Below are 238,505 nucleotides of genomic sequence, written 5' to 3'. Positions count from 1 at the left end.
GAGTCGTCATCCCACAGCCCATCTTCAACCCAGCAGGAAATGCTGTCTACTCTCCCTTCGAACTAATCCAAAATGCACTTCTCATGACTGACACTGCTTTATCCCTGACCCATGCTCTCATGGCTCTCTCAGATTAGTGTTGTCTGTGTCTCTTGGCTCCCATCCCTGCTTACCGTAACTCCTCCCTAGTAGAGTAGCCAAGGTGGTGTCTCAGAATCTGCCAGAGTCCCCCTATATCCTAGATTGGATCTCCTTTTCACTAGAAGCTTAAGTTCTTAAAACAGCTGATAGGCCATAGACCACAGGCCCTGTCATAGCCCATTTCCTCCTCAACCTCTTTTCCTACAAAGTTTTCAGTAAGTGACTACCTTGTGCTCCTAGGTGTCAGTATTCCAAGCATTCTTAAATTTGTCCATTATCCCAAATCTTGCTTCTGGAAGGTACAGGAAATGGTTGGGAAGCGGTAAGTTATGAGGTAAGTGAAAACTTGGGCCAGTTCTGTAGTCAGCATGTGTGTAGCATTTTAATAACAGTTGTCCAGCTGAACCAGTCGGAAAACATGCAATAAATTTTTGAGCTCATTTGAATAGACCCACTCTGCCAGTGTGGTGTTACATGACATGCTCTGTGGTGACAAACTGATGTACAGGCATACCTCCTTTTATTGCACGTTAAAGGTACTTCATTTTTACTAATTGAAGGTTATTCCAACCTCATTTGAGCAAATGCCATCACCATTTTTCTCTTAATGGCTTTTAATTTTTTATTGAAAAGAGATTTTTTTCATACAATATATTCTAATTGCCTCCCCCAACCCCTCCCAATTCCTCCCTACCTCCCCACCCACCCAAATCCACAGCCTTTCTTTCTCATTAGAAAACAAACAAGCACCTAAAAAATAGTAAAGACAAACAGAAAAAAGGAGCCAAAGAAAAAGCACAGGCAACAGACTCAGACACACACACAGAAATCCCATAAAAACAGAACCAGAAACCGTAACATAGAAGCAAAAGACCTGTCAAGTTTTAGAGAATAAATGCCACACAAAGATTCTAGAACAAATCCAAACCAGCATGGGCCCCGCCCTGAAGCCATCACAATTTTCAGCAGTACTTCAGTGTGTGCATGTTGCCTTTGTGAGTTAACAGGCTACTATCTAACAGGAACACCACTTTCCCATGTGAAGGAGAGACCCAGAACTTCCTACTGTACTGCAGTGATACGGACACAAACCCACTCTATCCCCAAAGCTGGGTTTGTTTTTTCTCTGAGAAGATTTTCTCTAATTTTCAGTAAATGAGGGATGTTTTGAAATTTCAGATTTGTGTTTTCTTGACTTCTGGGGACAGGAAAGATAATTGCTAGTTAGTATTAAAGGTTTTGTGAGTTCCACATCTATAAAACTTAGTTTGATGCCTGGTACTTTGTGAAAATATAGGAAAACCCCCTTCACTCCTAGGATTTAGGACTTCAACTTTGGTAAATCTACATGTAAACACACAATACTTAGAGAACATAGTTGCCTAAAACAGTACTTTGAAGATATTTTGAAAAAATAACTTTTAGATCTGACATTTCTAGATTACTGACACAGAGTTAGACCATTTTGTGGCTGACGGTTGTGAAAGCTCATTTCTTTAAATGCAAATGAACTTTCTCCATAAGTACTCCATATGCTTGTCTGTGTGCTTTTGAAGTGCAGCAGGACTTCCAGTTACCAGAGCTATAAACTGAGGTGTGGGTGTTGGGAGAGTTAACATCCTTTTTCTGTGTGAGGAGAGAGATGGAGACTAGAATCCTTTGTAAAGAAATGTTTCAACTCTTAAGTAAATTCAGTATGCAAGTGACATCTACTGACACAAAATGTGGCCAGTGGAAATGTTAGTAGTGCTCAGGGGATGGGCCAGGTGCTTCCAGGTTCTTGGTCTCTTAGCCAAAGAATAAAAAGTAAGGACCCATACCAATTTGCAAAAGAAGTAAGATAATTTTATTTGGAGTAAAGTAGTTCGGATTAAAGGGGTACATTGTCAAGATTGATAGTGGACACAGGAGTTAATGATTCTATGGGGCCTTAGGTGAGGAGGTGCTGGTTTCTAAGAGTTGTGGTTTCGATGGTTTTTTATTTTGATTGATGGGTGATATTATATAATAATTTCCTACACATGGCTCTTCCAATAATGCATCTGCTTTTATTCATATACATACCCAGTTATGCATAGGCATAAGATGATAAATAGGAGAGTCTCTCTAAAAGATTTTTTGCTTTACTGTGTGTATTAGGGTTCTCCAGAGTCACAATGTTACAACTTATGGAATGAATTATATATATATAAATATACAAATATACAAATATATATATATATGTATGTATGTATTGAAAGGACCAAGCAGATGCCATAACAGGCTGTTAAGGCTTCTCTCAGAGGTCAAGCCTCAATTTCAGTTTCCTGAGACTTAAGCAAGCAGTTTCTGGGATGGCCGTGAACAAAAGACATAGTCCTTGCAGTAGCTCCCTTTCTGCATGTACTCTGGTTGCTCAAGGTTCAGTCGATTGTTTATTGTCTGGGACCCCTCACCAACTTAGAGCTATGTGCATGGGTCAGTGTGAACATGCTAGGCCAGCCTGCCTTCATGGCAGCTCAAGGACAGAGCCTGGGCCACTGAGTCAGCCCCCACAGTCAGCACGTGCTTGGCCAGCCAGCCCCCATGGCAGCTCAAGGACAAAGCCTGGGACTTGTCCCGGACAGCCCCCAAAATGATAATTGTAACCCCCAACCAGTAAATTCAAACATACCTTCACCCAATTAAAAGAGAGCAGAGACCTTCAAAAATAAAAATAAACCAATCCGAGTTGCAACCGTGCCAAACCCCCAACCCCCTTAACCACCCTGAAGGGCTTGCTGTTTTTGCCTTTAAATAGCCAGCCTCGCAAAGAAAGCAACTCCTCCCTGCCTCACTGTATTGGGTGTAGGAACGAGTTCCCTGTCTAGACTTGTATCTACAGAATAAACCTTGCTGTTGCATTCTGGACATTTTTGGTCTTCAGTGGTCTCTTTGGGGTCATGATCTGGGTATAACGTGTGTGTGTGTGTGTGTGTGTGTGTGTGTGTGTGTGTGTGTGTGTGTGTGTGTGTGTGTATACATATAGACATACACATACATGGGATATGTTAGAATGACTTATAGGCTGCAGTCCATCTAATCCAACAATGCCTGGCTGTGAGCAGAAAATCCAAGAATCCAGTAGTTGCTTAGTCCACAAGGCTGGGTATCTCAGCTGGTCTTCAGTATATGCTGGAATCCTGAAGAAATAGACTCCAATACTAGTGAAGGAATGGATGTGCTAGCAAGGTGAGGGCAAGCAGGCAAAGAGCAAAACCTTCCTTCTATGTCCTTATATAGACTTCCAGCGGGAGGCATGACGGTGTCTTCCCGCCTCAAGATTTGGATTAAAGGTTCGTGTCTTTCCACCTCAAGATCCAGACTAGAAGTGGATTCACCCACTTCAAAGCAAGCAGAAAAAGCTCTCACAAGTGTGCCCTCCATTTCTGGATTGTAGATCATTCCAGATAAAGTCAAGTTGACAACCAAGAATAGCCATCACACTGCATGCACACAGAACCAGTTCAAGACAGATGAGCCCTTCTCTTCTTCACAGTCAGATACATTGGGAATACACTTAAAATGTTCAATTTGTTACCAGAAGTAGGAAATGTACATCATTGTTCAAAGACAGGAGTATGTGTAGCCCAATGCGGGTGTGCAGTGAAGGGTATGGTGGTTTGAATGAGGTGCCCCACCCCATACTCTCTGGTATGGCCTTGTTTGGGGAGGCTTATGAGGTGTAGCCTTGCTGAAGGAAATATGTCACTGGGGACAAGTTTTTTTGTTGTTGGTTTTTTGTTGTTGTTGTTTTTGGTTTTTTTTTTTTTTTTTTTTTTTGAACTGAGGACTGAACCCAGGGCCTTGCGCTTGCTAGGAAAGCACTCTACCACTGAGCTAAATCCCCAACTCCTTTTGTTGTGTTTTGCTTGGTAGGTTTTTTTGTTTTGTTTTTGGGGACAGGATTTCAATATGTAGCTCTGGCTGTCCTGGAACTCAGTATGTGCACCAGGCTGGCCTCAAATCCACAGAGATCTGCCTGCCTCTGCCTCCCAAGTGCTGGAATTAAAGGCATGTACCACAATGCCAGCTTTGGGACAGGTTTTAAAACCTTAAAAGACTTGTGCCATTTGGAGTTCACTCTCTTTGCTTGCTGTTTGTGGTTTGAAATGGGAGCTCTCAGCTGTGCCCACTGCCCTATGCCATACTTCCTGGTTGTGATGGCATTGAACTCGCCCTCTGGCACTCTAAGCCCTTCTACAAGTTGATCTGCTCATGGTGTTTTATCTCAGCAGTAGAAAAGTTCTAATGCAGAGGGATTCCAAAGTGCTAGGTGCACTGTTCAGAGAGACGTGTGTGTGTGTGTGTGTGTGTGTGTGTGTGTGTGTGTGTGTGTGTGTGTGTACGCGCGCACGCATAGAACACATAAGGAAAGGAACTAGGCTGAAAAGTACATTATTATCAGAGAGGTGGTGTGCATAACCCCAAAACAATTCTGGATCCCAAGCTAAACTCCCTCCTATGCTTGCCTAATGTTTCTAAAATTAGCTACTTGTAGGGGACTGGACCTGCCTCAACTGAATCTACCAGGCTGGGCTGACTCCCCAGGGGAGACTTTGCCTTGGAGGAGGTGGGAATGGGGGGTGTATTGGCGGGGGAGTCTGGGGGGGTTGGGAGGAGGGAGGACAGGGGAATCCAAGGCTGATATGTAAAATTAAATTAAGTATAAAATTAAAAAAATTAGCTATTTGTATATAACAAACACCATGTGTCACTCAAACCTACAATAAAAGAAAAAATACACATTGCTTTATTCTGTTATCACAGTCGAGAGCACCAACTCAAAGGTTAAATTTTTTTTAATGACAAATTCCAGCCAACAAGCCGCAAGGGTTCTGTAATGTAATAGGCCAAACACTTGCATGGTTTTGCCTCCAGCTGATGAAAGTGGCTTTCTGGGTATGTTCTCATTTCCATCATGGCATCATTGCTAGAAACTCACGAAGATGCCTTACCTATCTTCTGCATTCGATTTTACATTTACATTGAGACAGAACTTTTAAATTTATCTTTGTGGTTTCACTATGCACAACCTCAACTATTTGGGAAAGTATTTCTGACTCTAAATGTCATAATAACATTGGCTTATTTTATTCACTTAGCACTTAGTTTTTCTGGGGTTTGCTTTCTGTGAAAGTGCACAAATGAGAATGTTCCCCCAAATGAGCTCCTGTTAAAGCTACTTTTGCTTACTTTAATGTTAATTACAAAGAGACGCTCTTTTCCAAAGGCAATCCCTTTGTCTTAGGTCTTATATTGCTGTGATGAAACATTGTGACCAAAAGCAATGGGGGGGGGCTTATTTCATCTCACAACTTGTAGTCCATTATACAGAGATGTCAGGGCAGGAACAGATACAGAGACCAAGAAGGAGTGATGCTCACTGGCTTGTTCCCCCATTACTTGCTCGGCCTGCTTACTTATAGCACCCAGGACCACCAGCCCAGGGGTGGTACCACCCACAGTGAACTGGGCCCTTCCATATCATTATCAATCAAGAAAATGCACCAAAGCCTTGCCCACAGGCCTATCTGGCAAGGGTATTTTCTCAGTTGATGTTCCCTCTTCCTAAGTGACTCTAGCTTGCTTCAATGACATAAAACTAGCCAATGTATCCTTATTTGGTATAGATTACTTGGCAGAGTTTAGGAGGATAGCACTGTCCATTACAAGTTTTCATAATGGACAACAAATGCAGTCTGTGATGCTTATGAGGAAATATGTTATTGTCTTCAGAAATAAATTCTGATTATTATCCATTAATACTGTGTTATCTTTGGTTTGGTTTCATTTCTTTACCAACAATTTTTTGGTAATCTATGTAATCTAAATATATAGGTAGGTAGTCCATTTTGGGGGGTCATGCTTGTTAAAATTCATTACCACAGGGTCTAATTAACACCAATTCCAATTAAATGAGTTATGTATGACACCATGGTTAATTTGAACACTCAAAAGATTATTCAACACATACTTACCAACTTACCCCAATGTCTAAACTCTGTTACACATCAAGTTACCCGACCAGTGCTTTCGAAGCTGTCTTCGGGCATCCTGAGGCGGTCTGCTGACCCAAACAACCATGGCAAATAGAGCAGCCTACAAGCAAAGACCCTCAGGTCATTCTCATGGCCTGAAGTCTAATGCAAATAAAACTGGCTGCAGTTCTTTATGGACTAAAATGTATCTGTGACAAGACAGTATTCTGAAAATCAGATGTGTTCCCATTGTCATTTTTATTGTTAAATATCTTCTTTACTGTAGAAGCTTTCTATGTGCCTCAGAAGTAGTGAGTGGTTTTTGAAAATGGTATTGATCAATAATTCAACAACTTGAATAAAATAAATTTGTATTTTGTCATGGCTGTCTAGAAGTACATTGGCATGTAAAATTCAAATCATAATTTAAACTTTTTGCATCTTGCTTGAAATCTACACACACACACACACACACACACACACACACACACACACACACACACACACTAGGTCTCTTAACACATAGAAAACTGATTTATTTCACAGGTGAAGGTACTTATGAGTTCCCTGAGGCCGTGGAAAAGATGGCTTTGGCTAGTAAAGACCCATTAAGCATCTGCTTTGTGCTTAAGTGTTAGATGCTGGCAGGACTACAGTGTAAATAAAGACCTTACCTGCAAGTAGGGTCCATTTGGAAAGACAACGTGTTTGTTATATGTCTATCCAGAAAATAAATCCTAACAACTAACAGAAACAATTTGGTTTTTCGGATGATCTCTTGTCACCCAGGATGGTCTTAAACCCACTGGATAGCTGAGGATGACCTTGCATGCCTGATCCTCCTGCCTCCACTTCCCAAGTGCTAGGTACAGATAGGCATGTACCACTAGACTAGGGATCAAATGCAGCCTCGTACATGCTAAACAAGTACTCTATCAACACAAGCTACAGCCCCAGCCATAAAATGGGTTTTATGAGATTAAAAAAATAAAGGCTAAGTCACATTCAGTCTGGGATTCACTTGGAATTATGGATGGGATTAGGAAAAAAGGAAATAAACATGGGCATCAGTTTTCAACAAACAAATGTGCTTTGTTCGTGCTCCATGGGGCAACAGGAAGAAGCGTGTTGCGAGTGAGAACCTGTTGTAACTCCTCCAGAGAACACAAGGACTCTTAAAGCCAGTGGGAGGTCTTCACTGGTTGGCCAGAGGGCTACACAGAAACTTGCCCAATCATGTAGCCTTACTGATTTTGGCTTTTTATGCACAAAAACCATATCCTGACTGACACACTTCAATTAGCAAGAACAGTTAATAGTAAGAGGTAACAGAAGCCAAAAAGCAAGCTTAGTGCATTTTGGGACTTGCCCAGAACTGTGGACTGTCATGGATGAGGTCTTTGTTCTCATTGGGCAGCTGTTGGGGTCCACGTGTGGGGCGCTTCAGTCAGAATGGTGCCTGATGCCTCTAACATGCCATCAGTTGGGCTAAGGTCTGGGGACCTGTTACCAAAAAAAGTTCCATAGATAAATTAGTACAAGAAATTTTATAGTCTGAAATATTTAAAAAATCTCTTCCACGAGCAGTGGTGGCACACGCCTTTAATCCTAGCACAGGGAGGCAAAGACAAGCAGATCTCTGTGAGTTCGAGGCCAGCCTGGTCTACAAAGCAAATTTGAGGACTGTTACATAAAGAAACCCTGTCTCAAACAAAAACAACTAACAAACAAAAAACAACAAAGTTTCTTCCTTTATTAGCCTTTCTTGGTAACAATATAATTCAAGGAACTGTGAAGAAAACAACCATGAAAAGTCAAAAGTAAAATAGAAGGGAAGATAAAGGAAAATAACAATGGGAATTTATTTTTAAAGTAAAGAAGAAACCAAGTACTTTGACTCACATATACATGTAAAGTGCATTGGGTGCTTTTGTGACATTGCTAATTCTGTTGGTTTCCCCCCCAAACATCGCAAAATGAAACAGTTTAATCTCACAGAATTCCAGAAGAGACAGGGACACAGGCCAGATTGTGACAGGTGCTCCACTCAGAGACAGTGGAAACTGGGGAGCTAGTGAATTGGATAGCATGAGATGACAGACTGGGGACCTTATTTGGTAGGTGAGTAAACCAGGAGGCAAGGCCGAGGGGTGATGGCGAATGTCTTTAATCCCAGCACTAGGGAGGCAGAGCCAGGTGGATCTCTGTGAGTTCGAGGCCAAAACAAACAAACAAACAAACAAACAAAAAACAGGAGGCAATAAAGATGGCTGTAGTACAGTTGTGATGCTACAGGGACCTAACTCCGCCACCCAACTCTTCATCCATGCCTCAGCACCATAGAATGTTGAGTGTGCTCAGAAGTCATGGGGCAAAGGAGAAGGTATGGGGCTTCCTTCTGGGGTCAAAGTTGTTATCAAGAAGACCCAGACTCTTCAATTTCCAGCACCCATATAGCAGCTTACACCCATCTGTAACTTCAGTCACAGGAAATCCAATGTCCTCTTCTGACCCCTGAGAGCCCTGCATGGATGTGGTGCACAGACATTCATGCAGGCAAAACATTCATACACACAAAAATGTTTAAATCAATGAATAAACAAAAGTCACATTTATTATGTAAGAATGTATTTATTGTGTGGACGACGTTTGGATGTCAGTTCTCTCCTTCCACCAGGAGGGTCCCAGGGATGCAACTCAGGTCTGTAGCCTTGGTAACAACACCTTTACCTCTTGAGCCATCTCACTAGCTTGGGGAAGCTTTGGCCTCTTTCAGATGCGAAAATTTGTGTTTAGGACAAATTTCACCAAGATATTGGAGTACAGAGTCCTCTGAGTAATGAGCCGCCTAAGGTTATTTCTTGTGGCGGCTGGAAAATCGGCTGATTGCCTGGATTCCTGGGCGTTGGCCGGGAAAGGATCCATTTAAGTGAGCCAGCCCTCCGTTTGTGATTCCCCTCTCTCCCACAGTCCCACTGGCTTTTCACTGCCCACCAAGAGTGAAAGCAACAGAGAAGCCTCACCCGAGGCAGCCCCACCAGTTTTGGACTTCTCGGCCTCCAAAATCATGAACACAAAAATCTATGCCCTTTATCAATTACTCAGTCTTGTGTATCCTGCTATCCAATAGAAGATGAGCTGGGACCTACGCAGAGTCAAGGCTCAAACCCAGGTAGAACACAGGCAGAAAGGAAGCTCTGTGGTAATCACATGAGGTCCTATTTTGCACCCATAGAGAAATAAAACATTCATTTCCCCTAAATAGTTGCCTGATTAACTGAAAACACTTTAAGTGATTCTTAATTAGGCGGCTTGGCTTTTAATGAAGGGTTTTAGTAATGAACTTGACGAACACGTGGGAATGATAGAAACAAAGAGTCTTAAAAGACCAGTAAGCATCTTCAGCTTGTAAAGAATGCAGGAGCAATGATATCCCAGAGCCTGTGCATCGGGGCTGGCCTCCGAATACATGTCCTTGTTGTGGCACATGTGTGCAAACACCAATGATGATGGTGGTGGTGATGGTAATTATAGTGGTGGTGATGGTGATGATGATGGTGGTGGTGGTAATTGTGGTGGTGATGGTGATGGTGGTGGTGGTGGTAATTGTGGTGGTGATGATGGTAGTGATGGTGATGATGATGGTAGTGATGGTAATTATAGTGATAGTGATAATGGTAGTGATGATAATGGTGATGATGGTGGTGTTGGTGGTGGTGGTGGTGATGGTGGTGGTGGTTGTGATGGTGGTGATGGCTATGGTGATGATGGTGGGGCGTGTTGATGCTGGTGGTGGTAATACTTTTAAGGAACTTTAAGCATAAAAATTTTGTTTCAAAAGAACTATAAATTCAAAAAGATTTCTCAGGTAGGCAAAGAGTCACATTTCTGTCACGTGTCTGGTCTCTCTCATCATTTATTCCCCTACTCTTAAAAGAAAAAAGAACCCCATCCTCATCCCATTTCCTTTAGAGACAAATTGAACAGGAGGTAACACTTAAGCAAAGCAAAGTTTTCATTTATCCTGTAGCTGGTCTGGAAAATTGATATTAGCCAGAAAATAAACATTAGAAGCAGTACGCAGCTGGTAGAGCATTTACCTTTCAAGCATAGCTCATTCTGAAATTGGAGTCAAAAGAAAAATTAATTGAGCAAAACATCACCTGGCGGTAGCTGAAAATTCTTTAAAAGTGAAGGGAACATTGGCTCTTGGGAGAAACTTGGGAGTCAATGCAGTATCAATCTATTTTATATTAGGTAGATATATTTAGTATTAAAATACTAAAGGGCCCGGTTTACTGGTTTGCAGTTTAGGAGGTGGCTATGACTGGCTGGACAGATGTAATCCTGAGGCACAAATGTTCACCCTACACTCCTTTGTGCCTGTTCCAGCTCAGTGAGTGGAACTGTGTTAGGTTCACGTCTGCTGCGGTGTCAAAATACCCCCAAAAAAAGCCACTCAGGGGAGAAAGCATCTAAAAGGTTTAGTTCTTAATTCCAGGTTACCGTCCATCATAGCAGGGAAGCCAGGCATCAGGAACTTAAAAAGTCAAGTTACATCCACAGTAAGGAACAGAGAGAAACAAAGCTTGGGTGCTACTCAGGATCCTTTCTCCACTCTCACGAAACCCAAGGGGAAGGCGCCACGCCCAGTGGACGGCGGTCTTCCTTCAGCAGTTAAGGTAATCAAAACTGTCTCTCACAGATGCAGCTACAGGCCAATCTGCTCTAGACAATCCCTCCCTGAGACTCTGCCCAGGTGATCCTAGAATCTGTCAGGCTGATAATTAAAACTAGCCACCAAAGTGGTCAATGAGATTTGTGCAGGCTCTCTATTTTGAAACCCAGAATAACAGGGTTCCAAAGTTTTAGAATTTTAGAATTAAACTACAGTGATCATTTGCTCCATTAGGAATAGCAGTATCCCACAGAACCTCTCCCTGAACAGCCTCGGGTACCACTCTACTCTTCTCAGACCCAAACCAATGCCCCCATCTTCCAGAAGGTGCTGGCTCTGCCTATTCACGGGAACAGAGAAGCCACCTGGTAGATCTGACTCAACTCCCCACCACCTCCCCTCCCCTTCCTGTACATGACCATCTCTCTGGACCCATCTTCTCCCTGCTGCCAGGGCAGAGGAGATTTCTTTTTCTGTCGAAGCTGGAGTCCTATGTTTCTACCTGCTTCAGGTATCTTCCCCAAAGCGCCAGGTTCCTCTACCTTTCTCCTTCTCTCCTACTGACCCATTTGAAAGTTGGTAAGTACCGGGATGTAGGCCCCATCTTAGAAACATAAAACTCGCCGGGCGGTGGTGGCGCACGCCTTTAATCCCAGCACTTGGGAGGCAGAGCCAGGTGGATCTCTGTGAGTTTGAGGCCAGCCTGGACTACCAAGTGAGTCCCAGGAAAGGCGCAAAGCTACACAGAGAAACCCTGTCTCGAAAAACCAAAAAGAAAAAAAAAAAAAGAAAAAGAAAAGAAAAAAAAAGAAACATAAAACTCCCATGACTCGCTCTGGGGATGCCCTGGTGCCTTGACCGCCAGGCTTCTTTGAAAAGGTTGTCTACTTTTGCTGTCCCCAAAGCTTTATCTTTACTCCTTAACCCAGTGGTACCTGCACGTTGCAAGGCTCTTGGCAGGATTTACCTTGGGTCATTTATTCTTCCTGTAATCCTTGTGCCTCATGCCATCGCATTCCCCTGGTTTCCCTACCACGTACCTTCTGAAGTTCCCACTTCCTCCGGAGGCCTTTAAACATTGGTGTGCTTTACTCTGGTACTGTCTCCGGGTATAAGTACCTGGGTGGTCTGAGAGTCTACCAGCTGTTAGTGCTTTCCACGTAAACAATTACCTCACTGTTGCTTAAAACATTTAGTACATTCTTTTGACAGCCATTCAAGTCTACTTTGTTGCAAAATGGAATTGGGATAAGTCTTCCAAACCAAGAACTCAGCCCAATATATTACATTGACTCTCTGGGAATTGCCTGGTAATCTGTAGAACAAATGTGAGAATAAGCTTTCATTTCTCTTTCCTATTTTGCATCTGAGGAAACAAAAACCCTCCCAAGGTCACGGTGTTAGAAAGCAACAGAGCTGGGATTCTTTTTTTTTTTTTTTTTTTTTTTTTCCTTATTTTTTTAAACATAATTTCTTTGGGAATTTCACATCATGCACCCCAATTCCACTCACTTCCCAGTCCCTCCACATCCTCTCCTCCCCCTTGCAGCAGCTCCCCCAAACAAAAATTTTAAAAAAATCAATCAAACCAAACCAACCAAACAAAAACAGAAAACAAAGGAAGAAAAACAACAACAAAAAACCTCTTTCCTCCTCCATCCTTCCCTCCTCTCCAGCACCTCTGCATCCGTCCTGGAGGTGCTGGGAGCCGCGGTGTGTCACACAGTATACATAATACCCTTTTGTCCTATCAGCTTTCCTAGCAAATGTTCATTGCAATGAGTCACTGGTTCGGTTCAAAGCCTCTGGTTTCTGGTTCACCATCCTCACCAAACTCTGCTCGGATACCCCGCTGCCACCCCCATCAGACACTAACAGTTTTCTAGGGCATGACTTACAGAAGCCGTATTGAAAACAGTCTGGAACAAATGAGTTATCCCGTAAGATATCAATAAAAACAGAGAGTTCAAAGCCCATGTTAAGAAAAGTAGCAATGAGAGGCTGGAGAGATGGCTCAGGTTAAGAGCACTGGCTGCTCTTCCAGAGGACAGGGTCTGATGGACGGCTCTCAACCTTCTGGAACTCCAGTGCCAGCAGATCACGTGCGCTCTTCTGGTCCCTGCAGCACCAGGCATACATGGGGTTCACATATTTGTAACAAAATACCCACATACGTGTAAAAATTAATGCTAACAATTAAATAAATTTAAAGTAGCAACGAGCAGCTGGCCTTCTGTCTCCAAACACTGAGAAATGAGCTTGGAGGTTTACTCAAGGGTTCACCATAAATCACTGAAAAGAGACGCTGCAGAATGGGACATTGCAAGCCCAACTGCCAGGCTGGGAGAGGATCTTGCAGAAACCTGGGGGCCTAAGTGTCACATGTGTAGCCCTATTCCTCAGTTCCATTGGGGCCAACATGACGGATGGCAGGCAGCAGGTAGAGATGTAGAAACGGCCACATGGCTAGTTTCCTGTTTCCTGGTGCAAGATTCAGTGATTGTTGCAAAGCTCCTACCAATTCCCGGGTTTGGAACACTGTCCTAACACAGGATCGCACAAAGTAAAACAGAAGTGGATAAGAGAACCCCTGAGACAGAACCATACCAGATTCCCTTGAGCTGTGCCCCTCTCCAGGGGGACAGGGAGTACAGACAAAATGTCCTGCACTCCCTCCACAGGCATGGGCATGCTGAAAGACAGGAGCCTGCAGGAACCTTAGAGTCAGGAGAGTGCGGACTCAGCCTTGAGCTCACAATCAGGTGCTCAGGTAGGAGTCACCAAGAGCACCAAGGCTTGTACATACATATCAGAGGCCGGAGGGCTCCAGGCCATATGCGGGAAAGACCTCAGGCGATTCCGGCAAGGGCACACAGGATAGGATCACAACAGAGAGACTAGGGCATCCTTCCCCATGGCCATTATATTATTTGAGCCAAAAATGTTTGTTTCTTGTGAAGAAAAGCAGGATGAATGGGAAGCAAACGCCCTGGAAGATGGAGCGCTCCTGCCGCAGAAACGTGGTGAGCTTAGTTCAGGAGACATGGTAAGACTGGAGTTCAAGAGAACCTGGGAGAGAGGGAGGGAAGACAGACTCTAGGCATGGAACTAAGAGGTCTTGGGAAAGATGCCATTGGCACATCTCTAGAGCTCTGTTTTTCTGCCTTGAAGTGACCAGACTCAGAAAGCCCAGCGGCCAACTACCCTAGACCCCTTTAGGAAAACAAAGCTGCTTTTTTCTTTCCCTGAAAAAATAAAAATGCTGAAAAGAAGCATCTGAGGGGAAGAGGACATGCTGGCTTACAGTCTGAGGTGGCCCAGGCCATGAGGGCTCAGAAGGCAGGTGACTGCGGCTTGAGGCAGGTGACCACCGGTGTCTGCAGTCGGGAAGCAGACAGATAGAGAGATAGATGGGGTGCTCAGCTCGCTTCTTCTCACACCTGCTAGGACTTCATCCCGATGGTGCCACCCACATTCAGGATGAGTCTACCCTTGTCAGTTAAACCCCTCTGGAAATGCCTCAAAGACACTGTTTCCAGAGCTGTTTCCATGGTGATTCTAGACCCAGTCAAGCAGACAATGAGGATAAACTATCACATGGTTTTTATTTCTTTGTTTATTTGTAATTTTATTTAATTTATTCTTTTATTCATTCATTTATTTACTAACTAATTTATTTATTTTTAAGTAAGTTTCTCTCTGCATAGTCTGACTGTCCTGGAATTTACTGCGTAGACTACACTGGCCTCAAACTCACAACTTGCCTCCTTCGTGCTGGGACCAAAGGCGTGGGTCACTGCGCCTGGCTTGGCTTAGTTTTTATTTCTAAGTAAAGAAATCGTTTATTTCTAAGGAAGATGGTAGTATGAATGTAAATACTTTGGGGGGGCATTAGTAAGAGATCATGGTGGTTTTACTAAAGATTAAGTCAGTCCGTCTGAAGCAGCGCTGATCGGACAGTTTGTCGTTGCTGAGTCTTCTAAGTGTAACCGAACATCTCAGGGTGGGAGCAGGGAGTTCATTCTTCTCCAGAGTCCACTGCATCCGGCCTCAGGCATGCGTGGGCTCCAGCAACCTCTTCTTGTCATCCCAAGCCCTTCTAAGGAGACACACAGCCACAGACTAAATTCTGCCCCCTCCCCCCCACCCCGAATAAATGAGGCAGTAGCTGCTGGGCAGGTCCTAGGAGAGTTTTCAAATGACATCTGTATTTGTTTTCTGAGACTGTCATAAGAAAAGTACCACAACTGGGTGACTTAAATAACAGGTACTTATTGTTCCAAATTTCCGAAGGCGGAAAGTGTGAAACTGGGAGCTGGAGAGTTATCTCAGGAGTTAAGAACACTTGCTGCTTTCCCAGAGGACCTGGGTTCAACTCCCAGCACTCACATGACAACTCCCAGCTGTCTATTACTCTACTTCCAGAAGATCCAACACCCTCTTCTGGCTTCTGAGGGCACTACATGCATGGTATGTAGACATACAAGCAGACAAAACACCCATACTCATAAAATAAAAAAAACCTTAAAAAAAAAATGTGCAATCACAGTGTTGGCTGAGGAGGCTCCTCCTTAAGGGCTGACCTGTGCCCAGTCATCCTCATGTTCACACTGTGTTATTTCCATGTCCAGATTCCCCCTTGTAGAATACAGTTCAAGGGACCCAGAGCCCACCTTAATGATCTGTTTAATCTGCCTTTGTAAGACTATTTCCAAGTAGGGGTCACATGCTGAAGTTCTGGGGATTAGCGCTCCAAGGTGGGATTTTAGGGCACACAACTCATACAGGTATCTCTTACAAGCTTCGGTTCAATCAGAAGGCACCAGACCCTGCCCCTGTATGTCTAAGAGGTCCTTGAGTAAGACTTGGGGGTCTCTCCTGTCTCTCTGTGACTCAAATGTGCAGCTCTTCCGTTCTTAGGACAGCCTCTTTTCCTGACTCCCAGGTCACTACCCCCTTGTTGTCCTTTTCTGTTTCTCTCCATCTCCCCGACAGACCTGTATTAACCTGTCTTGTTCCTACTATAGATGATTCCCACAGCCAGTGGCTCCCCTCCATCTACCCACAGATGATTCCAGCATCTGGATTTCTGCCCTGGATCTCCTTCCTATAAATCCAGATGTGTAACTGCCTGATGGATATCTCCACCTGAGGTCACTTAGAGTTATTATCCCATGTGCCTCTCACTCATCTCAGCAGATACCGTCCTCATCAGGTGGAGGCAGAGTAGAGGTAGACTGTGGAAAACAAAGACTCCCAGTAGGTACTGAGAAGTTGGCGAGACTCTGAGTACCAACAGTGAAGCGGTTCATTCAACAGCTTCGCAAAGGCAGGTGTCACTGAGGACAGTGGGTGCTCTGATGGAGCACAGAAAACAGCTCTGATAACGAACGAAGACTCCGCCCAAGCCCACCATCATCTGGGTCTTCCCTTTGCCTCTGCCTCCTTCCTTCACCCTTTGACTCTGTTTCTTTTTCTACACCAAGACTGTGCATGGATTCATCTCTACATTTTACATCCTGTTTGTTTTAACGCTTCCCGGGAACATGACCTTGTTTGCACATAGCTGTCAGCTTTATCCGTCAGGTTGTTAAGGGCAACGACCCAATGTTTCAGCCTTTTCTCCAGGTCATTCTGTTCCAGGTAGCAAGTGAAGTTACGCTTGGCAAAAGGCAGTACAAACAGTGATTTAAGTGAGCCACCAGATTAATCAATAAAGCAGTATCTAATGATTAATCTTTTTACCGTATTCTACTTTAATGAGGCAAGCCTGGCTGTTAGTAATTTCCTACTCTAAACTTTTGAGTGGGTGGGGTAACTAGACCAGCAGAGTTTGGGGGGGGGGAAACTAGATGAGAGCAGGGGGTCCAGGGTTTTCTGTTTATCTGCAATTAGACATAAACTGACTCACGACACTTTTATTTTAAGATGGGAGAGTCTACAGTAAAAACTAAGAGTAGTTATAGCACACATTACTGCTGTGGGATGTCTTTCTGTATGTTGTAAATATGTGTTGCTCTGATTGTTGATAATAAAATGCTGATTGGCCAGTAGCCAGACAGGAAGTATAGGAAGTATAGGCAGGGTAAGCAGATGAGGAGAATTCTAGGAAGAGGAAGGCTGAGTCAGGAGTCACCAGCCAGACACAGAGGAAGCAAGATTCAAAGCAGAACTGAGAAAAGATACCAAGCCATGTGGCTAAACACAGAAAAGAATTATGGGTTAATTTAAGTGTAAGAGCTAGTCAGTATTATGCCTGAGTTAATGGCCAAGCAGTTATAATTAATATAAGCTTCTGAGTGAATATTTTATAAGCAGGCCACTGGACTGTGGGGGGCCTGGCAGGACAAAGGAAACTTTCCGACAACACATTATAATCTCACTAAATTAGCTATTGATAGATATAATTGGGACCAACCTTTATTTCCATATTTAACAAATCATAAACATAAATCATGTTTCCATACTGTCTCCCTACTGTCTCTTGAATCTTTTCATGAACAGTAGAAGGGAGTGGTTATCAGTCATGAGAGTGAACATATGGCTGCTGTTACCACCTTCATTCAGGCCACAGCTAGTCTCAGCAGCATGAATATAATCACTTCCTAAATGGATTCTCACTTCCAACTGCACTCCACAGGCACATTTCTGTTCAACATAAATATCACAATACTTTTCATTCTTTTAAGACAAAGCCTCATGTATCCCAGGCTGGCCTTGGATGGCTATTTAAGCGAGGATGGCTTTGAATTCCTAATTCTCTTACATTCACTTCCCAAGTGCTGGGATTATAAATGTGTGCCAACTCCCCTGACTATTACAGGAAGTCTTCACACCAGTCAGTACTATCCCTCTGCCTTCAAAGCAAACCTCTGCTCCTCACTGGGGACTCGTGAGGCTTCTTCCTTCCCTCTCAGACCCGTGCCTCACTGTCTTCAACCGTGCACTCTCAGCTCTAGCTAGAGCTATTTGCAGATCATGAAGACAACCAATTACCATGTATGTTGCTGCCTGCCACTGAGGCTCTCTGCTTAGGAGAGAAGGGTTTCCCCAACTAAGTTCTATGTGTGTTTGCACAGATTTTTGTACTGTACATCTCCAGAGAGTGTTTTGTTTGTTTGTTTTTGCAAAAACTGATGAAGCAATGTGAACCATTTGCAAAAGATGAATGGTCTTTTGGAATCTGGAATCCTTTCTATATATTCCCATACACCCTGCAACACATGCATTCCTCACATTATTTTAATGTTCTATCCATTAGACTGTAAACTTTATGAAGGCCTGAATCATGGTGACTTCTCTGTGTATGATTAATGTTTACATTCTGGAGATCTGATACACAGTGTGTGTTCAGTGAATACTTGTTGAATGGGATAAATGAATTTATCAGGATGTGAATTTGCACACTGCTTTTGAAATGATGCCTTTTAGTTCAGTGATGGGTGGTTCAATTTCATTCTACATGGTGATGATAAAAGCCCTTCTTTAGGTTTCCAAAGCTGATAGAGGTATATAAAGCTCCCCTGGGTGGCTTTTTCTGTTGGGAATGTCTGGGGCCTGCCAGGCTGGCCCTCTGAAATTCAGAATCAGAGTGGTGGGCTCATAGTTGACCTCTGCTATCACCTCCCGGGCAGAGTCCAAGAATCAGGAGGCACACAGCTTTCTCCTCATGCCTTTTTAGCATGCCCTGCCATGTTCTCTCTGCCCAAGTAACTAATAGGGGGAAGACTTCCCTGCTAGCAGCCAAGGCTCAAAGATACATACCCCTTTCTCACAGCGCTGCTCTCTTACGGTGAAGCCTCCTTTTCCTCTGACCTCCACTACTCAAAGTGAAAAAAAAAACAAAACAAAAACAAGAGCAGTGGCGCACGCCTTTAATCCCAGCACTCGTGGAGGCAGAGGCAAGAGGACCTCTGAGTTCAAGGCCAGCCTGGTCTACAGAGTTTCAGGACAGCCAGAGTTATGCAGAGAAACCAAAACTAAAACAACAATGGAATCCTTTTTTTTTTTTTCTGGTACTGAAGGTTGAACCCAAGGCCTCCTTCATACACACACACACACACACACACACACACACACACAGCAGGTGCCCTGCTGTGGGATGGTCTGTATGCCAAATTGCTCTGATTGGTCAATAAATAAAACACTGATTGGCTAGTGGCCAGGCAGGAAGTATAGGCAGGATTAACAGAGAGGAGAATTGAGAGAACAGGAAGGTGGAAGGAGACACAGCCAGCAGCAGCTATGACAAGCAGCATGTGAAGATGCCGGTAAGCCATGAGCTACGTGGCAAGGTATAGATTTATGGAAATGGATTAATTTAAGCTATAAGAACAGTTAGCAGCCGGGCAGTGGTGACGCACGCCTTTAATCCCATCACTCAGGAGGTAGAGCCAGGCAGATCTCTGTGATTTCGAGGCCAGCCTGGGCTACCAAAGTGAGTTCCAGGACAGGTGCAAAGCTACACAGAGAAACCCTGTCTCGAAAAACCAAAAAAAAAAAAGAACAGTTAGCAAGAAGCCTGCCACGGCCATACGGTTTGTAAGCAATATAATTCTCTGTGTTTACTTGGTTGGGTCTGAGCAGCTGTGGGACTGGCGGGTAATAGAGATTTGTCCTGACTGTGGGCAAGACAGGAAAACTCCAGCTACAGTGCCCTACCACTGAGCTATATTTCCACCCCTTTTGTACTTTTCATTCTGAGACAGAGTCTTACTGGGCTGGCCAGGCTGTTGGCCAGGACTCATTCTATAGCACAGGCAGCTCTTGAACCTCCCGCTTCAGCCTCCTGCATAGCTGGTGTCATAGACCTCTGTTCTCAGACCCAGCTTCATCCTCCTGCACAGCTGGTGTCAGAGACCTCTGTTCTCAGACCCAGCCTCACCTCCTTCTTCCCTTATGCTCTAAAACGATGCTAACAGCTGCACAGCACTTAACTTTGGTCGACAGAGGGAAGTGACTGGGGCTACACTTGTCAAACCTCACATCAGCCTTGAACCCCCTGCCACACTGTTGCCAGAGAGACAACATGACATTACTTTTCTGCCGAAATGTCTTTGTTGCTCAGTTACAGAGTGAGAGCGGAGGTTCATCATTGTAATTATTATCTATAGGCAGTAAAATAGTTACCTCTGTCGAACTTGGATATGCAGAAACCTCAACTATCCAGAATATAACAAGGAACTAAGAAGAATGGGGACTAATGCATTTCAGGAAAGCGAGTCTAAGGTAAGATTCAGGCGGACACACGCTGTTATTAGGACAATGTTTTATAATCAAAAAACCAGAGCACAGCAGACACATTCATGTGGTGGACTGTTTACTGCGCATGTGCAAGGCACCAGGCGCAATCACCAGTGAGAGCGAGAACAAGCGTGCATGTCTACCGGCCTAATGGAAGAAGGGACATGGAAACACAAAGGACGTCTAAGACTATAAGCAACATAGAACTCTAGGGCCATTTTGCACCAGGACAAGCTGCTTTACGCCCGTCTGTAGACAGCAAGGACATTCACTGCATCGTGGTGCAGAATAACCCTTGATACTTCCCAAGACAATTCTTTGCTATACAGAAACAGTTCAATGGTGGTTAGTTCATGATGTTAGGAAAAGGAGCATGGAACATTTTTGAAGGAGCAGCAGGATGGCTCCATGTGTAAATGCTTGCCTAGCAAGCCTGGCAATCTGACTTCATTTCTTTTCTTTCTTTCTTTCTTTCTTTCTTTCTTTCTTTCTTTCTTTCTTTCTTTCTTTCTTTCTTTCTTTCTTTCTTTCGATTTATTTATTTATTATGTATACGTGTATCCCTACAAGCTAGAAGAGGGCACCCAGATCTCATTACAGATGGCTGTGAGCCACCATGTGGTTGCTGGAAATTGAACTCAGGACCTCTGGAAGAGCAGCCAGTGCTCTTAACCTCTGAGCCATCTCTCTAGCCCAGTCTTCATTTCTTGGAACCCAAGGGAAAGAGCTGAGTGATGTGGCATGCACCTGTGATCCCATCATCTGCGGTGAGATGGGAGGGAGAGGTGGAGCCATCAGCAAGCTCCTGGGCCTGCAAGCCTGTAGTGAAGGCACAGCAAACAAGCTGGACTGACTCAAAAAGGTGGAAGCCGAGAGTCCACTCCCAAATGTCCTTGGACCTTCATACAGGCACACACACACACACACACACACACACACACACACACACACACACCAGTTATAAAATGTTGAAATGTATTTGCATGGCTTCCATTATAGACAGATGCCTTCACTTAGGTCACTGATCATAAAGCAGTTGTTCCCAACCAGGAACGATTCTCCCTCTTTGAGGATATCTGGCAACACCTGGAGACATGTTGGGCTATCACAACTGATTGTTATTTACTGGCATATAGTGGATGAAGGTCCAGGATGTCACTACACATGATCACAGTGTGATGCTCCAGAGAGCTTCCCTCTCCTGAGTATGCAGCCCAACAGCGCTGGGCTTGGAGAGTAGATGGTTTCCCTGGGTCTTTTCTCCCTCTTTGGAACTTTATTCAGCATGAATGGAGATTGCTAAAGATTTAGGAGCAGCAAGTAGCAAGGCGTTGGAGTCAGAGCCATAGGAGCTAAGTGGAGACCTGTTAGGTTTTCTATAAAGCCACATTGCAGAACCATTAATGTTCACACCCACCTTAAAGTCAGCTTGCATAGGGGGCGCCTTAATTTATTCTTTGGAGATTTTTCATTAGTGCAAGAACTGCACTAATTTCTTAAGCAACAGAAAAGTTACTGTGGTAAGAATACCTTTTCTAAACCAACCTCTTGCTTTGTTTCCCGCCGCCCCCCTCTTGCTCGCTCTCACTTGCTCAGTATTGAATCCAGGGTTTTGCAGGTGTAAACAAGTGCTTCATTCCCAAGCTGCATCTCCAGCCCTCCCTTACCTTTTCTGATCAAGCAGAATGCAGTGTCAAGGCTCTTCCAGGAGGCTTGGCTCACTAATTGGCCCATTCTCTAGGCCTTCGCTTGCCTCATTCGTGGAGACAGGTTGCATGGAATAAGCTGGATGCACTTCCATCAGATGTTGGTTACGCCTTCGGCACGCTGACATCAGTGAAGACCAGGAGTGAGGAAGGGCTGCCAGTAGACCCTTGCCCTTCCTTGAAGCGGTGTTGAGCGAAGAGGACCCATCCCGGGAAAAATACTTCCTTGCACAGTTGAATAAATATCCAGCAGGGGAAGAAGGACAGGGCAAAGCAACAGGTATGAGTTTACTTTGTTCTTTTGGTCCAGATCTTAATGGATAATAACACATCAAAAGAATTGTGTTGAAATGAGAAGTACTAATTTTATTATCTCTTAGGTCCTAAGTTCCATGGTGATCTTCACTGACGACTTGGCGAGATTTAGAATGAACTAGAAGATGGTGTGTCTGTAAGGGTGCTTTCAGAGATGGTTAAATGAGAGCCCAGACGCACCTTGAGTGTGAACGGCACCATCCCACGTGTAAATGGAATGAAAGGGAATGAAGAACGCCAGCAGCTTTGCCCTTTGTCTGCCTCCTAGGCCACTGTGATGTGAGCAGCCCCCAGCACACGCCATGACCTGAACTGCTCCACGCGCCTTCCCGACCACAGTAGACGGAAACCCTCTAAGCTACGAGTCCCAGTGATGCTTTCCTCCTCTGTCGGATTTGCTGTGTGTTCTGTCAGAGATGTAAAAGCTGTTGATGCAGTCACGTTCACAGAAATGGGCTTCCTGACACAGTCAACATTCTCCAGGATCGACTCTTCAGGTGTATGCATGTGTCCTCATGAGTTTATACGCGCCAAGGGCACGTGGTTGCCCATGGAGAGCAGAGGGAGTCAAGAGTGGAGTTCTAGGCAGTTGTAAGCTGACTGACAGGAATGCTGGGAGCCGGAGCCAGCCAGGACTTCTTTCTGCAAGAGCAGTATGTCCTCTGAACAGCTGGGCCATCTCTCCGTTCCTGAGTCAACATTATTTTATTTCTGTTCTGATAACTAAAGAACTAATTGTAGAATATCTGCTTGCTACATGGGCCAAAAAGGTAGCATGAGAAAGACTGTTGCTAGACTATATTGGTCGGCAGGTTACCAGAGCACAGTTATGAGTGGGCAATACAAGATTTGGATCATCTAGAAACTTCATATGTCTGCACTGGGGATTTGCCTCTGGTAATTAAAATTCCTAGGACACAGCAGGAGATAACAATGACACCAATTGAACAATTATCACTGTGTGGTAAGAACTTACCAAAGGGTTACTATGAAGAGACTAAATGAGGTGTTAGCTGTTTTCCGAATGAATCAACTTTTTAAGATTCTACAAGTTTTGCTGACTTCTCTATTTTCAGATCTTTTGTGTATTTCATTAACAGAGAAGCTCTTTCTAACTCAGAGTATTGAAAAAAGGATTCTTTTAAATCCTCCTACTCTGAGTTCTAATTTCAGGAGTCATGTTTCTTTACTTGGGTAAATCAGCAGCTTTAGACTAAATGGCTGCTGAACAATGGTGGCACACGCCTTTGATCCCAGCACCCAGGATAGAGAGGCAGGTGGAGCTCTCTGAGTTCGAGACCAGCCTGGTCTACAAAGTGAGTTCCAGGACAGCCAGGACTGTTACATAGAGAAACCCTGTCTCGAAAAACCAACCAAACAAACAAAAACAAAAGCAAACAAACAACAACAATCAAAACCCAGAAAACTATTTTACACAATCCTAGCAATTAACACGGGGAGCATTCCTGAACAGAAAGGCAAACTTCCTGCCCTGCTGCCTTTTGATGTGGTTCTTACAAAATGCTACAGGCTTGGCTTGGGTCTTACAGGCCAAAGATGGACGCTCACGATTCAGAATTAGATCTAGTTTACAGTTGAAGGGCACATCCAGAGTTTGGGACAAAGAGCTCCGGAGAAATACTCTCCGGCTGAGGTGTTCTAGGAAGTTCCATAATCCAATGAGCCTATAGACAGGAAGCTGCTGGGCCTCTTCTGATGCCGCCTTCCCACAACCAGGCTACACTGTTGTCCCCGAGAGTCGTTTCTGAATAGTGCCTCATCTTTGCACTCCTGTTCAGTTATCACGCTGATCACAGCAGCAGCTGGGGCACTGGGAGAAGGGAATCCCAGGCCTCCCCAGGGACAGAGAAGGTGTTCTCTGTGTCTTTGAGATTCTAGAGAGGAGAGGAGGCCTTTCCCAGCAAGAGCTCACCAAACTCAGAAATAAGGCTTGGATGCGGAGTAGCCAAGGGAAGCAGGCGTCCATCCTAGTGAGGCAAGTAACATAAACAGAGGTGAAACTGAGTACGAGCTGGCTCCCACACCCCTGGGGCTGCTTCCAAGGTTGCAGTGGCCTGAAAATGGAGGGAAACTATGATTTCGATGGGAAAGTTCTTACGATGCTTGTCTACATTGCTGGGCGGGGTGGAGCTGGAAGACACCTTGCGGGGAGTTCTTAAAAGTCACCCCTAACTCAGAAGGTGAAGGGAAACAGAAAACAGTGGTAAGGACTCCAAAGCTGGGTTTGAGGCGCCTCCATGTGGCTGTGAACATGAGCAGCGGGTGTGATAGTTTGGCCTCTGGGTCCACCTGCTGGCTCGCTTTTCTTTCACTTTGATCCCTAGACATGGCTGCTGTTTTCCTGTGGTGTGGCCCTTAGCAACACAGCTCAGGATGTAAAAAAGCCTGAGTGAGTTCCCTGGAAACCGAAGAGGGAGTGTGCTTGATGGAGAAGGCGAGTCTCTGTCAGGCAGGATGGGAGTGAGAGAGCTCAGTGGATGCGTTTTCATTTCTGAGGACACAGGAGATCACCCCCCCCCACACACACACATCCCATAAAGAATTTCTGCAGTTCTGTGGCTGGTTGCCGTACAGTTGACACCAAGGATATCAGGAGCTTCCCTTTACCACCACTGAAGGCCAAGGCAGCCAGCAGGTGCCTGCAGGAGCTGCAGCCCAGCGGGACCTGTGTGAGACCCATGTATAAGTCCCCTCTCTCCACCCCCCTCCCGACCCCCAACAGTCCACTGCTGACCTATATCCCTCTCGGGGGCCACATCACGGAGGACATGCTGCCTGAGCAGGTCTGCTGTCGATGCTAGTGTCTAGCATGGTGTCTGGCCACAACCTCTGTGCCTAAGCCTTACATGCGCTGTCCAGTCAGCTCGATTTAATCTCTGCTTCCTAAATTTCCCATGCTTTCCAGCTTCGTCCTACCTGCTGATTTAGATGGCACATTTGGGTGTCTCCAGGTGATACCTCACAACCCGACATACACTCAGGATGATGTAGCACTTAGAAGTCACTCACTGGTAAACTGCATTAGCTACTTACCCCCTGAGGGCTGCTGCAGACAGATCCTTGGTTGGCAGTATGTGAAATGGCCCATGATGGCAGGTTAGATATCCCGGGGAGACAGAGAACAGGACTGCTGTGTCTAAGGTGGCTGGACTTAATTAATCACCTCCATTCAGAGGGACAAAGTGAACCCCAAACAACTTCAGAAACTTAACTGGCTTGTTACTGTGTTTTAAATGTAGGCTTAATTAAATCCAGCAAAATGCATACATTGGAAATGGAGAGCTGTGAGTAGTCTAACAGGTGTGGAGACCTGCTCCCGATCCGCTACATGTACATGCAGTTTGTGAAGCAGTTAGAGTCAATTCCAGCCTGGGTGTGTGGAGGGTGGGATGGTGGTACCCAAGGTAGTGAGCATCGCAGTCACCTGGAGGGCATGTCACCAGGTGCTGTGAGCATGCTGGCTCAGGGACCATGCTCACAATCAGGGTCAGGCTAACCAGGAGTTAAGCCACTCTTATGTATACAGAACAAACAGTCAGGCAAGTGTGGTGCTCCTGTCTCCTACTTGAGACAGAGGCAGGAAGACTGTGTGAGTCCAGGAGTTTGAAACCAGTCTTGGCGATATAGTGAGACTCTGACTTAAGAAAGGAAAAAGGGGCAGAGGCAGGCAGAACTCTGTAAGTTCGAGGCCAGCCTGGTCTACAGAGCAAGATCCAGGACAGGCACCAAAGCTACACAGAAAAACTCTGTCTTGAAAAACAACAAAACAAAACAAAACAAAAAACAAAAAAAGGAAGAAAGAAAGAACAAAAAGAAAAGAAAACTAACCATACAAAGGAAGGAGGAAAGCCTTTTATACAATTTCAATTAAAATGCATTTAACATTAAATTAATGTTAAATTTTAAAAATTTAATGAATTTTTAAAAAATTATTTGTTTAAATCCCGACTACAGTTTCTCCTCCCTCCTCTCCTCCCAGTCCCTCCTACTCACCTCCCCTACCCCATTCCACTTCTCCTCCATTTCTCTCCAGAAAAGGGCAGGCCTCCCATGAATACCAACCAAACATGGCATATCAAGTTGCAGTAAGACTAGGCACCTCCCCTCATGTTAAGGCTGGGTGAGGGAACCTAGCATGAGGACTAGGGTCCCAAAAGCCGGCAAAAGTCAGAGACAGCCCCTGCTTCCACTGTTAGGAGTCCCACAAGAGGACCAAGCTACACAACTGTAACATACAGGCAGAGGGCCTAGGTGAGTCCCATGCAGACTCTCTGGTTGTCAGTTCAGTCTCTGTGGGCCTCTATGAGCCCAGGTTAGTTGATTCTGTGGATTTTCTTGCGATGTCCTTGACCCCTCTGGTTCCTACAATCCTTCCTCCCCCTCTTCATCAGGATTCCCTAAGCTCAGCCTAATGTTTGGCTGTAGGTCTCTGCATCTGTTTCCATCAGTTGCTGGATGAAGGCTCTCTGACAGTTGGGCTAGGCACCGATCTATGAGTATAGCAGAATATCATTAGCAGTCATTTCATTGACTTTTTCCCCCCCAGTCATGTTTGGCTCTATAGTAGGTCTCTGGGCCATCCAGCTTCCAGGTCCTGGCCCTCCAGGCAGTGTCAGGGGTAAGCTCCCTCTTGTGGCATGGGTCTCAAGCTGGACCAATCATTGGCTAACCACTCCCACAGTTTCAGTGCCACCTTTACCCTAGCACATCTTGTAGGCAGAATAAATTGTAGGTCGAAGGTTATGTGGCTGGGTTGGTGTTTTAGTCAGGGTTTCTACTGCTGTGAAGGGACACCATGACCAGGGCAACTCTTATAAAGGAAAACATTTAATTGAGGTGACTTAGGTTTAGTCCATTATCATGGCAGGAAGCAAGGCAGCATGCAGGCAGACATGGTGCTGGAGATGGAGCTGATAGTTCTCATATCTTGACCTGCAGGCAACAGGAAGTGGTCTGAAACACTGAGCATGGCTTAAGCATATATGAGACCTCAAAGCCCGCCTTCAGAGTGACACACTTCCTCCAAGAAGACCTACTCCATAAAGGTCACGCCTTCTAATAATGCCACTTCCTTTGGGGGCCATTTTCTTTCAAACTACCACAATTGGCACCCCAATCCCTCACTGAAAGTCTTGCCTGGCTATAGGAGACGACCAGTTCAGGCTCTGTAACCCCCATTGCTAGGAGTCTTAGCTAAGGTCACCCTCATAGATTCCTGGAAGTTTCCATAGCACTGGTTTCTAGCTCATCCCTGAGACGCCCACTCCCCAATTCCAGTTGTCTTTCCCAGTTCCCTCTCCTTCCATCTTCCCCCACCTGATCCCTCCAATTCCCATGCTCCCGCCATCTGTCCACCTGAGATGTCTATTCTATTTCCCCTTCCCAGGGAGATTCATGAGTTCCCCCTTGAGCCCTACTTGTTACTTAGCTTCTCTGGGTCTGTGGATTGTAGCCTGGTTATCCTTTACTTTACAGCTAATATCCACTTATGAGTACATTCCATGTCTGTGTTTCTGGGTCTGAGTGACCTCACTCAGGATCACCTTATCTAGTTCCATCCATTTGACTGCAATTTTCATGATTTTTTTCCAGCAGGGTAATACTCCATTGTGTGTATGTACCACATTTTCTTTATCCATTCTTCAGTTGAGGGACATCTACGTTGTTTCAAGTTCCCGGCTACTACAAATAAAGCTGCTATGAACATAGCTGAGCAGGTGTCCTTATGGTATGATGGAGTATCCTTTGGGTATATGCCCAGGAGTGGTATAGCTGGGTTTTGAGGTAGATCAATTCTCAATTTTCTGAGATACCACCATATTGATTTACAAAGTGGCTGTACAAGTTTGCATTCCCACCAGAGGATAGAGGAGTGTTCCCCTTGCTCCACAGCCTTGCCAACAAGAGCTGTCATTTGTGTTTTTTAGCTTAGCCATTCTGACAGGTGTAAGATTTCTGAATCTCTGTTTAGATCTGTATCCCATTTTTAATTGGATTATTTGGTTTGTTGATGTCTAGTTTCTTGAGTTCTTTCTACGTTTTGGAAATTAGCCCTCTGTCAGATGTGGGGTTGGTGAGGTTTTTTGGTTTTGTTTTGCCATTCTGTGGGCTGCCATGTTGTTCTATTGATGGTGTCCTTTGCCTTACAGAAACTTTTCCGTTTCATGAGGTTCCATTTGTTAAGTGTCGATCTCAGTGCCTGTGCCGTTGGTGTTTTGTTCAGGAAGTTGTCTCCTGTGCCAATGCGTTCAAAGCCTCTCTCCACGTTCTCTTCTGGCAGATTCAGTCTCTCTGGTTTTATGTTGAGGTCTTTGATCCACTTGGACTTGAGTTTTGTTTTTTTTGTTTTTTTTTTTTTTTTTGGTTTTTCGAGACAGGGTTTCTCTGTGTAGCTTTGCGCCTTTCCTGGAACTCACTTGGTAGCCCAGGCTGGCCTCGAACTCACAGAGATCCGCCTGGCTCTGCCTCCCGAGTGCTGGGATTAAAGGCGTGCGCCACCACCGCCCGGCTGGACTTGAGTTTTGTGCACAGTAATAAATATGGATCTATTTGCATTCTTCTGCGTACTGATATCCAGTTAGACCGGCACCATTTGGTGAAGATGCTTTCTTTATTCCACTGTATAATTTTGGCTTCTTTGTCAAAAATTAGGTGTACATAGGTGTGTAGATTTTTGTCTGGGTCTTCCTTTCAATTCTGTTGATCAACCTGTCTGTTTTTATGCCAGTATGATGTGCTTTGTATTATTAGAGCTCTGTAGTAGTAGAGCTTGACATCATCAGGGACAGTGATACCTCCAGAAGTTCTTGTATTGTACAGGATTGTTTTAGCTATCTTGGTTTTTGTTGTTGTTGTTGTTCCATATGAAGTTGTGTATTGTCCTTTCAAGGTCTGTAAATAATTGTGCTGGGATTTTGATGGGGATTTCATTGAATCTGTAGATTGCTTTTGGTAGGATGGCCACTTTAACCATGTTAATCCTACCAATCCATGAGCATGGGAGATATTTCCATCTTCTGATATATTCACCAATTTCTTTCTTCAAAGACTTGAAGTTATTGTGATACAGGCCTTTCATTTGCTTGATTAGAGTTACACCAAGATATTTTATATTATTTGTGCTTATTGTGAAGGGTGTTGTTTTCATGATTTCTTTCTCAGCCCACTTACCATTTGTATATACTGATTGTATTACTGATTTTTTTTAGTTAATCTTGTATCCAGCTACTTAGCTGAAGGTGTTCTCTGGTAGAATTTTTGGGGTCATGTATGTATACTATCATATCTTCTGCAAATAGAGATACTTTGAATTCTTCCTTTCCAATTTGTATCCCCTTCATCTCTTTTAACTGTCTTGTTTTTCTAGCTAGAACTTCGAGTACTGTATTGAATAGGTATGGAGAGAGTGGACAACCTTGTCTTGTTCCTCATTTTAGAAGAATTGCTTTGAGTTTCATTCGATTTAATTTGATGTTAGCTATCAGCTTGCTATATATTGTCTTTATTATGTTTAGGTATGTTCCTTGTATCCCTGATCATTCCAAGACCTTTATCATGAAGGGGTGTTAGATTTTGTCAAAGGCTTTTTCAGCATCTAATGAGAGGATCACGTGGCTTTTTTTCTTTCAGTTTGTTTATCTGGTGGGTTACATTGACAGATTTTCATATGTTGAACCATCCCTGTATCTCTGGGGTGAAGCCTACTTGGTCATGGTGGATGGTCTTTTTGATGTGTTCTTGGATTGGGTTTGAGAGTATTTTGTTGAGTATTTTTGCATCTACATTCATGAGGGAAATTGGTCTGTAACTCTCTTTGTTGAGTCTTTGTGTGGTTTGTGTATCAGGGTGACTGTGGCCTCATAAAATGAATTTGGCAATGTTCTTTCTTGTTCTTTCTGTTTCTATTTTGTGGAATAATTTGAGGAGTATTGGTATTAGGTCCTCTTTGAAAGTCTGGTAGAATTCTGCGCTAAATTGTCTGCCTGGGCATTTTTTGATTAGGAGACTTAGGGATTATAGGTCTATTTAAATTGTTTATCTGATCTTGATTTAACTTTGGTAAGTGTTATCTATCAAGAAATTTGTCCATTTCTTTTAGATTTTCCAATTTTGTGGAGTACAGGTTTTTGAAACATGACCTAATGATTCTTTGGATTTTCTTGGTGTCTGTTATGCCCTCCCCCCTTTTGTTTCTGGTTTTGATGTGGCTTTAAGGAATGTTAGCTGGTGCTTACCTGGGGTTCCTAGTAACTTGGTCTCTGGTGGAGCAGGGGTATTCTGTCAGTGTTGTGGGCCAGAATATGGAGCTGGGGAGTGGGGGGCGGGGGGGGGGCAGAGAGGGAGAGTATTGGTTACTTTTAAAATTGGTCTTCTAATGTCTGGTCTAGAATCCTTTAACCCTTCCCTTATTGCTAGCAAAACAATAGGTTAACAGAGTTGTAAGTATGGATTGGATCATTATATTGCCTGTTCAGTGCTTATTTCTAGTGAATTAATCAGTATTGAGGCCCCAGTGAGTTGAAAAGGATCAGCAAGTGTTTGAAGACTGTGTCCTTCACCAGCTGGAGAAAGGACACTGCTGAGCTGCTTTGTAATCTCTGGGGGTGGGGGCCTTGGGCAGCAGGGCAGGGAGGAAGCTTAGAGTCAGCACTCATCACTAGGACAATTTAACATTTAAAAGTAATAGAGGTAATGAGAAACACTGAACTGGTGTGGTGGCACACCACTGCAATCCCAGAACCTGAGAGTCTGACGCAGGAGGATTTCAAATTCCAGGCCAAATACAGAGTGAGTCTCTCTCTCACATACACAAACATACACAAGCCCAGTGTAAAAGTTACTACAAAATATGTGATATTTTTGAGTTATACTTATTTCTATTACTCTAAAATGTTCAATACTTTTTATATAACTGCTAATTACATAAAAGATTTCCTAATTATATAAAAACGTTTCTAGGATAAAAACTGGTTCTTGATGCCTCTATTTGATCTAACTGAAAAAGTGCATTTAAAGAAGCTAATACGGGGTGGGGCAGGGGCTGGAGAGATGGCTCAGCAGTTAAGAGCACTGGCTGTTCTTCCAGAAGACCGGGGTTCAATTCCCAGCACCCATATGGCAGCTCACAACTGTCTGTAACTCCAGTTCCAGGGGATCTGACACTTTCACACCAATGCACATAAATAATTAATTAAAGAAGAAGAAGAAGAAGAAGAAGAAGAAGAAGAAGAAGAAGAAGAAGAAGAAGAAGAAGAAGAAGAAGAAGAAGCTAATACCATACTTGCAGTTACAGAGCTGATACACTGAAGAGCTGGGATTCAAACCCAGGTAGCCTGCCTCCTAAAGAAGTGTGCTTGGCCACTGCTTCTGGATGCAACCTTTCCAGTTTTCTGTCATACAGAGATCTGATGAAGATGTCTTTTTTGAAGAGGTTGGCTTTCAGCCTGGGCTATAGCTCAGTAGTACAGTGCTTGCCTAGAATACATGAAGCCCTGGATTCAATCCCCAGTGCAGAAAACAGAGACTGGCCTTTGTCCAGCATTTTCTGGCTCCCAGACCTTACACTTGGCAGTGGGTATATAATATCCAACACTGATGAGGGAAAAAGGTTAGGCACAGGGTGAGCTGAGTTCCCAGTGCCAGATATATGATCAAGCCACAAGGGTTTAGTTTGGTTTGTATGCCCAAAGGGAAATAAATTGTGCTTCAGAGACAATAGGGTCTATAGGACAGAATGTGTGACAAGGAGGTGTGACATGTGGTTTACCAGTGAAAGATGAGGGAAAACTTGCCTTTCGGGAAACTAAGGGGCAGGGATGTAGCCAGGGCTAGACCACCGACAACCTGTACAATGTGTGTGAAGCCAGCACTAAAAACAACAACAAAACTCAACACAACATACACACACATAAAAACAACAACAAAACAACCCCCATTCTACAAAGGACCAACTCAAGACCCCCATTCTACAAAGGACCAACTCAAGACCTGGCAAAGAAGCTGGGCATGGCAGTCCCTGCCTGCAGTCCCAGCTGTTGTAAATGACAGTACAGGGGCCCTTCTCTGCCCACTTGTCTTGCATACGCCTCCTTCACCATGTAGTCTGGCCCACTGCAGTCCCAGCTACTGTAAACGACACTACAGTAGGGGCCCACTTCCCTTGTATATGCTTTCTTCATCATTAGTTTGCCCACTGTTGAGGAATTAGAGTGAGCCCAGGGCCCCACACAAGCTAATCACATGACCTGCCACTGAGCTGTGCCCCACCATTTTCTTAGTGTTTGTTTTGTAATTTAGCCTTGGGAGGTGTTTACTTCTGTCGGTTTGATCTCGCACGAATGCTCATGCACAGGTACACACAGGGAGGCCAGGTTGACATCACAGCTCCTCCTCAGTTGCTTTCTACCTTCTCTTTCAAATTGTGTTTCTTTCCGGGTGGGTGCTTGCCCGCCTGTATGTGTGTGCACCACTTCCATGCCTGGGGCCCTTGGAACACAGAAGAAGGCATGGGGTCTCCTAGAACTGGAGTTAAGATGACTGTGAGTCACCATTGGGTACCGGAATTAAATACTCTGGAGGAGCAGAGTGTGCTTTTAACTGCCATCTCTCCAGCCAGCTACTTTAGTTTTTGAAACATCTCTTATTGAACCTAGAGCTCACCAATTGGCCAGCACTGATGGTCTGCCCATCTCTCCACTCCACTGCTCCAGCACTGTGGCTGCAGATGCCACCGAGGGTTAGGATCTGACCACAGAGGGGGCTGGGACCTGACCACAGAGGGGGCTGGGATCTGACCACAGAGGGTTTGGGATCTGACCACAGAGGGGGCTGGGATCTGACCTCAGAGGGAGTTGGGATCTGACCACATTGGGATTGGGATCTGACCTCAGAGGGGGCTGGGATCTGACCACAGAGGGGGCTGGGATCTGACCACAGGGGGGTTGGGATCTGACCACAGAGGGAGTTGGGATCTGACCACAGGGGGGTTGGGATCTGACCTCAAAGGGGGCTGGGATCTGACCACAGAGGGAGTTGGGATCTGACCACAGAGGGGGTTGGGATCTGACCACAGCGGGGGCTGGGATCTGACCACAGAGGGGGCTGGGATCTGACCACAGAGGGGGCTGGGATCTGACCACAGAGGGGGCTGGGATCTGACCACAGAGGGGCTGGGATCTGACCACAGAGGGGGTGGGATATGACCACAGAGGGGGTTGGGATCTGACCACAGAGGGGTTAGGATCTGACCACAGAGCCTTGTGCTTGTGTACAGGCATTTTCCTGACTCAGCCCTACCTTGAAGGATTTTAAATGCCCTGAGAAGTTTAATATTTGATGTTTCATACAACACAATATATTCCTACATGGGAAAGTAGTAGTTTAGAATTTTATGTTACAGAAGCACTAGAAATTATCTGGCTCAACTGGCATTTAGTATAATTTGGTTACTTGACCCAATTTAACATTTTTAAAAATTGTTTCATTTATTTATTTATTTATTTATTTAGGTTCTGGAGATGAACCTAGGTCCTTGTGGATGTTTGCCTAAGTACTTAGATCATCTTTTTAAAATTACCATATATCAGCCAGCTGGTGGTGGCACACACCTTTAATCCCAGCATGCAGGAGGCAGAGGCAGGTGGATCTCTGTGAGTTCAAACCAGCCTGGTCGACAGAGTGAGTTCCAGGACAGCCAGGGCAGTTATGCAGAGAAACCCTGTCTGGAAAAACCAAAACCAAAATAAACAAATTACCATATAACTAATTACTTACAAATTACTTTAGTTGGCAAAGACAAACCCCTTTAAATAAGTACTAGTTGGCTACCAAGATGGCTTAGTCGGTAAGTTGCTTAACCCACAAACCAAACTCTCTGAATTTGACACCAGAACCACCCCCACAAAAAAAAAATAAGAAAAGGTAAATAATATTGTAATAGGAAAATCCGCAAAGACCTTAAATAGGCTACTTCACGCACGCACGCACGCACGTACACATCTATATATGTATTATATATCGTATATAGAAAATATCCAGGTGAAAAATGATCATAATGATCATTGACACACTCTCTGGTCAAGCAGATAGGTCGACTCCATTACTCGTCTCTCTCTTCTAATTTAATACACCAGACAGGGTGTACCCTTGAATCATATATGGGACTACATCGCTCTCCACAATCCTGCCAGTGGCTCTCCACGTCACCTGGAGCAGACCAGAGTCCTTGGGACCTGGTGACAACTGGCATCACCTCACTAGCCTCCACCTCTCCTATTTGCTCTCTCCTCCTCCTTCCTGTCTCCTTACACACAGTACAGCTTTCAGAACGCTGGCTCCCCCTGCCCAAAATAGTTTTCCTGGGGCTGGAGAGATGGCTCAGTGGCTAAGAACACTGACTGCTCTTCCAGAAGACCTGGGTTCAATACCCACACCCACATGGCAGCTCACAACTGTCCGTAACTTCAGTTCTAGGGGACTGACACTTTCCCACAGACATACATGCAGGCAAAACACCAATGCATATAAAATAAATAATTTTAAAAATCTGACTTGACTTTACAAAGCTCGGCCCATTGAAACACAAACTAGACAGGGAAAGCCAAGCCCTCAGCAGTTACAACCTTCCGTATCCTGGTGCACCCTAGACTGCTATCACGCAACCACGCAGCAAGCTGAACTTTAAAGAAAACTCGCTGTTTTGCTTTTATCAAAACTGTTGGCTGGAGCAAGGCAATGCAAACCATTGAGCAGAATGCTAGCCATATCCTAGCATCCTCCTGCTACGAAATCCAGTCCATTTGCAGCCAGCTTCAAATCAGTGTGAATGCTCATGTTTATGTTAGGTAATGTACTTACCAGTTCATTCAGCGGCTGCTTGCTGAATATTTATAAGCTGGGAATATAAAGAAAGGCTCACCAGTAAGAAAAGCTTAGTCTTAAGGGTCCAGGATGGAGCAGGTGAAAGGAGGAAGAGAATGAGAATAAAAAATATATTTGCATAAATAATTATAAGACACATACAATGTAAACTGCAGTAAGATGCATATTTAAAGAGTTCTCTGGGAGTCCAGATAAGGATGAACTACTTCAGGATAGCGTCCTGGAGAATCTCAGATAACAGGGATGTGTTGAGGTCTCAGCTAAACAATGTCTGTTTGTCACTGTACTGGCTGGTTTTGTGTGTCAACCTGACACAAGCTTGAGCCATTCGAAAGGAAGGAGCCTCAGTTGAGGAAAGGCCTCCATGAGATCTGGCTGTAAGACATTTTCTCAATCAGTGATCAATGGGAGAGGGCCCAGCCCATGGTGGGTGGGGCCACCCCTGTGCTGGTGGTCCTGGGTTCTATTAGAAAGCAGGGTGAGCAAGCCAGGAGAAGCAAGCCAGTAAGCAGCACCCCTCCATGGCCTCTGCATCAGCTCCTGCCTCCAGGATCCTACCCTGTCTGAGTTCCGGTCCTGACTTCCTTCAGTGATGAACAGCAATGCTGACGTGTCAGCCTCCCAACCTGCTTTTTGGTCATGGTGTTTAGTTGCAGCAATAGAAACCCTAAGACAGTCATCGATCTGCTCACCTTGTTGTAAACAACCATCTGAATGGCTGCACTCTGTAAACTGCCACAGGATGCCCAGGCCTGAAAGCAATAGGGAGCTCAAAGAACCGATAGGAAATATTGTTAAAAGATTTTATTTATTTTATGTAGATGAGTGCTCTATCTGCATGAATGCCTGCATGACAGAAGGGGGCATCAGACTCCACTATAGATGGTGGTGAGCCACCATACGGTTGCTGGGTGCTGGGAATTGAACTCAAGAACTCTGGAAGAGCAGCTAGTGCTCTTAACCGCTGAGTCATCTCTCCAGCTCTGATAGGAAGTATTTTAATTACAGAAACTCTAACTCTCAGTTAACAGAGGCAGAGGGTGGGGGTAAAGCCCCGGAGTGCTGAATGAGAAAGACTCCTAAAAGCCTAAGACTCCCACTAAGGGATATCTGGTCACTAGGACAAGAGACTGTACTGTACCAAAAGATAAGCCGAAGGACTGAGTTAAACAACTCCATTAGGTAATGGAATCAGTGGAATAAAAATATTTCTCACTATAGTTGCATTAAAAAAAAGCTTTTTAGACAAAAGGAAACCTGGCTTGAATGTGCAGGGAAACGTGACAAAATGCAGAGGACAGAAAAGGGTGGTGGACAGAACCACTGCCAAGCGAGTGACAGACATGGAAAGCTTCTGGTCGGGAAGAGCACATTATGTCATCCTGTCGCTGGAGGTCATCTTTCTCCAACTTCCATTGTTCCTCAGGAGAAACACAGGAAGCCATTCCCTGGGACAGGCACCTTCCCTCACAGCTCATGCGGCAGCAAGCCCTTAAATATTCTTACAGCCTAGCAATCAGGCTGGGAGCCAAGATGAGAAAGGAAGAGGCCTCAGTGAAGTCCCTCATGACTAGACAGTAATGGGTAGGAAACTGTTCCACCTAAGGAAGTTTAAAGTCATGCTTCTCGGCAGAATGAACTTTGTCCTGTCATTCATCTGCTGAAGGACTTACCAGCTTAATTTCCGATGGTCTTGGTGGCACTGGTGATCTAATGACAGGCAGACTCAAACGACCCCTTTCCATGCTTCTCTCCCTCTCCGTACAGCTGGGCCAGCTGTTTCCCACCAGTCACCATTTCACAGAGAGGTCTGAAGGCAAGAGATGCAGGTTGACCATCCCTAGAAACTGTTCTGTGGGACTGGAGCTCAAACGCAGGATCCAAGAACCCACTAGACAAACACTCGCCCTCATATTCTTCTCTTTTCAAACTTTTGAATTCTTTCCATCTGCCATCTTTCTTACCAGTTCAGTCTCTAATTTAAAAATGTATTTCTCAGCTGTCGGGGTGGTATACAACAGCTTTGTGAGCATAGAGACCGGAACCAAGGGCAGAGAACACGGAAGATTCTTGCTTGCTGGGCCAGTTCCTACATCCCATAGGCAGGGAAGAACTCAGCAATAGTTGAAGGATAAGGAAAGCAAACAGAAAACAGAGACCAAGCTGCATAATAATGGGGGTATGGGATGTGGTAGGAAAGCTAAGGGGACTGAGATGTGAGGGGATGGTGGGGTTAAGAGTGTTTTGCTCTAGGTCCACTGTAGGTTGGGGGTGGGGGAGAGAGAAAGGAGTTTTTAAGGTGTATATATGATGTGTGGTATAAATTGGATACTTAGAATATAAAATATCAATAAAACCTATGATTTTTTTTTTTTGAGGCAGGGTCTTGCTGTATAGACCAGGCTGGCCTTGCACTCACAGAGATCCATCTGCCTCTGCCTCACTAATGCTGGAATTAAAGGCGTGTGCCATCATACCTGGCAAAATCTGATCTTCACAAAATACTTTTGCTAGGTGTAACTTTCTGCAGAGATAGGCTGTGATACACCAGAATCTGTTCACTGGCGAAAGCTGGAGTTGCAAGCTGATCACTGGCATACTTAGCACTTGCCTGTCTTAGGAAGACCTCCAGTCCGTCATATCCAACCGGAGATCCTAAAGCACAGAGGAAGCAATCTCCCTGATGCTGAATCAATTACATCTTCAGAAGAGACTGAAATTACTTTGAAACTGAAAAACAGGATGGAACAAATGGCCAGTTTAATGAAAAGGATCCACCAGTCTGGTTGGCATCGCACAGTAGACAGACACACTTATCAAACAACGCAGCTCGATTGATATTTCCAGTAGGCTTGTTATAATGATGTCACCTTAACTGTTGAGCAGGGGCGCAAATGCCTGCGGGGGAAGATGGAACACATTTGTTTAATGTCCATTCTGGCTTCGTTAATCCTAAGACTAACCCAGAAGGTGTGGTCACGGTCCATCCCTGCTCTCTCCTCAGCAGTTTCCTGGCTCACCTCTGCCATGCTGAGCACATGAACCTGTGGCTGGCATGTATTCACTCTCTGCCTCTACCACAGTGGGGATTTATGGATCAGACACAAACCAATCCAAGTCAATGGCAGGGAGATTCCAGACCAGGGCAAGACTCCAGCAACACATACACACAAACGGGGCAGTAAGAAAAATTTCAAAGTAGAATTTAATGATGAACTCAAATTCCTAGCTGTCTTAAGTGTTTGTAGAAGACTGGCAGAGTTCATGAAACTATGCTAAGACTCACCAGCTCAGTGGTCTCATCTACATCTTTTCCACTGTTCCCTCCCTAGGCACAGTCATGTCCTGCCTGCTTTGCCCATGATTTCCTCACAGTCCTCCATTTCCTCCAATTTAAACTCTAAGTCTCCCTTTCGACGGTTTGCTTAATTCCTCATCCCTCAAGGCACAGCTTGCTCCTTCATGAAGCCTTCTAGGATCTGAATACGCTTTTAGGTTCTTTTGCCCAAATCTTGCATGAGGCCTCGTATGTTAATGGTACATTTGTTGAATGGATGAAAGGTGGATGTATGAATCTAAATTTGTTCATTGTCACGAATGTCTGGGAAAGTCCTAGACAACTGGATACAAGGGAGCGTTATCAAAACTCCATCATAGGAACAGAACCAGACTGTGATTTCAATTACGGGAATTCACTACATCCCTTTCAGCTGCTACTTACTAGATATTTAATTTTCACACAGAGATCACAGGCATTTTGCTGACTTATAATTCCCTTGAATAAGTCACCCTTACTGTGGACACTCACATTAGCCAGAAAAACCATGGCCATGTTGGAGAGATTTGATTTGTAGCCAAATCCGCTTATACACTCTTGAGCAAGCCTGGCAGAAATCCAAATGCCCGAGTTAAATAGACATTTAGCCACACTGTGCATTAGATATGCCTGGTAACCTCAGGAAAATACACTTGAATAGCAATGCTGGCTTAACAGACTATAATATGATTGTAGTATAGAACAAAAACTTACTGGCAACCGAATCATCGTGGTTTTATCTAACATGTATTTGAAAATACAGTGAATTGTGAGTCTATATAAAAGTCCCAGGAGATCTGCTACACTACTTACCAGAAAGTAAGTATTCTTTTAAAAGCATTTATTCAAAACCATATTAAAAATAGACTTTCCTCCTTCTTCCTTCCCGCCCCCTCCAACCAGTGGTCACTCTGATACATCAGAACAAACTGTTGCCAGGCAGTGGTGGTACAGCACTCAGGAGGCAAAGTCAGGAGGATCTCTGTGAGATCGAGGCCAGCCTGGTTACAGCGTGAGTTCCAGGACAGCCAGGGCTACGCAGAGAAACTCTGTCTCAAACAAGAAAACAAAACAAAACCAATCACAATTATTTCTTTAAAAGGACCTGTGGCTTTTAGAACGTTCTAACCTAGGTTGTATAGTAATCCCCAAGACTCGAGCACCAACTGACCTGAGATCTCTTCTTACTGAGTAACTAACAAGAAACTTATTATCCTGGGCCATTCTGATTTTTGAATTGAATTCCCCCTCATGTTGCTCCTCTCATCCTAAACACAGGGCTACACAAATGCTAGTTGGTTTGCTTAATTTGGAAGGCCTTAGTCTCTCCTCAGTAAGATGCCATCAGAAGCCTTTAGCATACTTTTGATGTGAGTAAGGCATTGAATAGAAAGCCTCGTCTTTGATTCTTATGGTTTCTTATGTATTTTTCTCAGATTGAGTTTCATGCCATTTCTAAGGCACAATATTACTCCAGTGGATATAATTTAGGCACCCTCTGGTGGTCAACAGAACACAATCAATTCTTCTGAACATTAATTTAAATTATTTAAGTGTAATGGCCAGTTTTATAGTTTGTGATGCATTTCCCCTCTAGTTTTCTGATTGAAATCCTTATGTTTGAGGTAAGTGCATCTTAGTTACTTTTGTATGTTTAAAGCTGTGTCCTTTTCGGCCAGGCGGTGGTGGTGCACGCCTTTAATCCCAGCACTCGGGAGGCAGAGCCAGGCGGATCTCTGTGAGTTCGAGGCCAGCCTGGGCTATCAAGTGAGTTCCAGGAAAGGCACAAAGCTACACAAGAGAAACCCTGTCTCGAAAAACAAAAACAAAAACAAAACAAAACAAAAAAAACAACAACAACAAAAAGCTGTGTCCTTTCAAAATGCTACTTCCAAGTCATGAAATGCCACAAATATCAGGCAGAGTATTTATTCAAAATACCTTCGATAAAAGGGAGGAGCAACGTCATCCTCATTAAGGGTTTAAGGAAAATGTTATTAACTGCAAACCCAAACCACTTTAAACTAACTCACACAATGGAAACAAAGCTGTCATCTGGAGACCTAAGCACAGGACAGAGCTGTCACACATGGGCAGACACTGTTAAAACTCAGAGAAAGAACTTCCAGACCTTTGTAACCGCTGTGTGAACAGAAAGATTTCTATCGAGTTAGCGAAAGCAAACGGTGTCATTTTTTACTTCAAGCAAACTGTGGCACTACTTTGGGAACTGTGCTAATACCGCTGGTATTCCAGTGTTTAAAGCTGTGCTGACATGATAAAGTGCTATAATTTTAACCTGTTATTGTGAGACAGAAGCTGCCTCATTAATTTCCGCTTCATTCAAAACGGAGGAACAAATCAATGTTTACCAGTGGGAATGACGGTAAACGAGCAGCAGAAAACCTAAACACGGTGATACGCCATTAGCTCACCGTGCTAAAAAAAATAGTTCAGAGGCTTGCCTAAGTTCTGTTCAGTCAACAAATTAGACAAAAATGAGAAACTGTTTTAGTCATTTTAAAACAGGTTTTCCACATACATTTAATTTTAAATGCTGTTGAACCTGAAAAAGATTCTTTTATGCAATAATGGAATTATTATTAGTATAACCCATAATGAATGAAAGAAGAGTGTCAGTGCTCTCAGAAATGTGGCCTCTTAGTTATAGTGAACACTTACGAACTTCCAGTACCTTAAAGAGACTAAAGATCCAAGCATCTTCCAGTTTACCCATAATCCACTTGAAGACTTTAAGATCTCTGAGCAGCAGATACACCTAAGGAAGGTGTTAGAATTAATCTGCTCCCACCATTTGATCTTTTCATTTTATGAATGAGAGAGATAAGGACTAGAAAGAGTAAAATGTTTGTTTAAAATCTAACAACTAATTAGTAACAGAACAAACAGATCTGGCTCTTCTAATTACTTTCCTGTTAAGCATAAAATTAAATTTGTGAATGAAACCATGTGTGTTTTGAAAAGTCAATTCTTTCTTTGTCTGGTTTATAAATGACCAAAGCCACCACCCATAATAATCACTTTTGGGTAGTTAACGCCCTTCCTCACATTGAATCTGAAGTAGAAGGCTGTTGCTTTATTTCCAGTTAAGTGAGCAAAGGCGCACACTCATTTCTCAATGGCTAGGGCAATATTAAAAGCACCAGTGTTACTCACAAGAGAGGACACTTGGATTGAGTGTGGAGAGCATTTTTGTTGACATCAAACTATCCGGAAGTCAGTGGGAAAACATCACAAGAGCTAGATGTTGAGAAGAAAGAGGGCAACCCTGTGTTCATCCTGTGTTGTTTCAGTTTCCTACAGACAGCCGTCTTGTGTGGCGTGTGGTTTACTAAGGTCTTGAACAGACAGGAGGAAGGCAATGGGAAACTCTCCACTGAAGTCTCAGCTGGGTCTGGTACTACTGCTAGGACTCAGCCCTGTTTAGCTGCTGTTAGTAAGAGTGAAATGTTGGTCCAGGGACCAAAGCCTGGCTGTACAATGGGTCAATCGGAACCTGAGCCAAGGGTACTGAGTTCCCTCTAACTGACCCTCAGGGTAACTCCTCAAGGGGCAGAGAAAACTCCCAGCAAACTGGACAGTAACACCCAAAGTCTTAATGCTCTTTAATTTCATTAAACTGACCCAAAAGAAAAGGCACTTTTCTGTTCTTAGCCTCCATAGACATACAGTTCTGAATAGAGGTGTGTATGAATAAAAGACCCTGGGCAAGATGGAGCCTCCTGAACTTGAAGAGGACCCGAATGTGTGAAGCTGCTGGGGACAAAGTAGACACCTTGCTTCTTTGCTTCTAATAGTAAACAGATAAGTCTTTTCTAATTCAAACTAAACATGCTCCAAACTGGAGGAGAACTGGGGCGGGTGAAGGAGGTTGTCTGGGAGAACAGCATAAACCCAAGATTTTCTTGTTAGTTGTCATTAAGTAGGTAAGATCTGGGGGAAAACCTTAAACCATTAGGTCTTCAATTTTTCTGTCTTCTTTAAATCTGTTCAAAATAAGGTGAAAGATTCTTTAGATTATAAAAGGCAAAACCCTTCTGAGATTAAAAACCTTTCTGAAATTGTGCAAAAACAAACAAACAAACAAACAAACAAACAAAAAACTGGTGTGCTTATGTGTAAAAACACTTTTCTAGGAAGAAGGATATATATTTCCACTAGAACCTCAAAGAAATCAGGCGACTGAAAAAGTGGAAGACGGCTGGTTGAGACAATGGGGTCTCTAGATACTGATTTATCTGGTTGCAGAGAAGTCAGCAGAGATCTTAATACGGTTATAAAATCTGTCTCACAAAGCCTTCTTGAGTTTCCATTTATCTTGATGAGCTGTATGTGATTTATTTTTTTTTTCTCGAAAAAAAAGGGAGGGGGATGAATAAAATCAAATCGAGTTTATCCTCAATAAAGATTTAAAACGCCAGAGATTTCAAGAAGTATTTTATACCAGTGGCAAATGAAATTTTATTTTATATAAGATCAGACTCTTAGACATTTGTCCACTCGTGAATTATTTTAATATTTCTTTCTTTTTGAGTTAACTGACTTGAAACAAAAGGCTTGGCTCCTCCTTCCAACCGTTTTTTTTTTCCTTCCCCTATCTGATGCTTGAGGATGATGTGAAATAATGATGGATTAGCTGTAGTTCTATTTGAGGTAGTAATTACCATTCTAATAAGATTTGATCCCTGAGATATATTAAATAGAAGCTATTTATATAATCTCACAATAACTGGTTGAAAATTAGAGAAAAAGAGGAAACCGACACGAGGGAACTCGAGGAGCTTGTAAAACGTGAGGTGCATGCAGGAGAAAATGAGGAGCTAAGAGAAAGCGAACACGATTATACATCGAAACAGTATCAAACCCTAAACAGAAACTAGGGGGAGGAAAGACTGCCTTAAAAGGAACAAAGGTAGCAACGAGAGAAATAAAGTGAAAACGACGAAAACATCACAGTTGAGCCTTTCAAAAAAATCTCAAGGCCTCTCGCTAATTAAGGCGAAGACAAGGCAAGGAGAAAACATCGGAGCGAGAGACGTTGCCTGTGATTATCAGATAAAATACCAAAAGCTCGGGGGAATCATCTTTTGTGGCAGAGACGTGCCAGGCAGTGAGGAACGCTGATTTTCCCAGACAGCATCCACAAGGTATAATGTAAAAAGGAGAAAGCGGGTTTAAGCACCTGCCTTTTAACAATTATTTTAGGTAACTCCTGATGCTTTTCAATGACCCGTTTCCGGGTATACTGATCGGAAGCACGAGGGGCTCCTCGATCCCAAGGGAAGGCTGGCACCATCCACAGGCAGGGACCGCTCGCCGGTTAACCCTGAGGGCGCCGGCAGGAGCCCCTATCCTCAGACGAACCCGGTCCTCAGGCGACCCCGCTTGCCGGCGAGCCCCAGCATCTTCCTCCCGGCTCTCATCCCACTCAAGAAAAAGCCTGGGATTTCAGGAACCGCCACCACCACCACCACCTCCGGGCCGCCGCCGCCTCCCTGGTGGTGGGGGGCGTAGCCTCACTCGGCGCGGCTGGGGCGCGCCCCCGTGGGCCGCGCGCTCCCGCTCCCGCTCTCGCGCGCGCCGCCCCGTTGCCACGGTAACGCCCGCCCGAGGGGCCTGCGGGAGAGCGGCGCGCTCTGGCAAGATGGCGTCCGCGAGGTCGCGGGGTGCGCAGTGAGCGCCGGCCGCCGTCGTCGCTCCGCCCGGCCCGCCGCGCCTCGGGTCCGCCCGCCCGGCAGCCCGCCCGCGCGCGCGCGCGCCCCCCGCGGGCCCATGGCGGCGACAGGTGCGGGCGCGCGGCGGGCTGCCGGGCGGCCGCGGGCCGGGCGCGCCCCTCGCTGCTAGCGCGCGCGTAACTTTTCCTCGCCGCGGCCCCCCGCGGCCTCCGCGCCACGCCCCCCGGGCCGCCGCCCCGCCGAGGTGCCGTCTGCCGGCCGCCGCGGGAGCGAGGAGCGCCGGGAGGCGCGGCCCCACCATGGCCCTGACCCTGTTCGGTGAGTGCGGTCCCCGGCTCCCCGCCGCGGGTGGGCCGCGCCCCGGAGCCGCGTGCGGGGCCGGGGCCGGGGGGCGCGGGGCGGGCCGGCCGCCGAGTCGGGGCTCCCGGAGCGCGGCCCCGCGCGCCGCTCCCATTGTCTCCTCTCAGGCAGGGCCGATGGGCGTGAGCTCCCGGGCCAGTGCTGGGGTCGTGGTCAAGGCATGGTGCCTCGCAGACATGCCAACTTGAGAGGGAAGTTGGCTAGTTATTTGCAAACCTATTTTTCCCCCGAGTCGGTAAATAAAGATCCTGGAAAGTTTATTTATTTTGGACAAGACGTGAGAGCATCCCCAGCCTCTCGAGAATTGCCCCGTCCATGTGTTGATTCCTGCTGGATTGTTGGGCATTTTGAGGGGCGGGAGGGACTTGGGACATTGCATTGGAATAATATGTGAACTTAATTTGGTGTTGGTTACGATTGAAAGTGTGTGTTCTGACGAAAGAGGACGGAAGAAAGTTGGTTACTGGAGGGTAACTGATCAGAATCGTAATTTTGAGTATGGGAGGGGAAATGTTATTTTGTGGATGTAGTTACTGTAACACTATTGTTTCAGTGGCGGTTTGCAATGACAGAGGCTTGGGAAAAAGCACTGAAAAGATACATTGTTTCCTTTTACAAAAACAGGCTTTGGTCCATCAGTTCAATGAAATTCATTTTGTCAAAACTTAGATTTGCAAACAATTCAGTTTTTCAAAGTAGTAAGGTACAATGATGTATTACCAATGGCCACGAGAACATTTCTAAGTTATTCAGCATATGCAGTTTCCAGTTAAGTTTTAATTATGTCATCTGATCAGGCACGTTATGTTGCCACATACCATAAATGCTTTTTTGTTGTAAATACCTCCAAGTGAATCCAGCTGCTGGAATCAGTTACTTCTGTCTCTTCTTCACTGAAAAATATAATCTCACTGTTGCTTTGCCCTACCTTGTATTTAATCGGCATTACTTAGCAGAAATGGGGACATTTTTGTACAAAGGTTACAGATGATGTAAGGCTTACTCTTAGTTGATAATTTTTTAGAAGCAATGGTGGTAGCTACTTAGCAACTGTTGCAGCTGAGACAGAGTAGGATTTCCAGAGGAAGATCTTTTTAAAACTGTATCTGATTCCTCTGTCCTGGTTCCTAGTGAGGTAGTTTGCGGTTTTTAAGGATTTCCAAAGTAAGTTGTACTCATCTAGTATTTTTTAGACTATTGACAGTCCTGATAAATAAAGCAGTTAAACTGGGAAAACAATACTTTTTTTAAAGGATTCCTAACTTGGAAGACTTGACCTAGGTGGAAATATGGAAAAGAAGGGTGTGTGGTTCTACCTGTATGAAAAATTGCTCCTGCCCCTCAGCACGGATGACTTGGTTTCTGTATTCTAATATGTGCTTGTGGAAAATAGAATTCAGTTTACAAAAAATCACTTTGCTACAATGTGAATGTTGGTGTATTGTAAAGCATACTTCTGAACAGAAAGAAGTAGGGGTGGGAGAGAGGGGGAGGAAGAGTGAGAAGGGGAAGAGGGGGGAGGGGGAGAGCAGGATGGAGAGAGGGAGGGAGGGAGAGACGGAGAGACTGACTGAGACTGACTGACTCTAGCCTAGGTGCCAGGATTATAGGAATAATCCACCACACCCACTTGTTCTTTCTTCCTTTGGTAGTGGTGGAACAGCAGCTGTTTTTAAGTGTGTCAGTTGCAGACCACACTCCCGACTCCTGTGTCTTCTGTAGGTCTGTTAAATGTAGATGCTTTTGTCAAAGTCTGGGGGGAAAGGGATTTTTTTTTTTTTTTTGGTATGTCGAGACAGGGTTTCTCTGTGTAGCTTTGCGCCTTTCCTGGAGCTCACTTGGTAGCCCAGGCTGGCCTCGAACTCACAGAGATTCACCTGGCTCTGCCTCCCGAGTGCTGGGATTAAAGGCGTGTGCCACCACCGCCCCGGCTTGGGGCAAGGGATTTTTAAAGGGACTCTCATGATTCTCTTAGGCACGAGCACAAGTTTGAGAGCTATTGGATTACAGGAAAATTCCAGGAGATTGGATCAATTTAACCCAGTTCACAAAACCTTTTTGCGTATGAGAAGAGAAGTACCTGAAAGTTAGAAGAAGAGGATTTTATTTTAGATTTCACTGCCGTTTACTTGGGTTTAGAAGCCCTTCTTGTCTTTATATTCAGTCTTTTCGGAGTTGGAAGAGGACATGCTCACGGCCTCCATCATGCTACACCCTAGCCGATTTTTCTTTTCTCTATTCTGCTTTTGTTTTGTTTTTGAGACAGGGCCTTGAACTCCAGAAGGCTAAGACTGCAGGTCCATTTACTCTCGACTACACACTGACAGGATCGGTAGGGAAGTTCTGTGAGATGGTGATAAGGACGTGGGGATAAGAAGGGAGGTTAGATGGATGGACGTGCTGTCTGTCAGTCATCGGGGAGAGTACGACAGTCTGCACTTGGCCTTCCCAGAGCAACCCCTGCTGACTGTCTGCCTTGAGTAGCTTGGTTTTGTTGGTTTACCCCAACAATAGAATATGGTCCAGTTCCTCAAGTTGTGTTTTAAATTTTCATTCACACTTTTCTTAGATGTAATATTTTTATTGGTAATTACTAGAAGTTAATTTAGATAATTTTAAAAGCTCTCATTTAGTGTTTCAGTGTGTATATGTGCACCTGTTTGCAAGTGTGCAGTATCTGTGCGTGCGTGCATGCATGTGTATGTGTTCATGTGGAGGTCAAAGGTCAACCTCAGGTTTCATTCCTTGGGCACCATCCTCTATGATTATGTGTTTGTCCCACTGTGCATTTAAACTTCAGTGTAGTCCCTCAGGTTCCTTTTACCGTATGTTCAAGCAGGGTCTCTCACTGGCTAGAGCTTTGCCAACCTTGCCAGTAGCTCTAGGGATCCACGGGTTTCCATCTGTCACCATGGGTTTTCAGGATCTGAACTCAGGATAAGCATTGTGTGAGGCAGGATCTTTACCTGCTAAGTTATCTCTCAGCCCGACTCTGTGTGTGTGTGTGTGTGTGTGGTATGTGTTTGTGTGCAATCTCATGTTCATGCATGGGGCAGTCAGAGGGTATCTTCCTTTATTGCTTCCAGGTTATATTTTGAGGCAGAGTGTTGTTTTTAACCTAAATCTCAATTTTGGGATTTTACCAATGAAGACTCAGAAGGCAGATGCTGAGGTGAAAGCCTGCTAGCTCAGAGAGGCAAAGGAGCAACCATCTGACCTTCCTCCTTAGCTGGCGTCTCATAAAGAACTTCCCTTCCGCCATCCCAAACCAAAAAGGACCTCCAAACTCAAAGTCCCTCCTCACTACTTCCTCTGTGTTTCTCTATCCATTTTGTGGACTCCCTCTAACTCTCTATAGCTACTTCCTGTCAACTAGTTGCTGGCTCTGCCTTTTGACCCAAGGTTGATTTTATTTAATTAACACAATCTCGGGGTTCACAGTGTGATCAAATGCCCTGAAACAGCAGAGTCTCTCCTGAACCATTGTTTCAGTTAGAGTGGTTGGCTGGCAAACTCCCAAGATCCTCCTGTCCCCCTAGTGTTGGAGGGTGGGTGGGAGGGGGGACAAAGGGGGTGTGGTTACAGATGTGTCTGCTACACCCACTTTTACTTGGGTGCCAGGGATCCAAACTCAGATACTTACGCTTACCCAGTGAGCATGTGGCCACTTTCCCCAGCTCCCTCTTAGTTTTGGAGACAGTCTCCCGGCCACCTAGGGTTTGCTGTGTAGGCTAGACTGGCTAGCCAGAAAGCATAGTGATCCTCCTACCTGTGTCTCTAGTGCTGAGGATATAGGAAGTGGCCTCCAATCTTGACCTTTTTACTTGGGTCCCGGGGATTGAACTCAGGTCCCTGTACTTTGGGGGCAGCCACTTGACCTATTGTTTCCAGCCCTAAGGGTTTTACTTTCACTTTTTAATACTCGAATATGCATTGAAAATGTTCATCTTTGAAAATTCAGAGATTTGAAACTGTTTTCCTCTGCCTTTCAAATAAATCCATGTCTCACTATCAACTCTGCTACAGTTTATTTTTGTTTTAAAATTACATTTACTTATGGGGGAGGAAGGGGAAAGGGGCATGCTCGGGTGCCTGTGTAGAGGTCAGAGAACATCTTTTGGTAGTCAGTTCTCTTCTTTCAACCCGGGAGTCCTGGGGATTGAATTGTCAAAAGGCTTGGCAGCAAGTGCATTTATCTGCTGAACAGCTGTCTTCTGGTGCAAAGTTAGGTTGTTGTTGTTGTTGTTTGAGACAGCGTCCCTCTGTGTAGCCCTGGCTGTCCTGGATCCCACAGAGATCCGCCTGCCTCTGCCTCCCAAGTGCTAGGACTAAAGGCGTGCGCCACCACCAAAGTTAGTTTTTGTTTTGTTTTGTATTTGGTATTGAACCTCATTCATGCATGGTAGGCAAATGTTCTTCTAACCGAGTCACATCTCCATCTTGATACAGTTTTAAAATCTTTGCCCTCAAAAATAGCCAAACATATTTCCCATAGACTCATCTCACCGACTTTGGTCTGCAGACCTCTGTTGCAGTGTTCAGGATGTGTGATGCCTTCTGTGGTACTGCTTGTCTCTTCCAGGGCTCTAGTGCATCCTTGCAGTTCCGCACCATGGTTCTATAGTCAGTCATACACCTTGGCCATTTTGCTGGAATCAACAGATAGGGGAGTGCTTGTTCCCTAGTAATTACTAGGGTAGTAGGAAAGTCTGAGATCATCTAATTTAGGCCTTTTGCTGCTGTGCCTGACAGGATGTTGGGATAGGCCACACCTGTAGAGCTCTAGTTGGCAGAAGTGGGTGAATTTCCACCCTACCAGGTCATCCTTTGGCAGGATTTTCATCATTTATTGCTTAAGGGGCTGTGGTTTGTACCAGGCCAGTGATGTGGCAGGGAGTTCAGGACAGTCCCTGCCTGCCTGAACCTTGGACAGTGCTTGTCTCTGTCCTGGTAGCTGGTGCCAGTGCCACCTCACCCCCACTGCCATGTGGTTGCCATCATTATAATCATAGGTCTCTTAGAGCACTTTACCATTTGTGGTGGTTTGAAGGAGAATGCCCCAGTGGCTCATATATTTGCATACCTGATCCCTAGTTGGTGGAACTGTTTGAGAAGGATTAGACAGTGTGGCCTTGTTAGAGGTATGACTGCGGGTGGGATTTGAGATTTCAGAAGACTTGAGGCATTCCCAGTGTGCTCTCTCTGTCTTGTGGTTATGAGTCAAGAGGTAAGCTCTCAGCTGTTCCTGCCACCATGCCTTTGCTCTGTCATCAGGAACTGTGGTAGTTTGAAAGTGATTGGTCCCCATAATCTTTTTTTTTTTTTGGTTTTTTCGAGACAGGGTTTCTCTGTGTAGCTTTGCGCCTTTCCTGGAGCTCACTTGGTAGCCCAGGCTGGCCTCGAACTCACAAAGATCCGCCTGCCTCTGCCTCCCGAGTGCTAGGATTAAAGGCGTGCGCCACCACGCCCGGCCAAGTCCCCATAATCTTATAGGGAGTGGCACTGTTAGGAAATAGGACTTTGTTGGAGTGGGTGTGGCCTTTCTGGAGGAAGTGTGTCACTGTGGGGGAGGGCTTTGAGGTTTCCTATGCCCAGGATACCACCCAGTTTGTCAGGTGGCTTCTGTTGCCTGAAAGATGTAGTGCTTTTAGCTCTATCACCACATCTGCCTGCACACCACCATGCTGTCCGTTGTGATGATAATGGACTGGACCTCTGAAACTGTAAGCTGCCACCCTAATTACATGTTTTCTTTGTAAGAGTTACTGTGGTCATGGTGTCTCTTCACAGCAATAAAAACCCTAAGACATGGACCTTAACCCTCTGAAACTTCTAAATTAAATGTTTTCTTTCTTTCTTTCTTTTTTTTGTTTTTTGTTTTTTGAGACAGGGTTTCTCTGTGTAGCCCTGGTTGTCTTGGAACTCACTATGTAGACCAGGTTGGCCTCAAACTCAGAGATCTGCCTGCCTCTGCCTCCCTAGTGTTAGGGTTAAAGGTGTCACTACTGCCTGGCAAATGGCTTTCTTTTATAAATTGCCTTGGCCATGATGGGGGTCTTATCATAGCAATAGAAAAGTCACTAAGACAGAATTTGGTAGCAGGGAATGGGCTATTGCTGTGACATGCCTGACCGTGCTCATTTTGGAGGAATGTGGAAGGCTTAGGACTTTGGGGGAAGTGACTGAACACTGTAAATGGGTCTTAATGAACTGGGAAGACAGTGGTGCTAACAGCAGTGGGGACTGCACAAGCCCAGCTCAGGATGGTTCAGAGGAGAGCGGTCTTAGCACTGGGCTCGAGAATATTCTTGTGATGGTCTGCCCTGTCCTAAGAGACTGCCCGAGGCTAAACTGAAAAGTACTGGATTAGTTTCCTTGGTGGAGGAGATTTCAAGACAGCCTACTATGGACTCTGTCGCATGGTTATTAGTAATCACTATTAGGCAGGTTTACAATGGAAAAGAGCAAGTTGGGCAAAAAGAAATGCAAAATGTAGTTTGAGGAGAAAATGGCACCATGAAATTTACAGAGTCCAAAGCTGTGCTAGAAGAGATGAGAAGAGGAAAGAAAAGCCTAATCTGAAGTGGAATAAAGGGAGGGCTGACTTCAGGGCAAGACCCCTCGTAGCTAAGCTTCTAACGTGTAAAAAGGAAAGGCTTGCTCCTAGAAATTGCCAACAGAGAAGCTTCTGCAACTGTGAGTCAGGAGAGCTGCTGAGGCCAGGTGTGTGGCAGGGGAGTCCCTGCTTGGAGGCCCAGAGAGGTCATTTCTTGAAGCTATGAAAGAAGCTTGGATTGTGTTGGAGATCCCAAGATGTTGAAGATGCTAGAGCCCTGGGATGTCTGCTGAGGAGCGCTTCAAACGGTGTGAAACCAGCCCAGGAGAAGGAAGTGTGGCTTAGTCGGCAAAGCTGGAGGAGCAGGGCCATCTAAGACTCAAGCCGTCAGACATCAGTTACAGGATTCGGAGTTCCCTGGCTAGTTTTTGGTCTTACTTTGGCTCAGTATTTTCTCCCTATGCCCTGATTCCTCCCTTTTGGGATGGTAATCTATATTCTGTGCCATTGTATGTTGGAACTATGTAATTTGATTTTTGATTTTACAGGGGGCTACAGTTAAGAGATTGGCTTGAGTCTCCAAAGAGACTGGACTTTTAAGAAGTGTTGAGGCTGTAAATGACTATGAGGACTTTTGAAGTTGTGTTGACTATATTTTGCATTATGATATTTGTACAGGCCTTTGGGGGCCAGGCTATGGAATGTGGTGGTTTTCGTGAGAATAGCTCACATAGGCTCAGATATTTGAATGTTTGGCTCATTGGTGGAACTGTTTTGGAAAGATTTAGGAGGTGTGGCCTTGTTGGAGGAGGTGTGTCACTGGGTCCCCAAAATGAACACTTTCTCTTATAAGTTGCCTTGGTCATGGGGCTTTGTCGTAGTAACTAAGAACTAAGACACCATCTTTCCTTAGCCCTTTGGCCACTCAAACCTTTCGGGATCGTCTTAGTTTATGTAGGATTTGTCACTGTCCTGACTCACCTGCTTATAGGCATCTCTATAGAAGAAGTCCTTCAGAGCGGTTAAATGGGAATGGTGTGTGTGTGTGTGTGTGTGTGTGTGTGTGTGTGTGTGTGTGTGTGTGTGTGTGTGATGTGTGTGATGTGTTTAGCAAATTTTGGTTGTCCTGAAGTCAAAATTTATTTTCAAAAAGACAAGTCCACTGAGTGCTTTCAGCATCTGTGTGACCAGAAGCTAATTGCAAAGGAAACTCCCACTTCACTCTCTGCTGACATTTTTCACATGTACATGTTTGTGTGTGTGTGTGTGTGTGTGTGTGTGTGTGTATGTGTGTGTGTGTGAGTGTTCTGTCTGCATATATGTGTGTGCATGCCTGGTGCCTGAGGATGTCAGAAGAGGACATCTGATCCTTTGAACTGAAGTTACAGATGGCTGTGCGCTGCCATGTGGGTGCTGGGAACTCAGTCTCCACGAGAACATCAAGTGCGCTTAACTGCTGAGCCCTCTCCATCCCTCCACTGACATTTTCGTCTTGCCTTATCTAAAGGCTAGGAGAGGGAGGCCTGATGGTCTGAACCCATTGCCTTTCTCAGGCTTGCAGATTTTCATCTGTCATCAAAACCACTGCCCTAATCATAAGTATTTCTCCTCACTCTTTTTTAACTGATGTCAAATACTTAATGTTTCAGTTTTAAAATTTGTCTTTAACCTGGTATTGTGTTAAAGAGTGAAAAGAATCCGTTGTTATAACTGATGTTGACATCTGTGTGCAACATGTAAAGGACTATGATGACACACACCTGCCCCTGGAGGGTACCAGTCTGTAAATCACTAATCCTTGGAGGTAGAAGTTGGGAACATGTATGGTTACAAAAAGTTAATGTTTGTTGTTAAGAAAAGACTTAACTTTTCACATCATGTTTGTCAACATTTTCTGTTTTAACATCATTCTGCCCACATAGACTCTGTTTTTCTTCTGCAGTTCTCTGCATGGAAATGTAGTGGCCCCAGAGGCACACCTCAGACTGGGCATCTCTTTATAGACTGTGGCTATTTTACTCATGCAGAAAAGGAGGCTAGGAGTGGAGGTGCACTCTTTTAGTCCCAGAACATGAGAGTCGGAGGCAGGAGGATTACCAGGAACTTGAGGCTAGCCTGAATTACTTGGTGAAACCCTATCTCAAAGTGGGGTGGGGCGCAAATTATTTGTCTTTTGACAAATACAGCTACCTCTGTATTTTAGACTGATTTAAAGCAGGTGTAAACAATTTTGGTAGAAAAATACTCTTTGAGCATGCTTCCTAGGTTGTAGTAATAGTTCCAAAGAGATGGCTTAAGAAAAATAAGTTGTTCTTTTTTAACCAGGTTGCTATAATGTGGGGATTGCACTTTGCTAGTATTTTGAGACATCTGAACCAAACAGGACCTTGCTGGGGCTGAGCTGGTGTAACTTTTCTCAGTTTCTCTAAGTGGTTTTCCTTGATGTGGCTAAAGGATGCTTCCTTACTCTCACACGAAGTGTTAACACTCTTCAGAACTTTATTTCCAAAATATGTAAATGAGACCAAATCAGTAAACTTTCTATGTAAAACCTTAACTTATTCCTACTTAGAAAATGGCTCCTGTAAACTGTGATTCCTTCCTTTCTTCATTCTAAGTACTGAGATTACAGTCTCGAGTCACCACATCCAGATCTTCGATTTTTATTGGTTGATGTAAATCTTGTTCTTTTTTCTGTCTTTTGTTTTGTTTTGTTTTGTTTGTTTGTTTCAAGACATGGTTTCTCTGTGTAGCCCTGACTGTCCTGGATGCTTCTGTAGATCATCAGGTTGGCCTCAAACTCACAGAGATTTACTTGCTTCTGCCTCCTGAGTGCTGAGATTATAGGTGTGGGCCACCACCACCTGACTGGTGTAAATCTTACATTCTTTATTTATGTGTGCTTTCCACTTTCCTGTGCACACCGTGGCACACATGTGGAGGTCAGAGAACAACTTGTGAGAATCAGGTCTCCCCTTCTACCATGTGGTTTTGGGGATCAGACTCTGGTCCTCAGTCTTGGTAGCAAATGACCTTACCTGCTGAGCTATCTCACTGGCCTAATTGTTATTCTCAAATGAAAAATAGGAAGAAAGTAATAGGACAAAGTGGCCATATTTAACATGAAAACATCATGTTAAGTAAATTATGTCAGACAGCGTTATAATTTATATTCCTTCGTGGACTTTTTGTTATAAAAACAAGTACTTCCCAATAACACTGAAAACCCACTGTGGTGACACTTTGAAAGGATGAGTGTTATAGGATGTGAAGTAGATTTCAGCTAAGTTCTCATTAGTGAAAGACCCTCTGAGTTTAAAACATAAGCTGAATTGAAAGGGAAAATTACACCCCTCCCCCATCAGACGGAGTCTTGTGTAGCTCAGGTCCACCTCAAACTGTGTGGTCAACTCCAGGCGGCTGGCCTCCATTTCTCAAGTGGTGGGATTACAGGAATGAATGTCTCTTCCACTGTAAAACACACTGCAGTAGCATTAGGAGAATAGCTTTGTATCCAAGAACCTCTAAGAAAATTTCGTATTTGTAGATAGCTTTTTCCTTTCCCCAGAGAACAAAAATGCCCCTGTGTGTTTTGAGTAGTTGTTTTAAATGGAGAGAAGTGTGCACTTCTTGAGAGATAGGCTGTGATTTGTGGAGAAGGGACAGTGAGTCAGGGCAAGTGCATGGTGTGGTCCACAGCTGCCTCATTGTTTTTCATCCAGATGATCTGCAGGTTGTTCCTTCCTCTTTCCTGACTTCACCTTTCACGTTTAGTTTAGATTGTATTCTTGATGTAAAGCAAGACAACAAAGATGTCGTCCAAGAACGATTGTTACTCGAGTAGATTTTCTGACCACAAACTAAAGGGGTCTGCTAGGCTCACTCGGCAGCTACCCTCCTCCTTGGTGTCCCAGTTTACATTAGCACTTTCCTTCAGCCTGTGCTGCATGCGCCTTCTGTTTGCTCCTGTGATGGGGATCTTGTCCCAGGCTCCATACGGCTGTGAAATGACTTTGGTAGAGGTGACTTCGGATTGCAGTGACTTAGATGGGATAGACAGCAGGTGAGTGCTGTCAGTGTCTAGCCAAGGGTTGTGCTTGGCTTAGTATTTCCCCTGCAGTCTGTATGACAAAGCAAAAAACAAAAACATAACTTTAGGGCATGATAGTAGAGCTGAGGCTGATGTTTGCATGCTACCTGTGAAGAATACCATGTTAATTCTGCAGAGAGCCTGAAATTTAATTTACAGTCTGAGGACCTTGAAGGGGCAAGACAGGATACAGGGCAAGTATTTGATAAAGGAATCGCACTGTAAGAGAAAAGAAAGCAGTTTTATTTAGAGGGTGAGGTATTACTAAAACGGGTTTATGGAGGCTGGTGTAAGAAAGAAAACTATACTGGAAAACACACAGAGCCCAAAGGAGGAGGGGCAGATGGTACCGCCGAGAGGAGGAAGTCAGCACATAATTTTGCTTTTGAGTGGCTCTGGGGCTGCAGGTGTGTTTTTCTGCTTTTTGATTTGTTTACTATCTATTTGATGAATATTGATTGGGTGTTCAATATGAGCCAGGCAGGTATTAGTTTCTGCCTTTAAAGACTCCATAGTTACAGAAGGGAAAGCAGAGACAAAATGCATACAGTGTGCCAAGTGTCGGGGCTGTGGGGGAGAGGAAAGCAGCGTGAGAGGATCAGGTGCTCTGTGTCAGTGTCGGAGAAGGTGCAGCAGCTGTGACAGACAGGCAGCCAGGGGTGTTTCTGAATGACCTGACGTCATTAGAGAATAATGTCGACTTCGTTAAACTAGTGCTCATTTTTATTTCAGCAGCACAAAGGCATCGCATGTAAACTAGCTTGTTGTTTGTGCTTTACCTGTGCAGTAGGGGACATAAATAATCAAATTGAATTGGAGTTCCTTATCAAAATGGCTGACTCAACTCAGTTTTTCAGGGCTCAGAAAGTAAAAGCAGTCCAATGTTTTGTCATAGTAAATATTTGGGCTATATGCCTGTTAATTTTCAAATGACTTTTGTTATACACGTTTAAACATTTCTATTTCCTGTGGATTAAAGGATTTTATTTCTGTTATTTATTAGTATCTCTTGTTTGTCCAGGAAGATTTGAGGTGACTCAGAAGATACGGTGCAGGAAGATAGAAAACAGGTTGTGGGAGAATTCATCTTTCTACACTTTGAATCATTAGTTTCTTTCTCTCCCCTGAATTGTTTCCCTCTTATTATGATTATGCTCTGTTTTTGATGTAATAAAGGCTTCCCTCAGCTTTGGTGCCCTTGAAATGATCATAAATAATCAGTATTTACCAATTACTGTTTCGGGGGTACAAAGAAACTAAATGTAGTTAAAGAGTGAGGCAGGTAGACAGTGGGAATTATGAGAACATGAAGAGGGTGGGGGCCCCTCAGCCTGGGTTTGGTTGAAGTCTCTTGCTTTCTGAGGATCAAGAATTTAACACAGTTAACAGCATTTGCTAAGGCTGCTGGCATAGAGACACTTCCTAGCTGGGCACCTTAATCCCAGGACTCGGGGGGCAGAGGCAGGCGCATAGCTGAGTTGGAGGCCAGCCTGGGCTACAGAGTGAGTTCCAGGACAGCCAGGGCTACACAGAGAAACCCTGTCTTGAAAAACCAAAACTGAAAAAAAAAGGACACTATTCCTTTTATATAGAAATATTTTTGAGCGAGAATATTAACATTCTTAAAGACCTCCTTTCCCAGCTGTTGACCTGCAGTTTTCCTGGACTTACACCAGAAACCCTATTAACACTTAAAGACACATGGAAATCTTCTTGTGCAACCTCTGTGGCCCATGGTTTATCAGCTTGTAATCCCATCCAAGGTAACACTGGAGTCACCCTATATCTCATTTATCATAAGAGAGCAAGCGAGCAAAAGGAAAAAAAGTCCTGATGACCCTTTGGGATGTAACTTGAGAGCCACCAAAATTGACTCTTCTGAGATCTCCACACTCATGCTCTTGGGTGTGCTTTTTTGTTTTTTGTTTTTCCCCTGAGTGACTCTTATTCTGCTAACCTTCATGCTTAAATCTGTGTTAAAAAAACAAATCTCATTTTAATAAACTCCAACTCTGCTTGTGCTGTTTAGTTCTGCAATTCTTTTCTGTGGTGCACTCCAGGATCTGGCTTTACCTAAGCAGAGGTTCCTGAGGGATAAGGGGCTCCTCAGGCTGTGGGTACAGTTTTGCACTGCTCCTGAGAAGAGCAGCCTGCTCACCCCACTGTGGCTTCCTGCATGCCTGCTTATCCTTTCCTCATCTCCCATCTTTCCTGCACAGTGCACTGGGCAGTGTTTCCTTCCCAACTAAGATGGGGTGTTTGTGAGTGTGCTTCACCCCTGGTGGAAAGGGAGGTTAAAGAAAGAATTCTGAGACTTACTAAAACATAAGAAAGTTACACAGATGGCTGTGCTAAGTGTCAGTACTATTACAGTGGTGGAGAAAGAGGTTTTATATCCTACATTATAACAGCATATAACCAAGAAACAGGTGTGTGGTGGGAACAGGAGGGTGATAGCGCAAAGAGGAGACATCGAGGATGGGGGAGAAGTCCTTGCTAACCTCACCTACCAGGATATAAGCACCCACACTTACTTACTGGGCCAAGGTCACCTGATATGGCTGCAAGGAATGAAATCAGGCCGGTTGGAGGGCCGCAGCACAACTGAGGCTGTGACAATTTTATTGAGAGCAATCAGACTTTTATACCTTTATCAGAGACAGAATACAGTGGCGATGGCCAGGATCAATACGGTTGTAGTTGACAGGATACGGTGATTTTTGTAAACTCTACAGGGTACACAAGGTTAATGTCTGAGACCAGTTGTCCTGTCGGGTCTCCACGTTTTCCTTGACTTCCAGGGAAACATGCAGAGAAACACAAAGGGGCCTGAACAGTTCGCTGCTTGAGGGAGGGCAGCCATCTCTCAGGAACTGGAAGGCACATTGTGCTCCAGGAGCCATGCACTCTATCCTGAAGACTAGGATGCGTGTCTCTCAAGGCAGCTAGGCCAAGACAGCTCCGTGGTTCCCTGTGGTTGAGGGTTCTTGTTGAGAGTTGCCAGGTGACTAGATCTCAAGTGGGAATTTAAGTAGATAACAAGAGTGATTAGATACCACAGGTGGAGGGAGTTAACCAGCAGCGATGGTAGGCTTGCTTCTTGCCAAGTCTGGGCTATGCTGGTCTGACAAGAATGATGGCTAAGGAGAAGGTCTGTCTAAGGACCTAGAACAGTGGTTCTCAACCTTCCTAATGCTTCAACCCTTTAATACAGTTCCTCCTGCTGTGGTAACTGTAGTATTCCTGTGTCCCAGCCTGCCGGCCGTCAGGACAAATCTCTCCCATTTGTGTTCCCCAAGTAAACACACAGAGACTTATATTACTTATAAACTGTATGGCTGTGGCACACTTCTTGCTCTCTGTTCTTATATCTTAAATTAACCCATTTCTATAAATCTATACCTTGCCAAGTGGCTTGTGGCTTACTGATATCTTACATCATGCTTCTCCTCGTGGCGGCTGGCAGCGTCTCCCTGCCTCAACCTTCCACCTCCCAGAATTCTCCTCTCTCCTTGTCCTGCCTACACTATCCTTCCTGCCTGGCTACTGGCCAGTCAGCGTTTTATTTATCAATCAATCATAGCAACATATATTCACAGCATACAGGACATCCCATAGCACTTCCCCTTTTCTTTTTTTTCAAAAAGGAAGATTTTATCTTTAACATAGTAAAATTACATATAACAAAACAATTATCAAGCAAGAATTACAGTTACAATATCTAGTCTATTTATATTTGGCAGAATTAAAGAAGATATCCTATCTATCCTATATTTGTGAGTCTAAGGTTTCATATCTAACTTATCTTTTATCATAACTAAGGAAATTATAACTATATAGTCTTCAACTACATCAAAGACCTCAGAAGGATATAATATTACCTGAGAAATGGGAAAAGGACGCAAGCAACTTTTGGGAGTCTTACAAGAGTAGACAGAGACAGCTGGCAGCCTGGATAGTCATCCAAAGTTCTTTTGTAAAATTGGGGCATCTGTCTTCAGCCCACATGTCTAGAGTCTGTCAGTCCCTTTTCTCTGTGTCCTGTAGAATGTCTGGCAGTTTCCTCTGTGAAGTAGGAACCTGAAGGGCCATTTTGCCAAGCAAAGTTCAGTGGTCACCTTCCTATGGGTCCTGCATGTCCAGTCAATCAAGCAATCCAGGCAAGAACAGTTTCTTGGCCAAATGGCTATTTTTGCCAAGAAGATAAACTTCATATAGAGTGTCTTCAATGCCCATCCTCCTCTCTGAAGTAATTTGGTACTGCCAGGAGCAGACATGTCTCACTGTCCAGAAGTCTAAATTTTTAAAACATTTTAAATGCCATATTCTATAGGTCTTTGAAGCGTTTGAAGATTACCTACCTAATTGAATTATATCTGTGTATACCTGGAAAACTTAACATGACTATAAGTTTGACTATCATAGAAGGCTAATTATTAATCTGTATTTCTTAATTATCCATTACAATTTCAAATGAGCAGGCTGGAGAGATGGCTCAGTGGTTAAGAGCACTGACTGCTCTTCCAAAGGTCCTGAGTTCAATTCCCAGTAACCGCATGGTATCTCACAACCACCTGTAATGAGATCTGGTGCCCTCTTCTGGCCTGCAGGGAATACTGTATACATAATAAATCTCAAAAAAAAAAAAAAAAAAAAAAAAAAAAGCGCCAGGTGGTGGTGGTGCACACCTTTAATCCCAGCACTCGGGAGGCAGAGGCATGTGGATCTCCTTGAGTTCAAGGCCAGCCTGGTCTACAGAGTGAGTTCCAGGACAGACTCCAAAGCTACAGAGAAGCCCTGTCTTGAAAAACAAAACAAAATAAAAAACAACAACAACATCAAATGAGCTGTACAAACATAATACCTTAAACAAGAGTAGAAATATACATACAGTATAACAAAATTAAGTTTAAACTTGTATCAATAAACTAAAATCTATAGCAATGTAAAAACATTTTAAACAAGTTGTTCTTTAAAAGTAGGTTTAATAATCTACCCTTTCATCCTATCATATCTAAACTATCCCCTTTTTTTCTTTAGAAAGAGATTGCATTTATAATCAATCTGCTTTAAATAAAAATACTGGTTTTTGTCTGTCCCGCATCAAAAGATGCTGGTGGGGGGTGCTGAGCGGGACTGGAGAAAACTCCAGCTACAGGTGACCCCCAACCATAAAACTATTTTCATTGCTACTTCATAACTGTAGTTTTTCTGTTATGAATCATAATGTAAACTTCTGTGTTTCCCACTGGTCTCAGGTGAACCCTGTGAGGGCTGATGGACCCTTAAGGTTGAGAACCAGTGGCCTAGAGGAAGCTGGCTAAAGTTTGGTCAAGGAGAGCATCTTCCACAAGCTCTCCTTACATACTGCTGCTGTTCAGCTGGAAGTGCTTTGTCAGTGGCCAGTTCCTGGTGGTCTCTTCTCAGTTCTCCTGTGGCTCTCTCTGCGTTATTTGATCTTTCAGCGCTCTTTTGCTGTGACCTGCTGCTTCTCTTTCTTCCCCTGGCTCTTCTCCCTGCTGCAGTGTCTGTACATGGTGTTCTTTAAGAGCTGCCTCTCCCATCTGTCTTGGAAGTCCTCGGCCTTCAGCAGGAGCAGTGTAGATGAGTCCCAGCTCTCTAGCATTGTCTTCCTGGACACTCCAAGTCTGTCTGGACTTCCTATAAACACTCAGGTAGTGTGTTCCACCCCAGAGCTTAGTGTCGCTCTTCTGTCCTCCCCTACCTCGGATGCCCAGCCATTTGCTAACTCCTGCAGCGGGTCTTTGCAAGGCTTTCACATCTGTGTGCGCTTGCTTTTGTGCTCTCTCTTCTCTCCCCTCTCCTCCCCTCACTCCCTCTCTCTGTGTGCTCATGTGGGTGTGTGTACGTGTGTTTGTGTGTACATGAGGAAGCCAGAGGTCAGCCTTAGATGTCATTCCTCAATAACTTTTCACCGTATATTTTGAGACAGCATCTCACTGAATTTGAAGATTGTTGATTCAGCTAGACTGACTTGCCAGTGAGCTCTAGCGATTAGCCTCTTCCTCATCCCACAGCACCACTTGGGTTACGGATGAATACCACAGTGCCACCTTCTTTGTGACTTACGGGCGTCCAAACTCAGGTCCTTCTGCATGGATGGTAGCATTTAAACTGAGCCATCTCCCTAGCCTCACCTGTTACTTCTCTGTTCTCATCTATGGCACCCACCCCCCCATTCCTTTCAGGTCAGACAACCCTCTCTCTCCACTTTCTGCCCCCATCAAAAGTAGTCCCTTTATCTTCTGAGTATTTTTTTTTAAATCATTTTACTTGTGAGCCTATGTCCTTTAGTAGTACACTGGGGTTTTTTGTTTGTTTGTTTTGGATTTGTCAAGACAGGATTTCTCTGTGTAGCCCTGGCTGTCCTGGAACTTGGTCTGTAGACTGTGCTGGACTCTAACTCACAGAGATCTCCCTGCCTCTGCCTCCCGGGTGCTGGGATTAGAGGCGTGTGTCACCACCGTCCCGCAGGTAGTACTGTGTTCACAGTAGTTCTGTATCTTGCCATGGCCTACCTTTTCTCTCACAGATCCCTGGGTAAGCTTCCTTCTTTCGTCCATACTGTGTTCAAACTGGGCACAGTGCTTCACACAGTGTAGTGCTCAAGAAGTGCGTGTCCAGTGAGCCAAGTAACCTGTAAAACAAGGGAATGGGAATGCTTTTCCCTTGTTTTAAGCTTAGTACACTTTATTTCCCTTTTAATGTATATATGTATGTGTGTACACATGTCATGGTGCCCATGTGGAGGTCAGAGACTAGGAATTGTCAAATAGGAATTTTTTATGTTCTTCCACCATGTAGGTTCTGGGGATTAAAACTACAGGTCTTAAGTCTTGGTGGCCTAAACCAATGCACTTCTGTAGTTTGTGTTCAGGGTTGAAAATTCATGTTTTTGTCACTTTGTAGTTTTAACTGAGTTAGCTACAGACCGTAGCTCAGAATGCTTCTTTCATATTTTCGTTGTTGACCCGTTATCTTATTTTCAGTAAAGGGAAGATACATGTATATTCTTGCAATTGTATGGCCTGTGAAAGGCAAATGTATCTCTTACTATGAAATTGGTTTCTTTTGTCAACACAGTTCTTCAAGTTGATGATGAAACAAGGATTGGATTTACACTGTTTTATAGATAGCATCTAACAACCTCTTCAGTTGAAAGCAGAGAACAGCATCTGCATACAGTGTTCTGTGTGTCTAATGTTGTGTTGGAAACGAAGCCTCCTCTGGAGCGGCTTTGCTCTCCAGAGAGAAGAAACGCAGGGGAGAGAAATGCAGGAAGCTTCAGGTGTCATAGTTCTCAGTTCTTTCAGAGCTTTGCAGGCTGTTCTCAAGGAGCAGTAACGGGAAATCCTTTCTCTAAGCCTCCCTTCCAGACCTGGTGGGTAACCTGTAGATGGAATTCTGAACGGTTTTATTAAATAAGAAACACAGAGCTAAATGCAGAGTTAAAAGCCCAAGAGGCCAGTAGCCAAAAGATGAGACTAAAACCACCTTCTTACCACCCGCTGCCGATGCTGTCCTTCCCCTCAGAAAGAGACCTACTTCCTGTGTATCTGTCTTTTTATTGACTTTCTGTTCTGCCTTCTCATGGGTTATAAACCCAACCACATGACCTCCTCATCACTGCTTGTCTATACAGACTTCCAGATCTTCTATGGTTGGTATTGAGATTAAAGGCGTGTGTCTCCATGCTGGCTGTATCCTTGAACACACAGACTCTGCCTGTCATGTGATCGGGATGAAGGGCGTGTGCTACCACTGCCAGACTTCTGCTATGGCTAGCTATTAGCTCTGACCCCCAGGCACTTTTATTTATTAACATACAAATAAAATCACATTTCAGCACAAATAAAACATCACCATAGTAACCAGATTCAGAGAGCATTCACAGACATCCTCTACCTAGACACCGGCTGGAGTGGTTTTGTTTTTCTTTCTTTCTATTTTTACTTTGGTAGAGTAACCCATGTTAAGCCTTAAATTCTATGTAGTCCAGGCTTGACCAGAATTTATAACCCTCCTGCTTCTGCTTCCTGAGTGCTGCGTTTACAACTGCACCACTGTGCCCAGCTCCCTGAGTGTTTTCAATATTGCTCAGGAGAAAAGAATAAACAGTAGGACACAAAGCTCACACAATTGTTTTTCAAAATGGGCTAGAATATATTAAGCTGTGGTCACTAAAGAAAGCAAATCCAGTAACCAGGCATGGTGGTGCACATCTGTAATCGCAGCACTTGGGACATAGAAGCAGTGAAGTGTGGAGGTCAAGGTCTTGCTCAGCTGCGTAGTGAGATGGAGGCCAGCACACACCACAGAAGACAGTGTTAAAAAGCAAGGGAGGTCCTCAGTGGCTTACAGGACATTCCATGTATTCTTATAACATTCATTTAATAGTGAAACTTGGTGGAGTTGCCTTTGCTACTTCTCTGTGTTGTTGTGGTGATGTTTTGGCTTTGGTTGTTTGATGGCATTTGTTAACTCCTTAAGGTTCCAGAGATGTTCATGGTGTGTGTGCAGCCTATACAGCTAAAGAAGAGAACCTTTAATCCCAGCACTCAAGAGGCAGAGGCAGGTGGATCTCTGAGTTCGAGGCCAGCCTGGGCTACAAAGTGAGTTCCAGGACAGCCAGGACTACACAGGGAAACCCTGTCACCAAAAACAAACAAAAAGCCCCAAACAACAGCAACAAAGGAGAACTTTTAAAAGACAAAATTTATACTTTTTCTTCATTGTGGTGTTTAAAAGTTAATCCTAGACTTTAAACTCCTTGACAAAAACCAGATCCTCTGGTCTTGTCATCTTATTCTTTCAGTTGAATTTCATTTGAAATCATAACGATAAATTATCTCCGAGTTTTCTAGGCTGACGGAAGCCATGCTCTAGAGCGCCTGCCCAGCCTCTCCTGTTGCTTTCCTAGGTCCGTCCAGACAGGGGAGCTCTGAGCTCTTGCTCTCTGTCTCCCTGTCTCCACCCTTCCCTTCCTTCCCTCTCCACACAGGCACACACAAGTGTTCCAGCTTCTGGAGGGCTTGGTGGGGAAGAAGGCAGTCACTGCTCAAGTACTCAATCCCCAGCCCTTGTTTCTCTGAGCTGTGACTACACACACCCTCTTAATGCCGGGTGATTTCACTCTTCAGTCAAGACAAAAGCATTTGCAATTTTCCTACAGTTTTTGAAATAATTAAAAATGATAAGATTTCAGTAGATAACAGCTGCATTTTCTAATCTTATAATAAGCTGTTTTCTGCTATCAGATGAGGAAGGAAAATTAATGCATTTTAAGTATGTTAATATTAGATGATTTAAGAAAGAGATGCCCTAAAATGGTTTTCTCATAGGCAAGTTTGGCTAGACAGGTTGACCATTGAGCTCCAGGATCCTGCCTCTACAACTTTGGGGTTGCAGACACGTGCCACTGTGCCTTGCTTTTTATGTGGGTGCTAGCTATCTGAACTTAGGTACTTTACCAATAGCCATTTCCCCACCCCTGCTATGTGTTCCCATCTGACATCTTTTACATGACAGGAATCAGTTACTATATCGGGTAGTGCCAGGAATCAAACCTAGGGCCTGGACTTGTTAGGCAAGATCCATGTTTTTTAAAATCCAGACAGGTTGTGGTAAGATTGCTGAACCACAAGGTCTCGAAATTAAGAGGCCACACTGTTTAGCGGGTGGGCATCATTCACTGTTGCGAGAAAGTGGAGCTGTTCGTGTTTTTTTTTGTTTGTTTGTTTGTTTTTGGTGTGTGTGTGTGTGTGTGTGTGTGTGTGTGTGTGTGTGTGTGTCATGATAGCTCTTTTATGGAGCTAGGATCAAACTCAGGCCTCACCTTACATTACCACTGAGCTGGAACCCCAACCTACATCTTCTGCTTATCAGACAGATGAGCAAAGGTTATGGACTTATGGGTGTATCATTCATCCCACTGTATTTTAGATTCATGATAACTTCTTTTGGTTTGGTTTTTGTGAAAAGCTCCCCTCCCCCATTTTTATGAGACACAGTGTTTTATAACTTTGTTTGCTATATCATAAAATTGGAAGAATTATTCTAACTTCTCCACCAACTAGTTGCTTTTTAAAGTCTATTTGATAGACAGGGGTCTCAAACTTCATCCAGCCTAATTCCTGAAGGTTAAGGATTAGATATTGTGGTGTGACTATAACTATTCCAAGTTCTTTAGAAAGATCTTACTCCAATCCATCAATGTGCTGGGTATGGTAGTGCATGGCTGTAATCTCAGCAACTGAGAGGCTGAGGCAGGCAGAATACAGGAGTTTAAGGCCAGCCTGCACTGTGTTCCAGGACAGCCTGGACTGAACTGTCTCAACTCCCTCCTCCCACAAATGTGGCTTATTATAGTTATTGACATAAGGTCCTGGCAAAGTTAGCCTTGATTTAAGTTACAGTAACATTTTGGTTATTTAGAACCTTGTAAACATTTGTAATAATTAGCTCTGGAACTCTGAAACAAAAGAGAACAATTTCTAGGCAGTCCACAAGATGGCACTTGCTACTCTGCTTCCTTTTCCCCTTCAGCTTAAGGAGATTCAGTAAAATGTAAGAAGTTTGAATCTTAAATTTAGTACTTGGAAAAATGTTCATTTCTAGAGAGGAGCCAGTTCCTCTGTGGAAGATGTTAAGGTTATGTGGAAAGCACAGTGGGATCACTAGACTAGAAAGGGGCTGCCTCTGCATTGTATTTGCCCTGTAAACACCTTAAAAAGAAAAGAGGTTTATTTTTTGTACCTATTTAACGTATAGAGTCTATTATGAAATGGAAGCCATTTATAAACATAACACACATTGCATGCATATTATCAGTGGAATATGTAATATTCTGGAGCCAATCAAAATTTAATATATCAATAATAGCCTTTACGATAATGGTGTCTCCACAGGCACCACACTCCCAGCTTCATTTCCTTATGAAAAGGCACTGTCCTCCTATTTCATGGTAGTATTTCCAGTTACCCAAATCCAATGAGGATCCAGAGCACAAATCTGTAGATACCAACCTTTTGGAGCACAGAGTAAACAGAACTAGCCAGAGTGGATCTGGATGGACTGATATAAATGGCCATTGGTAATCTATATGTTTCATATAAGTCATTTATTCTCTCCCATACTGTTTTCATTTTAACTTTTCTTTGTGAAATGGGGAACACAGCACTCTAGCTACTTTATGTTATAAAGAAATTGTAATTTAATAATACTTCTAATGGAATCCTGTATTATGGTTGGTACCACTAATAAATATGCTTCATTGTAAGAAAACCTGGGAAATGAAGATAGACAATGTAGGTTTATATGACAATTTATAGTTCATAAAACAATTGCCACTAGCAATTGTCTCCAGGTAATTGTGTTATTTTTATATTTAAAGACAAGCATTAAGATATTAAAGAAAGCATATTTGAAATATGCTATGGAATATTTCTAGTTCTAATAATTAGGAATTCCTAATTCTAATTATGATTGAGGTTTGCTGAGTGGAACAACAATGCAGTCGAGGAATCATAATATGATCATAACATGAATTACTTGAGGCTCCTTTTTACGCCGTGTATGTAACGTTTAACCGATACGGTTTTTCCTGTTTGCTATTTCCATTATCGTTATGCTGTGTGAAGGGAAGGATGCTGAGCTGCTGGTGAGATTGGTAGAGAAATGTACACTGTGCTCATCTGTAAAATCCTGTCAGCAGTTTCACTGGAAGGAACGCTGTGTTCCTAGTGGCCGAGGGAGGAAAGTACATTCAGTATACTTCAGTGCTGGAGCATGGCTTCTTGGGGACATTCTGAGTTTCTCAGCCTCTTCATAGGGGTCAAGCAGCAAAAACAAAGCCATAGAATGAGAGCAGTAGAAGGAACTTTCTTTGTCGCCAACTGAATCAGATTTACAAATGTCTAAATTTAAGCCCCTAAGCTAATACTTTGGCAGATTTTGAAAGTGCTCCTTGTCCACCATTCTTAGGAAGGTTTGTGAAGAAGAAAGAATCGTAAAGCTCGCTTTCTCAGAACAGTTGTTGCAGGTCCTTGCTAAGCTGCCCACTGACTGTGCTCTGTGGGCAGGCTGCACACAGAAAGCATTCCTTTGTTAGCCTGCCCTTTCCAGTGCCAAGGGCTCAGTGTTCTGTTTCAGGTTGGTTACTGACACCATATCATTTAGCACAAGATCTCCTTTTAAAAGCTTGTGAAACATCCTTTTTTAAAGTTCAGTTTTCTTCGACTTCGTGTATACATTGCATTTCATCATTTGATTTCTGAACTAGTAACTAGAGGAATTCTGGTCAGAGGAGTGCAGTATGGGAACAGATAAGGGGCAGTTGGCCAGCGTCTGGGGCTTCTTTACCCACTGGCAGAGTTGAGTTCTAAGATGGTATTGCTTTATTTATAAAGTGACTTAGTTACTTTTTTCATTGATAAAATAAAAACCATGCTTTCAATTGTATCCATTTCCAGTTTGTTTCTTGGGAAGGGGGGCGGGGAGGGGTGGATTACCAATGATAACAAACCTTTTACACTGTAAACATTCTAGTCTTTATTTTATTTTCTGTGTTTAGGTTTGTAGTCTGCAGTTGACATCAGGTGGATATTACATAGCTTAAATGGAGTTCTCTTCTTTGTGCATTGTTTTGCCATGTCTTGTGAAATGCAAATGTGTACAGTTTGTCCAGGAAAGACTTACCTTTTTACGTGGATAGCTGCTTCCCTAACTGGGCTTTGAAGCATGTGCTACAGTGTTCTGGTTTATACTCAGATGCATTTTGTTCATTTCTTCTAATTCCTCATTATTGTCATCTGAAAACTCTTGTATGGGAGGGGTCTCCTTGATTTGCTGTGGCCTCTGGCAAACCCTGTCTGTGGTCTTGACACCCTCTTTACGCTTGGTCCAGTGTAACTAACTGTAAGGAGTCATGTTTGCTAATTTCTCAATGTTAAACCAACGAAGTGCAAACATACATACAGAAAAACAAAAACAGAATAGATAATGTTCTTAAATAAAATACACATAAAATGAGAGAGTAGGTAAAGGACACAAAATGTAAGCTCTGGATTATTTCTAAGCGAGCACACCTTAGTTCATCTCCCTGGAAAGCTCCTCGGTCCTGATACGATTTGATGGTTAGTTGTGAACTATCAGAGAATCATTTATTTTGTCATATTACAGGAATTTAAAATCTCATTAATGATACATATTCATCTCTTACAGAATATAAAAGCAATGGAAATATTTTTTCCATTGCTATTATTTCTCTGTGCATAGTGTTGGTTTGAATCACATAATACTTTTCACTTTCCAGTGACAATGACCCTTTGTTGTCCAGGCTCTAGGACCCCACATTTTGGAGGGCACCCTAACAGTGCTAGTGCAGTAAAGCATGCATATAGTATTTTAGACTAAATGCTTGTGCACAGCTGTTTGACATCAAACACTCAGTCTTCTTTTAGAATAGCCACATTGTTTACTAGGAAGTTTTAACTTGAATTTCAAATTAAACAAAAGAATCTATTTAGATTTTTAAGACTAGGATAATGTTTGCCTGTCCATTTTGGAAACCCTACTGGACCACATTTCAAACATGAAGTATATTTGGCATTGGTCCAGTATCTGGGTCCTGTGGTAGAAATGTGAAAACAATGGTAGCTTAAATAAAGATATCTTGGAAAGTTCTTCCAAGTGTAATGTCTTCTAATTATTCTGTTGACATGTGTCTTCTTATTAGTTGGTAGGAATTCACTTAACTTCTAATTGTGTTCATATGAGAGGTCTCTTACACTGCTTATAAATCACCCCTTGCTTTATATGGCTTTAACTAGTATCTGGATCTGCACTGTGTTTCGTGCTTGATTTGAATGTGTATATTTGTGTGCGTATGTGATGTGTGCATATATTATGTCACATGCACTTTTGTCAGGCTCTCTGCTGTTTGTTGTATAGGAAATGCTGTAGGAGCTGTTTGCTGCCGAGTGCCAGCAAGGAGCTTTCCTCTGTTCTTCTGTAGACTCTGGCATCGCTAGTGTCCTAAAGACTTTATTTGGAAATCTTTCTAATGACATCTATGTGTATTTTCCTGAAAATTTCTTTAATATTGGATATCTCAGGGGGAATAGTAATAATAATGACAAATATTCATTTGCCCTTGACTTGCCCAAAGTAAAATTCTGCTTAGTAAGTTCTAGCTAGCATAGGCAGGTTTTCATAACCCTAGATCCCACATTGTTGATCTTTCCTGCATTGCCAAAGCTAGCAGCTCAAAGTGAGGCAGGTTCTTATAGTCTGCCTTTCAGAAAGTCGCATCAGCCTGCCAGAAAATGTAGAACCCCTGTTCCACCTAAGCCCCACATGGGAAGCTGTCAGGCACCCTTTACCTTAAAAAAAAAAAAATCCTTAAACATTTTATAAAGACAGTGTCTAGCCTAGGCTGGCTTTGAACTTGCTATGTAGCTGAGAATGACCTTGAACTTGTAGCTGAGAATGACCTTGAACTTCTGTTCCTCCTGCTTCCATCTCCCTGAGTACCGGGACTGAAGGCATAAGCCACTGTGATTCAGGTGACGGAGCCCAGGACGTGGTGTGTGCTGCCTAAGCCCACTACCAGCTAAGCTACATTCCCAGTCCTACCCTCCATCTTTGCCATTTTGTGTGTGTGTGTGTGTGTGTGTGTGTGTGTGTGTGTGTGTGTGTGTGTGTTTCACTTGTATCATGCAAGAGAACCATGGTGGTCTGTGGAATCTACAGCACTTGATAACTGCCTCGTATCCGTGTTTGCTGTTTATGATCTAGCAAAATGTTGAGTCACTGATGTTCTGCACACCATATGGTGAAGCATGGGCTGTGGTTAGAAGAGGCAGGAGGTTGGATGGCAGCCCACTTGACTGTGGAAAATACCAGGGAGCAGGTTATTGTATTGAGCATTCTGTTTCTCAGATTCACAGTTAGTTCAGGAACTGCAGATAGAAGAGTTGGGTCTGATGAACAGAGAGATTCAAAGAAAAAATAGTGTTAGGGTGATCTGGACATTAATGAAGCTGTGAAACTCCTGTTTCTTTGTGTAGTCACTGACATAAAGTGAGAGAATACTCAGAGAGAAAGTATTATTGTCGTTTGTCACCCATTGTATGTTAGAAGCTTTCCTAATCTCATCTAAAGTTCTTCAGAGAAGCTTGTACGTTCTGTTTTTCTGTTGTAGATTTTAGGCATGCTGTGTTTTCCATTCTAGTCTCTCAAATGCATAACTGAGTCAGTTTTCCACCTCTGTTTCTCTCAGGATGACATAGTCTGCCTCTCACTTAGTAACACATTGTTCAGGGATGTGGATGAACTCTGGTAACCTGGCTTTCTGGCTTTGGCTTTCTCCCTCCTTCCCCAGTACTGGTTCGAGGTCTCACTTTACTTCTCTTCCAGCTTCCGTAGTTGCTGAATGCTGCATTGCAGAAACCATAGTGCTGTTCTGCCACCCACTTCTTTTTCTTCCATAGATTAGATCCCTCATTAAAAAAATCATCCCCAACAAAAATGATTCATAGTTTAAATATTACAGGAAGGAGAAAAATGCAAGATTATGCAGAGTTTAATCTGTATATCCCAGCAGAATTTTTAGCTTAGGAGAATTTGAAATTGGAAGAGAATGCTGTTTTTGACTTTAATAGCACAGTATGTGCCCTTCCTGTCACTAATCCCAGTCAGGATGGTGTCAAGATACGAACATGCTGTGGGCCTGAGAGTTAGCCCTCTTCATCCTTAATGCTAAATTTAAGATATGCTCACTCCCCCTGGACATGACAGCTAGGAAGAGTCCGAAGACTTGAAGGTTGTACTACCAGGAAGCTGGCAGTATCGGGAGTGCATCAGGAGCTTGGTGAACTCGGCTCGAAGGCTATCAGCATCCCTCCGCTAGCCTTCCAAACCTGCGATTGGAATCCGCTCTGTAGTCTAGTGTTGAATCCTTAGACCCACATTTGAAGCAGCCACTCAAATACCTGTCTGTGCGCAGTTCACCTGGCCTTTTTCTGTTCATGTGACCTTCCTTAGATTGCCTCCTTTCCATTCTTAAGTAATTGGCTTTGGGTTTGGTTGTTTCTGACGGCATGGGTAGTGTTAGATGAGCTACCTGCTCTCACTTTTGCCTCGTTTGTGAGCCTCTCTGTTATCAGTCACGGTTATGAACCTGTGCTGTGAAATCATATGCTCTGGGTTAAGGATTGGCTGTGTGCTGGGGATGTTTAACTGTGTTTATGCCTTGGTCTCTCACTTACTGATTTTCTCATCTTTGAACGACACTATGTATTATACCTACTTCTTAAGGTTGTTTTGAGTTATCAACAACCTTAAGAAGTAGGTATAATACATAGTGTTTTAAAAGCATTTAACAAAAGCCTGGTGAACTGTAGGTGTTCAGGTCTGCAGAATCTGCTACTGTGAACTAGCTATTGGTTTAAGTTGTTTTTGGCACCCAAACTAATCTCAGGACCCATTCATACTATTCAGCGTTATTGAGAGCCCTGTGGCCTGTTTTGTTTTGGGGGATGGTATATGTTTTACTGTTACAATGAGAACGCCTGGTAAAAGCTCTGGACACAAGAGATTGTGTTGCCCTCTCAGAGGCTAATTAGTTTACCTTGGGCTGTTTTTAGGGTTTTAGGGGTTCCTTACCCCACTGGGTGCCAACCTAACGTCCTAACAGATCAAAACAAAACAGCCCAAACCCAACACCTAGTTTTCCACCAGTCCAAGGGCTCCTCCGTGTTGAGCATTGAAGGCCCAGCGCTGTTCTCCACGTTGCTGGTAACCAGACGGCTTTGTCAGTGTTCCCCGCATGTTATTTAAAAGTGTCTTCATTTATGGCTTTCTTTGTCCTCTTACTGTACAAACTTTATGAAACTGCTTCCATGTTAGAACATAAATCAAATTTGATCATTCAAATTTGGCTACAGAATAAAAAAATCTCTTATTTCCTTTGAGACGAGAGCTGTGCTTTTGTGTTGACTATATTCACTGTATTTAAAACTAAAATTGAGTAATTTAAAAATTATCAATTAATTTAAAAATAATATTAAGGCTATAATGTGCTAGAATAATTAACTTATGAAAAATAATTTTATAAAGTAGAGAGAAGAGAGTTGTGGTGTTTTATGTTTGTTTGTTATAACATTTTTACAAGCTAGTGTGTTAGAGAATTGGAATTCGTATCTGCATCTGTCTTTAGGACTGTGATTTTGAGTGATGAAGAAACTCTGGGCTTCAGACAAGTACATAGTTGGAAAAAAGGGAAGTATTTGAACAGTCTTTCCAGATAGTTGCGGATTTTCTTTGACACTGCACTAAAACTTGTCAAGTAGTAGTTTCATGTGTGTGTGTGTACATATGTGTACATGTTTGTGTTGTGTGTGGCTGTGTGTATGTGTGCGTGTTGGTGACTTCTGTAATCTTTGTCACTTCATTGTTTTTGAGACAGGGTTTCTCACCAACACTGGAGTCCAGCGATCTAACCACGTTTGCAGGCCGGCAAAAGCCCCACTGACCTGTCTGTTTCTGCCTCTGCAGCACTGGGATCACAGGCATGCACATCTGTACCAGACCTTTCTCTTTTCTTCTTTCCTTTTTTCAAGACGAGATTTCTCTGTGTAGCCTTGGCTGTCTTAGAATTCACCCTGTAGACCAGGCTGGCCACGAACTCACAGAAATTCACCTGCCTGTCTCCCAAGTGCTGGGATTAAAGGGGTATGCTATCACCCCCAGCCTTACCTGACTTTTATGGGGGTGCTGGGGTTAAACTCAAGTCCTCATGCTTGTGTAGGATGGCGGTTTGAAAGAAACCGGCTCCCAAGGGGAGAGGCACTATTAGGAGGTGTGGCCTTATTGCAGTAGGTGTGGTCTTGTTGGAGGAAGTGTGTCACTGTGGAGGCGGGCTTTGAGGTCTCATATATGCTCAAGCCATACTCAGTGAGATAGACCACTTTCGGTTGCCTTCTGGTCAAGATGTTGCCAACACCATGTCTGCCTGCACACCGTCATGTCCCACCATGATGATAATGGACTAAACTTCTGAAAATGTAAGCCACCCCAATTAAATTTGCTGTGGTCATGGTGTCTCTTCACAGCAATAGAAACGCTAATTAAGACATGTGGCAAGCACTTTACCAACAGAATTATCTCCCCAGCCCCTCAACATGTAGTAGTTCCATAAAAAGTGATTTGATTCTGAAACAGGATCAGGAAACATTTTGTACTGTTAACATTAAAATTCATTAGTGTACCTTGTATTTAACTGGATCTTTTACCCATATATGATATTATATTGTTGTGTATTTGATATTTCAAAAAGATTAGTTCATGAAATTATATGCATCTTCTCATGTTAACGCAGCCCATTCTACAGTGTATTTAAAAATCACCTTCTTTAATTATAACCATATATCTCATTGGAAGCCTTTAAATATTAACAATCTGTTAAACTCATGATGGTTGACATAGTTTCCTCAGATTCTAATTTTCACTTAAAGCTTGAGTTTTATGACTAGTAATAAATACTGTCAGTTTTGTTGAAATGACAAGCTTACTTTGAAAATAACTATCAAATCCCCACGTTTGAGTCGTCATAGTTTGTCAGCCATTCTTTCAAGTGAAATGATGTTTTTGAAGTTGAAGCCACCAGCTCTCAACTGTGATGATCTCATACATGCTTTTATTCAAGATTGTTATATTTATTTTTTTATTTATCATACTTTCACTATCCATGTAGTTGGCTATACCTTACCTAGTTCCCATTTTGTTACACAGAATATAAAAAGGTGTATCTTCAGGGTTGAGATTTAATACTTCATTAGGAAATTCTTAAGTGAAATGTATTTTTTGTTGTTGTTATGAGTGTAGTGTTGAAGTATATAATGGCAACTGTAGCACATTACTGCTTTGTTTGGGGTTGAGATGCTGACGGTTCTACCTACCATTGCTTCTGCATCACCAGTGCAGTTTGAAGAACCTGAGGTCAGAACATTTTTTACTTTTCAGATAAAGGAAAGGGAGGACCTCTTTGAGTGAAGAACTGGGCGAGCCACAGAGATAGCATAGGGAAACACACGGCAGCCTGAAGAGGCCGCTGAGTGAACGTGCATCTTCCATGTCTGATGAACAGTAAGAAAGCCAGAGAGGCTGGAGAAAAGTGGATAAGAGAGAGAGAAGTAGATGGCCTGTTGGGGTAGGAGTAGCAGACCTTTTGAGGTCTTGCAGGTTATGCTTCTGATTTATAAACGGGGCCAGATCTGGCATACTACGTGTCTGACAGGTTACCAAGTAATGTCTTATATATCAGCCCTTTTAAAAATAGCAGTCTTGCCGGGCGGTGGTGGCTCACGCCTTTAATCCCAGCACTCGGGAGGCAGAGCCAGGCGGATCTCTGTGAGTTCGAGGCCAGCCTGGGCTACCAAGTGAGCTCCAGGAAAGGCGCAAAGCTACACAGAGAAACCCTGTCTCGAAAAACCAAAAAAAAAAAAAAAAAAAAAAAAAATAGCAGTCTTTGTAGGCAGTTACAGAGAGTCTAGTTTTTATTCTGAATGATCCAGAAAGCCATTGGAGGTAATCCAGCAGAACAAGTTTTGATTATGTTTAACATGATCAGCTATAAATATTAATAACTGTAACATGTCTATAATTCATATCCCAAACCCTAGAGACTGGTATACTAGAATTCAGGGTGTTTGAGAGTTGTGTGTGTGTGTGTGTGTGTGTGTGTGTGTGTGTGTGTGTTTGTGTTTGTATGCTATAGTACCCCCAGCAACATCTGAGGCATTAGTCTTTAATCACACGTTAATAATCACATACAAGTGAAACTGATGAACAGTTACATTTAATAGGGGAAATAAAGACTATTCTCAAATCCATTGAGGTGAAGCTTTTACCACCAGCCAGTGTAGAAGCATTATAAAAATACTTTGGGTTCAAGTCAATACATTTGGCTGCCAAATGAGTTGTAAAAATACTTTCACTTTTCAGAACATTGGGATTTTAAAATTGAGAAAATGTGGACTTTGTTGTTATTACACTTCCAGTTAGTTGTTCCTCATGTTTTCATACTTTAGGAATTTCTTTAAGACAACCCAGTTCATTACATGTTCGTTATAGGTCCTGATGGATGCATGTGTCAGCCTGAGTCACCATACTCCAGCTCTAGTTCTCTTCAAAGCAAGAACAACAAGCACCCATCAATTTGGAACACAAATCCTCCTTTCTAGAGACTTTTTACTTCTTGGTACCCTGTACTATCATGTGAGCAAAGTATAGTTAATTAAAATATGCCGAGTATTTTATTGTACTTTGGTATGTTTAGCATTTACTTAGAATTATCCAACTCTGGTCATTTGTGGTTGGCAAATCTGACTTTGGTTTCTTCTTTCTTTATTCCATATTTGACTCTGCAACTTGTAATTTAAAGCAAAGTCCTGTAGTTTCAGTGTCTACTTTACCTCCCTAGTGACTGTGTGGCTTTCCTTAACTAGTCTAAATGAAATAGAATGCATGTAGAAATTATTATAATTATTATAAGGCAAGAAATGCTGTAATCTTTTCTCATCTCAGTGAGCCAGGGTGCCGCTTAGTAACAGCCTTCTTTACTCTCCTGTCTCCATAGACTCTCATGTAAGGGTTAGTACACCTGCTCTCTGAGCACCCATCCTCTTACGATCCTTGAAACAGTGGTAGAGGGGAGACTTTGAAAGAGTTTACTTTAAGGCTTGATTGACTTCTCACTGGGGAGTTCTATGACCATGTGAAGAAGAGTGCACATTGTAGTGCTTTACCCTTAGATCACTAGTGTGATGGGAGATTCTTTTCTTCCAGGGTTAGGGGCTAGGTAGGCCATTGCTACAGAACTATGTTGAAGTGTAGGAGAAATGTGGGATAGGAATTATTTGTCCAAAAGGATGAGTTGGAAGATTTTTTTTTTTTTACTGTCTGCTGAAAGACATGAAGGTTGAGACAACTGAATTAGAATTCTTAGGTAGCTGATTAGGAAGAGCACCAATAAATGTAGAGTTGATTTTTGTTGGTTATTTTCTAGGAAAAAAACCCCAAACTTGTATTTATAAACAGTCACGTTTTGTCTACTTGACACAAACCTAGACAGAAAGAAGGAATCTTGGTTGAAGAATTGACTCCATCAGATTGGCCTGTGGGTATGTCTGTGGGGCATTTTCTTGATTGATAATTGATGTAAGAGACGCATTGTGTGTAGCACCATTCCTGGGAAGGTGGGCCTTGACTGTATAAGAAAGGTAGCTGAGCAAGCCAAGAGAAGTAAGTGACAGTTCTTCATGGTCTGCTTCAGTTCTGCCTCAGACTCCTGCCCTGATTCCCTTAGTGACGGATTGTGACCTGTAAGCCAGCTAAACCCTTCTTCTCTAGTTGCTTTTGGTCAGTGTTTTATCACAGCAGCAGAGAAGGAAAGTAGAGTGGTAGAAATGCTGAAAATAGTGTTCACCAGGTTACATTTTAATACATGGAATTTCTAGTGCTAGAGATAAGCCGTGTTCAGAAAGTGTGCTCGTCAGACATATTTTTATTGTGGTGATATATAAAACATGCTGTGTTTTAAAAGTTTAATTAAAAGAAATTAATTAAAATTAATTTACTACATTTTCATTTTAGACCTGTGAGAGCAGAGTAGAGTTATATACACTGTTGCCATGAATGACTAAGTTTTGCGTGTTGTGTTTTCTGGGCTAAAGAAGTTCAGGAAGTGTGTCATATTATTAAAGGTAGAGTGTTTTATGTACCCACTAGAGTCCATATGGCGGACTTGGGAATGCTGAGATCCTAGAGAGCCTTGGCGGGAGTTGAATCTTTGCCTGAAGAGTCCTTTAGAAACCATGGGCAAGCAAATCCAAGGACTTTCTGTAAAAATGCCAGCGTGCTGGGGCAAACATAGAACTCAGCAAATATTTTAGGGGAACATTCTCAGGGATCTAAGTTGTATCTAGAAAAACTAGCTTAGAAACACCCCCTTCCTTTTCATTGAGTTGAGCTATATGTTACAGCTTCTCGCTTTCAAGAACGTAATGGAGAGGTCTGTGTGAGCAGAAGGATTGTGTTTGTGTTGTCTGGTGGCCAGCTCTGCCAAGCTGGTGAGAGGAAGCTTTGCTCAGGTCTTGGTGAAAGGCAAAGCTGCACTTGTGAAGAGCAAAGTTTCCAAGTTGGCTTTGGTCGCGTTTAGGAGGAGGCTTTGTTGGGCCGGGCTGTGGCTGCTGCTGAGAGGATGAGCAAAGCATTTAACAGTACTGGTTCTGGGTCTTTGACACGGGTTATCATGAGCATGGTAGTTGTCCCGTCTCAGACTCCCTTCCCCAGCTTACCAACACTTCTAGGTTACTGTTCTCTGAAGAATTAAAAATAACCGTCCTTGGGATTAAAAGTAGTTTATTTCTGTTGCAGTTGGATCATGACACAGTTTTCAAGTTAGAACAGTTTTAAATGATTTGGTTACTTTTTTTTTTAATTTTTAATTTTGATATTATTTCTTCCTTCCCTTTCCTTTCACCAAACCCTCCCATATACCCTCCACCTCCCTTTCAAATGTATAGCCTCTTTTTCCATTAATTGTTGTTACATGCATATATGTGTATATATATATATATGTGTGTGTGTGTGTGTGTATATATGTATGTATGTATGTATGTATGTATGTATGTATAACCTCCTCAGTTTGTATAATGTTACCCATATGAATGCTCTCAGCATTCCTTAGTTGCCTGTCCTAATTTATGTAAAGTTGAGACCTTGTGAGAGCTCCCCTCCCCATCCATATTAGCATGTGTGTTGATGTCGCCCTTGTTCAGGTCATATTTAGGCAGTCATGTCAGTGAGACTTCCTTCAGAGGTGTGGTTTCTGACATTACCGAAAGACTCAGGCTCACAGCAAACTCCCTGGTCCTCTGGCTCTTACAGTCTTTCTGCCGCATCTTATGCTCCCTGAGCCGTAGGTGCAGGAGTGTTTTGTAGATGGACCCAGTGGGACTGGGCTCCACAACTCTACATTTAGATTGGTTTTCTGCAGTGGTCTCCATCTGTTTTGAAGAGAAGTTTCCTTGATAAGAGGTGAAGACTGCACTTATCTGTGAGTTTAAGGACAAATAGTTAGAGTGTACTTAGGATTGTGTTGATTTAGTAAAGTGGTGATTGTACATTCTCCAAGACCAGTGACTGGATGAGCCCTAGGTAGTTGGCAAGTGTCCGAGACAATTTCTCTCTTGTTAAGTGAGTCTCAAGTCCAATTAGAAATTGGGCTTGTGGGCTAGAGAGATGGCTCAGAGGTTAAGAGCACTGGCTGCTCTTCCAGAGGTCCCAAGTTCAATTCCCAGCAACCACATGGTGGCTCACAACCATCTATAATGAGGTCTGGTGCCCTCTTCTGGTGTGCGGACAGAACACTGTATATGTAATAAATAAATAAATCTTAAAAAAAAAAGAAAGAAAGAAAGAAATTGAAATTGGGCTTGTGCTGAGTGGTGGTGGTGTACACCTTTAATCCCAGCACTTGGGAAACAGAGGCAGGCAGATCGTTATGAGTTCAAGACCAGTCTGATCTATATATTGAGTTGCAGGACAGCCAGGGCTATACAGTGAAACACTGTCTTGAAAAACCAAAAAGAAAAAGAAATTGGATTTGTATGCCCAACCTACTGCACCTGTAGGGTTATCGTGCTATGCTGGTCGTTATTGTGGTTCATAGGTGCCATAGCTGGGTAGGACTGTTGGTTACTTCCCTCCTTTGGAAGTTTGTGTGGTGCTTTCTGGTAGGAGACTTTCAAGTCAGCTCCAACTCAGGGGCCTTTGCACCCTGTATCTGAAGTGATATGGACTTACCTTCCACCTCTAGGGGGCAACCAAGGGCAATAGCAATAGCCTTTGTATTCTGGGAATCTCCTGGACTTCTCCTGCCTGGTGGTGGGGTTTTTGTTAGGTGGCCTTGGAGGGAGCATTGTCAGCCCAGATGAGAAAAGTTCATTAAAACTATGTATGTATATTTATTTATACACAGATATATTATAGGTGTTTTTTCTTTTTTCTTTTTTGTAAATAGTTAATAGTATGAGTCCTTATGAGTTTCTCAGGCATCCTTATTGTTATTTTACCCTCTTTCCTCCCTCTTCTATATTCAGCCCTGTAGACCAGGCTGGCCTTGAACTCACAGAGATCCATCTGCCTCTGCCTCCTGAATGCTGGGATTAAAGACGTATGCTACCATGTCTGGCTGCTGTATTCACTTTTTTGTTGTTGTTGTTTGTTTGTTTGTTTCTTGTTTTTTGTTTTTCAAGGCAGGGTTTCTCTGATGTAGCCCTGGCTGTCTTGGAACTTGCTCTGTAGACCAGGCTGTCCTCAAACTTGGAGATCCATCTGCCTGCCTCTGCCTCCTGAGTGCTGGGACACCACACCACTGTTAAGCAGCAGTGCTCTTAATCGCTGAGCCAGCTCTCCAGCCCTGTGTACCACCCTTTTTATTGTTCAGTTGTCAACTGAAGGACATCCAAGTTGCTGTAAATAGAGCAGCAATGGCCATGGCTGAGCAAGTGGAGTAGGATGCTGAGTCCTCTGGGCATATGTCAGGGAGTGGTGTAGCCGAGTCACGTGGCAGGGTTATTTTTAGCTTTTGAGAATTCTCGACTCTGAGTTCTGTAGGAGCTGCACCGATTGGCAGTGCTTCCACGGTGAATGACGGTGCCCTTTCCCCTGCAGCCCCCAGCATTGGCTGTCCCTTTTCTGTTCGTCTTTGCCATTCTGCTGGGCTAAGATGAGACCTTAAAGTTCCTTTGATTTGCATTTCCCTAATGGCTAGAGACAATGAACATTTTCTTCTCCATTTTTTTGAGCTATTCCTTAAATTTTTCTTTCTTTCTTTCTTTCTTTCTTTCTTTCTTTCTTTCTTTCTTTCTTTCTTTCTTTCTTTCTTTCTTTCTTTCTTTCTCTCTCTCTCTCTCTCTCTCTCTCTCTCTCTCTCTCTCTCTCTCTCTCTCTCTCTTTCTTTCTTTCTTCTTCTTCTTCTTTTTTTTTCTAGAACTCTGTTCAAGTCCCAGACTGAATGGGTCATCTGTTTGGTTTGTTTATTTGTTTTGGATATTCATTCTCTGTCAGATGAATAGCTGGCAGAGATTCTCTCCCATTCTCTGGGCTGCTTCTTCACCCAGTTGATCGTTTCTTTTGTTGTTGAGAAGATTTTTAGTGGGTTTATGAAGTCCACTTGTCAACTGTACGCTTAATTGGTTTGGCTACTTCTGAGGATGAATTTAACTGACCCAATTTGGCCATGACTTTGCAGGCTGCATTTTAATTATTTCAGTTGAAATGTCTTCTTTCCACAGTTTGAATCATTTTCTAGGAAAAAGGTACAGTCAGGATGTAAAGTAGCTAGAAATTTAGCCAACCTCAGTTTTAAATGCTTTCTCATTAGTTTAAAATTGTAAGAGCCTTTTCTTTACTGTGAATTGTTTTCCAAGAAACTTCTTGTAGAGGTTCATTTTCTTGTGACTCTTTCAAGCACTAACAGTAACACTTATTTGGTATTTATTCTTTGAATGCTCTTATTCTAAATGACCATGTTGTTACCACAGGGTTTTGTGGTCATGTTATTATTTTGCCATGTCCAGATACTGTATAGAACAGAATGAAAGGGGCAGGAACTCAGCTTCAGCACCTGGCCATTTTAGACAAGACAGCACAGGGAGAACTGCCTTGGTTGTCAGTAGATGCTCTTCTTTGTAGACTTGTTTAAAAATGAGACAGGGTCTTCTGTATCCCAGCCAGTCTTGAATTCTCTGTGTGGCTGAAACAGGCCTGAACTTCTGACCCTCCTGCATCCACCTCTGAGTGCTGGATTTATAGTTGTACACCAGCTTATGGTTTATGTGGTGCTGGAGGGTAGAACCCAGGCCTGTGCATACCAGTCTACCATCTGAGCTGCATCTCCAGCTGTAAAATATTATTACAGAAGTCAAAGTTACTCATTTTTAAATCAGAGGCAAACTTAATGAATATACTTAAAATGTTTAAAGTGTTCATCATGAACCATTAGTGTAAACTTCATTTAAAATTGAATGTTGTCTTTTTTTTTTTTTTTTTTTTTTTTTTTGAGACAGGGTTTTTCTGTGTAACAGTTGTAGCTGTTCTGGAACTCACTTTGTACACCAGGCTGGCCTGGAACTCACAGAGATCCCCCTGCCTCAGCCTCCCGAGTACTGGGATTAAAGGTGATAAAGAATATCTATTCTGTGATTTAAAAATTGTTTGGTTTGAACCTTTGTAAAGGAGCATTGGAAGTTCACCATTCTAATCTGTTCTTCAGTGGACCATCTACTTTTTCAAATGGAAGGTTTAGCAAGTTTAACCTCACCAGAGGAGTATTCTTAAAAGAATGAGACATGATATATGCTGGTACATAAAGCCATATTTAATATAAGAATGAGATCATTGAAGCAAATTTCCTTCAAAATTTAGCCATTTTTTAACATCTGTTTATATACTAGATACAGATACGGTCTAATTGGATAAAGTGTAAAGATTCAATCATATGTTTTAATCTCAAAGAATCAGAACATTAGGGTATTTATAAATAGTTGGAGTCCTGCCAATCACTACATGAACACTTTTGAAAATGTCTCCTAAGTGACCCTAATGTTAATATTATAACATTATAATTTATAATATTATAAAACAATATAATTTGTATATATCCACATATATAATTTATAATATTATAAAAGAATTATCCTAGATGTTTTACTATAGATTTTTTTTTAATTTCTACCTTTAGGCACAGATAATATCTTGAAATATTGTACTATTTTGGGAAAATGGGTATCCTAAAAATACTTCTATGTACAGAAAAAGACAACATTTACAAAGAGACTCCATGTAGCAAAAAATCTAACACTAAATCCTGTAAAAATGTTTACCTTTAGGTTTAAAAATCCATGTGAAATTTTTTTTTAATTCACAGCTCTAGGAGCTAATCAAAATCAAGGGAAATTTAATTAAGAAACTGTTGTTTTCTCTATAACAAATTCTTGACATTCCACAATCTTATAACAGGGAGTAGAAGACTCCAGAAGGAAGGTGGTGCTTTACTGTGTGTAAGTTTATTAGCAAACGGACTGGTTTACTGAACCTCACAGTAGGAGAGAGCACGTGCTCATGTTAAGGGCCTTGCAAAGCTCCTAGGCTTTGTAAGGAGAATTTGCCTCAGTGTCCATGTTTTCTTTTCCTTTCAAATAGTTAAACTTGTACTTTTACATTTCATTATTCTCTCCGCTGTGTGTGAATGTGTGCACGCGTTGACACATTCGTATGGTGTAGAGGTCAGGGGACAATGGCAGGAGTTACTTCTCTCCTTGCAGCCTGTGTGAGTCCCGGGGACCCTGCTCAGGTCATCAGACTTGCCAGCAGACGCCTTTGCCAGCCCTGGTCTTCTGTGGTCAGTGGTGGTGGGTTTGCCGCTGTTCTTTCTCTGAGTTAGTACAAAGGTCATAGTCACTGCATAATTTTCTAAAGAACATACAACTATTTTTTAAATTGTCCTTAGAGATACCTCTTTGGCACTTCTGGAACCTGAGAAAATGGCACAGTGTCTGGGCTCTGGTTTAGATGAGGACCCTGGTAGAGAAGGCTGATTTAGAGTTGTCTCCTGTTACTGTTTCTGTAGATGTCTCCGGGTTCCCTATGGCTTCTCCACTGCCCTGTTCATTTATACACATAGAGATACACATACTTACATCTTTTTACTTTTTTAAAGTGAGATGATTCATTTATGAGATAATTAACCTAGTCTGTATTTTTCAGTTTATCTTCTTCTTTCATTTGTGCATTGTGTCATAAAGGAGAATGTCTCAGAAGAACTCATCTTCATATGATCCAAGATGAAGCTTTTCTTCCACCTTCCTGGGCCTTGCTTAATGCTATGGGTGGGATATGTTGTTGTTTTTAATTATGATACTGGGGATTGCTTAGCTTCTGTATTTTGGATGTTAATTCTTTGCCAGGCATATAGCTTATAAATATTTCCTCCATTCTATAGACTGTCTCTTCTTTCCTGATACTTATCACCTGTACCATGCCAGACTGTCTCTAGCAGCTGTTCATGAGTCACCTATTGTCTGGTTCCCATTCCCAGTTGTTCTCTAATGATGGGAGTCTGACACATTTGTGTTCTTGGTCTGGCTAGATTCTCTGATGCAGAGAGATGCCAAGAGCCCTTAAGACATTCGTGGAAATCAGCATCTGCTGCTTTCTTTCAATGAGCTGCTGCTCTGTGCTAAGAGAACACAGGGTTTCTAATCCTCTCTGCTCCCATTAGTTTCTTTGTATCCCACTCTGCCCTGTACCTGCAGTACACTGAAGAAATGGGGGTTTAGAGGAATCATTTTCAGAGTGCAGACCAGGGACCCCTAAGGTCCCACAGAGTTCCCCCCACAGAGTTCTTACAGAGTCAAAACTAGTGTTCATGGTAATTCCAAGACATTTAGCCCCTTCCATCATCTAGTTGAACTTCCAAAAGTTAGTTGGCCTACAGTGTAACAATGGGAATACATAGGGAAGTCTAGCTGTCGGATAACTAGGCTCAGCATTAATGATTTGTCAAGTGGGAAACTGATGACATGACTCTCCCTTCCAGAATCCATCAGCAGCTAATTGTCCTACAAAGACAGTCAGTTTTTGTTCTGAAAAGTCATGAAAATATTAATATGTAATGATATTATTATTTATTATTGAGTGAAATGGTGTTTGTGAGTGTGGGCACATGCTTAACACAGCACATGGTTGAAATGAGAGAACAATTTCTTGGAATTTTGTTCTCTCCTTCCACTGCGAGCTTGGGGATCAACCTCAGGTTGTCAGGCTTGCTTGGCAAGTGCCTTTAGTTGTGAACCTATGATATTTGTGTTTAGATGACTTGTCTCATCCCTAAGACATCTTACTGTGTGTCAGTATTCCATGTCTGAGACTCTCTGAAGTCTGAAGCACTTCTGAAGATCCCAAGCATTTGGGATAAGAGATACTCAACTTAAATCAACAATATTAATAGCCTTTTAGAATCCGGATTTCTGAAGCCAGAAAGGTTGACAGGCACTGGTTTATAAGATTTAAACTATTTTCAGAAACAGACTAACAGAAAGATGGAGTCTTATTATGTAGTAAAGGTATTTGCCAGTTGTGATTGTTTAGCTTAATTTCCCACTGTTGGCATTTTGGTCATGTGTAGTCAGTCAGCCTTTGTCTGTCTGTCTGTGACCCCCATCACCACTACCTTAAGTAATAACTGTGGAATGCAGGGCTTCATGCACGTGCTTCCGCACAGAACTATACCCTTTGCTTTTGGTTATTATAACTAATACTGCAGTGAAAATGTAACCAGTATTGTTTAAATGTTGACTTTTACAGTGAGCTTAGAAATACAGAAACTGCCTTCCAAGGTAAGCAGAGAGAACTAGCAGACCTGTCACTTAACCTCGGTACTGAACAGACTCCTTTGCCATGTAGTCAGTGTTCCAGATAGTTCCAGTGTTCCAGATACAGCCTCTCCCTGCAGGCTTTGAACCCCAAGAGGCCTCTTTAGTCTCAGGGTTCCCCTTCCAAAGGCCAGAGAGATTGATAGAGTTTACTAGAACAGCACTTGTCCTCCTTGTCTCTGTTTCTGTTGGTGTGTGTATGCACGGCGGTCAGAGGACAACCTCAGGAGTCAGTTCCCTCTTTTTATCACATGGTGTCCGTGGGTTAAATGCAGGCTAGCAGGCTTGTGTCACTGGGTCCCTGCAGCATCTCGCCATTGTCTATTTATTTATTTATTCATTTATTTATTTATTTGGCCAGAACTGAAGACCAGCCCTGCTCTGTTGGTTGATAGAATGCTGTCAGACCATGGCCAAGACCACAGCAGTGACTCCAGTGAGGGTCAAGATTGCAAGTATTTGGTTTCCTCTTTTTCTTAACAGTGTAGTGTGCCAGGAGGCTGAGGTCCGAGATACAGCATCTGCTTTATAGGCTGTGTCAGGTCTGTCCTTCCTAATAAGCGCAGAAGTCTTTTGTGGGGTCCTCAATTACTGTTTTCATTAATATCTCTTTTTTACTTAAAATCTTTTATTATTAATTAAATTTGTGGTTTAATAATTACATACACATATATTTTTATTTTTTAAATTAAATATGTAATTATACCAATTAATCCTTAAAGACCAGTTTTCTTTAAGAGTGTATGCCTCTTCTTACTAGTGGGACTTTATGGGTGGCTTTGGTGTGACACAGCTCTTTAATTTTAAATTTCAGAAATCAATCATTGTTTTGTTTTTGTTTTCTTGACAGGGTTTCTCTGTATAGCCTTGGCTGTCCTGGAACTCGATCTATAGCCCAGGCTGGCCTTGACCTCAGATATGAGTCTGCCTCTGCCTCCTGAGTGCTGGGATTAGTCAGGTGCTGCCACCTCGTAGCCAGAAATAAATGATTGGGGTTTTTTTTTGTTTTGTTTTATTTTGTTTTTTTCCTTCCCGTAAGAGTTTAGGGTCCCTGACTTTGGCAATGATTCTGTAAAAATGAAGCGGTTGTATAATAGGTTAGGGGAGTCAGCTCTCCCTAGGACACTGGTTAGCAGCATTGTGAACTAGTCTCAGTCAGGATGGGAAGTGGGGGACACCTCCTCAGGTAACTTAGCAAGAAGCCAGTGACTGGTGTAGTATAGGACTTTGGCTTGCTTCTTATGAAAGGCTTAAGACTGGTAGACCTGGAGGCTGTTGTGATTGGCATAAATAGAACCCTTCATTTGCATGCCGCATGCCTTCCTGTCTTTGTAGCTGTCTGTTGAGCTCACTTTTTGAGTCAGCTGGGAGGCAGCCTTCTGAGCTGCTCACTGGTATTCAAAGGAGGCCAGTAGAAGCTTTCTCCTCCTGGTCCGTTCTCGCTTGTGATCTTTGTAGTTGGTAAGGCAGGCTTAGGTGCTAACAGCAGAAAGGACAGGGAAGGGAACAGTTGTTAACAGTGCTGACAGCTGTAACCGCAGCTGTTGCAGCAGGAGCTTGATGAAAAATTCCAGAGAGCAAAAGCTGTAGAGAGCTAAGGTAGATGAGAAAAGGAAGGACACTGAGGAAGATGGGGGCTGTGAGGAGATGAGGATGAGAAGCTGTGGGCCCTGGTGGCTCAGAATTCCAGGGAGCTACCAAGACATAAGGGCCAAGAGTTCTGATACTCAAGGCCCGCAAGCTGTAACATAAGCCATGTAGGAGCTGAGGGTCACACTCAGGGCTTAAGAACCACACCACAGGCCATTGCTGACTCTCTGAGTGGTAGCTGTTCGCCACAGTGCTGGTTGCTAAATATAGAGTCACTAAGGGACAAAGTCTAGAACAGTAAGCTTCAGAGTTTCGTCACTTCTGATACCAAGTGCATGGTAGGGGTAGTGCCCTGGATGACTTCCACAGTCTCAGTTCACTAAAGACCACCAGAACCTACTGACCTAACTTGTACACTTGCCATCATGATTTACTCCATGGAAAGGATGCAAATGAAGTTCAGCCCAGGCAGGAGATAGGCTTGAAGCAGGGGCAGGACAGATAGAAAAGTGGAAATTCTGTCCTTTCTCCTGAGTGAGGACACACGGTTTTATTTCATGTTGTGATGTTTACAGGGAGTTCTTCCACCTGGAAGAGGAGCCTTTCCAGTCTAGTTCCTCAGAACTTTTATGAGATTTTCCCACATATACTTTGGGCCATTGGTACCCTTGTGGTTGGTTAACTGGTACCAGACAAAAGCTGCATTCTCAATTTCATTGCTACTCTCTGGGCAGCCCAAGGCAAGCCCAGATTATTTCCTGGGAGCTGAAGGCAAAGCCATATTTCTCCATGTCTTTGGCAATGACTGTAAGTTGAAGAGGCTATAAAACAGGGTAGAGGGATCCAACTCTCCATAGGTCACTGGGACAGAGGTTAAGTATTCATAAGCTTTGGGAACTTTAGAGGACTCTGCTTATTTGCAGCCAGGATAGGGAGTGGGGGACAGTTCCTCAGTAATTTAGCAAGAGGTCATTATTTGTACAGTATAAAACTTCTGGTTGGTTGTTATGTAAATTCTATGTTTGGTAGAACTGGAAGCTGTGTTGCGATTGGCATAAATACAATCCTTCATTTGCATGCCACATGCTTTCCTATCTCTATAACTAGGCTATTGAGTTCACTTTTTGAGTCAGCCACATATGGAAGTCAATCTGGTTCAGTGTTCACTCTCTTCTATGCCCCATGTGACATCTTCTACATAGTAGATCACTTGTATGGTTCAGAGTTCAGAGTAAAAGGAGGCCGAGACATGGACTGTGATGGTTAGTTTTATGTCAACTTGACACAAGCTAATGTCATCTGAGAGGAGGGATTTTCAATTGAGAAAACGCCTCCATAAGATCAGGCTGTAGGCAAGCCTGTAGATTATGTTTTAAATTAATGATTGATGGGGGAGAACCCAGGCTATTGTGGGTGGTACCACCTGGGCTGGTGGTCCTGGCTTCTATAAGAAAGCAGGCTGAGCAAGCAACTAGGATCAAGACAGTAAGCAGCACCCCTCCATGACCTCTGCAAGAGCTCCTGCCTCCAGATTCCTTGAGTTTGAATTCCTGCCCTGGTTTCCCTCAGTGGACTGTGATTCAGACTATGTAAGCCAAATAAACCCTTTCCTCCTCAAGTTGCTTTTGGTCATGGTGTTTCCTCACAGCAGTAGTGACCCTCAGTAAGACATGGACTGCGAGGATGTGCCAAGATCGTGAATTTATACTCTGCTGTTAGAAACCCTGAGGTGACTGGCTACACATTATACTCCTAAAGACTCAATGACAAAATGGCAGTGTTTGTATATTGTTAGTGAAGAGTTAGAAGCAGGGTTCCTAGTATTGAAAAATGTATATGAATTATGAATTTTTCTCATTAAAGCAAAGTTAATATAATTAATCCCTACAGCATGTGTTCATATTGTCAGGTCCAAGGGAAACTCTAATTCCCCAAACCCCCAAAGGCAGTCCAAGTATCCAGATATGAGCTTAACCTGGACTAGAAGGATTTCTGGTGGTTAGATAAAAGCCAGCCTTCCTCAGGAACTTGTGAAACTGGTTCCCATCTATCAAAAGGAATAGTTTCCTTTACCTCTGGCAGAAGGAACATATGATTACATGTGTCTCCTATCCACATATCAAAACTCATGCTGGCCTCCCGGCTCCCTCAGTATCACAAGTACCTGTTACTTCAAAGTTCATGCTAACAGCCTAGCCCTTCACTCTTCCTCCCCTCCCCTATACCCCCTTCATCTTAAGGCTTCCCTTCCCACAGCTAACCCTGCTGTTCTTGATATGTTCGTCCTCCCCCTACTTCCTTTCTCTCCTCTCCTCTCCTCCCCTCCCCTCCCCTCCCCTCCTCTCCTCCTGCTTTCCCCACTGTTTTCGCTATTCTCTATCCCCTACTATTCTCTCTCGAAGAAAGCCTCGGCCATATTCAGTCTTCTTCTTTCTTACTCTACTGTGGACTTTTCCTGATGCCTCTGACTGTTCTCTCTCTCATATCTATAGTAAAACCTTCCCCCTTAACCACACCATAGAGCAGTCATGTCATAAGTTTATACCCATATGTATATGTTTCCACATAACACATTAAGCATTGGTTTCAGTCTACATTTTTATTATTTTTAAATTTAATTTTTATTTTTTTGAGATGGTAGCACTATCTAGCCTTGAGTGGCCTGGAACTTGCTATGCTGATGAGGCTGGACTTAAACTCCTAAAGAGATTTGCCTGCCTCTGCCTCATGAGTGCTAGGATTCAAGGTGTGTGCCCCCATACCTAGCCTTAATTACCATTTTTAAGTTCACCTAAACTGGATGGTTTCCTAAGTAATTGCTTAGTATTTATAGTCAGTTTTGACAATTCACAGGATGTGTATTTGTAAATTTGCCTGCTTACTAACATTTGTTGGTAACCCGGAAACAATTACTCAACATTTTCTAGGTCATTTGTGAGTATTCTTAGAGCTGTAAACATTGGAGCCTTTGGCCTGCCTGTGACCAGCTATGGTCAATCCTTTTCTCCTCCTTTCAGCTTTCCTTTTGCAAAGCATTCTTCTGTGGTCGGTTTTGTGGCGTTTCTGTTAATGATTTTTTCTCTATAAATGCCTGTGGTGTTCCTCAATGTGAGAAGGCTGTGATCTGGCTCAGAGAGGATGCATGTTAGATAAGCTACTCATAGCATGAGTTCTGAGGGCTGGGAGTTCAGTGTTAACCAGTCAACAGTGTACATTAAGGAGTTTCTAAAGAAAAACACACAAAACAAGGCTATATACTGATTGCTTCATGAAAATGCTGTGGCAGAAACCCAGAATCTGATCTCTGTGCTTCTCCTAAGAGGTGTGGTTCATTATTTCTCCTAAATTCAATGTTGTGAGACTTTATTCACTGGAACTACAGCAAATAAGGACAATGAGCTAGTATTTGCTGTGTGACTCATTATTTACTTATTCACTCGGCTTTTCTTGTTCTTTAAGCAGATGTATTTTAATACTTCTCCAGGTTGCGAGGCAGTTTTTACACAACTCAAGAATTTCATATTTTATGTCCTAAGTCCATGTTGGTAGTTTTGCTCTGTCCCTCTGACACAGAGTGTTTGTGTGATTTATGATAACACATCATAAACCAAGTGTGATGTTGCATTTTAAAGGTTGAGAATTGAGAGCTGAATGTTTTGATTCTGTGATCCTTTTACTTAAGCATCAGGTTTGCCCTCAATAAACTTTCCAGGATTTTTCTTGCTTCCTTGGGGACAAGATTTCCTAATGGGTTCATTTTAGATGCCAGTAGAGCCAGGTGATGTGACTGGCTGTATCTTTCCACATCAGAAATACTCTGTGTCTGTTCATTTGGCACCATAGCCTTGCAGAGGCTAATGACTGGCAAACGACTCCTTAGCTGTCCATGGTCAATGAGAATCTAGAGCACATTGGCTCTTTGCCTTTCTCTGTTACTTTATCTCCTTCCCTTCATATGCCTGCCTTTCCATCTCCTTCCGCTGCATCCTTAAACTCAAATAGGGTGAGAGAAATGGACTTGAAGAGCAGATGTTCACATCCTGTTCTTTGTTGGTCCCTGGGGACATTCTCTTCCATGGGAGCATTTCTCATTTCCTGGTTTTGATTGTCCAGGACATTTGACGACTAGCATTTGTCCCCTGCACTCTCCTCTCTTCATGTTAGTAATTAACTAGTTATACAAGAATCCTCCAAAAGTAATGGGGAAACAGAGAAACATCTGTGAAGGTTAACATTATGCAGTCAATTGGATTGGAAAGGGAAAATTCCAATGACTTGAGGAACTTTTTGATGAAATAAGCATTAAGCCTAAACAGTGGCTTTGTTGACTATTACTTGATGGATATAAGGAATGATTATGAAAAATCAAAATCAACTGATTTTTCTTATGTTGTGCAACTGAGAAGACACAATAACTTTCTTTAAATTTTTTTAGAACAGTATTTTAAGAAAGTAAGGATCAAGGCTAAAAATAAAGTTTGCATTTTAGTGCCTTGCACTAGGACAGATAAGACACACCCAGTATACATACCATGTGAATTAATGATTGAAGCATCGTATTCAAGTATAACTTCAGTAATATTAATTTGGTAATTTATTCTTTCAGATACGGATGAATATAGACCTCCTGTTTGGAAATCTTACTGTAAGTATACAAGTAAATTTAATTGTGTGGGTTATAGTGTTTTTATAAGTAATGTAGTTATTCATAGCAAAGTTTGGGATTAATATAAAAGGGATTTTTATGGTAAAATGTGTTTCTACAAAGCTCTATGTGGTTTAATGTTTGGAATGCAGCTCATCTGTTTTAGTGTACAGAATTCTATGTAGTGGAGCTTGAGATGACTTCTTTGAGCAGCCAATAACACTAATGCATGGAGAAACTAATAATTTGAGCAGTTTAATTATTCTGATCTCAATTCTTTATGTAACAAAAGGAATATATATGATAAATGGGGGAGTCTATCTTCAAAGAAAAATCAGTAAAAGGAAGTAAAAGAAAAATGATTTTAAAATTGCTTTCTCAAAATATAAAGGGATAGAGAAAGACAGTGTGTGTGTGTGTGTGTGTGTGTGTGTGTGTGTGTAGCTGACAATTCTGTTGACAGTTTTGGATTAACAGTGAATTCAGACTAGTCCTTTGATGTGACTTAAATCTAGTTATTTTAAAAAAAAACTTCTCAAATTTAATCAAAATTTGTACTTCACTTTTTGTATTATGCATATTAAAGTTAAGTAGGTGATTTATGTAAAATGTTGCTGTGTATGTTGGATTTTGGTGGGGCACGGTGAGCTGTGAACATCTTTTCACAGTGAGTCTCTAAGAAATAACCATTTCCTGATTCTTTAGAAATCCTTGTTACATTTTATCACTTACTTTGATTGTCCATGCATGCAGCACAGTGTGTCTGTGTGTGCACACATGTTATGGGAATTGACTCTCCCCTTCTGTGTGGGTGTCCAGGACTCCGTTTAGGTAGCCAGGCTCGGCTACACTCTGAGCCATCATGCTGTCTCTTCTGTGAGTCTTTGAAACAATGACTTTACCTCTGTTCTGGGTGTTTTCCTCTTGGGGTTCAACTGAACACAGAAACATAAAGACACAGAAACATAAAATCTTAAAAATATAAACCAGTACGGAAACAGAATTGTGTTTAGTACCCTTCTTAAATGTAAGAACTGAAAGTCTTAACATAGTAATTAGGCAGGGAGTGCAGTGTCGGGACTGTGAGGAAGTGCTGGGGTGGGAGGTAGACGTGCCCTGCCGTGGAGAGAGTGGCTCAGAACCGGCTCTCTGGTTGCTGTCACAGCCCACTCTGCATCTGCGGGTGTCACAGCTGAGGTTTGTTTTTTAAGAGAAATGGGAATTTCCTGCTGCTTTTATTGTTGAAACAAACTCAAATTTGAAAGCAAACAAGCCATATGTGAGCTGATTTTGACTTTAAGATACTAATTTATGATCTCTGAATTTGATTGTTGTTATTGCTAGGGACTGAAAATTTCATTAATAATTACATAAGCATTGGCACTTCTAACATGACTGAAAATACATTAGGTTCTATAATTGTGTATCCTGTCATCTTGAATTTAGCCAATAACTTCCCATAAATAAGTTAATGATTGCCAATTTTAATTCAGCTATGTTTAAATTCAAATTATCAGAAGTTCTAAACTAAGGAAGAAATTCCTGAATTAATTATAACTAGACCTTTCTATCTTATTTTAAAATATTTATTTATTTTGGAAGAGAGCAGGCATACAGTCTTACTATATAGACTTGGCTGATTTGGTACTCACTGTATAACCCAGACTGGACTTGAACTCATGGTAATCCTCCTGCCTCAGTCTTATAAGTTTTGGGTTTATAGATTTGTGCCACCACACCTGGCTCTTGTGTGTGTGTGTGTGTGTGTGTGTGTGTGTGTGTGTGTAATTATTATTATTGTTGAATCATTGTTGTTCTTTGTTTTTAGAGACAGGGTTTCTCTTTGTAGCACTGGCTGTCCTGGATCTTGCTCCTTAGATTAGGCTGGCCTTGAACTCAGAGATCCACCTGCCTCTGCTTCCCAAGTGCTGGGATTAAAGATGTGTGCCACCACCACCTGACCTATTGTATATAATTTTTAAATGAAAATTTTCACAAGTGTACTGTGAATCTAAACTTGCTGTATTTTGCTATAAGATGCCTAAATACATATATATTTTACATATTACTTCCAGAGGTGTTTTATCTAGAAACTTTTCTCCAAATACTAGAACCGTGCCTTTTTGGACAATTAGAAGTACTGAACGAAATGAAAATAACTATACACAATTTAATGCTAGGAAAAACACAGGGGCGCATCCTTCACCAGTTCTTTTGTGTGATGTTGTCACCTTTTTATTCTTGTTGGCTTATCTTACTATTTACTTACTAGATAGGCAAATGTTTACTAATTATAACCAGAAACTGCAGTCTGTGTGCTTGGAATCACATTTACTTTGGTTCTAATGGTAATTTTTTTTAATCTTCTTGACCATGACTCAGTTGCCATAATTGGAGTTTTATAGGTGACAGTACTTTCTAGAACATTTTATTGAGACAATAGATCTTTGGGAATTACAGACAAAAGCAACGTGTGAACTGGCTTTTCACCTTGTCATTGTACTTGCCACTAAGGAGCCCTGGGCATGGACGGTCTGGCATACCTAGTGTTTGGCACACAGCTCTCGGAGTGCGGGCGCATCCTCACTGTCAGGCCCAGTCACTGCTGCAGCTCTTTCTCCTCCTCTGCAGCTCCATTATCCCTCACATAATTACTCTCTGGAGTTACAGATCACATAAGATATTGAAAACATTTTAATGTACCACCCAGGGATATTTGTAGCCATGAAAAAAAAAAAAAGCCAAGGAAGACATTTGTGTCAGAATTGCAGACACTTCTGAGGAAGTAGGTTTTTTTTGTTTGTTTTAGTTTGAGATTTTTTTTTCTAAATATTAAAAAGTAAAGCTGCAGGAGCCAGGCATGGTGGGTGACATATGCCTTTAATCCCAGCGCTTGGGAGGCAGAGATAGGTGGATCATTGAGTTCAAGGCCAGCCTGATCTACGGAGAGAGTTCCAGGACAGCCAGGGCTACACAGAGAAACCCTGTCTCAAACAAAGCAAACAAACAAAAGTAATGAATCTTGTTTATTCTCATTTTTAAATATAAAACCTAATATGAGGCTGGAAAAGGTCATGTTACCAGTTCAAATTTTATTGATCATTTATAGATACCCTAAAAATTATCCATTCTTTGGCAAAGTGTTTCAGTGTCAAATTCTTTCTTTTGCTGAATTTGCCCAAATTGAGTAAGTCCTAGTAACTTGTCTCTGAAATTTTGTTTTTAAGGAGATTGTATTTGAAAATAGATGTTCACAATATAAATGAGGGCGAAAAATAGGATGTATGTTAACTTCTGACCTATAACTCTGTATTTTAGTCTCATGTTTGACAGTAATGTGCTTTAAGAAATGTAAATATTATTGGTTTATATTAGGAAAACCAGAGGGGATTACAGAGAAGAATGTAAAAATTATAGCCTCAATTTGTTCTAGAATAGTGGTTATCAGCTGCAATCTTTTAATACAGTTCTTCATGTTGTGAACACTAACCATAAAATTATTTTCATTGCTACTTCATAACTGTAATTTTGCTGTTATGAATTGTAATGTAAACATCTATGTTTTCTGATGGTATTAGGCGACCCCTGTGAAAAGATCATTTGATCCACAAAGGGGTTATGACCCACCGGTTGAGAACCATTATTTTAGAAGATACTTGTGTGGATTATGATTTTTCTGCTTGTGTTCTCCTAAAATTTGGTAACTTTAATTTGGTTGACAGTCTTTGTTTTGTTCATAACAAATTTTTATTTAGCAACAAATAGGACTATAACTTTTCTTATAAGTATAAAAAGCAGCCAGTTTTTTCTAGTATGTTCCTAAATTCTCTATAAGGGAAATTGACACTTTGCTGTCTGCCTCCTTGTAGTATACCAGCTGCAGCAGGAAGCCCCTCATCCTCGAAGGATCACCTGTACTTGTGAGGTGGGTGTGACACAGTCTGCACAGCAGATGTCCTTTCTTCTTCTGTTTCCCAAAGCTGGCCGTCCTTGGAGGCCTGTCTGTGGGTGTGACCATTCGCTCCGATTCAGTTTTATTGATAGTCTCATTAGACATATGTATGCTGCTTACAATATTATATATAACATCTTTGTATAGTTTTAAATACTATAACTTTCTTTAGCTAATTACACCTTCTTACATTTTAAAATGTTTTGTTCCTCATTTCTGATAATGCATTTGAGAGTATCATTGTAGGGTAATTTAACAAAATGAACCAAGATTGAGCCAAGCATGTGGCCTTTAATCCCAGCACATGGGAGGCAGACCCGTGAGTTCTAGGCCTGCCTGTCTGTATAGCAAGTTACACACACACACACACGCACACGCACACGCACAAAACACAGAAGGGGCGAGGGGTGGTTATGGGTGGATGTGATGTTAAAAGCATTGTATACATGTATGAAATTACAAAAGAGTAAAAAGAAAAAGGCACTTCAACAAAATAAACAAACAACATGGATAATTTTCCAAGGAAAGATATTTTGTATTACATGAAAAGATGCAAACACCCCCCCCCCACACACACACACCCAAAATACCCAAACAAAAAGCTCACAAAAAATCATGGAGTCGATTTGGTGTTGGCCAATGTCTCTGGGGCATAGGGCCTGCCCAGTGAAGAAAACTGATTTCCCTTTGCCAGTGGGTGTCAACTGCACATAGCTTCTTGGTTGGGGTGGGACTCTGTGTCCACTTCCCCTTCGCAGTGCTGGGACCTTATCTTGTTTGAACCTGTGCTGGTCTTGTGCATGCTGTAACAGTCTCTGTGAGTTCCTATGTGTATCAACCTTGTTGTGTCTGGGAGACACTGCTTTCTTGGAGTCCTCCATACCCCTGGCTCTTAAAACATCTTCTGAATGGATCCCTGAACCTTGAGGGGAGGTGTTTGATTATGGCACTTCATTTAGGACTGAGTGTTCTGAAGTCCCTCTTTGCACATGGTCCAGTTGTGGGTCTCTGTGTTAATTACTGTCTGCTACAAGAAGGAGCTTCTCTGTTGAGGGTTGAGCAAGACACTGATCTATGGTTATAGAATGTACCACTAGCTGTTATTTCATTGCTACTTTCCTTTTGCAATATAATATGTGAATGTTAGCTTTTAATCTGTAGATTTGTGTGTTTATCTAAATAACCCCAGTTTAAACCACTGTTTAAATAGCTAGTAAGGGACCTGGGGGGCCGGATGGGGGAGGAATCTTCCAGAGAAGGGGAAGTAGAATATAGTGTTACAAAGAGATACAGGGAAAACTAGACTAGATTAAATCAAGATGGGAATGGGAGAGTAGGGTAAAGGAGAGAATGTGGAAAGGGACAGCTAACACTAAAGACTTTTGAAAAGCCATGTGGAAATATACTACTGTAGAAGCTTCCTAGAAGATATGCAGATATGAAAGGAATTCAGATTTAAATGGAGCCACCATATAAGGGGGAAAACAATGCTCCAACCAGACAGACATCTTCTGCCACCAAGTAAAACCTCCAGAGCCAAGAATGGGCTGTATCTAGTTGGGTCATTGGCCAAAGGGATCCTGTAAACTCTCCCAAACATCCAAGGTTGTTGTCACAGCTATTGGTCACAACTGAATGATAAGGCTCTATTGCTGAAGATTCCACTTATTTGGATCACTTGAGCTGGTACCCAACTAGAAGCTTCACCTCAACTGACGAGTGTTCATGGTGCTAGAAGGTACTTTGTGTGCTATTGGAGGAGAAAAGTAGTCATCAGTATTACCTTTGACCTACAGCAGTGGCTGCATGCAAGATATGCTGGTGTGGTCATGACTCATATGTTATGGGAGTGCTGACTACTTTTTTAAAATATTGAATTTAACTTTCCTCCATGATATAGAGCCCATACCTCATAGTGCTAAAGTCCAAGAACTGAGACAAGACATTTATATTTTTATTCCTTCAGTCGATTAACCAATATCCTCTGAGGTGCTGCTTTCTGCTCAATCCTCAGAACTCAGTCAAAGCAATATCTCTCTCCCGGAAGAACCTGGAGTCTCCGTGGGGGGCGGGGAGTAGAGTAGCCAACGGGGCAAACTGGCAGCAGGTCCTGTATCTGGTGTGTGTGTGTGTGTGTGTGTGTGTGTGTGTGTGTTTGCTTGCTTCCTTTTGGCCCCTTGCAGGGGATTGTGGTAGAGTGTTAAAAGATGGTACCAGATATCTACATAAACAAAAAATAATAAAAATATTTTATATCCTAAGTATAGAGTTCAGACTTTGTCCTTGTAGCCGTAGAGGTAAAGATACTTTCAGCACAAAAACATGATATTAGGTTTAGAGCACTTAGCAGAATATGCAGAAGGTGGATTAGGAAGGAAGATGGACATTTGGAGGCAAAAAGACTGTTTCAGGAGATTGTTGTAGTATTCCTAAGGATGAATGAAAGGACCTGTATGCACTGGTTCTGGGAACAGCCAAAAAGGGACAGAAAGGAATCTATGAAGTACGGGAATATGTTTGATTTGGTGGACTGAATGAGAGGAAAAAATGACTTTGGGGAACTAGTCATCTCTTGATTTTACAAACTCCTGTCATGGGAATCTGAGGAAGCAGAGATTTTCCTTTTCCTGCAAAAACATTTAGATGTTTTATAAAGCTTAAAAACAAGCATATAAATGCTTAAATAAGCATAAATTAATCTATTACATGACATTTAAATTTCCAATTTGAGACATTTATAAGTCAACTAATTTGAGATTGTTAATCATTTTTATATTTCTGACTAATTTTTTAATTTGATTATCTGAGTAATGTCTGTAAGTTTGGAGACAATACTTAATATCTTAGATAACCTAAAACATCTAGATCTTGCTTTAGGAAAAGAAAACCTTCCCTGTTTCCTTTGACTCAAAAGATGTGCAGTGAGTTTTATAAGCTGAGAAATTGTGGAACAAATGCAAACTCAGATGGGATTTAGGGATTTAAGATAAGAAATAACCTGGCTGTAACTGCAACAAAAATAAAGGTTCATGAGGGAATATTTCTTGGCGTGCGCGGGGGGGGGGGGGGGGGGGGGGGGGGGGGGGGGCTGGAGAGATGCTCAGAGTTAAGAGCAATGACTGCTCTTCCAGAGGTCCTGAGTTCAATTCCCAGCACCCACATGGTGGCTCACAACCATCTATAATGAGATCTGGTGTTTTCTTCTGTATGCATAATAAATAAATCTTTTTTTTTTTAAAGAATTCTTAGAAAAAGTAGAATCATGACTCCTATGAAAAGATGAAAACATGTTAAAAGCAACTTAACTAGTAAGATAGGAAACAACCAGCAGAAAAGTCTGTTACCATGGGAGAAAAAAATATGTATCAGAAAGATAAAACTGTCACTTTCCTGTGGTATGGAATTTGGGAAAGAAACGTAGTATGTTATTACCATAATTCTACAATTGAGAGAATTTGAAGATGCCTCAGAGATGGTGTACCAGGTTAGATTCTGAGAAATCGTTATGGTGTACCCTTGAGGATGCATGGCCTGTCACCAAAACAGATTTCTTGCTATGATGGCAATAAATGTCTCAAGTTTGTTAGAAACATTTCTAGGTCTGGATGACCAGTGAATAGGAAATCCAGACTTGGCAGCTAGGTTTGGTGCAGAACTACAGGAAATCACTCAATAGGCTTTTGAAGTTGCTTTGGGAACTGTCATTTAACCCCAGTCAGCTGAGGCAGCATCAAACAGGCAAAAGGAGGGTCTTTTTGACTCTGCATAAGAATCACAGTATTAACTGTGTCTCTACCATTTGAACAGCTAGTATCTTCAATAAAGGTGTAACTTCCCTGATACTCAGTTTCTTCTTGTACTATACAGTCCAGCACCCCCACTACTTGGTACCTCTCAAAGGAAATGAATTCATTATGTTGAGGACGTATCTGCACTCTGATGTTTTGCTGTATTAGTCACAATGGCTAGTCAGTGAATGAGTGGGTAAAGAAAATGCACATATACATGATGAAATACTGTATTTCACACCAAACACAGCCTTTCAAAGAGGCAAGTCCTTTTATATGCAGCGTTGTGGGTGAACCTGGAGGACATTATACTAGTGAAATAAGCCCAATGCAGAAAGTCAAGCACTCATCTCACTCTAGAATCTAGAGCGTTCAGCTCAGAACTACAATATAAGTTATCCTCTGACCTCCACTCCCCATGATGCGGCATTCACCCCCCCACACACACACACAAACACAAATAATTTTCTTAGAAAAAGAGAAATGCCTGTCCCATTTTCTCTTCAGTATTTCTTGAATGAGTTGGGCAAATCCCCTCTACCTACCTATCTGCCCAACAGGAACTCCTCAGAATCCACGCTTCTGGGTGTGTGACACGCTAGGAATGCTGTGGGAAGACAGTGGTGAAAAGAGAGCGGGGGGGGGGGGGGGGGGGGGGGGGGGGAGCCGGAAGGCCGATGCTGTGTTCAGATATTTGTAACAAAATGGAGAATACAGAGTGATAGGGAGGGAGGGGACGGGGACGGGGAGGGAGAAAAAAACCAGTTTGTAGTGACACTGTTAGGACATTAAGTTTTGTGGATACTTTACTCTTTGAATACAGTGATTATCTTTTCTAATTCATCACCATCTAGAAAATTCCACTGTTTACTCACACAGCATGGGTGCATCAGAAACAGGTCTAGAGAGATGAAATAACTTATCCAGTTAATTAATAAACTTACAGTCCATCTTCTGCCTGTTAATATTACCCAGATTCTTTGTCTTGATATATGCTTTAGTTTATCATATGAAAATGTGTTGACTTACATTTTGTGCATTTGGATTTTCATAAGTATTCATTGTTTTTCTTCTTTTCTATAGGTAGAAAACAGACCAAAGTATTACGGAAGAGAGTAAGTATGGATTGTAGGTTTATATATGTAAAAGATATATGTAAATGTATGCTTTTCGTAAAAATATAGGATGCAAGAAATATTCTAGTTTGGTGAAATTAAATTCTCTTTATCTGATTACAGGTATAATTCTCACTGGTCTAAAATAGGAAAATAAAGACAACTATAAAAAGAAAATACTATGATAAAATAAATGTGCAAAAATGTTAAAGGAGCAAGAAGAAAGCCATATAAATACATACTCCTAGATCGATGTCAAGAAAGTGTATATATTTATGTACTAAACACAATAAAACATGCAGCTAGATTCAGTGGGATTTAGACAGTTTATTTTATATTGTCCCCCTTTCTTCTACTTTTCAATATTATGTAGTGTCATACCAGAAAAAAGTGATTCATGTTACCCAGAGACATATTAAAATTTTTACATACTGCCCTCTGAGGATGTTTTCATAATGTTAGTTAATCATTGTACTTCCTTTATGTTTTCATGTTATTTACTTTAAGACAGCATCACTGTGAAACCCAGCTCCCCTTTGTGGTGGAGCTACAGGCACATGCCAATGCATCTGTCCCCTCACAGGTTTACAAAGTTTACATCTTGTCCATACAGATTTGTAGCTTGAGTTTTCTGCTTAATATTGGTGATGAGCATTATAATATTTTTATTTTTATTTTATTTTATTTTTGATTTTCAAGACAGGGTTTCTCTGTGTAGTTTTGCACCTTTCCTGGAACTCGCTCTGTAGCCCAGGCTGGCCTCGAACTCACAGAGATCCGCCTGGCTCTGCCTCCCGAGTGCTGGGATTAAAGGCACGCGCCACCACCGCCCGGTGTATTATTTTTAAAATTGACTTTTAGTTTTAGTTCTATGGTTGGGCATCTGGCTATCGGGAAAACTATTTAAAGTCCTGTTTTAATGTCCAAGGCTCTAGTTTTCCTGATTATTGAGAAATAGAAATAGAGCACTTTGAAGAAAAGAGTAAAAATCACCTATAATCCTTACCATTCACAGTTATTTCATTGCTACTTCATAACTGTAATTTTGCTGCTGTTATGAATCGTAATGTAAGTATCTGTGTTTTCAGTTGGTCTTAGGCAAGCCCTATGAAAGGATCATTCGACCCCCAAGGGGTCCCTACCCACAGTTGAGAACCACTGCCCCAGATAAAAACCTTTGTTTTTCATTGAGATAATATCAAATAGCAATGTATACAGCAATTATTTCTACATTACGTAGAATTCCAGGTGTGTTTTTTTGAGTCTTGGAATGGTCCATGGGCAGCTGCCTGGAGCTGAGGGGAGGGTGACTCCATAGCTGAGAGGCAGACCTGGCAGTCTTCAGAGTTGCTCAGCTGCCCTTCTGATTGAAGTTCTCATCAGGAGTGCTAGAGACAGAAATGTATCAGATTTTAGATGGGGATTCATGGGGAAGGGAGGCTTAATCTCTAATATTAATAGTAACTCTCAGAAACCTCTCATGGTTTTAAAGGGATACAAATAGTAGATCAATTGGTATGAATTCTTTTAAGGTTCTTTAAATTCTTTCATTGTTAAGGTGTGTTTCAAAATTTGAATTTGATTGCCTTTTAAGGCAATTGATCTTCGTTTTAAACAGCTAGTACATTTTGCCAACTTTATTCCCTGAGGGCATGGCACATGCAAAGTATAGACTTTTGGAGGGTGTCACATCAGGAATGGGTTACCCTCTTACCTGCAGCAGATAAAGTATATTGCCCATGGACCTAGGTGTAAGATTGAGAAATTGAGGAAGATGAAAAATCCAGGAGACCAATTAGAGCATTTCTGGGTGATGTGATTTAAAACATAATTGCCATGAACAATTTTAAGACTTGAGCCAAACCTACAAGGAAAAACTTCAGAGAGTTGCCAGTTACCCCAAAGCAAAATTCCTGGGCTATTAAGGTGTCAGAACCTTTAAAATTTAATCGAAAGTCAAGTGACTATTGTTCTTTTGTGCTGTGGAAGCTGTGATGTTTCTTTTTTTTTCCTTTTTTTTTTTTTGGTTTTTGAGACAGGGTTTCTCTGTGTAGCTTTGGAGCCTGTCCTGGATCTCTCTGTAAACCAGGCTGGCCTCGAACTCATAGAGATACGCCTGCCTCTGCCTCCCAAGTGCTGGGATAAATGGCTTGTGCCGTCACCACCACCTGGCCTGTGATGTTTTTGTTGTTGTTGTTTTTAAGCAGTGAGTTAGCTGTGAGGAGAGACTTACTGCCATCCTCTTCTGTGATGCCTGAGCCTTTGAGATAAACTCAACAGGTAGATCACAGCAGATAGTGTAAATGTTGATAAAATGCAAACAAGGCTATCACAGAAAAAGTAGTGAATACCCGTGGAATGTCAAGAGTTTGTATACTAATAGTTATTATTTATTTAGTTTTTAATAATTTAAAATGTCCTTAGGGACATTGTGGGTCATTTAGGGAAGAATAGATGATTTTTAGGAAATGTGATTTTTCCTGCCTTAGGAGAAAGAATGGGAGAGAAGCAAGTTTGTGTGTGGCATGGTGTTACCTTTATATCTCCTCTTCTGCATGATATTCAGTCTCCAGGGGTGGGGGGGAGCCTGCTGGGATTCAGGCCCTTTTGGATGATGTGTCCTTAGGTAGATAAAGAGAGCTCAGAAAGGCTTTTCCTGCCACTGGCTGTATGTCTTGTGCTGTCAGATGAAGCCTGCATACTAAAGCAACACATCCGGGGTGGCATGGCCTGGAGTCCTTTATCGTCTGAGTTCCTGAAAGGACACACTATATGAATTTACAAATTGCAAATCCTCATACAGGTGTAAAGTGATTCCGTATTTTAGATATCTGCTACCACTGCCACTTTTACTTTCTCAGTGTTCGGTATCAGGTTGTTGTGAATGAATCTTTGCATAAAAGATGCATTCATTATTTGTGTTTATTCTTGCTTTTTTTCCTTTGTTAATGAACGATAGGGTTTGGACAGGAAGCCAAGGCATGTGCTACACTCTTTGCATGTGGTCTGAGTATTCAGCAATGCACATTATGCACATTATTGGGTGATCATGCCAATTAAAGACAACCCAGGGTCCTGGAAAGTTGCCAGCATGGACTTCTAGCCAGAAGCTTGGATCACAGTACCAACTGGGCAGAAGAAATGAGATAAATTCTGTGTATTATTCTTTAGCAAGCCCATATGGTCAAATGGCTACATGAGAAAGGTCTGTCCTCTTAGGCGAGGTGGTGGATCCTGCCTTCAGTGGATGCGGATTTTGTTCCAAGTTGGGAAGTAGACTCAGTAGCTGCTTTGGTGCTGTTCTTATCCCAGAGAAGCTGGCCGGGGCCAGGCCAAGGGAGGCACAGCACAGTTAAAGCCAAGTGCTTTCTTTCCTCCCTCGGCGTGGCCGAGACCAGCAGGTGAGGGCACGGGCTGTGTTTTGTCCTGTTGTACTGAAGAACTGTGGAGAGCCGGCTCTCTGATTGGCTTTGTTCCATAGGTTTCATGGCATGATCTCTAGAGAAGAGACTGACCAGCTCTTGAGTGTGGCTGAGGGGAGCTACCTCATCCGGGAGAGCCAGCGGCAGCCGGGAACATACACTTTGGCTTTAAGGTTGGTCATGGACCTGAAATTAACTGTGCTTTATTTTAGACCCTCTTAATAGAGGGCTTTAAATTTAAAGACAGCAAGTAATTGAATTGGTTCTTGTTTTCTTGGGGCCTAATTACCATTTTAATAGCTTTAGACTCTTTAAAAATTCTTCGAGAATGGTAGCCCTTGGTGACTAAGGATTGTGACACCTTAAAGCATGTTTGATGTAGCTGCTTCCTTCCATCATTCCCTTGCTCTCTGTCTCTCGAATAAGGAAAGACACTAAAAGAAAGTTCTTGGTAACTGATGAACCTAAAGCCAGTGTGTAGCTAGAGTTTTCCTGCCTTGCCCACAGTCAGGACAAATCTCTCTCACCCGCCAGTCCCACAGCCGCTCAGACCCAACCAAGTAAACACAGAGACTTATATTGCTTACAAACTGTATGGCCATGGCCAGCTTCTTGCTAACTGTTCTTATAGCTTAAATTAATCCATTTCCATAAATCTATACCTTGCCACATGGCTCATGGCTTACCGGTGTCTTCACATGCTTCTTGTCATGGCAGTGGCTGGCAGTGTCTCCCTCTGTCTTCCTGTTCCCTCCTTTCTCCTCTCTGTTAGTCCCGCCTATACTTCCTGCCTGGCCACTGGCCAGTCAGTGTTTTATTTATTGACCAATCAGAGCAATTTAACATACAGACCATCCCACAGCACCGGTGTCATTTCTTAGGTTGAATTTTGGTTGAAGTAGTTTTTCTTGGGAACTCTTGGCTCTTATCTGCTATTGGATTTCATCTAATGTTTTGGCTGTGCTTAGCTGATGATGTGGTGCCTAGAAACAATATTTCCATTAGCATTACACTCGAACCAATCATAGGAACAGCAGTGCAGTAGCATGGCTGTCCACTGGGCTTACCCTGTGCCAGGCTCCTCAGTGTACTTAGTCTTCAAGACAACTCTCTCTGTTATTACTGTTTTCACTTTACAGTTGAAACAGAGGCCTGGAGGTGGACTGACATGGCCAGCCACAGTCACACGTACAATAAGTTGTGCTAGTATTTTAAGCCAGTAAGACTTAGAGTGTGCTTTTAAATGCTGTGTTCCTGCTTGCCCGAAGGTGTAGAATAATAACTTGTCTTTGTCCAGTTCCTCATGGGTTAGTTCTCTCTGAAAAGACTGGTGAGCAGCTGTAACTTCTTAAGGAAGTGGTGCAGAAATCATAGAGCACAGAGAGGATAGAGAGGTGCCAGAGCTTTAGCCTGACTCCTCCTTCAGCTACCCTGCCTCTGGTAGTGAGCATGGAATCCATCCTTGTCCTAAACAGATCAATTAATCTTCCTGATAACTTGACTGATACAATTCAGTATTATTTCAAGTAGAGTTCTGAGTCCTCTGTGTTCTTGGAAAGACGAGTTTCTCATAGTGTTTGTGGAACTTTGCCTTTTGTTACAAATTATGACATATAAATCCCCCTTCAGTTACTTAACTGTGTTGCTTATTAATTTTGATTGTGGTATACAGGGGAAAATATCTACTTTGGCAACCCAAATATCTTTATTTTCCTACCAATTTTATTAGAAGACTGATTTGGAGAAAAATCACAAAATTACTTGATGTTTACTTTTCCTATTTTTTGGTTTTGTTTCTACTTTCTCTGCTTTTGGGGGGCCTCAAACACAGGGCTTGTGCATGTCAGGGACATCACTCAGCTGCATCTGCAGTCCTTGAGGTCAGTTTCTTTGTCCTTCTATCCTTTAACTTTATACCAGAATTCGGCATCACTGCATCTCTCCTCTGGGGCAGTCATGTGATTGTCTAGGATAAATGAGCCTCGATGTAACAGCCGATGGGCCAGGGTATCTTGAAGGAGGAAGAACAAAATCCTCCCTAGGCTACAGTTTCCTTACTTGTCTCCATGACAGTGTGGAAGTTGAAGGACTTGAGTAGCTTGAACTCAGTTCTGCCTCTCATCTTAAGGCGCAATCTCTTGTAGTTGTTCCTGGCTCACACCATCAGACAGTCAAGGAACACAGATTTAGTTTGGAGTAAAGTAACCCCCAGACTGACAAAGGTCTTCCTGCTCCTCACCGTCTTGCCCTGGCATTCTACTTATTTCCCATCCATGGAGATTGGAGAATAGTTGAACATTAGTTTGAAGGGAATGGTGGGTTGTTTTTTGTTTTTTCTTTTCTTTTCTGTTCTGTTTTTCTTGACAGGGTTTCTCTGTATAGCCCTGACTGTCCTGGAACTTACTCTGTAGACCAGACTGGCCTCAAGTTCAGAGATCCACCTGCCTCTGCCTCCTAAGTGCTGAGATTAAAGGTGTGCGCCACTATACCAGGAGTGTTTTTAATTCAAGGTCTGTGAGAACCTATAGTCTATCTTTGTTATTGAAAAATCACTACATGATTCTTGGAAACACTGAGTAAAGAAAGCTGTGGGGGAGGGTAGGAAAAGGAATTTATGAGGATGTATTTTGAGTAATTTATGCATTGAAATGTAACTAACAGTCTTCACATTTAAACTAGATGTATGGCAGGGGAATGTTAAGAATATGAAATAGAAGTTGTATTGAAATGTGTCCTTGTTATTATTACCTCATACTCCCTGCAGCTGGTAATTCTCCCAATTCATATCAGTTTGTTTGTAACATGGTGTACAATCTTTTTGTGGTCAGCAGCTTGCCTAGTTCATCGCATCTGTGTTCATTGTGCGTTTGTAGTGTTGGCCAAGGGCTCTCTAAAAAGGAGTAAATCTTCAACCTCAGGGTCCGCAGGAGACACGTCAAGACCAGTTGTCCCAAACCGAGCTCATTTCTTGCCTTCCAGATATCCTGTGTCTCCATTCCCCTTACTAGCTGGCAGCACTGTTATCCAGTCTGTTCTTACAGAAACCAAGACGTTGTTTTTGTTTTTCTCTCGGGTTTTAGATCCGCGCAGCAGTCATTTGCTCCTACCCTCCCCTAGAGCACACACGGAATCTCAGAGCAAGTGTATAGTTTGCTGTTAAAATCAGTTTACTATTTTTAATATAAACTGCAAAAATTAACTTTGGTTTTGTAATTTTCCTTTAGTGCTCTGGATTCATATCTTTTCTAGTTTATATCTTTTCATAGATCTCGAAAGCCTTAGATACTGTACCATATTACCTAGTAATTAAGAGGAGTTTTCATTTGCCTATTTCATATAGCCAAGCCAGTCTTATCTCTTGGGTGTTTTTAAAAGTTTCCTTTTCAATTTTATGCAATTTCTTGGATTGGTAAATGTGTGAGGATCTCCTGAGGCCAGTTTTGTCTCCATAAATGATCATCCTGAAATCTCTTACAGTTGTCAGGAGTAAAAGCTGGCTGGGAAGACTGAGGCAGGATTACTCTGGTTCGGTAGTTCAAAGTCAGCCTGGTCAATAAAGTAGGGCCTAGTCTCAAAAAAGAAAAGAGAGAGCCGGGCGTTGGTGGCGCACGCCTTTAATCCCAGCACTCGGGAGGCAGAGGCAGGCGGATCTCTGTGAGTTCAAGGCCAGCCTGGGCTACCAAGTGAGCTCCAGGAAAAGCGCAAAGCTACACAGAGAAACCCTGTCTCGAAAAACCAAAAAAAAAAAAAAAAAAGAAAGAAAGAAAAGAGAGAAGATGAGTGATTATGGAGGTGACAGGACCAGGCTTGAGAAAACATGGCCCCTTTCATTGGCGTCTCCTGTCCTCCCTTCACCGATGGTCTCTGTGTGCACTGCAGAGTACCAGGGTAGTGTCCAAATGCTTCCATGCTAGTAGTTGCCTGCAGTCAAAAAGGAGGGGCAGGCTTCAGTAAGTTCCAGTGTGCAAATGAGGAGAGTGTGCTGTTTGGACACTTACTGTGACCTGCCTCTTATCCCCAGTGATTTGGAGGGTTCCTAGGAATTGATTTGACATTTGTATTAATTACAGCTTAAGAAAATAGACATGACGTAATTTAATGTAGTTTAAGAAATTCAGCTGAAAACATGTTTTTCATAGTTTTAAGACATTTTTTTCTCAGTGCTGTGAATCAGACCCAGGGCTTCATGCTGACCACTGAAATACCCTATCAGTTCAAGAATATATAATTTTATGTGCATTGGTGTTTTGCCTGCATGTATTCCAGATCTTGGAATTACAGACAGCTGTGAGCTTCCATGTGGATGCTGGGATCCAAACCCAGGTCCTCTAGAAGAGCAGTCAATGCTCTTAAACCACTGAACTTCTTGCCAGCCCCTTAGGAACTAATTTTTAAAATACATGCTTCACTGGTCAGGGGAGATTCCTCAGTTGTCAAACACCTAGGATAGTGTGGTTTGCACTGAATTCCAGTCCACCCGGTGCTATATATTGAGACGCACACACGCACGCACGCACGCACGCAGCTTGGTAACACTCTTAGAACCCCAGCACTGGGAAGACAGAGACAGGTAGATCCCTGGGGCTCTCTGGGGCAATCAGCTGAGCCTGCTTGGTGAGATCCAGGCCAGGGAAAGATCCTGTCTCAAAGAAAGTTGGTGGCACCAAGGGAACAACTTCTAAGGTTGTCCTCTGGCACACAGAAAGACACAAAAATACACCATAAGCCTTTTATCTCTAGGAGAAAACTTGTCAGGTTCAGTTTGAACATTCCCTATTGGCAGTCCTTCAGTTCCCTGGTCTTGCACATGCTTTCCAGGCGTTCTACCAGTGAGCAGCTCCCTGCCCTGCTCTGCTCTTTCTGACCTGTTGTTCAGCCTGTCCTACTGAATTTGTCTTTCCAGTACTGTGTTGTCCACTTCTGAGACTTCCATCCCCATCTTGACAATGGTGAAATAAAGAGGTATAGAAAAGTACGGAAAGCTCATAAATAGGAGTAATCATACGACGTTTTCTCTTTGCTGTCACCATACCTGATAAAATCTCAACAGTTTATGGGTATATGTACAGCTGCAACCTGTTTCCACTCTAGAGGCAGTGAAATCCGGGAGAATGGAGCCTAAAAAATGAAGCGGACTGAAGTCTCATGTAGTAGCCAACAGAGCATCAGACAGTTGATATCCTAAGGGTTAAGAAAGGTCATCTGAGTATATAATCACAAGAACAAGCTGCATGTGGCCAAAACATGTTTTCCTTAGAGGCATATAAACAAATGACGATGTCTAGTTGTAATGAGGAATCTGAAGTGTACGCACTGCTATCTACTATACTTGGGAGGGCCACAAAAGCACATTCCAAGAACATCCAGCCAAGCAAGGAGGGCGCACGCCTATAATTCCAGCATTCAGAGGCAGAGGCAGGTGGGTCTCTGTGAGTTCAAGGCCAGCCTGGACTACAAAGTGAGTTCCAGGACAGTCAGAGCTGTTACACAGAGAAACGCTGTCTCCAAAAACCATGCAACAACAACAACAACAAAAGAACAATTCCTGTTGTTAAAGAAACTGGGGTCATAAGACTTGTTTTCTAGGAGTTTTCTCACAAGCACTCAGAATTCTCCTCATACAACTCCAGTCTTGGGCCATGTTCCAACAGCAACCCACTTAAACTTTAAAAAAAAACAAACAAACCTGTCTTTTATCTGAAAAATTCTATTTTTATTGAAATTGGGTAAATGTGAGAAGCTGTTTGTAACTCAACAAATATATTACTAACATTTTTATGCTAATAACTATTTACTTTCTTAACCCAAGTAACTAAGTGTGCACACAGGTGAGATCTCTGCTGAACATCATAGTCTTGCTGTTGCTCCCCTGAGCCGTTTAATTCAGGGCGCACTTGCCAGACTCTGTCCAAGAGTTTTCTTGGAAGTAGTAAAAACAAACAACAACAACAACAACAAAACCCTAAGAAACATATAACAGTGTCACATATTTAACCTGACACAGGACTAACCCTGTGTATGCAGTCACTGGGTTCTGTTAATGTGGGTTCCCTTTTACACAATGCATGCCTTTTCTGTTAGTGTGGGTCCCTTTTACACAATGAACACCTTTTCTGTTAGTGTGGGTCCCTTTTACACAATGAACACCTTTTCTGTTAGTGTGGGTCTCTTTTACACAATGAACACCTTTTCAGCAGTAGCTTGAGCTTCTAAATTTAATTTTTCTTTAGAATGAAAATCTTAAGTATATGTTTACAATAGTCATTTAAAGCAACAGCCACTTGAACAGGAACCTTAATGAATAGATTGAAAAACAAAAGAAAGATCAGAGAAATTAAGAAGTTAATATTTTTAAAAGTCTGTCACAAAATATTGACTCTCCCTGATAGAACTTTACCAGTGAAATGATATTGTACATTTAGAGTCTGACAGACTGGACTCTTGATATATATATATATATATATATATATATATATATATATATATATATATATATATATATATATATCCTGTGAATCTTGAGTTTCTGGTTTAAACAAGTATAACAGGCCTGGTATTTTTCACAAGAGGTCATTTTAAAGTCTATTATCCTTCTTTGCAGAATTTTGTTCTCTATCAGTTGAGATGCTTTTACCTATAAGTATCTGATACTCAAAATCAGCAAGCTCTACTGGCGGAAATGTGAAATGATTTAAGGAAATCGCATTAATGCTACAGATGTGTAATGATGGCTTAGATGTCAGTACACTTGTGATGAAACAAAGGACTTGTGATCTTCTGTTGCTATTCATGGATAATCAGCTTCTCTAAAAGGTCAGGTTTCACTTGGGATCAAAATGTAGCTGCCACGGCAGAGTTATGTGCTTCCCTTCTTATCTCCAATGGGAGGATATCGAGGAGCCTTGCCTGTATCATGCAGTGAGCAAGCTTCCCTTCAGGATGGTGAGATGCGTGCAGGTGAAACCTTCCCACCCCTGGAGCATCTGCAGGGGAGTACGGCTAGGTACCGAATGCTTGTCTAACTAGTACCTGATGCTGTGTCCTGCAGCCAGCCTCTTCTGGAAGAGGACGGTTGTAGGGAGCTGAGGGAGCAGATACATGTGTCTTTCTTGTCTTGTTTTAAATAGGAAGAGGCTGCGGGAGGGGAGGAGAAATGGGTACCAGTAGGTAGAGCTTGGGAGGCTGTAGCACTAAGGGGGTTTCCTCGTTAGGCCCTAAGGATTGACCCGGAGTATAATTCTCAAAACTTAGAGTCCTCAGGGCTGGGGGCACAGCCCCATCTGCAATGGTGGACAAACATGGGGGCCCGAGTTTGGGTACTCTGAACCCATGTAAGAAGCTGGACACAGCAGATGTATCTTAAACTGGCACTGCCTGAAGCCAGGCAGATCTTGGGGGCACACTGGCCAGCCAGTATAGCTGAATTGACAGGCTCCATTCAGTGAGTGGAGAAAGAAGACATTTCAGGCAGTTCATAGTAGCCTGTGATTCCAGCTCCACAGAGGTATGATGACTCTGGCCTCCATGGACATCCACACACATGTGTACATACCCACACACAGACATAGACATACAAACAATTTAAATTTTCTTAAAAGAGAGAGGTGGGAAAATATAAAAATGAGCACTTGGGGAAGGAGGAAGTGGCCATGACACTAATGTATACAACAGCATGGAGTATTTGGTATGTGGGGGCTGTGTGGGGTTAGGGATACAGGAAATTTAGCAGTAAAAACCAGGATGCCTGATAGCTCACACTGAGAACTGATTTTTCCTGTCAGAAATGGCAGCTGCTGAAGGTTTCTTATAAAAATCTTACACTTGTAGTTTAATCAAAGCAATAAGAACGCTGAGTGATTGGGAGGCAGAGGCAGACAGATCTCTGTGCATTCAAGGCCAGCCTGGTCTACAGAATGGGTTCCAAGACAGTTAGGGCTACACAGTGAAACCTGTCTTGTGAAAAACCAAAAGAAAAAAAAAAAAAGACTGTGGAGTGGAATGGATGGCAGTAACTTACCAGAATTACTCGGGGTGTGGGAGTGTTGATGATGCGACCCAGGATGCATGCCAGGCAACATTTGTCATGCCCCGAAGGATGTATATATGTGTGTGTGGTTTTTGCCTTGCTGGAGATGAAGCCCAGGGTCTAGAAAATTAATTTAGTAAGCAGTTTTCCTTTGGTTATGGAGATCTTTAAAGGATTTCTTAATAACTTATAGATTTGCTTTGAGAAGATGTTTTAGCTCCAAATTTGGCAACTCCAGAAATACTTCTGTTAATCTGAGTCATTTTAGCTCCTCTAAATTAGGAGGAGAACACGATGTCATATGTGCAGGGGTCTTGATAGTTCCCCAAACCTGGATTCAGACATTCCCGGGACAGTTCTGGACATGGGCCAGGAGATGCTTGGACCCCCAGGACTTGTCACGTCCTTGTCTGTCATGTGCCAAGATAGTATTATTTGGAAAATTTTTAAATAACGGAAAAAAATTATTTATTTCAAACCAAAAAAGCACGTTTGGACAGATTATATTTTCTTTTAAAATACATCACACTTTTTATTTGATAAATTCTGAAGCATATATAGCCTATGTTAATCTGAAAAATAAAATTATACGGAACAGTATGTGTAGCATCATACTACTTATGTAAAATTATGTATCTGTGGTGCATATGTAAGTAGAAAGTTGTCTAAAAGAGTGATCACAAAAATGTTCAGGGTTTATCTGAGTATTGAACTTAAAAGATGGTTTTTATTTTGTACCTTTTAAGTTCATTGATTTTGTTTTCACCAACTATGTGTATGTCATTTTATAATCAGAAAAAAAATCAATGGGGCTGTTTTTCTTTTTAGAAAAAAATGACATTAATTATAACCTTAAGCAAAAATGAAAGTCAGTATGTCCTAAATATACTAGGATTATAAACAAGCTTATCAACTTGCGTTGGTGGCTGATCAGAAGGAAGTTTGGTTGGCAGCAGAGGACAGGTCAAGGCAGTGTTTGAGAATTTGCAGGGTCTGTGTAAGAGGAGCCTTGTCCAGTGTGGCAGTGGTAACCACAGCGTGGAGGTGGTGGGAGCTGCCGTGTGGCCTGCCTGTGAGGGTTGATGGGACTCTGTCACACATAGTAGAGTATACCTGGGAAGACACTTCACCTAGCAGTTTGGTTCAGCTTTTCTCTTGCCTCCATGCTGCCAAGCAGTCCTCTGATGTTGCTTCCCATGCAGTTGGTTCACAGGGAGAGAAAACTGTGAATAGACAGTCGGGCTGTTAAGATCCTTGGCATTAGTTACCATTCTCAGCTAGCAAGTTAGTATTAAGGGCTTGGAGCAGGGGAGACAAAGGAGGAGAGAGCTAGGGAGCCAGAGGTTTTCTGTTTGCTGAGGTCATCTGAAGGCCTCGCTACCCCTGCCCCTTCACTTCTTCTCAGACCCTCGCTTTGATCAGCCACCAAAAAAGATGACTTGCTGACGTGTCAAGTTCATAGGAAACTAAAATGAGCCAGGAGCTTTTCTTGCTCTCACCAACCTCCCTTCCCAACCAAAAAGGTCTCGGCTTATCCTGAGTGCTCTGAAGCATCTCCCCTTGGCAGCCAAGCATGGCTCTAGGGACTAATCATTGCAAGATCTTTCTAACTCTCCAGGCATATGCATGTCCAGGGACATACTCAGTATACCTGTTCACCCATTCACAGTGTACAGTGGAACAATTACTAGACTCACAAAGTTGTGCAGCCTGATTTCACCCATTGTAACTTCTCATGTCTTCCCAGCTTTCTCAGCCCTAGGCAACTAGTAATCTGCTTTTGTCTCTGTGGATTTATGCATCCTGAACATTTCATATAAACAAAATCCAATAATATGTGACATTTAATAGTTGATTTCTTCCCCTAGCATGATGTTTTCAAGGTTTATCTGTGTCATGGCATGTATTAGATTTTATTCCTTTTTATTATTGACTATTATCAAAAAATATTCCAGCATATGAGAAAAGTTTCTTTTTGTTCAATTACCAGTTAAAAGACATTTGTATTGTTCCCACTTTTTTGGCTTCTGTGATTAATGTTGCTATAAATACAACATTCGTGAATAATTATATATATATATACATACATTTTATGAAGAAATCTGGTTTTGTAATTTTGGATATATTCTTAGGAATTAAATGACTGGGTCATATTATAACTTAAAAACAATTTGAGGGTCTTGGGCATATTGCTTCAGTGATTAAAATGTGTGTTCAGCAGACAGGAGACTTTAGGTTCATTCCCTCACAACAGCAAAGCAAAACAACAAAAAAACAAGTTTTGAAGGCCTGCCAACTTCTTTGCCAAGGTGAATTGTGCCATTACAGTTTTACAGCAGAGAAGGAAGAGGAATCCAGCTTTTTTTCCCTGCCAGTGCTCCGCTGTGTCTTTGAATGTAGGTAGTGTGGGGTGGGGTCTTGTCCAGTTTGGATTTGTATTTTACTCTTAAATGGCATTTCATTTTTCAAATTTTTATTATTGTCATGGTTTTTATTCACTGGCAGTCTGTCTTCAAATTTCACTTCTCTTAAACATGTCTAAGCAATAGATTTAAAATGGAAGCTGGACAGAATTTTGTGAGCTATCTGCAGTGGGTGCTGAGAACTGAACTCCAGTTCTCCAGAATATGCTCCAGTCTGCTGAGCCATCTCCGCCAGCCCCCAGGTGCTCTTCAAAACCAACTGACAGAAATCTGGTTCAGTGATGATTCTCTTAAGTTGTTATTTTGCCAGGGAGAACTAGAGTCAGACCTGTGTATCTGCTTGGAAGTGAAGTAGGAAGTCTAAATTCCCTTTAAGACCTCGTCTTCGGTAACCAGGCACAGCCCCAGAATATGTTGGTAACATGATTCCTTTTTTTAAAAAACAAAACCCTACAAACTTGGCAAATCCAGACATTGTACCAACAAATGTAATCATTTTATAAATATAACTATTCTCCAAATACTGTTGCAGGCATTATAGTGAATATTTGATGTGATGTAACTCTTGGTGTTTCTCAATCTATTTTGTATATTGGCAGTCATAGAAAGAATGCTGTTGGATGGCACCTTGGAGATAAATGCACAAGGCTGACATGGCCATGTGTGCCTAACCCAAGGACCCCAATAAATCCATCTTGGCTTTTTTGAAGGCTGCATGGGTTTAATACCTTGTAACTAGTCACCTCTGTTCATGACAACCAGTTGGAAAATTCAGTTTTATCTATAATGTAAGTCCATACAGTACATCCTAGTGGTTTGGGTTTTTTTTGTTTTGTTTTGTTTTGTTTTTTTCTTTTGCATTTAATAGATGAAAAAACTAAGTCCTAACTGTTGTAGAACAAAAAACTAAGAAACAGAAATACAGCTTTTTAAAACAACAGCTTGACTAATACTGAACACATAATCTATATGTACAAGGGGATGTGGCACATGAGTAAACTCAGTTTATAAAAAAAAATCGGGGCTTTTAAAAAATTAATATTTTAAAATTAGTGACACATTATCATCTTTATAAAGCAGAGAGACTATTGTTTAATGCTTTTAAAGATAGTAATTATACCAACTAAATCTCCAGGGCTACATTTTTACTTCTCCCAGAAGAGAAAGCCAAATTGTGTCTTCAGAATTTAATGATTTAAACTAAAATTCCACTGTAAGATCACTTTATGATCATTTGTACAGAATAATTTGGTGCTAGGTTTGTGTAAGTTGGTGGTATAGCTTGGGCTTAGCATGAGCAAGGACTTGGGTTTAAATACTAGCCTCAAAAAAATGCATTGTAAACTTGATTAACTAGTCAGAGGAAAACAACAATGGTTCCATATTGAAATAAGAATGTTTGCTTCCATGTCATCTATTATATCTTTATGGTATTGAAAGTGGCAGGTAGATGTGGGAAAGATTTTTCAACCAAGAGGAAAGCATCTATGACAGTAAATGAGGTACTTCTCTGATATATTTCTAGTTCACCTTGTAGAGACAGTGATACTCAGTTATTTGTCAGGTCTCCCAGAAATTGGTCATGCCTACTATTTTATGTGCTGTCTGTAAACTGAGTTCTCATTGAGAATTGTAGAAATTGGTCATGCCTACTATTTTATGATGTGCCGTCTGTAAACCGAGTTCTCATTGAGAATTGTAGAAATTGGTCATGCCTGTTATTTTATGATGTGCCATCTGTAAACCGTGCTCTCATTGAGAACTGGTTGAGGCAGGTCCGTCTGCCAGCAGAGGTGATTTCCGTCCTTGCCTGAGTCTGCACTGCTCTCCACCTGGCTGTGTAGTTGTGCAACAAGCAGCTTGTGCCCGGCAAAGGCCGTCATGGCCTCGTTTCTTTCATTTTCGCAGGTACTTGGTAGTTTACAAACATGTTCAGCCCCATTCTGTGAGCTTAGCTTTTGGTAAGCTGGTTAATCACTGGTGAGAGACTAGACAATAAGATGTAATTTATTGTGGCTTTAGCCTTAAGTGCTGATAAAATGCTATTAAGCAAGGAATTCCTATGATGTTAATTCATCTTCATATTTCTGAAGATTTAGTAGGGGGAATCCATTCTTATTGTGTTATGAAATAATAAAATAAACTGAAATAAAAATAATTGAATTTTGGAATATTAGTTTGAGTTTTCGAATTAATTGAATCAGAATTCCCAGAGAATCACAGTAGCTGTTTGTAAAGGGGATTTTAGATTTTACCGGTACTGAGCATTGGTTGGAGGCTTTTTTCATGTCTAGAAAAAGGATCCAAAGGAACTGGAGAAAGATTATGCTGCTAGTAGGCGTTGACATGGTGTGTACTATGTGTTCTTTTGATCTGATCGCTCACAATAGGTTCAGTTGGTTGCTATGGTTTCATTTCAGTTCCTACAAAGCTTCCTGTGCTATTTGGAATAAATGGAAAATAACGCAGAATTATTTCTCAAGAATATTTTCAGCTTCTTTTACTTAAGATTACAAATTGTTACAAGGGAATTTTCTGGATATTAGAATAGGGGTGGCTCACATGACGATAGAATTTAGTAGTCCTGAAGTGTCACAGTTGATAGTGATAAAAGGCTAGCATAATTAACTTTAAAATATAAGCTATGTTATTAGTGCCATAGCTTTTAAAATGTTTGTACAGGTTGCCACAAAGGCTTGTGGCAAATGTGTTTTAGAATTCAGCACGTGAATTGTGTGTATGTCCTTGTCCTTGTCCATATATCTAAACTTAAAGTGGAGTTGCTCAGATTTCACAAACCTCTGAAGTTTCACTGAGGAGAGGAGGAATTATCCCAGTAGCCACATGTTTAGTGTGAGAGTTAAGAACAAAAACTTCTCTCGTCTCACATCAAGAGATTTAGTTAGATACACCCAGGAAAGGAAGGATTTTGTCTTAATGATTGTCTCTTATTTTTCTTAATCTGTACCCAGGTTTTCTGAACTACTCTTATACAATCTATTTTTAATCTCTTAATAATTGAAATACAACTATTACTGTTAACAAATGTTCATTGCTGCATAGCAGAGCTCTGGAACTTTTCATCTATGCACCTGGAACTAGGTACCCATTGAATGACTGTTTTCTCCTCTCTCCTAGCCTCTGCTACCCACCACTGTAGTAGGAATCTTAAAAGTTCTTATTAATAAAATCAAACCCGAGGCCAGTTATCGGGGTCAATGCTGGTAGATCAGAGAGACAGAACAAGCCACAGCTATCTCACCTTGCCAATTCCTCTGCTGGTCCTGTTTACTCAGACTGGAAGCTTCTGTGTCCTCATCCCAATGGCTCTCAGCTGAACTGCTGCTCGAAAGCCTGAAGCTTAACCAGCCACATGCTTAACCAGCCAAATGCTGCTAGTTTCTGGTCCTCACGCCTTATATATCTTTCTGCTTTCTACCACCACTCTCTGGGATTAAAGGCTGGCTTTCTGGGATTAAAGGCGTGTGTCACCATGCTTGGCTGTTTCCAATGTGGCCTTGAACTCACAGAGATCCAGAGGGGTTTCTGTCTCTGGAATGCTAGGATTAAAGGCGTGTGCTATCACTGCCTAACTAGTGGCTTTTCTGTTCTCTGACCCCAGATAAGTTTATTAAGGTACACGATATTTTGGGGAACACAATACCACCACACACGACCTGATCTTTTCTTCAGTTGTTTTAATATTTGTTGAAATTCTTCCTCAGGTGATTTATGAGTATCTATTGTTTTGGGCTAAGACCCAGGTTTGTTCATTGATTGGGCTGTGCTTCTGTAGCTGTATTTTGATGTATTTTGGTTTCTTGGCTTTTGTTCTTGTTTAGGGCAGGTCTGCTGTCTTCCCCCACCTCCATGTGTATTTTCAGGAACCGCCGTCTCTCTCATTCTCTGTATGCTGCTTGCATACGGAGAGCTTTTATCAGTCAGCTTTTCTAGACATTCTGAGAGGCTCTCAAGTTTAGGGGGTTGGATTGGCTTTTTTTCAGGGTTTGTGAATATAATCTTCCAATTGGAGAAATTTTCCCTCCGCTGGTGTTTTTTTTTTTTTTTTTTTTTTTTTTTTTTTTTTTTTTTTGGTTTTTCGAGACAGGGTTTCTCTGTGTAGCTTTGCGCCTTTCCTGGAACTCACTTGGTAGCCCAGGCTGGCCTCGAACTCACAGAGATCCACCTGGCTCTGCCTCCCGAGTGCTGGGATTAAAGGCGTGCGCCACCACCGCCCGGCTCCGCTGGTGTTTTATATGTGTTGTACCAGGTTCTAAGGTACACTGCAGCCAGATGGCACACCCCATCCTTCATTCTCGTCAGTTTCCGTTCATCTAATACAGCAGACCTGTATAGCCATGGGTTCTGGACTAAAGTATCCTTCCTCTAGTATTGCATTGGTACTGTACACCTAGAGATGTTTTTCTTGTCATTATGCCCAGAAGAGTACAGTATATGATGTTTACAAAGTTTTCATTTAATTAGATGTTTCAGTAGCTGGAGATCAAGTATATGGAGGATATGATATGTTTTATGAGACTACTGTGCCATTTTATTGAAGAGACCTGCAGCATTTGGTCTCCGTGGGGGTCCTAGAACATTATGCAGCTATATGCCAGTCCTGGAAACAGGTCAGCACACAAGTCCTTTGTACACCTCTCTGAGTAGAAGAATGTCGCATATACACTTGCAGCACTTGCCCTTCTGCTTGCTAAGGGAGAAGCCATGATTTTGAGCAACCTTGCCCACTCACATTGAGCTGCACTGGACTTGTGGGTGGCACTGCAGGACGACCTCTTTTGCTGCATCAAGCTTGTCCTTGCTCTCTTTGGCTTCACTGGCCCCCCACACTTCCAAACAATGCTGGCTCCATTAGCATTCTGAGTCAGGCAAGAGAAAAATGAAACTCTCAGGAAGCTCTGGAAAAGCCCAAATGAATGCATTTTCCTTCTTCTCCTCCCACCCACCCAGAAGCCACAGGCATTGCTGAGCTGTGCCAGCATGGAGCAGTGCTTGTGGCAGAGGAATTGAAAGGCTTTCTTTCCCTTTGACTGTAGCTCATCTGGCCTTGGCTTGGACTATTAAAGCCTTTAAATTTAAATGACTTTCTGAAGATCCCAGATAGGTGTTTGATATATTGATAGAGAACCCTTAGCCCACTAAATATACGATCTCCTTCAGCTTAACTCCCCTCCTATGTGCCCTGTAATCCTTGACTCTAGTAGAACAGCTAGCTCCCTGTGAGTGTCTCTTGTTGTCGTCTGTGGTTCTTGCAGTCTGTGTGTCTGTCCTGCCTCATTTGCCGTGGTTTTAGGTACTCGTCTTAGCCTTTGCCTCTGCTTCTGCTCTCATTTGTGATTATTTTGCAAACTCTACAGATTGGCCCTTCCTGCTAAGACTTCAGAATTTTTGCCAGAAATTCCAAAAGCTGTTTCCTGCAGGGATCTTAGTTTCCCTTACAGATCTCCTGACTCAAGTGCTGTGACTTTTTAGGAATGGTACCCAGTGTGCAAGGTTACATTTGAGACACTGTTTCATGTTTATGTCTGGTGCTTTTATTGTTACTAAATTGATTTTCTGAAAAGATCTTAAGGTGTTCTTTAAACACAGCTAAGCAGGAGGTACACATACAGTGAACGGCTGTTTATGTGCCCCACTGTCTTTAAAAACAAAGTGAGGTCCTCCGGAGAGGGAGGACGCCTTACACATCTTGCCTTCTTGCCTTCTAGGAGATGAGTGCCTGGGATTTGTTCGGTATTGCACTGGATCAGGAACTGTCACATCCCCAGAACCTCCTTAGGATGCAGTTCTCTGCGTAGTAGGAAACCAGAGAGCAGTTTTTCACTCATTACTCTTCTCTGAAAATCACTCCAGTAGACAGAGATTTGTGACTCCTTTGTTGTGTTACTCGAAAAAACGTATAGCCTAATTATGGGGCTTTTGATAACTAATTTAGCTCTGTGGTTTTAAATCTAGGTGGTCAGTAACTCAGAACATGACTCTGAATCACACAGTCCTGGGTTCAAACCTTGATTCTTAAGTTCTCTGTATGACTTTGGACAGGTTACTTAACCTCCTTAATGCTTAGCTTCCTTTGTTGTAAATGAGGATGTAATAGTAATACCTCGTAGAGTTAGAAATATTATAAGGTGCAATGTACATGTATCCTAGCATATCACTGAAAATTATTGTTATTATTGAAACAAACAGATATGTAAATTATAGTTTATGCCTCTCCCTTTCAAACATTAAGAATCAACAATTGGAAGTCATAGTTACAGTAGAATATCTTGGATTCTTAAATATTTGCCTACATACATTGAAATCTTGGGGAATGCCCCAATTCTAAACACAGAATTCTTTTGTATTGTATGTACACTTCCTGAAGGAACTTTATACAATGTTTCTAGCGCTCTTTACCTTGTCTGTGTCATGTGAGGTCACATGGAGTATTCCACTGTCACATCATGCTAGTACTCAGAAAATGAAGTTTTCGACCGTTCAGATTACTGATTTCAAATTGGAGATGACGAATGTAGACTCCACTAGAGACAGAAACACGGAGTTGCATATGTAAGTACAGCTTACTGCCATCACCCCTGGATAGTCCTGGTCTGGGCACACTTGAAATTTCATGAGCACAATATCTGTCAGTTTAAAGTGACTCTTTATGATCTTCACCAACCCCACATCTGACAGAGGATTGATCTCCACAATATATAAAGAACTCAAGAAACTAGACATCAAAGCACTGAACAGTCCAATTAAAAAATGGGCTAAAGAGCTAAACAGAGAATTCACAAAACAAGAACTACAAATGGCTGAAAGACATTTAAAGAAATGCTCAACATCCTTAATCATCAGAGAAATGCAAATCAAAACGACTCTGAGATACCACCTTACACCTGTTAGAATGGCTAAGATCAAAAACACCAATAACAACCAATGTTGGAGAGGATGTGGAGCAAAGGGAACACTCCTCCACTGTTGGTGGGAATGTAAACTTGTACAACCACTATGGAAATCAGTATGGCGGTTTCTCAGAAAATTAGGAATCAAACTACCTCAAGACCCAGCCATCCCACTCTTGGGCATATACCCAAAGAATGCTGATACATACCATAAAGATACATGCTCAGCTATGTTCATAGCAGCACTATTTGTAATAGCCAGAACCTGGAAACAACCTAGATGCCCATCAACGGAAGAATGGATGAAAAAAATGTGGTACATATACACAATGGAGTACTACTCAGCAGAGAAAAACAATGAAAGCATGAAATTTGCAGGCAAATGGATGGAACTAGAAAAAATCATCCTGAGTGAGGTAACCCAAACCCAGAAAGACAGTTATGGTATGTACTCACTCATTGGTGGATTCTAGATATAAAATGAACAATCAGACCACAACCCATAGAACCATAGAGGCTATATATATAGCATGGAGGTCCCTAGGACGACTGTGGCATATAATAAATTTCAGTTTTACTCAATTATTGAAAAAAAAATAGCCAAATGAATGGAAACACATGAACTATGAACCAAAGACTGAGGGGCTCCCAGCTGGATCAGGCCCTCTGAATAGGTGAGACAGTTGATTGGCTTGATCAGTTTGGGAGGCATCTAGGCAGTGGGACCAAGTCCTGTGCTCATTCCAGGAGTTGGCTGTTTGAAACCAGGAACTTATGCAGGGACACTTGGCTCAGTCTGGGAGGAAGGGACTGGACCTCCCTGGACTGAGTCTACCAAGTTGATCACAGTCCTCGGGGGAGGACTTGTCCTGGAGGAGGTGGGAATGGAGGGTGGGCTGGGGGTAAGGGGAGGGCGTGGGAGGGGGGAGAATAGGGGAACCCATGGCTGATATGTAGAACTGAATGGTATTGTAAAATAAAAAATATATATCAAAAAAAAAAAAAAAAAAAAAAAAAAAAAAAAAAAAAAAAAAAAAAAGTGACTCTTTATGTTAAACCCTTGGGCATCCAAAGACGAATGTATATGTTGTATGGTTTCATTAATTCATTGTTGTTTTTATTTTATTTTCTGTATGTGTACGTGAACTTGCATGTGGCTGTCAGAGGACAGCTGTCAGGGGTGCTCTCCCTCGGCCTTGTTGCACAAAGCATGGTCTGTCGTATCGCTCTTGCCACTCTGCACTCTAAGCTAGCTGGCCGAGAGCTCCTAGGGAGTCTCCTCCTGCTGCTCTCATGTCACGGTAGCAGTGCTGAGAGAACAGATAGGAACCCCGTGTTTACTGTAGGAGTGCTGAGAGAACAGATAGGAACCCCGTGTTTACTGTAGGGGTGCTGAGAGAACAGACAGGAACCCCGTGTTTACTGTAGGGGTGCTGAGAGAACAGATAGGAACCCCGTGTTTACTGTAGGGGTGCTGAGAGAACAGATAGGAACCCCATATTCACTGTAGGGGTGCTGAGAGAACAGATAGGAACCCCATATTCACTGTAGGGGTGCTGAGAGAACAGATAGGAACCCCATATTCACTGTAGGGGTGCTGAGAGAACAGACAGGAACCCCATATTCACTGTAGGGGTGCTGAGAGAACAGATAGGAACCCCGTGTTTACTGTAGGGGTGCTGAGAGAACAGATAGGAACCCCGTATCTGGCTTGTTATGTGGATTCTAGGGATTGAATTCAGGTTGCTAGATTTATGTGCAAGCACTTTTCCCGTCTGAGCCATCCTGCTGGCCCCTGATTCTGTCTATGTAAAGGGAAAAGTATAACGGCAGCAGACAGTGAAGTGGGTCGGCAGGGTAGAGAACAGTCAGAGAAGCTGGGCAGGAGCATGCAGAAATTTTGGGAGCTGTTTGGGATGTTTCTGCATCTTACCTGTGATGAAAACTCATTGAATTGTACCCTATTGATAAATATGGGATGCGGTATGTAAGTAATGCATTAATAATAGGCATTTAGTGAGGAAAATGTAATAATCTGTTGACCATTAGTAGTAGATGGTTGGGACTGAACTTAAGGTATATAACAAAGCAAATCAAGTTCCAGAATATGGTCTAAAAACTGGAAGTAAATGAGAAATGGCTATCGTTGGCTAAATAAAACAAAGAATCCATTTGCTCCTGCAAAGGAACACCCAGTAAGCCCTAGTAGAGTCTACTTAATATAGTCTTAAAACATTAAAACAATTTTTGGTTTTTTTTTCCTACATTATGGTATGTTTAAAAATAGCAGGTTATTGGTTCCATTGTCGTCAGAGAGGCACCATCCAGCAACTGATGGAGACAGATGCAGAGACCCACAGCCAAACATTGGGTGGAGTCCAGGGATCCTGCAGAGGAGGAGGAGGAAGAGGAGGAGAAAGGAGTGTAGGAGCCAGAAAGGTCAAGAACACCATGGAAAGATTCACACAATCAACTAACCTGGGCTAGTAGGCTGAACTGATGACCAGGAAGCCTGCATAGGGCTGACCTAGACACTGCATATATGTTATGGCTGTGTAGCTTGGTCCTCTTGTAGGACTCCTAACAGTGGGAGCAAGAGCTATCTCCGACTCATTTACCGGCTTTGGGATTGTATTCGCTTTGGGATTGTATTCCTTATACTGTGTTGCCTTGCCCAGCCTTAATACATGGGGAGGTGCTTAGTCTTACTGCAACTTGATATGCCATGTTTTGTTGATACTCATGGGAGACCTGCCCTTTCCTGGATGGAGACAGAAAAGGAGGGAATTGGGGAATAGAAATGGGAGGGGAGGATGTGAGGAGGCTGTGGCAGGGATGTAAAATAAATAGATGAATAAAATAGCAGGTTATGAGAAAACACAACTGATAACCTACAAAGAGGATTTTGAAAGTGTAAGATCCAAGAACTAAGTGTTCAGTAGCTTGGGTACAGAGGAGATCGGAGAAAGGCAACTGTCTTAGTTAATTTTCTCGGGGCTGTGAAAAAACACCCCGACAAGATCAACTGAAGGGAGAAAAGGCCCATCGTGTCAGGGAGGTCAGGGCAGCAGGAGCTTGAAGCAGGCATTCACAGTGTATCCACAACCAGGTATGGAGATGGAGGTACTCTGCCGCTCAGCTCCCCTTCTTCACTGCCCAGTCCGGGATCCCACAGGGAATGTCACCACCCGTAATGGATGGCTCCCCCCCAATGAACACAGTCAAGATCACCCCCCACAGGCATGCTCAGAGGTCCATCCTTAGGTGATTCCTAGATCCTGTCCAGTTGATAGCATTCACCATCACACAAACCAATGCTTTACAGTAACCTCGGGGAGTTTCTGTTTTCACTCACCAGATAACCCATTAATGAACCTGGATCATCAAGAAAAATCTTAAATTGTAGTCCATATGTAATACTTAGAGTATATAATTTATACAGGAATTATTTCACAATAGCATTGTGCTGTATAAAGGAATTAAGAATCTGAAAGACTGTAAATGTGTAGGCTTATGTTTGTGCACACATACTTACATAAGGGTATAAAAGAACTCTCCAAAGACATTAATGTGAATAACTCTGCTTTCTTACATTTGTTTGTAGAGTGAATTTTTTATTCTGTAATGCAAATTCATTTTAAACCATTTAGTGGAACTGATCATCAGTTCTTAAATAAGTGAAATCTGTTATTAATTCTACAGACTCAGTGAGCATTTCTGGATATATTGTGGTTTCTAAAAGGTTTATATCTGGATATAATGTTTTTCTGTAAATAAAATATATACATATACTTCTGAGCAAAGTATTAAGTATCGGTTCTCTGCATAAGTGATAAGTAAAAAATGATAACAAAATTCTCCTTGACTCCCTAGAGTAGAAAGAGCATCTTTGAACTTCCAGCTGTGAGTATAGGAAGAAGCTGCCTGTCATATTCCTCACACTGAGATCTTAGGGAGCTGTAATGACAGTGTGGCATGGTACTCATAAGCCTATAGGAATCTCGTTATATTTTGCCAGTTCTATGTAACACCAATGAATTTTTTGAAATAAATGTAATTGTTATATGTTGCCATCCAATTTAGGAGAAAGTCTTAATGGAACCGTTTAGGAATTCTTCCTAATAGAGTATATTAGTTATACCCAACAGTAGATTTCATTATGACCCATTCGTACATGTATGTAGTGAAATGGGGTGATTTTTCAGCCCGATTCATTCTCTCACCCCCGTGTCACACTGAAACCCTCTTCCCTACACATTCCCCTATTAGTTTCCCACTCCTCTATTTTGAGATAGGGTCTTATTCTAAACCCAGGCTGCATTAGTGTGGGATTACCATTTGCCACCATGTCAGGCCCATTTAGTCATTTGCCTGGACATCATAAGGGCCCGCCCGGTGTTGTGTTAGCGCAGACCCGACAGTCCACACTCTGCCTGGCAGCCTGCTTAAGTGTTTGACCTTTTCTTTAGAAGCAGTTTCGTGTGCTGTTAACTCTCAGGAAGGAGAGAGGATATGGGAGAACTTTACAAACCCGTGGAACTTACCATCCCAGCTTTGTTTTTCCATTTTACTGGGAATTTATGTGGTTTCACTTTTTGAAGATTGTTGATATATGTGTTTTTATGTGAAGTTAGGGGAAGTTCCTAAGTGTAAAAATAGCCTATGGTGACCCGGGCAGTGGTGGCACACACGTTTGATCCCAGCACTCTGGAGACAGTGGCAGGCGGATCTATGTGAGTTTGAGGCCATCCTGGTCTACAGAATGAGTTCCAGGATAGCCAAGGCTATACACAGAGAAACCCTGTCTTGAAACTCTGCCTCCCCGCCCCCCCACACACAAAAAAATAGCCTATAGAGGCTGGAAGTAGTGGCCCGTGCCTTTAATCCTAGCACTCAGGAGGCAGAGACAGGTGGATCTGTATGAGTTCATGGCCAGCCTGGTCTACATAGTTCCTGGATAGCCAGAGCTATATAGTAGAAAGATCCCATCTCAAAATGTATATATCTATACCTACATATAGATATATTAGCCTATGGTGACATTAGTCATATATATATGTTTATTTATAAACTATAATATAAAAATTACATGTTTATTTATAGAATAGCCTACATTATATGTGAATTATAATGCAATATTTCTAGGTATTATATTCCTTTAGGATGGGTATATAACTAGATATCTAGCTCCTAGGACTGGGCTTTCAGTGTCCTGGGGTATATATGTGTGCTGGTGTTCAGCCTTACCAAATAAATCTCTGTTAAACAGTGTCGCAGACACTGGCTCTGTAGCAGCTCTGCATCCTTGCTGTGCTCAGTGATGTCAGACATTACATTGCCAGTTTGAGGGCTTCGTTTACAGTTACTGCTCTGTTTTTTCAGTGCCTTGTTACGTTTGCCCACACACCGTGGGCCTGTTTTTGCAAATTATGTGCATTTCTGTCTTTCCTTTGTGATTATTTTCTTGGATTATCTCTTTGATTTCTACCTTGACTCTTTATTTTGTGTCTTCTTTGTGGCATCCTGATTTTTTTTTTTTTTTTTTTGCTAACTTCTATTTAAGGATGGAAATAAGAGAAATCCTATAGTTTAGCATATAGATACTTTAAGAATAATATTTTTTGCCTGTGAATGATTTGTTTCCTCCAACTTGACCTGATTCTGTCTGTTTATCTTTGTCCTTTGTGAAGGTTTTTCTTAGGTACCGGGTGGTTGCTGGCTGATTACCATATTTAAGTGTATTTGGCACTTAGGCTCAGATGTAGTTCTGAGTGCCTGGGGGGAGCCTGACAGTTACAGGATGGTGCTCTTTATTGTAGAGTTAATGAGATTCCCCAGAGAAGTCTTCAGGTCTCTTATCAGGAGAGGAGCGTCCCAAGGACCTAGTATAGTGGTGCTCTCAGTTCCTCATGTTCAGGGTGGCACCTCTAATTTCTGCTTTGCCCATGCTCCGCCAGTCTGCCTCTTCCTCTCTAGTGAGTAGAACTTAGGTCTACCAGGGGCAGGCGGGGGGGGGGGGGGGGGGGGTGCAGTGGGTGCTTAGCTGAGTCTTGTGTAGGTTGTCGCCTAATCCACTTTCTAGTGAAAGACCCCCGAAGGCAGTCTTCCCTCTGGAGAGACCCTCGCCCAGAGATCACACGAGACCACAAGTCAGATGCAAACAGCAAGAGGCTTTATTCAGGAACACGGGTACCCGGGGCAACACAGTCCCTCAAGAAGCTCAAGAGACTGGCGCGCCCCCGGGCTGGAGCGGAGGGTTTTTATAGGGTCGGGCAGCAGGAGCACGAGGAGGGTGGGTTCAAACTCAGGGCAGCCCATGGTTTACAGGGTTCTGATTGGACGATTCAAATGAGGCCGGGTTCAAACTCAGGGCAGCTCGTGGTTTTTCCCCGAGCTTGACACGCCTGCTGTCTGGCTCCAAGCTGTTTTTCTGACCTTTAGTACCCTTTTCTGGGGCCAGGAGGCCGGCCGTAGACACCCCGCACTTTTCAGACCTTACTTGAAATGGCGTTAGGCTAAGCTAGTATGCTGGGATCTTTCACTAGAGCTGTCTGGTGCCATCTTCGGAAATTTAGTTAGGCATATGGGAGGAGAACATAGTCATAAATTAACACACTTTAGTAGTGTCCCCCATTTTATCATCAAAATTATGTAGCAAGATAGGCAGAAGTCATAGCCTAATGTTTTAAAGGGGTGTTTAGATCATCAAGTGTCTCATCACTTACTCTGTTCCCACCTGTCTACCGAAGGCTTGTTTTTGACTGCGTGTGCGTCGGAGGTGTTTCTAGTGTTCCACCATCCAGTTGGATACTTTGGCTCTGGGAAATAATACAGACTGTGTTTGTGATGTAAACATTTTCGTGTGTTTGTTGCTAGAAACTCCTCGATGACTCACTATTAGTGAACATAGTCGTAGGTGTGCTTTATTTCCTGTTTGTAAACAGGAGACATCTCTTTGCTTCTAGTCCTTTGAACCGACACTTCAAAATAACTTGGGCCTCAAATCAAAATTAATTTTTGGTTTTACAACAAGTAACATTTTATACATATTTTCATCATTTTATGTATCTAGACTGAATTTTTTTGGGAATATGATTCACCCACAAGGAAACAAAAACTGGAAAAGAGTGTTATGTTCATATTTTTAAAGCTAAATGGTAGCGTTACAAATTTTGAAATACAGCTGAATGCAACTGGGCACAGTATTCCATAGTTCTTTACAGAGGAAAAGCTAGCTGGAGAGGATAGTCTGTAGGAAATGGTAATTCCATACCACAATCACAGCACAGAGCAGATTGACCTCAGTCTTTCCTGCTTGTTAACTCCAGCACCACTTTGGAGAACATGAATTTCATCCTCTTCAGCTCTGTCTCGGCAGAGCTGGGACTGCTCCAGTCCAGGCATGTTCCCTAAGCCTTAGGCAGGCAGAAGCAGATGATTATTTCAGAAAGCAGGAGAAATGAATTGTCCTGAAGAAATGGAGGGATAGCAGTCACAAATGACTGAGCTGGTAATGGTGCTTCTACCAAGCCTGATATTCTGAGTTCAGTCTCTAACCAAATGGTATAAGGAAGGAACCACTTCCTAGAAATTGTCCTTTGACCTCTGTGTGCTTGGGCATGCACATGTATGCGTTCACACACATAAATAGATGTAAAAAAAGATTTTAAACAGTCTTAACTTGAGGTTTTTGAAATTCAGCATTTCATATCTTTCTTTGATCTGTTTCTATGATTATCATTTCCCATTGTGGTTGCTATGTGAACAGGACATCATGAACTTCCTAGTGTTGAAAATGTCTGAGTAGTTTTTTGAGTATTTGTTGAATAAAGGACATACCAGCAGAGCCTGTTACAAGGAGGGGTCCCCCTCATCCTCAATCTGGTGTCTTCCTCTTTTCCTTTTTTTGTTACAGTCATTCCCCTCCATTCTCCAGGATCTTCTGCTTGACCTCTACTTCTGTTCCCACAGACCCCACAGCAGAGCGCAAACAGCAAAGGAACAGAGTGGTCTCTGATAGCCGCACTGTTAGCCTGTCCCTGTGTCACTCCCTAAGTGACGAGGAAAACCTGCCATTCCGTTAGTAAAGATAACGTTGTTTTTCTAAAGAAAGTGCTAATCAAAATTCCAATGTGGACATTTGCTTCCATGTCCTTTGAGACGAAGTTTAATCAAGTACATTGTGACCGTGTGCTCCTTCAGTAATCTCATAGCTCCCTCAAGGCTGGCAGGCTGATAAGGAGCTGGAGTCATGGAGGGGACCTGTTAAGAGTAAAGCAGAAGTCCAACCTAGACTTCTCTCTCCAGCCAAACCATGCCTAACCCGTTTGGGACAATTCCACTGCCTGCCCCCTCACCCTCGGCCCCCTGTACTGCTCAGCCTTCAGAAGACACTCGTGTGCCCAGGGACGCACACGACTGCCCAGACTGTCCTTCTGATGGCCAAAACCACCGTGGGAAGGAGCTTAGACAGCTTTTAATCTCTCTCTCTCTCTCTCTCTCTCTCTCTCTCTCTGTGTGTGTTTAAATACATATTAGAAAAAGGAAGTCATAGAAGTATATTACACTGAAAAATTTTAATTTTGGCATAGACATTTTATCTTTCTAGCTTTTGAGACATATAGAATTATAGAATGAAAATTTGCTTGGGAGAAATGTTTAAGTTTAGAGGAGAGTTTAATTACATGGCTCATGTACTTGAGTAGAAGTAAAAACTTGATTGCTTTTGAAGAACAAAAGGTGGATAGTTAGATGTTAAAGGTCAACACTGATATTAGGTTGGGTTCTGGATTAAGTATTATTAGAATCTAAATTACAAAAAACAAACAGAACATTCTAGACCCATTATTTAAAAGTGTCTTTAGCCGGGCGGTGGTGGCGCACGCCTTTAATCCCAGCACTCGGGAGGCAGAGCCAGGTGGATCTCTGTGAGTTCGAGGCCAGCCTGGGCTACCAAGTGAGCTCCAGGAAAGGCGCAAAGCTACACAGAGAAACCCTGTCTCGAAAAACCAAAAAAAAAAAAGTGTCTAATTCTTAGCAAGATGTGGTACTGTACGCCTTTCATCCCAGCATTCAGGAAGTAGAGACAGGCAGATCTCTGTGAGTTCAAGGCCAGCCGGGTCTACATAGTGAGTTCCAGGCCAGCCAGACCTATACAGTGAGACCATGTCACAAAATAAAATAAAGTAGAATAAAATGTCTAGCTCCTACACATTTGAAATACTGTCTGTGCCAGAATTTTGTTGCATACTGAGTTTGCAGCTTCATGTGGAGCAGAAAATACTTAGGTTTGAAAATTCATTTCTTGTGTGTGTGTGTATGTGTATGCGTGTGTGTGTGTGTTTACAACCAAATGAAGAAGATCCTTTCTGACTTGCTTAGTTTTATTGGTGTTGATTCTGAAACTGGCAGCTCTTCCGCTTTGGCGTTGGCATCTATTGAGTTGCCTGTGCCTCCTGGCAAGGACACTGGTGTCATCCATGCCAACTTGGAGCCAATTCTGAGGTTTCCTGCAGGAAGCAAAATACTGAATTTATTGGGATGGGAAACGACCCGTCTCCAGTTTCTAAAGCATATCATCCAAACAGACAACAGATTTCTATAGTCTGATGGTATGTGGCTTCCATGTACTGTATTTGTCAAGCATTTCTTGCCTGTACCTAACCAGCAGATAAGTTTACAGGGAAGAACAAGTCCTTGATCTCTGGCCAGAAATGCCCACATGTGTTTCTGTGCGTTCTGCTGCTTGGCTCAGTTCTGGAGGCAGCACAAGTGTCATGATTGCTGGCATCCCACTGGATGAGCAGTACAGAGGACTTCCCTGTTGAAAGACATTGAATACTAGCCTTGAAGCACATTGACTATTTGCATTATTCAACTTGAAGAAATTTTATGTATTATAGTTGACCAATTGCATATTGAATGTGCCTTCTTAGGTTATAAAATTTTTTTCCCCTGCTTTATTATAAGAGTAATGAATTGGCTTAAGTAAGTAAAAATGCTTTCTAGGATCACCATGCTAAAAGCCCTAGTTATTTCAAGTCTGTTGTTTGGGTTTAGCAATTGAATTTTGGGTATTCCAAGTGACTAATAGACATTAGTCACAGCTGATCTAAACAGTAATATACAAGCAAAAGCAATGAATTTCAGCTTGGGGGTGTTTTTTATTTGTTTCTTCTTTAGAAAGGATTTACTTGTTCTCTTTTCCTAAAAGCATCTTTCCCATTTCATTGAGGCAGATTTGGAAGTCAAACCAGAAACTTCAGGCTGTACTACGATGGAAAGCACTTTGTTGGGGAGAAACGCTTTGAGTCCATCCACGATCTGGTGACTGATGGCTTGATTACTCTCTATATTGAAACCAAGGCAGCAGAATACATTGCCAAGATGACGATAAACCCAATTTATGAGCACATAGGATACACAACCTTAAACAGAGAGCCAGCATACAAACAGCACATGGCAGTCCTGCAAGAAACACATGATGAGAAAGAGGCTGCAGGCCAGGATGGGGTGTCAGAGAAAAGGGTAAGCTATCATGAACCACACTGTCTTTGTCTGGGGGGTCCTTGGCTGAGCACCTCTCTGCCTGGAAGTCTGGTTCTCACAGCACTTTCAGAAGGGTCTGTGGGGATGAGCTTTGCATATCTCTTACTTGTTTGATTAAAATATGCCAGGTATATATTTGCTCCTGATTGTGTCCCTTTAAAAAAATTCATCTTCAGCTTTGAAAATATGTTGGAAAATGGCCCAGTAACAAAAAGTTAAGAGGCTTTGGTCAGAAGCATAGCTTGTGACTAAGAAAGACAGCTACCATCATATAAGGAACTGAGGCGGTCACATCAGAACTTGTTTTTTTCTTTAAAGGTAGTTTATAAATAGTTCTGTTTTTAACAGTGTTATTTATTTTAATATACATGATGTAATTCTGTCTGTTGATAACTATTACACTGTTATGAGAATCAGCCAGCCTTGAGTGGGAGGATTTATCCCTTAGTATTTAGAAGGATTTACTTTCTTTAATTGTAAAATACAGTTGAAACTTTCAGTTGTCATGTTTTAGTCATGATGTATTTCAGAACGGCATGAAAAGTCTTCATCCTCTGGTGTTGGGATTGTCTACCCTTGTTGCAGAGACAATGTCCTGTTCTTCCACGTTACGTGGGTCTGAGTTAAAGGATCATTCTCTGTCTGGTTGCAGCATGTTACTTCATTTGGTGTCTGCAGGAGTCTGGTGGCTAAGGGTGTGCAGAGGGGTGTAGAGCCCAGCTTCTGTGAGCTAGTCACTCTGTGTCTTGCCTTACTTGTAAATTTGTGACAAGAGCCAAGTCGTAGGGTTGTGGGATAGTGTGTGTAAGCACTCCAGCAGTGCTTGGCTGGTAATAAACCTGCAGTGTGGTCTCTGTCTGTGACCTCAGCATAAAGCAGCGTAAGATTAGTTTGCTGTGGATGGGTAGGAGATGGGAATTTAGTGCTCATTGGCCAGCCCTAATTTTGTGTCTGGCAGATCTTAGCTCAATTGGTGTTCAGTAACTACAGAGAAACCAACATTTTAAATCATTGGCCCTTGAAATTTTGCTTTAAATATGATCTTTCCTATATTTATATTTGCTAAGAGATGCAACTCTTGTTTGGAAGCTGCCAAAGTTTAAAATCATAAATGTGTGCTATATTGAATAGTGTTCTTTTCTGTCTCATTCCCATTTCTTTCACTTTTTATTTTCTACCTGTGATATTTCCAGGAACAACTGCACTTTCCATATCTAATAATGACATTATAGCAGTTTACGTAGATGTGAATTTACATTCTTGAAATAACTTAAGTCTTTGAAAGTTTATCAGCCTAATGGTGATCTTAGCTAATGTATATATTACTTTTCGATCCTAGGGAGGTGAAATAATGACACTTAATGTATTTTATTTAGCATTGGAATCTTTATTTAACTTGATAGGGCCTATCTTGTCCCTAGTATAAAGTAGAAATGGTAATCACAGAGTCAGGAGACTGAAATAAATACCACCTATAAGACTCCCACTGTTCTGATTGGGTTTTGACAACACTGTGTGTAAACTCCCAGGACTGTTGTGTTAAGGGGCCAGTAAAAACATAGCAAGTAGTTAGCACTGGGGATTCTCTCTCCAGTAGTACATCATTAAGGACATTACTCTTTGCTTAAACTGCATGCATCTTAAATAGAGTTGACTTAGAAATCTCACTCAAAAATAGATTTATTTTATTTACAGGTGTCATCCAACAAGACAGGGATGATGACCTGTTCAACAGCTTGAAACACTGATTCCCTGTCACAGTGGATGACATTTGTAAGTAAAAGTAATTGTACTTAATTGATTCAAAAATACCTATTGACACAAACATGGTTTAATGAACATTTTAATGGATCCTTGACAGTTAAATCACCTCCTTGTCCATGACTTCTTACATAAGAGGCAAGAGTGTTGGTTGGTTTAGCAGAAATTGGAGTGGTGCTATGGGCAGGATGCTAGTGGTGAAATCACGAGCTGGGTACTGCTTTCCACGGAGACATGTATTCAGGTGTCCAGATGAGGCAACTGCGTCATTTCTGTGAGGACATCTTTTATCTTTACCACAAGAGTTTCGGACTAGATTATTCAGTTGTGTGCTCTAGGGACGAGAGAACACAGGACTGAAAGATGTCCTGGAGACTCTTGAAGGTGAGGGTTGTCAGTCACCTCCCAACTAGTCCCGTACCTCCGCAGCTGTCACCCGACCTAACTGGACTTGGGCTGCTTCTTCATATGAGATCAGGGGTTTTCTATAAAAGATGACTTACACAGAGTGTCAGTAAAAATACACAGAAGGAGTCAGTGCTCAAATAAATTAGAAAAAAATCAGACTTTTTAAAGCCGTCTTCTTGTTCTTAGGCCTCCTTCAGTGGTGACCCAGTGTGATTGCAGCTCCCCAGGAGTGCTCTAAATTTGGGCTGCCTGAGTCGCCTGCTCTTAGTAAGAAGAGTTTTGGGAAATAATGTTGCACGGAGCTCCCCTTTGTGAAGTGTGGTGTGGTGATTGCTCTTTGTTTCAGAATTAAAGGGTAAGAGCTCCACAGGGGTGTGTGTTGTGGTCCTTAGGAGTCAGTTCTGAACCTGAACTTCTGCGAGCAATCCATTATATGTAAACAGTCTTTGTATGGGTTTTGTACACGGTTTGCTATCTGTTTTTATGGCCATGAACATTGATGCCACAGGAAGTGAATCCAAGCCAGCTCTTGTCCCTAGAAAACCTGGCGGCCTATTGTAATGACCAGAGTTTTCCTTCCAATGATAACGACGATATTTTCTCACTTACTACTCAGATTGTTTCCTAAGCTTGAGAAATTAATTGTAAACAAGAAAATTCAAGCCTTGTAATCCATATACTGGTGAAAATGCAGTGTATAAGGAAGCCAGACTCTCTTCTCTACAGTAGCTTGATTTAGCAATCCAGACTGGACAAGGGCCCAGTTTATTAGTAACTTCTATTTCTCTTGGAACTGAATTTGAATAGTTTCTTGTTCCAAGTAATAAATATATGTATGTCTCTACAGATCCTGGACCAATGGCTGCATTCAGTAGTTTTTATGATAATTTCATACTAATTAAATTACTAATTTAATTTTAAATCTTTTGGAAAACATGATGTAGAAAGTATTTCTTATAAACATTAATAATATAAACTGACTGACAAACTGTGTAATTTACATTTCAGAAAGCACTCTGTGAGCCAGGACATAATCTAGGCACAATGGCCTTAGCTTTGGATCCATTGTCTGAACGTCACCCCTCTCACATGAAGATGCCTCTGATGGCATGGGTGTGAAAATGTTTGGTACAGTGAAACTTCAGTAAGCTAAAGCATACCCCTCTCACAAGAGTGTTCTCTTTCTTTACACACACACACACACACACACACACACACACACACACACACACTCCCATACATTCCCATAAACACACATGTACACAATCTGTATATGCACACATATATGTGTGTGAATATATATTCCTTTTTCTATGGAAGTTTAGAATAAATGCAGTGTCTTACATGTTGTCATTAATTTGATTTTTAGGAGTTTCTTTTATATTAAAATTTTAATTTTGAGCCGGGCGGTGGTGGCACACACCTTTAATCCCAGCACTCGGGAGGCAGAGCCAGGCGGATCTCTGTGAGTTCGAGGCCAGCCTGGGCTACCAAGTGAGTTCCAGGAAAAGGCGCAAAGCTACACAGAGAAACCTTGTCTCGAAAAACAAAAAACAAAAAAAAAAAAAAAATTTAATTTTGGAAGACTTCTTTGGGATTACCAAGCTACATATGTTTGACATTGAAATATAATTGATACCTTGCCAGGTTATTGTTATTACTAGAATCTTTGGATATCTCTGTAAACATTCAATTTTTTGTTCCTTGGAACAACTGGATGAGTCTGGGTGATCTGGTGTGCTAATTGGCCTGGTCTTCCATATAGTAGCTCTTGTAAATGTTTTTGCTTTGCTTAAAAAGTATGTACCATTTTATCTATATCTACACAGTCTCAACTTAGAAGTCAACAGACTGACTGTATATAAACTTAATCTTAAATAATACAGTTAGCAACACGAGAGGGATAGCATGAAGCCATCTTTAAAAATCATGTCTTGATTCCTCTCTCTCTCTAACTGTCCCCCCCCCTCTCGACTCCACATTCTTTTGGCCCATACCTTGTCATTTTTTCTTTTTTTTTTTTTCTTTTTTTGGTTTTTCGAGACAGGGTTTCTCTGTGTAGCTTTGGTGCCTGTCCTGGAACTCACTCTGTAGCCCAGGCTGGCCTTGAACTCACAGAGATCCGCCTGGCTCTGCCTCCCGAGTGCTGGGATTAAAGGTGTGCGCCGCCGCCCGGCCCTTTTTCTTATATCTGTTTAATCTGCTCCTTCTCTTCATCCTGCATGTGGCTGGAGAGATGGCCCAGTAGTTAAGAGCAGTGGCTGCTCTTCCAGAAGACCTGGGTTTGATTCCCAGTACTCACCTGATGGCTCACAACCATCTGTAACTCCAGTCCCTAAGGATCCAGTGCTGTCTTCCGGCTTCTCTGCATACTGCATGCCAGTGTGCACAGGCATGCCTGCAGGCAAACCACCAAGAAACAAAGACATTGTTTGCATGTGGCCCAGGGCGACTGTGGCTCCTGACCCTCCTACTTCACCTCTCAAGTGCTGGATTGTAGGTGTGTGGCACCGTACTGAGTTTTAGCTTCTTCCTCCTCTTCTCTCTTAATCTACCTTCATCCACCTCATTCCCCCACAAATTTATGTGTCCAAGTTTCCATTGTAGCTTCTTCAAGGATCAGTTCAGTTTATGAACACCCTTCACAGAACTCTCCAGTGTGCTAGGGTTGCTGATTACCAAGCTGATTTATAAGAAAGCTACAACTTGTGCACGGAACTTCTGATAGTGGTTTATCCTCTGTAACATACTCTGCTTAAGGTAGCACAGTTGGTTTGTTCAAGGAGTATGTCTGGTCAGTGTGCATCAGTTACGGGACCCTGAACAGCCCTTTACCTTGGCCTTCCTAAATCTCAGTTCATCCCAATCTCAGGGCAGTTTACAGATGCCACTGCATGGATGAATAGGAGATTGGGGTTTTTTACATTTATTAATTTTGTTTTATATGTGTTTTGCTCTCATGTATGTCTGTGCACCGTATGCATGCCTGATGTCTGTGGAGTTCACAAGAAGGTGTCACATCTCCTGTAACTAGAGTTTTAGACAGTTGTGAGCTGCCATATGGGTACTAGGAATCAAACTTGGGTCTTTTGCAAGAACAACAAGTACCTTTAACCACAGAACCATCTTCTGGCCCCTAGTATAAGTTTTGATGAGATTTTGTAATGTGGTCTTCCTTGAAAATGTAAAACACGAGCCACATAGGCATTATTGCTCTCTTGAGTCTACCTGGATACTACATAATCCCCAATTTGTACTAAAATCACAGCTTCAGGTTTCTCTGGGAAATCATCTTTTCTAAGCTCTGTCTTTTCAGTTCACAAAACATCAAAAATCTCCTACTTGATTCATCAAGAAAGTAGTTTCTCTCAATAAATAACATGGTGATACTTGTAATTATCTCCAGTGGCGCCTGGGAAATATTTGTTTGAGTCTCATCTTTCCTATCTTATTCCCCACAGAAAGGAAAGCTGGGTCTTTATCTAATAACTTTCTAGTAACTATCATTAAAGTGTGTTGTCTCCTTTAACATGTGCTGTTTGGTATGAGCTGCTCCCCAGCCATCCTTTCTTTGTGTATAAGATGCAAGCTTTGTGCTATTGGGCCTCTAAGGGAACATTGACGGAACCTCTCCTGTTGAATCCATTTACGATCACTCAGATTCCTTTCTCTGTTGTTTTGTTTTGTTTTCTGGAGACAGGGTTTCTTTGGGTTTAGCTCTGGCTGTCCTGGAACTCACTCTGTAGACCAGGCTGGCCTCCAACTCTCTGAGATTCACCTGCCTCTGCCTCCCGAGTGCTGGGATTAAAGGCGTGCGCCACCACTGCCCTGACACTCTCTGTTTTCTTTAGTCCAACTAAGTCAGTGCTTTCCTTCCTCAGCCACTAATACATATAGTCAGACTTCGGTCTCTAAACAATCTTCCTGGACCATCCATAAAAACCGATCCCTTCCTGTAAACTAGAAGTTACCTTGAATTTAAACAAACTAAAGAAGGCAAGGCTATCAACCCCATTTCCCTTTAAGCCTCCATGAACTAACTCTCATCTTACAAAATTAACTTCATTTAATTCAGCATTTGTTTTTTTTTCTCCTGTTTGCAGAAAAACAGGCTAGACTCTGGAGGAAGAAAAAAGTATACAAAGTTTTGGCTCAAAAAATTTATTCATTATTTCTAGATGTTTAACAGACATTTGGAGAGCAAGATGCAAGCCACCTGTATCATCTATAAAATATGAGTTCAATACATGTTCAAGTTAAACTAACTTGAGTTTGAGTCTGCTACTACAACAGCCAGCAGACCACAGAAACCAAATACAAAATTATGCCATTTCACCCAATTTCAAGGTTTTAACCTCTCAGTATTATTTCATTTCTGATTCAGCACCTTGAATTTTATATAAACAGTTGTTGACTAATCAAAGAGTGAATAAATAAGTATTTTTTAATTTACCCAAATCCAAGGTCCTAATAGAAATCCATCAGAAGACAGAAGGAAAGCATAGTTATTCAGCTAAACTTTATACTGTATGTTTTTCCTGTATGAACTCAGGACCCTTGAAATGTTCCTGCAAGATAGGGAGGGCCAGTCACCATTTCAGGTGAAGCATCTGAGCGCTAGGAAACTTGTCCTTTTGTTTGGAATAATGTGTGGATGGTGACTAAATACATTTCTGTATGTGGTGTGTTCCAAGGGGCCAAGACTAAGTTCGTACTGTCAGTCATATATTGAGTCCGTGGAGGCCATACTGAGGAATCCTATGCTTTGATGATGGAGGAAAACTTCAGGGAAGCCTGGGAAATTCCTGACGTGATTTTCATCTGTCCTTCTATTTTATGACCTGTAGAAAGGAGAGTCATTGAAAGTCACTGGGGAAGCCAGATGAAAAGTGGAAGGTGGAAGATAAAACCCATCAGTTCTTCAGCTCAAATGAACAAGGCCAAAAGAATGCCAAATTGCAATTTCTAAGCCAGCTGAAGTTTGGGGAAGATTTCTGTATCTAGGCCAATTGAGCAAATAAACTATTTTTTTGGCTACTGGCTAGAAGGTTGGGAAAGAAGCTATTAAAAATTCACCCACAATTGACATTTCACAGTCTTGAGGGTTTGGTGAGGAAATTATCGCTACTGACAAAATCTCCATTTAAAGTTTGGAAAGGGAAGCCAACTCTTCACCTTTAGGGCTAATAGTATTTTGGGTGCAAAGTAGCATGTAATTTTGCCTTGTTGCTCACAGATGAACTATGAGAACTCCAGAAGGATCCACAGCCCTTACTGCACTCATTGGTCACCCTCACCCTGCTGCCACCCCAGATCTATGAGGGTAAAGGAGGGACCACCTGGAAGAGGAAGGGATGGGAGAAGGTACTAGGGATGAATATATTCAAAGTACATTATATCCATGTCCACCTCGTCCAGTTTATATGGTCCTGGGGATCAAACCCACAGTTTCATGTATGCTAGGTAAGCACTCTCACAGCTGAACTACACCTCAAACTCCTCGTTACAATTTCTTAAAAATAGGTTAAATCTTTTGTGTATTTGTTTTTACAACTGATTTCAGTGTATCTTGATTAGAGTAGGTTGGTCCTCCCATGATCTAGAACTACTTTCTTAGCAAGCAGGATTTAGGGACTCTTGTGACCTTTAATAGTCTTATGGTCACATTCTGGAGGTGTTTCTTAAGGTTTGGAAAACTGTGCATATTGGTGGAAAGAAGTGAGCAGCAGCCAAAGGAATAGGAACTGTGTCAAGGTTTATCTGCCACCTCTTGCCATGTCATGCTAAAATACGTGGGTGTAGTGGTGAGTAGCTCAATCACTTTATTTTTATGAACATGTATTAAGCAGGGCCAGTGAGAAGGCTTAGACGGTAACAACACTTGCCACCATTACTAACAACCTTAGCTCAATCCCAGACCTATGTGACAGGGGAGAACCAACTGCTGCAGATTGTCCTTTGGCTTCCATATGCATGCCATGATATGCATACCATACACATACAAAATTAGTCAGTGTAAAAAGACAATACATCGAATAAGTATGTTTCATCACAATATTTTTAATAGATATATGCATTCTTGTTCACCATCTTGCCATTCATTCTAAATGTTTATCTAAATTTATTGTTTTTCTTTCTAAATAGGATGCTTAAATAATATTGGCTCATTACTATTTAATCTGAAGTTAAGATTCATAAAATAAGTTCTGGTGTGCATAGTGGCACAGCCTTGTAATTCTAGCTACTGAGGAGGCTCAGTCAGGAGGATCATAAATTCAAGGCCAGCCTGGGCAACTTAAAAAAACTATCTTAAAAAACCAAAGAGGGGCTAGGAATCCAGCTCAGTGCAGCTGCTCAGCATTCACAAGGCCCCGGCACTGAGAGAGGGAGGGAGGGAAAGAAGGCGTTCTTAGTTCTGGACCATCATCTAGCCATAGTTTTGAAGCGATGACAGTATTTGGTCTGAAGGAACTTTCTAACTTCTTTCTTTCTTTTTCCTTTTTAAATTTTTTCTTTATTATATTTTTATTATTTAAAACAAATTTTAAATTTAAATATATTTTGATTATATTCTTTCCCTCCCCCAAGTGTAGCCAAAACTTTCCCGGTCCTGCCCAGTTCTGCAGCTGCTGTTATTATAATAATCACTCAGAGGCTTGATATTAATTTCAAACGGTTTGGTCTATGGCTCAGGCTTCTTGCTAGCTAGCTCTGTCATCTTAAATTAACCCATTTCGCCGGGCGGTGGTGGCGCACGCCTTTAATCCCAGCACTCGGGAGGCAGAGCCAGGCGGATCGCTGTGAGTTCGAGGCCAGCCTGGGCTACCAAGTGAGCTCCAGGAAAGGCGCAAAACTACGCAGAGAAACCCTGTCTCGAAAAACCAAAAAAAAAAAAAAAAAAAAAAAAAATTAACCCATTTCAATTCATCTATATATTGCCATGTGCCCATGGGGTTACTGGTCTGCTGGCATGTTGCTCCTTAGGCAGCAAGATGGCGTCTGCCCCTGACTCTGTCCTTCTTCTCTCTGTATCTCTGCTTGGATTTCCTGCCTGACTCTTATCCTGTCTTACCATAGGCCAAAGCAGCTTTATTTATTAACCAATGGAAGCAGCTCATATTCACAGCCTACAGAAAGACATCCCACAACACCCAAGTCTTTCCAGATCCTTCCCCTTCCCCACTCACCCAACTTTTAAGTTCTTTCTCAAAAAAAAAAAAAAATCGCCCCAAACCAAGAAAACAGCACCCAAAAAGAAAAACAAAAACAAAATACACCAAACTGTAACCAAATAAAAGCACACAAAAGCTGGACATTTCTTTACTCTCTTAATTCCATACTTTTTGAGATTTGTTTTTCACAGAATTCCACCTTATCTCACATAGAAGCCCCTCAGAGAAAGCTTGGGTGATCCTATTTAGCCAGCACCCCATCCATGCACAGTTCTCTTTGCTAACTCTTGAGAGGTTTGGGTTTGGGTTTTTTGGGTTTAGGATTCTTGACTTCTGAAACTTCAATTCTAAAAGCTAGAACAGGCTAGGGATGTGCAGGTTCAATATCAACTTGTTTCTGTGCCTACCATAGTCTGTCTTTGAATTTGCCACATGGTTTCCTTGGGATCAAGAAATTGTAGCCATCTGCTAGTATACATCTAAAGATTCTAGTATACACTCTTCTCCCTAGTATACAGTCTAAAGATTCTAACTGAGAATAAAAGAAACCTTATGAAGTACCTCCTTCAGACTGTTTTCTGCAATCTTCGTGACAATCATTTAGGGATGGGTTTCATACTAACAGTACAATAAATAGGTCCATGCTGAGGTTTCAAGGGATTCTAGGCTAGCCTTAAGAACACAGTCTTCATTGGAGAATGAACTCATAAAAGACAGCCAGACCTTTTGACCAAATCTTTCTTGGTGCCATCATGGCGCTTGAACACTGGACTCTGCAGTCTTGAAGTGGGTCGCTGTCTATCCTTTAAGTTACTGAATTACTCAGAAAGGAGACGGTAGACTACCAGAGGTTGATCAGATGGCCCTTCACCGCCCCCCCTACCCCCACCCCCCACCCCACCCCCCCGGCCATGCCACTGCAGAACCACAGCTCTTCTCTCGGCTTTACAGTGATCTCCATCTAACGTCAAAAGACTAAAGACTCCATTGTACACAATAAGAAAATCTGTTCCCTTTCGATTTTGAATTGAATTGTATATTTTTAATAAAGCAATATCCTTCCTTATAATGTAGCTTTATTCTCAACTGTCACTTGTGGAAAATGCTACTCTCCTTTAAGTATCACAGAAAGACTCAAATTCAGGGAGGGAGAAAAATACAAATTCCAAGGGTCATAGGGACAACAAAACTAAATATCTAATAAAGGATTGATATTGAAAGTGATAAATGTACAAAATTGACACTGATTCAACATGAGCATATCAAATAGTAATGTACTTAGAATGAGATGAATAAATTTCTTTTGGATGTTTAATAATTGAACCATGTAATAATGGTTTATCTTTATGACAACTATTAATAACTAAACATGTATTAACATTAGTAATATAAAACACACCACATTTATTATATTTAAGTCCTCACACCTTCACATTTTTTGATGTTTGACTGAAATTAGGTTAGACAACCTCAGATTTCCAGCATTTCAGTCTTCAAAGTGCTTGTTAGCATTTCATTATCAATATTGATACTCAGCTCTTAGGAACTGATAATAGACCAGTTACTCTCACCTCCTTAGTAAACAAGATTTCCAAGGCAGTTGGAGTGCTTTTCAAATCAGTCCCCCTGGAGACTACAGAGAACTTACTGGAGAAGTTTGTTACAGTGGACAAGCAGAAGGGAAGGGAACAAGCAATAAGCAACGAATGGCCCTCTCCATCTTTAACACATCTTGACAGTGTATCTCTTCCCATGCTACTTCTTGGCAATAGGGAAGCCTGAAACAGTAAGGATTGGCATTTTATAAGGATGCTATTACTAATGCTAATGCTGGGGAAATGGAATGTAAACACAAGAAAACACAACTTTAAAATACAGTGTTTCCGGTTCTGAAATGCATGGTGGTAAAGAGACTTGACTAAAGTATCAGAGCAGTGTTCTCATTCTGAGCTTAGCATAAAGTAGAAGTGTCACAGTAGACTCACATGGAGCCATCGTCTGTGTCTGTGTTGACCTCTCTGTTTGCACGTTGTAGTTTTGTTGCACAGGAAAAGCTAAGTCTGTGGTTCTCTAATTTCTTGGACTCAGATCTATAGTATATTTTAAAATATTGAAACCTGTTAAGGGATTTTGCTTCTATAGATTCTTTCTGTTGATATTATACTGGGAATTAAAACAGGTTTTAAAAATAGTTATTTCAAGGAAATAATATAATTACCTGGCAACATGATGACATTATTATTATAATATTTGTTTAAAAAGAAAGCTTTCAAAAATGGCATTATAAAGTTAGTCATGGTAGTGCATGCCTGCCCAGAGGCTGAGACAGGAGGATTCCACTGAGTTTGAGGCGATCCTATGCTACATATTGAATTCCAGCCAGTGTGGACTACAGAGGAAATCCCTGTCTCAAAACACAGACAAACAAAAAGAATGCTGTTGCTTTACATTTCCGTAAGTCTCTCCAGACTGAAGTGCTACTGAGGGGAAAGGGTTCTCAGACCTGATTCTGCATTCAGTTCATGGTGGCACATTGTTTTGATTGGAGTAGAAGGAGAAAATCTGACCTAGCTGCACCTGAATAGGGGGTGGTTTAGTAGCGTTTTCAGGGGATTGTGGATGCTTCTCTTTGATACAATAATACCGTAATAAATTTGTTTCCAAATGGAATCTGAAATCCTTTCGGAGTCTTCCTTAGTTGTACTGGAACCTCTTGGTGTGCCCTGAGCTTTGAGTGGATCTGCCCACTGTGCATGATTCTGTAACGTGTATATCGGTCATTGGAAGTTGCACCTTGACTCACAGAGTTACCCGGTTCTTACAAATGTTGACACCTTTTATAGAGTTTCAGAAAGCACCTGTGCTGATCTCCATCTCTTCAGAGTAGGCTGTTCAGTGGCAGAATGGCTGGGTTGGGGATGGCAGGTACAAACTTGCCAGACTTGAACTGCTGGAAAGGTTGCAGTTTGGTAGTGTCTTGGTTTCCCCACGTGGAAGGCTCTCTTCACTCTCTGTTTATTTTCCAGATTAGAACTATTTCAACTTTTCTAACATGACCACATTTCACCCAAACATTTTTGAATGGCCCCTCATATATAAGTATATTCCTAACCTACAAGTCAAGCATTTCTGATAAGTCATAGAGAAATTAATTTTAAAATGATTCTTTGGTATATATAATTTTACTACTTCTTAAAGACTAAAGCAAATGTGCCTACTAATAAGATGAATGTACTTTATTTTTACATAAATCTTGGCTGAATGCTTGATGCAAAAGGATTTAGACCATCTTTAGCATTTCCAGGGATAATTCTATTTTGCTTTTGATCATTAGTGCTGAGAATGCTACCTCCCACAAATCCATAGTCCAGAATGCAAAAATACTTCTGTTTAGGGCCATTTCAGAAATTGTTGGTAATTCTGCCTAATCCCCATGCCAAACTTCATTTAGTGATTTATTTTCATAGAACTCAGCAGCAGCTCAAATGGCAGCTTTTAAAATCAACCATTCTAACACAATATAACCCAAAGACATACTAATTTGGTTCTTAGATGCTGAAGTTTCCATAACTAAACCATTACAGTTCTTTAAGAGCAGAATCTTTGGAATATAAGGGTACAGTAGTTTTCTCTCTGATCCAGAGGATTTCAGGCAGCATTTCTTGTTATGTGTGGCTGGGCTTCATGCACAGTGCAAAGTGTACATATTGTGTGTTCAGAACCAAGGCTAAGTGAAGTCACACTCTGCAGTGCTGCTGAGCATTGGCAAACACCAGGTTCATTGCTCACTATTATTATTCATTAGAAACAGTATCTTTGGTATGATGTAATACATTAAACCTTGTGCTCAGTATCTTAAAGAACTGGCTCTTATAAAAATGTTCTTATGAGAACATTGCTAAGATACCCCTCTTACCACAATTTTTCTCTCCTACATGTTTTCAGTTTATTGTTTTGTAGCCATTTTAGTTCTCAAATGAGAATTTGAAAGTTCTCTACTAGATGAGGGGCTTTTCTGGTGAGATTAATTCTGATACTATCAGTGTAATTTTAGATATGATGTAAAATATATCAACATTTGTAACATTCAGCTGATAACACAGTTTGGTATTTTGACAGTGCAAAATGTAATAAATGCATCCACTTAAATTCTCTAGCTGGCCCTATCCTTATTTCAGTGTCTTTCTTGCTTTTGAAAATGATCAAATAATCTCATCCCAGAATGAGTTGTAGGCTTGAGTTTATAGAAGAAAAAATGGTCAAACCTGGAACTCGGCTTGCTAAGGATAAGCAGTGCTCATGCTCTTTTTCCTTCTAATCTTGTCTTAAGATTCATTCCCACAGTTTCTACTCATGAAGGAATTTTTCTAGAACTGTGTTAGTCTTTAATTTTATTCCAAAAATAAATTTTTCGTCCTGTAAACAGTCTTTAGAAATGAAATCTGCAGTTCAGGAATGCCACACATTCTTCTTATTTCAGGTGCCTCATGCTCCCTCAGTGCTACAAATATTTTCAATTCAGTGTCTCCTTTGGTCAACAGTGTTGCTAAGATACTTCTGTCATCACAGATTTTCTCTCCAACATGTTTCCAGTTCATTGTTTTGCAGCCATATTGACTGTCAAATGAGGAAATAGTATTTTTAAAGCCTTTCTTTCTTGGGCAGCCATTGGATTTCACTAATAGCTGTAAAACAACAGTACATTGTTGTGCAGCATTTTCTTTATATTCGGTGTTCCAACAGTACACAGAGGAGGCTGGAGTAGTGGTTCTCGGCCCGTTTATTCGTGCTTCCTTTTCTAAGCACTGTGTTACAGGGATGAGAGCAGTCCTGGTGGTGTTCCCTCTGTCAGCACCCTCCCGTCTTCTCTCGGAGCTGGGAACACGTGCTGTGTCCTGGACTGAAAACACGGGTTTTGCCTGCATGCTGTACATGCTACGTATTTTTACTCGGTCTCCCAATATCTCTGCTCGGAGAGGTGCTCTTCATCATTCCTGTTTTAGGAAAAAAGAAACAGACTTACCTACAGTCCCTATGAGAGACTCATCTTAGATCTGTTATTTCATCCCTTTCCTAAGACCTTAGATCACTGTTAAGTTGATCTGAGATTCATTTATGCACTATCTGAGTCAAGAGCCAAATTATAAATAACACTAAGCTTTACTTACTTTAAAAAATAGTTTAGCCGGGCGTTGGTGGCGCACGCCTTTAATCCCAGCACTCGGGAGGCAGAGCCAGGCGGATCTCTGTGAGTTCGAGGCCAGCCTGGGCTACCAAGTGAGCTCCAGGAAAGGCGCAAAGCTACACAGAGAAACCCTGCCTCGAAAAACCAAAAAAAAAAAAAAAAAAAAATAGTTTAACTCGTTATGGGAAAGTGGTTAGGCCGACTAAGCCGCAGCCTCCTGTCTACATTATTTCTGCTAAAAGACTGTATGAGGTGATCCACACTATACGGTTGTTTGCTCTTTGAGAGTGTTTAAAGGCACAGCCGTCATGGAAGGAGACAGATCTAGACAGAGGGATGGAAGGAAGTGAGCTGTCCAGAAACTCCCAGAGAGGGTGGAGCAGCTTGAAGGGGAATGTAAACAGACCAGTGGACAAATACAGGCTTTCTTAGAAAATGAGATTGGGGACTAATAGGGTGAAAATACCTATTATCTACTAATATGTACTCCTAATATAATTAATTCATGAAACATGTATTTATCTCTTTAATATCTGGCCCTTGTGAAGATAGCATGTGGCCCTATACTCTGTTATTCACCAATTTTACTGGTGAAACCACAGCATATCATACTCAGTGAAATACTTGTTGATTGAATTTAATTCATGAGTGCTTATTATTGCAGTTGTATGTATTAGACATTTCAGTATCCTTATTTAATGAATTTGTGGGGTATATAAAATATTTCTCAGGCTATCTGATTTCTATTCAATATTATATATTTTTTAAATGAACTCATCTTAATTTATGTAATTTCTATATTGGTCAATATAGAATCTCTGTTTAGGCTTTGTCCATACAATTGGAATGGCTTGCTGTCCTATACATTATAATGTCTATTTGGTGGGGTAATGGAAAGTTTACACATTTTTTTGTTTTGTTTTGTTTTTGTTTTTCGAGACAGGGTTGCTCTGTGTAGTTTTGGAGCCTGTCCGAAGTTTGTAGACCAGGTTGGCCTGGAACTGAGATCCAGGCTGCCTCTGCTTCCTGAGTGCTGGGATTAAAGGTGGTCACTACCACCGCCGGCTAAGTTCACACATTTTGAAGGTAGCTTCTTAGTTGATTAGCTGACTACTTTTTTAATTGATCATATTGGAGAACAGTCTTATTTTCATTCAAGAAACAGGAAAAAAAGGTGTAACAACAAAAAAGATGTTCAGCTTAGTAATACTTCTCCCTAAAACTCATGAAAAAGGACCACATGTGACTAAGTACAGTCAACATGTCACGATGCCTGCCTTAGGCAAAATCATGGTTTTTGGTTTTTGTTTTTCCAAAGGCTTTTAAAGTGCTAGGAGTTAATTGTCAAGATTATCTGCTTTAATTTGGACTAGAATGTCCCCCAAGGTCCCATGTATTGAAAACCTGATCCACAGCCATGACAGTATTGGGGAGTGGGGAGCCCTTAGCAGATGGGGCTAACAGGAGTTAGGTATATGGTCTAGAGGGGGATGTTAGAACCTAGCTAGCTTCCCGGCTGCCATGAGGTAGACTGACTTACTGTGCTGTCATAAGCTCAGAGCCGTAGACCAAGTAACTGAGCCAATGCCTCAGAAGCAGCGAGCCAAAGTAACCCTTTCTTCCTTGTGAATTGGGTCTTAGATGTCTTGTTGCAGCAGCAGATAGATGGCTAGCACACTGACCATTTTTCTCTGAATGCTGTAAACCAGTTGTCAAGCTTAGAACTCAGACGGGATGGCTCTTTTCATCTGTGACTATCTCTGCTGATGGTTCTCTGTCACACTGAGCCTCACTTACAGTTCAGTGTCAGTCATGTCCCTGTACCTCAGTGAAGTGCAGCAGAGAGGAGAAAGGCAGGGTATGACATCATGAGGCCTGCATTTTCATTGTGGCTGCTTTGATTTTCTGCTTCCAAGCAAATGCCTTAATATCAACGGATTTTCCATCTGAAAAAAAGTATGTGAGAACAGAATGAAATAACCTGTGTGACAAAAATTCTTGTGGAATCTTAAGTTCTGTAAAAGAGCCCTGCTGTGGGGCAGCATAAAAGCTGAGCCTGGATATTGTTTTGAGTGAGTGGATTGTCAGAAGAATACAGTAACTACAATTCTTATGAAGGAGGACTAGAATGGGATTACTGCCCTGCAGGTTACTTCTGGGTATGGAACATGATTATAGAGTAAGACTTGGGGCAGAAAGATTTTTCAAGGACTCCCCCATGCACTCAGGCCTGTTCTATTGCCATTCATAAACCCAAAGGTAAATACCACCTGTCTTCCCAGAGCAGCAGCTTTATGGAGTGGTGATTGAAAACACCTTTGCATTAAACATGCTTGGATACATTCCGGGTTGTGGAGGACGGTCCCCTGCCCCTTCTGCATGCTCATCCCTGTTCACCAGCCTTTGCTGGGAAGGGCATCTTTGGGGAAGATAGTGAGGTACTACCCCCCCCCCCACCAGATGACCTTCATAGCATTTGATCAGTTTAGCTTCAGATCTCCAGGTGCTCAGACTGTCTCCCTATAATGTCCTTTGTAGAGAAGGACATCAGTGGGTAGGTGCTTTTAGATAACAACAAAATACCATGAAAAGAAGTTACATCAGACTTTAATCTTTTCTTCTGCCTCATGAGGGCCTGTCATTTCAAGCTGACTTTCTATATATATTTTTTAAATTTTTTTGATGAATTATTTATTTTTATTTTATGTGCATTGGTGTTTTTTCCTGAAGCTTATCTGTGTGAGGGTGTTAGATCCCCTGGACTGGAGTTACAGACAGTTGTGAGCTGTCATGTGGGTGCTGAGAATTGAACCCAGGTCCTCTGGAAGAGCAGCCAGTGCACTCAGCTGCAGAGCCATCTCTCAGTCCCTTCTTTTCTTAATATACCATTCATATGCAGGCCTTGATTTCCATGAGACACCACACATACAAGTAAAAAGTCTAATGACTGTCTCTGGCATGAAGGAGAGCGTCAAAGTTAAGGGTCGCTAAAGTGTTCTCTGGTTTCATTAAGATCCTTTGAACTGGAAGAATTTCATAAGATAAAATATTGTGGATGTGATATAAGAGGTTTTTTTTTCAGGAACTTCCCAAAAGGAAGCTAGTTTTATTTCTTTTGGGGGGTGGTGGCTTATTTCATCTTAAAGTTTGTAGTCCATCCAGAGAAGTCAGGTCAAGATCATGGCAGGAACCTGGAGGCAATAGTGTATGCACAGGCCGTGGTGGAGATTTGTTTACTGGCTTGCCTGGCCCGCTTTATACCATCCAGGACAGCTGCTTAGGGATGACACCACCCACAGTGGTCTGGATCTTCGCGCATCTAGTTTTCTTTCTTAACCATCATTATCTTGCTGTAAAGCATGCAGCATAGTAGAGTCACAGCACAGAGGAGTGTACATCGAGTGATCGTGTCTGAATTGTGTTCCTAAGGACCCTTCTTTGTGTATCAGTGTTTAAGGAAGTGAAACTTGTGCCTTCAGACCTCTCTGACCATTGCCATATAAAATACTCTACACTATACATAATAAATAAATAAATCTTTAAAAACATACTCTACACTAGCATCACTGCTGTCACCATCTCCTCTAACATGCTCCTTGACTTGACCAAACATTTAAACATGAGACATGATGTACCTTATCTGTTTAGATATTATGTGAGGTTTCGATCAATATTAGGTTACTGCTACAGGGGCTGTGTAATGAAGACTGAGTTAGAAGGGTAATCCGACTCTTGCAGTGACTGAGACATTAGCAACCCAGCAAAATGGAAGCTTCCTGTGAAACATAAATATTTATTAATCTGAACATGACTTAAGGAATTTAAGACTCCTAAACTAGAATTCTCTAATATCTGACTTAAAAGTCCACTTGGAAATTTTGGTTCCACATGTAATCTGATAGACACCGCAATCCACATATAACAGTTGTAAATGCCTAGTGATATAATGTGCTTAAGAGAAATGATTTAGGATTTGTACTAACCTTTCAGTAATTCATGTTAAAAACAGACATTGTGAGAGCAGGTGGTAGTGGTGCACACCTTTAATCCCAGCGCTCAGGAGGCAGGGGCAAGCGGAGCTCCACAAAGCGAGTTCCAGGACAGCCAGGGCTGTTAAATAGAGAAACATTATCTCAGAAAACCAAAGGGGGAAAATAGATACTGTGAGAGCCAAGGTAGTCAAGAACAAATTTAAGAATTTGAAGTCCTGGGGATCTGAACTCAAGCCCTGTTTTCACATTTGAAAGCAACATGGCCTTCAGCAAGATTCTTAGTCTCTGAGCTTCTTTCCTCATCTGTAAATGGCAGTTGACACATCTGTCTTATTTGTTTGCTTTGATATCTAAATGACATCATGCATGTAAAACATTAACCACTACATGTTGTTGGTAAGTACCTCGGGATATCGTCTACTCTTGTCTCTCCTGGAGAAAAATTAGACTGCAGGTCTAATTCAGGGGACGAAGGTAAGACCCATCTGAATACTGGACTGAGATTTGTGTGAATTTACCAGCCTTTGTGTTATAACTTTCCTCGGTGTTTACAGTCTGTAGAAATTGCAAGACTTCACTATACTTGAACCAGAAACTTTAATTCCTGATCACTCAAAAATTAATCCAGTTTCACAACTCCCCCAAGCCACAGGGCATGATGGCTAGAATACTGACATGAGGTACTCTGGGGATAGAATTCTAATTTAACATGTGTGTCGGACCCATGATGTACGTAGCCAGAATATTACAGAGAAGGGTTCCTTGTGTTGCATTAGGTCCCTTAGGAAAAGGTATTTCTAGAGAACACCCTTGCCACAGATGAGTCCTGACATTAAGTAGTTGCAGATTTATTCCTTTGGCTTAAGCTTTAGTCCTACCTAAAGAACAGACACTTATGAAAAAAGAAGCATAATCAGTCATTTGTATTTGGTATATGTGCTGGTTGGTTTTTTTTTTTTTTTTTTTTTTTTTTTTTTGTCAACTTGACAAGCTGGAGTCATCTGGGAAACAAGAACCTCAGTTGAGAAAATGCTCCCATTTCATTCGCCTGTAGGCAAGTCTTTGGGGGCATTTTCTTGATTAAGATTGATAGGGGAGTGTCCAGACCATTGTGGGCAGGCCACTCCTGAGCAGGTGGCCCTGGGTTGTCTAAAAACGCATACTGAGCAAGCCATGGCGAACAAGCCAATAAGCAGCACTCCTCCATGGTCTCTGCTTCCATTCCTGCCTCTAAGTTCCTGCTCTGCTTGAGTTCCTGTCTCGGTTTCTTTCAGTGATGCACTGTGATCAGGAAGGGATGTGTAAACCAAACAAGACCTCTCCTCTCCAAGTTGCTTTTGGTTGCGGTCTTTGTCACAACAACAAAAAGTGGACCAGGACAGTGTGAATAATTTGTTAAGACTTTTTTTCCCTGTAAGCAGGACTTGATGAGATTGCTCAATCTGAGCATAAGGATTTTCACAACTTAAAATTGCCACAGTAGGGTTAGATTACAATTAGAGATTGCTCTTGCTTACAGCAGTGGTTCTCAACCTTCCTAGCACTCTGACCCTGTAATCCAGTTCCTCATGATGTGGTGATCCCCAACCATAAAATTACTTTGATACTACTTCATAACTGTAATTTTGCTACTGTTATGAATCGGAATGTAAATGTCTGATATTTAGGATATCTGATATATGAACCCTGTGAGGACCATGACCTACAGATTGAGGGCTCCTGGCTTACAGTGTGTCCTGAAGTTTACATAGTATAAGACAGCAGCCTTGGATTTTTAATTCATGCCATAGTCACATAGAATACAGCCCTAATCTCAGCAATAAGGGCCTTTGAGTACAAGGAAAGAAGGGGAAACTTCCCACTTACTGGTTACTTATTGGCTCAAAATACTGGCAAATTCTTCTCCCATATATCTCATTTAATTGTTGACAGTGTTGTATTGTTGCATACTTTCAGTCAGTTTACATGTCCGGAAACAAAGACTTGACCCAGGACATTCCCCAGCCACTTAGTGATGGAGTTAGAGTGAGCATTTGTGCGTGGCTCCGTGCTGCGCTTCTGGTTCTAGTGCACTTGGTGAGTGTGGGAGGCCAGCCCAGCCCAGGTCCAGCGTCCACAGAGGACAAATAACGGGGGGGGGGGGGCTGTCTGGGAGCCTTTGATTTCCAGCAGTGAATGCAGCACTCCTTCTCCTGCCCTCCTCACTCCTGCCCATTGCTCCAGTCCTCTGTACTGCAGGACAGGCACAGGGAGAAAATGCAGGCTGGGAAGCTGCCCCTGTTCCGTCCTTCAGGAGAGTAGTTGTGCTGCCTTAGATGAACCCCCAGAGATACTAGTTGGTGTCAGGGATGGGCAGAGTCAGATCTGAAGTTAGTTAGGCCAGAACTCCTGCTCTAAGTGAACGCTAACCCCTGCTGGTGCTTCCACCAAGAAAGAGCTCACAGACCACGTGTACCACAAGTTTGGATCCCGCTGAAGCTGCTCCCTTCTGTTTCACGTTACGGGGTGAGACTGTCAAGCATGTGTCCCCAACACCCCGAGCTGTATCACCTGCGCATATTGAAGGTAACAGAAGGAGCTTGGAGATTAAAGACGTGGGTTCAGATCTCAGACCGTCTACTTCCTGCTGTATAACTGAAGGAGTCACTAGTTTCTTCTCCTGATGATAGGATTGCCTTGTTGCATACTTCTCAGAGTTGATGATAGGATTGCCATTGTTGCATACTTCTCAGAGTTGGTGTGACAGCCGTGGAAAGCAGTAAGCAGTGTTGCAAAAAGTATTTCCTGCTGACTACATCCTGTCTCCTTTCCTTCCCATTTTTCAGACCCTTCTAACCTTGTTTCTTCAGTTGGCATTCCTGTCATTATAATATGCCTTGGAAGAATATGATTAGAGCTAGACACTGGGCATTGGGTAAGGGCCATAACACAAAAGCGAAGTCTAGTTTCCAGGCATGCTGTATGGTATGGACCAGGGTTTCTTAAGCTTTTTCTGCTTGCAACTTCTTTCCACCTAATTTATACAGAATCTTGGGTATATAGACATATAAAGTAAGTATATAAATGTTTGATTTATTATATATTTATAAACATTTATATACTTATATGTTAATATATTACTTTTAAAATTTAATATAAGTATATACTTACTGTTAAATCACTGATAATAAATCATCTAAAAAATAATTCATATATGTAATTTACCATTTCTTAACAAGAAAGGCAAATTTACATGCCAATGAGATGGCTGTAATTCTTATCTAACTCAGTATAGTCCAAAGACACTGATTTGATACCTCCTGAAGAATGACTGTAGGAAGTCATTTGTTTAATTAAACCTTTATGTTTCTATAAGAACAGAAAACTTTGCCATACAGTAAAAATACTGTGATTCCCAATATACAGTGTGTTTACATAGCAGTCTTTGGCATTGCAAGGTATGGCCACTTGCGTGGTAAGAAGTTCACATGTGCAGTGAGACCCTGGCCTGTGGTAAAGTCATGCTGTGCAATGTAGGGAGACTCTACCAGAAACACCTCAGATTTAGAACACGCATGAAGTATTTTATGGCATAGTGTTTGTGGTAGAGATGTCCCATTTGTGGCTAAACACTTAATCTCTGCAAGTTGACCAGTTGTAAGTTTCTGCGTTGTCCATTGTCCACTGCACAAAGAAACGTCTCTGATGAGGTCTGAGAGCTGCACTGATCTACATACAGGGGGGACATATGAATTTAGAGAGCGGTTGGATACTGTGGCCACTTAGCAGAATAATAGTAGTAGGCTCACCCCTGGGGCCTGTGAGCTCCCAAACCATAGGTTCTTGGCCAGATTTACAGTACCAGGCACACACTTTCTCTTCTGGAATGGGCCTTAAATTCAACCAAAAGCACTTGGATTACCCCATACCATTCATGCTACTGCTGAGATCACAAGCCTATCTTGCCAGGCTGGTTGTTAATAGTTCACAAGGTGAATGTATTATCTTATCGTTAATAAACAAGCAAAGGACTTCTAGGTTTACAGATGAATAAGGTCACACCTCATCAGTTTAAGTTTTCCAAGGCTTCCTGGAGGAAGGAGTATTTGGATTGAGCCTTGAGGTTAGCATCTCCTACTCCATGGTCTGCAAGTTGAGCTTGAGGAAACATCAGTTACTTCTCCTTTTCTTCACTGTTCTCATTACTCTTCTTTCTTTCTTTTTTTTTTTTTTTTTTGGTTTTTCGAGACAGGGTTTCTCTGTGTAGCTTTGCGCCTTTTCCTGGAACTCACTTGGTAGCCCAGGCTGGCCTTGAACTCACAGAGATCCGCCTGGCTCTGCCTCCCGAGTGCTGGGATTAAAGGTGTGTGCCACCACCGCCCGGCTTACTCTTATTTCTTGTCTGTTACCAACCTTTGAAACTGAAAGTAAATAAGCAGATGAACCACCATGAACAGAAAAATAACTCCCCTCAGATTCCATAGTTCCTCTTGTTTTCTCAACTGTGTGGATATACCATACTGTTAGTAGCTCAGCTCTACTTTCTCCTAGCTGTCCATGCAGCTTTGGGGATTTGGTTTTTGTGGGTGTTAATTCTCTGGAATACAAAATGAAGATAATGTATGTGTGCCTTACAAAGTTTATCTGTGCATTCATGAGATTGTATATGTCATCAGCAGAGTACCTAGCACATAAGTACTCACTGACAAATTACAGCCATAATTAACAGTGCATTAACTATTACTTAACAAGATAGCAGTGGCCAGATACATGTGAGCATAATGATGGACGTTTGTCTAGAACATCAGAGCATTGGTAGTGGTTCAGAGTTTCAACTTCGCTTACTTGAAATTGGTCCCCAAAATTAATGCGAAGTAGCGCAGTTGTTCTCAGGCATAATACTGGGCAAGCCTTTGGCAGTTATGTGATACAGTTCTTTGTGTGTGTGTGTGTGTGTGTGTGTGTGTGTGTGTGGTTGTACATACATACTCACCCTACAATGCTGTTTTCTATCTCCTTTAAGAGCTAGTTGCTGCCCATGCTGTAATTAACCCAGCATGTCTTGATTAATAGAAAAATTAAGAAAAACAGTAGAACTCTTTAATAAACTTGATCTTTAGACAAAATATTCACTTTACCTGACCATTTATTTTTCTGGGCAAGTGTGTATTTTTGTGCATAGTTGAATTTTAGTTATTTTAGTTGAAACTCAAGGGTTGATCTTAACGTAATAGAAACTTGGTCAGACTATTCAAGAAAAACAAAACAGACAAACCCACCTGTGGTGATATTGCATTCTCCAAAATATTGTGCACCCTAATAAACTTATCTGGGGTCAGAGAACAGAACAGCCACTAGATATTGAGGCCAGAAAATGGTGGCACACGCGCCTTTAATCCTAGCATTCTAGAGGCAGAGATCCACAATGAAACAGCCAGGTGTGGTAAAAAGAGCCTTCAATCCCAGGAAGTGATGGCAGGAAGCAGAAAGGTATTTAAGGTGTGAGGACAGGGAACTAGGCTGGTTAAGCTTTTAGGCTTTTGAGCAGCAGTTCAGCTAAGATTCATTCTGAATGAGGACTCAGAGGCTTCCAGTCTGAGGAAACAGGATCAGCTGAGGAACTGTCGAGGTGAAGTGGCTGTGGCTTGTTCTGCTTCTCTGATCTTCCAGTGTTCACCCCAATACCTGGCTCCAGGTTTGATTTTATTAATAAGACCTTCTAAAAATTCGTGCTCCACCCACCACTTGGGTTACACCTTTAGTTGTTTTCTTTACTTAGGAACTTTCCTTTATATGTTGTTGAAAGAACAAATACCATTCTTTTTGCCTTTGGGGTCTTATTTTTTTTTTTTATCTGATGCCTACTAGGGACTGGGTTAACATGACTCTCAGCTGAACATGTCCAAGGAGTTAGTCCTCACATAACAAATCATTTATGTCAGGCAAGAAAACTTTTTTCCAGTGTGTTTCCTCTCAGTAGTGTTGTTTTATAATCTCCTATCGATCATCTGAGGCTGAATTTGTGAAATTGAGCCATGCATAGAGTAAATGTTAATGTCTCCCTTTGTCTTTTTTTTTGAGATTTATTTATTTATTATGTGTACAGTGTTCTGTCTGCATGTATGTTTGCAGGCCGTAAGAGGGCACCAGATCTCATTACAGATGGTTATGAGCCACCATGTGGTTGCTGGGAATTGAACTTAGGGCCTTTGGAAGAACAGTCAGTGCTCTTAACCACTGAGCTATCTCTCCAGCCCCTCTTCCTTTGTCTGTTATTTACTTAAATTTCTTTTAATACAAAGAATCTGGGAATATAGTGTGGTGGGAGATACTTGACTAGCATGCCTGAGGCCCTGGATTAAATTTCCATTACTATTAAAAAAAAGAAGAAAGGGGACTATATATACTCAAGAAAACAGAGATTAACTGGGCCTGTTTTCAAGTCAGTCATGGGGCTGGAGAGATGGCTCAGGAGGTAAAGTACTTTCTTTGTAAACATAAAACCTGAATGTGGTAGAGTATGTCTGGGCAAAGGATCAGAGACAAACAGAGCCCTGCTCCTCCCGAAGCTCATTGGCCAATAAGACTGGCCAAATCAGTGAGCTCCGCATTCATTGATGATGCTATCTTAGAAAAATAAGGTGCTATACCTTACCAACAGTGACAGCCAACATTGATCTCTGGCCTTTACAGGTGCACACGCGCACAGGCACCAGTACCACTCATTACTTCCAATGTTGTAATATAATTGAAGGACGTCTCACATCTCAATTAAATTAGAATTTTCAGTGGAATACCTTGTCTATTTTATGAAATCTGAGATAATGTGTAGTAGTTAGTTGACTGAATTTCTGGTTTGGTTTGATTTGGTTTGGGTCTGCTCAAACCCAAGTCTTTGTACAGTCCAAACACATGCTTCTCTGCTAAGCTACAGCCTCCAACCCCCAATTCAATACAAACTTTCAGATTCATCATAAGATTAATTATGTAGCAAGCACAAGGAAACAGATGGGAGATGGTTAGAGAACCCAAATGGGAAAGCCTGAAACTGTGTATGATGGCGCACACCTTTAATCCTGGCACTCGGGAAGCAGAGGCAAGTGGATCTCTGTGAGTTTGAGGCCAGCCTGATCTACATAGTGAGTTATAGAGTGGCCAGGGCTATACAGTGAGACCCTGTCTTGAAAAGGGGTGTGGGAGGCAGACTGAATTTCTCATAGCCCCTTAGGGAGCTGTAGTCATTGCTCTTGAGTAGAACTGGGTTTGAGTCTCAGCCAGCAGCCCCTTTTCTACAGTTGCAGACAAACAGACCAGGGTCTGGTGAGCACAGCCACACTTCATCTGGGCTCTGTGCAACTGAAGGACTAGTCTTAGCTCCCTTCCTCTGGCCTCAAACTCCGAACAAAAAGTATTGAGGCTAGAAAACTAGCTTATTGATGTTATTGATTAAGTGTAGATCTACACCAAATACACACAGTGTGGGCCAAACTACACTAGAGGATATCAGCATTGCTGCATGTATGCTTTCTATTGTGGATGAAAATGCAAGACTTAAGTTCCTTATCTTTTTCATCAAAATATGTAGCCATTCTTGTTCATCTTTAATAAAACTGGATTTTAGTTAACCAGCCTCACCACAATGCACAAATAGGAAGGCTGGATTCACCTTAGTAGAGCAGCTCACACCTCACCTGGCACCAGAGTTTTTGGTTTGGTTGGTTTTGCTCTTAAATAAAAACCTGGTGCTGTGTGCTAATTTTCCTCTGCCATTATTGCATGACTCAGTCATTGCTCATTACCTTCCTGCATAATTTTTTTTTCTTTCCTTGAGACAGCAAGAAAAATCTTGTGCGAGAGGAGGGGGCACCGGAGTGAGTTGAGGAACACAGCACTTAAATACTGTTGCTGGGTTTTCATTGGTTGTCTCGTCTCTCACTGTGGCCAGTCTAATCGTGCTTCCTCCTGCAAATCCCTCCCTCCCCGCCCCCTCCTGCAAGTGAGTTCGCAGGCTGTCTGTTGCTAGCGACTGACTGACTGCAGGCTGTATGTAGGCATCTCTCATTCAGAATGGACCTTGCTATACTGAGCAGAGAAGAAAGCTTTCAGCAATGTGTTATTTGTCACAATTGACTGCCTTTTTAAAAGGACTCCCAAAGAGAGATACTGCATGGTCTGTGTGTTAGCACAGACTGATTTCCTCTCCAGACTCTTAAGTTTCCAGAAGCTTAAATATAGAGCCCTGTTAAGAAAGGAAGAGAGAATTTGTGTGGTGCTCGGCCTTGTGAAGAACTGCTTCATCACCTCCCGCACCTCCTGGGCTCTGGCGTGTGGCGTGGCCGCTGTTCTCTAGGTTAGGATTCTGAGCTGGCTGCAGCATGCTCATGCGTTAGCTGAGTAGAGTTCACCGACAGTTACAGCTGCTGCAAGGTTGTTTTTTGGTTTTTGGTTTTGTTTGTTTTTCATTCCTTTGAATTCCAAAATGCCATCCAAAGAGTCTTGGTCGGGGAGGAAAACTAATAGAGCTACAGTTCGCAAACCAAAGCAAGAGGGCCGGCAGCAAGATTTATTGATAGCAGCCTTGGGAATGAAACTGGGTTCTCAAAAGTCGTCTGTGACAATCTGGCAACCTCTGAAACTCTTTGCTTATTCGCAGTTGACATCGCTTGTTAGAAGAGCAACTCTGAAAGAAAATGAACAAATTCCAAAATATGAAAAGGTTCACAATTTCAAGGTAAGAATGTTTGTTTCTGGCCTTTTCCTATAAGGAACGCTCAGTACTTAGAGTGTGCAATGTTAGAGGCTCGTCTTCTGATGCCTTTGAAAAATTAGGATGATTTGATTGAAATGTTCTTGCTATTCAAGGAAAGAGATGTCTAAATCCCGGTTTTATTTAAGGAATGGCTGGATAGAGCTCATAGAAATCCAGCCCCATTTTCTCAGGCGCTGTGCTCATGCTCTCTTGAATTACTGTGTGCACACTGGTAAGTCTCGACTGACATGATCAAGGTCTCCTAATCATGAGTTTGCATTGCATGTATCTGTGTTGCAATGTGTCTAAGTACCTTGGTTGGCGAGTTAGGGGATTAGATCTTACATATTCAATTCTGGTTAAAGGCTTTGCTGTAGCAGGCATGTGCAGTTGCATCTGGAGTGAGCAGATGGTATGCATTTCCCATAGTTTCTGTCTTTTCTCCTCCCTCCATTAACAAATTGACCACGATTAAAGGAGAATCGCTGCCCTGTGACCACAGAGGCTGTGACTGGCAGCTTCCCTTCACTTTCTTGGTGTTGGCTTTCAGCCTGCATATGTTGTTTTTAATTACTGCTGTAACATGTTTTATGCAGTGTACCTGAATCTTCTCTTATGAAGATGATATGTGTGTTGGTCTGAGATGTGTCTAGATGTTGCCTGTACTTCCTGCATGGTATAAAGCCTTGCATTCCAATTCAGGCAGTATGCAAAGTGAAGTCATGTGTAAAGAGACCTAGTTACACTGAATAGGCAGATGAGCCAGCATTTCTGTGGTAACTTCCTAATAGTCAGAAGTTGTCTAAGACTCAAGAGTATTCAGTTTAGACAGATTATCATTAATGCTCATGTTAGAATGGAAATATTTGTTTGCAAAAAGGTGTTAGAGCTGAAAATTTCTCTTTGATCTGTTAATTTATTCAACTTTTTTGAACATTTATTCAGCATATAGAATGTACCAGGCTCTCTCCCAAGTGACTTCATCCCAGCTTTATAAACCACCCTGATTTTTAACACCAGCATTTATTTTGCTCATGCTAAAAAACAAAACACTATGCCTCAATGTACTCCACATTTTCTATAGTGAGGAATAGAGTGCAGTCTTCAAACCACTTGGCATTAACCATATGGACCTTACTTCTCAACTGATAATTTTGCTTTAAAATGGAACTGAGACAGTTCAGCAAATTAAAACTTGACAGAAAATGGAAATCGTGTGTACATCCAGTCTTAGCCACATTATAAACCAAACTTAACCTCTTATAAACCAAAAATAAATAAATAAACAAGTAAACAAGCAAATAAATGCTGCAGGCTACTGAGCTTGAGTGATTTATAGCCTGGTCTTACAGGACTTTGACCACGAAAATGGCCCCCAAAATGGCTATTAAGTTTGTAAGCAAGAATCATCTGCATGTTCTAGAAATTCTGGGACTTCCAAGGCATCTTCAAAGAGGTTCAGTCAGGTTTACTAGCAAAATAGGCCTGTGAGATTGTCATTTTAGTGATAAATCGGGTTCTGTAAATGCTTTTTATCATTATTGTTTGGAAGTTGAAAAATGTACAGAAGCAAGCATATACTTTCCTGTCTCCTGCAGATACATCTTTTAGTTCTTTTCACATAGCTTTATAAGAAGTAAGTCGTGTGTGTGCTGTGTGACCGTGTGACCCTCGCCCCCCAGATCACTATAAAGATGCCCCGGCTGGAGACTGAGCCTGGAACCTTGCACACGCCAGGCAAACCCTGTGAGCTCACCCCTAGCCTGGGCATACTTGTTTTTGTTGGCTTGGGTTGGGTTCTTGTCTGTTTCGTTTTAAGCACATAAAACGTGGGAGACTTCTTCCTTCTCTGGAGCTAGACGGTGAGGCCCAGCTGAGACTTGCTCTTTAACGCTGGCCTTGTTAGGAAGGGCCTCCTGTGAGCCAGGGAAGCATTCTCCGTAGTTTTAGGATCACTAACTAAGAAGGCCAGAAGTCTCAGAATTTGACTCTTCCTGTTATAAATAACTCCATTATTTTTAAAATGTGCCTGTGGAGTAACATTATTAAACAAAAAAAGAAAAAAGGGTCATACTTGACTTCAGAGAATCTCCCCGGAAGGATTCCAGCCCCCAGCAGGAGTTCACTCCCACACAGATGCTGGCTTAGAAGGGCACTGCTTCTTGTACACATGTGCAGTCAGGTCTGCTGTGGGAAAACTGGAGTGTTTCCATGATGATTGTCAGTCATGTGATCTGCCGGTGGCTCTCTCTGAGCGGCGTGTGTTCAGAGTAACCTCAGGCCCTCACAAAGCCCCTTCGGTGGGCTTTTCTCGCCTGCCTCTCGCCAGCCTCTTATGTAATGCTGCCTGGTGGGATGCACAGCTGTCGACTCTTATTTTGGGGTGAATCCAAGAGCACCAGTTACCTTTGGTGAAAGCATTCACCAAGGCGGAAGCCATTCAGAGCAGCTGGACCCTGGGATTGGAGATCACAGGGAAATAAAAAGGGAACTGTGCTGTTATGTAACCTTTTCTCCCCCTTTCCCCTCCTGCCTCTCCCCTCCCTTCCTCACCTCTCCCCTCCCCTCCGTCGTTACTTACATCATAGAAAGCTACTATATCTCAGGGAGTTATCATTTCAAAGATAAATATACCACATTCTATAAAAGCTATTGTAAGATGTCAGTATAAATTTGAGCATAATTCCAAAAATGCTAGAAGAAGGGATTCTGGATGTTTTTACCAAAAAGTAAAATAAGCTAAATGTCACAGGAGACATGTTTATCCTGATTTGATATTAGACATGTATATGTATGATAACATCACATATTACTCCATAATTTTCATTTTTTATTTATAGTTGATACATAAATTTGTACATATATATTAGGTACCATGTGATGTTTCAATATGTGTATGCATTTTCTTTTAATTAACATAAAAATTGTATAGGTTTTTTTGTTTGGTTGCTTTTTGTTTGTTTGTTTGTTTTCGAGACAGGATTTCTCTGTGTAGCTTTTAGAGCCTGTCCTGGAACTCACTCTGTAGACCAGGCTGGCCTTGAACTCACAGAGATCCACCTGCCTCTGCCTTCCGAGTGCTGGAATTAAAGGCATGTGCCACCACCGCCCGGCTAGTTGTATGTATTTTTAACGACTGAGCTTCTTTTAGGGATGACTCTCTTCTGAGCTGTGAGGTGGTGCTGTGGGTACAGGTGCTTCCTTGGCTCCTGGCTGACGGTTTCATGTCTGGGACCTACGCCGTGGAAGGATCGAGCCAGCTCCCCATGCATGCCAGAGTACCTGTGTCTCCAGAAGCACACACTAAATAAAGTGAATTTTTAAAAATGCTTTTAAAAAAAGTATTACTCCATCCTAATACCTTATGTAGAAAAAACAAAAAAATGTTAAAAGCAAAACAGAAGCAGTCAGCTGCCTCACCCTCCACAGTCATTGTATCCTACTGTCCCAGGCTCCGGGAAGAGCACTAAGACAGCCTTTGCCCCAGGCATTTGCTTGTGATGTGTACCGTTGCTTAATTAGCCTAAATGCTTAATATCTCTAAACCTCTCTATAGTAGAAAACTTAAGTTCCTGGTCCATGGAGGCAAATGATAGCCACTACTTTTATATTATGACATATTACCTCTAACTGGTTATTTTTTTTCTGCATTTATATCAATTAATTCATTTATACAGAAGAGTGACTGAATCCTGACCTACTTCCTAGTAGTCGAGATCACAGTGTGATGGAGAGCCTTCGATGATCCTGGGGGCTCCCACTCAGCTCCCAGGTAGAGTGGGGTTTACATAAGAATATTTGAGTTTTTCATGTACCACAGAGTACGATGAAATCCTCTTCATTTTTTATTTCCTCCCATTTGAATTATGAAATGTTTTGTCTAGTTAATTGCTTGATTAAAAAAGTTGTATGACATAAGAATCAGTATTAGACAGAGTAATAACAGAAACCTGGCCACACCAGCAACTTAAATACTTGAAGAAAAACGTATTAGCAGTTCTAAAGCTGGGGCATAGCTTAGTAGTAGAGCACTTGCCAAGCACGTGCAAGACCCAGAACTCAGTCCCCAGCACTGCACAGAGAAATTACAGTGAATATGTACTTCAGGATACGACTTTGGTTTATTCGTTAAGGTGGTAAGTGGCTGATTTTAGTTCCACATACTACTTGCCTTCTGTATGCCAATGGGTGGTGTCAAGTATTAATAGATTTAATGTTGCCACGTGCAGACATGAATCCTAAAGTGTGAATTGGTGATATAATTCAAATAACACCATCGCAGGAGCCTTACATAACAAGGTTAGTGATTCAGTACCCTCTAGATGAAGACATTTTAAGCACGTTGCCAGCAGACAGTGTCCTGCCACTTGGTAACCAGAAGGGCAGCAGTGGCCACACTCCCGCTGAAGAGGTCTTCCCTCTCCCTCTAGATGCTCACAGACCTGGGCCCTCTGCTTCCATTTGATACGTATCTCAGAGGCGTTTGTCTCTCTGACTGCAGTCATGTGCCTCCCCATTCCCTTGTTCTGTGCCCACTAACCGTGTGACCACCTTCTCTTTCCTTCTGCTCTTCTTTCCCTTTGTGCCATATCTGGGAAAGTGCTGGCAACTGGTACATGTTTAAGAAGTGATGACTGACTGACTGACTTACTGAGTACACAGTGTGATATAGTGGACCTGTAATTTTGAAACCGATTCTCGTGACAGCAGGAAATTTCAATACACAATCGTTCTCAGGACCTGTATTGTTTTAAATTAACCAAATTTTCAGACTTTTGAAAATGAAACAAGAACTATGATAACATCATGTTTTAATCTCTGTGCTTTTTTTTTTTAAATGTTGTGACTGTATAACTATATAGCCTCTTCTCAGCTACATCTAAAATGTAGCCCAGGCTGGCCTCAAACTCCAGCTCCTTCTGCCTCATCTTCATTAGTGTGGTTAGCCTAAAGTGTCTCATTAATTTTTGGCAGTAATGTACTATCCTTTTATGGATATGAACATGGAGTATCCCACATGAGATTTTAAAGGAATCGTTTTTCTGCAAACAGGTTAAAGGAACTGCAATGTATATTTTATATTAAGCACACTCCCTCTCTTCTCACTTGGAATGTGGGCCAGAGACGACAAAAATAGTCAAGATCAGTACATAATGGGGTTCTCCCTGCCTCTGCAGTCAGACAGGGAAAGGACTGGTGAGCAGAAACTGGGCGGTTTGAAAAGTCGCCTGTAAGGTCCCTGTAAGAACTCCACTTCCGCTGCTAGCTGGCATAGTGCTCATCGGATGTTGTGAGACCCCAGAAGAGTGAGCAGACAGGACTTGGCCTCCGCCGTCCGCCTCTGCTGTTGGAAGCCCGTTGTACTTTCCTGTAGTGGCCTCTCTGCTGCCCGGCACGACGGCTCTCCTATTCCACCTTCTGCTGCCCGGCACTACGGCTCCCCCTATTCCACCTTCTGCTGCCCGGCACTACGGCTCCCCCTATTCCACCTTGCCGATGGTTTAAAGGCTGAGGACCTGGTTCTGATACCCCAAGTGCAAGGCTAGATCATTATGATGATCGGAAAGATTGTGCCTGTCATTAATAACCCGGAAAGAAGCATTTTGCAGGAGTCCTGGTGCCTTGTGTATTATACTTCACAGCCATTTCATGGGGCAAGAGTTATTCTTCCTAACTCAGAAGCAACGCATTATATCCATATTCTCACAAACCATTGCCTTTTAGAGATGGGTTTATTTTTATTTCATGTGTTTCTCTGAGTGCCTCCTCATATGCATGTGCACCACATAAGTACAGAGCCCTCAGAGGCCAGAAGAGGGCGCTAGACACCCCGGAACTAGAGCTGGGTCCTCTGGAAGAACAGCCAGCGTTCTTAACCACTGGTCCATCTCTCCATTAGTCCTAAGATATTTTGTAGTCTGGTTTTATTTTCCCAAGTCTCACAGTTTTACTTCCCTTGTTGACACTGCCTTCCTGGTACAAATTACCTTTTGTGAAGGTATTTAACAATGTTTCTTATTTCCCCACTCATATTTGCTAGAATATTATTTTTAAAATGATCTCATTGGGACAGATAAGTCTTAGAAACAGCCTCTTGTTTATAGAAGTCCCTCCCACATCTCTGTGACCCAGAAAAGATCTACTCTTGTGTACCCACGGTAAGTCACTGTTAAACATACTAAAAGAGAAGCACATTAACAGTCTTGAAACATGTTGGCCACAGTGTTTCTCAGATCTGAAAGCAGAGCGCTTCAGCTTCCCTGGCATGTTCTCCATTTTCTCATCCCTCACCCCTCAAGTGTTTGTGAGCAGCTCCTACATGTGTGCTCCCCTACCAGACATACGAAGGGTAGAGTAACTGTCACGTGATCCTTGGGGAGCAAATCCCAATGTGATGAGTATACATAGAACATAATGTTTTCTGTGTGAAGATGTATGTTAAATACTTTACTAATGCCCTCTTCCCCAGAATTCAGTGTTCAGTGTGTGAATGTGATGTGAAATGGTTGTGGGACATCACACTTCTGCTCTTAGTGTGTGACAGCCAGAAGCAAGCGTGCAGAGCACAGCTAGAAATGTCGGAGTCCTTTACAATTTGGGCAATGTTCAGTTTTGAGTCTTGGTTTTTGAAGTTGGGGTTTTGTTTTTGTGAGAAGAACATGAGATCTACCTTGTTAAACAAGTGTGCTTGCTATTAACTAGGCACCACACATAAGTGGATGTGTAGTTTGTCCTGGTGGATGGGCATGTGTCACTTAGCACAGTGTCCTTCAGGTTCATCTGTATTTATCACAAGGAAAAAGTTCTCTCTTTCTAAAAGCTAAATAAATATTCCTATGCTGGGTGGTTTCTGTCAACTTGACATAAACTTAGACATGTCTGGGAAGAGGGAATTTATTTAAGGAATTGCCTCCATCAGATTGGCCCATTTCCAAGTCTATGGAGTACTTTCTTGATTAATTATTGATGTGGGAGGGTCCAGCTCACATTGGGCAGTGCCACCCTGTGCAACTGGCTTTGTTGGTGTGAGAAGGCAGGTGGAGCAGCCATGAGGAACAAGCCAGTAAGCAGCGTCCTCCATGGTCTCTGCATCAGCTTCCTGCCTCCAGCTTCCTGCCTTGCTTGAGTTCCCACCTTGGCTTTCAGTAGACTGTGGCCCAGGATATATATGCCAAAACATATCCTTTCCCTAAGTTGCTTTTGGTTAGTGTTTTTATCACAGCAATGGGAAGCCAAAGTAAGACTATTTTATTGGCTATATACCCATTTTCTTTTTTTCTTTTTTTCTTTTTTTTTTTTTTTTGGTTTTTCGAGACAGGGTTTCTCTTGTGTAGCTTTGCGCCTCTCCTGGAACTCACTTGGTAGACCAGGCTGGCCTCGAACTCACAGAGATCCGCCTGCCTCTGCCTCCCGAGTGCTGGGATTAAAGGCGTGCGCCACCACCGCCCGGCTTACCCATTTTCTTTATTCATCCATCCATGAATATTTAGGGTTTTTTTTTTTTTCCATACCATGGCTGTTAAAAAAATATCTCAAATGTTACAGTTAAAGCTGCTATTGACACCAGGTAGTGGTGGCACATGCCTTTAATCCCTGCGCTCCGGAGGCAGAGGCAGGAAGATCTCTGCGAGTTCGAGGCCAGCTGGTCTACAGAGCGAGATCCAGGACAGACACCAAAACTACACGGAAGAAACCCTGTCTTCAGAGGCTAAAGATATTTCTTTGAGGTCCTGACTTCAGTCTTTTGGGGTATATACCCAGAAAGAGGATTAATCTTTTCGGGACCTGCAATGCTGTTTTCATTAGCAGCTAAACCATTTCGCACCATTCAGGGCTGCCAGCTTCTCCACGTTCTCACTAACGTTAGTTGTTGTAGTTTTTGGCAGCAGCCATTCTAACCGGTGTGTGAGGTGGTACCCACTGTAGTTTTGATTGGCATTTTCCTTGTTATTAATGATAGGACATGATCTTTTCATGTATATGTTAGTCACTTATATATCTTCCATTCATAAATGCTTACTCAAGCCTCCCATTCTTCTTTGAGGTGAGGCTCACCATGCTTCCTTTTCAGCTTGCACTTGAGCTCCTGTGACTGCCCTGAGCCCTGAGTAGCAGACTCGTGTGTGCTCGCCCCCCCCCCCCCAGTTTTATCCCAAGAATCCAAGGTAGAAGGAGAGAATCAGCTCACAGACGTTGTCCTCTGACCTCCATATGCACGCCTTGGCAGGTGGGTCCCCCACCATGTATGTGCACGAACACCAATAATAATAAATAAAATTAAAGTGAGTGGTGGCTTCGCCATTCAGTGACAGGAAAATATTCCAATATATTCTGATACTAACTCCATCAAATATGTAGTTGGCTTGTGTCTCCTGCCATTCTGTGAGCAGTCTCTCAGCGTTCCTTCCTGCTTGCTCTTCCTCCTGCCTTTCAAACTGCCTTTGAAGCTCCACCTCAGACGTTCGAAACGCCCAGGCTCAGTCAAGTTCACAGAGACATCCTTTCCTGGGGCCATGCAGGTTTGCTTGGATGCTGACTGTGGGGCCTCAGTGGTTTGGTTTGGTTTTTATTTAACTACATGGATCTATTTAAGAATATTTACCATTTGATAGAACAGTTCTGAGATTTTTCTTCGTAAATCTTAGGAAGCCCAAACCAGACTGCCAATGAATGTGTCACATAATCAGAAGTCCATCATTAAAAATGCTCTACAACCTGGGGGGCTTAAAATGCCACCAGAACTCTGTCTTCCAACTTTGAGCTTATTTTTAGGATCATTTCCATGGCAGGATGGTGGCAGAGGCATCTTGTCAATGTTTGGCCTGTTGTGGAGAGACAGTTTTGTGAGGCTGAAGCCTGGCTCATTGCCTGATGGTATGTCCGTGTCCATCTCTGCGCAGCCGCTCCTGCCAGGAGGATAGGATGCTAGCTGGCCCAGATCTAAGTCATTTATATTCAATGAAGTAGTTTCTATGGCAAGGACTATCACTGGAAGTAAAGGTAACGTTCTTCAAGAAGACTATTTTACAGTATACACACACACACACACACACACACACACACACACACATACACACCTAATAACAGGATCCAGACACATAAAGCAGCAACTGGGCGGCAAATAAAGACAGTCCCCCTCACAGAGAGTTCAATGATGCTATCAGTGGTAGAGCAGACAGAAAGGGAGGGGCATGGGAAGCTTTAATCAGCCAGTTTGGTCTCATTGATATTTATAAAAGACTTCATTCAGTAACAGCAGAAAGTATATACCTTTAAAGTGAATATGCAGTTGTTTTTTTTTTAAAAAAAAGAAAACTAATTGGCCAAGCATGGTGGCACCCACACTATTAATCTCACCACTCAGGAGGCAGAGATGACGGAATCTCTGTCAGTTAAAGACCAACCTGATCTCCATAGTGAGACCCTGTCTCAGTGAATTAATTAAATCTAGAGTGATAGCTTAGCAGTTACAAATACATACTGCTTTTACACGGGACCCAAATTCTGTTTCCCGCACCTAAGACAGGCAGTTTGTACCTGCTTTTTACTCCAACTCCAGAAGAATTGATGCATCTGGCCCCATGTGCAGTGGCATTCATTTGCACATATACACATGCATACACATAATTAAAAAATAAAGCATCTTAAAAAAACTTTTTTGAGATTATATTAGAAAATTTCCCTCTTCCTCCCTCGAAACCCTCCCATGTAAACCACCCCCATCCTCTTTCAAATTTATTACCTCTTTTTAATTGTTGATATATTTATGTTTGTATTTGTGTGCTACATATATATGGTGTGTGTGTGTGTGTGTGTGTGTGTGTGTGTGTGTGTGTGTGTGTTCCTAAATACAACCTCCCCAGTCTGTGTAATGTTACTTGTAAGTATGTCCTCAGGACTGACCATTTGGTACCAATTGGATAACCACGTGGCATGCTCCTCCCTCAGGAAGACTGTTTCTCACTTTCAGCATTCTTTGGTTGCCATAGTTCTTTTGTAGGGCTGAGGTTTCCTGAGCCCCACCCACCCACCCTCATTAGTATGTTTGTTGGTGTTGTACTAATTCAGGTCATGTTTAGGCAGCCATGTTGGTGAGGTTTCATGGTTGTAGGTTCTCTGGTATCTCTCAGGAGACACAATCTCACAGCAAACTCTGTTCTGGCGCTTCCTATCATCCTGCCTCGTCTTCTCATGACTCCTGAGCCTTAAGTGCAGGACCAGTGTTGGAGATGTGTCACTTGGGTCCGGACTCCACAACTCTGTGTTTGTACTGCTCGTGGTTCTAGTTTCTTTTCTTACTGTCCTTACTATTGTAACTGAAAGATTGGTTGTTTTTAAATATTGATTGCTGTGTTCAATTTTACCACTGAATTGAACTCTCAAAATACACTATTGTTTTATGATGTTACATTGGATTTTTGATGATTTATGTATTTTTATTTTATGTGCATTGGCGTTTTGCCTGCATGTGTGTCTGTGTGGGGTTGTAAGATCCTCTGGAGTTGGAGTTACAGACAGTTGTACGCTGCCATGTGGGTGCTGGGAATTGAACCCAGGTCCTCTGAAAAAGCAACCAGTGCTTTTAACCGCTAAACTATCTCTCCAGCCCCATACATTGGATTTTTAAAATATTACATTATTTATTTTATGCTAAGGGTAGGAGACATTTGAATGCCATGGTATAGGAGGACAGTTCTCTCCTATCATGTGGGTCCCAGGATCAGATTCAGGTGGTCAGGCTTGGCTGTGCTCCTAAGCTGTCTTGCCACCTACAACATCTGGCTTTCTTCAGCCTGAGCATCAATGTAGAGGGAATGCTATCAGGAGAAAAGGATGAAAAGTATAGGCTTTAAATGTCAGTGTTTTGAAATGAAAAGTGGTTTGGTTATATTTGTTGTTTGACTTTTTTTAAATTTTGTTTTGTTTTGGTTTGTGTAGCACGAATTTTAACAAGTCTTATTAATAAAAAAAACAAACCCAGGGCCAGGTATTGAAGTGAATGCTGAATGATCAGAGAGACAGAACAGGCCACAGCTACCTCACCTTGCCAATTCCTCAGCTGATCCTGTTCCTCAAACTGGAAGCCTCTGAGTCCTCATTCAGAATGGATCTCAGCTGAACTGCACTGTAGCTAGAGAGTTTTCTCTCCAGGTCCTGCCAAGTCCCAGCAGTCCCTTAACCCACTTATAAAATAAAATAAACATACAGACGCTTATATTATTTAAACTGCTTGGCCATTAGCTCAGGGCTCAGGCCTATCATTGTCTAGCTCTTACTCTTATATTCAGCCCATTTCTATTAATCTATACTTTGCCATGTGGCTCGTGTCTTCCTTGCCCTGGCGGCGGCTCCAGGCAGTCTCCTCCTTCCCTTCCTGTTCCTTTCATTCTCCTCTCTGTTAGTCCCACCTATACTTCCTGTCTGGCTATAGTCCAGTCAGTGTTTTATTTATTAACATATTTGCCATACAGAACAACCCACAGCACTGCACTGCTCCAAAGCCTAAAAGCTTAACCAGCCTAGTTCCTCGTCCTCACGCCTTAAATACCTTTCTGCCTCCTGCCATTACTTCCTGGGATTGAAGGCTCACTTTCTGGGATTAAAGGCGTGAGTCACCATGCCTGGCTGTTTCCAGTGTGGCTTTAAACTCAGAGATCTGGATGGATCTTTGCCTCCCAAGTGATAGGATTAAAGGTGTGAGTGCCACCATTTTCTGGCCTCTACATCTAGTGACTGTTCTGTTCTCTGACCCCAGATAAGTTTATTAGGGTGCACAATATTTTGGGGAACACAATATCACCACAGGTTTGGTTTGGTTTTTTTTGAGACAGGGTTTCTCTGTGTAGTCCTGGCTGTCCTGGAACTTGCCATGTAGACCAGCCTGGTCTACAGATCTGCCCACCTCTGCCTTCCAAACACGGGGATTAAAGGTGCGGACCGCCATGCTCTGCTGTTGTTTTACTTTCTGTTACATAATTAATACTGTGTATTGTGATTAAAAAATAGACAAAAAAGCTCAGGATGCTAACACCTGTCATCCTAGCACTGAGTAGAGATAAAGGAAAGTTATAAATTCAAGGCCATCCTAGGCTACAGAGTGAGTTCTAGGTAAGCCTGAGCTATATACATAGAAAGAACATGTCTCTCGGGATTAGTGAGTAGACAGACAGAATGACAGACTGCCTGGCCAGAATTCATAAAGAATTCTAACTCTATTAATAATACCCTGTATTGGTTATGGTAAATGTATCTATCTGTGTGTGTGTGGGGGGGGGGGTTGCAGGTATGTTTGTGTGTAGTTGCATGTATGTCCGGGTGTGTGTAGAGGTGTGTGCATATGCATGTGGAAGCTAAAAGCCAACCTCAGGTGTCATTCCTTGGATGCTATCCACCTTGTTTGGGTTGTTTTTGCTTTGTTTTAAGACCCAGTCTCTCTCTTGGTCTGGAACCACGAGGCCAGGCTGTCTAGCCAGTGAGCCCTGGTAAATTCCACAGCGCTCACCACACCTCTGCCCCCGTACCGGACTTGTCACGTGGTTCTAGGGACTGACCCGACAGCTCAGCACTTTACTGCTGAGCAATCTCCCTAGGCAGGGAATGATTCTTAGCAACAGCGTTAGTAATAACTCACTAGTTTCTCCATATTCAAAGTGCTGTTTCATAGGCCATTTAATAGAACATGTTTTATAGTGCCTATCATGTGGGAGCAGAGCTGAGACTGTGTTACCCCAGGAGTTGTCCTTCTGGTAAAGCAAGGCTGGCTGCCATAGGCTGGCCATGCTGTATCAACTCTCTCTGTGACTTACTGCTTATAGTCAGGACATTATTGATTTGGGTAGGCCAATGTCAGTCTGGAGGGACTTTTATGGTACCTCTCTCATTTTTGAATGGCTTTCCCAGTCTTGAAATAAAAAGTCGCCAGTCTTCTTTCCTTTGTCCTGCTGATGAGATTGATGCTCTCTGTGTGCATTCCCCATTTGTGCAGTTAGGTCCACCCCTGTGCAGACCCTGCAGCCCCCCCCCAGCAGCTAGCTGTTGAGGTCATCAGCACCTAGGCCCCTCACCAGCTGTCCCATGTCTCCTGATGTCTGTCTGCGGCTGGCCACTAACTTGTCCTCCCACAGGCACTTAACTGTCTCCAACTATGCTTAAAATTGCTTCAGCAAGAGCCCCGTACACTTCTTCTCTCTCCCCAGCTGAGGTCACGGCATTGCCGTTCTTTTCCATCAAAATGGCCAGCATGATGACAGTGTTGGTGGCTTAACTCAACCCAAATGTTCCTCTGTATGGTTTTCTCAAGAGTTTGAAGGCAGTTTTGACGAGATTTGACTAAGTAACAGGCAAGAAGATACTGTATTGATACTAAAGGCCCCACTATTTTAATTACGACCTCACCTTTGTTTGCAGGAGACTGTACAAATTCATTCATTTACTGCTAATGTTCACAGCTGATATGATATGCATCTCTTTACAGCTTTGTATGTATATAATGTATGTATATATGCATACCATTTAACTTTAGTCAAATTAAGATTAAGATTGTAAATTCATATCAAGTGATCAAAATTTTTTAAACTATCTTGGTGAGACTAACATTGGTAATTTAAAATTGAAGATCATCTCTCTCAGCCTGATGGTGCAAGTTCATGATCCCAGCACACAGGAAGATCCTGAGTCCCAAGGCAGCCTGCACTATGCACTGAGATGACTTTTTAACAGGAAGAAAATTCATTGTAGTTTCACTAAACGATGAAAGTGAGGAGTGCAGAAGCGGCCCTTCCTGCCTGGCTGCCTATCCTGTGTTCTGTCCATGTGACTGTCTTCGTCTGTTCCCTTCTTTTGTTGCCCAGTGCCATGCTGGAGGACTGAGTCATCAGAGCCACCCGAATGAGAAGGCTGCAGCTGAAATGTCATTGTCACCTCTGCCAGCAAAGCCTCCCTGCCCTAATGTTCTTGTCAGTTCCACTGGGGTTTACAAGGCCACAGGCCTCCGTTCCTGTCTCTAAAGGAGCGTGATTGACTGAGAGGGGTAATGAGGATGCTGATGCACTGTTCTGTATCTTTGTGGAGTGGGCTGCTTTTTTGCTCTTTCTGTTACTGGTATTCAAAGTGGAGCTGCAGATCATCCTGTGAACATGGTGAGAAGCAGGTAGGGGTGTGTTCATTACAGCACACCCCACGGAGGATGACCTCACTGTCTACCAAGGTCCTTGCCCGGGGGACAGGGTGACACTGGCTGTTGCCCCCAGCACACCTCCCATCTCACACCCTCTGTGCCCTTTTCAGCCTGGCTTTGGCTGGTGCCTTCAGTGATAAGACTTTATTTGGGGTTCGCTAATTAGCTTCACCTTACTGTTTAAACAGAGCAATTAACATGGAAGGAGTTGTTCACAGGTGAAGAGTAATCGCACATGCCATGTTAATAACGACTTTTCTCCAGGAGCAAAAGAGGAGCCGGTTTAAAACTGCCTGATCATGCTGTCTGTTCACTGAGGAGTGTGTCGTGCCCTGTACTCTGCCGCTTTGACTGTCAAGAGGGACCAACAGCTTTAGAGAGAGGTAGCCTAGGAAAAATAGTCCTGTGTCCTCTTAACCAGGCAGCCATTCTGACTGGTAATGTCCCATGCTGCCAGAGACATTCCTTTGAATTGTCTTACCAAAAGAATCCCCAGAGGCATTATTTCTATTAAATTGATACAATTATTAGTTTCAGTTATCACTGATTATAAAGAAATCTGCCCCCCGCGCCCCACCTTACAAAGCCTGTGTGTGTGTGTTCAAGGTCCAATAGCAAGCAGAAGGTGGATTCCACTTGGAGGTATCAAAGTAAGATGTCGACAAAATCTCTCACTCATCACAAGATCACTTCAATCGACGCAATTGTCTAAAACTCAGAAAAAGGCAAAAATTTTGTATGCTTAAAAGGCCTTCAAGGCAGGCTGGAGAGATGGCTCAGCTGTTAAGAGCACTCCCTGGGGAAGTGGGTTCGATTCCCAGCACCCAGGGGGTGGCTTACAACAGTCCAAAACTCCTGCTGCAGAGGATGTGACTCCCTCTTGTGGCCTCTTCAGGCACACAGCTAATGCAGAGACATCAGTGCAGGCAGAACACTCATCCAAATAAAACTTGAAAAGAAAAATCTGAGATGGAACGTTTTCCTGGTTTATATCCACTACTGGCAAAATTCTGTTGTTAGATTTCCTAGTCTACAGGGGTCTTAGTCAGAGTTTCTAATTCTGTGTTAAACACCATAACCAAGGAAGGAAGTTGGGGAGCAAAGGGTTTATTTCAGCATACAATTCCACAGTACAGTTCATCATCCAGCAAGTCAGCCTGGAACTGACGCAGAGGCCATGGAGGAATGCTGCTCACTAGCTTGCTCATCATAACTTGCTCAGCCTGCTTCTTATAGAACCCAAGGGTAGCACTGCTCACAGTGAGCTGTGCCCTCCCATGTCAAACATTAGCTAAGTCAATGCCCTGCAGGCCAATCTTATGGAGATTGTTTTCAATCAAGATATCCTCGTCCTAGATATGTCTAGGTTTGTGTGAAATTGACAAACAGAAACCTAACCAGGACAACATCTAAGAACCAGGAATTAAGAAAGGGAGCAGGGCTGATGAAGGAAGAAGCTGGCGGCCTTGGAGAACAAGACAGGAAAGCAAAAGCCTCAAGCATTTTCAATGAAAATGACAGTGCACACAATGCACGTCTCTTCCCTGTGTGTTTACCAAGTCTGCAGTAGTGTTTATTCCTTACGTACTGACCAGTTGCTGGTCTCTGATAGGCAGCTACTATATGTAGGGTAGAGCATTCCAGGCAAAAGTTACTCGCTGTTGTCGGGTAGACATAGTGGCCTGTAATGATAGTAACAGAACTGAAGAGGTGGAGGTAGGAGGATTTAATATTTAAGGCCAGCCTGAGCTCTACAGAAAGACCCTGACTTTAAAAATAGGCCAACAAACAGATGGGCTGGGCATGTAGCTCAGTGGTAGATTGTTTGCCTAGCATGTTAGCACGTAAAACCTAAAGGCCCTAACTATTGTAGTCTTGGCCTTCTTGCCAGAGCCCTTTGTAACCCACCCCAGACCTTCCTCCATTGTCTCCTTGTTTTCTTCTTAGTCGCCTCCTAAGCAGTGCCACTTTTGACCTTTCAAATATAGTTGAACATGCATTACATTTTGATTAACTCCTTTTTAAAACATCATTAAAATACAACTGTTTCTAGTAAAGCTGTTAGCAGATGTCAGTGACTGTAGAGTTGTGTGCAGTAAAGACCACCTGTTTGCATTGTGCTAGGCTCTGTACAGACGAAGGCTGTTTCTTTTCATTAACACTTGATTAGGCATTCTTTAGGGACACCGTGTAATATTTCAACACAAGTGTAATGACCAGACCAGGGTAATGACATCAGCCTCACTCAGACATTTATTATTTCCTTGTGTTGATAACTTTCAAAAGTCTCTCTACCAGCTATTTTAAAATACTACTGCTAATTGTTGTTAGCTATAATTGCCCTACTGTGCTGTAAAACATGAAAGGCTGTTTTTAAGTCAGTTAGCACTTGCCTATAATCCCAGCACCTGGGAAGTGGAGTTGGAAGGGTCAGGAGTTCAAGGTCAGACTTGGTAGCATTCATTATCAGCCTATGCTACCTGAGACCCAAGGTGGGGGGTGGGGCTCTTCCTGTCCCTCCTATCCAGCTAACTTCATTCAGAGGTGACTCTCCGACCCTATCTCCATTTAACCCTGAGGACCTGTCCTAGCAGTGACCTTTCTCCCTGCCATCCTCTCCCTCCCAAACTGACTGGCTCTCTCTGCTTTTACATCTCACATACCAGATCTTAAACTTCTCTAGTTAGCCTGGCTCCTTCCCTTCTGCCCAAGTTCATACCCACATCACCCAACCCAATGGCTACCAGAATATCCTGCCCAGTCTGTCTTCCTCCAGACTTGACTAATCCTTCCCTTAGAAAACCCCGGCAGCCTTGCCCTGTGAGCACATGCACACACAGACACACATACACACACACACACACACACACACACACACACACACACACACACACACACCCTTCCTCATAAAGCTTTATCGCATCTGCTGGCTGGGAACTTAGCTCAGGGGCTACATCTTCGGCCTGAGCATAGTGTGTCTCCCTCCAACCCCACACTCTAAACACTCTTCATGGGCACTTGACACTTTTCCAGGATCAACTTGTCATGTATTCCTTAATCTCGTGTCCATTCTTTGTGTCCATCATCAGTAAATGTTTAATGATAAATACAATGCTCCATTAATTAATGAAGTCACTATTTGTTTTGATGAACTCTAGAGGAATAAAAAAGAAGAGGCCTAACCCACTGCCATGGAGTCACTGTGATCACAGAATGAAGGAAATGTGAGGCATGTGCATTTTATATGTACAGTCCACAGGGAGTCTGGTTAACTGCACTATATAAGCAGAGGTGAAGCCTCTGAGGCAGGTGGCTGGGGCTATGCAAGCTACTTCTTAGCAGTGTTTAGAACAGAATCGCCACAAATGTCAGAATGTCCTTGCAAAAAATCACTACCAGCCTGAAGTGTAGGAGTAATAATTCCATAACAGCTGCTTTCTGATATGAGGTTCTGGTGCTATGGAGACTTAAGCAAGGCCTAGATCTAAGAAAAGAGGAGAGAAGCCTAAATATGGCAGCATGTGTGTCAAGGGTCGCTTAGACTTATGGCTCCCTTCATATATATATATATATATATATATATATATATATATATATATATATGTGTGTGTGTGTGTGTGTGTGTGTGTGTGTGTGTGTGTATATATATATATATATATATATATATATATATATATATATATCCTTTGATTAGAGAACATGCGGCCTGCACAGTTAAATTTCTTTCTTCAGCATGTGTCATGTGAGCAGATTCCCTGTGTCTTAAAATGCCACATTCACCACTGCTCTCCCGAGGGAGAAAGGGACTGTCCTGACATTGGTAGTTAGTGCTCTTGTGTTTAAGTAATAAACAAAACACCATCTACTATTGTTCCCCCATTGTAACTTCAGATGCGTCACCACAAGGTGAAGTGGCAGGTATAAAGTCATTCTTGGGACTTCCTCCAAATTCTCATTCCATTTTCACTCGTTCATATCACTCATCTGAGTGATACATACTTGTCATGAGACCCAGCAACCTGTGGGCCATTTTGTATCCCAAAGACTTTCTCTAAGTAACTTTAGGATGCTGTAGTGATTTCATCTATACCTCTTTGTGTGAGCCCGACCTGTGGTCTACTTCACGTTCCCATCAGAGTGAAGTGTGGTTCATCCAGTTTCATTCACTCTGAGGAGCACAGACAAGCACAGGGCCATTGCAGAGAATCTGCTGATCTTGGGCCCTGTGCCAGCAGCTCCATGAAATGCCTTCAATTTATAGGCCCTGAACATCATTAGCAGTTCAGAGGCAAGTGTGTATTGTATTCCTGACCCTTTTCATAAAAAATACAAAAGGAATTATGGCCTACTTTTCAAAATTAACATGAAACCTAGCCCTCAAGCTTGCTTGCTTGCTGGAGTCACAAACACATACCTATTTGGGATGAACTGTGAGTTATCCACTGAAGCCCCATAGGGATATTTGTACCAGAAATACCATATTTCACTGACTGTATTAGAGAGATTTTATTTCATATTTCAATACCTTTAACGTTGAGCTTTATTTTATAATCAGTGATGTTTCATGATCCAGTCAGTATAGTTTTTCTGAATAAAATATGTTACACTTGTAACATCTTAGGCCTGAAGAACTAATACATTTGTGAAATGTATATAAATTCATATACGTGCCTCAGAGTCATCACTGTGTTTCTGAGACCCGGTCAGTAGGCTCATGCCACAGTTAGGAAAACTGGCATCCGTAGCCGCAGTTGGCTCTGCACAGAACTGTTCTGGCAGGTCCACACGTTGAAATCATCACACTGGGTGATTTTTCTCCATGTTTTCTGTTTCCTGCAGGAGGAAATGACCTTAATTAAGTCTAATTGGCTGTAAATCAACTGACTTCCTGTATCCTCTCCTTTTTTGTTATTTTCCTAGTGCAGTTTTAACCAGAATTTGCCCAAAACTGGTAACATTCATTCATTCATTCTTTTTTTTTAAAAAAACATGGTTTCACCATACAGCCCTTTCGGATCTAGACCTCATAGAGAGAGCCACCTGCCTCTGCCTCCCTAGTGCTGAGATTAAAAGCGTGTGCCACACACCAGGAAAGATTTCCTAATTTTGTTATTTAATGTGTAGGGTTCAGATTCGTGGCTTCTCTGTTCTGGTGATATTTTTCACCAGCATTAGAATACTTTACCTTTCCTATACATAAAAGTCTGTGGGAGCCAATGTGATATCACAGGCCTGAAATGCCAGCCCTCGGTTTCTCATTAACTGTAACTTTTATAGGTACTAAAATGCCTTTGTTTGTTACCACAGTAAATATAAAATGTTTTGAAGAATTTGCCCTCTTCGGTGACGCGGGTGCAGTCAGTGTCACTTTAATCTATGTAAAACGCGTTTTACCAGAGAAACTGGATTATCTGACAGTCTTTACAGATTCAGGACATTGCCAGCCCTGCTTCTTAGCCTCCAGGTTGTCACACTCAGACATGCATGTCAGTGTCAAAGAGGCGACCTGTGCCTGAGGAGACGACTCATTGGAAAATTCCATGGTGGAAATTGTTTCCAAAAGGAAATTGCAGTGTATCGATTTGATGTGTCATCACTTCTAAAAGAAGAACTGAAGCTCTGAAATGAATGTCACTTGTCAGTTCCACTCAGTTTTTCTAAATGTAGTCATGCTGCATCTTCAGTTCAGCGTGACTTGTATAATACTGCTTTGATTGATTGAACAACCTCCTCATGGATGTCTCCCCTCTCCATTTTGCCCTGTTTTTTTCAGGTCCATACATTCCGAGGGCCACACTGGTGTGAATACTGTGCCAACTTCATGTGGGGCCTCATTGCTCAGGGAGTGAAATGTGCAGGTAAGAGCCCTGTCTCCTCTCCCCATTGGGTCAGCAGCCACTCTGAAGCCTGGGTCCATAACCTTCTCACACTTGGTGAGAGCATCAGGGCTATGTGGAAGTTCCCTGAAAAGGAAGAGGCCAGCTTGTTTCAGGAGACAGAAGCCCGGCAGTCATAGTCATCACCTGCCCTTGGTGTTGCGCTAACTGCTTCTGTAGTGGTTTTTGGTTTTTTTAAGTAGTGTGCCAGGACATATGATTGTTGCCTTGGAAACTGAATTTTAAAGCTGACTTGTTAAGCTGAATTGTCCTTACTAAAATTTTTTATCAAAGTCAAAGCTGTAAAAAGTCTGCAGATTTATCCTCAAAGATGATTACCAAGTTCTGAAAAAGCATTTAATCATTAATATTTTCTCTGTGATACATAAAGATATTCAATGTAACAAATCCTTTTTGTGAAAAATGATGATGGTATTTTAGGGTCTACATTTAGAAATTTTTACCCATAAAGAATACTCAACGTGGTAGGCTAGAGAGATGGCTCAGACGTTAAGAGCGCTTGTTCTTGCAGAGGACCTGGGTTCAATTCCCAGAAGCCACATAGTGACTCAACCATCTGAAGCTCCAGTCCAGGGGATCTGATGTCATCTTCTGAACTCTGTGGGCACCAGGCACATATGTGGTACACATACATATATGTAAGCAGAACACTCATACACATAAAGTACATAAATCTACATTCAAATTAAAAAATAAATCCTTAATATGTGAAAGCACGTTTTAAAGACAATTTAAATCTCTGTTTTCCCAAATTGGGATCCTGATAGCTCTGAATAAATGTAATTTTCTTTGTCCTACCAATATGTGTATATCTACATACACATTGCAGGAATTTGTTATACTTTGGGAAATGAAATAATTATTCATATCATGTATAATTTATTTGTATAGAACCACTATTCTCAATGCTGCCCATTTATTCAGACTACATATTAGCATGGCCTTAATTATTATTCAAACCTCAAATATGTAGTATTTTCTCTAAATATTAAATGTTATATTTGATCGTTAAAGTTCGGCTATTTAATTTTTAAAAACTAAAATATCTTCTTACATGTCTTTTAGCATAAAGCTTTTACTCAAATATATGCTAACAGGGCTGGAGGTGTGACTCAGTTGGCAGAGTATTGCTTAACATGCCCAAAGCCTAGTTTCAGTCCCTGCAACCTCAAAAAAACAGGCCTGGTGCCATTCACATGTAAACCTAGTATTCTGGAGGTGACAGCAGAGGAATCAGAAGTTCCAGATTATATGGAGCCAATCTGTGTATTCAAGACCAGCCTGGGATACCTAAGACCCTAGCTTTTTTTTTTTTTTAGATGTATATTAAGAGTAAATTATTTCAAAATGATAGCTGTCAGACTTACCACTAATTTCTTTTTTTCTGATTTTCAAATTTGAGTAATTTTTTGTGCATTATATGCGGACATTTTTATGTGTGTTGCTAAGTTGCATTTTCTTTGAGTAGCAGACCACACAGTATGTATTGCATGTAAACAGTTAAAGTCACTTCTCTGAACATCACTGGGGAATTCTCAGTTTCCAGACAGGTGTCACAGGCCAGTCCTGTTCAAGATGCTCCCTGACGTGTGCAGAAGGGTCTGTCCAGGAGTGCCTCAGCTCTAGATCAGGTGTCAGAGTCCACAAGGAAGGCTCCTTGGAAGGCTGTGGTATTGTCTCTGAACTGAAGGGCAGCAGCAGGGCCGGAAAGCATTGGTCAGATGTGGTAGGAAGACCATCTACACCAGTGCTTCTCAACCTTCCGAAGGCTGCAAACTTTTAAACAGTCCCTCATGTTGTGCTGACCTCCAACAGTAAAGTTATTTTTGTTGCCATTTCATAACTGTAATTTTGCAACTGTTACAAATTGTAACACAAATGTCTGATACCCCTAGAAAAGGGTGGGTTGACCCACAGGTTGAGAACCACTGATCTGCATGATTTTTTCAAAGGCAGATGGCATACTCCTTCCACAACAGGGTCACCTGCTCAAGGAGTGAGGGTCTCAGTCAGCCTCATTTACTTTTTGTGAGACATCCTTAACCAGCTGACAGTGAGAGCGTCTCTTAGCATTTGACAGTCACTAACATAAAGTTTCCTCTGAATTAATGATGTGTACCATTTACCTTTTGAAAGAATGAAGGCTATGTACAGGAGAATCCTGTCAGCCACCAGCAAAAGACAGACCCAGTGTGTCTGAGTGTATGTGGTAACGCACTACAGTCCCGTTTGGAAGCAATGCCTTGGACAGCTGTGTTAGTGCTCACATAAGCAAGGAAAAGTAAACTGACTTAACTCTACCCCCTGCACCACGTGTACAGCCTCCATCTCTGACCATGAGTGAAGGGCAAAAGCTAAAAGAAAAGCCTGGAGAATTTTTATTCTGTCCTTAAAAATGTTACCTGATGTAAGCACAGGTCAACCTTCGTTTTTAATACAGAGGGAGGGGCTGGGGATGTGCCTGAGCAGAGTGTTTGCTCACATCGTTCATTCCCAGCACACAGTTTTTATAACTGAGTGTAGTGTGCAGGGTTGTAATGCCAGCACTTGGGAAGTGGAAGCAAGAAGATCAGGATTTCTGGATCATTCTCAGCTACATAGTAAATATAAGCCTAAACTACATGAAACTGCCTCAAAACACCCCCCCACCCCCCACCCCCCCCCACCCCCCCCACCCCCACCCCCACAAACCTACCTTGATGATCTTCAGAAAACAAAAACCATTTTTTTAAGTAATTAGAATCTACTTTGGTAGATGTAGCCTCCCAGCACTCAGGAGGCAGTGACCTGAGTTTAAGATTAGCCTGATCTATATAGTGAGTTCCAGGTCAGACAGAGCTACACAGTGATGCTCTTCTTTTAAAAGAAGGAGGAGGAGGAGGAGGAGGAGGAGGAGGAGGAGGAGGAGGAGGAGGAGGAGGAGGAGGAGGAGGAGGAGGAGACAACAGTTTAGACTCACATTAGTTATGTTTTGATAACCAATTGCATTTGTATTGACAGTGAGGATTTTAGATCTAAAGTGACTCTAGGACTCATCTGGCCTTTGAGCCTCCTACTTTATCTAAAACAGAATTCAAAGACTGAAGATTATAGACAGCACAAACTGACTGTGGTAGGTGGAATAATAGTCCCTTTTGGGGACACCAGGAACTTTGTAGATAGCCTGTGCAGCACTTGAGATAAAGTCAGAGGATTATGAGTTCAAAAACCAGTCTGGATTCTGTATCAAGGCCTGCCAATAAATCAATCATACACACACACACACACACACACACACACACACACACACACACACACACACTCAAAGGATGCTCATTCAAATGATTAATTTTCCCAAACTTTTTTAAATTATGAAATGTAAGTTTCTAGGTTCTGCTGTCCTTATGTAATCACTGAAATTTATCAGACATCCCTCTCCCAGGAAATGTTATTCCCCAAAGGAAATTATTCTACCAGAATTCCTAAATTGTATTTATTTTAGCCTTGACAGAATACTCTAACAAAAAAGGAAGGATGATACTTGCTTTAAAGCAGACATTTGTGCTGAGTTTTAAACTATGAAGATCCTTTAATATTTTCATCACTATTATTGTCATTTCTGCCCTCAAACGAGAAATAGCAGTTTTGTCCTAATAATAGAAGTTATTTTAAGTATACAGATACTGAACTTTTAGTTTGAAGAGAGAAAAAATAACTCTACTTTTACTAGTGCCTCAATTGGCTACACGTAACAGTAGTGGTTTTCCTTAAAAGTTGGTGAGAATTTGAAGAATCCCTTTAAAAATTTTCATGTAGCCTCTTTTGTTTGAAAGTAATATTTTTATAAATATTCCAAGGCATACACCATTTCTCTTAATTTGCTTTTGAAAATGATGACTTGTGGTGCCTATTAGAATGTGAGATAGTCACTTTTAATAGGGGGTAGGGACTGAAGAGATGGCTCAGCAGTTAAAAGCAGGTACTGCTCTTGCAGAAGACCTGAGTTCAGCTCCTAGCACTCACATCATGGCTCACAGCTGCCTGTAACTGCAGGCATCCAACACCTCTGACCTCTGCAAGCACCTACAGGAACATGTACATACCCACACACAGACACACATAGACACAATTAAAAATAATGAATATCTTTCATAGTGGAAAATACCAGAGAGGTACATTTACCAATAAAATTTATTGGCTGCAGATGTCGTTCAGTGGTAGGCACTTGCCCAGCCTACGCAGAACCCTGGTTCAATCTTCAATACTACAGAAAGAAGAAAAAAAATATGTTTTTTTTCATATCCTTCCCCATGTATATCCTCAAAATGGAAACCCAAGCATAAAACTTGATGTATCCACATATCAAAACATGCATATGGCACCAACAGTCTTACATTTATCCTTTGAAAGTTTTCCGTCATCTCTTGGTTTTAACAAAGATAGGAAAAGATCAATAAAGAATCTACATTACTCTTTATTCTATATTTTCTTAAAACACCTATGTTTCTTAGACTCCCCACCTCAGGCTATCTGGTTTTGTATACACCGACTTTTCTATACACATGCATGCTGCACTTCTAGAAAGCACAGAGAGCCATGTTTTGAAGTAAATAACCAACATCATTCATTTACATTCTAATGGTAGATTAAAGGTTAACAGAATTATGGTAATGTACATTTTAGAAGATAATTATTCATTGTTTTTATGAATATTCTTATTTAAATAATAAGAAACAAGAATATAATGTCTAGGCTTTATTACTACTTTTTAAAAGCCCTACATGATCAAGCAAAGATAATTGCAAGACTGGCACAGGTGAAATATAGCAACATTTTTTTAAACTCTAGACTATATACTAGTACGACACACATTCTTAACAAGAGACTGAAAGTAGGTGCTTCATCGTCAGTGCTGAAAAAAGTAGTCCGAGTGTGCAGTGTGTTGTGGACAAGAAAAGGAGGGAGTGGATGAGCAGAGCACAGGCTGGCCGCCGTGCAGTCCAGTGCAGCTCTGCTCTTGTAGTGGAGCAGCCTGAACACACGTGGGGCTCATCCTCCTCATCTGTGCATTGATGGCTCGTTCCAGGCTCTCTTCACAAGTCCGCCTGTGACCTAGGCTATACCTGAAGTGCAAGGCACAGCCACACTATTACTAAATTCCAGGCTTTTAATACACTTTAAAAGAGTTTTCTAGCTGGCTATAGGCGTTTTACTTTATTTCTTCAATAATTACAACACCTACTGCCATACACAAAAAATTAAGTTATGACAAGATATCTACATTAACCATGAGAAAACTTTGAGAGCTGGAATAAAGAGAGAAAGTTCCTGCAGTTGGAGAGCTGGCTCAGCAGTTAAGTGACTTCTTGCTCTTCCAGAGGACAGGAGTTGAGATACCAGCACCCACATGGGGCAGCTCTTAACAGCCTGTAACTCTATATTTCAGATACAGGGGATCCAGTGCCGCCATCTGCCCTCCAGCTGCACACCTGTGGTACACACACACACACACACACACACACACACACACACACACACACACACAGTGTTTTATAGACTAGGTAAACATTTTATCTTCAAAAGTCAGCCAGGCCTGGCATTATAAGTTTAAAGTAGAACTTGCTGAAATTGGAGATTTAAAGGGACGCTGTACTCAAAACATTTACAGTAGTCAAGATATAGTTCAGAATTACTTATCCTACTGAGAACCAGGAAAGCCTAAACTCAAAACTTAAATGTTGGTATTACCAGACAAGAAAAGCAGCTGTCATAAAATGCTCTAGCCAAACATTCTTGAAAATATGAGAATTGTCAGAAAAGAAATACTACTGTAAAAAGAACTGAAGAAAATCCTGACAACTGGAAACTGATACGTGAGAGGATACTTGGGCGATGGACTGGATAACAGAACAAGGGAAGGAATCAGTGGAAGCTGAAGCCCGGAAGTCACACAGTTCCAACGTGGGGAAAAAATACATAAAATCAACTGAAATGGTAGATAGAGCCCTGCCTGGCATGTGCGAGGGGTGGGACCCAACACCGTTAAACAAAGAAAAAGAGAAGAGGGCCTGAGATACCCCTAGACAGGAAGGGGTTAGTTTTTGCTGCTGAGATCTCAGAGGGTAGCGTAAGAGACTGGTAAGATATCGGAAAGGCAAATTCATTGAAAACTCACCAAATTTGGTGAATTCAGAAAGAACACATTTAGTTACTTGAAGGTGCTTTTCTCTAAATGAAATGTATGAAGAACAGTGTAGATATGAAGTCTCCAACCCCAGTGACTCAGACCCATCTTAGGACCTTGAGTTCTGTTTAGTCTCTGACCTTCAGCCTGTGATGACAGTTCTGTGACACACTGTGCAGCATTGCCTTGAAAAGGCTCTAACTGCAGCCAGCACACATTACTACCCGGAGCTCTGTCCATACGGGAGCACCAAGGCTTGCACAATGCAAAAAGAAGCACACTTTTTACTGTTTTATATAACTAAACACAAACAGTGTGATACTTTACTTCAGCTAACATAGTTCTATAACAAACACTAAATTTGACAAGTCCTCTAGAACATGTGAATGTTTAGAGGAAAGGGGTCTTTTCACTGTATGTTTGGCCACTGGTTTGCCTTATGATCAAATTAGAAATCTCTCATGTATAGGATGTTGAGAGAGACTTAGTTTTGGTCATGCAGTTTTTTGGGCCTTGATTAACTACATGGATCAGTGCTGCCTCATTTCTTCAGGTGGTAGATTGAGGACTTTGATCTGGGAACCTTTATGTCCTAAGTGGTGACAGTATTTGGACGTGAGTCACAGCTGTGTTGCCCTCTCTGGGATGTTCGGTTAGGCCCACATGTGCAAAGACCCAGCTCCCTCCAGCACAGTAGCTCAGTTCCTAGAAATGTCACCCTCTCCATCATACTGCAGATGACAGCAAAATGAAACTGCCCAAGAGCCGAGGCAGCTGCCAAGGCATTCTGGGTTTCTCAAGACGATTTCACTAAGGCCTGGCGATGAGCTACATCTACTTCATTTTAGCTAGGTTTTGTTTGTTTGGTTGGTTGGTTTGTTTTGTTTTTTGTTTTGTTTTGTTTTTGTTTTGTTTTTTTGACAGGGTTTCTCTGTGTAGCTTTGGAGCCTGTCCTGGAACTCTGTAGTCCAGGCTGGCCTCGAACTCACAGAGATCTGCCTGGCTCTGCCTCCCAAGTGCTGGGATTAAAGGTGTGCACCGCCGCCGCCCTTTAGCTCGTTTTGTAAGAGGTCCTGATGAGAGTTTTAACTTAACAAACAGAAAGGTTATATTTTCTAAAACATAAAGATGGCATTTATTTTAGTTGAATTATTTATTCAGTATATTTTATCACTTTAGTCTAATTTAGCAGAACACTTTTGTTCTTCTTCATCCCTTATAAAACTTCATTGTACTCTTACTATTGAAAAGGGATCTCGAATATTAGCCAAGAAGTTCTCGAATATTGCCCAAGATGTTAGAGCCCTGCAAAATCAGAGGAGCAGCATCAGTAGAGCAATCCAACATGGAAACTTGAAGGCTCCAGCGTCACCTTAGGGCAGAGTTCAGCAACACTATGTACCTTGGATAAATCCCTTAACTTGGTTTTTTCAGATCTAAGTAGGAAATGGGGAAGAAAAGTAGCTATTTGGTAGGTCTTTGTGGTTTTAAAGGAAATAATAAAGACAAAGCACTTGGAATGGTACTTGGCAATAATATTAAGTCCTCCATAAATGTTACCTACTAATCATAGTAAAAAGAATGGTAATGGCTATTTTAGACTACTCAAGAAAGTATATGTACTCTTACCTATAAAAAAGATTTATAAATAGATATAAATAGGGCCCTGCATCTCTCAAAAGGCCACACCTTTCAACACGTCATAAGAATCATGATGAAAACAAACAGACTCAAATCTTAGCATTGGTGGTGTGACATTCTGTTACGTGTAATTCTTGAACACTTACTGGTTTGGGTGTGGGGAACACATCTCGATTTTGTTTTTGCTTCTTCTGGGGTCATTCATGAAGTTAAATAATGAAGTTATTTAATTTTTATTAACAATAATTCTTATTAGCAAGAATCTTGGCCTCTTTGGATGTGGTGGCACATGCCTTTAGTCCCAGAATTCAGGAGGCAGAGGCAGGCAGATATCTGGAGGCCAGCCTGGTCTATGTAGAGAGTTCCAGACCAGCCAGGGCTCCATAATGAGACTCTATCTTAAAAAAGAAAGAAAATCTTGGCCCCTGAGCTTTACTCATACTGTTCTGAGAGGAGAGGGGCTGCTGTCCATGTCCTTGGAGGAGCTGCAGTTCACACCAAGTGTCTTCTGTCTGCTCAAAGAAACGCTCCAGGATGCCAGACTGAAAATGATCATGGCTTTTTCCTTCACTCTTTCGCAGATTGTGGGTTGAATGTTCACAAGCAGTGTTCCAAGATGGTCCCAAATGACTGTAAGCCAGACCTGAAGCACGTGAAGAAGGTGTACAGCTGTGACCTGACAACGCTGGTCAAAGCGCACATCACCAAGCGGCCAATGGTGGTGGACATGTGCATCCGGGAGATCGAGTCCAGAGGTGAGGTGTTTCTGGTGCGCTGCTCCCTCCCTCCCTCCCTCCCTCCCTCCCTCCCTCCCTCCCTCCCTCCCTCTGGTGCCTCCTTTGATGCGGCTGTTGTCTTCAGTGGTGGGAGAAAGGTGTCAGAAGACATCGACTCTCCAAGTCTGCAGTGTGCTAACAAACAGCTTGATTTCAAGGAACATTTAAGCAGTTATGGAAAGTCATATTTTGGATACATTAATGGATGATGTCTGCAGTCTGCAAAGATCTCTGTGCAGAGATTAATTTACTTTTCGGGTTTTAAATCCTACTCAGGCCAGGAAGCAAAGGCAGAAATGCCCTATTAAAACACGAAGACCAGAAACCTGAGCTGCACCCTAATTATTCTTACCCACTAGGGAAAACTGCCACAGGCCTGCTGGTGCAGACTCTTCGTCTTCTGTTATGTAAAAGACTTTATGATAGAATCGGGTGATGAATGATTTCCCTCAAGATTTAATGTTACCTGATCTAATTAGGCAACATGATGGCCAAATTATAAATACCCAGGTGACAGTGGGTCAGAAGTGAAAACCGAGTGAAACAGACTCCTTTTAGGAGGAAAGTGGGAAAAGACTCTAATCACGGGTGGTTTATTATTTTTTTCTGGTCCATCACTTGTCCAGCTTGAAGTATGGAGAGAAGTTAAAGTATGAAGGGAAGGTGTGAATCAACAGAAACTTAGTTTCCACGCCTTACTGATTTATTTCAGGTCTTAATTCTGAAGGACTGTACCGAGTTTCCGGGTTCAGTGACTTGATTGAAGATGTCAAGATGGCCTTTGATAGAGGTATGTCTTCAGCACAGACGTGGGCCTGGGACAGTCACGCTCTGCAGAAGGTCACAGTTGACTGATGATTATCATAGTCTGCAAAAGATTCCATTGGGCACGGTGGCACACACCTTTGATCCCAGCACTTGAGAAGCAGGAGGACCAGGTGGTTAAGGTCAATGATTGGTACACAGTGAATTTGAGCCCAGCCTGTCTCAAAAAATTAAGCCTAACAAAAACAACGAAATTCAACTTACAGTTTCTTATCTTTGCATCAGCTACCTTAAAAGGGTCAAATATCCTGGTGAGAAAGAAACATGAAGCTGTATCATCAGCATTTGAATATCTAAGATTGGTCCAATTTTATCACAAACGGAGGTGAATTAAATTTACCAAACCACAGAAAAGGCGGGAGAGGGTGCAGTCATCTCGCCTGCCCCAGCCTGAGTGAGGCCACTCAGCCTTCCTGGGGGCTCCAGGCCCCGGGCCCTGTTGACTGACTCACATACAGGAGCCAGAAGGCTGAGGGGAGCTGAAGCTGTGGCCTCCGTCCTGCCCACTGTGGGAAGCCCCTGGTTCGTTTGTTTTGTTTTATGTTGTGCAAAGGGGTGAGGTAAGATCTTGCTGATAACCCTGAATGGCCTCAAACTTGAGATTCCCCTGCCTCTGCTTCCCCATGCTAGGATTTGTGGTTTATGCCACGTGGCCAGATGAATCAGACATTAAAAATTTAACATTTAAGTTTTGATTTGTGCTGGGTGTGGTGGTGCACACCTTTGTTCCCAGCACTCGGGAGGTGGAGGCAAGTGGATCTCTGAGTGCAAGACCAGTCTGGTCTATAGAGTGAGTTCGGGGACAGCCAGGGCTACACTGAAACCCTGTCTTAGGGGGAGGGGGGGGGAGCTAGTTTTGATTGATTTGTTCCATGGCCATCCAGTTTATATTGCCTTTGTGTACTAGGATAAGGTAGCACCAAAGAAAAGCTATTTTCAGCCGGGCGGTGGTGGCGCACGCCTTTAATCCCAGCACTCGGGAGGCTGAGCCAGGAGGATCTCTGTGAGTTCGTGGCCAGCCTGGGCTACCAAGTGAGTTCCAGGAAAGGCGCAAAGCTACACAGAGAAACCCTGTCTCGAAAAAAAAAAAAAAAAAAAAACAACCAAAAAAAAAAAAAAAAGAAAAGAAAAGCTATTTTCTTAAATACAAAGTTGGTGATTTTTTTTCCGAGACAGGGTTGCTCTGTGTAGCCCTAGTTGTCCTGAACTCACTCTGTAGACCAGGCTGGCCTTGAACTCAGAGATCTGCCTGCCTGTGCCTCCCTGAGTTAAAGGTCTGCACCACTGCTACTACCTCCCAGCTAAGTCAGTGATCTTTTTAAATGCCTCTTTGCTTTGCTCGTTCTCTCTCTCTCTCTCTCTCTCTCTCTCTCTCTCTCTCTCTCTCTCTCTCTCTCTCTCTGTGTGTGTGTGTGTGTGTGTGTGTACACTCAGGGACCCATATGCTGGCAAGTGCTCTCCCAGTACAGCCCACCCCAGCCTGAAAATGAGTACACTTCTAGTCTGTCATACACTTCTGCTGGCAGTCCTCTCATGAGCCACAAAAGCAGAAGACAAAAGTAGTGAAGTATTACCAACCTGCAAAGGGGAATGTAGGCCAGCCTGAGTGTTGTATGCAAGCAGAGAAGGTAAAGTAATGATGTGTTGTATACAGAGACACACCAAGGAGCATCCTGAATCCATACCAGAAGGAGTGGTGAGAGGCGTTCCCTTTATCTGAAAGGCAGCAGCTGAGCCTGCCCACTCGCCGGCTGCAGTCATGATATTCAGAACTCCAGAAACACTGGCAAAGAGACTAAGATCACATCAACCCAGAAAGCAACTCAGTGACACATTTTCCTTTCATTAAACAGCGTGACACCTTTTTGTAACACTGCTAACAGGTTTTAAAGTCCCTGATGGCTTCTTTGGTTCCCCATGGCCAGGTCTTTGGGGACTATTCTGAACCTCCTCCAGGACTCGTCCTGCAGTCAATTGTAGGAATTCTATAAAGAGTTTTAACACAGGTGCGGAAGAACCAGTAGTGCAGATCATTTAAATCAGTCCTGCACATAAATGCTGCCCAAATCTCTGAATGTTGAAAGCAGGTATCAAATAAATAACCAAGTTAGTAAAATGCAGTAATCAAGAATGATCAGTTCCAGGAAGCTTAGCTTTCAAATAATGAAATTGCAGGAGAAGGAAGATAGGGCCCAAGAGTGCTGTCATGGACTCTGTAGTCCAAGAGTCAAGGTAAAGGCAAGTTTGGGGAAGAAGTCTTGCCGCGCCTGGGAGATGGGAGACGGTCAGCAGCTGGAGCACTACCTACAGTAACGTCAGCAGATGCTCTTACAGCTTTGCTCCATTCTGTCTTCTGGTGCAACTGCAAACACTATATGGAGGGTACGCTGACAGGCCATGGGGGAGCCTCACCCCAAGATCCCGGGACATGTGGATGGGGACCCGAGAGCTGAAAAGGAAAGAAAGAATCAGAGAACAAAGATGTGGTAGACAGTGCCAGTGAGCTCTCACTCTGCTAATAAAGTGCAGGACCTGGATTTCACATTCCAGGTTGTCTATACTACTTAGAACAGAAACTTCAAAGTTATTTAAAGTGAGACAAATGGAAGACAGTTATTTGCATGTTCTTATGAAAATTCAGGTTTAGAACTGGTCTGTGATGGCACACACCTTTAATCCTAGCACTTGGAAGGTGGAGGCCATTGGATCTCTGAGTTCAAGGACAGCCTGGTCTACATAGCAAATTCCAGGATAGCCAGGGCTACACAGAGACCCTGTCTTGAAAAACAAAACAAAATTCAGGTTTAGAGTTGGGCATAGCAACTCACATCTTTAATTCCAGCACTCAGGAGGCAGAGGCAGGTGGATTCTGTGAGTTCCAGGCCAACCTGGTCTGTGTAGCAGGTTACAGGACAGCTAGGATTATGTAGAGAGACTCTGTCTCAAAAATAAATAAGTTCAGGTTTTTTTGTTTTAAGAGATGGCTTAGTAGCTCAGGCACTTGCCACCGTGCCTGTCCTGGGTTTTAGCAACTTTACACATGCCAGAGTGATCAGGTGGAAGGAACTCAACTGAGAAATTGCTTCCATCAGATTGTCTACAGACAAGTCTGTAGAGCCGTTTCTTGCTTAATTGATATAGGTGGGTCCCACCCTACCTGGGGATGCCATACCTGGGCAGGCGATCCTGGGGTGTATAAGAAAACAAGCTGAGTAAGCCATGTAGAGCAAGCCAGTGAGCATCAGTCTTCCATGCTCTCTGCTTCAGTTCCTGCCTCCAGGTTCCTGCCCTGAGTTCCTTTCTGTCCTAACTCATAGAGATCCACCTGCCTCTGCCTCCTGTGTGCTGGGATTAAAGGCGTGCGCCACCAACACGCAACTTAGAAACTAGTTTTATCGATAGCATTTTCATATATAATTAATCATTGAAATTATACAATTCAGTGTTTTCCATGTACTTACCAAGTTGTATTATTACTGCCATAGTCTAATTTTAGAACTTTCTTATGTCTCCTGAAGTCCCCACACCTGCTGGCACCACTCCCTGGCCCTGGCCCTTGCCAAGGGTGATATACCTCCCTGACATCATCTCTATGAGTTCAAGGCCAGCTTGGTCTACAGAGCGCGTTCCAGACAGCACGGCTACACAGAGAAATCCTGTTTAGGGAGGAAAAAAACAAAACAAAACTTGTTTCTAAAACTAAAAGATGTTGCATACAAATTTTAAATCAGGTTTTAAAAGAATTGTCTTAAAAGCAATGTCTATAGTAAACGCAAGAGTATTAATCGTTTAGGCTCCTAGCTTTTTAAAAGTTCATTTTGCTGATTTAGTCACTCAAAAATTACATTAAGGTATTGCCATATGCCAGGCACTGAGTTCTTTACTCATTTAGTAGTTTCCAGTGTTCTTGGGCTTTGCATCTGTGTAGGACTCACAGTAAGCACACACTGGTTATTGACTTCCTTTTGATCAGTTCCATAAAGGAAAATATTAGAGGGGAAACAGCAGATGACCCTGGTGGTTGGGAAAGGCTTCCCAAGGGAGAAGTGTGCACACTGATGCTAACCTGAAGATGAACACAGAGCACTGTACAGGAAGAGCGGCAAACCCTAATTCAGCCCCGAGAAGAGTGAGAGGAGAGCGGCCTCTCCTGGTGACCTCCACTGAGTGATCTGAATGCTGAAAAGCGCCCAGTCCAAATTCTACCAACGTCTTCACACAGTGCAGCTCTGAGAATGGAGACTTAATTTCTCAAACTCAAAATGGATGAAGTACCTGGGAACAGATTATATACCCCGGGAAAAACGGGGTTATATATCCTGGAAACGGGAATAGTTGAAATCTAGATTCTTCCTAGAAAATGGTAAATAGGTATTGAAACAGGAGCTCAGTGACAGAAAATAGCAAGGAAAAACAAAACAACCCCCCCTCACTGTTGTTTTCCTAAGTCAGGACTTGGATGGTGGTGATACCTGCCTTTGGTCCCTGCCTTTCTGTGGGTTCCCTGTGACCTTCTCCAGGTCCTTAGGTCAAAGCACCTACATGCTTTCTAGTGTTTCCCCAGGGGACACTGCCTTTTGTTTCCAGAAAGCACTCTATCCTGCTTTGTCCTGTCCTGCATGGCCTTACCCTGCATGAAAGAAGTACTCGGAAGCAGACTCGGAATCGACTGTGAGCTCAGAAAGGCTGTAGCACTCTGCAGCTTCAAAGAGTCTGGATTATTTTTGTATGGGCTTTTAGTTTTAGAATTTCAGAAAATCTTAACTGAAAGTACAGAAATTTCCGGTGCAATCCCTCCCACTGACACCGTCTCCCAAATTCCTGTTACTAACTTGATTTTGTTTTTTGAGACAGTTTCACTATGTTAACCCAGGCTGGTCTAGAACTCTTGACCTTCCTGTCCCCACCTCCTGAACACTGGACCCAAGCATGCCCCACCCTGCCTGGTTTAGCATCTTGAATTAGTATTGTGTATTTGTTATTATCGACAGCTCAACTTTGATACATCGTTAACTAAAAGAGTTTACACTGGGGTGTCCTCTGTCTACATTCACAGTATCATACAGAATAGTTTCAGTAACATAAAAGTCCTCAAACTCTACCTGTGTGTCCATTCTTCCTTCAAATACTTGGTAATCACAAACCTTTTCATCTTTTCAAGTAATAATGTATGTCATGAAGGCATCTTAGGTTGACTTCTGTCACTATGCATTGATGGTTTCTTTTGTGTGTCTTTTGTAGCTTACTAACATTTTTCTCATTACTAAAATCTGTTCACCTGTGCACACACATGGGCATGAATACATGCACAAATATCTAGCAAGGAAATTATACTAATTAAGTCTTGAATAGATACAAGTTGAGTTTTTTGTTTATTTTTATTTTATGTGCATTAGTGTTTTGCCTGCATGTATGTCTTGTGAGGATATCAGATCCCCTGGAACTGGAGTTACAGACAGTTGTGAGCTGCCATGTGGGTGCTGGGAATTGAACCCTGGTCCTCTGGAAGAGCAGCCAGTGCTCTTTAACTGCTGAGCCATCTCTCCAGCCCATGATTCAGATTTTATTAAACACAGGACAGCACTGGAGGACTCTCTGAAGACAGTCTCGATTCAGAATCTGGGTGCCCAACACTTCTAAATGGTCTTCCATTCTATGGTACCTCTTCTTACTTCAACACTCAGAATCTTGGCACATTTTCTTGGGGCTTGTGGGGCGTTTTGTTTGCTTAGCTTTTTTGTTTCTCACTGTCTCGTTTACTCATAAGGCTTGGTTAGGCAAGATCCAGATGTTAATTCTGTGAAGCCAGGTGAATAAAACAAGGGACCTTTTATCATCATCATTGTTATTTTACATTGATGTATAAGGGGGTGGTACATGTGTGGAGGTCAGAGGACACCTTGAAGAGTGGGTTCTCACCTCCCACCATGTGGGGCCTGGGGATCGAACTTGGGTTGGCAGGCCTGGCCTGTGTTCGCTTTTGCAAATTGAGTTTCTATAAAACAAAAGGAAAGCAACACTGTATTGTTCCCCTGGGAATTGTCAGGCAACTATGAAATGTAAAATTATTACCACTCTAGTCCCTCCCCGCCCCTCCCTCCCTCTCTCCCTCCCTCTCTCTTTCCCTCCCTCCTTCCCTCCTTCCCTCCCTCCTTCCCCCCCCTCTCTCTCACACACACACACACACACACACATACACACACACACACACACGTACAGCTGAGCAAGGAAAAATAAGTAGCTTAAGAAGAGAAAAATCTGAAAAATTGCTTGCTGTTTACCAAAGTGGGTCACTGGTATAGATCATGTTTCATGCTGCATTTCATCTTATAAACTAGAGTGTTGGTTGCTAGTAATGAAAAGACGTTTTGTTTTTTATTTTCAGAAAAAAATCACTTAACTCACAAAGAAAACCATCATAGCCCGGGGTTAAGCCAGCCACTCCAGTGTACACCTGTCTAGTCCCGACGCGATGCTCTCCACCAGCTTCCATACAGCTAGCCTAAAATACTTACTGATGGAAAACAAACAAAAACAAACCTCAAGTGTTGCCTGTCTTTAGAATCTAATCATGCACAAATCATGTTAAAATGATACTGGCTGTGAATTCAGCGTTGACTGGTTTTTTTTGTTTTTGTTTTTTCTTTTAAAAGATGGTGAAAAGGCGGATATTTCTGTGAACATGTATGAAGATATCAACATTATCACTGGTGCACTTAAACTGTACTTCAGGGATCTGCCAATTCCTCTCATCACGTATGATGCCTACCCCAAGTTCATAGAGTCTGCCAGTAAGTACCAGTGAGTGAGTTCTCACCCGACAAGCTGCCTCTTCCGAGTAACCGCTTCCCCTGCAGCGTGTCCCCTGCAGCCCTCTCCACACCGGCCTGTGTGTCTGCAAGCGTTACACTTCCCTAGCCAGATTATCGGTGTCTTCTACCCTTCCAAGTTTGTACTGTGCTACTTTTCCAAAATAATCTGTACCAGTGCTGCCTGGACATGGACCCACATTTGGTCAGCCGAAGGCCAGAGCTGGACTGCTGCTGCCCAGTTTGATTCAGCAAACGTTCCTTTCAGTTTCGGTACTTAACCCAAATGCTCAGACCTTCAGAGTCCACAGACTGCCTCTAGCCCATCAGTTACTCTTCCAGAAATGTGGAGTTTGTTTAGTTTTGCTTTGTTTTCAGAACTGAGACTGTACTCGGGCCTCACTATTCCTCAGCCAAAGTTCTGGGTTTTGGTTTTTAATTCTAGTTGAGAAGAAAATGGCTCATTTGCAAAAATTTATTTCTGTTTCAAAATTCATACCTGCAATTTATATTTCACCTTTAAAGAATAGAGATCTTAACAGATTTTAGGTGTTGGCATCACTTTTTTAAAGAAAAAATAGTCTATTCCTGTCATTTTGTTTCTGTCTTTAAACCCAGATGGCCTCCCCATCTTTAAATAATAACGTCACTTCCTTAGTAACGTAGTGATTCCTCTGCTTGGCTTCTTCACTGGGACTTTCACAACACAGTGGCAGCCTTTGTTCTGGATTTAGTTTCTCTTCAGAGCTTTTGTTGGCCTTTGATGGTTAGTCTCCTGGAGCTCTGATTCTCCTGCGTCAGTGAGAGATCCGGTACAGCCTGGGAAAGCCTGATGAGAAGTTAGGAAACATCCTGCCTTTTGGCCTCTTTGGGGATCAAACTGCGAAGATGGACTCAGTGCTGATGGTGATTATCCAGGGAGTTGGCAGGCAGTCCTCAGCTGATGGGCGCCAGACCAGAACGCGTGTCCTCTGTGCAGGGTACTCACCAGCCTGCACAGTCCTGCTGCAGTATGACAGGTACAGGGCACTCACCAGCCTGCACAGTCCTGCAGTATGACAGGTACAGGGCACTCACCAGCCTGCACAGTCCTGCTGTAGTATGACAGGTACAGGGCACTCACCAGCCTGCACAGTCCCGCAGTATGACAGGTACAGGGCACTCACCAGCCTGCACAGTCCTGCTGCAGTATGACAGGTACAGGGCACTCACCAGCCTGCACAGTCCCGCAGTATGACAGGTACAGGGCACTCACCAGCCTGCACAGTCCTGCTGCAGTATGACAGGTACAGGGTACTCACCAGCCTGCACAGTCCCGCAGTATGACAGGTACAGGGCACTCACCAGCCTGCACAGCCCTGCAGTATGACAGGTACAGGGTACTCACCAGCCTGCACAGTCTCTGCTGCAGTATGACAGGTACAGGGTACTCACCAGCCTGCACAGTCCCGCAGTATGACAGGTACAGGGCACTCACCAGCCTGCACAGTCCTGCAGTATGACAGGTACAGGGCACTCACCAGCCTGCACAGCCCTGCGGTATGACAGTAGCTAGACAGGTGCCTGTTCCTGCTGCTGTGCTGCTGGGAGGGCATGAAACCTGCTTTGTCTAGAAGAGCCAAGACAGGACGGAGCAGTGACTCACAGCCGGCTTCTCACCCCACACCCTACCTGCTAACACCCAAGCCGCTTGTCGGATTCTGCGGCCTTGGGCCTCACTGAGGCTCTCATGACCTCACCTTTCCCCACCCCACCCTTACTGGCAGGAAAATCTTTCCCTTTGCTTTTCTTCCAAACCATTTGCCATTACTGTGGGATTTGTTTGGGAAGCCTTCCCGTCTGAAATCAGCAAACCCTCTTTAAGTCCCTCAAATAGACACATGCCTCCTGTATTATCTAAACTAGTAAGTGACGGGTGTGACACCAGAGCCCCCGGCGCCCTCCCTGTGCCTCGTAAGTGTGTGGTTCCTGTCGGATGCTGATGGCGGTGGAGCAGTGTCCTTTCCCACTACAATCTACAGCTTCTTGCTGTAGGTGTGTGGACACAGGCATCCCTCAGAAAAGCAGAGGGAAGACCAAAGGCCTTGCCGATTAGAGTGCACCTGAGGGGCCTGCCATGAGCCAGGCCGGAAATTGGCCAAGGTCCCGTTGCTAGAGTGGTCCTGCACCCCAGCCTGCTTGTCCTTCTCTCTGGGGCCCTTGCTCTCCACTCTGCACCCTGCCTAGCTTCTGCAGGAATCAGGAGAAGACATGCGATGGAGGGGAGACCCCCTTCAAGTGATGGGCAGGATTAGGCGATACTCCCTACTGTGGTTAACTCTTGGCTTTTTAAAAACATCTCTCAGTTTCTACCCCCTAGAAATTTCTGGCATTGTTTACCGTGCTTTCACAACAGAAATCATAGTTTATGTTAAAGCTTTATTTCTGCAAAGGCTGGTGAAGCTGTGCTGTGAACAGCTTTCCTCAGAGTCCCAGCGTGACAGCTGAGGTGAGAGGCCGAGGGCAGGAGAAGGGATGCTAGTGTAGAGGGGTCAGATCACCCTGCCTCTGCCGGCTGCACAGCCTCTAAAATTGGAAATGGTCCCTGAGCTCTGAGTCTGCCACCCTTCCTCTTCACTCTCTTCCCAGTGGAGATTCTGTTGCTCTAGAACAGAGGCCCAGAGGTGAGCCTTGCTGCAGGGTCTTGTCAGAAAGCCAGCACCTATGAGCACTCTCTGACCATGCTGGAAACCACGTGGGGGCTGTCCCCAGCCCAGGAGTCTGAGCACTTCCTTCCAGAAGATCTTAGAAAGCCACATCACTCCCTAAGTGTGCAGCCTTGGATGAACCAGGCAGGGAGAACTTTCTGGGTCTCCTCTGCTCTGCAGTTTGGTAAATCCTATAGCTTAGGGAAGTTTTATTCTCACACTGAACTTCTCCATAGAGAATTAACAATACACACTCCAGACGCTCCTTAATTAGATCTTGATCAGGCCCCGAGGGCTTGCTTCCTAGCTCTCAGTGTCCACACTTTCCAAGACCCTCTTCCTGGTCCTTCTCCTTCATTACATTCCCACCCCTGGGCCTCACTCCCATCATGGGCAGGCGGTAGCCATGACTTGGTCTCTTCACTGCACTGGCACCTTCAGGACATGATTGATGCCTCCGGTGTTATTTTCCTCAAGGCCTGGATTAGTCCTTCATTTAAGTAGTAGGTGTTAAATATTTGTTAGCTATTAAGCTTAGAATTTGACCTGGAAATGCACAGGCTTAAGTCATTAAATAAATATTCTATGGGATTGTATAGCTAGACTTTTCCCTTTAACTCATTGCTTAGTTTGGAGGTTGTGTTGGTTGGTTGGTTGGTTGGTTTTCCCGATTTTGGTTTGGAGTTTTTTGTTTGTTCGTTTTGTTTTTCTTTGTTTTTGTTTTTGTTTGGTTGTTTGGTTAGTTTTGTTTTGTTTTGTTTGAGTCATGGTTTCTCTGTGTAGCCCTGGCTGTCCTAGAATTCATTCTGGCTAGCCTTGAACTCAAATTCATCTTTCTCTGCTTCCTGAGTGCTGGGATTAAAGGCCACTGCCGGTTTAAATCTTGTCTTGAAACTCCCAGTAACTTTCACATTCACTGCTTTTCTGTAGACAGCCAGTGCACTGATGGTAGACCGATGTGACAGTCACAAAGCCTGCCTGTGTACAGAGAAACCTGCCTGTCTCGATGCCCTCCTGCCCTCCACATGCCAGACTTCCTACATTTGATGACAGCTAATCTGATAATGCCCATTTGTCTCTGAACACCTTCCTTTTTCCTGTTTTCCTCTTAGATTATGCTGTAACAGTCTTGTGGCTAAAAGTTTTGTTTTCTAGAAAGTTGACAATGGGCAATCTTGTGTGCATGGGAGGGAAGGAGGGCTGATGTCTAGGAAAGACTCTTTGGTCAGTGTGATGTCAGGTATTCAGTGCATTTTGTCATGTTCCCAGCTGGAACCAGTTGGAATGGGGGAGGGGAGAGCTCTTCATAACAGCAGGGTCATCTAGGCCAGCGCATTCATTTGTACATCTGACAATCTCGAGAGAGCTGTCCCCAGACCTTCTCTACCACTCCAGCGTCTGCACCCAAACCTTGACCTTTCTTTGGTCTCCCTTTTCTTAGACATCCCCATCAGGAAATCTTATGGACTCGACCTTCAAGATATACTCAGAATAAAACAGTTTCTCAGCATTCACACTGCTCTCACCTGCCAAACTACTGTCATGACCTGGATTTTTGTGTTAGGTCCCGAAATGGTCTTTCTGCTGTGTTCTCGCCCTTCTGTAGTCTGTGCTGTGCATGGCGGCTAGAGGAAAGGGAACCAGAGGAAATAACATAAGTGCCACGTGAGGGCTCGGTGGGTAACAGGCACTTGCTACCCAGGCTGATTGCCTGAGTTTGACCTCCAGTACCCATGTGATAGAAAGAACTGACCTCCACACATGCACCACGCATACTCACACACACAAATAGATAAATGCACAAAGAAATAGCATGCTTAAATGAGCATCAGATACAGCCCATCTTCACTCGTAACCTTCCTGTTTCTCTCCATAAATCTTCCAAATTGCCCACAGCTGACATGAGAAAAAGGTGTTTTCCGTCCTGACTTCACCCCTCCATTCTCGTCAGCCGTCCCTGCTCCATTGCCCCTCAGTCTCACCGGCATGCCCCTCAGGACGTTACACAGCTCAGCCGGGACGTCTCCCTCCTCATCTCCTCCCTTCCTTCCTCTGTGGCTTTACTCAAGACCTTTCCCTCACACTGAGGTTTTTCCTGACCTTTAAAATCCAAGCGCCCAGCAGTGCATCCTCGGGGCTGTCTCACAGCGCCTGCCTCGCTCTTGTGCCCTGTAGACTGCGATACCGGCCTCAGTATCCACTGTCAGCCCCCTCGGCAGAGCTGAGCTGCCCTGTGCTAGCACACCAGTGCTCTCCACAGCTTCCCACTGTCTCCAGCTTCTCTTGGTCAAGATTAATTGTAGAAGTTAAAAAGAAAAGTCTGTTTTTGATTTCTGAAATCATGTCATTTCAAATTAATTTAGCCCTGTGCTTAGAGCTAACTTCCATGGTAAACAGAATTTCTTTCTCTTATTCTAGAAATTCAATTACTGAATTTCAGCATCTGAGAAAATAGCTGTGTTATGAACAGATTGTCTTTAAAGTCCCCACGGTTTGGAGGTCATGCATTATCTATCATGGCAAAGGCAAAGAACACATTCTTTGTTATAAAGAAACGAAATGGGAATTGAGGAAGCTTTGGACCAAAGCTGCAAAGCAGTCAAAGGTTCTTTTGGACTAAAAAGCGCCTATCACTAGTCACCTTCTGAGAATCATTGGGCCCGCTCTGCCACACTTTAGCTCAGCCTTTGTTCTGCACTGGCCCTTACCAGACCAGTATACATAGTCTACGTTGTCATTGAGCTGGGCTGCGGATACGGGAGAGAGACCAGAGTTTCAGCTTTCTGTCTTAAACATTGGCTGCTGAGCAGATGGAGCCTTCCCAGCGGTTCAAGGCTGCCATCTTGATTAGGACTCAACAGTGTGAGGTCCCGTTGTGGTTGGCCTGAGACCCAGCATTTAAGACACTCCTTGTAGCCAGAGTGAGAACATGCTGTGGTGGTTTTCTAAGAGTGCAGAATTGCAGTAGCTTTTTCAGCTGTTTGTGTTGCAGGTATGATTGATAGGTGGAGCAGAGTTCTTACAGTAACGGACTGGCATGTGAGTCCCCAGTGCAGATCTCAGATGGCCAGATGGAGGGCTTCCCTTCATGCTCCTCCTTTGGAAGAGCCCCTGATCCCAGGATCCCACCATGGCACAGCACACTTAGAACTGCCTGCTGTGTGTTCTTCAGAGTTAGAGTCCTCATGCTTTAAAGGGAGACTTCATTTTGTTATATAACACATAGTATAATAAATACAGCAAGCAAATGTTAGATGATACATTTCTTGGCTTAGAAAGATAAAGGGCTTGGATATTGCTCAGTGGTAGAGTACTTGCCTACTATTTATGAGGCATGGGTTCTGCCCGTAATACTGCAAAGAAAAACAATGTCACTTAAAAAAGAAAAAAATATTATCAGTAAGATTTTGCCAGGAGTCACAAGAAGTAGTGGGCTGGCTGGCTTGTATACTACAGGGGGTTTCTAAAATATTCTGAGCAATACGTGTATCTTTAATGTTCTCAGATGAACTCATTAGAGTGTATAAGCCTTTATTTGTTTGTCTACATGTGCCTGGATTTGTTACAGTTACATTCTGGATATCTAGTGTGTCCATTTTCCTCAGATGCCAAAAGTGGCGGGGGGTGGGGGTGGGGGAGCTCATTAAACCCTGTTCCCACACTGGACTTAAGATGGCTGTTTTGGCTGAGCGGTGGTGGCGCACACCTTTAATCCCAGCACTTGGGAGGCAGAGCCAGGTGGATCTCTGTGAGTTCGAGGCCAGCCTGATCTCCAAAGCAAGTTCCAGGAAAGGCGCAAAGCTACACAGAGAAACCCTGTCTTGAGGAAAAAAAAAAAAAGATGGCTGTTTTGTTTGAGTAAGGTTCTGTGAGAAATTATTTTTGCTTGCTTTACAAAAGCATCATGGAAGAGTAGTGCATAAGCATTCACCTCAGTTTTCTGCTAGAGCATCTCTCCTTGCTATTGTAGAAATGATGGACCCTGATGAGCAGTTGGAGACCCTTCACGAAGCTCTGAGACTGCTGCCGCCTGCCCACTGCGAAACCCTCCGGTACCTCATGGCACATCTCAAGAGGCAAGTTGCAGCTTGTAGCTTAGTGCTGTATTACAACCAAATCTCAAGAATAAGATTAAGCAAAAGGTGAAACAAAGGACATGTTCTCTTGAGTGAATGCGTAGGTGCATAGCAGCCTTGTCTTGTGAGAAATTGCGTTAGTTGGGAAAGGGTGCTAAAAATATTGTACACTGCAGTACCACATGCCAGCCTCATCCTGACATCCATGTCTTGCAGTTCTAGGACCTGCTTGTGAGTATCCTAGTGTTCTGAGACACCAGTGAACATTTTGTAGAAGGGAAAGGGCTACTGCTGTCAGTTTGTGAGGCAACTCACTGTGCTTGGCTTATTGCTCCAAGTAAGCACTTCAAGCTTGGTCTAGGATGTTAGGCTATTTAACTGCTGCTGGTGCCAACACTGGAAAGGCACAAACAGCGATGGAGTAGGGAGGAATACTTTCGGTTAGAGTTTAAGCTGTTTTATAATTGATTGTCATCAATCTCTAGCAGTTGAAATAAAAAAACTTCTTAGTCATATGATGTCAATGGATTTAGGGCCTCAAACTCTAAAATCAATTAGAAACAAAAATCCTATGTGCCCCAAAGCTTGCATCGTCCAAAAGCACATGCATATTTCAGTCACTTGGGATACCTGCTCCTTTCTTCTTTCTTTTTATCTTTCTTCCTCCTCCTCCTTGTCTTTGGTTTTTGAGACAGTGTCTTCCTATGTAACCCTGGCTGACCTGTAACTTACTCTATAGACCAGGTTCATCTCACAGAGATCTGCCTGCCTTGCCTCTGGTACTAAGATTAAAGGTGTGAGCCACCACACCCAGCCTTTCCCACTTTAAAGGCACCATGAGTTAGAACTTTCTTTGAGTATGCTCACAACTAACGCCATTTGTAAATTGAAGTTTGCTTCTTATCTGTCTTTAGTGACGTGTTCTGTAATACATACTCACTCTGTAACATGCTGTGCTGACATCAGCGGTGGATAGCAGCAGGAGATGCTGTCCTAACTGTGAGCTGCTCTTCATGCCCTCCCAGCTGCTCGCCTAGACACTCAGGTTTCCCTTGCAGAAAGGAAGGCCCGGGGAGAGCCGGAAAGCCAAAGGAAAGGGAGGGCCGACCTCTTCCTCCAACGCTTCCCCCATTTTTGGAAATATGTCTTAGAAGGAGAAGCCACAAATATCTGAATGCACACAGTCCAGATGTGAGCCCCAGCCATCACCGGGGCTTTGAATTCTTTACCAGCATGACCTCCTTCAAATGAGGTTCCGTTCCTTGAAGTTTACAAGAAGCACAGAAAATAACTGGGAGAGCAAGCCAGTGGACACAGACCTTGCTGTGGCTCTGGTTTTCATTTGGATGCTCAGACTTGATGAAGACTCTGTTCCACTTGTGTTTTTCAGAGTGACCCTTCATGAGAAGGAGAATCTGATGAGTGCAGAGAACCTTGGGATTGTGTTTGGTCCAACCCTCATGCGATCCCCAGAACTAGACCCAATGGCCGCCCTGAACGACATCCGCTATCAGAGACTCGTGGTGGAGCTGCTTATCAAAAATGAAGACATTTTATTCTAGAGTTTTAACTTGAGGAAGGAAGACATGTTTTACAGATGAAGGAATGGTTTCTAGTAATTTAATTAGCCTCACTAGCTGAATTGTTCCTTGGTTAGAGGTTTGGCCAAATACCCAGATTAAAATGAAGGAACTTCCTGTCTTTCTGTAGCACCACACAGCTGTCCTTGTAAAACAGTGAACACACGCTTCCGGTTCTGGTCATCCTGGGTGTTCATCATGTTAAGAGACACTCAAGCTACTGCATGATTACCCCTGTTTGGTGAGGAAACCCCACATCAAGGAATCACAGACTTGTACCTGCACCGCCTCTCTGTCCTGGGTTGTCTGTGGTTGTCACCCAGCATGCTTCCCAGAGTAACTGTCATGACTTCGCTTTTGGGGTCCATGCCATCGGTTTCTGATGCTTGCACACTCGCACACATACGCATAAGCAGTACCCTGGCTGTTACCTCACCATCACTGTACCATACGCCAACTCCACACACTTCTTTCCAGCTTCTCTTTCTTCTCCTCGACCATAGTGCTTTCTCCTCAGCAAAGGCGAGATGTGTTTCCAGCTCTGTTGCTTCAGTAAGCTATCCTATCAATCAATAAAGATGCACCACACAGTATTCTGTTAAATTATTGGTTTTCAGCTGTAAATTTATATTTTTACCTAGCATGCAGTTATTAATTTATTAAATTTGGCTTTTAGGAATCAAACTATTCATAGCTCTTTTTTCTTGCCATGGGGAGAATAGTTAGAAAATTGTATCTGGCATTTATTTCACAGCAGTTGCTGCCCTTCCCTGCCTGTGGTCACTGAGGTGTTGTGGTAATCTCCTAAAATAACTCAAACTGCCTGAAGTCAACATTCACTTCTTGGATTTATTTTTTTCTCCTATTACTCTGGCAGAAATCTGTGGTGTTTTCTCCACTTTGGGGGCATTTTTCCCCCTGGATTCCTGAGGTGAAGAGAGCTCACTGAAAGGACGACTTCTGAGCACCTACCTAGTTTTTCTGGAACAGCTGGGGTCATGTGCTAAAGCTTTACCGCCCCACTGACGTGAATCACAAGGCAGCTTGTCAGGCAGAGGAGTTCTGCACTTTATGCCAGGAGCCCGAGATCTGTGTCTGGGACTGTCAGCAGTCAGCCATGTGGCTTTGAGCAGACAACCATCTCATTCTGTCTCTTGGACTGTTAGATGAGCACACACCTAGGACTGAAGTTCCATCCTGCTTTAAACAAAACAAAACTCATGTGGAGGTTCACACCTCTAATCCCAGCACTCGGGAGGAAGAAGTGGGAGGATCGAGTTCAGGGCCAGCCTCAGGCACATGAGACTTGTCTCATGCAAACAGTGGAACAGCTGAGCACAGCAGTGTACTACGGTCCTAGCTACTGGGGGAGGGCCCTGGAGCCAAAGGAGGAGCAGCATTTGAGTCCAAGGGTTCAAGACCAGCCCAGGCAATATGGAGAAACTGGCTCAAAATAAAAGGTAAAAATGAAATGCATTTCTGAGCTATCAAGTCTGCCTCAAAACAATGGGAACTGATGGAAATGCAAGACTTTCCCGACTCCATACTCTGCCCTAGGCGTAGTGGGTGCGTTGTTAGTTTACTTTTTCACGACTGTTTACATTGAGGGAAAGTGTGGCTCCTCAGGAATATTCCATCACAGCTGTCCTTTTAACCAGTGTCCTATGAAAACTGGAACCACACTGAGTAGTGTGGAACAGAACATGCAGATTGGTTAAGTACAGAGACTGACTGATGGAATGTAAATCATCTTCAAAGTGGAAACAAACCACAGGGCGGAGGTCAGAGTGCTCCTCACCTAGCAGTGCAGAGAATTTGAACAACTACGATGAAAAATAATGGTAAGTTACGGCCATGAAGTCCATCCATATTTACGCACACATCTCGCAGATCAGGGCCTTTTATTTGGAGAAACAAAAAACAAAAAACAGGAAGTTACACTGTCAAGGCATCTAAAATTGCTGACCGGCTTCCTGAATTTTAAGACAGGATCTCTGTACCCAGTCTGGCCATGGGACCTACTATGTAGCAAGCAAGACTCAAACTTCCAGTAATCCTCCTGCCTCAATCTTCAAAGTGCTGGGATTATAGGTATAAGTCATGTGCCAGGCCTCACAATACCTTTTTATTACCCTAAATTATCAGAGCCAATTTTTCCTGATTGCCCAAGTTTTGTAATTGACTGAATTGTTGTGGTCCAAGGCTCCGAATCAACCCAAGCACTCACAAGAGGTTACTGCAAAGCAAGATTTAATGCAGGGCAGCACAAAAGGAGTAAGGGGAGGGGCTGGTCAACCGTGGCTGAGAACAGACGTGTGAGCTCAACTGCGACCCCTATACCAGTTGAAGCAAGTTTTTAAGCACAAAAAACACAAACTTTTGTTGGCAAGTTACAGTTACAGTTTTCACCAATCAAGATTTAGAGACGAGGGGCTTCCCTGAATGTTCCCTCCTTGTCAATTGACGTATAATGCAAGCCTTCAGTCCAACCAATCAGATTCATTGGTTCTTTCTATTGTTAGGAACAGTCATTATGTTCCTAGAGAACTAAAGATGCATAACGACCATTTCTATGGTTTAGGGATGAGGTGGGTCAGCTACTGGAAGGTTCCCAGCTCCCCTAGTGACTTGGGAACCTGAACTTTGTTTTACCCTACAGGTAAAATGGAATCTGAAGTCAAAATGGCAGTACTTAGGACAAGGTGCTTTTTGCCTGTTCCCAACATTATAATTTAAATAAGGCACTCTACATTGCATGTGGTTGCCATGGCTTAATGTATGGATGGTCCTCCTCAGTCCCTTGTAATTCGTTTGGAATTTTCCAAATTCTTACACTTGCAGTTGGATCCTACAATGTCACTTGACATGATTCTCTGGTCCTTGTTTTCCCGGGAAACTGGAAACTGGGTGAGGCTTTGACCTACCTCCTAATTTAGAGACGGGGACTCAGTGTTTCCCAGCCTCTCCTTCAGCTTGTGACTTGAACAACCTTCCTGCCTCAGCCTCCTAAGTAGCTGGGACTGTAGACATGCAGCATGTGGGCTGCCATAGGAAACCTGTGAAACCTTCACCTAAAAACTTGCATTGAACTGGTGTGGGTGCTGTCAATCCCTGGTTTGTTGTTTATTTTATGTACGTGTGTGTTCTGTCTGCATGAATGCCTGTGTACATGTATGTGCCTGGTGCCCATGGAGGCCAGAAGACAGCATTGGCTCCCCTGGAACTGGAGTTATGGGTGGTTGTGAGCCATCATGTGGGTGCTGGGAATCAAACCCTGGTCCTCAGCAAGAGCAGCCAGTGTTCTTGCTGCTGAGCCATCTCTCCAGGCCTCCAGAGCTTTTGTTCTAAAGATCCAAAAATGTGCTGTTTTTGTCGTGTTTCAGAATTGCTAACTTGACTCCTCCAGGGACCACAGATCCCACAGATCTGTCTCTCTCGGTCTCGCCAAGTGTCATAGAGGTACTGTGGTGGGTCAGTGGAGATTGTCATTGGGAAGAGTCTCGGCGCCCAAGGCCTGTGTCTCCATCCTGTAGCCCAGGTTACAGACATGCCCTGGGCCTGTGAGTATGTGGTTGAGGAAACAGCAGCAGGCTGAAGACAGCGGGGCTCTGAGTTGCTGACGGTAGCTGCCTCATGTTCCAGGCTGCTGATGCAGGAGGGTCTGAAATACAGGCTCTCAGCTGACTCTGCTCACCCCCACTCCCCAGAACCAACTGTCCCCTCTACTGCTGCAGGAGACCCCCTCTGGTGAGTCAGCTCCTCACTGCGTAGCTTGCAGCAGCCAGAACCTGTTCAAATTCTTCGTGTAACTTCCTTCACACCTAAAACAAGGCCACATTCCTTGTCACGGCTGATGAGACCCGCTGTGACTGGACCCACTCCTGCATCTCTGACCGCATCAAACTTAAGCATCCTCGTCACCTGAGCAACTTGGGAAGCAAGTTTTCAGGCCCCACTCCAAATTCCTTAGTTAAGGCCTGGAGTAGGGCCCAAGATTTCCATTTCTAACTACTTGGAGATGATGCAGACACTGTTCCAGGATTCCACTCTGGGAACCACTGGCCTAGGGTTTCTAGAGCCCAGCCGCCCATTAGATCACCGCAGGTCAATGAAATCCGAGGGTGTTGGCAAGGCCTGGGCAGACAGCATCCCCGGTAATTCTACAGTGTCCCCTTGCTAATTGTAGCAGCTCCGTCTCCTCTGGGTGTGTTACAACGCACTAGGAATTTGCTGCAACTACAATCAAATAGCAGACAGGAAAGAAACAGTTGACAGGAAGTTCCTACACAAAGAGACAGGAGGCAGGGTGAGCCAAGCATACGGCCACGGGGGAAGGAGCAGCAGGTGACTAGAGAGCATAAGGCCTGGGCCTGGGCCAGAGCCTTTATCAGGTTCTAGGCAAGGACTTGCCAGTGGAATCAAGTACTAGGCTGTGGGCCATGACATTGATCCCTGGTTCCCACCTGGCTCTAGTGATGTAGTGTAAGAACACTGGCTTGATTGCGGGGATTGGTGGGGGTCTTGGCTCTGGAGTGCTTTGGCATCTCAAAGGGGAGTCCTTTGCACTTTCTAGGAATTGGCTAGATATGAGAGGGCAGTCTCTCCAAGACATGGAGAGAGAACACATAGTTAATTAGTCCAAAGTCCATCCTTTTCTCCACGGTCACTTCCCTGTTTCTGACCCACGTTTGACTCTGCCCTCAATACATTCTTCTTCACATTGAATTCTGACTTGCACAACTCACTAAATATAAATTGAGCACTAAGTCAGAAAAAAGGAATGAGACTTCATCAAACTTCATAGGAATCAGAATGAATCATATAAACACCTGCATATTAATTAAAATCCTTCATTAGGAAACTAGGGAGGAGCCCTAGAAACCACTGAAGGGCATTTTTATGTAACAGGAATTAAACTCAGGGGCCCGATCCCACAGCAGTGGTTTGTGGTAGAGGTGATCAGTAACTTCCAGAATTCTTCATACTCTGGCTGAGACTATGAATTGTTCTGAGAGCTATCTGGTGGAACTCCTAAACTGATACCCCAAATACTGTTGCTTGACAAGTGAGTCAAGGATTGTGTACGGTTAGCACACACTCAAAAGCTGCTTCGGATTAAGGTCCCCTGAAAATTGACCTTTTAAGTTACAAGGCGGGAAGAAAGGGAAGGAGGAAGGGAGGGAAGAAAAAAGAAAGGAAGGAGGAAGACAAGGACAGGCTGGTCTGGGTTGCTGCAGATTTCTCTGCTCTCCCTCCCCCCCCCCTCCTCTCTGTGCCCCTCTGGCTTGGCTCTGGCTTCCCAGGTTTCATAGTTAGCCATCTGCAGAGGAAGCTAGAGTCTTTTATATTGCAAACTCACACTGTTTCAGGTCTGAATATGGGTTATAGAAAGAAAAAAATCCCGGTCTGTACCCCATGAACCACCATTTGTTTTTCTTCTTCTAGCTTTAGGATGGAGAGAAGCAAAGGGTCGGTGGGAGGTCATTCTGGAGAGTTTTCACGAGCAAGAAAGGCCCTTTGCCTAACACACACATCAACCGCTCCATAGTTGGGTGTCAAGGAGTCTACCAATGGCCCAGAAAGGGACAGGCCCTGCTTGGCTTTTGCCTGAAGTATAGAGAGACGGCCTACCACCAGGCACTTCCTCTCCCCTCCAAAATCTGATCAATCTGATCAAACACACGGTAATACAGGTGGTAGAGAAATTCCATGGGATCTTCCAGCAATACCGCAGTCTCTTACTGGTATGTTCCTCCTGCACTGAAATCTGGTCCCGATCAAAGACAACCCCCAAACACACATGCTCAGCTCACGGCACAACCAAGGATTTCTGTGGTGTTACAGGGCAAGGCTACAGCTTGGGACTGGAGACCAAGCTTGCTGATTATAAATTCTGCACTGTGGGCAGGAGGAGGAGACACCACTGACCAGCCAAGGCTGAATCCCCAAATCACCCAAATTGAGGGCCTGCTTTTTTTATCCACAATCAAGAGAGCTGTCCTGTGGTCTGTAGGGGAGGGTGGCCGCAGGGATGATGACTAGGTCTTGGGCCACTCCCACAGGAAAGAGAGACCTCAAGGATGAGTGGCCTGCTTCTAGGCTGATCCTGGTGCTGACAGAACCCTGCAAAGAAGGGCTGGTTCCCAAGAGATCAAAGGAGGAAACAGGGCCAACTCAAGGGGTCAGAGCATCTGTTCCAGGGAGCAAAGCGTGAGAATGGAATCAGTGTCCTGGCGTTACCGAGCCTGAGCCCAAGCCCTGGCAGCCTAAGAAGCTCAATTCGGCCACCCAGCCTCAATAGGTCAATTAAAGGTCAATTTTCTGATAAGCAGAAAAGGGAGATCAAATCAATGTGGCCACGTTGGAAAGAAGAAAAGAGATCCAGTGATTCTCCCAAGTCCATCCTCGGGGCCCTGACCCGGTTCAGTTCTAAACAGAAGGAATCAGCATGTATAACTGAGCAGTCCCGGTCAAGATGTGGTACTGCCCATCATCTGGACTCCAGTCTCTCCTGCTAGGTGGTCAGACAGTTATGAGAACTGTATGACTCTTCCAGGAGACAAGTTCCTTCTCTGACTGGTACCAGGTTTCAGCCTTGCCTTCCCCCAGCAAGTGATTCCTGGGGAAATTCCAATTCCTCAGGGTTTCTGTCGGATAGCCAAAGGGAGAGCCAAAATGTCTCTAGAAGTCTTCATTTCTGCCAGGCAATTACACCAGCTTTCGGTTTGCTTGTCTTGCTGTATCAAAAACTGAGCCTAGGCTGCCTACAGATGCACAAGCTCTCTCCTGCTGAGCTACAACCCCAGGCTCCTCTCGACCCTCCCCATCCTCCTCCATTTCCGCCACCTCCTCCTCTTTTTCATTTTTTGAGGCAAGAGCTCAACAAGTTTCTCCAGGTGGCAATGAGCTTCCTACAGGCCTTGGATTTAAGATGCCCTTCAGGCTGTGGCCTCTCTGGAGCACTGTAGTCACATGTCCATCACTGTAGTCACATATCCATCACTGTAGTCACATATCCATCACTGTAGTCACATGCCCATCACTGTAGTCACATATCCATCACTGTAGTCACATGTCCATACAGCCAAGCCTGGCTAGCACTGGGTTCAACCAAATGGAGGACTCCAGGCTCTGGGGTTCGGGTGAACAGCACACTGCGGCTCTAACCCCTCCCCACAGGTAACCCCACATTCAGGGGCATGATCCCAGGACCTGGCTTCCCTCTCTAAATGAAATTAGGAAAGAAAGTGGTAAAGAAAATGGATTTCACTATAGTTTGATCAAAGTGAGAAGAGATAAGCCTACAGCCATCATGTCATTTAAGGATAACTTTGTGACAGAGACTAGAACACGTGCAAATTTGGGATAGGCTATGAGTCCCTTCCTGGGGAAAGAAGACCGAGGCCTAGACCGAGGCCTAGACGTTCTCCCCTCTCTGTTAGAAAAAAAAATTTTTTTATTCAAGTCTAGCTGAAGAAAATGAGGTCTTCAACATCTCCTAGTTTTGAAAGAGAAAAGAATTTCTGGTGATATTGATTGCACCCACTCAGGGCCTGGAAGAATTCCTGTCTTTTTCTTTTCATATCAACCCATTCTTCTTAAACGTGCTGATTTTCAAGAGGGAAAAAGATGATAATCTAGCTGGGCAGTGGTGGCGCACGCTTTTAATCCCAGCACTGAGAGGCAGAGGCAGCAGATCTTTGTGAGTTTGAGGCCAGCCTGGTCTATGGAGTGAGTTCCAGGACAGCCAGAGCTGTTACACAGAGAAACCCTGTCTCAGAAGAAAAAAGATAAAAGATAAAAGATAATCTGATCATGGAAAGGAGGGAACAAGGGTCTCTTTAAAGTATCCCCATCTTGTCAGGGCTTCAGTATGGAATCGAAGCACATACTTGTCCCAGAATCCTGAGCCCCAAAGGGCTGCAGGAAGGGCAGGGGCTTGCCTAAGTCTCGCAGACTTCCAGGAGGCACTCTCCCTGCTCCATGTCAGGTGGCCCTCCCCCCACAGCACTTGGAGATGAGAGAGGGCCCCAGAGGCCGCCCACTGTGTGGGCGCTGTCATCCGTGTTCCGCTAGGAAGAGCTGATGTGCAAGGCTTGCCAACGGGTGGGTGACCTGGCAGAGATGTACGGTTGGTCGCAGTGGAATCTGGTTGCCATGGGGATGAGAGGTTTTTCTGCTCAAGCTGTTTGAGAAGCAAATTTTCCATTGAGTATGTGTCTCACATCTTTCACTTTTTAGAGATTTTGTTTTCTTTTCAAGAAGCATCAAGAGCGGGTTAAACATTAAAGGGCCAGTTATGCAGGCCTGGAGGCTTCAGCTGTAATCCCAGCTACTAAGTAGACTGAGGCATGAGGATCAAAAGAAGTCAAGGCCTTCCATCACCTATCAGCCCTGCCCCACCTCACGACCACAGGTGGTCGGTGGCTACTGTTTCTTTTTTCCTTCTTTTGAGACAGGGTTTCTCTGTGTTAGCAGTCCTGGCTGTCAGGGAACTCTGTAGCCCAGGCTGGCCTTGAACTCAGAGATCCGCCTGCCTCTGCCTCCCGAGTGCTGGGATTAAAGGCGTGAGCTGCCACCACCACCGGGCTGCCAGTGGCTACCTAAAGTCAAATAAATTAGTGATAGCTTTGCTCTTGATTAAAGGATCCTAGTGCTAACCGCCTCCCCAGAGGCAGCCTGATGTGGTGTCTGTCACCGTCCAGACCTCTCTGCACCCCTTCCTGCTTGAGTGGTCTTTGGGAGCACTGACCTGTCTCTGTCTCTTCAGTTTAGGTTTTTGTTTTCATTTCTTTCTCTTGTTTCTGTTTCTTCCCGGGTGAGAGGGTTGGGTAAGGCTTTGCTGGACTACAAAGTTCGAGGCCAACCAAGGCCATTTAACCGACCCTGTCTCGGGATAAAAGCTAAAAGGGAGGCATTGCTGAGGCTCACTAGAATATCCCGCTGTTGCCCAGAGTCAGGGTAATGTTGTTGCTGGGCGTCTGGGATCAGGCTCTGCAGCTCCTGGCTGCTGCACACCTCTCTACCCTGGGTGGCTGCTGCGTGCTGCGGCTTCTGACTCCACCTTTGGGTTCGTAGCCTGCAGGTAGCACAGCTGACCCACACCCTCCCTCTCCCAGCAGGGAGCAGTACAGGCTGCAGCCTCAGCAGCTCCATGTTGGGGGCCAGCGGGCGGTCCCCTAGGACCGACTCTGTTCAGTAATGACATGGTTCCGAGGGAGCTCCAGACCGCTCCACATCTCCCCGTCATCCGCGCTGGGAGCCCCAGGGCTTACTGGGCGCGACCTCCGAGCTTTGCAGCCTGCCGCTGCCTGAGATGCGTGCTGCGGTCGGCTCTGTTCCACCCTTTCTTTCCAAATCCGTGAGTCCACGGTTTAAAAGCATCTTCCCGTAAGACTTTCCTTTTCTTTTTCTTTCTTTCTTTTTCTTCTTTTTAGTTGTTCTGAAGCTATTGCACCCCTGCAGACTCCTTTTCTGCCGCCGTCACCCCTCAGAGCCTCCATGGGTCTCAGACTCCTCAGAACCGCCATCTTTGTTTTCCTCCGGGTTCTTATGTTCTAATCTTAACTGCTGATATTAGCTCTCAGAGCACACATGGCACTTTGCAAACGGCTACAGAAGGGTTACAGAGGCTACCAGTTCAAAGAGGTCTTAGTGGAGCCAGGGCAGGGGTGCTACAGACACAGAGCACACCAGGGTTGCTGCAGGTGTGTAGACCGGGTGTGTACACCAGGTGTGTAGACCGGGTGTGTAGACCAGGTGTGTACACCAGGTGTGTACACCAGGTGTGTACACCAGGTGTGTACACCAGGTGTGAACCGGCTGGACAGCTGCAGGAGGTGTGCAGACCAGCAACGGATCGAGCCAACAGGAGGCACAGGACCAGGTCTGGTTGTATGGGGAGTGATTCGGTAATGGAGCCGGTGTGTCAAGCAGCCAGGACCATGATGAGCTGGAGCTCTGAGGACAGTTTGGAACCCTCCGCCTACTGGTTCCTCCTGCACTGAGTGGCTGGATGGCAGGTCAGTGGGCCATCACAGACCACAGTGCTCAGTGTTAAGAGTTGTCTGTCTATTCTCTCTCTCTCTCTCTCTCTCTCTCTCTCTCTCTCTCTCTCTCTCTCTCTCTCTCCATCCATCCATCCATCCATCCATCCATCCATCCAACCTTTAACTCCAGATCCTCCTGCTATGGGATGTCTTTCTGTATGCTATGAACATGCGTTGCTCTGATTGGTTGATAAATAAGTTGTTTGGCCAGTGGCGAGGCAGAATGAGGTTAGGCGGGACATTCCAACCGGAGAGAGGAGGAGACAGGAGAGTGGGGAGACGCTGAGAGCCACAGCCAGGAGAAGCAAGATGTGGAAATGCTGGTAAGCTACGAAGCCACGTGGCCAGACATAGAATAATAGGACCGGGTTGAATTAAGTTATAAGAGCTAGTTAATAATGAGCCTGACCCATAGGCCATATAATTTGCAATTAATATTAAGCCTCTTAGTGGATATTTTATAAGAGACTGTGGGAGGGGGGAACTGGTGGGGTGGGGTGGGGGGGAATGGCAGGGCGGGACCAGATGGGACCAGAGAAACTTACGGTGACATCCTCCTACATCCTTCTCTCAAGTGCTAGGGTTATAGGCCTGTGCCACTGTGCCCAGAGGTCATCCTTTACTATGGAATTAAAATTGAGAGAGTACTGCCCCCTACACTGGTCTGGTATGTCCAGTCAGCCTGGGGCCCTGGTTTGTCCAACATTGGTTTTAATATATGTGCACATATGCCCCATCTGCTTTACTGTATCTATCGGTAACACCTTTCTACTTACAGCAAAAGGAAGTTTATCAAGTTTGTGGCCAGCGAGCCCCAATGATGCCCACTCATGTCTCTTCCACCCCCCAGCCTCCCCACAGCGCTGGGGTTATAAGCACACAAACTTGAACTCAGGACCCCATGCTTGTGCAGCAAGCACTCTTACGCACCCTTACGCTATCTCTCTGGCCTAACCTTATCTGCCTCGCCACTGGCCGAACGACTTTATTTATCACTCTTGATCTCTTGAGTGATACTGCGTTGTTTCTACCTCTGTGTGGTGATGAATGATGCTCCCGCTGTGGACACCACTGTACAGGGATCTGTTTGAGACGGCTCTCTGTTTCTTGGATATACCCCCAGAAGCAGACCTGCTGGATCATGTGCTAGCTAGTTCTATGTTTAACTTTTTGAGGGGCTGCCAAACTATTCCCCAAGGAAGCCCCTGTGGAGGCCTGATGGAGATGATTTTATAATGGAATTTGGCAGTAAGCATAATTGTATCTATTTTTTAATTCTCTCCTATTTACCTATTTTTCCCTGAGGGTTTCTACAAGTCCTTTTAGTTCATTTTTCTATTCTCTGTTTAACTCTAATATACCTGAGGGCAGTTCTGAACTGCGAATCTATTAATTGGTTAACCTGTACTAGCAACAAGGTTGGGGGGCGGGGTCAATTCATCCTCCCATTCTCTAAACCCTCTTGAGCCATACCATGGGTCCAACAAAAATGATGTCAGCTTCCCATTTGTGGAGACCTTCATCCCGCTCTTCACCCTCAAGCCATCTCCACCCAGTGTGGCCCCCACCCACCCCTGGCAGGAGCTTATGCAAACCCAGCCTTCAGGACGCCACTGAGCTCAGGTTGTGGTAATGCTGGAAGCTTCTGCCGCTGCAGTTGATTTTCAGTCATTCCTAATGGTGTCTCCTCCCTGTGTGTGCACATCACAGGATCTGGTACAAGACTAAACATGGAGCCTTCAGGACCCTTGCTAATTCATTATGAATATAAAATATATTCCGAGAAACACATGGAGGCTGGAAGTGTGGCCTTCACAGGTCTCCAAGTGAGAGTACTTGCCTAGCATGGGCAAGATCCTAGGTTCAGTCTTTAACGCCACAAATAAATACATAATACATGTAAACTCAGCAGTTTAATGAATAATTATAAAGCAAACATCCTTGTCACCACCACCAGGTTAAAGAGAACACTGTCCAGGACTCTTCATCCACCCTGGGAAACCTTGACCAGTGCTGACCTGCCCCCCCCCACCCCCACCCCCGACACACACACAGGTTGGTCTTATTCTGAACTGTATCATCATTTCTCCCTGTGTGTCCCCTTTGAGGCGTGCATCCCTGAAGATATGGTTTTGTTTTGCTTCGCTTGAACCTCCCATTAAAGACATGATGCTCTCTTCGTTTTGCATTGGCCTTGTCCACTCAGCTGTGTGCCTGTGGGTGACATCCGTGTCATTAGGTGCAATGGCACCTAACTGTGGTTAGCTGGTCTTCACGGATGGACAATGTGCCGTCCCTCAAAACCACTCTGTTTAGGGAACGTACGCTATGACTGTTGATAGGCCTTGGGGTGGAGCCAAGGACGCCTTGGAGAAAAGGACTTCCCATGATCTCTTTCCCGGGTCTGCAGGGGACAGCATGTGCTGGGGTCGGGGTGGGGGGGTTTCTGTGTCTACTTTCAGCCCAACATGCATGGATGTTGTCTGGCCTGCTTTTCAGAGTAGCCGTGGTAGTCTCACAGCTGCCTCAGGCAGGAGAGTGCCTGCGGGTCCCTGGCTCTCCAATACAGGGAGAACCCTGCGGATCCGCCTGTGCTTTCTACAGGAGCCACAAACCTCCGACATCCTTGACCTTGCAACCTCCAAACCTTGGGTATCTGTCCACACAGGGCAGCCAACCAGGCAGCATCCAGGACACCTTGCTGCCCCTCTGGGAACTGTGAACTCAACTCGTTACAAGTCTGGCCAGCCAGTCTTAAAAAAAGACTTCAAAGGCTCAGGATGCCACTGGCTGTGAGTTCCAGTGGCACCCGAGGGTCCTCCAAAGTTCTCCTCACAGCTCCCAGCGGAACCTCACACTCAGCTGTGTTTGTAGTTGTTTGACCAAGGCCAAAGTCAGAGGGCTGGGCCTACCAGGCAGGACACTCCCTCCCGCTAGCCCCCACTTCCTCGGGAACAAAGCAGGGGTACACATGAGAGGCACTGTCAGCACATAAAATTCATCAGTACCATCTGCTTGGAAAGGATACGTATGTGTGTCCCTTTTTATAAATTTGGGGTCATGGAGGTAAGTGCAAGGAAAAGCCCAGGCAAAATCACTTCAGATTCCAGCACCTAGAAAGAAGCATTTCATCAGTGTGGCTCTAGAAATCTCTCAGTGCAAGCGAGCAGACAGAGAAGTGGATGTGGATGAGATGATGGAGGGGTAGACATGCCAGCCATTGACCACAACCTGGATAAAATCCCATTGTACATATCATTTTAAGATAAAAGAAAAATGTATTTTCTTAAAGGTTCGTATCTGTTGTCTTCTTCCTCATAACGCAGAAGCCTGGAGATCACAAAACACAGATCTAAATCTAAATCAAATGCCTTCTACAACCAGAATATTCATTCCATTAATGCATCCCCACGTGTGTCTCTGCCTGTACATGATCTATACTAACTGTGTTCCCCCAAAATCTTGAAGCCCTCATACCCAATGTGCCTACACGTAGAAACATGAGGTAACTAATGTTGAATGAGGTCACAGGGGCCTAATCCGAGCTAACCAATGTCCTCAGAAGAAGGAAAGAACCCCCAAAGCTCGCTTGTCGAGGAGAAGCGACTATGGCGATGGCGTGAACAGGAGGCTGCCAGCCATGGAGGACGAGCTCTCCAGGAACTAATCCCACGGGCGCTCTGACCTTGGAGCGGCACTGTTCAGTCACCCCGTCTGTATGATTTGGGTACGGTAACTTAAGCAGCCCAGTCCTGCATCACAGTGCCTTCAGAATGCCTCCATCACAGCAGCAGAGCGGTGAGGCGCCTCCTCACCCACTGGCCATGCAGTGTCCAGATCCTCAGCGGGCCACTCAAAACCGCAGGGCAGCTGCACAGGCCTCCTGTCTGCACCCTCTCAGGCCGCAGTGAGAAGAAGAAGAAGAGCATCTCAAGCTATTCCACCGGAGCCCAAAGGAGACAGCAGATGGCGCCTCGCTGGCCACACAGCCAGGGCAACATTGAGCTTCTCAGCGTGGTGGTAAGTGGAGGCGTGCACCTGAAGTCAAAGGTGGCCAAACTGGTGGTTATTGTGGTGGATAAGAGCCGTCGGCATGGTTCAGCCTACAGAAAAGACCCAGCGCGGCAGTTTCTAATAGTCATGCCAGTATTTTAGCATCAGGACAATAAAATGCGTTGGTCCTCCACTGAGCTGGATCTCTCAGATGGCCTCAGCCTCTGACATGTCCAGGTCACAGCTCTCGAAGCTGGTAAGAGGACACTTCCATCTCACGTTCTGTCTGGGCCCAGCCATGTCTTCCTGGATGTAGTGCCCTCTTCCTCCTGAGGTAACACCTATGCAGTCCTTACTCAGATACACACACTCAAGCCTCCATGTCCACTGGCCCTACCAACCAAGGATTCAATAGACGCAGAAGGGAAACTTCTAGAAGCTTAAAAAAAAAGCAAGACTAGGATTATCCATTCACCAAGGACCATGAGGCATCCCTGTGAATGAAGCAAAGCAAAGGTGTAACTGTTGTAGCCTCCCAATGTCTCCACACACTGAGATTCACCAGTGCCCATTGTTTGAACCTCAGTCAAGGACTGTGAAACTGGGCCTGTGAGCTGCCTCTGGGCCAAACAAGTACAGGCCTTTTGTCCCTTGTCTCGTTTCCTGAACAAGACAATACAGCAAGCAGCTGTTTACATGGCACTTGCATTAGGTATTATATGGAAATCAGAGAACATTTAAACAACACAGGTGTGTGTGTGTGTGTGTGTGTGTGTGTGTGTGTGTGTGTGTGTGTGTATGTGGTTACACATAACTGTCATTTTGGTATCTAAGGGAGGAGAGGTTCTGGAACCAGTCACCTGCAAATACCAAGGGACTTAACAATACTTAGTGTATTTAACAGTCCTTAAAGGTACGTAGTAAGCACAGTGCCTAAGGAGATATGCTTTCAAGCGTAATTCAACCTGAACAGAGGGACCAGGAGGCTGGAGTTCCTCTTCAGGACACTGGGAAAAGCCCTTTTGTAAAGTGAAATTTCCCCCATGTGCACTCATGAAAAGAGGTACCCCCTGGAAAGATGTCCATTAACTGCCGGTCAAAAACGCATCACCCCATGATGCTCTCAGAGTTCAGCCTGTGGTTCAAAGTAAAGATCGGAGACACCAAAGTAAGACTATAATATTCACCTGGTTCAGATGGGACACCATCTTGTGTGGTACCTAAAACCTGTAAGTGAACCAAAAGTAGAGATCAAGTACCTGACTCCCATACCTGTAGCGTCACGAGACAAAATCCGCTGCTCAAGTCGGCCCTGACTCAAGGAGTTCTGCTCCCCTGATCATCTCTTAGACTACCAGAACCAACCCAGGGACCAGGAGTGCCAGAGTCACGTGCTTTACATCCAGATGCTCCAAAGGCCTTTAACAAGGCTGCGCAAGGCTGGGACCACGGCTTCCTATCTTCTTCCTGACGCCCCGGAGAGGCGAGGCTGCATCTGAATGATGCTGAGGGCCTGCATTATCATCCTAAGGCCCCAGTGACCCCAGTTGTCCTGGCTTCCCTTTCTTACCCAAGCCCCTGACGTGATCCCCATTCCCAGGCACCCCACCCCCACTTACGGACATCCCCTATCTCCAACTCCCATCCCTAGAAACCGCCCCCACAGCAATCCCTTCATAATCCGCTGGCCAAACTCTGTGTTGGGAGGAGAAAGCCGTTCCCCAGCAGGACCGTATTTCCAACTGCGTCCTTCTAAAGGATGCTGAACTCCAAAACCTGGAAGCTGCCTCTCCAGCCTGACTGCAGGGTTGTGCTTGGGGCTTGCAAGTTGTGGGGGCCGCGGTGCATATGTGTCCCGGGTACCTGCTCTCTACCCAGGTGCTGGGGGGTGGGCGTGACGGAAGGGGGTGCCTCTGTGTTCCTGCTCTGGCCCTGCTCTGTGGGGGCGGAGCAAGCTGGCTCGGCTCAGCTCCGCAGCAGCACCAGCTGGTGAGCTCGTCAGATCTTTCTCTACCCCCACGGCACCTCCTCCTCTCACCTAAAATGGGAGGCGAGAGGGGGAGGAAGGGCTGATTTTCCTCCTGGGCTGAATTTATCCCAGCTGCATGCAGACCGGCTGCGGGAGCCTGGAGGAGACAAACAGAGAAGGCTTGTTAGAATTTTTCAGAACTCTCTCTTGGTGTTTCTCGGCCCTCTCGTTTTCTTCCTACCTTCCAGGGGGAAGAGCTGTGCCCGACTCCTGCCGCTCCAAAGTGCGTCTGAGGGGCGCTCACAGCTCGGGGCTGCCTACCGGCTTTCAAGCAACCTCAGCCCCCGCTAAGATGTGTTTCAGCTTGATTAAGTGCCTGTCATTATTCTAACAGTCCTCAAGTTGGCCTTCGCTAATGTGATGCTGGCTCTCTGTTAGGTTTTAGATGAGCTGGTTCAGGAAGACACCGGGACAGATCACTGGTGACTCAGGACTTTGTTTGGTACTGTCATGGACAGAGAGATAGGGATGGGCATCAGCATGGCAGAACCCCGGAGGATAGTTCAGGCCCTAGCATCAGAGAGATACAGCATGATCTGGTCTCTGGAGAGAATCAGAGCCACAATAAAGGAAGAGGGAGCTGTTTCTCAGACCTTTTGAGGATGAAGGAGGTTCACAGCAGAAGCCTGCAGCCACACTTTCTGATTCCAAGGCAGGAGACTGGGAAAAGGGTGGGGAACAGGATGTAGCACCCCTTGGATGCATACCTACTTCCTAGGTGAAATGTCTGGACACCCAAGGACTCACAGAAAGGGTCCCAGTAGGGTGCCTGCCAACGTAAGGTAGAGGAGGCCCTGGCTAACATACATTCTTAGACCTCAGCCTCCTCCTAAGCTTTCTCTAGAGCAACAGTATGCCTGTTCTTGCTGTGGGATGTTCTCTATGCTGTGAATGTGTTGCTCTGATTGGTTAATCAATAAAGTGCTGATTGGCCAGTAGCCAGGCAGGAAGTATAGGCGGGACAAAGAGAGAGGAGAATTCTGGGAAGTGGAAGGCTGAGTCAGGAGATGCTGCCAGCTGCCATGAGAAGCAGATGGTAAGGTAACGGTAAGCCACAAGCCACGTGGCAACTTATAGATTAATAGAAATGGGTTAATTTAAGATATAAGAACTAGATAGCAAGAAGCCTGCCACGGCCATACAATTTTATAAGTAATATAAGCCTCTAAATGATTATTTTATAAGTGGGCTGTGGGACTGCCGGGGCTTGGTGGGACCCGGAGAGAAACTCTCCAGCTACATGTTCCTTTCCCCATAGAGGTTTACAGGAGACAGACACAGATGTCAACAGCCTGGGTAAGAGAAATGAAGAGCTCGGGTGTTCACCACGGAGCACACTAGGCCTGGACCAAGAGACAGGCTACCGATCCAGAAAGGAAAAAGTCTTGGAAGGTCGAGACACCACCTTGCTCAACCCTCACTGTAGCCCCTTGACGATAATAAGCTGTTGGGTATTCTCCATTGGAAGGTGGTAGAGGCTGCTGGGTAGCAGACTGAGGTCCTGAGGAATTGAGTCAGGGTGGACTGGGTAATAGCCCCCAGCCATGAAGAATGGGTTAGGGGGGGCAGCCTAACTATTCTGTTCCACTTGTGGAAACAATTTGCCCAGGTATCTAAAACAACCTACCTCATTCCTGGTCAAAGAACACACACATGCACATGCACACATGCACACGCACACATGCATATGCACACACGCACACGCACAGAGAGAGAGAGAGAGCTGTAGCTTCCTGGTACCCACCTATGTCTATGTCCCTGTCCCCAAGCCCCTCTAAATGCACTCAACCTTTGGCCTTGAGGGTGTTTATTGCCTTGTTGTGAGGCACAGGCCACTGAGGTTTTGAGTGAGGAGACAGAGGTGTGGCATGGCAGGAGCCAGGAGGGACCTCTGCAAACAGCAGTCACGACAGCTGTGTTCACACTGGCCTGGGACTCTGGAGTGACTGTGCCTGGCTGGCTGGGGCCAAGGCCTGAGGCTCCCTCTCCAGACTTCCCCATGACTCACCACAGGCCTCTCCCTTCCATCAACCTTGCACAGCCCTTACCTGCTGCCGCCAGCTGTTTCTGCTGCTGACAGGTGACTTCCACAGACACTGCGCTCGGTGACCCTACCCACATTTCCCTTTTCTTTTCTTCTTTTTGTTTTTTCGTTTTCTGAGATAGGGTGTCTCTATGCAGTCCAGGCTGGCCTCCAGTGCAGGATCCTCCTGCCTCAGCCTCCCAAGTGCTGTAATGACAGCACGGATTCATCACGTCCAAGTCAACCATACTTCTTTCGGAATGCTATCTGCCTGTCCAAAGCCAGAGGCCCGGCCACCACACTCAGACCACCTAAAGCATCAGCTGTCGAGTTAAAAGGGTCTAAGGCCCGGGTTTGGTGGAGAGGGAGTGTGTATAAGCCACCAGGTCTTGCCCAGGCTCCTGCCACCCACTCCTCCACCAGAACAGCTGCAAAGATTAGTGTGTTATGTGGGTAGCTGAAGACACCTAAGACAAGGCCACCAATCAGAGTAAAGCTCAATGCCATTGGAAGTCCCTATACCAACCAGCTTTCTGCATGGCTTTTGAGCATTTGATTCAAGCCTAATGCCCTACTCTGGCAGATGCTTCTAAGTGGGGCTTTTGTTACTCTAAGCCCGGTGCCCAGCGACTGCAGTGACTCTCCAGCATTGTGGTCCATGTCGCTGTGACTGGTGATCACCACCGTCATATTGACCGGTCAGAACCTAGGCACTGTTCTTCCCGCATTTGCCCTCTTCGGTGACATTTATCCCTACGCCCAACCTGTTAGGGACTTCGGTCAATGTTGATAGTTCAAACCAACTCAGGGTGGACCAGAACATCCTACGAAGCTTTGAAATGACTTGGCGTCTCAGGAAAGTCACAAAGAAGGATTCCTTAGTCTTTGGGAGAGAAGTCATACAAGATGTCAGATCAATCCTGGAGACTTGTGAGGAGCCACTGAGAAACTGCTGGAATTAAGGCCTGAGCAAGTCTTTTGTCTCTCCCTCTCCCCTTCCCCCCCCCCGCCCCCCCTCCCGGAGCTGAGGACCAAACCAGGGCTAGGCAAGTGCTCTACCACTGAGCTAACTTCCCAACCACGCACATCTTTTAAAATGATCTTTGAATAAAACAGTGATACTCTGAGACCCAGAGGCCTTGGGTAGACAGGAGCTGGTCTCTGATTATTAACGCCCTGGAGTCTTGTAATGCACCCACAATAGTAGGAGGCTCCGAGAGCACACAGCCCCTCATGTCCCCGGAAGTCCCCGGAAGCCCCTTCCCGATGACATCCACATGTGTCATCCTTCCACGGGGCTGATTAGCTGTAGAACGTGGTATTTCCATGTTCCCAGGATGCATCTGAGTTAGCTCTGTGGCTAATTGGGTTTGTATCTGGCATCAGTGACATCAGAAAAGGGTTTTGTAGTCAATTATGTTCCGCTGGAACACACAGGAAGAGGTTGTCCTGCCAAAGCCCGGGCTGGTCTCTACCTTAACGAGGTGCCCAGACAAAGGCACCAAAGGACATTGTTGTCCCTGAGTTCCTGTCTTTAGTGACTTCTGTTCAACAAGACGCTGAGCTCCCTGCTGCACCCCGGGACAGCCTGCCCCAGGAGGACCCCCAAATGTGATCAGGTGCATTAGAGCTGCTTTCCAAAGTCAGCCCCGGGGAAATGAAACCTGCCGGTCTGGCCCAGCAGCCTGGCCACCCAGGGCTCCCTTTAACTGTTCCAAAGCCAGGAAATGGCCATTTCCAAAGCCTGTTACAGCCCCCTCTGCTTCCATAACCCTCGCCACATGGCATACACCTGGAGGAAGAGACATGGAATGCTTCCACATGGGTGTTCCCCACCCCACTCCAGTCCAGAACGAATCATTCTTCAAATGTTTTAACATCCTGCGTGTGGGTGGAAGTGAAACTTACTTCTGTCTTCCGGAAGAGGCGGTCTGTTTAAAGAAAAATCAGCAAGTTAGATGGCTGATTGGGAGCAGGGCTCTCGGCCACTCAGAAACTACAAGAGTCCTTGGCATTTCTCTCCTCCTCCCCTGACCCCTGACTCTGCCTTGGGTCTTGGCGGGTCAACTGTCACTTTTTCAGAATCCTAGAATTTCCCAAACCTCTGCCCAAAAGCCCTGGGGTCATTTCTTTTATCTGGTTTCGCATTCTTTGCTCCACAGCGGCCAGCCTGGGAGGAAATCACTTCCTCTGGTGGGTAGCTGCCATGGGGGTGACGGTCTGAAGGAACTTCGGTTACAAGCAGCACTGCATGTGAACTGGCCTGCGGTCAGCCGCTGGGGAGGAGGGAGTCTATCCTAGGCCAGGCAGTGCCCAGCGTGTGCTGTGCCAGCCCAGCCCTGAGCCTGAGGGCTCCTCACCCTGTGTGTGCCTCGAGGATCCCGTGGACTCCCTGGTAAAGTGACGCGATGTGGTCCAGCCACTCCCAACATGGGAAGAGGATCTGCACATTTCCTGCCTTTTATCTTCTGGGTGTTGGGGACAAATATGTCCAAATCACCATAGCACCACCCCTGGGGCAAGGGCCAGAGTCGTGGCTCTGCTGTACAGAGAGGACTCGGAGAAAGATGTGCAGGCAGCCTTTGCAGATGGGGGCGGCGCGCAAGGGGTGGTGGACCAGGCGCCATCTGCTCGACCCAGGCCAACCCTCCTCAGGCTGAGGACATGGTACACAGCCTGTGTGGGGACACACACTGCAGTTCTCACAGCCTGATTGCCAATTCTGGGTTCCTTCCTGGGAATGCCGGGAAAACTCCACTGTGGAATCTTATCATTAACTGGTGAGCATCGTGCCCACCCTTGACTGCTGCCCGAGTGGAGTTTTGGAAATGAGCTCAGCTTTGAGAAGGCAGATTGAGAACACAAACACAGACCACGAATGTACCAAATGACTTTTAGGTGATGAAAATAATCTTGTAACAAATCAAACACGTCAGAATTTAGGTCCCCAAACAGGTGTCCCAAGTGATTCCCCTAGGGGTGGCAGGGGCATAGGTCTATTTGCAGTTATCCTGGTCTAATACAGAGGGGAGAATTGCTTTGATGAAGTGTGCCAATTGCCAAGCTCTGACTGCCTTGCAGAGTTTTCTTCGTAATCCTGCTTGTCCTTCCTCTCTGTTGCCCCACTGTACCTGGCCCGTCCCCCTGCCCTTCCAGTCCTTGTCTGCATCGAGGTCTCCCCCCTTGGCCTCTCACCTCAAAGGTGCAGCAAGGATCTGGACGGAGCTGACTCCCAGGAAACACCCTTGCTTTCTCACAGCAACCTCTCCTTCTCCCAACCTGCTTCCCACGTCTCCCTTTGGTTCCCTCCGCCCACAGACTTCCTTCCAACTTCCCGGGCTTGGTGCTTCTGCGTCTTTGCCCTTCACAGATCGTAGGGGAGGAGGCAGATGGCCTGCTTCCTCTCTAGAAGGGAATCCACAGAGCCTCAGTTTTCACGTACATGGGCCAAGTGCATTCTACACATGGATGTGTGCCACTGAGGGTGCTGGTCCCAGAGTCACCCCCTGAGAACACATCCTTAGGTGGCTGTCCTAAAAAACAACATGCTAATAGCCTTCGGACGGGACGGGACGGGACGCCCCACCCCCACCCCCACCCCCACCACCGCCACTGCCCTCCTAACCTGCCCTGTGCTTTCCCCTGGAAACAGTCTCCAGGCAATTGCATTTTGAAGAAGTAGAGCTTGAAGTGCTCTGAGCAGGACAGGCGCATCATCCTTCTTACAGAATTAATTCCTGTTACGTCTGGAACCAGTCTGGCTGGAAGCAAAGACTATCATGGCCAGATCTCCCATTTGTGACTCCTCTGGCACTTTGTTGCCAACCCAAAAGCCTCTTAAATGTCCCTCATGTCTGTCTGGGCTCCCGATATCCTGAGAAAGCGGCTGAGGCAGGGGCCCTGTGTGCTGTTTTTTTCTCTTTGTTTTCTTTTCTGAAATTCTCTTTATTGCACTTGTCATGTGTGTGAGCACATGTCGTGGCGTGTATGAGGTGGTCAGAGGACAGTTTGTAAAAGCTGTTTTCTCTTTCCACCATGTGGGTCTCGGATGGAACTCATGTGAATCAGCTCAGCCGCAGGTAGCTTTGTTAGCTGATCCATCATGTTGGCCCACTGTGTGCTGGTTTAAGAGTCAGTCCCTAGAGGTTGGAAGATAAAGCAGGAGAATCAGTAGTTCAAGGACAACCTCAGCTGCATGCCAGATTAGAAGCCAGCCTAGACTACGAGAGACCCTGGCACCAAGCTCAGGGAGTCCCTGGAAACTGTCCACTGCTCTGGGAATAGGGGCCCCAGCCAAAGCTGCCTTTATTTTTCTTGAAATGCAAAGCAAGCAATATGGAGTTGAATGTTATCAAAACAACATAAACTACTTCTGAAAGCAATTTTAGAGAAAACCAGAGAAAAGGGCCAGTCTGCACGAAATCAGCACAACCATTATTGCTTCTGTTACCGGAATCGGAGGTCTGTACTGCTTTGTTGGTCTGCTGCCAACCTGGTAGAGGGAGCAGGGGAGACCCCCATCTCAAGTCTCTATCTCGGGGTGGAGGAGACCACCATCTCAAGTCTCTATCTCAGGGAGTGGAGGAGACCCCCATCTCAAGTCTCTATCTCAGGGGGTGGAGGAGACCCCCATCTCAAGTCTCTATCTCAGGGAGTGGAGGAGACCCCCATCTCAAGTCTCTATCTCAGGGGGTGGAGGAGACCCCCCCATCTCAAGTCTCTATCTCGGGGGCAGAAGAGATCCCCATCTCAAGTCTCTATCCAGGGGTTTTAGGGTGCAGACAGCTTTTATAAGAGGGATGAAGAGAAGTCCAGACAGTGCTAGGTGACCAGTGCTGGGTGAGGCTCCATCCTCTAGAGGTGGGTTCTCTTTCCGTAGCACTTGAAGGACACTTCACAGTGGCGTTTGCTCTGCAGCAGCCGCGTACCCTGACGTTGATTAATACTTACAGTGATATAATAACGACGTGTAAACCATGGCTATGTCTGCTTGGCTGTCAGACTTCCAGCCACAGGACAGCTGGTGATGCAGAGAAAACCATCCGAAGAGGCTTTTCTTGCAAGTGAGAAAGCTTGTGTACGCTCCCCACCCCACCCCCCTTCCTCAAACCCCCCCCCTTTTCCGCTGGGGGTTGAATTTGGGGCCTTGCCCAGAAGCACTCTACCACCGAGCTATTCATGCATTCCCAGACCTTAAAGCTTTGTGGGGCGGTGAAGGCAAGAGGACCAGAAGTTCAAGAACATCCTCAAGCTGCAGAGTAAGTTGGAGCCTCGGCTACAGGAGACCCTGTCCTGAAGCGAAGAGGGTCCCTGGAATCCATCCACTGCTCTCTGGGAGTAAGGGCTTCTCCTGGATAAAGGAGGGGGAGAAACAGACAGCTTCAAGTGAACCCCTGTTTTACACTGACATTTTGCAGATGGAGTGGAGGAGATAAGACATGGTATAGAGTTTGGCTGGGAGACCATTTGGAAAAACATGGAATTTCCCCCGAGTCTAGCAGGACCCTAGCCTTCTGAGAAGCCCTGTCCTCCATCCTATTGGCTCTCATTTACACCCTCTGTCTTCCCCTTCCTCCTCTTCTTTTTGGGGTTTGAGCACAGGCTACCTTACTGGGAGGGCAGGTGGGGGCTGTTCCCTTCCCCCTGCAGAAAAAGCCTCTTCGGATGGTTTTCCGTGCGTCACCAGCTGTCCTGTGGCTGGAAGTCTGGCAGCCCAGCAGACATGGTTCATGGTTTACACATTGTTATTATATCACTGTAAGTATTAATCAACATTTGGGTTTTAGTCATAACATAGCTAATGCATAATTTTGTTTGCTTCATGGAAAATTAAATGAAGAATTGGCAGCACATTCAACAAACGGTTAAATTAATTTTTTTTTCTCCAAGTCTTCAACAATAATCATCAGTGCTCCCAGCAGACTACTGTGTTTACCCAGAGGCCCCAAGTGCTCCACCCCTACCTCTGGGAATTGCCAGTATGACCCGGATTGTGACAAAGTCCAGCACATGGAAGGGACTCCTAGAGGGTGGTGACTAAATAACACTGACTATGGGCCATGTACTAGGTGAATGAGGTCAATGTACTTAAAATTAGGGTGACAAATGAAAACAGTGCTTGGAGGAAACTCGGGCTTGGAAAGTCTAGTTAGATGATTGTGGACCTGTTACCTGCATTCTAATTTCTTATAAGAAGAGAGAACACACACCGTCCATAAGCATGCGCTATCCCCCCACCACACACATACACCAATAGAGCCCTAACAATCCCACCCATGGCATGTCCGCACACAAGCCCATCCCGCCCCGGTATTGATACACTCCCAAGATGAGTCACTTAGACTTCAGAAAAACCATGACCATGAGACCCTAAGTGTTGTGCCCAGATCGTAACCCCCAGAGAGACCACGAAGTTGGAGCATACCAGAATGCAAAAGCAAGGTTTATCTGTTACAAGTCATGACAGGGAACTCAACTCAAGCCATCTCAAGTGAGGCAGAGAAGAGTTACTCTTTCTTGGGGAAGTTAGTTTTTATAGGCAAATCCCATAAAATTTCTTAGAGGGGAGGGGGTTAGTACGGGTCCATCCTTGATTGGTCCAGTTTTTCCCGGGCCTGGACTTTATCTTATTCTAGCTTATCTGTTTGCCCTGTCAGGAGTTTTACAACTCCTCTCCAGGGTCTGGTCATGTTATCTTCGGAGAGGGGCATCTTGTGGTTAATTGGTTACCATCAGACATCCTGACTCTGTTCTTTTGTTCCTGGGGCTGGCGCCATCATTTCTGGGGACTTGAAACTGGCCTAGGTCTATCTATATTGAGATATCTTTGTGTAAGGCCCCCTTTTTGAGACAATAGAGTGAGGGTTTTGTTGTGCCTAGATCACGTCCCCAAAGCCGCCACTGGAGACTTTAGGTACAGAATGCAAAAGTAAGGTGTTTTCTAAGTTTACAAGCCTCCAGGGAGGCTCTTCCAAATCTCTCACTCACAGCAGGGAGGTTGGAAGGAGCACTCCCCTTTCTTTGTGAGGCTAGTTCTTGAAGGCACAGACCATATAATTTATTTTAACCTGCCTCCCTTTTTAGTCTTTTGGTCGAATATCCTGTGTTTTCCAAAGTCCTGTAGCAGATACAGCCACCTGGGGAAAAGGGGTCTAAGTTCTTATCTACACTTTTGAATCCTGGTTTAAGCTTCTCTTTGTCTATAGGGGATAGAGTGGGGGGTTTTACTGAGGTATCACACTAAGCACTTGTCAAGTTTACTCTGGCCTTCTCTAGCACTGGCTGTTCTTCCAGAGGTCCTGAGTTCAGTTCCCAGCAACCACATGGTGACTCACAACCATCTGTGATGGGATCAGATGCCCTCTTCTGGCCTGCAGGGATATGTGCAGACAGAACACTGTATACATAATAAATAAATAAATCTTTAAAAAAAAAAAAAAAAAGAAAAGAAAAAGAAACATGCCCATGCCTGGCAGTGGTGGTGCACGCCTTTGATCCCAGCACTCAGGAGGCAGAGGCAGGAAGAACTCTGTGAGTTCGAGGCCAGCCTGGTCTATAGAGCAAGATCCAGGACAGGCACCAAAACTACACAGAGAAATTCTGTACTGGAAAAAAAAAAAAAAAAAAAAAAAAAGAAAAGAAAAGAAAAGAAACGTGCCCCTGCATTTATCACTCTGCCAATTTAGAGCAAGCTTAGACCATGTTTGTGTGCATAGTCCCCACAAAGGAGCTCCACCTCTGCAGCGGAAGCCCTTGGAACGATTGCTTTGATCCCTTCCAGGTTGTTGCTCAAAGGGATTCAGGCCTTGGGCTGTCCCCTGGAGTCCCAGCTTTGATAGCTGTCCATCTTTTAGCCACACAGATTTGCAGCCGTTAGAACTCTGCTCAGCTGGGTAGACAGCCAGGTCTGTTGTCTGAGAAGGCGGAGGAGAAAGCGGTTCCATTAATACTCCATCTAGCACTGCTCTTACATGTGTTTGCACGGTAAGCGTTCACCTCTGGCAGTATTTTAGGAGGGTTTGATCACCACTCCAGTGCATAATGAAAACAGTCATCAACTAGACACTTTTTCAAAGGCTGGAGACAGTCACAATTGAAGATTTGCGTGTGTTTCTTGCATTAATGTCATTAATTTCACAGGAAGATTACAGGAAAATCCCATTGTGAAAAAATACACCCAGGTGGAAAAATAACATTTAGGTGACTTCTTTACCTATGCAGTTCTTCCTGTGAGAAAACTCTTTAAAAAACAAAATTAAAAAAAATAAAAATAAAAAAATAAGCAGGGCGGTGGTGGCACACGCCTTTAATCCCACTTTAATCTGCACTCGGGAGGCAGAGGCAGGCGGATCTCTGAGAGTTTGAGGCCAGCCTGGTCTACAGAGTGAGATCCAGAAAAGATCCAAAGCTATGCAGAGAAACCCTGTCTCAAAAAAACCAAAAAATAAAATAAAATAAATAAATAAAAAATAAATAAATAAAAAATAAAAAATAAATCATCTGTTCTTGGTAAGGTAGATAAAAAATGCTGTACTATTAATGTAAGGTTTTTAAAGAATTCTTCATTAATTTTATTTTTTGATAGTTTTTGTCAGAGTGTCAACAGTAGAATATTCTTAGTCCAAATTGGAACTAATTAAAAGTTATTTGAGGAGCCCAAGTGAGGAACAATGTTCACCATTTCACACCTCTCAGAATAGAAACGCAGGCAGCTGACAAATGGGGGGCGGAATGCTCATGATTTTGACTCTTCTAAATCACGGCAAAGACTAAAGTTTGCTTATGTAACTAACACAAATCCAGGATTCTACATGGTCCAGGCTTTGCATTGGTCCAGACCAGGAAAAAAGCGAATAGAAAGCAAGTCTTTTATCTTTCTTGAGAAAATGCCAAAAGTAAGAGTGTATTTTAAATACCTAGCAACGCTCCTTGAAATGAATACCAGTCTCCTCTCCCCACGGGTCCAGTTCTTACTGCCTTCCTGCGGGCCCAGCCCCTGCACCTCACTCAGGTTCCTCCCTGGGCTACAAACCCGCCCCATTCACTGTCATTCAGCGTAGCCTCCCAGGCACCAGCGTTTCCCGCAGACTGCTGTTACTGAGACCCTGCATAACAAAGAATAGTTCATAATGGACTCTGGGAGGCAGGGCGTATTCAATTTTCGCAGGAGACCCCCTTTTCTTGGTCTGTGCCTGATGCAGGGAATGTGAGGAGGTGAAGAGCAAAGCAGAGAGAGCAGTGTTTGCCTGCCAAAGCATTTCCTGCATCATCCAAGGGGTTCTGCCCAGCTGCAGTTCCTGTTCACTGTTGTCTTTGTTAGGGTTTCTATTGCTGTGATAAAATACCATGACCCAAAGCAACGTGGGGACAAAAAAAAAGGTTTATTTGGGCTTAGAGTTCTGCATCACAATGCATTACCAAAGGGAGTCCTGCAGGAACCCAAGCAGAGCAGGAACTCGAGGCAGGAACCCAAACAGAGGCCATGGAAGAGTGCTGCGTGCTGGCTTGCTCTACCTGTCTTTTTTTTTTTATATATATAGCACCCAGGACCACCAGCCCAGGGATGACACCACCCACAATGAGCTGGGCCCTCCCGGTCATAAATTAAGAAAACGCACAACAGGCTTACCCACAGGCCATTCAAGTCGGGGCATTTTCTCAGTTGAGACTTCCTCTTCCAAAATGATTCTATCTTGTGGCATATTGACATAAAGTTTGCCAGCACAAAGCAGTTATTTTTGCCTTCTCCAAGGAAAATCAAAGTGAAATTTTACATATAATACCAAGGATGGGAAGCAAGAAGAACCACCTCTGAGGCGCTAGGCTCATTCTTGTCTTAGAAGGGATTGGTTGGGGTGCGGTTTGAACCCCGAGGGTAGTGGTATGGAGCATCATCACTGGCATCCGAAACCTCAGATTCTGGAGCTGGGGAGGTGGCTTCGTCAGCAAAGTGTTTGCCACAGGAGAATGAGGACCTGGATCCAGATCCTAAACCCCGAGGAAGTGCCCTGTGTTTATAACTCCAGAGCTGGGGAGGGAGAGACCAGGCCATGCAGTTTGCTGACCAGTCAGTCTAGCTTAATCAGTGAGTTCTACGTTAGGCAAGAGACCCTATCTCCAGAAACAAGGTGGGACTGGGCATGGTGGCGCACACCTTTAATGCCAGCACCTGGGAGGCAGAGGCAGGTGGATCCAAGTTCAAAGCCAGCCTGGTGAGTTCCAGGACAGCCAGGGGAAAGAAAGAAGGTGAAGAGTGGTTGAGAACGTTGGCCTCTAACTGCCCAACACACATGCATGTGCACCTGTCTGTATGTACACATGCATGTGATCATACACACCACACACATGAACACATAGACACACAAAGAAACATCAAATTAGTCTGCAACTTGCAGCCTAAGTGATCTCTGGACACATCACAGGCAACACCACCCTGCTGAGCTGCTGTGAGAATGAACAGGGAGACAGCAGGACTCTGTCTGGCTTACAGATACTCTCCTTCCTTCTATTCCTCTCATGGACAAGGAGAGATTATAACTGGACAGGATGGCCATGCTTACTGCTATGAACCGCACCGAGACTGGGAGACCCTGATGAATTGGAAAGTCTGGTTTGTGTCTCATAGGTAGCATCACGTGATCCATGTTATCACAAAACCATCAGCCTGACGTGTGGGGTTCAGAGCTTGTCTGTGTGTTTGGGGGGTGAGGGTGGATCTGAGAGCACAGGTACGCAAATAAAAACACTCAGGGCGATGTGACAGGGGAGTCACAAGTGTGAGGTCAGCTTAGCGCATGTAGAGGGACCCTGTCTGACAAACAAAACTTCAAAACCGCAGTAATAACGAAATAGAATTTAAAAGTCCGAGCATCGCTGGCAGACGGCAGCCCTGACAGAGGCAGGTCACTTGGTGTAAACTGGATAAAACCTGTCGCAGCCAGCTCTCCAGCCACCCTGCTCTGGTCCTCTGGACTTTATGCTGAGCAATGGCGGGAGCTGAGCTGGACTCTAGCTGAGACTCTTCTGAAGGGAGCCCACCGCTTCCTGGGAATGCACCGAGCTTCAGGCGGGAGTCCTAGGACTTCCAGGCTGGCCGGCTAGGTGTTTCCACAGTGGGGACCTGGGGACAGCAGGGCGGAGAACCAGCCCTTTCCGTGGGCTCTGACGTTTATCGACCGCCACTTTAGTGACGGTTTGTTGCCACCTGCTGGCCGCTGGGCTGCTGAGCAGCATTCTGCAAAAGGGATGCATGGGCTGAGGAACCGCGGGGCTCCTTGGAGCCCCATCAAAATATGGCGACCAGTGTGGTGGCATTCGCCTTTAATCCCAGAACTAGGTGAGTTCAAGGCCAGTCTTGTCCACATAGCTAGTTCCAGGCCAGTCAGGGACCCCGTCTCCGTAAAATTAAATTAAATTAAAAAATGTGAGTGGGATAGAGGCAGCACTAATTGGATCAGTGGGTTGTAATTTTGTTTAAAAGAATAGGGTGTGAATTTGGGAGGAGAAGGGATACAGGAGGAATTGAGGATGGGGCTTGAGAGTGGATATAATCTAAATACATTGTATACATGCATGAAATTACTTAAGAATAAACTTTCTAAAATGTGAGTGGAGACAGAAGTGAAGGATCTGCAATAATCCATTCATCAAAACATGAAAATGAGTGTGCCTTTTATTTAATTATTTATTGTTTTCTTTGGTGTGATTTTTATAATTATGTTACCTTTCATTCACTCATTAGTCAATCATAAACACTTTGGAGGGACCCACAATGGCATTGGGTTTATTGATAGATTGATAGTCACATTCTCATTTTATCCTCAAATAAACGCATGCAGCACGGTCTATCCTAGTCTTTTATGATTATTTTGATACAGGTCTGACAATAGCCTGGACTGACCTGGAACCAGTAATCCCCCTGCCTCAGCCACTCTACTCTTGAATTATGATTTACCTCCATTCACTCCTCACAACCATGACTGACTTCCCATTGACCAGATGTGGCTACAGTGGCGAGCAGAGATCCAGTCATTACTCTCTCTTTGCAGTGGGAGAGGCAGATGCTGGTCAACCCCAGAGCCACCCTCACAGTGCAGTGTGGTAGAATCAGAGGAAGGGTTTCACTAAGAGTGGGCCTGTGACCCATCGGTCCTAACTAGAGAGTCAGGCTGTTTGAAACGCCTGACTGAGGTTATTTTAGGACTTTCTACTCTGGGGAGTGAGTGTATCCTAAACGACAATCGGGAAAGGTAGTTCATGGTATGATTTTGCAGAAAAGCTAATGCACACAGAAATGTAAAGAAAGCTGCCCAAGCATCCATGGATAAAGACCTGCTTAAGCAAATCATGATGTACTAAAAAAAAAAAAAAAAAAAAAAAGGAAGGAAGGAAGGAAGGAAGGAAGGAAGGAAGGAAGGAAGGAAGGATATTCTAAAGCCATTGGACATGAAAGAGTAGAACCCCAGGGTTCGAGGAGGATGAGATTTTATTGTTATTTTGCAAGTTATAGTAATAAATCTCACCTCCAGAAACATTTTTGTCTCTTTCCTTCTGCTCCTAGCTACATTGTCCTTGTTACTGGATCACTGTGATCTTCATGCACATATGTTGAGATTTCTTCCCTGGGGAAAAAAGGGCACAATCACACACACACACACACACACACACACACACACACACACACACACACACACACAAAGTCTTTCCTCTCTAGCTCCTATGATGGTTTTTAGCGGTGCTCTTTCCCTGTGAGGAAACACAACAGAATCCACTAACAAGAGTTTTATTAAGACATGGAGAAAGGGATAGATGTGATCAGGCCTGCTGTGGGAGAAGGATGTTGGGGGACAACGACATGGGGCCTGCCTTTTTAAAGGCAACCCCCACACATGCGCACACAGGCCCACCTGGCTACTCCACACATGCGCATAGATCACGTGGTCCCGCCACACGTGATTACATGACCATGCAGCAAATGGGTTAAGTAGGAAGTATGACCCGGAAATGACTAAGTGTCCCGCCAGAGCATGCATGACCATGGGGGCATGGCTGGAATGCCTATCACCCTACTGGCTCCCACCTCATCTCTGCCACCCTTTACAGAGGTGCACCTCTGATTCTACCCCTCCTAAATCCGCCCTGGCCAGGATTTTGTGCATGTCCAAGTGGCCAATGGTCGGCACATTGTTAAGCCCTGTACTCATGTTGCGTTGGCTCCATCAACCATGTTAACACAGCACAGAGCACCCTTCCTCCTCCCTGCCCAGGTCCTCCTCCAGGCACCCAGAACGGCCCTCGGCCTCATTTTCTCCTGCCTCTGACTTCCTCCTTCCCACGCTCAGTTGCTACATCCTCACTTCCTCCAAATCCTTGAGGGTTCATTTGCTTCTCTACCTACTCATGCCTTTGACCTGATTCAATCACGGCTTTATTTATTTAAAGTGTTTGTTTTTTCAAGCTTCTTTTCTTTAAAATGTTTATTGTACTTTGTGATTTGTGTGTGTGTGTGTACCTGTGTATGTATATGGACCGACTCATGTCATAAACACGTATATGAAGGTTCAGTGTTCCCTTTCCTCCCTATGGATCTGGGGATTTGAGCTGAGCCATTTCATTGGCCCTATTCATTCATTCATTCATTCATTCATTCATTCATTCATTCAGTGCTGGAGATGGAACCCAGTGCTTGCCAGGCAAGCTCTCTACGATGAGCCACGCACCCCGGCCCACCCTTTCTTTAATGAGAAGTCTAAAACAGCTATTGTAGCTCACAGCCCTCTTACCATGTGATCCCTTACTCTTTGGAATTCCAAGCAAAAGGTTCCAGATTTCCAGGTTTATTCGCTGCCTACCCTCACCTCTTCTTTGTGCTAACTTGCTAACTAAGGCCGGTTAGTCCCCGAGAGATTCTTCTGGGCCCACAGACTGCCCAACAGAGGAGTCTGGCCCCTCTAGTCTCTGGGGGGATGGATGCTGCTCCCACGGCAGCCTCGGCTTTGCTTGGGACACCCCGAATCCTTGAGCGACTGTGTGGAGGTGAGCACCCGACTGCCTTCTCCCCACTCAGAACTTCATGAGTGAAAACAAAGTATTTATTGTGTACAGCTATAGAAATTCTGGGGCTTATTTGTTCAGTAGCGAGGGGTGATTAAGGCACAATCTGGTCCTTCGCCTTGGGACCATGTGGTTCAAAATAAACTCTGGAGGTTGAGGGACGGCTCAGCAGTCAAGAGCATGTGTTCTTGCAGAGGACCCAGGTTCGGGTCCCTGTACCCACAAGATGGCTCACGATCATCCACAGCTCCGGTTCCAGGGGATCCGATGCCTTCTGACCTCTGCAGGCGCCAAGCTCACATGTGGCGCACAGACATAATGCAGTCAAAATGCTCATACACATAAAATAAAAAAAAAAATCTAAAAAGTGCTTTTTAAAAAAAAACAATTAAAAGCAGAGGTTAACTCTAAAATGAATAGCATTGCAGAGGAAGGGCAAGGAAACTGATATCGGAGGCTAAGAAGAGGCTAAAAGCCGTGTTAGGTACCAGAAAATTATTTAATAAAACTGTGGTCCTGGATCACTGGGTGAGCAAGGTGTCTCCTGAGCCTGTCCTCTAGGAGAAAGGTGACAAATGCCGGGCTCTCTGCTCAAGTGTGGCTCGAGAACTCAGTCGCAGGGCTCCTGTGTGGATGGGAGGAGTTAGCGGGAGCATTGTTGACCTGACTGGGCAGTCACAGGGTCACAGGAGGGAGAAGACCATTACTTTTACCGGTTAACTGGTATCCTAGAATCTAAACAGGAAAATATAACGTAGGCTTGCAGTCTCTCCTCCATCCTGCATGTCCCCTGTCTGTTGTTCGGACCCTGTGGAATGGGATGACTTGACCGGATGCTGTCCTCCGGCTCAAGGTGCGAGACTGCTCAGGACTCAGTCCCTGAAGGAGCTAGGGAGCAGGGAGCAGGCAGGGTGCCCTCAAAGGTCTGCTTTCTGCTGGAACCCAGTCCAAGCCTACAAAGAAGCCGCGTTTGGTTTGGAAAGAAAAACTTCAGGGAGTTGGACAATGGCCAGCTGCTCACTGTGGAGCAGCTCTTGTTTTTAGGGATCTTTTAAACACAGGGCTTGAAAAGCTGAACTCCTCTGCTCTCTGCGTCCCTGAGGGAGAGTAGGCTGAGAAGGGACAGAGGAAGCAGGAATGTGGAAGAAATGCCACTGTGGCGGGCGCCTTTTCCCACTAAGTGCTCTGCTGTAATAACAAGACATGGGAGGCTGCAGTGGGGCCAGCTAACAGCTCTGGGTGGGCTAGGTTCTGCCCGACACAGAGATGGGGGGGGGGTAGCCACTCGGGGCCCCAGGAAACCAGTTCACAGGAAAGCTGTCTGCTTTAAAAGCTGCATGCGATCATATGTGGAATTCTGCAGCAGCTGATTCAGCACCAACCACTCTTCCCAAACTCCTGCAGGTACAGAAGATGACGGTATGCCCGACTGGGATACAGAATTGCATCCACGTTTAGGGAGTGTGGCCTTGGGTGATTAAGGACAGTTACACAAACTGGTGTCTACCCAAACCCAAGGCCTCCACTGATTCATGCACAAGGTTTTCCATTAGTAACTGACTCATGGGCCAGCGAGATGACTCAGCAGGTAAAGGTGCTTGCCACCAAGCGTGAGGACCTGAGTTTGATCCCCAGGACCCACATAGTAGGAAAACCAACTTCTGAAAATCGTTCTCTGACCTACACAGAGATGGGCGCCATGACATACCCACCACTACCCTCACACAAATAAATAAATGAATGAATAAAAAAATAAATAAGCAAACAAAGAAATAAACATACTTTCAAAACCCCACATGTAAGGTGTCGTCCAGTGGTAGAGCATTTTTTAGCTACTTTTCTTTAGTCCATGTTTAGGTCAGAGTTTGATCTTCAGCACAAAACAGAACAATAAGCCCCTGCCTCATGGTATATGTAGACTTTCATGCAGCTTACACCCAGCATGACTATAGTGATCATTTAAACCAAGGCGTGACCATAGCCGCAGAAGGCCGGAGTAGCTCTCCGGGCTCTGGGGCTGTGGGCAGCTCAGCTGTCACGCATGCACACAGGTGGTGTAACACAAGAGCTGCCGAGTCAGCTGGCTTCTAAAGCCGGCAGCCAAGCTCCAGCCAGAGTGCCAGGGAGCAGACAGGCAGCTGGCGGCTGGAGGCCACACCAGCGCCCACAGCCCATGGAGCTCCCGGCTTTCCTCGCGTTGTTAGTCCTCTGCTCCGGTAAGTGCCGCTGGGGATGGGGGCTCTCCTCTGAGTCCAAGTGCTAGCACCCCTGCCCCCTCCACCAGACCTCAGTTTCTTTGATGGGAACCCAGGATGCCCAGCCACACCAGCCTCAGGCTTCTCTACCACGCCTTTCCTGACGTTGGCTCCAACCGACCCCTGAGTATAGATTTTTAGTTTGTTTACCCAGTTAAAGTGGGAGCTGTCTAGTCAAAGGCCACAAGCAAGATATCCTGGTTGCTCTAGTATTGCCTGGTCCCAGACTCAGCCGCACGAGCGCGAACACCTTAGGTCACTTGTACAATCTGGGCGGCTAGTAGACCATGGGAGCATTCTGAACTGCCTCCATGTTCAAATCCCTAGCAGGCATGTTCGACACATAGCCTGAGGGCTGCATGTGAGATCAAAGGTACCTAGGAGTGTGTCCCAACACAAAATCATAAACTTACTAAAGCCTTATTTTTTTTTCTTAGTTACTTTATTTTTGCTTTTTTTTTTTTTTTGTAACTTGATTGCATGATTTTGGGTGTGAACTTTGTAGATGATGATGTGTTGCAAGATTCGAAATCAAAACAGCAACGTATAGTCACAAATAAGGACATTCACGGGCCTTTTGTTGCTCTGGGATCTGTCTGAGAATGAAGAGGATTGATTGGCAGCTACAGGTGCTGGGAAGGGAACCTGTTAGCTGGAGGTTTAAACTGTCTCCACAGAGAAAATGTTTTGTCTCTTTGTTCAACTTCAGAGTTGTTGCTTTTTTAAGACATATGAACGCCCAGCTGCTGCCCGCTCACCCCACCCCGTTTTGAAGGCTCTTACTAATATGTGGGTTTAGTTTGAGTTGGACTTAGGAATCTTTGCACAGCCCTTGACCCACTCTCTGCTGTGGAATGTGTCACATCACAGCCGCTGAAACGCTATCCCGCTCTCCCGAGCCCCAGACTTCCGGTGGAGGGAAACAGGAGCTGTGTGTTGATTGCTTCCGAAGGATGTTTACTGGTGATATCATCCTGCAGAGGTGAAAGGTCCCTGCACCCTGCCTTCCAGGCAAGAGCAGAGAGCAGATCCATACACATACTTATTTTCAATAGCGAAGTTAGAGAAAAATATCTAAACTCAGATCAACTAAATCCTGTGGAATCTGAAACTGATCCAGCCAAGCATGTGTTCAGTACATGGTTCAGTACATGTACGCATGTGTTTGCAAACACCACACTCACTGAAAACTCATTTTTAAAAAATTTAAAAGATAGCCGGGCAGTGGTGGTGCACGCCTTTAATCCCAGCACTCGGGAGGCAGAGGCAGGCGGATCTCTGTGAGT

The 238,505-nt window shown here is 43.5% G+C and overlaps 3 protein-coding genes and 2 long non-coding RNA genes across 14 annotated transcripts in view; 2 read left to right on the top strand and 3 right to left on the bottom strand.

Moving 5' to 3' along the window:
* Window positions 1–42,099: 42,099 nt before the first annotated feature.
* Window positions 42,100–44,033, bottom strand: LOC143272889 (uncharacterized). The gene is made up of 2 exons (XR_013050519.1): window positions 43,506–44,033; window positions 42,100–42,305 (listed from the first exon to the last, which is right to left on the bottom strand). It is a non-coding gene; the product is annotated as an uncharacterized LOC143272889 (long non-coding RNA).
* A 110-nt stretch (window positions 44,034–44,143) lies between these two features.
* On the top strand, window positions 44,144–203,502 carry Chn1 (chimerin 1). 10 transcript variants are annotated; one of them, XM_076569688.1, is made up of 15 exons: window positions 44,278–44,312; window positions 84,455–84,486; window positions 84,884–84,958; window positions 90,719–90,757; window positions 94,627–94,682; window positions 99,581–99,612; window positions 103,094–103,207; window positions 130,633–130,921; window positions 158,093–158,170; window positions 178,138–178,222; window positions 186,647–186,820; window positions 187,554–187,631; window positions 194,320–194,457; window positions 201,133–201,238; window positions 202,629–203,502. In XM_076569688.1, the coding sequence occupies exons 3-15, from the start codon at window positions 84,919–84,921 to the stop codon at window positions 202,798–202,800; spliced, it is 1,401 nt and encodes a 466-aa protein (XP_076425803.1). In that variant the 5' UTR covers window positions 44,278–44,312; window positions 84,455–84,486; window positions 84,884–84,918; the 3' UTR covers window positions 202,801–203,502. The 10 variants fall into 10 exon arrangements, with proteins under 10 accessions (XP_076425804.1, XP_076425805.1, XP_076425806.1 ...); XM_076569689.1 differs by lacking the exons at window positions 84,455–84,486; window positions 84,884–84,958 and having other exon boundaries at window positions 44,144–44,312; XM_076569692.1 differs by lacking the exons at window positions 44,278–44,312; window positions 84,455–84,486; window positions 84,884–84,958 and adding an exon at window positions 90,232–90,271.
* LOC143272890 (uncharacterized) lies at window positions 144,658–152,155 on the bottom strand. The gene is made up of 3 exons (XR_013050520.1): window positions 152,011–152,155; window positions 147,009–147,414; window positions 144,658–145,277 (listed from the first exon to the last, which is right to left on the bottom strand). It is a non-coding gene; the product is annotated as an uncharacterized LOC143272890 (long non-coding RNA).
* A 13,864-nt stretch (window positions 203,503–217,366) lies between the features above and the next one.
* LOC121828687 (uncharacterized) lies at window positions 217,367–224,626 on the bottom strand. Its single transcript, XM_076568401.1, has 5 exons — window positions 224,538–224,626; window positions 224,108–224,338; window positions 220,938–221,119; window positions 218,899–218,986; window positions 217,367–218,087 (listed from the first exon to the last, which is right to left on the bottom strand). Exons 1-5 carry the CDS (start codon window positions 224,624–224,626, stop codon window positions 218,081–218,083), a joined length of 597 nt encoding a protein of 198 aa, XP_076424516.1. The 3' UTR covers window positions 217,367–218,080.
* Window positions 224,627–237,045: 12,419 nt separating this feature from the next.
* The window catches only part of Chrna1 (cholinergic receptor nicotinic alpha 1 subunit), a 14,755-nt gene continuing 13,295 nt past the window's right edge, over window positions 237,046–238,505 (top strand). The window contains exon 1 of the mRNA XM_006972439.3: window positions 237,046–237,180. Within this exon, the coding sequence (XP_006972501.1) occupies window positions 237,138–237,180 (43 nt within the window). The 5' untranslated portion in view covers window positions 237,046–237,137. The remainder of the gene's footprint in view (window positions 237,181–238,505) is intronic.

The sequence above is a fragment of the Peromyscus maniculatus genome, chromosome 4 (genome assembly GCF_049852395.1).
Source record: "Peromyscus maniculatus bairdii isolate BWxNUB_F1_BW_parent chromosome 4, HU_Pman_BW_mat_3.1, whole genome shotgun sequence".
In the NCBI taxonomy this organism is placed as follows: domain Eukaryota; kingdom Metazoa; phylum Chordata; class Mammalia; order Rodentia; family Cricetidae; genus Peromyscus; species Peromyscus maniculatus.
Note: the sequence above shows the minus strand (reverse complement) of the source record. Positions and strands in the feature narration are given on the sequence as shown.

What these genes read in the sequence shown, in the direction of transcription:
- Chn1 (XM_076569688.1), top strand. Translation starts at nt 84,919, where the DNA reads ATGCTGTCAGACCATGGCCAAGACCACAGCAGTGACTCCA. An exon ending in ACATACACTTTGGCTTTAAG is followed by an intron (nt 103,208 to 130,632) that starts GTTGGTCATGGA and finishes TCATTGAGGCAG; the next exon opens with ATTTGGAAGTCAAACCAGAA. An exon ending in ATGGGGTGTCAGAGAAAAGG is followed by an intron (nt 130,922 to 158,092) that starts GTAAGCTATCAT and finishes GCTTATTCGCAG; the next exon opens with TTGACATCGCTTGTTAGAAG.
- LOC121828687 (XM_076568401.1), bottom strand. Translation starts at nt 224,626, where the DNA reads ATGCGCCTGTCCTGCTCAGAGCACTTCAAGCTCTACTTCTTCAAAATG. An exon ending in ATCCTTGCTGCACCTTTGAG is followed by an intron (nt 221,120 to 224,107) that starts GTGAGAGGCCAA and finishes CTGTCATTACAG; the next exon opens with CACTTGGGAGGCTGAGGCAG. An exon ending in GAAACAGCTGGCGGCAGCAG is followed by an intron (nt 218,987 to 220,937) that starts GTAAGGGCTGTG and finishes TGTCTCCTCCAG; the next exon opens with GCTCCCGCAGCCGGTCTGCA.